Source organism: Rhinoderma darwinii, chromosome 13, assembly GCF_050947455.1.
Source record: "Rhinoderma darwinii isolate aRhiDar2 chromosome 13, aRhiDar2.hap1, whole genome shotgun sequence".
Classification (NCBI taxonomy): Eukaryota; Metazoa; Chordata; class Amphibia; order Anura; family Rhinodermatidae; genus Rhinoderma; species Rhinoderma darwinii.
In genome coordinates, this window is record NC_134699.1 from 6,402,036 (window position 1) to 6,690,393 (window position 288,358).

General features: G+C 44.1%; 10 protein-coding genes and 2 long non-coding RNA genes across 21 annotated transcripts; 6 read left to right on the forward strand and 6 right to left on the reverse strand.

The window, feature by feature from the left end:
* Positions 1 to 1,151: 1,151 nt before the first annotated feature.
* Positions 1,152 to 27,165, forward strand: MYLK2 (myosin light chain kinase 2). The gene is given in 14 exon segments (XM_075846215.1): positions 1,152 to 1,193; positions 1,422 to 1,653; positions 3,749 to 3,844; positions 3,847 to 4,024; positions 5,105 to 5,379; positions 6,046 to 6,151; positions 7,229 to 7,322; positions 7,919 to 8,028; positions 8,715 to 8,856; positions 10,943 to 11,013; positions 11,123 to 11,251; positions 19,935 to 20,087; positions 24,391 to 24,523; positions 25,142 to 27,165. Coding segments are annotated over 14 exon segments (1,842 nt in total). The 3' UTR covers positions 25,223 to 27,165.
* Positions 27,166 to 29,161: 1,996 nt separating this feature from the next.
* Positions 29,162 to 40,859, reverse strand: LOC142665467 (interferon regulatory factor 4-like). Its single transcript, XM_075845172.1, has 9 exons — positions 40,780 to 40,859; positions 32,330 to 32,553; positions 31,955 to 32,141; positions 31,798 to 31,856; positions 31,397 to 31,487; positions 30,909 to 31,013; positions 30,417 to 30,809; positions 29,525 to 29,640; positions 29,162 to 29,441 (listed from the first exon to the last, which is right to left on the reverse strand). Exons 2-9 carry the CDS (start codon positions 32,504 to 32,506, stop codon positions 29,367 to 29,369), a joined length of 1,203 nt encoding a protein of 400 aa, XP_075701287.1. The 5' UTR covers positions 32,507 to 32,553; positions 40,780 to 40,859; the 3' UTR covers positions 29,162 to 29,366.
* A 7,015-nt stretch (positions 40,860 to 47,874) lies between these two features.
* Positions 47,875 to 57,971, forward strand: TTLL9 (tubulin tyrosine ligase like 9). 4 transcript variants are annotated; one of them, XM_075846657.1, is made up of 14 exons: positions 47,875 to 47,966; positions 49,788 to 49,834; positions 50,910 to 51,002; positions 51,608 to 51,719; positions 51,812 to 51,997; positions 53,420 to 53,488; positions 53,574 to 53,664; positions 54,810 to 54,850; positions 55,442 to 55,529; positions 55,693 to 55,751; positions 56,169 to 56,365; positions 56,970 to 57,083; positions 57,673 to 57,797; positions 57,876 to 57,971. In XM_075846657.1, the coding sequence occupies exons 1-14, from the start codon at positions 47,952 to 47,954 to the stop codon at positions 57,950 to 57,952; spliced, it is 1,314 nt and encodes a 437-aa protein (XP_075702772.1). In that variant the 5' UTR covers positions 47,875 to 47,951; the 3' UTR covers positions 57,953 to 57,971. The 4 variants fall into 4 exon arrangements, with proteins under 4 accessions (XP_075702772.1, XP_075702773.1, XP_075702774.1 ...); XM_075846658.1 differs by lacking the exon at positions 51,608 to 51,719 and having other exon boundaries at positions 50,910 to 50,994; XM_075846659.1 differs by lacking the exon at positions 49,788 to 49,834 and having other exon boundaries at positions 47,911 to 47,966.
* Positions 56,829 to 60,834, reverse strand: PDRG1 (p53 and DNA damage regulated 1). The gene is made up of 6 exons (XM_075846661.1): positions 60,633 to 60,834; positions 58,991 to 59,066; positions 58,596 to 58,673; positions 58,433 to 58,513; positions 58,193 to 58,299; positions 56,829 to 57,057 (listed from the first exon to the last, which is right to left on the reverse strand). The coding sequence occupies exons 1-5, from the start codon at positions 60,720 to 60,722 to the stop codon at positions 58,217 to 58,219; spliced, it is 408 nt and encodes a 135-aa protein (XP_075702776.1). The 5' UTR covers positions 60,723 to 60,834; the 3' UTR covers positions 56,829 to 57,057; positions 58,193 to 58,216.
* Positions 60,835 to 68,718: 7,884 nt separating this feature from the next.
* Positions 68,719 to 76,410, forward strand: XKR7 (XK related 7). Its single transcript, XM_075845473.1, has 3 exons — positions 68,719 to 69,361; positions 72,699 to 72,898; positions 74,684 to 76,410. The coding sequence occupies exons 1-3, from the start codon at positions 69,024 to 69,026 to the stop codon at positions 75,634 to 75,636; spliced, it is 1,491 nt and encodes a 496-aa protein (XP_075701588.1). The 5' UTR covers positions 68,719 to 69,023; the 3' UTR covers positions 75,637 to 76,410.
* Positions 76,411 to 84,828: 8,418 nt separating this feature from the next.
* CCM2L (CCM2 like scaffold protein) lies at positions 84,829 to 121,445 on the forward strand. 2 transcript variants are annotated; one of them, XM_075847047.1, is made up of 10 exons: positions 84,829 to 85,071; positions 85,191 to 85,358; positions 85,783 to 85,884; positions 91,932 to 92,115; positions 92,241 to 92,758; positions 93,271 to 93,403; positions 96,075 to 96,138; positions 96,308 to 96,449; positions 103,037 to 103,175; positions 120,580 to 121,445. In XM_075847047.1, exons 1-10 carry the CDS (start codon positions 85,042 to 85,044, stop codon positions 120,834 to 120,836), a joined length of 1,737 nt encoding a protein of 578 aa, XP_075703162.1. In that variant the 5' UTR covers positions 84,829 to 85,041; the 3' UTR covers positions 120,837 to 121,445. The 2 variants fall into 2 exon arrangements, with proteins under 2 accessions (XP_075703162.1, XP_075703163.1); XM_075847048.1 differs by having other exon boundaries at positions 85,801 to 85,884.
* Positions 121,446 to 124,231: 2,786 nt separating this feature from the next.
* On the reverse strand, positions 124,232 to 177,599 carry CSNK2A1 (casein kinase 2 alpha 1). 5 transcript variants are annotated; one of them, XM_075845981.1, is made up of 13 exons: positions 177,510 to 177,599; positions 137,033 to 137,210; positions 134,940 to 135,051; positions 133,979 to 134,080; positions 133,807 to 133,857; positions 133,650 to 133,709; positions 133,451 to 133,534; positions 133,246 to 133,356; positions 132,929 to 133,030; positions 129,756 to 129,856; positions 129,473 to 129,621; positions 129,268 to 129,393; positions 124,232 to 125,710 (listed from the first exon to the last, which is right to left on the reverse strand). In XM_075845981.1, exons 2-13 carry the CDS (start codon positions 137,131 to 137,133, stop codon positions 125,595 to 125,597), a joined length of 1,215 nt encoding a protein of 404 aa, XP_075702096.1. In that variant the 5' UTR covers positions 137,134 to 137,210; positions 177,510 to 177,599; the 3' UTR covers positions 124,232 to 125,594. The 5 variants fall into 5 exon arrangements, with proteins under 5 accessions (XP_075702096.1, XP_075702097.1, XP_075702098.1 ...); XM_075845982.1 differs by having other exon boundaries at positions 177,560 to 177,581; XM_075845983.1 differs by lacking the exon at positions 177,510 to 177,599 and adding an exon at positions 149,716 to 149,824 and having other exon boundaries at positions 133,650 to 133,706.
* A 203-nt stretch (positions 177,600 to 177,802) lies between these two features.
* Positions 177,803 to 193,934, forward strand: LOC142666088 (uncharacterized). Its single transcript, XR_012851637.1, has 4 exons — positions 177,803 to 177,902; positions 180,103 to 180,179; positions 183,824 to 183,939; positions 193,855 to 193,934. It is a non-coding gene; the product is annotated as an uncharacterized LOC142666088 (long non-coding RNA).
* Positions 188,169 to 192,245, reverse strand: TCF15 (transcription factor 15). The gene is made up of 2 exons (XM_075845985.1): positions 191,529 to 192,245; positions 188,169 to 188,530 (listed from the first exon to the last, which is right to left on the reverse strand). Exons 1-2 carry the CDS (start codon positions 192,003 to 192,005, stop codon positions 188,456 to 188,458), a joined length of 552 nt encoding a protein of 183 aa, XP_075702100.1. The 5' UTR covers positions 192,006 to 192,245; the 3' UTR covers positions 188,169 to 188,455.
* Positions 193,935 to 229,498: 35,564 nt separating the features above from the next.
* LOC142666087 (uncharacterized) lies at positions 229,499 to 230,560 on the forward strand. Of its 2 annotated transcripts, none has more exons than XR_012851636.1 (2): positions 229,499 to 229,593; positions 230,231 to 230,560. It is a non-coding gene; the product is annotated as an uncharacterized LOC142666087 (long non-coding RNA). The 2 variants fall into 2 exon arrangements; XR_012851635.1 differs by having other exon boundaries at positions 230,234 to 230,560.
* A 2,260-nt stretch (positions 230,561 to 232,820) lies between these two features.
* SRXN1 (sulfiredoxin 1) lies at positions 232,821 to 235,732 on the reverse strand. The gene is made up of 2 exons (XM_075845500.1): positions 235,354 to 235,732; positions 232,821 to 233,570 (listed from the first exon to the last, which is right to left on the reverse strand). Exons 1-2 carry the CDS (start codon positions 235,579 to 235,581, stop codon positions 233,367 to 233,369), a joined length of 432 nt encoding a protein of 143 aa, XP_075701615.1. The 5' UTR covers positions 235,582 to 235,732; the 3' UTR covers positions 232,821 to 233,366.
* Positions 235,733 to 240,874: 5,142 nt separating this feature from the next.
* SCRT2 (scratch family transcriptional repressor 2) lies at positions 240,875 to 259,289 on the reverse strand. Its single transcript, XM_075845497.1, has 2 exons — positions 259,032 to 259,289; positions 240,875 to 245,330 (listed from the first exon to the last, which is right to left on the reverse strand). The coding sequence occupies exons 1-2, from the start codon at positions 259,198 to 259,200 to the stop codon at positions 244,630 to 244,632; spliced, it is 870 nt and encodes a 289-aa protein (XP_075701612.1). The 5' UTR covers positions 259,201 to 259,289; the 3' UTR covers positions 240,875 to 244,629.
* Positions 259,290 to 288,358: the final 29,069 nt, after the last annotated feature.

Below are 288,358 nucleotides of genomic sequence, written 5' to 3' on the forward strand. Positions count from 1 at the left end.
CGGAGTAATAGAAAAAAACACCTGAAATTACGCCATTGTTCTATGCGTTTTTATGTTGACGCCGGTCACTGTGCAGCGTAAATAACACGTGCCCTTGATTCTTTGGGTCGGTACGATTACGGCGATACCTCATATGTAGAGGTTTTTTGTTTTATGACTTTTGCACAATAAACACTTTTGAACTAAAATGGTTTGTTTTTGCCTCGTCACTTTCCAAGAGCCGTAATTTTTTTCATTCAATGATTTTTTTGGGTTTGTTTTTTGCGGGACGAGACGTAGTTTTTGATTGGTCCTGTTTTGGGGTACGTGTGACTTATTGATTAACTTTTATTGTGACTTTTTTGGGGGGTAATGGAAAAAAATGGCAATTTCACCATTGTTTTTTATTTTTTTGCGTTCACCTTGCGGTTTAAATTACGTATGAATTTAAGTTTAAAAATATAAATGTGTTTTTAGTTTCTGACGAATAACTTTATGTTCCCTTTTTGCATAGCCATATAATGGTTGTCAAAGCAGAGGTTTCGCCATTGTTTTTTGGGTTTACCTATCGCTGTGCAGTATAAAGACCTGTTCCTTTAGCGTGTCAGCACGGCTACAATGATAAATGTATTACTAATTTTGCGCAATAAACCGTAGTCGCAATATTTGAAGACCTGACGTTTTACGTTTCCCATTGAAGTGGATGACTAGTTTTTTTGCGAGTCGATCTGTGTTTTTTTTGCGCAGGTGTATCTAATTATACACCAGTTTAGCATACAGTATCACATGATCGAATTAGATACGCAGGCTCAGCAGACAGTATCACATGAGAGGCTGAGATACAGTGGCTAAGCAAACAATATTTAACTTGAAAGGGTTAGATACAGCGGTCTATCAGACCGTATCACACATGGTAGTGTATGCCGAGCCGTGTGACTAATCCTATCGTGCATAATAGGCTTAGATACAGCGGCACATAAGATAGGCTTAGATACTTGGCTCATTGTTACTGGGAGTCATCCGATAATAGTAATAATACCCAGTATTTATATAGCGCCAGCATATCCGGCAGTGTTTATCAGACCCCGACCGCTCTTCAGTCAGGAGCAGATTAGGATACCGGGTTCTGCCAGTCTAACCCGAATCTGGCCAGGAAACGCCGGTGGTGACTGATGGATGCTAATGACCTAAGACAGCTGCTGAAGTTTGTCCCAGTAATCCCTGGGCAGGGACACGGGCCTGAGGAGGAGGGGGGACAGGACTCGGTGTACCGGCCCAGCTCATTAACCCTTAGAATGCCGCTCACGCATACATTCTGGCAGGAGAGAAATGGTTGATACCAGCAGTATGTGGGTGGACGGCAGAATAACAGCATGGCATGGGACGCCACAGGGTGGATGAGGACAGGGTATTAGGACAACACCAGCTCCGCGTATCGTTAGATTCCGGAGCTGGAAGAATGGGACATATCCGTTGGATCGGATCCAAGTGTGACAGGTGCGTTCTGTGGAAATAACGCAACACTGAGTGTAAAGGACACTCTGCCCACCCACACAGCATTGTATTCCAAGCGCAGAAATGTCGTCTCCAGATCCGATCAACAACACAGAGGACCAGGAAGCCGCATCCTACACCTCTTCCCCGGAAAACCTGCATGGACGTCCCTAAATAGAGGTAACTGCATGGGCGGAACGGATCAATGGATCAGCGGGGAAATCTGTTGTGAAGATGGTTGTTTTTCAGCAATAAGCGAATATATATGTATATAGATATTGGAGATATGTCTCCCATCGATTTCATATCTATCCATGCCATAGATATGGGATAGACACAGAGATAAAGACCGTGGCATATATGTGTAATGATAGGTGTTGTAGTATTTCTAGCAATGCAGCTTTCAAATGTTCAAGATCAGGAGCCGAATATTGTTGGTATTTATTGTCAAATGCTGACACTTACTATTCGAGGGCGGACGTGGGTAAAGCATAGGGTCCCTGTGCAAGAACAGTATATGGCCCCTTGTTTTGTTAGAACTAGTTTGTTGAGAGTGAGGTGTACAGTACAAAGAGTCCTTTTCTAGCAAGTCTTTTACGAGTGTACCAATTTCTTTTGTAGAGAATGTTATGCCATGGCAGTAAGTAACATCTCTTTACATCCCATCCAGTAGACGGAAGAAAGCACTGTTATTTTCTTTTTAAGACCGTGGATCCCTGTAGTCGTTAACCTATTAATGTTGGGGTGTGGGAGGAATCTGGAGGGTCTGAAAATGCCATAAACACACAGGGCGAAGATGCAGAATACCTGCAGATGGTGCCTTGGTTGGATTATAATTTTATAGTTTGTAAATAGTGGGGTACTTGGTGCCATCTCATATTAGGCAACCCCTAGGTCCCTGTTTAGAGCAGCTCTCTACATGTTAATAATGAACTGAAGACTTCTTATTTCAGTTGACCTCTTGTCCTGCTTTGTGGCTTCACTTCTACAAATTACAGAACTGGGAATAGGTGACACCCCATGACGGTGCCCTATTTTTCTGTTGATATATCTTTTCAATAAAAAAAACGTAATGGAAAAAAATATTAAGTACAAAGAATCATTCAAATAATAAAGAACATAAAAAAAATTCAGGTTCTAAGTGCAGATGTCTTTTCACCATCTCATATTAGATGAATCCAAGGTCCCAATTTAAAGCAGCGCTTAACATTTAAATTGTGAAAGGTAAGGATGTCTTATTATTTCAATCTTGCTCTTTGTGGCTCCACTGTTACAAATGACAAATCTGGGATAAAGAGAGACCCCATGGCGGTCCCCTTTTAATCTGTTACATAAGGTTCTATGTGCAGAATAACTTCTACATATGACTGATGTAAATGACCCTGATGAAACGGAGATGTTGTTTTTGCCGTTCTTAAGTAGGAAACCCCTCTGACATTCCGGTCATTTTCTTGGTGTCATATTTGAAGGTTCAGGGAGTCCCATCTCTTGGCTCCATGTGTGACCAATGCAATTCATGCCAAGTCTAAAGAGGAATGTCTGGAGCATTGCCAATGTAAAGGCAAAAATCCTGATGTTCTAAACTTAGGCTAAGAATATGGTTATGTCTGTGTTTTTGGCATTCCATCAAGGAGATGGCGTATTAAGTAAACACTGTGTAGACAAGCTGACTGCAGAGAGACGAGGCATGACTGCAGAGGCATGAGGTACCGGAGTGGCTTGGAGATTGACACAAGGAGCGTAATATTGTGAGTCTCTACATGGTGGAACTGGACAATTATGACTTATAGGAAAGAACGAATGAGTAAACTGTGTCCAGGTGATCACAGAGAGAAACAGCGGTGTGGGAAGCCATACTATTACAACACGCTTATAATTTAGGATTCTTATGCAGGCCCAATTTGGGATTATAATGGATTTGAAGTCAGTATAGTGGAAAATTCATCGCTAGGGCGGTTCTTTGCACATTCACTTTTTTTTTTTTTTTGGTGGGCAGGGGGGGGGGGGGGCAACAATTCCCGACACCATAAAATGAAGCCTTTCCGGTTTCCAGATTTTAGCCTGACAGAATTGCCCTTTAATATGTTCTTATTGAATGCCATCGCTTCTGGATCGCTGAGTCAGTGGCGGGCAAAGTAGAGGAAGGAGGGAGTGACTGTCATTTGACAGCTGTTCCATTGTCTATGATATGAAGGAATGGCTGTTATAGTTTTATAAATGCATGTGAATATTTACAATACACAACCCTACAAATAGCACGTTATTCTTTCACGAGACCGCAGCGTGGATTCAGCGTGTGACAACTCTGGACAATACAATAATCCTGAGGTCTCCACCAGAGCAGCGGAGGATCAGAGAGGGACTCCGGGGTCAAGTCAAAGGGAAGAAGGAGCAAAACGTTTCTGATGGACAACAAAGTTCCCGACCAAAGTCCAGTCACTGCACCTTCAGAGACCTCAACTGGACTTTATATGGATCCCACTTCAAGTACTAAGGAGAATGAAGGGGAGACCAGGGAAGAAAATAATGTACCCCTCAATCAAGAGCGCAGGTAAGATTTGTGGATTACCCCATCCCCTGTTTACAGGGGTGAGACTGAGAAGGGTCAGGGCCCCGGACAATAGTGGTCATGGGTCCAAACTACCCAACCTGTCCTGTGTTTTGTGTAATTGTCCTGCAAATCGGATGTCTAAGGGGTGGGGCTTATGCAAATGCCCCCAATGTGGGAGTTTCTTGGATGTATTGTGGGTAGATAAGGGGGGGGGGGGCTTAAAATGTACCACGAATGTGGATTTAAATATTGGGAGGTATGTGGGCCCCCTCCCTGTTTACTTCTCATATACTGTATCTATATTAAACCTCTTGGGGTCAATGCACACGATGCGTATTACGTGCAGTTTTGCCGCATGTATTTGCGTGCGGCAAAACTGCAGCGTACTACAGTACCAGTATAGACAATGAGATTCCAGGTAACCTCATGTCTACACGGAGGTATTTTTCGGAATGTAAATTGACCCGCTGTGCGTATTTACGTAACCGCGGCGTGTCCATTTATCTCGCGATTCAGCTTGCAAATTCTATTCTCCTTGTTCTACAGAAATACCCGCAGCATGAAAACGCCACGATTTACACAGCAAAATGTAAAAAAAACGCATCAAAAAACGCTCCTTGCGGTTTTGCTGCGTATTTTCGTGTGCATGTTGCCTCGCCCTCCAAATAAAAATAAAAAATACCCCAAAAATATAATCCCCGGAAAGCTGGGTGACAATCAATATGGTTATCATTGCAGCTCTCAGGAGGTTGTCACCCAGTTTTCCCAAATTTTTCTAAGTGGCAAATTCATAATATCGTATGGGGGAATCGTGCAGCACTGTTTGGCCATTCAGGAGTTTTGGAAAGCGGAGTAATGACCTATGTTAAAGCCAAATTGGTTGTCATCCAAATTTAGAGCTACAGATATAATTTCGAAACAAACTATCATGGTGGTCTCCAACTTGTAGCTATCTAGCAGTTGGGAAACTACCACTCTCAGCAAGCTGGGAGTTGTAGTTTCACAACACCTAGAGGGCGACGGGTTTGGGGGGACTGCTGATTTAGATTTTGCACTGACACTTGCCATCTTTCCTGATAGATCAGACATTAGAGGAAGCCGGAATGAAGGATCTCCTGGAAAAGATGCCAAGCATCCAGCAAATGTCCCGAGACTGAAATCCAATCTAAAACTGGCAACGGCGAACAATGCCGGATCAGGCGAAACAGACGGGGCACCTCTGGAACCGGGGGCTGTTGACCTGTCAATGCTGAGCCCAGGGATTAAGTTTGGCGTTCCACTAAGTCCTGCGGCGCTGGAGAGAGAACTGCAGAGCCCGGTGATCATCATCGGACAAGATGTTTTCCAAATAATAGGTGAGGATGGGAATTTAAAGTGGAGACTTAAAGAGATTAGTGTTAAACCATTCTGGGTTATAGACGGGGGTCTCCTGTTTAGCCAGAGTAGAGACATAGACTACAAAGAGTCTCTGGAGGACCCGGTACATCTGTGCATTACATTGATTTCAATGGGCACTGTGTAATGCCTTATTTCCCCTGTGGTGGCACTGCAGGAGAATTGAAGACTTGTTGGTTTCCTCACAGATAGCAGCTGATCGCTGGGGGTCCCAGCAGGGGGAGATCCCATGATCAGCTCATCTTTAGGGAATCCTATCAAAAAGGCGGACTACGCCTTTAATTCAAAAACACCATTTTCTTTTAACTATTGTTACTTTTGTTTAATGTTTTTTATTCCTTACCTCTGTTCCTGGAAAAGCTGGGTGCCAACCTATATAGCCACCATCGCTAGAGTTTTCCCTAATTGATGCAGAGACACAGGAGTGGATTACAGTCCCTATGACAACTCCTATGGGAGCTGTTATGGTGGCTATGTTTATTAGGTATCACCCAGCTAGAAAAATATATAGTTTAAATACAATTTTTAAGAATTTGACAGATAAAAGTATATTATCTGGTATATAAAATGTAAATATTTTTTAAATCTATTTAAAAAAAATTGAATTGAATTTATTTTTTTGACAGATGACTGCCCTCCGCCTCCTGCTCCGTTTCCCCATCGCACGGTGACTCTCCGATCTGGAAATGTCACTGACTTGTATGCCCTGAACATGGATGAGATTCTTGGAGGGTGAGATAGTTTACACAGGTACACAGCACGGGGGAACCAAACTCAAACTCCACCCAAAGTTAAAAAATGTGTCTTTAAAGGCGATGTACATCTTTGAAAATTTTTTTTTTTTTTTTTAACTAAAACACTGTATCAGGGTGTTTGGTGAGACTTTGTAATGACTTTTTATTCAAAATTATTGTTACTTTTTGAGATACAGCTGCTTTGTATCCTGTATACAGAGCAAGTGTATCTAGCGCTGAGATCTGAATCTGTCAGCGGCACTGACGGGTTCAATGGCATCGGGTCCTCTGTGTCTGACACGCAGGATCCACCTGTTATAAACTTAGATGTGATTGGTAACAGCTCGATCCGGCGTGTCAGAGACCAGCAGGACCCGCTTTTACTGAACCCGTCAGTCCCGCTGACCTGGTGGATTCAGGTCTCAGCATTAGATACAGCTGCTCTGTATACAGGATACAAAGCAGCTGGATCTCAAAAAGTCAAAATAATTTTTAATAAAAAGTAATTACAAAGTTGCAGCAAAAACACTGATAGACATTCTTAGTAAAAAAAAAAAAAAAAAAAAGTTTGGAAAAGTTTCCATAGCTTTTAAGGATATTGGGAAATTGCTAATATATCCACAACCTCTGCTCTGACAAGTTCGTCACAAGGAGATCCTTTTCCTTTGAAGAGACGATCCCCTGATTAACTGATCTTATTTATACCTTCATTTTTGTTAGCAAAAATGTCAGGGTAACTTGTTCACATCCGCATGTTAAAGTTGGCTGAGGGTGTAAAAACACTTACATAGTTTTTTTCCACAATTTTTATTTTTTTTGTAAGATTCGGGCCACACAGCAACTATATTGCAATAGAATGGCATGTCGCATACCGGTGCGTCCCATAATGCTTTGCCTCGCATCTTTCCGTTAGATGGCAAAATACAATGTTACCAGAGGGCGAAGTAGTGGACTGCACTGGCTTCTGTTATTTGGTGGAACAAGGCTGGGTGATAAACATTAATGATATTTAAAGAAACATGGACGCTTATGTGCATCAACATCTGGACTGACGTGACCCTTCGTTTTTGCACAGGGGTCGATTTGGAGAAGTCCACGTGTGCACAGAGAAGTCCAGCGGCCTCCAACTTGTGGCCAAAGTGTTGAAAGTTCAGAGTGAGCGAGATCAGGTAATCGAACGCTTCAGCCTTCACTAAACCTGCAGCCTGTCTTCTCTTAATTTGCAACGCAATCTATTGCTCTCTGTTATCAGCCCATGACCGTAGTGTATTTTACTACTTTGTCACATTATCTCCGGTGCTGAGAAAGATTTACATGTGACCGATATCAACCGCTGTTCTTATAACGCAACTGCTCTGATTATTAGGGTTAGTGGCCCTTTAAGTAACATTATATGAAGTTTTGTCCAGATCCGTATTCATTTATCCGTGTCATACTTCCCATAGTCATTGTTATTCTTCCAACCCCATCAAATCATGGACCCCCCGATGGCATTTCATTGGCCTGCAATTTCAAAAAGGGGGCGGGGCCAATGTCCGCTTTACAACATTTAGTAGATCTTGCCCATTGGTCAGCATCATGGCGGCTGAGGGGGAAGCCATCATATCCCTCAGTGTTAGTGAAGGGGCTGCAATGGTCGCTCCTGTTAGGCACGTGCTTTTCGGCCCGTACCAATAGTGGTCTCCGATTCCCGTCCGTCTTTGATTCCTATAGGCTGTCCCTCTCGTTCTCTCTTTTTATATTCCTATTTGGAGTTGCCTTGCAGGAAATGGCGCTGAATGAGGTGAATGTAATGAACCAGTTGCACCACCCCAACCTGATCCAGATGTTTGATGCTGTGGAAACTCCGACTGAGATTTTCCTGTTCTTAGAATAGTAAGTTATTAGACCATATAATGCAATCTGGACATACAATGTTATTAAAGGGCAACTCCTGCCAAAAATGGCCCCTTCTGTGCAGTCACGCTGTCCAGTTTTTAAGACTTCTCCTGCTTTTAGTGTCTGGGATAGGAAGTAGCTGTCTGACAGCATTGTCCGCCATATTAGCTCTTATAGGGCTGTTTTCTGTCACCTGGTCACCCAGAGGATCCTTCCCCTCATCTATTACTGGCTGAGAGAGAGCCCCCACATAATGGTTGAATCTCTGAGTGTAGAGTGTGAAATATGAGCTGGTATCAATGATAAAATATTTATTTGTCCATCTAGGATGTGTCATGCAGGTCAGAGCCATCAGTGAGGCAGGAAGTAGCTAACTTCTCTTCTACCTATTAATTGATGCCTTAAGCTGGGGAAGCAGTGATCTCCATATCATAAAGGCAATATGGTTGACAATGATTTTAGACCCTATGTATACTATTAAAACGAATACGAAATGGTACCATAATGCATTGCAGCCAGACAGAAGCAATCAATTCTACCAGAGCAGATTGAACATAAAGCAAACTTCAGAATCTTCGATCTCATTTCATCATTGTCCTGTTCTCTTTTTTTTTTTCCTTCCATTCCTTCCATTCCTTCTATTTCCCTCTGGTGTCACTCGACATTACACCCATGTGACGCAGCGTGGGGGGAGGGGAACTATTTGAGAGGATTATTGATGACAGCTACCAGCTAATGGAAGTAGACGCCATGGTGTTTGTGCGCCAAATCTGTGAAGGAATCTTTTATATGCACCAGATGTATGTGCTTCACCTGGATCTGAAGGTATGTCCGTTATACTATGCCATACTCCAGTCACAGCCAAAGCTGCATACAGACTCCTGCTACGTGAAACTTGGAAACCATCAGCATTGTGTTGACGGACACACACCCAGTGGAGTATATTGAAGCTTCAGCTGTAACTGGGCCCCCCAACTATCACATGTCTTAAATATTACTAGTCTCATATGGGGCAGAGGAACCTCTGGGCCTCCTCATTCTCTAGGACCTGGATGCGGCTCCAACCCGAGCGCCCCCTATAGTTCCTTCCCCTGCTCAGCTGCTGCAATGTACATTGCTCTGGCTGTATTGCATTCTGGGAGATGTAGTTTTTCTTTACTACATCAGACTACTGTACAATGCTTGATGTAAACACTACATCTCTCGCAACGCATCACATCACTGTACCAGCATTCGCTGAGAGGTGGCCGAATTCACTAATTTTGGCAGGACCGGCCGGCAGTTTTACGTATATGAGGGTCTCACGACTTTCCCCCAACATCTTCCGGCTTGTTACATTACATGTTAATGGTGTCGGGAGGAATAGCTGTTGGCCGATAGTTATGTAAAGTGTATGGACCACTTTAGATCCTGTGAGATGATGCAGACTACTGGATGCAGCTTTGGATGTGACTAGAGTATTAGACATCCATCTCTTGCAATGCAAAACCATTCCCGATTGGATGTCTTATGTACACTTATTAAAGACTGTATTTGATCCGGATAATCCCCCCCTGTACCCCTGACGGCACTTCCCAATCAAATCCTAATAGGCCAAAGTGTCCCAGAAGCTGCAGAATATCGCATTTTTGGAATGACCCTTAGGATCTGAACCTTCAATAACCCTCGAAGTCCTGCAGATCAGATTCCCTCTTCACTGTCACAGTCGTATTGATATATTGCCTCCGGCCTGTTGATGAAGCTTTCCTGAGGGTAATGGACTCTGGGCATATTAATAGGAACCTATGAGAATCCCACGATCCAAAGCCCAGGGATTAGGTGGAGTGCTCCTTCAGTTTAGTTACAGCCGATATGACCTGTGGCCTTTGCGAAAAACTCACAGTAAGTTCTTTCCCTGTAACCAGGGACCATGAGGGGATTTGCAGGGAGGGGAGATCTGTTTTTTGCACATGTAGTCCAAGGACCATTCTTGTTATCGGTGCCCCCACAAATCTACACAGTAGCTCTATGTATCCAGTGACATCTAACACCAGTGTTGGAAGTTTTCTGTCCCCCATGTCCTGGCTCAGGCCCAGAGGATGAACCCGGCTGCCCTTAATGACAGATATGTAATTGGATGAGGACTAAGGAGCGGCCAGTTTGGGTCTACCTGCATAAAATATCAGTGAAACAGTCAATCCAGATCTCCCCCCTTCCTTCAAATTGCAGCTGTAGGTTTTGGAGTGTGAATAGAATGCAAGAAATACAGTTTAGACTGACACAGAGCAGTAAGCAAGAAGGAGTGCAATAAAATTTAGGCATATACCAGTCCTTCTCAATGAATTAAAAGATCATCAAAAAGTTAATTTATTTCAGTAATTCAATTCAAAACGTGTCTCTAATATATTCTATAGATTCATTACACAGAGGGATCTATTTCCAGCATTGGTTTCTTGTATTGTTGATGATTATGGGAACAGTTACTGAAAACCCCAAATTTAGTGTCTCAGAAAATGAGAATATTATATAAGCCCAATTTCAAAAATTATTTTTAATACCGAAATGTCGTCCTACTGAGAAGTCTGCCCCCAATACTTTGTCGAGGCTCAGACTCTGCATGAATTACTGCATCAATGTGGCGTGGCATGGAGGCGATCAGCCTGTGGCACTGCTGAGGGGTTATCAATGCGGCGTGGCATGGAGGTGATCATTCAGGGTCTGTTGGGTTGCAATGGGATAAATGCTTCCTTATTTTATATATGAATAGAATGCTAGGCATACAGTGAAAACTGACACTGAGGTAAAGTAATAAGCGAAAGCGTGCATAACAATATAGATGTATGTACTGTTAAGGGTCTGTGGAAAGATGTTTGAAAAATACACGAACGTTTGCCTCATTATGTTTTTTGTTTTTTTTTCTTCCATTTTTAAGCCAGAAAACATCGTCTGTGTGTCTCCCATCAGCCATATGGTGAAAATCATAGACTTTGGTCTTGCCCGGAGGTGAGTGCTATGCACATGGCTGCTCTCTACAGTATATCAGTATACAGTCTTCTCTGTAATAAATGCCATCTGCTTGATGTTACACTCACCCCGTCTTTATTGCCCATAGATATAAACCACAGAACAAGCTGAAAGTTTCTTTTGGGACCCCTGAATTTCTGTCACCAGAAGTTATCAACTTTGATTACGTCTCTTTCCCGACAGACATGTGGAGTGTTGGTGTTATCACGTACATGATGTAATATTATATGGTGTGACATTGTCTATATACTGTACATGTATGGGGGGGGGGATGATGTGTTATATTTTTGTATATAGGGGGCAGGATTCTAGTAGTTATTTCCTGATCGTCCTTGGCAGCACAACACAAATGGGTCTTAGTCCCCTAGGTACAATTAAGCAGAGACAGGTTAATTAGCAATATTTATTAAATAAAACAATTAAGCCCTTATCCTATAATTATGCACCGGTGACTGGGCCCCAGCATATTTTTTCGTTCTTTCTAGATTCAGTTCGGAGACGGTTCCCTATCCTACCGAAAAAAAGATTCATTCCGGGCTGTATACAGTGAGGGGTCTCTGTCCCTCCGCTTCAAAGGTGTACCAAGATGGCGGCTCCCTTGGTAAACGGTGGCGGGGCACCTTGGTTCTCCTGACACGGTGACGTCACAAAAGTGTATAATCCCCTTCTCCATGTCCCCGTTACCAAGTGTCTAGACAGTTGACAGACTACTTCCCTGCGCTCTTCCGCTGCTCTGGAAGTGATGCTCGGCGTTGAGGAGGCATGGATGGGGGTGGAAGTGATGACATGTTCTGTTGCCGCCCCTGGATGTGATATCACACCATTCTAAAAAGGCCAGACGGTCTTCATCTCAACCTCTGCAGTACCAAGAGGTTTCCTCCTCCGCATGTGGTTCAGATTCAGAGGTGGTCTCTGATGCTCCGGATTCTGATGGCCCTGAGGAATATTATATTTTAAACAAAGATCAGCTCCATGATCTTCTCAAGGCGGTGAACGATACCCTGGAGACTGGGAAAGAGGTTGAACACAAACATAAAAAGGACAGACTTTTTTTATTTTCCTATTTCCCGGCCATCCTGTCCTAGCGCAATGGATGAAACGGGATTGGGATAAACCAGAGAGGAGAGCAGATCTGGGCTTACAGTTCAGAAACTTTTACAAGCTGGATGACTCCTTTGTAAAAGGTTGGGAGAATGTGCCGAAAGTGGATTTACCAGTGGCAAAATTGGCAAAAAAAAGCAGTTTTTCCTTCTGATGAATCGGCAAAGCAGATTCCCTCCTTAAAGGGAATGTGTTGCCAGAAAAACATGTTTGTTTTTTTTTTAGTTAAACAATTAGTGTATGGGTGATTAAACATTGTTCTAATTTTTTTTATTTTTTCCACGAGTCAGGAAATATTATAAATTGGATTTAATTTATAATATTTCCCAGCACTGGTCACTAGATGGAGCAATTCCCAAAATTGCAGCATTGCATGTGGTAAAGCAACCACATTGCTTTATGCTGCAAAATTGGGAAAAAAATCCCTCGCTCTAGTGAGCTTTCAGAATCCCCCCCTCCTTTATCCTGGCTAGTGCCGGGAGAAATGAGGGGTTTGAACGGTGTAACCTCCTACACTGTGTGTCGCCATTTTTTGAGCTAACACACAGTGTAGAAGGTTAACATACAGTAGTAAACACACACACTGAAACACGAACATACATAGAAATCACTTACCTGCTCCAGTCACCGCCGCTCCCTCCGGTCCGCTGCCGCTGGTCCATGTGCACAAGTCCGGAAGCCGCGACCGGAAGTGGTAATCTTACTGTCCGGCCGCGACTTCCAGTCCACAGGAAAATGGCGCCGGACGGCGCGCATTTCAAATCGGACTGTGTGGGAGCGGCGCATGCGCCGTACACACACACACACACACACACACACACACACACACACACACCCCCCCCCTCCCCCCCGTTAATCGACACATACAGAAATGGAAAAAAAAATGGCAGCCCCCATGTAAAACTGATATTAAAAAAAATATTTTGGTGACACTGTTCCTTTAAGAAAGTTTATACATCATCAGTGGGCTTGTGCAAAGCCTCCTTGTCTTCAGTGTCAGTGGCTAGAGGAGTCAGTGTTTGGTTGAGCCATTTATACAGGAGTCTCAAAGAAGGTCCCAAGGACAGAAATTCTCCAATCCCTTCCAGTAATGGAGGCAGCCTCAGAGTTCCTGTGTGATTATCCGCTAGACAGCATGAAGTATGCCGCTAGGGCTCTGTCCCGCTAAAACGCAGCCAAAAGAGCTCATTGGCTTAAATTGTGGTCGGGGGACAACCTCTCCAAAAATAATTTCTGCAGTCTCCCTTTCCAGTCAGAATCACTATTCGGCCCCCAACTTGCAGATCTCTTAGAATCCCTAGGAGAGGGAAAAGGTGCCGAGTTTCCGGGACCTAAAAGGAAGGATGCTCGATTCTACTTTTGGGATCATAGAAGGCGATCCCCAAAGTTTAAAAGAAGATTTCCAGATCGTCAGCGCATTTTTAGAGCAAAGCGGGAAAACCCGCCTTTCGGAAGAAAAACACCAATCGGAAACCCAATTAGTTATGAGGCCAAGTCAATCCTACAGGTAGAGGCAAGAATTCAAAGGTGACATCATCCGACGAGTGAGTAACGACAACCATCAAAAGAGGGTACTCGCTGGAGTAGTCCGTCAACTCTTGTGGGGGTTTCTTCAGAAAGCAGCCTTGGAAGATGTTCCAGTCTTAGAGGGGGCAAGGGCTTTATTCCTGGGTATTCCCAGTGCCCTAATCAGTTGGAGACTGGTTATAGACTTGACCTTCCTCAATCAATATCTGTTGAGGAGAACTTTCGAAATGGAGACCATCCGGTTGGTGATGAACCTTTTGGAGAAGAACGATTTTCTTGCAACGATCGACCTTACGGACGCATACTTACATATCCCTATCCTTTCCGCTCACAGAAAATGTATTCGGCTAGCAGCTCAGACTCAGGGGGGAACGAAACACTTCCAATTCACCTGCCTACCCTTCGGGATCTCGTCAGCACCCCGGTATTCACGAAAATTGTAGTGGTCTTAACTGCGGCTTTGATACTGAAAGGAATATGCGTGGTGCCTTACTTGGACGACTGGCTAATAAATGCGCCATCCAGATCTCTACTCCAAGAACATCTCCACACCACGCTGAAGCTTCATCATCATCACGGGTTCCTAGTGAACTTCAAAAAATCACAGCTGTCACCATCACTGAATCTGAAGTTTTTAAGGTTCATGGTGAATTCTCAATCAATGGGTCAAGTTGTCTCCAGAGAGAATTTCCGCGTTACAGGGTTCAGTAAAACACTTCATTCTCCATCCGAAAGTATCCGTCCAAGGGGCGATGAAAGTCCTAGGTCTAATGACCTCATCCATAGATGCGGTCCCCTGGGCCAAAGCCCACGTGAGGTCGTTGCAGTTCGACATCCTCAAATCCTGGGGCAAAAATTTCAGGAACCTAGATGCTCTCTTCAAAATCTCCAACTTTATTCTTCAAGACCTCAGATGGTGGTTAGTCCCATTCACTCTCTGGTCCAGAGAATCCCTCACTCCCTAAACGCAGAAAGTCCTTACAACGGATGCCTCCTCCTAGAGTTGGGGTGTTCATGTACATCATCTGGGGGTTCAGAACAGGTGGAGCCAGAAGGAAGGGTCGCTATCCTCCAACATTAAGGAGCTCAGGGCAATGAGACTATCACTAATTTTTTTCCAGAGTTCTCGAAAAAAAAAAATCAGATCCTGGTCCGGTCAGACAACCTGGTGACCGCTTTTTGTATAAACAAGCAAGGAGGAACGAGGAGTATTTCAATGTCGGCCGAATGCAGACGACTTATGAATTGGGCAGAACAACATTCCTTAGGAGTCTCCGCAGGTCATATCAAAGGCTCGGTGAACCACATTGCAGATTTCCTCAGCCGCAACACCCTCCATCCGGGGGAATGGGGTCTCAACCCTGAGGTCTTCAGCAGCTTAACTACCACATGGGGAATGCCAGACTTGGGTACGATGGCATCAAAAGAGAGCAACAAGGTCTTCCGCTTCTGTTCCCGGAACCACACGCGCCGTGCTGTAGCAATGGACGGCCTGTCTGTCAGCTGGAAAGAGAAGTTAATTCACGTTTTTCCTTCCCTCCCCTTAATACCCAGAGTGTTGAAAAAAGTTCAGGACGACGAGGCGGAGGCCGTCGTGAGCCTGCCCTTTTGGCCCTACAGGGCCCGCTTCTCTCTAGCATGGTCTCTCTCACAAAAGGCAGATTCCTGGAACTGCCAGTAACATCGAATCTCCTGTCTCAGAAAGGGGTGTACCATCCGAACCCTCAGTCTATATCTCACGGCTTTGAGGCTAACCGGGAGAATCTGACGGCATTGGGTCCCTCTTTGGATTTCATTAATACCCTGCTGTCAGCTAGACGTCCGTCAACTGTCAAGGTATACAACGGAGTTTGGGCCTTATAGAATACTTGGTGCTCCAAGAATTTGGCAAGCCCAGTCTCCCTGAATACAACACTTTAATATCTTCAAGATTGCTTCAATAAATGGTTAAAACTCAATACCCCTAATATGTAGTTCACGGCTATCATTGCCCAACTGAAAAATAGTTTCTCTAATCAACAGCTGGTGAAAACCTTCTTTAAGACTCTCTGAAACCTTAGCCCAGTCCCTCAGGTACCCTCTCCTTCCTGGAATCTTTCGGCAATTTTGTTTGCTCTAACGCAAGCTCAGTTTGAGCCTATGCAAGAGTCGTCCATCAGATTCCTCTCCTTCAAAGTTTTCTTCCTGGTGGCAATCACATCGGCCAGGCGCATAAGCGAGCTTCAGGCCCTCTCCTTCAAAGAACCATATTTGAGAGATACTGGGGATTGTCTTCTACGTACCATGCCTGGGTTCTGTCTAAAGGTCCTTCTTTCAAAAACATCAACCAAGAAATAGTACTACCAGTCCATTTTCCTCAGCCCCAAGGTGAAGATCAGGACGGTTGGCATACGCTGGATGTGAGAGGAGCCGTTCTCACCCATATCCGAAGAATAAAGTCCTTTAGGAAGGCAGAAAATGTATTCCTCCAGCATGCTGGTCCTAACAAAGCTCAGAGGGCGAGTAAGGCCACCATAGCCAGGTGGATTAGATCAACCATTGAGAAATGCTCTTCGTGACCTTCAATCTCCTCTGCAGATCAGGGCACATTCCACACGCTCTACAGCTACCTCATGGGCAGCAGTCGGGGCATATCCCCCTGGATCAGATCTGCAGAGCGGCTACGTGGGCATCCGCATCAACCTTTGTCAAGCACTACCGGCTCGACTCACTGGCATCAGAGGGTTCTCTATTTGGCAAAAGCGTGCTTGAAATGGCGTCTGCTTTCCTGCCCATATAGCTATTGCTTGGCAAGTCCCATATGTGTTGTGCTGCCAAAGACGATGAGGAAAACGAAAATTTACTCACCGACATTTTTATTTCCTGCAGTCCGTAGGCAGCACAAGCTTCCCCCCTGGCAGGACTTCTGACTATTGCTTCGGAAAAATACGCTGGGGCCCGATTACCGGTACATACTTATAGGGGAAGTCCTTAATTGTTTAATGCTTATTGCTAATTAACCTTTCTCTGCTTGATTGTACCTAGAGGACTAAAACTCAAATGTGTTGTGCTGCCTACGGACTCCAGGAAATAAAAATTTTGGTGCGTACATTTTCGTTATTCTTGTATATAGGGGGCAGTATTCTAGTAGTTATATTCTTGTATATAGAAGCAGTATTATAGTAGTTATATTCTTGTATATAGGAGCAGTATTATAGTAGTTATATTCTGGTATATAGGGGCAGTATTATAGTAGTTATATTCTTGTATATAGGAGCAGTATTATAGTAGTTATATTCTTGTATATAGGAGCAGTGTTATAGTAGTTATATTCTTGTATATAGGAACAGTATTATAGTAGTTCTATTCTTGTATATAGGAGCAGTATTATAGTAGTTATATTCTGGTATATAGGGGCAGTATTATAGTAGTTATATTCTTGTATATAGGAGCAGTATTATAGTAGTTATATTCTTGTATGTAGGAGCAGTATTATAGTAGTTATATTCTTGTATATAGGAGCAGTATTATAGTAGTTATATTGTTGTATATAGGGCGCAGTATTATAGTAGTTATATTCTTGTATATAGGGCGCAGTATTATAGTAGTTATATTCTTGTATATAGGGGCAGTATTATAGTAGTTATATTCTTGTATATAGGAGCAGTATTATAGTAGTTACATTCTTGTATATAGGAGGCAGTATTATAGTAGTTATATTCTTGTATATAGGGGCAGTATTATAGTAGTTATATTCTTGTATATAGGAGCAGTATTATAGTAGTTACATTCTTGTATATAGGGGCAGTATTATAGTAGTTATATTCTTGTATATAGGAGGCAGTATTATAGTAGTTATATTCTTGTATATAGGAGGCAGTATTATAGTAGTTATATTCTTGTATATAGGGGCAGTATTATAGTAGTTATATTCTTGTATATAGGGGGCAGTATTATAGTAGTTACATTCTTGTATATAGGGGCAGTATTATAGTAGGTATATTCTTGTATATAGGGGCAGTATTATAGTAGTTATATTCTTGTATATAGGGGGCAGTATTATAGTAGTTATATTGTATATAGGAGCAGTATTATAGTAGTTATATTCTTGTATATACGGGCAGTATTATAGTAGTTATATTCTTGTATATAGGGAGCAGTATTATAGTAGTTACATTCTTGTCCACAGGGGGCAGTATTATAGTAGTTATATTCTTGTATATAGGGGCAGTATTATAGTAGTTATATTCTTGTATATAGGGGCAGTATTATAGTAGGTATATTCTTGTATATAGGGGCAGTATTATAGTAGTTATATTCTTGTATATAGGGGGCAGTATTATAGTAGTTATATTGTATATAGGAGCAGTATTATAGTAGTTATATTCTTGTATATACGGGCAGTATTATAGTAGTTATATTCTTGTATATAGGGAGCAGTATTATAGTAGTTACATTCTTGTCCACAGGGGGCAGTATTATAGTAGTTATATTCTTGTATATAGGGGCAGTATTATAGTAGTTATATTCTTGTATATAGGGGGCAGTATTATAGTAGTTATATTCTTGTATATAGGAGGCAGTATTATAGTAGTTATATTCTTGTATATAGAGTCAGTATTATAGTCGTTATATTCTTGTATATAGGGGGCAGTATTATAGTAGTTATATTCTTGTATATAGGAGCAGTATTATAGTAGTTATATTCTTGTATATAGGGAGCAGTATTATAGTAGTTATATTCTTGTATATAGGGAGCAGTATTATAGTAGTTATATTCTTGTATATAGGGGGCAGTATTATAGTAGTTATATTCTTGTATATAGAGTCAGTATTATAGTCGTTATATTCTTGTATATAGGAGCAGTATTATAGTAGTTATGTTCTTCTATATAGGGAGCAGTATTATAGTAGTTATATTCTTGTATATAGGGGCAGTATTATGGTAGATATATTCTTGTATATAGGAGCAGTATTATAGTAGTTATATTCTTGTATATAGGGGCAGTATTACAGTAGTTATATTCTTGTACATAGGAGCAGTATTATAGTAGTTATATTCTTGTATATAGGGGCAGTATTATAGTAGATATATTCTTGTATATAGGGGCAGTATTATAGTAGTTATATTCTTGTATATAGGAGCAGTATTATAGTAGTTATATTCTTGTATATAGGGGTAGTATTATAGTAGTTATATTCTTGTGTATAGGGGCAGAATTATAGTAGTTATATTCTTGTATATAGGGGGCAGTATTATAGTAGTTATATTCCTGTATATAGGGGCAGTATTATAGTAGTTATATTCTTGTATATAGGGGCAGTATTATAGTAGTTATATTCTTGTATATAGGGGCAGTATTATAGTAGTTATATTCTTGTATATAGGAGCAGTATTATAGTAGTTATATTCTTGTATATAGGGGTAGTATTATAGTAGTTATATTCTTGTGTATAGGGGCAGAATTATAGTAGTTATATTCTTGTATATAGGGGGCAGTATTATAGTAGTTATATTCTTGTATATAGGAACAATATTATAGTAGTTATATTCTTGTATATAGGGGGCAGTATTATAGTAGTTATATTCTTGTATAAAGGAGCAGTATTATAGTAGTTATATTCTTGTATAAAGGAGCAGTATTATAGTAGTTATATTCTTGTATATAGGAGCAGTATTATAGTAGTTATATTCTTGTATATAGGAGCAGTATTATAGTAGTTATATTCTTGTATATAGGGGGCAGTATTATAGTAGTTATACTCTTGTACATTGGGAGCAGTATTATAGTAGTTATATTCTTGTATATAGGGGCAGTATTATAGTAGTTATATTCTTGTATATAGGAGCAGTATTATAGTAGTTATATTCTTGTATATAGGGGCAGTATTATAGTAGTTATATTCTTGTATATAGGGGCAATATTATAGTCGTTATATTCTTGTATATAGGGGCAGTATTATAGTAGTTATATTCTTGTATATAGGGGCAGTATTATAGTAGTTATATTCTTGTATATAGGGGCAGTATTATAGTAGTTATATTCTTGTATATAGGGGGCAGTATTATAGTAGTTATATTCTTGTATATAGGGGGCAGTATTATAGTAGTTATATTCTTGTATATAGGAGTAGTATTATAGTAGTTATACTCTTGTATATAGGAGCAGTATTATAGTAGTTATATTCTTGTATATAGGAGGCAGTATTATAGTAGTTATATTCTTGTATATAGGGGGCAGTATTATAGTAGTTATATTCTTGTATATAGTGATGTTTTTGTACCTCCGCAGGGTAAGTGGATTGTCACCATTTCTGGGTGGTAGTGACACAGAGACGATGAACAATGTGTTGCTGGGAGACGCAGACTTTGATGAAGAACCTTTTGAGCTGGTATCCGAAGAAGCCAAAGACTTTATATCCAATCTATTGGTGAGAGACAAGAGGTCAGAACCCTGATCTTCAGATGACTCCTCTACTAAAAATCTTTTATCGTAGGATGGCTAACGCGCACAGTATCTTGAGGCTTCTGGAGATGGGTGTTGTACCTGGTTTCACCACCTCAACACCCATGAGGTCGCCCATCGCTGTATATGATGACATCATGCTGTATAGGATATGTATATATGTTAATAATTATGTTTTCAGTTGGATAGTGTGACTTCATCATCGTGCATTTAACATGATATGTCGAGACTTTTTATCACCTTACACCCATAGTAATGCTGCAGATACAGTTGGGATGCCATAAGAACAATGGGCATGGTACCAGCTCCAATCAAAAAGGTTTCCCAAATAGTTTTACATAAAAATAGATTGTAGACCTCCTGATGTGTGACCCAGCACTGTCTGGGCATTCAATCTCTTAAATGCTGCAGCCATCCCATAACAACATCTCTGATGAGTGCTGACAGCTACATTATTCAGATACCTGACACTATGTGACCACGCTGGAAGATAAAACGTCTGATATACAAATAGAGTTGGGTAGGACACAGGATCTACTACATGAAGAGTGAAATTACGGTAGGGGGCAGTATTATAGTCCGTGTCGGAATAAGGTTCCTTGGGCCCACTGGAGGAGATTATTTTGAGGACCCAACTCCATCAGTATAGAAAATCTACATGTCCACTTTTAATTGTATCATAATCTTTGTTTTCCATTACACACATAGTACAGATCGTCAATAAGATCTGATTATTTATGGTCATCCTATGAGAAATAGACCCTAGTAGCATGTGATTTCTCCAAAGTCGCCCCCAAATTAGGTTGTCTTCTACTTCATCATTGGGTCTTATTACTGTGTCAGAGCCAACCAGGGGATCCAATGGTGGGCCAGTCTGAACCTGGTTATTGTAGTTATATTATTGTACTGTACATAGGGGGCAGTATTATAGTAGTTATATTCTTGTATATAGGGGGCAGTATTATAGTAGATATATTCTTGTATATAGAGGCAGTATTATAGTAGTTATATTCTTGTATATAGGAGCAGTATTATAGTAGTTATATTCTTGTACATAGGGGCAGTATTCTAGTAGTTATATTCTTGTATATAGGGGCAGTATTATAGTAGTTATATTCTTGTATATAGGGGGCAGTATTATAGTAGTTATATTCTTGTATATAGGGGGCAGTATTATAGTAGTTATATTCCTGTATATAGGAGCAGTATTATAGTAGTTATATTCTTGTATATAGAGGCAGTATTATAGTAGTTATATTCTTGTATATAGGAGCAGTATTATAGTAGTTATATTCTTGTATATAGGGGGCAGTATTATAGTAGTTATATTCTTGTATATAGGGGGCAGTATTATAGTGGTTATATTCTTGTATATAGGGGGCAGTATTATAGTAGTTATATTCTTGTATATAGGGGCAGTATTATAGTAGTTATATTCTTGTATACAAGTGCAGTATTATAATAGTTATATTCTTGTATATAGGGGCAGTATTATAGTAGTTATATTCTTGTATATAGGGGCAGTATTATAGTAGTTATATTGTATATAGGGGCAGTATTATAGTAGTTATATTCTTGTATATAGGGGGCAGTATTATAGTAGATATATTCTTGTATATAGAGGCAGTATTATAGTAGTTATATTCTTGTATATAGGAGCAGTATTATAGTAGTTATATTCTTGTATATAGGGGGCAGTATTATAGTAGTTATATTCTTGTATATAGGGGGCAGTATTATAGTAGTTATATTCCTGTATATAGGAGCAGTATTATAGTAGTTATATTCTTGTATATAGAGGCAGTATTATAGTAGTTATATTCTTGTATATAGAAGCAGTATTATAGTAGTTATATTCTTGTATATAGAGGGCAGTATTATAGTAGTTATATTCTTGTATATAGAAGCAGTATTATAGTAGTTATATTCTTGTATATAGGGACAGTATTATAGTAGTTATATTCTTGTATATAGTGGCAGTATTATAGTAGTTATATTCTTGTATATAGAGGCAGTATTATAGTAGTTATATTCTTGTATATAGAAGCAGTATTATAGTAGTTATATTCTTGTATATAGGGACAGTATTATAGTAGTTATATTCTTGTATATAGTGGCAGTATTATAGTAGTTATATTCTTGTATATAGGAGCAGTATTATAGTAGTTATATTCTTGTATATAGGGGCAGTATTATAGTAGTTATATTCTTGTATATAGGGGCAGTATTATAGTAGTTATATTTTTGTATATAGGGACAGTATTATAGTAGTTATATTCTTGTATATAGGGGGCAGTATTATAGTAGTTATATTCTTGTATATAGGGACAGTATTATAGTAGTTATATTCTTGTATATAGTGGCAGTATTATAGTAGTTATATTCTTGTATATAGGAGCAGTATTATAGTAGTTATATTCTTGTATATGGGGGCAGTATTATAGTAGTTATATTCTTGTATATGGGGGCAGTATTATAGTAGTTATATTCTTGTATATGGGGGCAGTATTATAGTAGTTATATTCTTGTATATAGGGGCAGTATTATAGTAGTTATATTCTTGTATATAGGAGGTAGTATTATAGTAGTTATATTCTTGTATATAGGGGCAGTATTATAGTAGTTATATTCTTGTATATAGGAGCAGTATTATAGTAGTTATATTCTTGTATATAGGGGGCAGTATTATAGTAGTTATATTGTATATAGGGGCAGTATTATAGTAGTTATATTCTTGTATATAAGGGCAGTATTATAGTAGTTATATTCTTGTATATAGGGGCAGTATTATAGTAGTTATATTCTTGTACATAGGAGCAGTATTATAGTAGTTATATTCTTGTATATAGGGGCAGTATTATAGTAGTTATATTCTTGTATATAGGGGCAGTATTATGGTAGATATATTCTTGTATATAGGGGCAGTATTATAGTAGTTATATTCTTGTATATAGGGGCAGTATTATAGTAGTTATATTCTTGTATATAGGAGCAGTATTATAGTAGTTATATTCTTGTATATAGGGGGCAGTATTATAGTAGTTATATTCTTGTATATAGGGACAGTATTATAGTAGTTATATTCTTGTATATAGTGGCAGTATTATAGTAGTTATATTCTTGTATATAGGAGCAGTATTATAGTAGTTATATTCTTGTATATGGGGGCAGTATTATAGTAGTTATATTCTTGTATATGGGGGCAGTATTATAGTAGTTATATTCTTGTATATGGGGGCAGTATTATAGTAGTTATATTCTTGTATATAGGGGCAGTATTATAGTAGTTATATTCTTGTATATAGGAGGTAGTATTATAGTAGTTATATTCTTGTATATAGGGGCAGTATTATAGTAGTTATATTCTTGTATATAGGAGCAGTATTATAGTAGTTATATTCTTGTATATAGGGGGCAGTATTATAGTAGTTATATTGTATATAGGGGCAGTATTATAGTAGTTATATTCTTGTATATAAGGGCAGTATTATAGTAGTTATATTCTTGTATATAGGGGCAGTATTATAGTAGTTATATTCTTGTACATAGGAGCAGTATTATAGTAGTTATATTCTTGTATATAGGGGCAGTATTATAGTAGTTATATTCTTGTATATAGGGGCAGTATTATGGTAGATATATTCTTGTATATAGGGGCAGTATTATAGTAGTTATATTCTTGTACATAGGGGGCAGCATTATAGTAGTTATATTCTTGTATATAGGAGCAGTATTATAGTAGTTATATTCTTGTATATAGGAGCAGTATTATAGTAGTTATATTCTTGTATATAGGAGCAGTATTATAGTAGTTATATTCTTGTATATAGGGGCAGTATTATAGTAGTTATATTCTTGTATATAGGGGGCAGTATTATAGTAGTTATATTCTTGTATATAGGGGGCAGTATTATAGTAGTTATATTCTTGTATATAGGGGCAGTATTATAGTAGTTATATTCTTGTATATAGGGGCAGTATTATAGTAGTTATATTCTTGTATATAGGGGGCAGTATTATAGTAGTTATATTCTTGTATATAGGGGCAGTATTATAGTAGTTATATTCTTGTATATAGGGGGCAGTATTATAGTAGTTATATTCTTGTATATAGGGGCAGTATTATAGTAGATATATTCTTGTATATAGGGGGCAGTATTATAGTAGTTATATTCTTGTATATAGGGGCAGTATTATAGTAGTTATATTCTTGTACATAGGGGGCAGTATGTCCCTTTCTTTATTATTAATTCACTTCAGATTATCTGTATTTTCTTCTCAGTGGTCGCATGAGTGCTGCTCAATGTCTTAAACATCCGTGGCTCAATGATCTTGCCCGTAAGGCAAAACTCTGCAACCGTCTCTTGAAATCACAGATGCAGCTGAGGAAATACATGATGAGGAGACGATGGAAGGTTTGTGTTTACGCTTTGCCCCCGTAGTTTGTCACTTTGGTGAAGACATCTTCTTGGCACAGAACCTCACCAGTATCTTGGGTTGAGCTGCATTGACTTTTATCTTTACTACGCTATAGATGAATATTATATTACTCAGCTTTCAATTGGACAAGTCCTGTTCTCTCCCGGTTTCCTATTCACAATTTTTAATTAAGATCAGTCATCAGCCAATCTGCTCTCCACAAAGTTCCATAAACGGCATAACCCTAATAATCAAAATAACCACCGGCCCCTGTTTCACCCTTTTCCGTGAAGGCATTAGGCACAAAATTCTTTACTGGGAATGTTGGGAGACAACTAATACGTCTACTTTTACAGCTCCCACAAGTCATGTCTTCCAACTTTCCAAGACTTCTGAATGGCAAATTTTCCTAGTTATGGAGTAATTCCTGCTCAATTATCTCTGTATATCTAGGCAGAATTGCCATTTTTAAGATCAATTAAGGGTTCTGGGAAAGCTGGGTGGCAATGTAATAGCAGGCAAAGATACATCTCCCCCAGGGCTTGTCATCTAGCTTTCTCAGACTCCTGAATGGCAAATCTGCTTAGTTATGGAGTTATTTCTGTTCTCAACAGAAGAACGTATTCGCTGTGACGGCAGCAAACAGATTTCTGAAGATCGGCAGCTCCGGATGTCTGACCTCATTGGTCGAATGAGGATCTGATGGAAAACCAAGGAAGTCGAGCCATACTTCTATAGCCATAATGACCGTGCGACTGATCACTCACCTCTTGAACCTCCAGTATCTAGATTTGCTATTCTGAATATTTAAGATGTCGGTATGAAGGAGGGGGAGGGTTAGGCGTTAGTCCCTTAATGAGGGTTATGGTCCTCCTGCCACCTCTTGCAGCTGGAAAATACCTCAGTGGGACCTTATGGATATCCTCTTACTGGCTAGGAGACCTATGGACCTGATCCTACGACGCTGGATAGTATTTTGCTTGAGTTTATGAATGTGAAGCAAACAATTGGCCTTGTTTTGAAGCTCCTTGGCCTAGGTGCAAACGCCACACTATGTACCTGCCAGTGATGTCATACACTGCCATATGCAATGACCTCATGGTGTATAGTGTTTTATATATAGCATTCATTTTTATTGTGAGTTATAGATGTAGCAGAGCTGATCTCGCCATTTGGCTCTTTGGGACTGCACTGTATGAGGATTGTGACATACTCGGCTCTGCTACATCTGTAGATCCTTTTAGTGTGATTGCCTTATTGTACAAATAGCATGGTGTTTAATGGAGCTTCCGCACTGCAAACTTACAGAACTGCTCGCTTATGTTCTAGGGGGGGCCCAGATATAGGGGGCAGGTGTGATTAGCAGCAGTACGCCCATATTGCGTCATCACCATCCCATTACAGGCATATCTGATCTTATTTGTTATCTCTTTGTTGGCAAATTAAATAACGGCCCTCTATGTATGCCATTGTTTGTTAGAGGAGAGTGGGCCCCGTAGCAAAAATTAAAATGGGCCACCCGGACCCTTCTGCATCATCGCAGCTCCCTCCTCCCTAGTTTATCAATGCTGGCATATATGTGGAGGGGGTGACTGTAACAGCTGCAATGGCTTCCCCTATAGCACGTATGCCCCCCTAAAACTATATGGCATGAACCACTCCCTCCCCCCAATCTACACCCCAATATATTTAATGTAAATAATCCCATCCCATGTAGTTGCAAAAGTAAACACACCCAAATGCTTAACCTGCACCCATTGCTGATCTTACTCTGGGGCACTGTGCCCACCGACACTGCCATGTTATCATTCAGACCCCAGCACTTACGGAATGGGGTGTAAGTGCGCTTACTATATGGATTACTGTGTGTAAAATCCGCTATCTGCGCACTCAATGTGGCGTAAATCAGCCAATCAGAACAATTTTTTTTATTTTTTATGACTGCACTAGAATAATCTGATTGGCTGCTGTAGAATGCACTTTGTAGCATTTGGTTTAAAGAAAACTCTAGAAAAACGGATACATTGTGCTGTGCTTAAAGGGGTATTCCCAACTTAAGCATTTATGGCATATCGAGACAGAGAATAAATGGGGAGAGGTGGCCGCACGGATCTCTCCATTCATTACTTTAGGCGTTAAAGAAGCAGGCACGCTCGCTTGCGCCATCCGGATCCAGCGGCCTCCTCACAAAGGCAAAGCGGAGATCGGGTGACACCTGTTCTGGAGATGGGCGCGGGTCTAAAAACTGTAACCCGAATCTACCAGACCGTTATGGCATAGCCCATGGATAAGCCATGAATGTATAAGTTGGTAATACCTCTTTAACTGAGGAGGCGGGCATCGTACATGGTTTCTCTATGGAGTATTATAATTGTGCAATGCATGGTGGTAACGGACCTCAAACGGTTTTGGAACTACAGCTCCCAGCATGCCCTGACAGCCTGCATGCTGGGAGTTGTAGTCCCATAACAATTAAAGATCCGAAGGCTGGCAGACCTCTACTAATGGCAAGGTGCGGGCCCTTTTTTTTTTTTTTTAATTATTCCGTGTGAATATGGAACGTGTGCTGCAAGTGTTAGGGGAACTAATTGATGTATGAAAATTTAGTTGCCAAATTACTGTGAAAGAAGCCGAATGTATGACCTGTAAGTAATAAATGAGATCTGTATCTATGTACACTGGCATCGTGCAGCAGAAAAAGGGAAAAAAATCACATATACCATGGTGGAAGATTGATTGTGTTTTACGATCAATGACCCGAAAACATCATGGATGGGACATCGTGGGGATAAAAAAAAACAAATGCACCATAACCCTGTGGGGCTCAATTATATAATGTGTTGCGGTATCAGTCTAATAGAATCTAAAGTGTTCAAAATGAACTTCCCCTTTAAGAATGTATTTACATAAAAGGTGGTAGGGCAGCAAAACATGAGGGGGATGGGGTGTGGAAGGGAGAGGGTGTCATGGACCTGGTTTATACATGCAAGACCTCAAAGGGGTTAATGTATAGTTATAAAACTTTCTAATATTTGTTTATCAATATCTTACACATCACATCAGTGCTGGCTGTCAGTGAATGGAAAGTCTTTAAATCATGAGGCTGAGAACCTGTCTTGATCAGGCCCGACTCACACAGCTGCAGGGCTCGTTACAAGAAATTTACAAACCCTGCGCCCGAGTCAGGTTTTCAACCTGTGGGTGTAAACCAGAATGTTCCCATTCGCTGACAGCAAGCAGAGATCTTGGAAATGATGCGCTTGAGACACAAAGTATATCAGAAAGTTGTAAAACTTTTTATTATAAAAGGATTACGTTTTTATTGTTTTTTTTTACATAAAACTAGACTGGCCCTTTAAGAGCAATAGCGGGACAGGGTCTTTAGAGGCAAAGCTGACGCGACGTGATGTATGATGTGTCCTTTACGCCACTGATCGCTGTTATGTAAGCTCTATTACTTCAGGTGGGAAGGAGTGGCTGTCAACTGATTGCTGCTCTACTCCCTGATAGAGAAGGAGCTGCTGTCATTTGAGCTGTTTCCTTCTGCTTTGTGAGCGCTTCACATTAGGGGGGTAACGGTCGTGCACCCCAAGGATATAGCTGCTTTCTAGGTATCTATCTCTGCTGCTTGTGTATTTCCCGCCCCAACTAGGAAGGGTTTTCATCAAGGCTGGCTTTAGTGGATAACAAACTGGGCCGGCACCTGGGACCCCGATGATGGGACCACCAGAAGCCACCTGAATTTACCATTGACCCCTTCACTGCCTTAGACCAGCAGGGAAAACAATGGTTTTGAAAATATGCTAAAAAATGGCGAGGGGGGGCGGGGGGCTACTTTCTAGAGAACCAACCCCGTTTTTTTTTTTTTTCGTTTTATTTTATATACGAGGCTCCTGTGTATCAAGTATAAGGCCTTGTTCACACGGTGCGTATTTTGGCACGTTTTACGTGCCGAAATACGTCTCAAAAACCGCTTGATTAAGCTTCCCATTCAAATCAATGACAGCGCGCATTTATTACATACGTTTTTTATTTATGCAAGCGTATTTAAAAACACAACGCGTAAAAAAAAACAAAAACATTCGGTCAATTCTTTGACGCATAAAAGGTGCCGAAAACGCACCAAATATTTCCATAGTCAATGGAAGTCCAAATTATGCGGCAAAAAAATGCACAAAAAGTTCGCAAAATGCACGGAAAATGCGCCAAAAACTCCTGTCATTTAAGAAGCGCTTCATAAGAAACATTGGTGTATTTGACACGTCACGTGTGTTTTTTAGCGCCGTGTGAACTTGCCCTTAGTATCCGGATACGACACAGATTTATATTCATATGCACTAAAAAAAACAAAAAAAAAACAACCCAAAAAAACACAAACAGTCAATATTCCATTAATCCGGCGCTTGATATCTCGATAGTCCAACAAAAATTATCCAAATCTCAACCCTTGAATGCTGAACGGTCTGGATTTCTCCCTGAGCAGAGGTGAATATACAAGTTTTCTTAGTTCCATCTGCCTCTGGGAAAGCTGGGTGACAACCAATATGACTAACATTAGTAGTTATCATCCAGCTTTCCTAGAGTCCTGCACGAGAGCTCTGCAGTGATTCAACCCCCCCACCCCCCCATCCATTATAGCTGCAAAAAAGGCAAATCTGTTATTCAGGACTCTGTAGCAGCCGCATAGTCGGCCATAGCGGTTGTCACCCAGCTTTCCCAGAAACAGATATAATTAACACATTGATAGGAAGGTTCAGTGCAAAGTGCAGATTTCATCCATAAAATCAGGATTTCGGCCCATGTAGCAGAGTCTAGTTGCCGGATCGGGGGTGAAAGGGTCTAGTGGCTCGGGACGTCGTTCCTCAGTTTTGTCTTTGCATTTATGAGCAGTTCTCGGGCAAACACCGGCTCCACCTATGAATATGGAAAATCAGAGGGGTGCACATACAAATGGCATGGCACGTGAACCCCTTGTGTATCCCAAATGGTATACTCACATGAGCTGTTATGAACTTTTTGGGGCTCAGTATTGACCCTGGATATTCCTCTCCGAAGCAGAGCTGGATTTGATACTGGGGTTCAGGCCCTTTGTTCCTGACGTACATCTGAAGCTCTAAGAGATAGAAAAGAAGGGCCCTCAGAGCAAAAATCAAAATGGAGCTCCCTCTAAGAGCTGGTTCCCATCCTGGGAAAGGAGGGTCCAGGATCTATTGTCCCTTATTTCATGAGAGAAAGGTGGACTGCCCCCGGACCCCTGGTCCTCCGCCTTAGCTTGTGACTCTCATTGGGGAGGGTTAGGGGCCAGCTACATCTGTGTCCCCCTCTTCATGGCACCTATAGGAATGGCATAACACACGCACACGCACACGCACACCCACACCCACACACCAGTGAGATGTAGATCATGCAGCCTGAGGGTTAACAGGAATCAAGCAGAATTGTGAATGCAGCTCTGGATGTTATTGGAGTAGAAATGCTTTGTATGAACTGTGCATATCCTATAGTGCACCACAAAGAGGAATGTGATATACACAAACACTAAGCCAGCAGGGAGCATGAGTAAGTTGTTGGATCATGCAGCCTGGTAGTTAACAAGAATCAAGCAGAATTGTGAATGCAGCTCTGAATGATATTAGAGTAGAAGTGCCTTGCATAGACTGCATATCCTATAGTGTACCACAAAGAGGAATGTGATATACACACACACTAAGCCAGCAGGGCGCAGCAGCGAGATGTAGAACATGCAGCCTAAAAGTAAACAGGAATCGAGCAGAATTGTGAATGCAGCTCTGGAGTAGAAAACTCAAAATCAAGGTAAATGATGTATCAAAGTGACACAACGTGTACAATGGAGCTCAAACAACACCTATGTCAGTCTACTTCTCTTACCATGCATGAAGCGTTCCGTGTCCAACACCTGGCAGGTCTTCTCTCTCTCCAGTTTGTTCGGCTGGTCAGTATTCGGAGCTAAGGGGCCACTCCAGTAGACACGCACTTGGCATTGGCGCTTTATGTAAACCCCCTCAGGTGCCACCCAAAGCAACACCCCTTTGTCCAGGTGCAACAATAACCTCTTGACGACCAGCTGCACGTCTAGGGACAGGACGCCAGGCAGCTTGTGAGGCGGTGGCAGCGGGATATCCTCTAAAGAATGTGGCGAGGCCAGGCTGCATTCATGTTCGGATGTTGACAGGGGCATAATGCGGCACCCCTCCGCCGTCTGTGTGGTGACTTCGGTCACCAGCTTGCCTTGGTAGTACAGACGGACGTGCAGCCAGTAATCTGCGGCAATACAACACGAACATAATGAGAGATCAGTTTCAGGACTCCCCAGATCCCGAAAAGGAGCCTACGTAGATGGAAACCACTGATGTGTCTCACCGGATGATGAAGAAGATGGCGGGATGATGACGGCTTCCTCTGAAATATCTACTACTTCACGATCAATGTTTTGGGTTCTTAAGATGATTGGTAACGGAAAACACCCTGGAAAGAAAACAGTCGATAAAATGTAACAGATCATTTCTTGAGTGTCGCCCCCTACTGAGTAATGCACGTTGTGGGAGCCGTCACCAGGACTGGGGGAAGGGAAGTGACAACCGCTTGGAGAGCATTTCTGCCAGACAAAAATGGTTGTCACTTTTCAGTACCATTACAAGGAGTTGTCTCATGAAGACATCCCCTGTCCATATGCCCTAATAGGGCATAGGGGTATTATAGAGGGGGACCCCACTTGGGAACCCACCTCTCTATTAGCCAAAATGGCAGACCTAACTCCTCCCAGTCCCTGCATTTGGAGATATATAGTCCGATGCGGCTTCCTCTGGCCCAGGTTGTGGTTGTCAGACAACCCTTTTTATTTGTCTCACCTCTTTCAATTGGGCTGTTTTGACTTGTGAGCTGCGGATCTTTGGAGCAACCATGTTTGTTGGATAGACCGTTCATCGTCTGTTCCTCCGTCTATAGATGAGACATGAAGAGAGGAGAAAAATGAGGCTAAATGAAGAGGAGCATGAGATTTAGAGCTGAAGACAAAGGGCCAGTGTCCCCATTTCTCCCTCTATTGGTGTTCTATATCCCAAAATAAATGCAATTGTGTTTGCTCTATTGATAAAGATATTTGGTCCTTAGTGCACAATAAGACGCCCTTGAAGGTCACAAGACATCCTTATCTCCATCCAACCCTTACACAATCTACGGACCAGGGCGTGATCAACGTCCATTAGATGGAGATTAACTTAAGTAATGATGGGTAGAAAGCTTCATTTACATTGATCCTTAGTGGTTCTTCTTTCCGCAGGTTCTTGATTGCTTCTTTGGACCCCTCATCTGAAACACATTCATTTCCAAAAAGTTTATATGGCCAATCATAATAATCTCATGGATTCTGAATCAAAAAAAAGGGCCAAGTCAAGAAGGAGACTTACGAGTTTTCTCTTGAGGATCGGACACAATGCAATAGAGTTTGTAGGGTTCACCATAATCGTGGCAGCTCTCCATGACCTCCCGAAAGTCTGGGCTTTTGTTCAGGGCACATCGGAGTCTGGTCTTCCAGACTGTAGGGTCTTCCTTAATGGATCCTTCTCGAAATTTTCCCTTATACACGGCCCAGGCCTGGTGAAGCAAAGAAACCACTTTATACTATAACGCAACGCGGATCGCCTGACGTGATCCGGAAAGTTATAGGATTCACAGATCTTGAAAATGATAATAGACAGTGGTAGTCGAGTAGAGTGCTCCTGAAGGTCGTCAATTCCAGATTTGGTTCATGTCTTGCTTTACGGATTGTTGCAAATAATTACCCTGAATAAGGCGGCATCTTCTTCCTCTTTGTAGTTATGTTTGGCTGCGTGTTTCCATGGAATTCTGAACGTTGTTTTCTCCTTATTTTCCCACTGAAGACCGGGATATTTGCCACTGTCTATCTGAAGTATTAGCCACTCCTTTAATCTTAAAGGCGGGGTTCCTCTTTCACTCATCGTCTGACCCAAAAAATCTGAATCTTAAGGTTCTCCACTGTTAAGACCTGAGGAAAAGGCAAGAAGACTTGAGAAACCATGATTTTTTTTTAATCATAAACCTACATAGATTCCTTAAGTCTCGCATTGTGAAGGTTTGAGGTCAACATGTATGACCAGAATTAGTCTAGTTCCAAGCTCTCTTTCACATACTACTAATCTGGAACCAGTTGGCCCTTTCTATAGAACCAAATAATACCTTCTCCAGAACCTTTCCTACACAGCCTCCCTTATGGTTTTCTAGAACCTCCTTAATGTAGATCCAGAATTGCCCTAAGGCCTTTCTAGAACATCTCAAACTTTTTGAGGGATCTTCCTACATGATGCCCAGAATATTTCCTTCTCTCTAGAACCTCCTAAAATCCTTTCTTACCCTCTATCCCATCTCTTCAAGTCTTATTTCCTTCTAGCAAGATTCTTGATTACTTTTTTCCTCCCCCAAAAATTCTTCTCTCTAACTTCTCTCCAGAACTTCTAGGACATCTGAATTTGGCTACAGAACCATTCCTTTCCTTACGTATCTCCAGAGCTTTGTTTTCTTCTACTCTACACAAACTCCCCTAAGTCTCTCTCCATAATCTCTTTTTATCGGCCCACAAGATCTCTTTTTTTCTGCAGTACCTCCCTATTACTTCTTCTCAACCTCCCTCTTCTTATCAAACCTTCTTTTCTATCTAGACCTCTTCTTACTCCTCTCAAGATCCTCATTTCCTTTCTATAAAAACAGATAATTTTTTTTTCAGGACTTAATTCTCTTTTTTTAAACAAACCCATAATTCTCTTCAGGACCTTCTGTACTTTACCTTTTATCTCTCCAGAACCGTCATCCTGTTACCCTACATTCTTTTATCCCCAACCATCTAACTTTCTTTGCCAACCAACCAACCAACCAACCTCCCTGATTGTCTGGGGCAGTGCATTCCAGAGAACTGGTGCAGCACGAGAGAAGTCTTGGACTGGGAGGTTCGGATTATGAAGGATGTTAATCTTGGATCGTTGACAGTACGTGAAGCACGGGTAGGGTGCTAGACATAGATGAGGGAGGAGATGTAAGGAGGTGCAGCACTGGGGAGAGTTTTGTGGCTGAGAGTAATCATTTTAATGGTATTCTAAAGTTATTTGGGCAACCGGTGCAGCGACTGGCACAGGGTACAGGCGTTGGTGTAGTGGTTGATAAGAAAGATGAGCCCGGCTGCTGCATTCAAGATAGATTGAAAAAGGGAGAGCTTGAGGGAACCTCAACAGCAAGGAGAAATGGAGAAGAAGTAAAGCCAGCATATGATACACTGAACAAGCGATAAGAGTGGGCGATACTGAGTAGGCGTTGGTGGTCTACATGGTCAGTGGTGGTCTACACTGCAGAGAGATCCCGAAGAATCAATAGAGTATTTGCCGTTAGATATATAGTCCTCCAGAGACCATTCAGAAACTGCCCTTACTAAAGTTTTGAGTGTAAACACCAGATTGTTAGGGCCAGTTCACATGTTGCGTAAATACTGCGCATTTTCCGCAACGGAATTAGTTGCGGAATATCTGCAGCAAATACAGTAGCAGCAAAGTGGATGAGGTAAAGCAAATCTCCTCCACTCGCTGCGGAAATACCGCTCAGAAATTGACCTACGGAATTTCATTCCGCAGCACGTCAATTGTCTTTACGTAAACGCTGCTTATTCGTTGTGGGAATTACCCATTGAATCCAATGGGGATGTAAATCATGCATCAAATAGCAATTGTTCCGTTTTTTTGCGGCGGATTCGCAGCGATCCTGTTGCAAAAAAACGGAACTCCGAAAACAAAAATGTAACTTATCTAGGAGTCTGTGTTTCATCCTCCTGGGATGACGCTTCATCCTATATGACCGCCGCTGCAGCCAATCACAGGTTGCAGCGGTCTCCTGGGATGAGACGGGCGCCAAGGGTGCTGCGATGTATTGGGAGGTTCGGCGTATGGAGGGGGACTGCTTTGTCCAGCACACTTTTGAGTGTTTCACTGCAATGTTTGGCAGCCAGATTGGGAGAGGAGACAATGAGGACTGTAGACTGTCTAATGACCCTTTTACACCGGCTGATAAGTGGTTGGTGCAGCGAGCGCCGATCAATGAGACATGGTTGATTGGCGCTCGTTTGCTCCGGTTACACGGAGTTATGGATGTGGACGAGCGCTCGTTACTCCGATCGCTCGCCCCCATACATTATCATGTCGGCAGCGCGTCTCCCTGTTTACACCAAGGTGTCCCGCCGACAACCAGAATATTTAACTTTCTTAAAACGATACGACCAGAAGATGATCCAACGTTTGCTCGTTCATCTGCTGATCACTGCCCTGTTTACACTGCGCAATTATCGCCAACGATCGTTATATGAACACTTGTCTGCCCGATAATCGCCCGGCGTAATAGCCCATAACCCCTTCCCTCCTCAGCCATTTTTTGGATTTTCACTTTTCTTTTTTCCTCCCCACCTTCCAAAAGCTATATATTTTTTTTTTACTTTTCCGTCTATATCGCCATACGAGGGCTTGTTTTTTGCGGGACAAGTTGTAGTTTTCAATGGCACCATTTATGGTATCGCATAATGTACTGGGAAGCTGAAAAAAAATTATTTGTGGGATGAAAAGGGCAAAAAACAGCGATTACGACATTTTTTGGGGGGTTTGTTTAAACGGCGTACATCAGGCGGTAAAAACGACATATTCACCTTATTCTACAGGTTGATACGATTACGGCGATACCAAATTGATTTGTTTTCTTTTATCTTTTACCACTTTAAAAAAAATATATATATTTGCTAAATTAAAAAAATATTTTGTGTTGCCGTATTCGGAGAGCCAGAACTTTTTCATTTTTCCATCAATTTAGCGATGTGAGGTCTTAAACTTAGCGGGGCGAGCTGTAGTTTTCACCGATACCATTTTGGGGTACATGCGACTTTTTGATCACTTTATATTTCATTTGTTTGGAGCGCTAAGGTGACCAAAAAACAGCAATTTGCATGTTTTCGTATATTTTTCTTTTGCGGCATTCACCGAGCGGGTTAAACAACGCTATATAGTGATAATTCAGACTTTTATGGATTCGGCGATTCCACATTTTTTTTTTTTTTAACTGATTTAGGGAAAAAATGTGCAAAGGTTTTTTTTTTTAACTTTTAATACTTTTTGGAACATAAAAAATCTTTATTTAACTGTTTTTTACTTTTTATTAAATTTGTTTATAAGTTTATTAGCGATCGTTGGATCACCCGCATGATATACTGACAGTCTCAGGAGGCAGGGCTTCAAAGGAGTACAAAGATGGCGGACCTGGGGATCTTTATTAGGTCCCCAGGCTGCCATAACAACCGTTAACGGCTGATCGCACCGTGGGGGGGGGGGGGGGCGTGATGGCGTGTTTGAGGGGGTGCCCCCCTGATTCTAACAATTTAAATGCCGCGGTCGCGATTGACCGCGGCATTTAAGGTGTTAAACGCGCGGAATCAAAGTGAACTTTGATTCCGCCCGCTAGAGTGAGACTATCGGCTGCGTAACAGCCGTCACCCGCTGTGTATGGAGCGACCTCAGCCCGTGACCGCGCTCCATACTTCCCCTTAACCCTTATTATCACGTACAGTTACGTCATATTGCGTGAAGGGGTTAAGAGTTGCTGAGTGTTAACGGCATGTCGATTTTTGATTGTATAATGGGCAGGTATTTCCTGAAAAGTTTTGATAGTAAGGGCATGTGCGCACACAAAATCAAAAACGTCTGAAAATACGGAGCTGTTTTTTTTAGCAACTCACGTTTTTTTACGGCCGTTTTTGGAGCTGTTTTTCAGTCACTAAAAAACGGCACCAAAAACAGCCCAAGAAGTGACATGCACTTCTTTTTCGCTGGCGTCTTTTTAAGTGACGTTTTTGGAAAACAAGGCGTAAAAAAAACGCCCCGTCGGAGCAGAACGCCGTGATTCCCGTTGAAATCAATAGGCAGATGTTTGTAGGCGTTCTGCTTCCGATTTTTTTTAACCGTTTTTCGGGACGTTTACGGCCCGAGGAACGGCCGAAAGTAGCCTGTGTGAACATACCCTAAAAGAGAGAAGGTTTTGGTCAGGGAGCGGGAGAGGGGTGTTAATAAAGTCAGAAACTGAGCAGAGCCGGAAGAACAACAGTGAATGGCGTCTTTATGTTAATAAGTTGTGAAAGGTCTAGAGAAGAAACTGAGAGACGATGACGAGATTGTGTTATCAATGGGGATGTTAAATGCACCCATAATGAGAGTTGGTAGAGAATGGGCGGAAAAGGCTATGGGCGTTGATTTGATCAGTATTAGGTCATGTTCACACTTCATATTTTTAGGCATATTTCAGCAAATGAAACGCTTGTATTACGCACCAAAAATACACTTAAAATACGCCTGTTGAATGAAAAAATGGCACGTAAAAATACACTTGAAAAAAAATAAATAAAGTTGCGTGTCACTAGTAAAACGCCTAGTAAATTACAAAAGTGCATTTTCACATAAAAAATAGCCAGCAAAGGTTTCCACAGCCTTTAACCCGTTAGTGACTGCCAATACGCCTTTTAACGGCGGCCACTAACGGGCTTTATTCTGATGCATACGCCTTTTTACGGCGCTGCATCAGGATGAGTAAACAGAGCAGGGAGCGTCGAATCTCCCTGCTCTCAGCTGCTAGAGGCAGCTGAGGGCTGGGAGCGTCCCTGCTCTGCCGGGTGAGATCGATATTAGTATCGATCTCACCTGTTTAACCCTTCAGATGCGGTGCACAATAGCGTGCACCGCATCTGAGTGGTTTTGGAGAGAGGGAGGGAAGCTCCCTCTCTCTCCCAGCGACACCCGGCGATACGATCGCCGAGTGTCTGTGTCTCTAATGGCAGCCGGGGGCCTAATAAAGGCCCCCAGGTCTGCCTTTAATGAATGCCGCAGGCATGACCTAGCAGATGCCTGTCCGTGTTAAACGGACAGGCAGTAATACACTGCAATACAAAAGTATTGGAGTGTATTATAATAGCGATCGGAGAATCGCATATTAAAGTCCCCTAATGGGACTAGTAAAAAAGTTTAATGAAGTTAATAAAAAAATAAATGTGAAAAAAAAAGAAAAACCCAGCTTTTCCCCTTACAAAATGCTTTACTATCAAAAAAATAAAATAAAGTTAAAAAGTTACACATATTTGGTATCGCCGCGTCCGTAACGACCCAAACTATAAATCTATAACATTATTTAACCCGCACGGTAAACGCCGTAAAAAATGTAATAGAAAACTATGGAAAAATTGCTGTTTTCTGTGAATCCTGACTTTAAAAAAATGTGATAAAAAGAGATAAAAAAGTCGCATCTGCTCAAAAATGGTACCAATAAAAACTACAAGTCTTCCCGCAAAAAAAAAGCCCTCATACGACCGCATCGGCGAAAAAATAAAAACGTTACGGCTCTTCAAATATGGAGACACAAAAACAAGCCATTTTGAAAAAAAAACTTTTTTACTGTGTAAAAGTAGTAAAACATACAAAAACTATACAAATTTGGTATCGTTGCAATCGTAACAACCCGCTGAATAAAGTTATTGTGTTATTTATACCACACGGTAAACGGCGTAGATTTAGGACGCAAAAAAGAGTGGCGAAATTTCAGGTTTTTTTCTATTCCCCCCCCCCAAAAAAAAGTTAGTAAAAGTTAATCAATAAATAATATTTCCCCCAAAATGGTGCTATTAAAAAATACAACTTGTCCTGCAAAAAACAAGACCTTATACAGCGATGTCGACGCAAAAATAAAAAGGTTATAGCTCTTGGAATGCGACGATGGAAAAACGTCAAAAATGGCTTGGTCATTAAGGGGTTAAAGTCTATAGTAAAATGCATTATTTCATGCGGTTTAATACGCTCAAAGAAATGTATGTGTGAAGGAGGCCTCAGGTGATTCAAGAAAGTGAATAGTGCATGCGAGCTGCACATGGACGAGGGAAGGACAGAGGGACTGATGTGAATAGAACCCACCAGAGGCATGAACGGGTGAGAGGTTAGAAAGAAAACAACAGCCGACATGAATACAGAAGCAGTGAACGTGGTGAGGATTCTTGGGTGAACCACAGTAGTTGAGCTGTAGACAGGATTGTTTGAATAGTTTCCCTAATCATAGCTGACTCTTACCCTCTACATGCCATACATTACCTGCAGCGACTCTCTAACCATATGAGACGAGGTGACTTCTGGCCTTGTGCCACCTCTAGCACCTCCCTCATGTCTCTCCATAACCTCATTTCGTCTCTACAATGCATCCTCCCTCATGTCTCTTCAGAACTTCAGTTTCTTCTCTACACAACCTCCCTCCTGTATCTCCAGAAGCACATTTTCTTCTCTACTATAAAACTTCCCTTCGATTACTTCAGAACCTAATTTTCTTCATTATACAACCTCCCTCATGTCTCTCCAGAACCTCAGTGTTGTGTCTACACAACCTCCTTCATGTCTCTCCAGAACCTCAGTGTCTTGTCAATACAACCTCCCTCATGTCTCTCCAGAACCTCAGTGTCTTGTCAATACAACCTCCCTCATGTCTCTCCAGAACCTCAGTGTCTTGTCAATACAACCTCCCTCATGTCTCTCCAGAACCTCAGTGTCTTGTCTAAACAACCTCCCTCATGTCTCTCCAGAACCTCAGTGTCTTGTCTACACAATCTCCTTCATGTCTCTCCAGAACCTCAGTGTCTTGTCTACACAATCTCCTTCATGTCTCTCCAGAACCTCAGTGTCTTGTCAATACAACCTCCCTCATGTCTCTCCAGAACCTCAGTGTCTTGTCTAAACAACCTCCCTCATGTCTCTCCAGAACCTCAGTGTCTTGTCAATACAACCTCCCTCATGTCTCTCCAGAACCTCAGTGTCTTGTCTACACAATCTCCTTCATGTCTCTCCAGAACCTCAGTGTCTTGTCTACACAATCTCCTTCATGTCTCTCCAGAACCTCAGTGTCTTGTCTACACATTCTCCATCATGTCTCTCCAGAACCTCAGTGTCTTGTCTACACAACCTCCCTCATGTCTCTCTAAAACCTCAGTGTCTTTTCTACTATAAAACCTCCCTCATGCCCCTCCAGAACCTCAGTGTCTTGTCTACACAACCTTCCTTCATGTCTCTCCAGAACATCAGTGTCTTGTCAATACAACCTCCCCCCTGTCTCTCCAGGACCTCAGTGTCTTGTCTATACCATCTCCTTCATGTCTCTCCAGAACTTCAGTGTCTTGTCTGCACAACCTCCCTCATGTCTCTCTAAAACCTCAGTGTCTTTTCTACTATACAACCTCCCTCATGCCTCTCCAGAACCTCAGTGTCTTGTCTACACAACCTCCCTCATGTCTCTCCAGAACCTCAGTGTCTTGTCAATACAACCTCACTCATGTCTCTCCAGAACCTCAGTGTCTTGTCAATACAACCTCCCTCATGTCTCTCCAGAACCTCAGTGTCTTGTCAATACAACCTCCCTCATGTCTCTCCAGAACCTCAGTGTCTTGTCTACACAACCTCCCTCATGCCTCTCCAGAACCTCAGTGTCTTGTCAATACAACCTCCCTCATGTCTCTCCAGAACCTCAGTGTCTTGTCTACACAATCTCCTTCATATCTCTCCAGAACCTCAGTGTCTTGTCTACACAATCTCCTTCATGTCTCTCCAGAACCTCAGTGTCTTGTCTACACAATCTCCTTCATGTCTCTCCAGAACCTCAGTGTCTTGTCTACACAACCTCCCTCGTCTCTCCAGAACCTCAGTGTCTTGTCTACACAACCTCCTTCATGTCTCTCCAGAACCTGTGTCTTGTCTAAATAATCTCCTTCATGTCTCTCCAGAACCTCAGTGTCTTGTCTACACAACCTCCCTCATGTCTCTCCAGAACCTCAGTGTCTTGTCTACACAGCCTCCCTCATGTCTCTCCAGAACCTCAGTGTCTTGTCTACACAGCCTCCCTCATGTCTCTCCAGAACCTCAGTGTCTTGTCTACACAATCTCCTTCATGTCTCTCCAGAACTTCAGTGTCTTGTCTACACAACCTCCCTCATGTTCTTCTCAACTACACAGCCTCCCTTATATTTCTCCATAACCGTCCTCCTTTTTCCTTAGAACATCCTTTCCTCTCTCCTGAAGCTTATTAGACTCCTTTCTAGGACCAAGGTCCTCCAATATTCATGACCTCTACTAATTATATCACGTACAGCCTTGTTCTTTTCTCTTCCAAAGAATCTTACCTACAGAGTCGGGTCTGGCCTTGTCTATGGAGACAGGTTTTTCGTTCTTCTGTACCTTCTCTCTAGATTTAGACCTCACCAAGTTGAACGAAAAGTGAAACTGATATCTTTACTTTCAGTTTCCAGCTTCACAATGACTAGAACAGGGAGCTTGCCTGCTCCGACCTATAAATAGGAGACTCAGCCCAACTTGTTGCCCATAAGGAACCATAGGTAATAAAATACAATCCAAACGCGCAAAGCATGGTACTTATAACCCTTCATATATGGTCTATTGCTATGGTAGATATATATTTTGATACCAGCCAATGACTATTGCAAAAATTTTAATTGCAAAAAGTTCTCATAGAGGCGGAGCTTAAAGAGGAAACAGGTATAAGAATCTGGAAAAAAAAAAAGTGACTACCCGAGGGGATCGGCAGTTGAGTGTTCAGCCTCTGTGGTCTTGAAAAAATATGTGTTAAGCCCGAAGGAATTTACCACAAACCACGAAGTTCCTAATATTTTTTATTAAAGATTGCTCAATGAAGAAATTATAATAATTATAACGATACAAAACAAGGATTAATATAATATAATAGACTTCAGATATTAAAAAGAAAACTCAGTCTCGTAATAATATTTCACAGGTAAATGAATGCGCCACTCTGAACAGTCTTGTTTCTAGAAGGCTCCGCTGACAATAAGCTGATTATAGGGTGATCCGCTGCAAGGACGCCCAGAGATCAACTGTGGGGGAACCCTGTATCAAGTGTTCAATTCTTCTGCAGCGCCACCACAGGAGAAAGGAAGCATTGCGCAGTTCTCATTCAAAATAATGGGTAGTCTGTAGGGCTGGGCAATTCATCTACAAAAAAAAAAAAACACGAAACCGAAATTCAGTGCAATTAATCGACGGCATCTTGCACATTTTGGCTTTTTCAATATTTCTTCCCGGTTTCAACTGTATCTGCGTCTTCAGGCTACAGATTCAGTTAAGGGGGCATTATACTGTGTGGAGTGCAGCTATACGGGGCATTATACTGTGTGGAGTGTAGCTATACGGGGCATTATACTGTGTGGAGTGCAGCTATACGGGGCATTATACTGTGTGGAGTGCAGCTATACGGGGCATTATACTGTGTGGAGTGCAGCTATACGGGGCATTATACTGTGTGGAGTGCAGCTATAGGGGGCATTATACTGTGGAGTGCAGCTATACGGGGCATTATACTGTGTGGAGTGCAGCTATAGGGGGCATTATACTGTGTGGAGTGCAGCTATAGGGGGCATTATACTGTGTGGAGTGCAGCTATAGGGGGCATTATACTGTGTGGAGTGCAGCTATAGGGGGCATTATACTGTGTGGAGTGCAGCTATAGGGGGCTTTATACTGTGTGGAGTGCAGCTATAGGGGGCATTATACTGTGTGGAGTGCAGCTATATGGGGCTTTATACTGTGTGGAGTGCAGCTATAAGGGGCTTTACACTGTGTGGAGTGCAGCTATAGGGGGCATTATACTGTGTGGAGTGCAACTATAGGGGGCTTTATACTGTGTGGAGTGCTGCTATAGGGGGCTTTATACTGTGTGGAGTGCAGCTATAGGGGGATTTATACTGTGTGGAGTGCAGCTATAGGGGGCTTTATACTGTGTGGAGTGCAGCTATAGGGGGCTTTATACTGTGTGGAGTGCAGCTATAGAGGGCTTTATACTGTGTGGAGTGCAGCTATAGGGGGCTTTATACTGTGTGGAGTGCAACTATAGGGGGCTTTATACTGTGTGGAGTGCTGCTATAGGGGGCTTTATACTGTGTGGAGTGCTGCTATATGGGGCTTTATACTGTGTGGAGTGCAGCTATAGGGGGCTTTATACTGTGTGGAGTGCAGCTATAGGGGGCTTTATACTGTGTGGAGTGCAGCTATAGGGGGCATTATACTGTGGAGTGCAGCTATAGGGGACATTATACTGTGGAGTGCAGCTATATGGGGCTTTATACTGTGTGGAGTGCAGCTATAGGGGGCTTTATACTGTGTGGAGTGCAGCTATAGGGGGCATTATACTGTGTGGAGTGCAGCTATAGGGGGCTTTATACTGTGTGGAGTGCAGCTATAGGGGGCTTTATACTGTGTGGAGTGCAGCTATAGGGGGCATTATACTGTGTGGAGTGCAGCTATAGGGGGCTTTATACTGTGTGGAGTGCAGCTATAGGGGGCATTATACTGTGTGGAGTGCAGCTATAGGGGGCTTTATACTGTGTGGAGTGCAGCTATATGGGGCTTTATACTGTGTGGAGTGCAGCTATAAGGGGCTTTATACTGTGTGGAGTGCAGCTATAGGGGGCATTATACTGTGTGGAGTGCAACTATAGGGGGCTTTATACTGTGTGGAGTGCAGCTATAGGGGGCTTTATACTGTGTGGAGTGCAGCTATAGGGGGCTTTATACTGTGTGGAGTGCAGCTATAGGGGGCATTATACTGTGTGAAGGGCAGTTATAGGGGGTATTATACTGTGTGGAGGACAGCTATAGGGGCATTATACTGTGTGGAGGCAGCTATAGGGGGCATTATACTGTGTGAAGGGCAGTTATAGGGGGTATTATACTGTGTGGAGGACAGCTATAGGGGCATTATACTGTGTGGAGGTAGCTATAGGGGGCATTATACTGTGTGGAGGGCAGCTATAGGGGGTATTATTCAGTGTGGAGGCAGCTATAGGGGGCATTATACTGTGTGGAGGGCAGCTATAGGGGTATTATTCAGTGTGGAGGCAGCTATAGGGGGCATTATACTGTGTGGAGGCAGCTATAGGGGGTATTATTCTGTGTGGAGGGCAGCTATAGGGGGTATTATTCAGTGTGGAGGCAGCTATAGGGGGCATTATACTGTGTGGAGGCAGCTATAGGGGGTATTATTCTGTGTCGAGGGCAGTTATAGGGGCATTGTACTGTGTGGAGGGCAGCTATAGGGGGTATTATTCTGTCTGGAGGGCAGTTCTAGGGGGCATTATACTGTATGGAGGGCAGTTATAGGGGGTATTAGACTTTGTGGAGGGCAGTTATAGGGGCATTATACTGTGTGGAGGGCAGCTATAGGGGGCATTATACTGTGTGGAGGCAGTTATAGGGGCATTATACTGTGTGGAGGGCAGCTATAGGGGGAATTATACTGTGCAGAGGGCAGTTATAGGGGGTATTATTCTGTGCGGAGGGCAGCTATAGGGGGCATTATACTGTGTGGAGGGCAGATACAGGGGCATTATACTGTGTGGAGGGCAGTTACAGGGGCATTATACTGTGTGGAGGGCAGTTACAGGGGCATTATACTGTGTGGAGGGCAGTTATAGGGGCATTATACTGTGTGGAGTGCAGTTATAGGGCCATTATACTGTGTGGAGGGCAGTTATAGGGGCATTATACTGGGTGGAGCGCAGTTATAGGGACATTATACTGTGTAGAGGCAGCTATGGGGGCAGTATATAGTGTGGAGTGCGGCTATATAGGCATTATACTGTGTGGAGGGCAGTTACAGGGGCATTATACTGTGTGGAGGGCAGTTACGGGGGCATTATACTGTGTGGAGCTCTGTTATGGGGGCATTATACTGTGTGGTGGGCAGTTATGGGGGGCAATTTACTGTGTGGTGGGCAGCTATAGGGCATTATACTGTGTGGAGGGCAGTTATGGGGGGGCAATTTACTGTGTGGTGGGCAGCTATAGGGCATTATACTGTGTGGAGGGCAGCTATAGGGGGCATTATACTGTGTGGAGGGCAGTTATAGGGGGCATTATACTGTGTGGAGGGCAGTTATAGGGGGCATTATACTGTGTGGAGGGCAGCTATAGGGGGTATTAGACTGTGTGGAGGGCAGTTATAGGGGCATTATACTGTGTGGAGGGCAGCTATAGGGGCATTATACTGTGTGGAGGGCAGCTATAGGGGGAATTATACTGTGCAGAGGGCAGTTATAGGGGATATTATTCTGTGTGGAGGGCAGCTATAGGGGGCATTATACTGTGTAGAGCGCAGTTATGTGGGCATTATACTGTGTGGGGGCAGTTATGGGGGCATTATACTGTGTAGAGGCAGCTATGGGGGCATTATACTCTGTGGAGGGCAGTTATGGGGGCATTATACTGTGTGGAGGGCAGTTATAGGGGCATTATACTGGGTGGAGCGCAGTTATAGGGACATTATACAGTGTGGAGGGCAGTTATAGGGGCATTATACTGTGTGGAGGGCAGTTATAGGGGCATTATACTGGGTGGAGCGCAGTTATAGGGACATTATACAGTGTGGAGGGCAGTTATAGGGGCATTATACTGTGTGGAGCGCAGTTATAGGGACATTATACAGTGTGGAGGGCAGTTATAGGGGCATTATACTGTGTGGAGCGCAGTTATAGGGGCATTATACAGTGTGGAGGGCAGTTATGGGGGCATTATACTGTGTGGGGGCAGTTATGGTGGCATTATACTGTGTGGGGGCAGTTATGGTGGCATTATACAGTGTGGAGGGCAGTTATGGGGGCATTATACAGTGTGGAGGGCAGTTATGGGGGCATTATACAGTGTGGAGGGCAGTTATGGGGGCATTATACAGTGTGGAGGGCAGTTATGGGGGCATTATACAGTGTGGAGGGCAGTTATGGGGGCATTATACAGTGTGGAGGGCAGTTATGGGGGCATTATACTGTGTGGTGGGCAGTTATGGGGGCATTATACAGTGTGGAGGGCAGTTATGGGGGCATTATACTGTGGAGGGCAGTTATGGGGGCATTATACTGTGTGGTGGGCAGTTATAGGGGCATTATACTGCGTGGGGGCAGCTATGGGGAAATATACTGTCTGTGGGTGGCAGTGTCAGGGGGTATATTATATACAGTAGTATACAGCAGGCTCAGGGGATAAATATGAATTCAATGGCGTAGCACGCAGATAGGGGGCCTGGTATGCAGAAAGGGGTGTGGCCTAAATAATCGTTCATTAATCATAATCGAGGTCACATGTTCAATTAATCGTGATTTTGGTCATAATCGCCCGGCCCTGGTAGTCTGTGGACTGTGTAGATGTGCTGGGTCCTCCTATCTGCTGCGGGCGGAGGACCCCCGTCTATTAACCTCTTAGTGACCAGCCCATTTTAGGCCCTAATGACCAAGCTATTTTATTCGTTTTTCTATAGTCGCATTCAAAGAGCTATAACTTTTTTATTTTTTGTCTACATAGCTGTATGAGGACTTGTTTTTTGCGGAATTAGTTGTACTTTTTAATAGCACCATTTTTGGGTACATATAATTTTTTAATCAACTTTTTTGGGGGGGATTATAAAAAAAACCTGAAATTCCGCCATTGTTCTATGCGTTTTTAAATTGACGCCGTTCACTGTGCGGTGTAAATAACATGTTACCTTTATTCTATGGGTCGGTACGATCACGGCGATACCGCATATGTAGAGGTTTTTTTATGTTTTACGACTTTTGCACAATAAAAACACTTTTGAACTAAAATTATTTGTTTTTGCGTCGTTGCTTTCCAAGAGCCGTCATTTTTTTATTTTTCCATCAATGTAGTGATTTCTTCGACTTGTTTTTTGCGGGACGAGACGTAGTTTTGATTGGTACTGTTTTGGGGTGCATGGGACTTATTGATTCATTTTTATTATGACTTTTTTGGGGGGCAATGGAAAAAAATTACAATTTCGCCATTGTTTTTTGTGTTTTTTTTTTACGGTGTTCACCTTGCTGTGTAAATTACATATTAACTTTATTAATGGAGTCATTACGGTCGCGGTGATACCACATATGTGTACTTTTTTTTTTTTTTTTACACTTTTACTAAATAAAACCACTTTTTATGGAAAAAAATTGTTTTATTTATTTTTTTACTGTACTTTTTATTATTAATCTTTATGTCACATTTATTACTTATTTTATTAGTCCCACTAGGGGACTTTACTGTGCGATGTTCAGATCGCTGCTATAATGCTCTGGTATACTTCGTATACCAGAGCATTATTGCCTGTCAGTGTAAATCTGACAGGCAATCTGTTAGGACGTGCCTCCGGCGTGTCCTAACAGGCATATGTCCAAGGCAGACCCCCGGCTGCCATGACACCCCATTGGAGACCCGCGATTGCATTCGCGGGCCGCCGATGGGTGACAGAGGGAGCGCACTCCCTCTGTAAACAAAGTTAAATGCCGCGGTCGCTATTGACGGCGGCATCTAACGGGTTAAACGGCCGCGATCGAAGTAAACTTCGATCGCGGTCGTTGGAGCCCAGCTGTCATTAGACAGCCGAGCCCCGGCTCCTGCCTGCACGGGAGACCCGTGCAGGACTTAGACTAGGCTGACGTGAAAAGGCGTCAGCCTAGCCTAAGGCCCCTTAGTGACCGACGTGAAAAGGCGTATTGTTAAGGGGTTAAATCAATGGTTTCCTTTTAATGGCGTGCTATTCTTGCTGTCAAAAGTGACGGAACCGTTGACAGAAGCCCCGTGCGCAAATTTTGATGGTTAGAAAGGGGGTGTTGCTAAACTGCTGCGCAATTTTTGTCATCGTTGTCAGCGACCCACCATTCTACTCCTCAAGGACATTTAGGTCAAATACAAGTCATGGTAATAATACGATTTTACGGCGACTCGTAAGTGACCAAATGTTGTTCGGGAGGCCTAGCCTAATACCGTAAATCTCACCTTACTGCCCATAGCAACCAATCACAGCACAGCTTTCATTTTAGAGCAGTTTAAGAAATTAAAGCTGCGCTTTGATTGTTTGCTATGGGCGACAAGGTAAGATTTACTGTTTTGATAAATTAGGCCTAGTACAGAAGATGTCGTGATGAAAACGGCGGCCTCCATTTATAAAGTAGAGGCAGTAGTTGTGTCCATGTCTATATATTAGGGCAGCCTTATAATGATGTATTCGGCTCTTAGGCAGCATATCATTTCTTATACTGTCTAAACTTAGTGATTGTGACATTCCTGGTCTTATACTCGGTGATAATCGCTGGTAAAATCTTATATTACAGACTCTGCCCACCAACACAATGTCAGCGCTCCTGGCGCGGCGTCAGCTTTGTGGGCGGCGTGCGTACTTCCTGTAGAGGACGTAGAGTCACGTGTTCGAATTCCGTTGTCATGGGAACGGCTGAGTCTCTTCGGTACGTCGCGTGTTTCCATAGTGGACGCCGGCAGCGTCATGTCCAGAGGAAAGGTGAGTGACCACAATCAGGATCCGCAGCATAGAAGATGTGTCCGTCCCTCTCACCTGCCTGTGGTATGAGGATAATGGGATGGCACGTGACTATTAATATATACAGTGAAATGTAAGGCAAATATTACTACAGTCCCTAATAATACTGCCAATACGATTGATAACAAATGGTTGCCACAGCCCCCCCACAACAGTGCCAGCTACAGCCCCCCACAACAGTGCCAGCTACAGCCCCCCACAACAGTGCCAGCTACAGCCCCCCATAACAGTGCCAGCCACAGCCCCCCATAACAGTGCCAGCCACAGTGCTCCCATAACAGTGCCAACCCCAGCCCCCCCATAACAGTGCCAGCCACAGCCCCCCCATAACTGTGCCAGCCACAGCCCCCCTAATAACCGTGCCAGCCACAGCCCCCCCCATAACAGTGCCAGCCACAGCCCCCCCATAACAGTACCAGCCACAGGACTCCCATAACAGTGCCAGCCACAGCCCCCCCCCATAACAGTGCCAGCCACAGCCCCCCCATAACAGTACCAGCCACAGGACTCCCATAACAGTGCCAGCCACAGCCCCCCCCATAACAGTGCCAGCCACAGCCCCCCCATAACAGTACCAGCCACAGGACTCCCATAACAGTGCCAGCCACAGCCCCCCCATAACAGTGCCAGCCACAGCCCCCCCATAACAGTGCCAGCCACAGCCCCCCCATAACAGTACCAGCCACAGGACTCCCATAATCTGTGTAAATAAGGCGTTACTATTGTATAAGGGTAGGAGACGACACGCCGGCCGCTGTTTACTGGGAAAAAAACGCCAACATTAACAATTATGTAAATCACGCGTTTTTGCAACTTTCTCACATACTTTGTTTCACTTATTTCACCATTTTCAAGATCTCTGCTTACTGTCAGTGAAGGGAACATTATTGTTTACATATGTTCAAATACTGACGTGTATTTTATAAAGATTTATTCTAAGGCCCTGTTTTTTTTACATGAAAACCGCGCCAAATAACCGCTTCGGAGGCGTTTTCCCCGCGAGAGATAAAAAACGCTCGCAGGATAAAGAAGCGTCATGCTTTTTCTTCGGGCGTTTGCGTCTCTGACCTCCCGTTGACATCAGTGGGAGGCAGAGAAAGTGGTTTTAGCCCGTGGCGCTCAATGAAAAATACGCCAAATAGAGTCCAGGCAGGTCAATTCCTGAAGGAATTTTGAGGCAGATTTTTCCTCCTGCAAAAAAACAGTGTGAACAGGGACTTAGGCAGCTAATCCTTGGCTTTTCTGTTCCAGTCCTGCTCTCACAGCTGATGGGCTTGTTACAATGCATCAGCATTTGGTGTCCAGGACAGGAGAGGGATTTGTGGCTACACTGTATAACCCCAGCAGCTGTGTGATGTACATGATCAGAGCAGGTCTCCGGCCTATGTAAATAAGATTGTTCCCATTCACTGACAGCAAGCTGAGATCTTAAAATTGATGGAAAATTGATACACAAAGTCTATTAGAAAGTTGCAGAACCTTATATTATACAATGAAGAAAGCCTATTAGAGGATATGGGCATCATAGGGGGGGACGACTCCCTCTGTGAGTCAGTACGTAGATCCACTCTTGGGTGGCCCTTGTTCTGGGCACTCGGGACGTCCATGTATTTTTACATTGACTTGCTGTGGCTTCCCCTGGCAATGGTGGCTCCAGTCTAGAAGGCGAGGACTCTGATGAGACAGCCCCTTTAAGCTTCATTTACATGAGAATGGACGAGCCCTTTAAGTTGTCTATAGAGTTGATGGAAGTTTCCATTCTCTGCTTTTCTCTTGTATCAGGTCACTACAATCAAGAATCAGTACGGCTACCAGCGGCAGAAGGAACGGTAAGGCCGCGTTCACACGTAGCGTGAATACTGCAGATTTTCCACAATGGATTTCGTTGCGGAAAATCGGCAGCAGAGCGGATGATATAGAACTAATCGCCTCCACGCTCCGTAAATAATGAGCGGAAAAAATGCTGCGTTTTTTTTAAATCCGCAGCAAGTCAATTGTATTTGCGGAATCGCTGCTTTTCCATTGAATTCGATAGGAGGATAAAACCCGCAACAAATAGCAGACGTTGCGATTTTTGCAGCGGAAAAGCTGCGATTCCGCCCCAAAAATGGCAACTCCGAAAAAGAAAATCTTATACTTACCCAGAATTCTGTGCGTCTTCGTCCAGGCCGGCCTCTGGGGATGACGTTTTATCCCATGTGACCTCTGCAGCCAATCACAAGCTGTGGCTGTCACATGGGACGAAACATCGTCCCAGGAGGCCGGGCTGCGGGACGGCAGAGGGACGCGTCACCATGGCTACGGGTAAGTATGAAACTGTTTTACTTTTAACGTGCCGTTTTCCGCAATTGGGTGCGGTTTTTCGGCCACAATTCCCTGCGGGGTCCAGGGCGGATACGCGGTCGGTACTTTTATACAGCATATCCGCCCTGTGTGAACATAGCCTTAAAGGGAGTTTCCACTAATAGTCTTCTATGGCATAAAAGGGTGTGGGGGGGGGGGAGGGGGTTTGACTCCCGTTTACCAGTGGGTCCTCGTCCCCATTCTCGTTGGAGCGGTGGTCACTTTCCATTGAAATGATTGGATGACATGTAAGCAGCTGAGTGGTAACCAGATGGCAACAAAGCGGGTACATGTGAACCCAACCTTATAGATTTGCACCCTGTGATTTCCTAGGATGAGGGGTTGTCCAGTCTAATACAGGATTGTATTGATTGGATACATTGTAGCAAACCCTCAGCTGTGTGTAAGCAGGACTAGATCAGGATGGGATTTTAACCTCTACATGGAAACACGCATGTGCCCATTTACTGACAGCAAGCAGAGAACTTTCCATTACACGATGATTAAGCTTTAAGACCGGACGAGCCCTTTAAGGTCCATTTATGTTTGTGTTTTATGCAGAGAGCCCCGATCCTGCGTCCGCTACAAGTGCGGCCTCATTAACACCATCTCGGACGTGCTGAGACAGCGGCCCGGCTGGACGGAGGTGAAGGAGTAAGATCGCTGTTGTCTGTCGTTGGTCTCGGATCCCGGTGTCGCGTGTGCGGAAAGCTTCGTATAGACGCCATTATTATTATTATTATAGGGCGTTTTTATCAAAGTGGCACCACCGTCGTCCGCCATATTGGTAGTCACTTTTCTCGTGGCGTCTCAGCATCTCACAACTTTCTCAGCTTCCACTGCCACTAAAAAGTGACAACCAACATGGCGGCGGATCTGATCCGGTCGATTTTGCAAGGCTGGACGCTGCTTGTAGGAGGAGCAATGGAGGGACCCCTCAAGTAGCTCCATGGGGAAGTGAATATTGAGCAGAGCACCGTCCCCAAGGTCAAAGTGACCAGTAAAATGCCATCAGTCTGATAGTCCAGAAATCCCGATAATCCGGCACGTGTTTCTACCACTGGAACGATAGCGGCAGATTTTACGTATCCGCTACTTTTTTCCGAAACGTTGATAATGCGGTATCTGCCGGATTAAAGGAATTTTACCGTATTTTAGATGTGCTCAGATACCTGCGGGTCTACTCCTCTGTAGGGCATGTGATAAGGTCTCTATTATTGCTGCACTACATTCTGCTCAATCTCTAATGGGTTTTTCAGCGATGGAGAGTGGGATTTTTACTGGTGCGACGTCGGCTGGCTGCGCGAGAACTTCGACCACATTTACATGGAGGAACACGTGCGCATCTGCCACTTCCGCAATCACTACGAGGTGACCGCCCATCTCTACATTCAGCGTCTCTGATTCAAGGCCGTGAACGCGGCGGCCGCCATATTCACCTTCTACCATCTCCCTCTTGTCAGCTGACTAGGAAGAACTTCATGGTGAAGAATCTCAAACGTTTCCGGAAGCAGTTGGAACGAGAATCCGGTCGTCTCGAGGCGGCAAAATGCGACTTTTTCCCCAAGACCTTTGAACTTCCGGCAGAATATCACCTGTTTGTAGAGGAATTCCGCAGAAACCCCGGAATCACGTGGATCATGAAGCCTGTAAGTGGGGTAAAGGGGTCTGCACACAGCAGCGTAGTCACTATTAGGTTAAAGGGACACTAAGCTTAAAGGGGTTGTGCAGAATTAGAAAAACATGGCAGCTTTCTAAAAACAGCGCCACACCTGTCCATGGGTTGTGTTTGGTATTGCAGATCAGCTCCATTGAAGTGAATAAGGCTGAGCTGCAATACCACACACAACCACAACAGCACTGCGGCTGAAAAAAGGGGGTGGCCCCTCCCCACAGCTCATTACCTCCCCCGCAACAAGATCGGGGGGTGACGAGGGTTGTCATGGCAGCCTAGGGGGCCTAATAAAGGCCCCCAGGACTGCCTTCACTCTGCCTGTGGTACAGCTTAACCGAAGCCTGTAATAATGACAATATACTAACGATCGCTGGTTCAAGTCCCCTGGAGGGTCTAATGAAATGTGTAAAAAAAAAAGTTAAATAAAGTTTTTAGTAGTGAAAAAAATATATATATTAAAAGTTCAAATAAAAACCATTTTTCCTCTAAAGTAATTTAAAAAATGAAAGTAAACAAAATTGGTATCGCTGCGTCCGTAAAAGTCTGAACTGTTACAATATACCGTTACTTAACGCGCACGGTGAACGCCGTAAAACATTTAAAACGCCAAAATCGCTGTGTTTGTCAACTTAGCGCTAAAAAAAAATGTAATAAAGTGATCAAAAAATAGTACCGATAAAAACTACGGCTCGTCCCGCAAAAAATAAGCCCTCACACCGCTCAATCTACGGAAAAATGAGATCGTTATGGCTCCCAGAATGCGGTGAAACAGAACAATTTTTTTTTAATAAAAAGTTTTTGGGTTTTATTTTTAAATAAAAAAACCTATAGAAATTTGGTATCACCGTAATCGTATTGAGTCGCAGAATAAAGTTAAGTTGTCATTTTTACCGCACGATGAAAGTCGTAAAAACGAAACCCAAAAAAACAATGGAGGAATCGCAGTTTTTTTCCCCAATTTCAGCCCCCAAAGAATTTTTTTTCCGTTTCCCAGTACATTATATGGCACTTTAAATGGGATCAATAGAAACTACAACTCCTCCTGCAAATAATAATCCCGCACACCGCTCTACTGACGGAAAAATAAAAAAGTTCTGGCTCTCGCGGGGAGTGAAAAACAGAAATGAAAAATCAAAAAATAGCTTTGTCCTAAAGGGGTTAAATGGGTAGAGTATGAAGTGTATGATCGGCTACACCAGCTACTTCCAATAGTCCAGACACCCGACTGTTTGACCCGTGGACCTGGAAGCATCAGATCTGCAGGATTGGACAAGGTGCCGGACTATCGGACGAGGTGCCGGACTATCGGACGAGGTGCCGGACTATCGGACGAGGTGCCGGACTATTGGACTGCTGGATTTTTTTTCCGGAATAACCATATTGTTCTCTCTCCCAGGTGGCCAGATCCCAAGGGAAGGGGATTTTCCTTTTCCGGAAGCTGAAGGACATCATTGACTGGAGGAAGGTGACTCTGGTGTCCTGCGGCCGGGGAAGGTGGTGACGTCATCCTAGATGGCGGCAATCTAACAAGTCGTTTCCATGTTTCTCAGGACGTCAGCCGCACAGATGAGGAAAGAGATGAGGTCCCTGTAGAGAATTACGTGGCTCAATGTTATATAGAGAATCCATACCTGATCGGGGGTGAGAGAAGCTTCCGTGGCCTGTGACGTGGACTCCGCACCCCTCCCCCGTATTACGCATGTGTGCCTACGTAGCATCGATTATTGATTGGGGTTCCTGCGCATACGCACTGATCTTGATGTTTATATGGGTACGATCACACGGCGCATATACGCTGCCTAAAAGCACACAGTGCATCTGCCCTGTTCGCCGCAGGAAATTTCCGGCTGAAAAACCGCACCAATTTGTGGTGCAGTTTTTTCGTCCGAAATGTCCGCTGCGGAAAACTGCACGTAAAAAGAAAAAAAAAAAGTGATACGTAGCCATGGCGACACGTCCCTCTTCGGCCTGCAGCCCCGCCTCCTGGGATGACGTTTCATCCCTTGTGACAACTGCAGCCTGTGATTGGCTGCAGCAGTCACAAGGGATGAAACATCATCCCAGGAGGCCGACCTGGACGAAGAAGCACAGAATTCTGGGTAAGTATAAGATTTAAAAAAATTTTTTTTTTTTCTAAGTTGCGATTTTTGCGGCAGAATTGCAGCTTTTCCGCCACAAAAACCGCAATATTTGTTATTTACCTCCGCATCGAATTCAACGAAGAAAACCTGCAACACAAAAGCAGCGATTCCGCAAATACAATTGACACGCTGCGGATTAAAAAAAACGCACCACAGATCTTTTTCCGCTCATCATTTACGCAGCGTGCGGATGAGGTTTGTTCAAATCATAATCCGCTCTACTGCTACCGTATAATGCTGTGGATTCCCCGCAACGAAACCCGTTGCGAAAAATTCTCCGTATTTACGCTGCCTGTGAACTGACCCTACAGTCGTCTCTTTCGACTTTAGCTGGAATATGTATAGCAAAAATCTCCGCAGACATCTGGTGACAATGACATCTCCATTGTCTTGTGATCTGCTGTCCCCTATAGATGACATATGGTTATTTCCATACTGTCCTCTATCTTCCTCCGATCTAGGCCGTAGGATAACAGTGCGATTTCTGCGAGTAATATGGCGGGCGAGAGCTGGGGTACAACATTCAAACAGACAGGTTTGATTTTTCTGGGGAGGGGGGGGGGGGCGGACACATCACCGGTATGAGGGGGGGGGGGTTATGGTAGAAGTTTTTTGTAAGTACATATGTGTATACTTCATTTACAGGGAGAAAATTTGACCTGCGGGTGTACGTTTTAGTCGCATCGGTAAGATACGTTCCTTGGTGTAGTAATTTCACTTACCTACCATATATAGAAATATATTTCCCACAGACACCACTAGGTGGAGCTGACTGAAGATGAACTCGTTATAGAGGCCAAGGGGAGCTGTATATATCCATATGTAGTGAGTGAGCTCCCCCTGGTGGTGGCTGCGGGCAGCAAGAATTCTATCTATTAACACTGTCGGCATGGTTCGGAGCTCTGTATCAGAAAAATGGTTAAAGAAATATATATTATGAAATTAATTAGCACGAGATTATTGATCGATAGAGACAATTGTATATATTCAGATTTTATTAACTGCTACATACCTGGCTGTTCCCGATCTGTCATTTACTACTCACTTGTAATTAGGGGTGTACAAATTTACTAGCCCCATTTCAGCTTCACGATCTACCAGCTCATAGCGCCCCTCTTGTACATGTCTGGTATTGCAGCTGAGCCCCATTTATACCCCACAGACACGATTGGATCTTTTTTTTTTTAAATGTAATCTCCGACAACCCCTTTAATTTGATCCTAAACCTACACCCTATAACACGTTGTCGCTCATGCAGTGTCGCTCTTCTCTTGCAGTACATCCCCCTCCGGGCTTGGCTTTACCGGGATGGTTTCGCCCGATTCTCAAACACCCGCTTCACGCTCAGCAGCATCGACGATCAGTGTATCCTTATACTAACCGAGCCTATACCCAAAATTGTGGGACTTGAAGTTCTGCAGCAGCTGAGTCACCGGGATGAAGTCTAATATCGCACCTCTCAGTCATTGGGCGTCATTGAGCTTAGTCGTCGCTGCTGCTTTTATTTGCCCTTCACCTCCCCCTACAGATATTCACTTGACTAATGTGGCGATCCAGAAAACGGCTCCAGATTACGATCCAGAGAAGGTGAGACACCCCAAATCCTTTCCTCTTAGGGGGGGGGGTCATTGACTACATGTGATGTCGAGTAACTGCACCACCTAACGGCTTGGTTTATAAAGCAATGCACTTTAGTGTTGTGCAACCCGTGGCTCTCTGGCTGTTGTGGAACTACAACTTCCAGCATGCCCTATAAGTTGCAGAGCATTGGTATAGTGTTTGGTGTAAACACTACATCACCCACAATGCACCACCATAGACCATGAACCATGTGCAGACACCGAACCAGCAGGGGGCAGTCATGAGATGTCAAGTTGAGAGTGAACAGGAAACAAGCAGATTCTTGATGGCAGCTTAGGATGTGACTGGAGTAGAAAATCAGTACACGTATGTATCTGCAGAGTTACTCTACATCATATATATATATATATATATTCCTCTTAGGGCTGCAAATGGATGATACAGCAGCTGCGGCAGTACCTGACGGCCAAACACGGCCCCGCAGCGGTGGAGACCCTCTTTCAGAACATGGACAATATCTTCATCAAGAGCCTTCACAGCGTCCAGAAGATCATCATCAACGACAAACATTGCTTCGAGTTGTACGGATACGACATCCTGCTGGACGAGGACCTGAAACCGTGAGCGGCTCCTCCTCTGTAGTCAGTGCGGGGTTAACCTTTCTGGTGTTTTTTGGGGATTTTCACTTTAAATCTTACCTTCCAAAACCCATAGCATTTTTATTCTTCCGTCCATAAGAGGGCTGCGGTTTTTTTGCGGGACGGTTGTAGATTTTCACAGCACCATTTATTGTACCGGAAACCAATACTTTATGGGGTGGAATCGGAAAAAGAAAACCAGCGATTCCTCCCTTTTTTTTTTTTGGGGGCACCTCCGAGGGGGCCGGCCCCGTTTCTAACCACTTAAAAGCAACTGCGGCATCTTGAGCGCGGCATCTAAGGGGTTAAACGAGCATATATCGCTCCTTACACGGAAGTGTCCACTTCGTACTCTCCCCCCCCGACCTGTGCCGTATGTAAACTGCGGACATAGGGAAGGGTTAATTTTTAATTTTTTTCAGGCCGCCGGAAGAAAACGTAAGACTTTATATAAGAAACAAAATACAGATTTACTATTAAATGTTACATTGTATAAACAGCGGTTCTGCGGTTACCATAGAAACCGATCGTTGCTACGCGACTCTGAGAAGTTCCGCTTTCCGCCATCTTCTGATATTCTCCGCAGGTGGCTGCTGGAAGTTAACGCTTCGCCCTCCCTGACCGCCAGCAGTCAAGAAGATTACGACCTGAAATGCCGTCTCTTGGAAGACACCCTGCACGTGGTGGACATGGAAGGAAGGTGAGACACCGGTCTATTACATGGTGAGGAACGGAAACTCTCTGCTTGCTGTCAACGAATGGGAACATACTGTACAGGCTGAAAAAAAAATCAATCCTGATCACAAAGCTGCGGTTTGTTACAATGTATCAGTAAGAGGCGTCAGGAGAGAGATGTGTCCTGCTGCTGCGTTTAGCTCACATAGAATCCGCTACAGCATTGTAACAAACCCTCAGCTTTGCGAAAACGCCAAGGCTGATTTTCAGACTCTGGGTTGTCCAGGATTAGAAAAACATGGCTGCTTCCAGAAACAGTGCCACACCTGTACATGGGTTGTGTCTGGTATTGCAGCTCAACTCCGCCAAGTTGCAATACCACACACAACCTGAGGACAGGTGTGGCGCTGTTTGTGGAAGAAAGACATGTTTTACTAATCCAAGACAACCACTTCAATGGTACCATTCATTGACAGCAAGCATAGACCTTGAAAATGGTGAGAAATCAAAACACAAAATTATTTTAACTGTTTGTAGGACTTGTCACTGTACATCGATGACGATGATGATGAATTTACAAAATACGGAAAAACCCTTTCATCTTTTTTCTGTAGACTAACAGGGAAGGAGAAGCGGATCGGGGGCTTCGACCTCATGTGGAACGACGGCCCCGTATCCCGAGACGATGGACAGCTGGACGGCGTCAGCAATGGAACGTTTATGGCGAATACACACTTAGGTGAGAGACGACTTTATATTACAATGCATCCTGCCCTTCCCCCGACATTTACTGACTTCCCCTCCCCCACCTTTGCAGGCTACGTCAATGACCGGAAGAAGAACCTGAGACAATTAATGAAAACCGTCAGTAAGAAATCATCGACCGCTCAATAAACGCAAGGAAAATCTGAAATCTCGTCCATTGCATTTAGTATTGGGTGGGGGAGGGGGAGGGGGTTCAGCGGTATTGCCCACGGCAACCAGACGCAAAACAATAGCTGGAATCTGGGTCTTTTGGCGCCATTTTATTTTTTTTAAACAATGGGTTAAATTCTGAAAAATTGCGCCATTTTTTGCACAGAAAAATAAAGCGACACGTTTCGCCCCAATTTTTATAAAACTACCGACACTTACAAGACCGGCGCGTCCCCCCGTTACTCATCCGTTCAAAACTTTATCGATCGCCTTGAGTTCGTCCGGATCCAGCGGGTTCAGGTTAAAGCCTTTCAGCTCTGGTTTACCTGTAGGTAGAAAACTGAAGCTCGTAAATAGCGGAAAAGGAGGGGGGGGGGGGGGTTCGTTCCCACTAATAAGCGGAGGTTTACGAGCGATCATAGACGGGGAAGACACGGATCCGGCCCCCCCTGCATTTACCTTGCGCCTCGTACAACTGGTTCACCTTCACTTTCAGCTGCGAGCGCAGACTTTTGATTTCCGCATCCAACTGTTCCTGATCTGAAGGGGGCGAGACCGGCATCAACCTCCGAAACCAATCTGCCGCCATTAACCCTCTCAGGCCCGGACCTGTCACACTCACCTCGCCGAATCATTTTCTCGATTTTATCTTTCGGAAGTTTGATAAACATATTGCCGAAGCAAACGGCCACCGGCGGCCCTGCGAATACAAAGTGAGGTTACCGAGGAAGAGTCAGCCAGGAAAAGTCTTATAATCCGGTACTTGATGGTCCGGAAATCCTGATAATCTGGTGAGTCCGATTCTGGATTAGCAGTAGTTTACCGGATAGTCCAACTCCGCAGGATCTGTGTTCTGGTGTATCAGGTAAAGAACTGCTAATCCAGCGTAGGACTATTCGCAGCCCACAGGACTACCAGGTGCTGGATTAAAGGAAGGTTTTGATAATCTGGCACCTTGACGATCTTAAATGCCGGATTATCGGAATTTCACTGAACTTTGGCGCAGTATTCACCCACCTGGCTGAGAGGGGTCTCTGCTCAGCGCTCGTAACGCCTCCCTATTCTGATTCCTCTTAATGTCGAGGTCCACAATCTGAAATATAAAATACTAGACAGTTGTCACCCCGCACCCACCATCAAGAGCCCCCCAAATAATCACCCGCTCATCAGTGATAAACCGCTACTAGAGCTCATGTATCGGGACTGGGGGGGCACTGATCGGTGGACGGATCTTTGGGGTTGCCACAGTTGGACGGTGACTCTTGGGGCGCAGGTTTGAGCCTCTATAGGACACAACGTGCGACCACGACACACCCGGTTGCCCAGGACCACATTGTTGGGGTAAAGGGGCAAAGTCTTGCCCAGAGCCGCCGTGATGAGTGACCGGTCCAGCAGTGACCATCGATGATCGCTTTAGCGACAATAACTCAGCACTGTATCTCACCAACGTGTTGTGGCTTTAGATTTAGGGGGGCTTGGAGACACCTAGATTGTTCCTGCTGTAATATCACAAATCACGAGATCCAGTGGTGGCCCTTTTGGAGATCTAATGTTGGCGCTATGGGCAGCACTAGGATGTAACATACTCCCCTACAAAACAAGGAAGAACGCCCAACAGAGCATAGAAGTGTCATGACAGCCCATACTAGTGGAGACTTCCGGTATCAGAATTTATACTGCCTTCAATGAGAGCTGTATATAGATCTGCATGTAGTGAGCTCCCTCTAATGGTGACTGCAGGTAGTGAAAAGGTTATCATGTAAATCTATAGGAGCTGTATATTTGTAGTGGGCTCCTCCTAGTGGTGACTGCATGTAGTAGATAATGTAAATCTATGGGAGCTATATATATTTGTATGTAGTGAGCGCCCCCTAGTGGTGGCTGCAGGCAGCAGCATGTTATGCAACGCTATGGGAGCTGTATATATCTGTATGTAGTGATCTCCCTCTAGTGGTGGCTGCAGGCAGTAGAATGTTATCTAACTATGGGAGCTGTATATAGCTGTATGTAGTGCGCTCCCCCTAGCTGTGGCTGCAAGTAGTAGAATGTTAGGTAACTCTATGGGAGCTGTATATATCTGTATGTAGTGATCTCCCTCTAGTGGTGGCTGCAGGCAGTAGAATGTTATCTAACTATGGGAGCTGTATATAGCTGTATGTAGTGCGCTCCCCCTAGCTGTGGCTGCAAGTAGTAGAATGTTAGGTAACTCTATGGGAGCTGTATATATCTGTATGTAGTGATCTCCCTCTAGTGGTGGCTATAGGCAGCAGAATGGTATCCTGTAACTCTATGGGAGCTGTATATATCTGTATGTAGTGATCTCCCTCTAGTGGTGGCAGCAGGATGTTATCATGTAACTCTATGGGAGGCACTGTGCTTGTAGTATTGATATTTAGGGGGCACTCTGCAGGCAGTATTGTTGTTTTTCAGGAGGGGGGGGGGGGCACTGTGCTGTTACTGTTGATGTAAGCACCTTGCTCGGCCTGTATTATGTACGGTCAGGGTTTACAAAGGAAAAAACCCGCTCATATCTTCTACGGTAGCTCCACCGCCCCATCCCATATTAGAGGAAATATCTCCTAACAGTCCCTATCCTTAACCTCAGTCTGCAGGATATTCCACCCACTACAACTTCAGTCCCTGCTGCACCAGCCTTTACCTGCCGCCTGTCCACCAGCACATCCTCGGCTTTCCTCTCCACCTCCTGCAGATAAGCCAGAACGGTCTCGGACGCCTCATATTTCTCCATGTTGTCACCCGGTCGGTGCCGCTGACAGCGCTTACAATATACGTCACGTTGTAATAGCAGGAGCTTTATAGTTGTAGGAACCACGACAAAATGGCGATGGAGACCGTTTCAGTAGTTCATTTGAACCTCTTGTGACGAGTAAAATTGCACCATCTAGCGGTCACAATACGTAATATCCACTTGATATTTGCAGGACACGCGCCCCCTGGTGGTGAAACGCGATAAGAACCGAAAATAAAAGGTGGTCACAAGACACATTCTCCAGTCCAGACCTGCTGTAGTGTGGAGTAGTCACAGCAATGATGGCGGGGTGAGCTGGAGCTTGTAGTTCGACACCAGCTTTGAGCTTGCTGCATAGTTTCACCACATTCAGGGATTTCTCCCTGGTTGCTCTGTGTTGGTATAAACCATAGACGTGCCGTATAACATGCAGTATTAATTGGATTTCTGCTGCATTACCGTACCCAATGATGCCTACAAACCCGGGGGTACCCTATGTGGCACATTAGAAGACACCAGTATTATAAGTGGCATGTTCTCGGTGGGGGGCCCTGGTTCAGGTTCTTTATTGGTGCCCAGGAACTTTAGGCCTTGTTCACACGGCACTAAAAAAAAAGCGACATGTAAACGTGTCAAATATTCTAGTGGTTTTTGTAAAGCGCTTTTGAAACTACAAGCGTTTTTAAGCGTTTTCGTCTTGTGTTTTTTTTTACGTGTTTTCTGCGGGTTTTTTGGCGCATAATTAGGACTCCCATAAAAACTGGCGGAAAAAAATGCGCTGTATGCAGAAACGGCGCACTTTCACATTGATATCAAAGGGAAACTTAAATCAAGTTTTTTTGATGCGTCAAATACACGCCGTGTGAACAGTGGGAGGCCCCGCTGCACAACTGAGCAACAAGACAAGTACATTAGAGTCTCTAGTTTGAGAAATTGACGCCTCACAGGTCCTCAACTGGCAGCTTCATTAAATAGTACTCGCAAAATGCCAGTGTCAACGTCTACAGTGAAGAGGCGACTCCGGGATGCCGGCCTTCAGGGCAGAGTGGCAAAGAAAAAGCCATATCTGAGACTGGCTAATAAAAGGAAAAGATTAATATGGGCAAAAGCACACAGACATTGGACAGAGGAAGATTGGAAAAAAGTGTTATGGACAGACGAATGGAAGTTTGAGGTGTTTGGATCACACAGAAGAACATTTGTGAGACGCAGAACAGCTGAAAAGATGCTGGAAGAGTGCCTGACGCCATCTGTCAAGCATGGGGGAGGTCATGTGATGGTCTGGGGTAAAGTGGGAGATTTGTACAAGGTAAAAGGGATTGTGAATAAGGAAGGCGATCACTCCGCAACGCCATGCCATACCCTGTGGACAGCGCTTGATTGGAGCCAATTTCATCCTACAACAGGACAATGACCCAAAGCACCTCCAAATGATGCAAGAACTATTTAGGGAAGAAGCCGGCAGCTGGTATTCTATCTGTAATGGAGTGGCCAGCGCAGTCACCAGATCTCAACCCCATAGAGCTGTTGTGGGAGCAGCTTGACCGTATGGTACGCAAGAAGTGCCCATCAAGCCAATCCAACTTGGAGGGGCTTCTGGAAGCATGGGGTGAAATTTCTCCCGATTACCTCAGCAAATTAACAGCTCGAATGCCAAAGGTCTGCAATGCTGGAATTGCTGCAAATGGAGCGACCAAAGCAAAGTCTGAAGGAGAAAATTATTATTTCACATAAAAATCATTATTTCTAACCTTGTCAATGTCTTGACTATATTTTCTAGTCATTTGATAAATATAAGTGTGAGTTTTCATGGAAAACACAAAATTGTCTGGATGACCCCAAACTTCTGAACGGTAGTGAATATATAAAGCTGTTTTGGGATTTCTGATGTCCGGTCTCCCCCTGTTCTCCGTCTATTCAAGGCGTTGTTCAGTTTGTATTTATTTGTAGAATATATAGACATCTATTGTCCCCTGTTATCAGCCACAACATTGACATACATATGTGTGAATGATATTAGCAGGTCATCCTATAGCACTGGAGATATGGCACATAAAGAAATGGTCACTCACCCCTGTATCCCGCCGCCCCTCAGCCTGTAATGACTGATAACAGGGAACAATAGATTGTATTTACCTCCACAAGAAAATAGACTTGCAGCATCTCTTTATAATTTACGAGGTATAATGAAACACTTCCGATTTACCCCAGACCCCCTCCCCAGCCTCACCCCCACTGAGCTGGTGACATCACATGAATGTAGGGAAATGAACAGTAATTCAGTAATTTTCCCCACCCGACACCCAATGATTATCATTTATATTGTGAGAGGGGGCAGACGAGTCCTAGGGAGAGAAACAATGGAGCAGTCAACGTGCCCCCCCTGTGTTATTATACAATCAATGTGACCCCCCTGTGTTATTATACAATCAACGTGCCCCCCCTGTGTTATACAATCAATGTGACCCCGTGTGTTATTATACAATCAATGTGACCCCGTGTGTTATTATACAGTCAATGTGACCCCCCCTGTGTTATTATACAATCAACGTGCCCCCCCTGTGTTATTATACAATCAATGTGACCCCCTGTGTTATTATACAATCAATGTGACCCCCTGTGTTATTATACAATCAATGTGACCCCCTGTGTTATTATACAATCAATGTGACCCCCTGTGTTATTATACAATCAATGTGACCCCCTGTGTTATTATACAATCAATGTGACCCCGTGTGTTATTATACAATCAATGTGACCCCCCTGTATTACTGTACAATCAATGTGACCCCCCCTGTATTATTATACAATCAATGTGACCCCCGTTATTATACAATCAATGTGACCCCCCTGTGTTATTATACAATCAATGTGACCCCCCTGTTATTATACAATCAATGTGACCCCCCTGTGTTATTATACAATCAATGTGCCCCCTGTGTTATTATACAATCAATGTGACCCCCCCTGTGTTATTATACAATCAATGTGACCCCCCTGTGTTATTATACAATCAATGTGCCCCCCTGTATTACTGTACTATCAATGTGCCCCTGCATTACTGTACAATCAACGTGACCCCCCTGTATTATTATACAATCAATGTGACCCCCCTGTTATTATACAATCAATGTGACCCCCCTGTATTATTATACAATCAATGTGACCCTCTGTATTACTGTACAATCAACGTGACCCCCCTGTATTACTGTACAATCAATGTGCCCCCCCCTGTATTATTATACAATCAATGTGCCCCCTGTGTTATTATACAATCAATGTGCCCCCTGTGTTATTATACAATCAATGTGACCCCCCTGTATTACTGTACAATCAATGTGCCCCCCTGTATTACTGTACAATCAATGTGACCCCCCTGTATTATTATACAATCAATGTGACCCCCGTTATTATACAATCAATGTGACCCCCCTGTGTTATTATACAATCAATGTGCCCCCCTGCATTACTGTACAATCAATGTGACCCCCCTGTGTTATTATACAATCAATGTGCCCCCCTGTATTACTGTACAATCAATGTGACCCCCTGTATTACTGTACAATCAACGTGACCCCCCTGTATTACTGTACAATCAATGTGCCCCCCTGTATTACTGTACAATCAATGTGACCCCCCCTGTATTATTATACAATCAATGTGACCCCCGTTATTATACAATCAATGTGACCCCCGTTATTATACAATCAATGTGCCCCCTGTGTTATTATACAATCAATGTGACCCCCCTGTTATTATACAATCAATGTGACCCCCCTGTGTTATTATACAATCAATGTGCCCCCCGTTATTATACAATCAATGTGACCCCCCTGTAATATTATAAAATCAACGTGACCCCCCTGTATTACTGTACAATCAATGTGCCCCCCTGTATTACTGTACAATCAATGTGACCCCCCCTGTATTATTATACAATCAATGTGACCCCCGTTATTATACAATCAATGTGACCCCCCTGTGTTATTATACAATCAATGTGACCCCCCTGTTATTATACAATCAATGTGACCCCCCTGTGTTATTATACAATCAATGTGATCCCCTGTTATTATACAATCAATGTGACCCCCCTGTAATATTATAAAATCAATGTGACCCCCCTGTAATTATACAATCAATGTGACCCCTGTATTACTGTACAATTAATGTGCCCCCCTGTATTACTGTACAATTAATGTGCCCCCCTGTATTACTGTACAATTAATGTGCCCCCCTGTATTACTGTACAATCAATGTGCCCCCCTGTATTACTGTACAATCAATGTGACCCCCCTGTTATTATACAATCAATGTGACCCCGTGTGTTATTATACAATCAATGTGCCCCCCTGTATTACTGTACAATCAATGTGACCCCCCTGTTATTATACAATCAATGTGCCCCTCTGTAATACTGTACAATCAATGTGCCCCTCTGTAATACTGTACAATCAGCGTGACCCCCCTGTATTACGGTACAATCAACGTGACCCCCCTGTATTACTGTACAATCAATGTGCCCCCTGTGTTATTATAAAATCAATGTGACCCCCCTGTTATTATACAATCAATGTGCCCCCGTGTTATTATACAATCAATGTGATCCCCCTGTTATTATACAATCAATGTGCCCCCTGTATTACTGTACAATTAATGTGCCCCCTGTGTTATTATACAATTAATGTGACCCCCCTGTTATTATACAATCAATGTGCCCCCGTGTTATTATACAATCAATGTGATCCCCCTGTTATTATACAATCAATGTGCCCCCTGTATTACTGTACAATTAATGTGCCCCCTGTATTATTATACAATCAATGTGACCCCCCTGTTATTATACAATCAATGTGCCCCCGTGTTATTATACAATCAATGTGATCCCCCTGTTATTATACAATCAATGTGCCCCCTGTATTACTGTACAATTAATGTGCCCCCTGTGTTATTATACAATTAATGTGCCCCCTGTATTACTGTACAATTAATGTGCCCCCTGTATTACTGTACAATCAATGTGCCCCCCCTGTGTTATTATACAATTAATGTGCCCCCTGTGTTATTATACAATTAATGTGCCCCCTGTATTACTGTACAATCAATGTGCCTCCCCTGTATTATTATACAATCAATGTGCCTCCCCTGTGTTATTATACAATCAATGTGACCCCCCTGTTATTATACAATCAATGTGCCCCCTGTATTACTGTACAATCAATGTGCCCCCTGCATTACTGTACAATCAATGTGCCCCCTGTATTACTGTACAATCAATGTGACCCCCCTGTATTATTATACAATCAATGTGACCCCCCTGTATTATTATACAATCAATGTGACCCCCTGTGTTATTATACAATCAATGTGACCCCCCTGTATTATTATACAATCAATGTGCCCTCTGTATTACTGTACAATCAATGTGACCCCCCTGTATTATTATACAATCAATGTGACCCCCCTGTATTATTATACAATCAATGTGACCCCCCTGTATTATTATACAATCAATGTGACCCCCCTGTATTATTATACAATCAATGTGACCCCCCTGTATTATTATACAATCAATGTGACCCCCCTGTATTATTATACAATCAATGTGACCCCGTGTTATTATACAATCAATGTGCCCCCCTGTATTACTGTACAATCAATGTGCCCCCTGTATTACTGTACAATCAATGTGACCCCCCTGTATTATTATACAATCAATGTGACCCCCCTGTTATTATACAATCAATGTGACCCCGTGTTATTATACAACCAATGTGCCCCCTGCATTACTGTACAATCAATGTGCCCCCTGTATTACTGTACAATCAATGTGACCCCCCTGTATTATTATACAATCAATGTGACCCCCCTGTTATTATACAATCAATGTGACCCCGTGTTATTATACAACCAATGTGCCCCCTGCATTACTGTACAATCAATGTGCCCCCTGCATTACTGTACAATCAATGTGCCCCCTGCATTACTGTACAATCAATGTGCCCCCTGTATTACTGTACAATCAATGTGCCCCCCCTGTGTTATTATACAATCAATGTGACCCCCTGTGTTATTATACAATCAATGTGACCCCCCCTGTATTATAAAATCAATGTGACCCCGTGTTATTATACAATTAATGTGCCCCCTGTATTACTGTACAATTAATGTGCCCCCTGTATTACTGTACAATCAATGTGCCCCCTGTATTACTGTACAATCAATGTGACCCCCCTGTATTATTATACAATCAATGTGACCCCCCTGTTATTATACAATCAATGTGACCCCGTGTTATTATACAACCAATGTGCCCCCTGCATTACTGTACAATTAATGTGCCCCCCTGTATTACTGTACAATCAATGTGCCCCCTGTATTACTGTACAATCAATGTGCCCCCTGTATTACTGTACAATCAATGTGCCCCCTGTGTTATTATACAATCAATGTGACCCCCTGTGTTATTATACAATCAATGTGACCCCCCCTGTATTATAAAATCAATGTGACCCCGTGTTATTATACAATTAATGTGACCCCCTGTGTTAATATACAATCAATGTGCCCCCCCTGTATTATAAAATCAATGTGACCCCCCTGTTATTATACAATCAATGTGCCCCCCTGTGTTATTATACAATCAATGTGCCCCCTGTATTACTGTAGTCAGTGTGTCCCCCTATATTACAGTAGTCAGTGCCCCTTATATTACTGTACAGTCAGTGTGCCCCCCTATATTACGGTAGTCAGTGCCCCCTATATTACTGCAGTCAGTGTCCCCTCTATATTACTGTAGTCAGTGCCCCCCTATATTACTGTACAGTCAGTGCCCCCCTATATTACTGTACAATCAGTGCCCCTCCCATATGTCAGTGTTTCCACACATATATTACTGTACAGTCAGTGCCCCCTATATTATTGTACAGTCAGTGTGTCCCCCTATATTACTGTGCAGTTAGTGCCCCCCTATATTATTGTACAGTCAGTGCCCCCTATATTTCTGTAGTCAGTGTCCCCCTTATATTACTGTACAGTCAGTGTGTCCCCCTATATTACTGTCCAGTTAGTGCCCCCTATATTACTGTACAGTCAGTGCCCCCCTATATTATTGTACAGTCAGTGTGTCCCCCCTATATTACTGTACATTCAGTGTGTCCCCCCTATATTACTGTACAGTCAGTGCCCCCCTATATTACTGTACAGTCAGTGTGTCCCCCTATATTACTGTACAGTCAGTGCCCCCCTATATTACTGTACAGTCAGTGCCCCCTATATTATTGTAGTCAGTGTGTCCCCCCTATATTACTGTACAGTCAGTGCCCCCTATATTATTGTACAGTCAGTGTGTCCCCCTATATTACTGTACAGTCAGTGCCCCCTATATTATTGTACAGTCAGTGTGTCCCCCCTATATTACTGTACAGTCAGTGCCCCCTATATTATTGTACAGTCAGTGTGTCCCCCCTATATTACTGTACAGTCAGTGCCCCCTATATTATTGTACAGTCAGTGTGTCCCCCCTATATTACTGTACAGTCAGTGCCCCCTATATTATTGTACAGTCAGTGTGTCCCCCCTATATTACTGTACAGTCAGTGCCCCCTATATTATTGTACAGTCAGTGTGTCCCCCCTATATTACTGTACAGTCAGTGCCCCCTATATTATTGTACAGTCAGTGTGTCCCCCCTATATTATTGTACATTCAGTGTGTCCCCCTATATTACTGTACAGTCAGTCCCCCCCCCCATATTACTTTACAGTGAGTTGATGAGAGAGGGTACTGGGGGGCAGTATAAGGAGAATTGGGAGCTCAGGGGTGTCCTATGACTGTTATTGGGTTCAGCACCCTGGACAGCGGCTCCGTCAGTTACATGGAGATGGTTATGACGGGTGGGCACAGGGGCTGCTGGTGGTTGGGGGATCCTGGGAGGGGGATATTGGGGGGCAGAATAGAATCTTTGAGCAACACCCCCAGATTACAAGGACAGCGGGGTTATAACTGGGCAGAGAAGGGATTAGAAGGGGTTAATGGTGGCTCGCGCTGGGGGCGGGGTTAGAGATACATTGTGATACATTGTTGCAATTCTCTCTGATTCCATGTATCGGTCACATGACGGTTATTCCCCCTGATCACGGCCCCGGTGCCGCTCGGTAGGACCGGCTGCGGTAACTATGGCTGTAGTCTCCCGGTTGGTGTCCGGTGATGATGCCCCCTCCTCCGGTACTGGTCTGTGTCGCCCTCCGGTAGAGGTATAGTCAGCCCCGGGTGTGGCCCCGGAAGTCGGCTCCTCCCATCATGGCGGCGGAGTCGGACGGTACCCGGGTGGCTCCCCGGTGCCCCCGCTACTCTCTCCGGGACGGGCTGTGGTTGGTGGCCGCGCTGCTCGTCTTTTTCTCGGACGGAGCGTCGGACCTGTGGCTGGCGGCGGATTACCTGCAGCGGCACCGGTTCAGCTGCTTCTGGCCCACGGTGATGCTGGTGCTGCTGCCCTCCCTCCTCACCCAGAGCCTGAGCTTCAGCTGGGCAGTCACGGACCGGGCATCCTCACCCGGCACCACGCGCCCCTGCTGCCGCCTCTGCGCCTGGTTCCTGCAGGGCTCCATCCACCTGCTGCAGCTCGGACAGGTGTGGAGGTGAGAGGGTTAAACTGGTCACACTGGTTATCACTCCTCTCATTGGTCATCACTGGGGTCATCACAGGTCTCGCTGGGCATCACTGGTAGCATGGGTCACACTGGGTACATCACTTGGCATCACTGGTCATAATGGGTGTCACTGGTCTCGCTGGGCATCACTGGTAGCATGGGTCACACTGGGTACAACACTTGGCATCACTCCTCTCATTGGTCATCACAGGTCTCGCTGGGCATCACTGGTAGCATGGGTCACACTGGGTACAACACTTGGCATCACTGGTCTCATGGGACACTACTGGTAACACTGGGATTTGGCATTTACAGCTGGCATCACTGGTGGCACTGGGTATCACTTGCAGCATTGGATATGCTCCTTGTCTGATTGTAAATGAATGATCACACTGGTATCACTGGCTACAATGGTTGTTCCTGGTGGCACTGGGCGCTCCGGATACCAGCGGTCTCACAAGGAATATCCAGTGTCATTGGGAATCACTGGTCGTAGGTATAAATGGGGACACTGGGCCCTTATTTAGATTGTTACTGGTTACAAGTATTGACGCTGCCTGTTACTGGTTATGTTGGGAATTTATACTGGTCAATGTTACACTGGTAATTCAACCCGGGTATTACTAGTAGTGACCCGGGGTATTACTGGTCAGCCTGGGCATTACTAGTGACCCTCCGGTATTACTGGTCACACTGAGAATTTTTAATAACCCCCGCATATTACTAGTGGTGGTCTCGGATATTACTGGTCACCCTGGGCATTACTACTGACCCTCAGGTATTACTGGTAACGGTTTGTATTTTTGGTATCTCCAATATTATTGGGTTAATGTCTTTACTGGATCCGGTAAAGATGAGAATAATAATTGCCGGTTGCTATGGATGATTGAATATTCATTCTGCTCCTTATGCTGCTACAATACACAACAGGCACTGCTACATCACCATATGGTGTGGGAATGGCACACCCATGTATTATTAGTATCTATCACATGTTATATACTGGTCACCGTGTACTATTAGTATCTGTCACATGTAATATACTGGTCACCGTGTACTATTAGTATCTGTCACATGTAATATACTGGTCACCGTGTACTATTAGTATCTATCACATGTAATATACTGGTCACCGTGTACTATTAGTATCTATCACATGTTATATACTGGTCACCGTGTACTATTAGTATCTATCACATGTAATATACTGGCCACCGTGTACTATTAGTAGCTATCACATGTTATATACTGGTCACCGTGTACTATTAGTATCTATCACATGTTATATACTGGTCACCGTGTACTATTAGTATCTATCACATGTAATATACTGGCCACCGTGTACTATTAGTATCTGTCACATGTAATATACTGGTCACCATGTACTATTAGTATCTGTCACATGTAATATACTGGTCACCGTGTACTATTAGTAGCTATCACATGTTATATACTGGTCACCGTGTACTATTAGTAGCTATCACATGTTATATACTGGTCACCGTGTACTATTAGTAGCTATCACATGTTATATACTGGTCACCGTGTACTATTAGTATCTGTCACATGTAATATACTGGTCACCGTGTACTATTAGTATCTGTCACATGTAATATACTGGTCACCGTGTACTATTAGTATCTATCACATGTAATATACTGGTCACCGTGTACTATTAGTATCTGTCACATGTAATATACTGGTCACCGTGTACTATTAGTAGCTATCACATGTTATATACTGGTCACCGTGTACTATTAGTATCTATCACATGTAATATACTGGTCACCGTGTACTATTAGTATCTATCACATGTAATATACTGGTCACCGTGTACTATTAGTATCTATCACATGTTATATACTGGTCACCGTGTACTATTAGTATCTGTCACATGTAATATACTGGTCACCGTGTACTATTAGTATCTATCACATGTTATATACTGGTCACCGTGTACTATTAGTATCTATCACATGTTATATACTGGTCACCGTGTACTATTAGTATCTATCACATGTAATATACTGGCCACCGTGTACTATTAGTATCTATCACATGTTATATACTGGTCACCGTGTACTATTAGTAGCTATCACATGTTATATACTGGTCACCGTGTACTATTAGTATCTGTCACATGTAATATACTGGTCACCGTGTACTATTAGTATCTGTCACATGTAATATACTGGTCACCGTGTACTATTAGTATCTATCACATGTTATATACTGGTCACCGTGTACTATTAGTATCTATCACATGTAATATACTGGTCACCGTGTACTATTAGTATCTATCACATGTTATATACTGGTCACCGTGTACTATTAGTATCTGTCACATGTAATATACTGGTCACCGTGTACTATTAGTATCTGTCACATGTAATATACTGGTCACCGTGTACTATTAGTATCTATCACATGTTATATACTGGTCACCGTGTACTATTAGTATCTATCACATGTAATATACTGGTCACCGTGTAATATTAGTATCTATCACATGTAATATACTGGTCACCGTGTACTATTAGTATCTATCACATGTTATATACTGGTCACCGTGTACTATTAGTATCTATCACATGTTATATACTGGTCACCGTGTACTATTAGTATCTATCACATGTTATATACTGGTCACCGTGTAATATTAGTATCTATCACATGTAATATACTGGTCACCGTGTACTATTAGTATCTATCACATGTTATATACTGGTCACCGTGTACTATTAGTATCTATCACATGTTATATACTGGTCACCGTGTACTATTAGTATCTATCACATGTTATATACTGGTCACCGTGTACTATTAGTATCTATCACATGTAATATACTGGTCACCGTGTACTATTAGTATCTATCACATGTAATATACTGGTCACCGTGTACTATTAGTATCTGTCACATGTTATATACTGGTCACCGTGTACTATTAGTATCTGTCACATGTTATATACTGGTCACCGTGTACTATTAGTATCTATCACATGTTATATACTGGTCACCGTGTACTATTAGTATCTATCACATGTTATATACTGGTCACCGTGTACTATTAGTATCTATCACATGTTATATACTGGTCACCGTGTACTATTAGTATCTGTCACATGTAATATACTGGTCACCGTGTACTATTAGAATCTATCACATGTTATATACTGGTCACCGTGTACTATTAGTATCTATCACATGTTATATACTGGTCACCGTGTACTATTAGTATCTATCACATGTAATATACTGGTCACCGTGTACTATTAGTAGCTATCACATGTTATATACTGGTCACCCTGCCCTTCTCTTTTCAGGTACCTGCGAGCGCTTTATTTGGGCCTTCAGAGCCGCTGGCATGCGGAGCAGCAGAGCCGCCATTTCTACTGGCGCATGATGTTTGAGAGCGCAGATATCAGCATGCTGCGCCTGCTGGAGACATTTCTGAAGAGCGCCCCCCAGCTGGTGCTGCAGCTGTGCATTATAGTGCAACAAGGCCATGTGGAGCCTTTACAGGGTAAGCAGCTTTCTCTTACCTACTACCTACCCTACTCCATTATACAACCCCCATCTTTATTCCAACCTTCTTACACCATTCTACTCTAGTCACATCCAGAGCTGCATTCTTAATTCCCACTGCTCTTTTGGTGATCAAATGCATTTGAACATATCCATGATCGCTTGTATTTTGCTTCTAAATCAGACGACTGTACAATTCCCACAATGCATCATAGCAGAGACTGCGCTGTGCATACACCGGAGTGTAATACGTAGAGAGATCTATGCATTTGCACACAGTGCACAACGTTTATACTTGCCCTTCTGCTAGGCATGCTGGGACCTGTAGTACCTGCTTGTCTGTCAGTCTGAGTATCTCGATGGGGGGGGGCACGAGCCTCTGAATATGCAGGGTAGACCAATCGGAGAGGTGGTGGCGGTAGACGGGCGCTGCGCTCTTACGTAATTGACCTTTATTGTCTGGGAATAAATAATTTACGGTGATCAGTAGGAGGTGCAGCTTAGAGGTAGCGGGGGGCGGGATAAGACTTCTCTCAGGAAGTCCCGCGTAGCCCGCTGACCCCCTCCTCACCGCATCCTATTTATTCTCCATGGTTCGGGCCTCTGCTGCGATGTTTACTTGTATAAATATAGAATTATGAATTATGCACAGACGATTGATCGCTGATTTAAACTACATGCCCAAAAGTATGTGAACCCTTAAATATCACTTCTGTATGTGCTTGCTGAACATCTCATTCTGCAGATGATCAGAGGTGTTGAGGTCAGGCCTCAGACTTCTAAACCATTTATATATGGTCCTCCCGGGGGTATTGTCTTCACTAAACTGTTACCATAAATCTGAAAGTAACAATTTATTCTCGATATGTCATTGTAGCATGAGCAATAAAAGAGTTCTATAGATAAGTATAACATGGCTACTTTCTTCCAAAAACAGCGCCACACTTGTCCATAGGTTGTGTCGGGTATTGCAGCTCAGCTCCATTGAAGTGAATGGGACAGAACTGCAATACCACACACAACCTATGGACTGGTATGGCGCTGTTTTTTGCACAAAAATCATCCATGTTTTTCTAAATTTGTACAACAAGATCTCCCTTCACTGAAATCAAGGATCCAAATCAAGAAGAGCCCTTGACTATTATTTGTCCTCCATCAGCTTCTACAGTTGGCTCTACACATTGAGGCAGTAGGTGTTCTCCTGGCATCTGCCAGATCCCTCCTCCAGACTGGTAGGGGGTGAAGTGTGATTCATCCCTGCAGAGAATGTGTTTCCACCTTTTCGTAGTTCAGTAGTGGTGGCTTTACACCACTGCAGCCGACACCTGGCATTGAGCGTGTGGATCTCAGGCTTGTTTGAAAATGGCATGAAAAACCGTAATCCACAAAGCTCTGGATGAACATTTCTAGTGCTGATGTTGCTTCTAGAAGTGGTCCGGAACCCTACACTAAGTGCTGCAACCCAAGACGGATAATATAAGGGCTATAGCATTCGGTGGTCACATCCCCGCTGGGCAAAAACTGAGCTCTTTAGTATGTTCCCTTCTACAATAAGGTAGGGAGGGATATAGCTTATGTAGCCAGGCACGTTTTCCTTTTAGGACTCTGGAAAAGTTGGTTGACGACATATTGGCAGTCAAATTGGTTGCCATCCAGTCTTCCCAGATTCCCAGGAGGATTATATTTGTACTGAAGTCCATGGTGGCAAGTGAGATCCTCAATATTTTGGTGACTTCTCTTCTGAATCCTCTTTTTGTTCTCCTTTGTCTCTTTCTTTGCTCAGGTATATCGGCCATGGCTTCTCTCCTATCTCTTGCCTGGATGATTGCTTCTTACCAAAAGGTTCTAAGAGATTCCCGTGATGACAAGATGCCCATGTCATACAAGGGGGCCGTGGTGCAGATACTGTGGCATCTTTTCACCATTGCTGCCCGAGCCTTGGCGTTCTCACTCTTTGCCTCTGTCTTCCACTTGTACTTTGGTATCTTCATCGTCACTCACTGGTGTTTCATGACTTTTTGGATTATCCAAGGAGAGACCGACTTCTGCATGTCTCGCTGGGAGGAGATCATCTACAATATGGTGCTGGGTATCATCTACATTTTCTGCTGGTTCAATGTGCGTGAGGGTCGGACCCGCTGTAGGATGACCACCTATTATATTATATTGCTCTCTGAGAACGCAGTCCTCACAGTTCTGTGGTATTATTATCGCCCAGAATATATGTTCAGCGACTTCTACGCTCTTCTTATTGTTTGCTCTGTCCTCTGTAGCTTCGCTCTTGGTGTTTTCTTTATGCTCATATACTACAGTCTTCTGCATCCCAATGGTCCAATGTTTGGTCCTTCTAGCAGTAGTTGTGTCTTCACGGAAGGTGCTGAGACTTCTGGGGTTCCTGAATTGGAAGGTACAGAAAGCCTTCCTCGTACTCTACCACGGACTACAGAGCAAGAAAGAGACTTGGTGCCCGGTGACAGGGACAGTTGTGTTCCAGTCTTCCAAGTCCGATCTAGTGTTCCCCCAACCCCTGTGACACGTGTTCCCCGGGCTCACGGACCTGTCATACGTATAGATCTTCCACGTAAAAAATATCCAGCCTGGGATGCCCATTTCATAGACCGCCGCTTGCGGAAAACTATTTTGGCCTTGGAATATTCTTCCCCAGCCACACCCCGTGTCCAATACCGAACTATAGGGACGTCTCAAGAAGTTACTGAGTATGAAACCACCGTGTGACCTCCATCTCAAGACGTAGGGTGAAGGAAAGACGGGAGAATAAGACTGTAGAGCCAGGCTGGATGGTTAGAGGCTCTTCAAAGTCTTGAGAGAAGCGGAGAATAGAGACACTGAAATGGGTAGAGTGGCAAGAGAGTTGGCCTGGAGAGAAGACCACTGGTGGCCATGGTTGACGTTCACCAATATTATAGGCCACATCCATGAGATCTTTGATGCTGCATTGAGGGTTTAGGGAGTATGTTTGTTGTAAAATAAACTCTCAAGAGCAGAGATAGGCAACCTAAGGTTTTTCTGCTGTTGTGTCCGTGCCAGAACTTGTCCTTCAACAAAATCAAAGGGCAGTGGGTTGACTGGCAAGACCTTCTGGGGCATTAACGCCAACAGCAGAAGACTTATCCCAGGTTCCCTAATCTGCTCCAAGGTCTGAAGTGTATGGCACATGTTAGTACTGACCTAAATGGACAAGTGGCCGTCCTCCGGAACGGGTGGATTTTGTCAAGGACGGGAAACACGGCATTCGGGGTGGCACTGTGACCGGGTAGAGATGACCTTTGGTGTTTCCTTGAGATAGGGCAAGATCTCTGTAAAAAAGAGACCACCCTGACCGGGTACGATTGGTGCTACTAACGTTTTTGAGTGGGTAACACCGTCTGTGAAGACATGACTGCCTGTATTGTATATAACGGTGGTGGCGTGGATGGTTGTGTACGTATAATGACGTCCGGGCTCTTGCCAATAATCGGAACAAAAGCAAATACATGATATTTATCTCGAGCAGGGCTTCCAAATGTTTCCATAAGGAGAGCCTTACCATATACATCTACAATGCATAGGGCCAGATGTAATGGGGGATACTACATTATCAGTCTGTAAAGCAATGGTCTGCAACTTGTGGCACTACAACTCTCATTATGCAGCTGTCAGGGCATGGTGGGAGTTGTGGTTTCATGTCAGCTGGAGACCCACCATTCATTTAAATCCACTTGTGTTCACGATTCCAGAGACGCCAAGAACACATTCACTGGCACCACGTACCCCACAGAGTCCCTAATGTATTCACACCCTCATAAACTGCACATGGTGTAGAGGTATAGCATTCTGTAGAGTTGCATGGTGGCACATCACACAGCAATCTATGGCATCACAGGGCAGCTGATTTGGAGACCCTAGTCTAAGTAGGACCTGCATCACAGTGTAATTGGAATCGAAGGCAGACATTTTTTGTGTTTGCAGCCATTTTTTTGTCCTTCTCTCCCACCATGGTGGCCACAAAACAGGATCAGGGTCTGTAGCTTTCTTGTATGTCTGAACTAGACCTACTGCTTCTATGCTTCATATTACACATTCTCCCAGTGCCAGGGGCGTAGCTATAGGTTCATCAGGGGTAGCAGTCACACCCAGGTCCAAGACCCCCTAAGCACGTAAGAAGACGCCAATGTTATAAATGGCACATGGTAGGTGGGGGGCTCTGCTACAGGTCTTGAACTGGGGCACAGGAATACTCTGCCTCTGCCCAGTGCCATATATGATTCTGATCCTATGACCCCTTGAGCATATACAGGATTGTGGCCATCCACATAACATTCATGCTCATGCTAAATAAAATCACTAAGTTCGCATATATTGCTATATTTACAGCTTATATTATACTCCAGAGCTGCACTCACTATTCTGCTGGTGGAGTCACTGTGTACATACATTACATTACTTATCCTGTACTGATCCTGAGTTACATCCTGTATTATACTCCAGAGCTGCACTCACTATTCTGCTGGTGGAGTCACTGTGTACATACATTACATTACTTATCCTGTACTGATCCTGAGTTACATCCTGTATTATACTCCAGAGCTGCACTCACTATTCTGCTGGTGGAGTCACTGTGTACATACATTACATTACTTATCCTGTACTGATCCTGAGTTACATCCTGTATTATACTCCAGAGCTGCACTCACTATTCTGCTGCTGGTAATGTATGTACACAGTGACTCCACCAGCAGAATAGTGAGTGCAGCTCTGGAATATAATACAGGATGTAACTCAGGGTCAGTACAGTATTTATAAAGTGATTCGACTTTATATGTAGATTAATTCTATATGTGAACAGTAAAATGGCGTTGAAAGGTGAACATATCATTTAATTTATTCCGGCTTCTAGGCTGCTTAGCCAAGAACAGCTTGACAGCCGCATTCTCCCTCATGTGCATGAATCATAGTTGTTTTCCCTTTTAGAAGAGAAGACAGGTTTGTACAGGGGGAAAGTAAACGTGGAACCAAAATGTTTTGCAGTGGGCGGAGCCAGTGACAACAACTGTCTCTCTGTTATTGTATCATCCTCCTCCATGCTGACTTAAATTCCCATTAGTTGGACGTATCATTGCTATCGTCACCATCGTCCGGATTATCCACTGCTCATCACCAGCCCATGTTAAGTGGCGGCACCGTCAGTGCTCTTGTGATATGTTAGTGACAACCTGGCCGTTTCTGTAGTGATTTTTGATTGGTAGTAGGATCAGTACAGGTGCAATATGTTGTTGATCACGTCATTGTCTGTGTTCGTGTAAAATGTTGCCAGTTTCTGAAATCGTCCCCTGGGCGGCCATTTTGTTGTAGCCCTTTGAGGTATAGGGCTTCATCGTCCATCAGCGCTGATATTAAGTGGTTCAATCTTCAGTGCTGTGTAATGTGCCGTCGTTCTGCTGATGTATGGACCACATGTGATTGCGACAAACACACAGATTAGCCTTTTACGTAGGATATCTTACGATGATCTTATATTGAGATGAATCTGTACATAGGGAGAGATGGACTGTTCATCGTCTATGTAAATCGATTCGGTCTACACAGGATTTTATATCCTTTGGACTTCGGCCACGCTCGGGGTAGAGGAGCAGTGGTAATATTATTAGTTTATCGGAAGTGAATATCTTTTTAAATAATCTATATTCTATTTATATGGAAAGTCTGCAGGTTGGGTGCAACGTTTTGCAGGGAGAGAAATGTACTGTGTGCTTTGGTAGAACAGCAATAAAGAAAAGCAATATCTAGGTGACCGAAGGCAAGGACGTGGTTTTTGGTAATTTTTGGACCGTTCTTGAGAATCATGGTTATAATGAATTAGTTAATATCTTTTCTGTACCAGGAGTGGAAAGCACAAACCATGCCAGCGTTGGATGCCAAAGATGCATTCCATGGGTGATTCCGGACAGTAGATCCTACCAGGTATGGGGTGGCTGTCAGACACCCATAAACATCCACTCACTGTATTAGCCATGTCCTCCTACCCTGTTCTATGAATTAATCTTCACATTTGGACATACATGTTTAATGAGGGATGGGATTATGGGTGACCCCAAAATGATATTCAACATTTGTCTAGTCATTGGTGTCATTCACCTTTGCAACACATCTTTGGACCTTTTGAGCCTTTTTCTATTGTGTATTTGTAGTCCCATCAGCATCTAAGGTGGCTTCCAGGCTTCCATTGATGGAGCCTTAAGTCTCCACTGATGATAGACCAGTCTATGGGTCTTTAGCTTGGTTACCGGTTTTGTCCATGGTTTTTCTAGAACTGAAGACCAATCCCTCATGTCTTCTTCCCCGGGATCGCAGTATAATGCATGGAACATCCACACAACTTAACATGTAATCATCAGTCAGTGGACCGCCATGGCCAATATAGGTGGACATCATCAGTCAGTGGACAGCCATGGCCAATATAGGTGGACATCATCAGTTAGTGGACCGCCATGGCCAATATAACATGTAATCATCAGTCAGTGGACCGCCATGGCCAATATAGGTGGACATCATCAGTCAGTGGACCGCCATGGCCAATATAGGTGGACATCATCAGTCAGTGGACCGCCATGGCCAATATAGGTGGACATCATCAGTCAGTGGACCGCCATGGCCAATATAGGTGGACATCATCAGTCAGTGGACCGCCATGGCCAATATAGGTGGACATCATCAGTCAGTGGACCGCCATGGCCAATATAGGTGGACATCATCAGTCAGTGGACCGCCATCGCCAATATAACATGTAATCATCAGTCAGTGGACCGCCATGACCAATATAGGTGGAAATCATCCTGTGGAGACCTCGTGAGTTGGACTATTAAGTCTCCAAAGTCCTTTCGAAGGAGTTAATGTGGTTGTCTAGAAACATGGCTGCCTTCTTCCAAAATAGGCTGTGCCTGGTATTGCAACTCGGCTCTATTGAAGTGAATGGGGTTAAGTTGCAATACCATACATGACCTGTGGACAGATGTGGTGCTGTTTTTGGATGAAATTAGCCATTTTTTTCTAGTCCTTCACAACATCTTTAAGGTACCTTGAACCTAATGTTCCACATGCCCGTCTAGAAGTTGGCAGAATATAATGTAGCTTGTAGACCCACAATTACTGAGTTCTTGGATGAGATTTTTGTTAGGGGATATGGGATTATACCACCAACGTCAACCTTCCTGAAAGCAATAACCATTGTAAATGCTGCCACTGTAATCCTATTTACAGCCATCGACTGTTAATTTTCCATGCGGCTAGTTACGAGGATCATCATCTTGACCTCTAGATCACTTCTCTGGATCTTTTCATCAATGTGAGGTTGGAAACTCAGGTGGTCAAGATCTGGCCTGTTTGACCCAATAGTTAATTGTCCAGTAAAGACATTTGACCATGACATCCAAACAATGACCTTTAGTGGGTTTATCCATGTTTATACATCGCCACCTAAAAATGCCAGCTGACGGCCCAGCAAATTATGAGGATGGGGCTTATTCCCACCTACTATGAGGAGTCTGCTTCAAAGGTGTCGCATAATTGGGAATCCGATGACATGCTCATTGATGGTCCTTGGCATAAATGGGGCAAACGTTGGTTCAGCTTTGGTAGAACATGGGGCATATGCCCTGATCGGAACCCAAGACCTGTCTTGGAGATGGGTACATGTATTTTCTCATTGCGCAGTCTCCCAAATGCTGGCAGTAGTAGTGAAGTCTGCTAATGTTATGGACGACTTTGCTCGGAAGAAGCACGTGATACATGATTACTTTCCCGTATCGTCACTTGTGACAACTGTATACATGGCGAGTACTGATGTCACTGCTTAAAATTGATGCGTTATGATGTCATCCGTGCTGATTTGGAAGTCTTGTGCATTACAAGGAGGTGTACGACCCTACAGAAATGGTGGCAGGAAATCCAGAGCCTCCCCTTTATTTCTATGATCTTTATAAAAGTAATCTGGCTGCAATGTTGTGCCTTTGTCATGGAATCCCTTGGTGACAATTAATAATCTTATGCTTAAAGGGCAATTCCAGTCAGTATTGGTAATATAATTTCATATTTATTTTCCCATATATTGTTGTCCCCTGCTGAGTAATATGTGAGAGGTGCTAAGAGGAGCGGAGGGAGGGAGGGAAGTGACAACTGTCCTCAGCACATTTTTGACTCCCAAAAGTGGTTGTCACTTTATAGGCCGATTCCGCCATTGTCCTGATAAACTGAACTGAATACCTGTACTATCCTACTGCCCCTATATACAAGAATATAACTACTATAATACTGCCACTATATACAAGAATATAACTACTATAATACTGTTCCTATATACAAGAATATAACTACTATAATACTGTCCCATATATACAAGAATATAACTACTATAATACTGCTCCTATATACAAGAATATAACTACTATAATACTGCTCCTATATACAAGAATGTAACTACTATAATACTGCCCCCTATATACAAGAATATAACTACTATAATACTGCTCCTATATACAACAATATAACTACTATAATACTGGCCCCTATATACAAGAATATAACTGCTATAATACTGCTCCTATATACAAGAATATAACTACTATAATACTGCTCCTATATACAAGAATATAACTAATATAATACTGCCCCTATATACAAGAATATAACTACTATAATACTGCCCCTATATACAAGAATATAACTACTATAATACTGCCCCGTATATACAAAAATATAACTACTATAATACTGCTCCTATATACAAGAATAGAAGTACTATCATACTGCCCCTATATACAAGAATATAACTACTATAATACTGCTCCTATATACAAGAATATAACTACTATAATACTGCCCCTATATACAAGAATATAACTACTATAATACTGCTCCCTATATACAAGAATATAATTACTATAATACTGCCTCCTATATACAAGAATATAACTACTATAATACTGCTCCTATATACAAGAATATATCTACTATAATACTGCCCCTATATACAAGAATATAACTACTATAATACTGCCCCCTATATACAAGAATATAATTACTATAATACTGCCTCCTATATACAAGAATATAACTACTATAATACTGCTCCTATATACAAGAATATAACTACTATAATACTGCCTCTATATACAAGAATATAACTACTATAATACTGCCCCTATATACAAGAATATAACTACTATAATACTGCCCCTATATACAAGAATATAACTACTATAATACTGCCCCTATATACAAGAATATAACTACTATAATACTGCCCCTATATACAAGAATATAACTACTATAATACTGCTTCCTATATACAAGAATATAACTACTATAATACTGCTCCTATATACAAGAATATAACTACTATAATACTGCCCCCTATATACAAGAATATAACTACTATAATACTGCCCCCTATATATAAGAATATAACTACTATAATACTGCCCCTATATACAAGAATATAACTACTATAATACTGCTCCCTATATACAAGAATATAACTACTATAATACTGCCTCTATGTACAAGAATAGAACTACTATAATACTGCCCCCTATATACAAGAATATAACTACTATAATACTGCTCCTATATACAAGAATATAACTACTATAATACTGCTCCTATATTCAAGAATATAACTACTGTAATACTGCCCCCTATGGACAAAAATATTGGTGTAAGGAGTTTTCATATCTGACTGGAATAGCCCTTTAAGAATTAGTTGCCATATACAATTTGCCCCTGGCACTATGGCAGCAGTAGAGATTATTTGGGATCGGTGGTTCTGGGTGTAGTATCTGCTGATTGTATTGTATTGCAGATTAAATAAAATTGTTGCGTATAACTGGAGATTTCGGACGCCTTATCCCGTGAAATTTCTGTAAGGTGTTCAGTTGTAAAATCCTCTGTGTCTAGTCACATGTCACCCAGCAAGATGGCGGCTTATACTCTGTAATGGACATAGTCAGTACTCATCACTACATTTTATGTCTGTTCTCCTGAGTGATCATCTGCATTTTATTACTCTACGGCGCCTCCATTGTATCAGGTAATTGTGCACGTGGCGCCACCTGTACAGACAAACTACATCCATCTCTATGTTGGCTTATGATTGGTTGGTTAGCTTTCCTGGACTCTGATTGGAGGGGAGGTCGTATACTATAAGCTGCTGATTGTATATCTCGTGTTTATTCCAGTGCCTGGGTTTCTATATCTCACAGAATTGTCACAGATCCGTCCATTGCTCCCCCTGCCCCCAACGTGCACAAAATCCCTTTCATTGGGGGCAAAATCAGGATTCTAGGAATCTCTTTTGTAAACACCAATTTTTGTATATTTTTCATTTGGTGCTACATGAAAATAATAAACGTAATTTCAGTAATCTGCCTGCTGTCATTATTCACCAGGGGTCCAACCTAAGGGTGTACACGGTGGTGGGGGCGAAAATGAGGGTCCTAGATCAATGGCACCAAGCCCCGCCCCTTCTGTGATTGTCACCGCCCACAGTAATTGAGGTCACGTGACTCAGGTTGGGGTAAGGGTCAAAATTAAAACGGATTTCTGGTTGCAACGCTCCATTATAATTGAATTGCGGTTCCATTCTAAACCATTTTTAAGATCTCTGCTTGATGTCAGTGAATGAAAACATATTTTGTTTTAAATTGTTTTTTAACATCAAGAGGCAGAAATCCTTTACAGACCTAATAGCTCTTACAACTGACGGTTGGTATAATTGTATCCAGTCTACACAATTCTCTGTAAGCTTTATACATCAGCAACAGATATCACTCCTGTTCTGATCGATTGCTACGATGTATCCGTGCAGGCTTTTTTTTTTTTCAGCACTGCCTATATTACTGAAAGGCCTGTTTCACCTATGGCTGATGTACCTCCAGCACTGTCGCCCCCTGCAGGACACAATGGCTGCAGCTCCTTTGCATTTTCTCCTTATCACTGATGGAGGTTTTCATTGAGATGATCACTGCAGATCATTACATTGGTTGATCACTGCAGATCATTACATTGGTTGATCACTGAAGATCATTGCATTGGTTGATCACTGCAGATGATTGCATTGGTTGATCACTGAAGATCATTACATTGGTTGATCACTGCAGATCATTACATTGGTTGATCACTGCAGATCATTACATTGGTTGATCACTGCAGATCATTACATTGGTTGATCACTGCAGATCATTACATTGGTTGATCACTGCAGATCATTACATTGGTTGATCACTGCAGATCATTGCACTGGTGAAGTTTTCTGTACCTGGCTGTGCGGTCCTGATGCTGTTAAACATGGAGATGCCAAGCAGGAACGGGCTGAGGCATTGGCTGCCTATGAATCTATGGGCGATCCAGGCCCGAGAGGAGCATATGGTCGGTACCACATTGTACTCTGTGCTGTGATGCTGCAAGAAACATCCATAGGAGTGTAGCATTAGGGCTGATTTAAAGACAAACACACCCATAAATGCTTTTATATGGTCTTAAGATTTGGTACCATAATTCTTTGCAGCGAATGCAAGTTTCTCCGAGAAATTACCCCCTCCCCATACTACAAAACCTGGGAGTACCTGCACCGCAGCGGATGTTGTGTGCAGTTGCTGGAAAGAACACCGGTTCTCATTTATATAATTGGACATAATATATGAAGATGCAGCAGAGCTGAATTTGTCTTTTTGGCTCTTCATTTGGTGATTTAGTATTAGACTGCAGGTAAACTTACCACATTATACAACACAATGACAAATTCAGCTCTGCTACATCATGTGAGATATTCAACACCCAGCTATTGTTTACACTGTGATGTGCTGCCACCTATAGGCAGTCCTGTGAATTGCTATTCTTTTCTTTTTTTTTGCCCATTGACCCAACAATCTGCTCTCTTATCACACTGGACAGAGGCAGGAACTGAGCTCTGTCCCTGAATCTGGTGGAGTTTCCTCTGTAGGGAAATAACAATGGAGAGGAAGAGGAGGCAGAGCCAGCTGGACCGGGGAGCTTTGAGACCAGGAGCATGCATGTCGCCTGGTAAGACGGAGATATACAGGAGAAGGGTGGGATAACTGGTGGAGACACCTAGAAGACAGCAGCAACATGGAGCACCAGACCAAGAAGGGAAAGAAGGTACCGAGGGGTAAAATTTCTATGTATCTGTGTGTATCCTGTGGTCAGGCCCATCCTGCCCCTTGTATCATAGGACCCGTCACCCACTTTTGGTCCGATCTCTGTTTCTTTCCTGCCAGGCCCTGGTTTCGCCAATCAAACGATTAGTGTCCCTTAAATCTGCCCGTCGCTCAGCGGTAAGAAACAGCAGCTACCGTCGACCCCTCCACTCCGTGCCTGTGGTGCCCCCCGACTTCTTGCTGGATCCCCAAATTCTTCTGCATGATTATGTGGAGAAGGAAGTAAAGGTAAGAAGATGGCGCGGGGTGGGGATTCTGGCCATAGACAGATAGGAAATGTGGCCGATATATGAAAGGGAGTACCGGGAGGAGCAATGCAAATATTTAAAGGGGTTGTCCACTTCCATGGCGCTGGTCTCTGCGACTAGTTGTTCTTGGGGAGGGGGATCCTGCTGCTGGGAACTCCACTGTAAGTTGTTGAGATTGCTTGGTAAATGCTCCACTGCCCACCTCTTGGTGCCCACGACGCGCCGGGTCCTCCAGAGGTAACGCTGCTCTGCTTAATACAGGTGGTTCTGAATGAGGGATAAAAAATATCCATCTTGTTATTTTTGTATGTTTTTATCCCCCCCCCCCCATTTTATTCCTGTACCCCATATTCAAAAAGTTAAATAAACAAATTTTGAAAGAAAAATAATAATAAAGTTGACAGCTTTTATCTTCCTCGCAGTTCTTGGGTCACCTGACTTGGGTTGTGGCCTCTCTGAATCCATCAAGTCGAGATGAAATTTTGCAGCTTCTGGATACAGCCAGGGTAAGACCCCCCCCTCCCCCATAATAAGGGTTTCCAAATCACATGCTAAAGACAAAACAAAAGTCTCTATAATCATCCCGCAAGAGGGAGCAAAGATTTCATGTTCTCTTTATCCCGAGAGATTCGTTCTCCTGTGCTATGTAGTTCATGTTATATGATGTATGGTTATTACTTTACCAGCCCTACTATATTACTGCCCCCTATATACAAGAATATAACTACTATAATACTGCCCCTATATACAAGAACATAGATACTATAATACTGCCCCCTATATACAAGAATATAACTACTATAATACTGCTCCTATATGCAGGAATATAACTACTATAATACTGCTCCCTATATACAAGAATATAACTACTATAATACTGCCCCTATATACAAGAATATAACTACTATAATACTGCCCCCTATATACAAGAATATAACTACTATAATACTGCTCCTATACACAGGAATATAACTACTATAATACTGCTCCCTATATACAAGAATATAACTACTATAATACTGCCCCCTATATACAAGAATATAACTACTATAATACTGCTCCTATATACAAGTATATAACTACTATAATACTGCCTCTATATACAAGAATATAACTACTATAATACTGCCCCTATATACAAGAACATAACTACTATAATACTGCTCCTATATACAAGAATATAACTACTATAATACTGCTCCTATATACAAGAATATACCTACTATAATACTGCTCCTATATACAAGAATATAACTACTATAATACTGCTCCTATATACAAGAATATAACTACTATAATACTGCCCCTATATACAAGAATATAACTACTATAATACTGCCCCCTATATACAAGAATATAACTACTATAATACTGCCTCCTCTATACAAGAATATAACTACTATAATACTGCCCCCTATATACAAGAATATAACTACTATAATACTGCCTCCTATATACAAGAATATAACTACTATAATACTGCTCCCTATATACAAGAATATAACTACTATAATACTGCTCCCTATATACAAGAATATAACTACTATAATACTGCCCCTATATACAAGAATATAACTACTATAATACTGCTCCTATATACAAGAATATAACTACTATAATACTGCTCCTATATACAAGAATATAACTACTATAATACTGCTCCTATATACAAGAATATAACTACTATAATACTGCCCCCTATATTTAAGAATATAACTACTATAATACTGCCCCCTATATACAAGAATATAACTACTATAATACTGCTCCCTATATACAAGAATATAACTACTATAATACTGCTCCCTGTATACAAGAATATAACTACTATAATACTGCCCCCTATATACAAGAATATAACTACTATAATACTGCTCCCTATATACAAGAATATAACTACTATAATACTGCTCCCTGTATACAAGAATATAACTACTATAATACTGCTCCCTATATACAAGAATATAACTACTATAATACTGCCCCTATATACAAGAATATAACTACTATAATACTGCTCCTATATACAAGAATATAACTACTATAATACTGCTCCTATATACAAGAATATAACTACTATAATACTGCTCCTATATACAAGAATATAACTACTATAATACTGCCCCCTATATTTAAGAATATAACTACTATAATACTGCCCCCTATATACAAGAATATAACTACTATAATACTGCCCCTATATACAAGAATATAACTACTATATTACTGCCCCTATATACAGGAATATAACTACTATAATACTGCCCCTATATACAAGAATATAACTACTATAATACTGCCCCCTATATTTAAGAATATAACTACTATAATACTGCCCCCTATATACAAGAATATAACCACTATAATACTGCACCTATATACAAGAATATAACTACTATAATACTGCTCCTATATACAAGAAAATAACTACTATAATACTGCCCCCTATATACAAGAATATAACTACTATAATACTGCCCCTATATACAAGAATATAACTACTATAATACTGCCCCCTATATACAAGAATATAACTACTATAATACTGCCCCCTATATACAAGAATATACGTACTATAATACTGCTCCTATATACAGTAATATAACTACTATAATACTGCCTCCTATATACAAGAATATAACTACTATAATACTGTTCCTATATACAAGAATATAACTACTATAATACTGCCCCCTATATACAAGAATATAACTACTATAATACTGCCCCCTATATACAAGAATATAACTACTATAATACTGCCCCCTATATACAAGAATATAACTACTATATTACTGCCCCTATATACAAGAATATAACTACTATAATACTGCCCCTATATACAAGAATATAACTACTATAATACTGCTCCTATATACAATATAACTACTATAATACTGCCTCCTATGTACAAGAATATAACTACTATAATACTGCTCCTATATACAATATAACTACTATAATACTGCCCCTATATACAAGAATATAACTACTATAATACTGCCCCTATATACAAGAATATAACTACTATAATACTGCCCCTATATACAAGAATATAACTACTATAATACTGCTCCTATATACAAGAATATAACTACTATAATACTGCACCTATATACAAGAATATAACTACTATAATACTGCTACTATATACAAGAATATAACTACTATAATACTGCTACTATATACAAGAATATAACTACTATAATACTGCTACTATATACAAGAATATCACTACTATAATACTGCTCCTATATACAAGAATATAACTACTATAATACTGCCCCCTATATACAAGAATATAACTACTATAATACTGCCCCCTATATACAAGAATATAACCACTATAATACTGCACCTATATACAAGAATATAACTACTATAATACTGCTCCTATATACAAGAAAATAACTACTATAATACTGCCCCCTATATACAAGAATATAACTACTATAATACTGCCCCTATATACAAGAATATAACTACTATAATACTGCCCCCTATATACAAGAATATAACTACTATAATACTGCCCCCTATATACAAGAATATACGTACTATAATACTGCTCCTATATACAGTAATATAACTACTATAATACTGCCTCCTATATACAAGAATATAACTACTGTAATACTGCCCCTATATACAAGAATATAACTACTATAATACTGTTCCTATATACAAGAATATAACTACTATAATACTGCCCCCTATATACAAGAATATAACTACTATAATACTGCCCCCTATATACAAGAATATAACTACTATAATACTGCTCCTATATACAATATAACTACTATAATACTGCTCCTATATACAATATAACTACTATAATACTGCCCCCTATATACAAGAATATAACTACTATAATACAGCTCCCTACATACAAGAATATAACTACTATAATACTGCCCCCTATATACAAGAATATAAGTACTATAATACTGCTCCTATATACAAGAATATAACTACTATAATACTGCCTCCTATATACAAGAATATAACTACTATAATACTGCCCCTATATACAAGAATATAACTACTATAATACTGCTCCTATATACAATATAACTACTATAATACTGCTCCTATATACAATATAACTACTATAATACTGCCCCTATATACAAGAATATAACTTCTATAATACTGCTCCTATATACAAGAATATAACTACTATAATACTGCCCCCTATATACAAGAATATAAGTACTATAATACTGCTCCTATATACAAGAATATAACTACTATAATACTGCTCCTATATACAATATAACTACTATAATACTGCCCCTATATACAAGAATATAACTTCTATAATACTGCTCCTATATACAAGAATATAACTACTATAATACTGCCCCCTATATACAAGAATATAAGTACTATAATACTGCTCCTATATACAAGAATATAACTACTATAATACTGCCTCCTATATACAAGAATATAACTACTGTAATACTGCCCCTATGTACAAGAATATAACTACTATAATACTGTTCCTATATACAAGAATATAACTACTATAATACTGCCCCCTATATACAAGAATATAACTACTATAATACTGCCCCCTATATACAAAAATATAACTACTATAATACTGCCCCTATATACAAGAATATAACTACTATAATACAGCTCCCTACATACAAGAATATAACTACTATAATACTGCCCCCTATATACAAGAATATAAGTACTATAATACTGCTCCTATATACAAGAATATAACTACTATAATACTGCCTCCTATATACAAGAATATAACTACTATAATACTGCCCCTATATACAAGAATATAACTACTATAATACTGCTCCTATATACAATATAACTACTATAATACTGCTCCTATATACAATATAACTACTATAATACTGCCCCTATATACAAGAATATAACTTCTATAATACTGCTCCTATATACAAGAATATAACTACTATAATACTGCCTCCTATATACAAGAATATAACTACTGTAATACTGCCCCTATGTACAAGAATATAACTACTATAATACTGTTCCTATATACAAGAATATAACTACTATAATACTGCCCCCTATATACAAGAATATAACTACTATAATACTGCCCCCTATATACAAAAATATAACGACTATAATACTGCCCCTATATACAAGAATATAACTACTATAATACTGCCCCTATATACAGGAATATAACTACTATAATACTGCTCCTATATACAGGAATATAACTACTATAATACTGCCCCCTATATACAAGAATATAACTACTATAATACTGCTCCTATATACAAGAATATAACTACTATAATACTGCCCCTATATACAAGAATATAACTACTATAATACTGCCTCCTATATACAAGAATATAACTACTATAATACTGCCCTCTATATACAGGAATATACCTACTATAATACTGCCCCTATATACAGGAATATAACTACTATAATACTGCCTCCTATATACAAGAATATAACTACTATAATACTGCCCCCTATATACAGGAATATAACTACTATAATACTGCCGCTATATACAAGAATATAACTACTATAATACTGCTCCTATATACAAGAATATAACTACTATAATACTGCTCCTATATACAGGAATATAACTACTATAATACTGCCCCCTATATACAAGAATACAACTACTTTAATACTGCTCCTATATACAAGAATATAACTACTATAATACTGCCCCTATATACAAGAATATAACTACTATAATACTGCCCCTATATACAGGAATATAACTACTATAATACTGCTCCTATATACAAGAATATAACTACTATAATACTGCTCCTATATACAAGAATATAACTACTATAATACTGCTCCTATATACAAGAATATAACTACTATAATACTGCCCCCTATATACAAGAATATAACTACTATAATACTGCCCCCTATATACAAGAATACAACTACTTTAATACTGCTCCTATATACAAGAATATAACTACTATAATACTGCCCCTATATACAAGAATATAACTACTATAATACTGCCCCTATATACAGGAATATAACTACTATAATACTGCCCCTATATACAAGAATATAACTACTATAATACTGCCCCTATATACAGGAATATAACTACTATAATACTGCCCCCTATATACAAGAATATAACTACTATAATACTGCCCCCTATATACAAGAATATAACTACTATAATACTGCCCCCTATATACAAGAATATAACTACTATAATACTGCTCCTATATACAAGAATATAACTACTATAATACTGCCCCTATATACAAGAATATAACTACTATAATACTGCCCCTATATACAAGAATATAACTACTATAATACTGCCCCTATATACAAGAATATAACTACTATAATACTGCCCCTATATACAGGAATATAACTACTATAATACTGCTACTATATACAAGAACATGGATGTAACCCGGGAGGAGGATGTTCTACTGTTGAGCGCAGCATTGAGTTGTATTTGTTACTGTGGAACATTCATTGTTATAATTTGGTGATATTTATATTTGATATATTTGTTTTTCGGCAGCAGCTGAAGGAGCTTCCCCTGCACTGCACACGTGAACAGGACAGTATTCTTAGTTTGTCGGCTCGGAGTTTGTTACTGACCTGGAGAGACAATGAGGAGCTCATTTTACGGATCCCCACACATGAGATTGCTGCGGCTTCCTATGTTAGGGATGACGCTCTTCATCTGCTGGTCCTGAAGACAGGTGTGAGAATCAGATTGTCTCTCCTGCACTGAGTGTCCTGGGAATTTACAGTCAATGTTACATTTGTTAGTAGAAGTTGTATTCTCTGTCTATGATCGCTCTCAAACTTGTGATCTTTCCTTTAGGTCTTGGATTGGACCCTGTTCCAGCCTCCGGTAGCTTGGAAAGAAAACCTCCAGTTGGAAAGGCCGACAGGACCCAAGGAGGAGACCGCGCCGGCTCCAAACCCATAGGGGGTGCTATGGAGAGACGCCATACTATCTGTAGCTTGGACTGGAAGATGGCACACAAATCTTCAGATGGACGACCCAAGGGTGGGGGTAGTTTGGAGAGGAGTGGAGCAAAACAAGAGGCTGGAAGCTGGGAAAAGAGGCGCGGAGGCCAGACGTGCAGCAATTGGGAGAGGAGAATGACGTTCAGTGGCAGCTGGGAGAGGCGACAGCCCTGTGGGGGCAGCTGGGAGAGGCGACAGCCCTGTGGGGGCAGCTGGGAGAGGCGACAGCCCTGTGGGGGCAGCTGGGAGAGGCGACAGCCCTGTGGGGGCAGCTGGGAGAGACGACAAGGAGGGCAGAATCCCTTAGATCCCAAGGAGCCAAGTCCAGATGCCTACTGCAACTTGATAATCCTGGCAGTAGAGAATAGAGTGAGTCAATGATTTTACAGTGTAAATCTCTAAATCATGTGACTTGACTTGTGTAGATCCTGCATTCACATCATGTACTATACTCCAGTTGCAACCAAAGCTGCATTCAAAATCTGCCTTTTGCTGCCAGATACAGCTCACCAGACACCCTGGTAATCCATGATATTCTGCAGCAGACAATTATCTGTACAGACAATGAGCCTGCAGGAAACGTCATTGAGGTCATTTAGCTTTAGGACTAACATAAAACCGTAACATTTTATATGCAGCTTTCGGTATAACTGGAGAAGACATGATGTATAAAGAGGTCAATATGAGATAGTAAAGTATTCCTAACTATCATTTATAATATAAGTACAATGTATATTATGGTATATGGGATCCCTACCCATTATAACATACAAATTACACGGTAAGAAGTACAAATTCTACACCTAGTGGTCATACCTGGTACAACAGAAGGGTCTCTACATCTTCTTGCAGGATGGTTCTGATCTTGTCAATTTTTACAGGACGCTGCAGAGGAATCGTGCGCTCTCATCTGCCAAGTTTTCCAGATGATCTATGGAGATCAGAGCATTGAATGTGTGGACCGGGCTGGGTATCATTATACGTCCCCTCCGGAGAGGCCGTGGCTGGCACGTTGTAAGATGTGGGCCTGGGGCAGGGACCCAGGTCCCCCAATGTTCATTGTTTTGTTGGAAGAGCTGTCCGTTTGTGGGATGTGCACGTAATCGGATGGGTCTAGTGATGGAGTCATTGGCGCCCTTGTGGGCTGGATGCCTCCCTGATAGCAGAGGTTCCTAGTAAAAAGTCGATGGCGGTCCTGGGCAAAACTCTGAGCGCAGAAAATAAATATAGTTCCAAAAATTAGCCTAATTGCAGTGCCCGATTGTGCCTAAAAAATACCATATCTAAATAAAAGTGCTTAAATAATGCCACCATAGTGTGCCACAGTGCCCAAATAAAAGCACCAAAACATGCCCTATGGAATATTGCGCTTAAACAATAACACCCCAGTGTCCTAATAGCAGTGACTAAACGTCATAAGTGCCATGTCGTGCCCTGATAATACTGTTCACAGAACCTAAATAAAACCACCCTAGTGAACCCAAATAATAGTGCCATATAGTGCCCAAATCAGCAGCCATGCCATACTCATCAGGGTGAAGTCCTGGGCAGGGTCCCTGTTGCATGCGTTGTCAGGAATGTGGAGGGATCCTGTCCCGTTGACCCTGGCACCCCTGAGTTGTGGTGCCACGTGTAGTGTCTAGTGCAGACATGGGCAAACTACGGCCCGCGGGCCACATACGGCCCGTTAGGCTTTTTAATCCGGCCCGCCGAACTTGTCCAAGATATATCCGTCCTCAGCAGCTGCTAGTTCGCGCAGGAGGCCGGATATATCCGTCCTGTGATGGCGCGGGTACTGCCAGTGTACCCACGCGATCAGCGGCAGGAGCACGGCTGTTATACACAGCCTGGCTCCTGCTGCAACTGCCGGAATCGAAGCACGCGCCGATTCCGGCAGTTTAACCCATTAAATGCCGCTGTCAACAGTGACAGCGGCATCTAATGTGTTTGACAGAGGGGGGAACTCCCTCTGTCTCCCGATCGGCGCCCCCGCAAACAAATCGCGGGTCGCCGTCGGGTTTCCATGACAGCCGGGGGTCTAACAAAGACCCCCAGGTCTGTCTTCAGCATCTGCCTGTTAGGCGATGCCAGAGGCATGACCTAACAGGTTGCCTGTCAGTTTTACACTGACAGGCAATAATGCTTTGGTATACGAAGTATACCAAAGCATTATATATGCGATCGGCACATCGCATAGTGAAGTCCCCTGGTGGGACTAAAAAAAAAAAAGTAAAACCGTTAAATAAAGTTTGTGAAAAAAAAAATAAAAAAAATTACAGTCAAAGTCAAATAAAACTACTTTTTTGCCCCAAAAAGTGGTTTTATTTAATAAAACGGTCAAAACAAATCACACATACACATATATGGTATCCCCGCGATCGTAACAACTTGACCAATAAAATGAACACATTAATTAAACCGCCGGATGAACGGCGTCCAAAGAAAACGCAAAAAAACAACGGCAAAATTCTCTCTTTTCTCCCATTCCCCCCATAAAAAATAAAATAAAAGTTCATCTATAAGTCCTATGTACCCCAAAATAGTACTAATGAAAACTACACATTGTCCCGCAAAAATCAATCCCACGTACGGTCACATCGACGGAAAAATAAAAAAATTACGCCTCTTGGAATGCGGCGATGCAAAAACAAGTAATTTTTTTCTAAAAGGCTTTTTATTGCGCAAACGTAGAAAAAACATATAAAACCTTTACATATTTGGTATCCCCGTAATCGTGCCGACCCATAGAATAAAGGTAACATGTTATTTATGCTGCATAGTAAACGGCGTAAATTTATAACGTGAAAATTAATGCTGGAATAGCTGCTTATTTTCAATTCTCTCCTAAAATAAAGTTAATAAAAGTTAATCAATATGTTATAAGCATCTAAAAATGGTACAATTACAAAATACAACTCGTCCCGCAAAAAACAAGCCCTTATACGGCTATGTCGACGTAATAAAAAAAGAGTTACGACTCTTGGAATGCGACCGTGGAAAAACAAAAAATAATCCTTGGTCATTAACGTGCAAAATGGCCCGGTCATTAAGGGGTTAATGTGGCGCGTATTTCTCTTTATTTCACTTTAATTTTCACTTCGTTTCACGTCACCGTTAAGCCCTTCGGTTTTCAAAGAGTACAATATCAGCCGTCACTTTGCCACGAAGCATGCAAACTATGCTAGCAAGCAGTCAACACAAGAACGGGCGGCTACTGCTCAGAGGTTGGCAGCTAATTTACAGAGTCAACAGAACTTTTTTCTTGATAAATCACAGTGCGTATGTTATTTTAATCTATTTACATTTCCTCCTCCCAGTATCTGCGAAATAGTATGTAAATGCCATATCTTGCATATTCCTTGAGACAAATTTATTAACTGATAAGGGCTATTTTTCACATTTGAAAGACAGTTAATAAATTGGGTTGTAGTGTTCTTACTGTGCTATGAGGTTTGCACACACTACATTTAATGCTTTAGTATATCCGGCCCAAACACTCCCTCCAAATGCTCCTGGCCCGGCCCCTCTGTCAAATTTTAGAACCCATTGTGGCCCGCGAGTCAAAAAGTTTGCCCACCCCTGGTCTAGTGGGTGAGGTAAAGGCTTATTATTAATGATCGTTTCAGAGCATTTTGCCCCATTTATAATCCGACCTTTATTTCTTTCTATTCTCGTCTCGTTTCAGGCGACAGCTCGCATACAGAGGGGACATTTTCATACGACGCCGACTTCAGCTGCTGCAGCTCCTTGTAAGTCGATGAAACTGGGGTCAGGAAAAATGGAAATATTTTCTTAAAGGGGAAGGAACCCAAAATGTAAATCTGCGTCCGTATATTGCCGGGATGTTTACTGATACCCAAATATACCAGAATCGGACCCTGTCTCTGTGCGTAATCTTCAACTCTTCTCCGTTATCAGCAATGGCTCCCATGATACATTCGAGGTACATTACAGCGGAGAATCGTCCCCCTCGTTTGCCGTGTCTGAGCAGAGTCTGGCATCCGGAGACAGCGACCAGAATGGCGTAGACCCAGAACAGCTGCAGGACTACATGATAACTGTGAGTACCCAAACTTTTTGTTCGTGTGTTGATGCAATGTGGCTAAACAGTTGCTGGGGGGACTATAACTCTCAGCATGCCATGACCACCAGTATGCCGTGACTTGTAGTTACACTGCAGATGTGAACCCACAGTTCACCTGACTCTATTATTTGTCAGTCAGGACAAAAAAAATCACAATGGGTCATATGTTGTTCTCCAATCACATTCAAAGCTGCATTCAAAATCCTGTTGGCTGACGTCTGTTCTGCTTTAACATTATACAGACACAGAAAGACCCTACATTTGTGATTTACCATAACATGGGAATAGAGGTAATGTGTTTTGTTTTGGTTTTTATCCCCCCTCAACAATAGACTGCTATACTGTGCCTGGTATTGTCAGGTCCGCATTTCACACCGAATAACCACCTCTGTAAATTGAAAGCTGAAGGCATGCCTGGAGAGAAGTACACCACACAAATGTCTGAGGTACAGCTTCAATGTCAGCCAGGAGGGACTGAACTTTATTCAGAACAAAGAAACACACACAGAGAAGACACATGCCCCTCCCTATAGATGTGTGACTTGCTTGAATTCCATTGGCTCTTCTGCTGTAACTTTTGCTATACATTCTTCTGCACACTCCTCTTTGCATTCCAGGGGGCGGTGTCTTCCATAGGTGTGTCCGACATGAACAAAGAACTTGTTATATATATCAGTATATTACACAAAGAACTGAAATGTATATACATATATGTGAGGATAATATTTTTCAGACAATATACATAGTAATGATCCCTGACAGTCCCCCCTAAAAATATTATTACTCTATCCCTGAGTCTTGCCTAGCAACCTACCACTGACCACTCGAACCAGGCGGGTAGGGGTTTTGGATTTCTTCACCAGCTTGAGACGAGCTACTCCTGATGAGTAACCCCCCTTTGTACCTGGACTTCCAAGGTGTCGGAGTGGTCCTAACTTTCCCTATTCTCCTCTGGATACAGGATGGTTGTCTTGATATAATCTACAAACCGCTGCTGGTTGTAATATATATATATATTAATCCGGTCTACATTTTTATTAACAGTAATAATTGTCGCACTGTCACTTACTGTCCTAATGGGACTTTACCCCTGCAGATATGACAGGTCATGGGCAGCACAGTGACCTTCACCTCACACCTTCACATAAAACTCCTCAGATTGTAATTTGCAGCACCGTGGCATATTTACACACATTATAATTATAAACCTCAGACATTATAAACAATAGGGCCTCAGCTAATAACATAATGCCATCACCAATCTCATGCTATCACCCTCAGGTCTCGGGTCCCATCAGTTCATTGCCAGTCCTGTACACCATCGTCTTCTTCTTCTCCTGTCTTCTGCTCTTCACTGACTGTCACCCTCAGGGTAACCCACACAATTGTGGAGTCAGACTACGTTGGTGTCCAGTGGGGGAGTTATTATTACCCCCTCCTGGTCACTTACTTATCAAAACACTTGATCCTGCTGACGGATTCACTCAGGTCTTTGGTCTTTACTTTGCTGATGTCATCAGGACTTGGTTTGGTCCTTCTCATCTGTCCGACACCGTCTCCTTTAGTTTACGTCATCAGGCTGTACATAGCACCGCATGTTGTGAGCCTGGGGTGAGATCCCACGTAGGCGGATTAGTGGAGTTGTATTGTGACTATCAAACCCTCCGCATCTGTACTCTTCCTCTGGCAAGTTACTCGTCTGGGCGGCCGCTTAGAATTGTGACACTGCCGTCAGTTCATGATAAACGCGTTGTACTGGCTCAGGCTGTGCCTGCCGCATCTCAGTGATGGAGTTTATCGTGTTAAAAGTCTTTTAGTTCATATTTACTGGCACTTGCTGGGGGACCCCCAACCCTTGTCAATTGTTAAAATAAATACTAATCTGGTGATAACATCATCCGCATACACTATAAACGTTGTTCTAAGTACATACAATAATGTCAGGCCCTTAAACGACATCAAACACCTTTATATAAGGAAAAACTTCTCTGTTACAATGGACAGGGCACCTAGAAGATGTGTAACTTACTGGGTACATTTCATTTGCACTTGGTGATACCCTTTCAGCAGGATTTGTACCTTGATCTCAGCTGATTGCCTGGAACATCTCCACCTCACAGAAAGATACACAGATTCCACATGTTTATCTGACAAGCGTCTTAAACCTATTTTTCTTACTCTAACCTGGTTCGTTCTACCTGGGAAGGCCTCTCAAGGTCGGTTCTCTTCGTGGGAGGCGGGTATGATAAGGGTGGCACCGGTCTGCCAGGACTGTTCTGTAGGCAAATCAAACAGCTCTAACAGAATTTAGCAGCGACAGCTGTAAAACCTGGGACATACCAATTAGATCTTACCAAATCGATCCTTGCAGTCTTGGGGCATATGTGAGGTCATACACCATCAAAACAAGTGCCATCAAGAGTGAATTGGGTGCCACCGTTCACCTTCCTTTATCCGTCCACATTCTGTTAGAATCTGGTTCTCCCGCCTTCCGCTCCCAGTTGGACTCGTCCTATGGAGAACAAGCTTTTTCATTGTATAGACATTAATTGATCTTAATCAGATAATTCAATTGAAGAAAAACATTAACAAATAGCATCTTTACATCAAACGTTCACACTGGTCAGTAACTAAAACTTACAAATTGATTCTTCTTCTTTATATACATATCTATACATACACATATACACTGCACAGAATTCTCTGCTCTAAAATTTCCCTTTCACAACAAAAATAAAAATAAACAAATAAAAATGTTTTCTAATGGGAATATTCCACTTCTGTACCTTTTATCTGACGCATGACTCTAATAGTCCAATGCTAAGGCTGGTCCAGAACTTTACATAAAACTTAACCTCAATATTTAATATTCCCACAACACTTCTTAAATACAATTATTAAACAAACTAACTTTGGGATAACATCTGGAGAACTGCTGATATCTTATTGTACAAACATCAGGTCAATACCTGGGATACCATTGTTCCCCTGTCACTTACACACAACGTCTGTAGTGGGGAAAATACAGGCCGGGCTTCAGGCCCCCCTGAGAATAGGTCTACACATACGAGCACCGCGTCATACACTTCTACCTCGGGTAGTTGTATGTTCTGCAGTCGCTGGGACTGTTAATCTGGCCGGGCTGCACTTTTCACAGGTACCTTTGCTGTTTTACCTATGTCATGCCGTGCGCACATCATGCCGGCTGCTACAAACCTAGTGGTGGCATTATTGTATCCAGGGACAAGCCAATTTACTGACACCTGGCTGCACATATCCTTGTTGTCAGGTCTGTCTTCTCTCGCTCTCTCAATTGGCTTACCCGATGATCCAATAAAGTTCCTACTACCAATGGGCCCATAATTGTGGGCGATGCCAAAAGCGTACCTAGAGTCAGTGTAAATGTCGGCCGTCTTACCTTCTGCCAGGTTACAAGCCTCAGCGAGCACCTCCAGCTCCGCTCCTTGAGATGAACAAGAAGGTGAGAGTGGTTTCTGGATGATTTACCTGGTGCTTCGTATCCCGGCTTGTACATACTGTATAATAAAATATCTCTTTATTACAAATTTACATTAAAAACCCATGTCACATATAGATAGAACATCTCAAAGGGGTGGCGTCTTCATTCTCTAAAATAAAACCAAATGTTATACACTTCTCCACACTCATCTGATAATCCAGAATACCTTGAGAATCTCACTTTTATCAGGTTCTGCAAATACTTGATTAATAAAAAAAAAACAAATAAAAAGAAAACATTCCTAAAAACTTTACATCAAATTAACAATGTCCAGACAATTTTTGTTTTGCCTTCCCCCTCATCTTAATCCATAAAGACTCGTGTGAGTGACGTCACCTCTGCCTCCTGTGTAAATTTGCTGGAGGGGGATGGTCTCTTACACAACCATCTACACAAACCTCAAAATGTAGGTTACTCTCATACACATTTAATCTGGATTACTCATTGGGGTCTCTTACACATTTTAGATCTCCTGAAACCAAATTAATTAACTCAAAACAAACCAAAATTGTACCTGATCAGTTCCTTCACCCTTCCCCCCTTTGTGGACTCTGCGAAAGTAATGTAGCAGAGTTCAAAACTACATCTCAACATAACAAAGTCTGGCACTCTATCTGTGCGGCACTAGTTTAACCCCCTGTAATGTGCAACAGCCTGAAACAAAAATGACTTTTTCCTGACGAAAATACATTTGATCTTTACAATGACATAACTCATGTGTGAAATCAAAAGCAAAACAATTGTAGTTTGTTATTCAATAAAACAGAAAATATTATATCTGATAACATTAATTACTGCAAACCAATAAACTGTATATATATATATAGGGAACGGTGGGGGCACATACATTTTCAAAACCCCGTGTCTCACAGTATCTGTAGTTTAATACATCTGAATTAACATCAAAACACATGAAATCTGATCATATCAGAACACATAAATATCGTAACTTTTATCAACAACAGCGCATGCGCAAAAGAGAAGAAATTTATTTCGGTTTGTACACATTACATATATATATATATATCTCAGCAGTGCATATTGAAATCCCTTTGTCTCATCAGCCCTGCGGACTGCACCCAGTCAGCCCCCCCTCCTCCTCCTCCTCCTCCTCCTCCTCCCAAACACAGCACACTTTAGAGGGGAGGGAGGGGGGGGGGTCACAAACTCACAGCTTCTCACAATCTTAACACTTTCAATGCCGGCAAAACAACATACGTATCTGCAATCATTCATCACACCATTGTATAGGAATTATCTACGTTAATGTTTAACCATACAATCTGTCGGCCACCATCTCTATATTATGATGACGTGTTGCTTCATCTGTGAACTAGACTGGAACTTCTGTAAATAGAAAAAAAACACTACAAATGACAAAATTAACAAGGTGATTATTTCATACTGATTTGGTTGGGCCGGGCGTGGCCACATCAGGGGCGGGGGGGGGCAGCCTCTCCCATTGGAAACACAGTGCGCAGCTGTGAAGGGGGGGTGGTTTCCCACCCACAATGAGGACACACTCAACATGAGGTACGGACGCCATTACCGGGCGTTGGCTGGTCCTGTTTTCTAATACATATAACATACAATACCTTTCTTATTCCTAACTTCCATTCACTTCACCAAATCATGAATAGGATCGGGTGATCCTGATGATTTGAATATGGACCGTAAACCATCCATTCTAACAGTCTATATTATACACGTAATTTATATAACAATTTTCGATCTGCAACTCTTGGTCTGGCAGGAAATAATATAATTTCACAGTCTCCAACGCTAAGTCTCGCCGAAATAGTATAAACTCTAGTCTGCAATGTATTTATCATTACATCTCGCTAGAATTATAAAAAATCTTTAATTAGACTCTCAAAAATATTCAATTAGACTCTCTGGCCTCGCTGGAAATATTAAAAATTCCACAGTCTGCAGCTCTCTGGTCGTGTTATATAACTTTATTTATTTAGACTCTCTGGCCTCGCTGGAAATATTAAAAATTCCACAGTCTGCAGCTCTCTGGTCGTGTTATATAACTTTATCCAGTCCCTAATTACCCAGAGGATGGTTAGTCGGGCGCGACTAGGGTCTCACAGGTTTCCAACCTCACAGCGGAAAATATCACCTCTGTCGCCTGAGATAATCCAGGAAATCAACAAAAGGGTTCTACAGATCGCTACAAGACTGCCCACTAACACAGATAAGACGAAGATTTATAAAATCAATTCGCTTACCGTGTTATTGCGGAGGTGATCAAATTCCTTCAGTGGGCAACTTTGAGTCCTCTGTTTCACCCTGTGATTGTCGACTGTCCGGATTTTGATTTTTCCTCGAGTGAGGTCCCGGCTTCGGCACCAAATGTCAGGTCCGCATTTCACACCGAATAACCACCTCTGTAAATTGAAAGCTGAAGGCATGCCTGGAGAGAAGTACACCACACAAATGTCTGAGGTACAGCTTCAATGTCAGCCAGGAGGGACTGAACTTTATTCAGAACAAAGAAACACACACAGAGAAGACACATGCCCCTCCCTATAGATGTGTGACTTGCTTGAATTCCATTGGCTCTTCTGCTGTAACTTTTGCTATACATTCTTCTGCACACTCCTCTTTGCATTCCAGGGGGCGGTGTCTTCCATAGGTGTGTCCGACATGAACAAAGAACTTGTTATATATATCAGTATATTACACAAAGAACTGAAATGTATATACATATATGTGAGGATAATATTTTTCAGACAATATACATAGTAATGATCCCTGACAGTATAAAAGCTACATCTCTCACAGTGCAACGCAGCAGAGATTGCTCTGTATAGACTCTGATTCAGCCGGGTCAGTGACAGGGAGATGTGAGGTCATGCAATCTGCGAGCTAACGAAACAAACAGAATTGTAAATGCAGCTTTGGATGTGATTGGAGTATAAGATATAATGTAACTCAAGATTAATAATAGAAAAGAATAGAATGAAACTTCTGAGACTTCTACAGATCAGAGTGTGATCAGATAATTATATGTAATAAAGTAGTTGTCTTTGTCTAGTTGAGAAACAAACTGGCCACTATGGAGATTTATCGCTTCGCCTGCCTTTTACGTGAATATCGTCTTGGGATGGACGTGAAGGAATACTGCCGAGAGCTGCTGCAACTGTACGGAGAGAATAGGAAATTCCTTCTACTGGGTAAGAACAGTGGGACATATTCATATAGTATCTTATGTCTCCCCATTATGTACCATGTTCTATACATAAAATTGGGGGGCGGTCACATACTTTTCAATTTCATGGATTTCGACCCATTAGAATGGCCAGAATACTTTAAAGTGAATGTCCCCCTAAAAATTGTCTAAAGGCAGTTAATGTGATAAAATAAGGGATATTACTGGTGTATTCCCTGCGGGTTATCGTGTTAGTATTGTCTCTTTAAATATTTTATCATATTCCCTGTCTTTAGCAAATTTTTTGGGGACTTGGAAAATGACTTTGAATTCCCAGCCTAGGGGGCGCTCACTGCACCGTACTCACTATGATTTAATTATTGAGTTCACTACACAGACAGTATGCAGAAAGCTCCCCCTAGTGGTGGCGGCAGATAGTCCGAATTGTATCATTATTGCTGCGTCTATACAGGTGTATTGGAGCTCTGTATTAGAAAATGGAGCTTCAAACTGCTATAAAGATATATAGGTGTGTGTGTGTATATAAATGTGTGTGTGTGTGTGTGTGTGTATATATATATATAAATAATGCATGCATGTATAGAAATGTTTAAATGCCTGTGTGTGTAATAAATACACACACACATAGATTTATACACAAACACACACACACACACACACACACACACACACACACACACACACACGTTTAAAGGGAATGTGTTGCCAGAAAAACATGTTTTTTTAAAAAAAATTAAACATTTAGTGTGTGGGTGATTAAACATTGTTCAAATTTTTTTTATTTTTTTCACGAGTCAGGAAATAGTCAGGAAATATTATAAATTAATTCTAATTTATAATACTACCCATTTTTGGTCACTAGATGGAGCTATTCCCAAAATTGCAGCAGTGCAACATAGGGTTAAAAGCCCTCGCTCTAGTGAGCTCTCAGCATCCCCCCCTCCTTTATCCTGGCTAGTGCCGGGATAAACGAGGGGTTTGAACGGTGTAACCTCCTACACTGTGTGTCGCCATTTTTTGAGCTAACACACAGTGTAGTAGGTTTACATACAGTAGTAAACACACACAAACACGAACATACATTGAAATCTCTTACCTGCTCCTGCCGCCGCGGCTCCCTCCGGCCCGTCCGCTCCGTTTGCTGCCGCTGGTCCAAGTGCACAAATCCGGAAGCCGCGACCGGAAGTAGTAATATTACTGTCCGGCCGCGACTTCCGGTCCACAGGAAAATGGCGCCGGACGGCGCCAATTTCGAATTGGACTGTGTGGGAGCGGCGCATGCGCAGTTCCCACACAGATGCCGTACACTGAAGTCAATGGGACGGGAGCCGTTCGCAGTCCCTATGGGACTGTGGCTGCCGTATTCCATGTCTGTATGTGTCGTTAATCGACACAGACAGAAATGGAACAAAAAATGGCATCCCCCATAGGGAAGAAAAAGTGTAAAAATAAGAAAAAGTAAAACACAAACACACAAATGAATATAAACGTTTTTAATAAAGCACTAACATCTTTAACATATAAAAAAATAATTTGTGATGACACTGTTCCTTTAAGCATTTATATAGTACTAGATACAACTGTCTTTCAAGACTAAATCAATGCTAGTTCAGGTTTTGTATCATTGTGGTGCAGTTCTTCGGGCAGAATTTCTGCTGCGGGGAGCAGCGCTAGAAAAAAGATTCCATGCGTTGGGTCAGTTCACACGTAGCGTAAATAGTGAGCGGAAAAAAACGCTCAAGAATTGACCTGCGGTGCAGAATTTTATTCCGCAATGTGTCAATTGTATTTGCGTAAATGCTGCCTATTTGTTGCGGGTTTTGCCCATCGAATGCAATGGGGAGGTAAAACCCGCAACAAATAGCTGTGGTTGCGTTTTTTTGCGGCGGGTTCACAGCGATTCTGCTGCAAAAAACGCAACTCAGAAGAAAAAAAATTTATATTATACTTACCCATGAGTCTGTGTTTCTTTCTCCAGGCCGGCCTCCTGGGATGACGTTTCATCCCATGTGACCGCTGCAGCCAATCACAGGCTGCAAACGTCATCCCAGGAGGTCAGCCTGGACAGAGAAGCAGAGAGATCTCGGTAAGTATAACTTTTTTTTTTTTCTGAGTTGAAATTTTTCCGCCACTAAAATCACATTTGTCGCGGGTTTTACCTCCCCATTGAATTCACCGGGGAAAATCCACAACAGAAAAGCTTAAATTTACTTACTGAAATATCTCCTTTCCCTGAGTCCACCGGCAGCACATGATGGGTTAATGACCTACTTCTTCCCAGCTCGTACAGAAGAATAGAAGACGTAATTAGTTTTAATTACAACCTCATTAATCCCTAGGCCAATGGTATAAAGAACAACTTGAACCGACATACGATGTGTAGCAATTCAGCAATAAACAAAAATTGTGGTGGGGAAGCCGTGCGTTGCCTTTGGACTCGGGGAAAGGAAAAATTTTGGTAAGTAAATTGAAGCTTTCCCGATCGTCCTTCTGGTAGCACACGAGGTAAACGAAGTTTCCTATTGAATGACAGCAAGCAGAGATCTTGAAAAACATGTGGAATTGACAAAGTATATTGGAAAATACCATTATACATTATAGGTGTCATGTGACATTAAAGTTATGGGGGCACTAGGTCCAGACTGTGGGATCTTTTACTATATTCATCTTCCTCATCACTATTAATTGGCCGTAACCTCTCGCTCGGGGTGTAAGGAAGAGATTTCCTGACCTGTTCCGGGTGGTAACGGTCGTACCGCACTAATATATTTGTGGCGGCAGGTTTAACCCTTTGTTTGTATCGTTCCCTCTACTACTGATACACGGACATCGAGGAATTCTATTTCCTGATCCCCAAACTTACTCATGAATCTCATATTCACACGGTTACAATTGAAATAACGATAAATTGTGAGAATTGGTCCAATGTCCCGGGGCAGGTGATAAATACATCGTCTATATAACGGAGCTAAAGCTGCAGAATGAAGTCTTATTCCGCGATACTAAAGATATCGCAATTCTTCAATGAATGTAGTTCACGTTACGTATAAAAAGGGCGGCGCAAGAAATGACGCCAAGGACGTGATAAAGCGCGGGATCGCACGATACGGCCGCCGGCCGCCCTTTTCCACGTCCTATAGACCAAGATGATTGTAATAAAGGAATAATTTCTTGTAATGTTGAACCATGAAAGGCGTTGGGCCCATTCACATTACATTTAATATTTAATGTATAGGATGAGAGAAGCTCCCAACGTATGTTATACGCAGGCGGTGACGGACCTTTTACCAGTGACATCCATCACCCATAGGACACTTTAAGATGCATTACACCCTGCTCATCATGTATAGATTAAACGGATACCATTGTAGCCTGTGGATGACGGATGCCGCTGTTCGATATTCGTCCCCTATAGACTATTATGGGAGTAGGGCAGAGTGATATATAGTCGTGTAGGAAGAGATTTCGTATAACTTGTAATTTATTCATTCCTATTCCTCCTCACTCTGGGCTTAGGAGTCCAGTGGGCGGTCCTATGCCGTGATTGGCAGCTATTTCTATACTTGGCTGTCAATCATAGATGAGACCGCCCCCTGGACTCTTAAACACAATCTTTTAGCACAAAACATTCTCTCCATCTGCGCGGCTTTTCCTCTATATAATGTGCTGCCTGCAGATCGCACACTCATAGTGCCAGGTTCTCATTAACTATGGATGACACCGCTCCATCCCACCACACGGACATAGAGAAGGACATCCATGTATGAGGGCTGAAATCTCATAAAACCACTGGAGAAGTAATGGAGGAAACATCTTGGAGGTGCCGGGTGCCGCCAACTATGGGGTCACTGCCCTCCAGAACCTGGACACCAGTGTAAACACCGGGGCTGTCATCTATGGGGGGCCTCAGACCTCTCTCCTCATCAGGTTATTGGGTGGGACGCACAAGCCGGCATTGACCACTGACATTCCTTGACCCTTCCTTCATGTGTCTGACGATCTATATTAATAATCAGAGCAACCAATGATAATGCCATTAATACATGGCGGCTAATGATGTCGTCTGGAGGAGACCCCACCACATTGTGCACCGCCCGTCTCTCTAATTAGGTCTAGAAGTAACGACGGCTGCCTTGTCCTTGGTGTCCTGCCGCCCAGTGGACTCCAGGCCCAGACTCCTCTATCCCGGGTCAGCGAGCAGATGAGTGTGCAATGGCCAGAAGCACCAACTGGATGGAAAGTATTGCTGGTTGCTGATCTTAAAAGCTGTGAACACCTTTAAATTAGTTTTTGTTTTTGTTTTTTATAAAAATGTCGATCAGTGTTTGGTGCAACTTTAGAATGATTTTTTATTAAAAATAATTTTTACTTTTTGAGATACAGCTGCTTTGTATCCTATATACAGAGCAACTGTATCTAGTGCTGAGACCTGAATCCGTCAGGTTAGCGGGACTGACGGCTTCAGTGACAGCAGGTCCTGCGTGTCTCTGAGTTGAGAACTTAGGTGTGATGTATAACAGTCAGAGACACGCAGGACCCGCTGACCTGACGGATACAGGTCTCTGAGCAAGATACAGCTGCTGTGTATCCTGTATATACAGCAACTGTATCTCGAAAAGTAAAAATAATTTTTAATAAAAAATCATTCTAAAGTTGCACCAAACACTGATCGCAATATTTATATAAAAATAAAATGCCCCTCAAAATTTTCCATAGCCTTAACAGGGGGCTCACTTGCTAGAAACCACAAGATGACCCTGTGCAGTCATCATGGCCTAGAGCAGCGGTCCCCGTCCTTTTATACCTTGTGAGCCACATTACCTGTACATACATTACGTTACTTATCCTGTACTGACCCTGAGTTACATCCTGTATTATACTCCAGAGCTGCACTCACTATTCTGCTGGTGGAGTCACTGTGTACATACATACATTACATTACTTATCCTGTACTGATCCTGAGTTACATCCTGTATTATACTCCAGAGCTGCACTCGCTATTCTGCTGGTTGAGTCACTGTGTACATACATTACTTATCCTGTAATGATCCTGAGTTACATCCTGTATTATACTCCAGAGCTGCACTCACTATTCTGCTGGTGGAGTCACTGTGTACATACATTACATTACTTATCCTGTACTGATCCTGAGTTACATCCTGTATTATACTCCAGAGCTGCACTCGCTATTCTGCTGGTTGAGTCACTGTGTACATACATTACTTATCCTGTAATGATCCTGAGTTACATCCTGTATTATACTCCAGAGCTGCACTCACTATTCTGCTGGTGGAGTCATCTGTGTACATACATTACATTACTTATCCTGTACTGTTCCTGAGTTACATCCTGTGTTATACTCCAGAGCTGCACTCACTATTCTGCTGGTGGAGTCACTGTGTACATACAATACATTACTTATCCTGAGTTACATCCTGTATTATACTCCAGAGCTGCAGTCACTATTCTGCTGGAGGAGTCACTGTGTACATACATTACATTACTTATCCTGTACTGATCCTGAGTTACATCCTGTATTATACTCCAGAGCTGCACTCACTATTCTGCTGGTGGAGTCACTGTGTACATACATTACATATCCTGTACTGATCCTGAGTAATATCCTGTATTATACTCCAGAGCTGCACTCACTATTCTGCTGGTGGAGTCACTGTGTATATACATTACTTATACTGTACTGATCCTGAGTTACATCCTGTATTATACTCCAGAGCTGGACTCACTATTCTGCTGGTGGAGTCACTGTGTACATACATTACTTATCCTGTACTGATCCTGAGTTACATCCTGTATTATACTCCAGAGCGGCACTCACTATTCTGCTGGTGGAGTCACTGTGTACATACATTACTTATCCTGTACTGATCCTGAGTTACATCCTGTATTATACTCCAGAGCTGCAGTCACTATTCTGCTGGAGGAGTCACTGTGTACATACATTACATTACTTATCCTGTACTGATCCTGAGTTACATCCTGTATTATACTCCAGAGCTGCACTCACTATTCTGCTGGTGGAGACACTATGTACATACATTACTTATCCTGTACTGATCCTGATGTACAAACCTACTGAGCAACCAAGTTTTGTGGCATAATATGGATGCTACAATGCTGCGGTATTACAGGCATCTGAAACTGGCCCTACATTACAAGCCTCACCTCTTTTTACCAGAGGGAAACCTGGCCATTATTTTTGGTTAAAAAGATGTAGCGACCCTCATTGGGGTCAATTCATAAAGGTCTCCATAGATGGAAAGATTTCACCCTGATTATGCACCGACTCGGATGGAATAGTGAATGGAGCCCTCGAAAACCTAAAGCAAAACATGGCGGCCACCAAGATTGACAGCAACAGATTTTCTTTTCATGTTTAGGTTTGGAATAGAATGGACTATGATACTGGTTGTGTTTTTGAATTTGAATGGCTCAGGGGTTTGGGTGTCCGGTGGTTGTTGCTGTGGTGCAGGGGCTCCCGGTTCACATCCACTGTGCTCTTATATATATTGAGGAACTTCTATGGAGTCTTTCTCAATGTTTTAGTGACCAGAGTCAAGTAGAAGATCAAGAAGTAGACCACCACTTCTTCTACTAGCTCAGATTTAGGTGAAGAGTTTGCTCAGGGAGTAGCTTGAAGACAAAGACGATTGTAAGCCTCAGGGTGGCGCTGCGGAGGGGCGGACTGTGAGCCTCAGGATGGCGCTGCGGAGGGGAGGACTGTGAGCCTCAGGGTGGCGCTGCGGAGGGGCGGACTGTGAGCCTCAGGGTGGCGCTTCGGAGGGGAGGACTGTGAGCCTCAGGGAGGCGCTACGGAGGGGAGGACTGTGAGCCTCAGGGTGGCGCGGCGGAGGGGACGACTGTGAGCCTCAGGGTGGCGCTGCGGAGGGGAGGACTGGCGAGTGTTTGAGTTTTTGGTTCTTATCCCATTTCTGCCTCTTGATAGATTATATTCATCTGGAATCTGCAACTGATGCTGGAAGATGTTGTGGCGCTTATTGTTGGCCCAGTGGGTTGTAATTTGGCTTCGTGTAGCTCCAGGTTCTAGTCCTGCTGCTCTTGTTGGGACATTATATTCCTTTATGAGAACATTGGAAAACATTGTATTTATCTGGCGAGTGTCCTCAGTCATGGTCTGGTCCAGGGTATAGGGAAAAACACACGACTATGGTGTGAGAACCTGGAGTTCTAGCCCCATGAGGGAACTTTATTATTTATCACATTGAGTAACACAGGAGAAGGTGGCAGAGGTGACCATGGTGGCCAAGGTGGAGACAGCAAAGATGAACATGGTGGCCAATTCGGGACTGGCAAAGGTGACCATGTTGGCCGACGCAATGGTGGCGAGGGCTCAGGGTTGGTCCTGAGGTCCGACCAATGGTTGGAATATTTGGTCTCGATTTTCTTTAAGCTGCATTAATCTTGCTTACAGTATTGACTATTAACCCTTGGTGAGAAATCGGACTCGGGTGATGCCCATGGTTGAACTTGATGTTGGCTCCTTGATATAGTTGGTCCATGTTGCTCTTTGCTTGGGGTGACCCGCGCTACACAAATAATCTGAAGCTCCAGTGTTGGGAACGGGGCGGGCGGCTGATCTAGAAGATGTTCTATGAAGTAGGAGAAGTCTTCTCTGCAGGAACATCTGAAGTCCTGGGCTGAGGTGGAGACGACTGATCTTAGGATCTTCTTTTTTCGTCTCTCAATGTCCCTTCCCCTGATGAACCCGTCTTAGGACTTTTAGATTCCTCTTTGTGTAACATTTCCTTTATTTTAGACTGATAATTAGAGAAATCACCTATGACTTTCAGATCTGGCCGTGGGTCAGTGGTCAGTGCAGCGGCTTGTATGGAAAGAAGAAGTCATAGGTTCTGGCCCTGTCTGCTGCTATTTCATTTGTTCCGTTACATTCCGATCAGAGTCTACATTTTTTTGGCCACAAGGGTCAAAACTGCTCAAAACCGTTCCTCCTCCTCGATAATGACATTAGGAAACGTTCTCTTATATGTATAGAGGTGGGGCTGGCTCAGAGGGTAGAGCGCCAGGAGAACCAGTAGTGGCACTGGAGACCAGGGCTCAAATCCTGTAGTGTAGCCATCTGGAGTGGGAGCCTCTGATTATAGAAAAGTGAAGCCAACCGCAAGCCTAAAGCAAGTGGCCCTACAGATTTTCTTTTCATGTCTAGGTTTGGAATAGAATGGACTATGATACTGGCTGCATTTTTTTTAAATTAGAATGGCTGAGGGGTTTGGGTGTCCGGTGGTTGTTGCTGTGGTGCAGGAGCTCCTGGTTCACATCCCCTGTGCTCTTATATACATTGAGGAACTTCTATGGAGTCTTTCTCAATATTTTAGTGACCAGAGTCAAGTAGACCACCACTTCTTGTACCAGCTCAGATTTAGGTAAAGAGTTTGCTCAGGGAGTAGATTAAAAACTAAAATAGATTGTGACGACTATAAGCCTCAGGGTGGCGCTGCGGAGGGGAGGACTGTAAGCCTCAGGGTGGCGCTGCGGAGGGGAGGACTGTAAGCCTTAGGGTGGCGCTGTGGAGGGGAGGACTGGCATGTGTTGGAGTTTTTGGTTCTTATCCCATTTCTTCCTCTTGATAGATTATATTCTTCTGGTATTTGTGATGATGATGATGATGATGCTAGAAGATGTTGTGGCGCTTAGTGTTGGCCCAGTGGGTTGTACTTTGGCTTTGTGTAGCTCCAGGTTCTAGTTCTGCTGCTCTTGTTGGGACATTATATTCCTTTATGAGAACATTGTATTCATCTGGGGAGTGTCCTCAGTCATGATCTGGTCCAGGGTATAGGGAAAACCACAAGACTGTGGTGTGAGAACCTGGAGTTCTGGACCCATGTGGGGACTTTATTATTTATCACATTGAGTAACACGGAGGAGGTGGCAGAGGTGACCAAGGTGGAGATGGTAAGGATGAACATGGTGGCCAACACGGGACTGGCAAAGGTGACCATGTTGGCCGATGCAGAAGTGGCAATGTTGGCGAGGGCTCAGAGGGTTGGTCATGAGGTGCGGCCAATGGTTGGAATATTTGGTCTCGATTGTTCATGAGGGGACTTTATTATTTATCATATTGAGTAACACGGAGGAGGTGGCAGATGGTAAGGATGAACATGGTGGCCAATGTGGGAATGACAAAGGTGACCGAGTTGGCCGACGCGGAGGTGGTGAGGGCTCAGAGGGTCGGTCATGAGGCGCGACCAATGGTTGGAATATTTGGTCTCGATTTTTCTTAAACTGCATTAATCTTGCTTACAGTATTGACTATTAACCCTTGGTGAGAAATCGGACGACTCGGGTGATGCCCATGGTTGAACTTGATGTTGGCTCCTTGATATAGTTGGTCCATGTTGCTCTTTGCTTGGGGTGACCCGCGCTACACAAATAATCTGAAGCTCCAGTGTTAGGAATGGGGCGGGCGGCTGATCTAGAAGATGTTCTATGAAGTATGAGAAGTCTTCTCTGCAGGAACATCTGAAGTCCTGGCCTGAGGTGGAGACGACTGATCTTAGGATCTTCTTTTTTTGTCTCCCAATGTCCCTTCCCCTGATGACCCGTCTTAGGACTTTTAGATTCTTCTTTGTGTAACTTTTCCTTTAGTTTAGACTTATAATTACAAAAACCACCTATAACTTTCAGATCTGGCCGTGGGTCAGTGGTCAGTGCAGCGGCTTGAATAGTAAGAAGAAGTCATAGGTTCTAGCCCTATCTGCTGCTATTTCATTTGTTTCGTTACATTCTGAGCGGATTCTACATTTTTTTGGCCACGAGGGTCGAATTCGCTCAAAACCGTTCTTGCTCTTCCTCGATAATGACATTAAGAAAGGCACTCTTATATGTATAGAGGTGGAGGCGGCTCAGAGGGCAGAGCGCCAGGAGAACCAGTAGCGATGCTGGAGACCAGGGCTCGAATCCTGGGGCCGACTCCTTGGAATAGCAGCTCAGTAGTCTGGGACACTAAATACCGCACACCTGTAGTGCATCCGTCTGGAGTGGAAGTGGTGGGTTATAGAAAAATGGAGCATTTTTTTTTTTCATCCAAGCAGTAGATTTTGTCTGGGATTGCAGGTGATTGCCGGAGGTTTGAACCTGGGTCTTCAGCGTGAGAAGCAGAGAAGCTCCCTGTGAGCTATCACACCATTTGTTAATAGAACATACATATTGGTAATGATGACATTAAGATTTAGTCGAATAATAAAAAAAAAAAAAGTCACCGTGTTTTTCTAACCCTATACAGCCCTTTTTAACATTCCTCTTATGTCATGGCGCCGGCTTCTTCCCGTGACTGGTACCGTCCAATATTTAGGCTTCATGCATAACTATTATTTGGGCACCGTACAGACGTAATTGCAATGCATTATGGCGCACTGCTAGGGTATGTTCACACTGCCTATTTTCATCCGTTTGCCAGGCCCAAAAAAAAGCTGCGCCAAATTGTGGTGCAGTTTTTCATCCGGAATGTCCGCTGCAGAAAACGGCACGGTAAAAAAAAAAAAGTCTAATTCTTACCTGTAGCCATGGCAACACATCCCTCTGCCGCCCTGCATCCTGGAATGACGTTTATGAAACGTCACCCCAGGGGGCCGCCTGGATGTAGAAGCACAGAATTCTGGGTAAGTATAAGATAATTTTTTTTTTCCCCTGATTTGCGTTTTTTTTTGCAGCGAACTCACAGCTTTTCCACTGCAAAAATCACAAATCCGCCCCCGGGTTTTACCTCCCCATTGAATTTAATAGGGGAAACCTGCAACAAAAGAGCAAAGAATATGCAGCATAAACGGACGCGCGGCAGATGAACACATTTATGAACGATTTCTGCGCAGGTTTTTTCTGCAACGTGTGGATGAAACTTGCTCAGCTCTCATTCACTCTGCAACTGTAAATGTCTATATCTCTCATGGAAAATTCCCCGACCATAACGCTGCCGCCACCGGCTCGTGTTCTTCCAGCAATGGTCGCCGGGTGTTTGTTCTCTGATGTTTCTCGCCTGAAGCGCTAAAACGTGACTCATCGGAGAAGACGACCCTGTGCCAATCATTGGGGGTCCAATTCTGATACTGCCGCGCAAACTGAAGCCTTTTTCCCGCTGCAGCTTTGCTACATAGGAGCAGTGACCGTCAGTCTGCTCCGGAGCCTCATACGCGGTCGGGTTCGCTGGACTGTTGTATTAGACACACGTCTGGTCACCCCCTGGATGATTTTCATAGTGAGCTGCTCCATCTAGCGTGTTGTCCGGCCCTCGCGCACTTTCGTAGCCGCCGTTGACCTCTCCCATCAATGGCGCGTGGTGCTCCGCAGTTTCCACGTCGGTTATTCCCAATGGCGCCATTTCTCCACTCACGATACACGGTCACCACAGCAGCACGAGAACAGTTCACAAACTGCGCTGTTTGACTATAGACCTAGATATAGGTAGAATGTATGTCTATAGATGTGTATGTTTATAAGATGTATAGGTAGGTAGATAGAGATGCATGAACGTAATGTATAAAAGTACTAGTTGTATGGATAGACGCATTCATCCAATGATGTATATATAGACGGATGTTTAGCGGTATGTATAGCTATATTGACATATGTATAGATGATTATATATGTGTATGTAAATGTAGGAGTATGCATATAAATGCAAAAGATGTGTATGTATAGTTTTATATAGAGGTGTATATATGGTATGTATAGACAAATGTATGTATAGAGGTCCGTATGTATAACTGTATGTAATCGATAAAAAAAAAATATATATATCCATGATTAGATGTATGGGTGGGTGTGGTATAGCTGTATGACTGCCTAGATGTAATGTATAAATATATAGTTGTATGTAAATATATTTATATAAATGTATGTATTTATGTAGCTGTATGTATATAATCCATATATACATGTATAGCTGTATATAAGTGTGTAAATGTATAGCTGTGTATAAGCATATGTATATCAAAATGCATAGAAGTGTATGTATAGATGTCTATATGAATTACATATAAGTGTATGGAGGATGGTTGTATGCATATAGGGTGGGGGGGTGGGTGTGTGTGTGTGTGTGTATATAAATGCGTGCGTGCATGTATGTATGTGTATATATATATATATATATATATGCATTATATATAGATCTACGTCTAGAGGTGTGTATGTAAACATGTGTGGATAAATGGATGTACAGTACATAAGTGTGTATGTAAATGTATGAGCATATGTATATAAGTGAATTCATAGATGTGTATGTATATAAATGCATAGCAGTGTATGTAGAGTTGTATGTCAAGATGTGTGTATATATATATATATATATATATATATATATATATGAAAAAAAGGGGGAAAATTGATAGAGGGGAAAGTCGTAGGATCGTGTTGAATTGAAAGATAATAAATACTTCATTAATAAATGGTTAAAAATGGCAATGTTAGATATTGAATGTATATATGCTGCAAGATTTATATTTATATATACATATATAGTATGTATGGACGAATATATATATACCCGTGTTTCCCCGAAAGTAAGACAGTGTCTTACTTTCTTTTTATCCCCAAAAGCCCCACTATGTCTTACTTTCGGGGTATGTCTTATATTGGGAAAAAATTGTCGAATTATTATTTTATTTTTTTTCACAAACTTTATTTAACTGTTTTACTTTTTTTTTTTTTAGTCCCACCAGGGGACTTCACTGTGCGATGTGCCGATCGCATATATAATGCTTTGGTATACTTAGTATACCGAAGCATTATTGCCTGTCAGTGTAAAACTGACAGGCAACCTATTAGGTCATGCCTCTGGCATCGCCTAACAGGCAGATGCTGAAGGCAGACCTGGGGGTCTTTGTTAGACCCCCGGCTGTCATGGAAACCCGACGGCGACCCGCGATTTGTTTGCGGGGGCGCCGATCGGGTGACAGAGGGAGCTCCCTCCCTCTGTCAAACACATTAAATGCCGCTGTCACTATTGACAGCGGCATTTAATGGGTTAAACTGCCGGAATCGGCGCGCGCTTCGATTCCGGCAGTTGCAGCAGGAGCCAGGCTGTGTATAACAGCCGTGCGCCTGCCGCTGATCGCGTGGGTACAGTCTCAGTACCCGCGCCATCACAGGACGGATATATCCATCCTCCTGCGCGAACTAGCAGCTGCTGAGGACGGATATATCCGGCGCGGTGACGTATGGAGAGGGGGGCGGCGCGGAAGTGGGCAGGAGGCGGCAATACCCCCGTGTTTCCCCGAAAGTAAGACATATGTCTTACTTTCGGGGTACGGCTTATATTAGCCGACCCCCCTGAAACCCCCGATACGTCTTACAATCGGGGGTGTCTTACTATCGGGGAAACACGGTATATGTATAGCTGTATGCATGTCTAGATGTATGTAATATATACATGTAAATATGTATAGCTGTATGTATTAATGTTTACATATAGCTATATAAATCTTTGTATAGATTATATATAAATGGATGTATAGATGTGTGTATATTTATATATGTATAGATGTGTGTATATTTATATGTATAGTTGTATGTATAGATGTGTGTATATTTATATATGTATAGTTGTATGTATAAATTTGTGTGCATAGATGTATGTATATATGTATAAATGGATGTATGTAAATGTATGAGTATGTATAGGAGTATATAAATGTATATAGGTGCATATCTATAGTGTGTGTATGTATAGTCGTTTATATGGTAGTATGTATAGTTGCATGTATGTTTATATATAGGAGGTCTGTAGATGTTTGGATGTTTATATGGATTATATATAAATGGATGTATAGAAGTACGTATGTATAGATGTATTGAAGCATGTTTGGATGCATATATGGATGTATTAACGTATTATAGCTATATACGTGTGTACATATAGCTGTATGTATAGATGTTTATATGGATTATATATAAATGTATGTATAGTTGTATGTATCTATATATATATATATATATATATATATATATATAGAAGTATATGTAGAAGTATGTGTATATGGAGGTATACATGTGTATGTTGTAGATGTGTATATGTATGTTTATGTGTATATAGAATGTATGCATGTATAGTATGAATGTCTAGATGTATAATGTATAGATGCAAGTATTTACACGAATGTATGTATAGCTGTGTGATAAGAATGTATAGATGTTTATATATAAATAGATGCGTATTTTATATATGTAGTTGTATGTACAGCTTTATGTATGCATAGATGTACGTGTGTGTCTAGATGTATGCATAGATGTACGTGTGTGTCTAGATGTATGCATAGATGTACGTGTGTGTCTAGATGTATGCATAGATGTACGTGTGTGTCTAGATGTATGCATAGATGTACGTGTGTGTCTAGATGTATGCATAGTTGTACGTGTGCGTCTAGATGTATGCATAGATGTACGTGTGCGTCTAGATGTATGCATAGATGTACGTGTGCGTCTAGATGTATGCATAGATGTACGTGTGCGTCTAGATGTATGCATAGATGTACGTGTGCGTCTAGATGTATGCATAGATGTACGTGTGCGTCTAGATGTATGCATAGATGTACGTGTGCGTCTAGATGTATGCATAGATGTACGTGTGCGTCTAGATGTATGCATAGATGTACGTGTGCGTCTAGATGTATGCATAGTTGTACGTGTGCGTCTAGATGTATGCATAGTTGTACGTGTGCGTCTAGATGTATGCATAGATGTACGTGTGCGTCTAGATGTATGCATAGATGTACGTGTGCGTCTAGATGTATGCATAGATGTACGTGTGCGTCTAGATGTATGCATAGATGTACGTGTGTCTAGATGTATGCATAGATGTACGTGTGTCTAGATGTATGCATAGATGTACGTGTGTGTCTAGATGTATGCATAGATGTACGTGTGTGTCTAGATGTATGCATAGATGTACGTGTGTCTAGATGTATGCATAGATGTACGTGTGTCTAGATGTATGCATAGATGTACGTGTGCGTCTAGATGTATGCATAGATGTACGTGTGCGTCTAGATGTATGCATAGATGTACGTGTGCGTCTAGATGTATGCATAGATGTACGTGTGCGTCTAGATGTATGCATAGATGTACGTGTGCGTCTAGATGTATGCATAGATGTACGTGTGCGTCTAGATGTATGCATAGATGTACGTGTGCGTCTAGATGTATGCATAGATGTACGTGTGTCTAGATGTATGCATAGATGTACGTGTGTCTAGATGTATGCATAGATGTACGTGTGCGTCTAGATGTATGCATAGATGTACGTGTGCGTCTAGATGTATGCATAGATGTACGTGTGCGTCTAGATGTATGCATAGATGTACGTGTGCGTCTAGATGTATGCATAGATGTACGTGTGTGTCTAGATGTATGCATAGATGTACGTGTGTCTAGATGTATGCATAGATGTACGTGTGTGTCTAGATGTATGCATAGATGTACGTGTGTGTCTAGATGTATGCATAGATGTACGTGTGTGTCTAGATGTATGCATAGTTGTACGTGTGTGTCTAGATGTATGCATAGATGTACGTGTGTGTCTAGATGTATGCATAGATGTACGTGTGTGTCTAGATGTATGCATAGATGTACGTATGTGTCTAGATGTATGCATAGTTGTACGTGTGTGTCTAGATGTATGCATAGATGTACGTGTGTGTCTAGATGTATGCATAGATGTACGTGTGTGTCTAGATGTATGCATAGATGTACGTGTGTGTCTAGATGTATGCATAGATGTACGTGTGTGTCTAGATGTATGCATAGATGTACGTGTGTGTCTAGATGTACGTGTGTGTCTAGATGTATGCATAGATGTACGTGTGTGTCTAGATGTACGTGTGTGTCTAGATGTATGCATAGATGTACGTGTGTGTCTAGATGTATGCATAGATGTACGTGTGTGTCTAGATGTATGCATAGATGTACGTGTGTGTCTAGATGTATGCATAGATGTACGTGTGTGTCTAGATGTATGCATAGATGTACGTGTGTCTAGATGTATGCATAGATGTACGTGTGTGTCTAGATGTATGCATAGTTGTACGTGTGTCTAGATGTATGCATAGATGTACGTGTGTGTCTAGATGTATGCATAGATGTACGTGTGTCTAGATGTATGCATAGATGTACGTGTGTGTCTAGATGTATGCATAGATGTACGTGTGTCTAGATGTATGCATAGTTGTACGTGTGTCTAGATGTATGCATAGTTGTACGTGTGTGTCTAGATGTATGCATAGATGTACGTGTGTGTCTAGATGTATGCATAGATGTACGTGTGTGTCTAGATGTATGCATAGATGTACGTGTGTGTCTAGATGTATGCATAGATGTACGTGTGTGTCTAGATGTATGCATAGATGTACGTGTGTGTCTAGATGTACGTGTGTGTCTAGATGTATGCATAGATGTACGTGTGTGTCTAGATGTACGTGTGTGTCTAGATGTATGCATAGATGTACGTGTGTGTCTAGATGTATGCATAGATGTACGTGTGTGTCTAGATGTATGCATAGTTGTACGTGTGTCTAGATGTATGCATAGATGTACGTGTGTGTCTAGATGTATGCATAGATGTACGTGTGTCTAGATGTATGCATAGATGTACGTGTGTGTCTAGATGTATGCATAGATGTACGTGTGTCTAGATGTATGCATAGTTGTACGTGTGTCTAGATGTATGCATAGATGTACGTGTGTGTCTAGATGTATGCATAGATGTACGTGTGTGTCTAGATGTATGCATAGATGTACGTGTGTGTCTAGATGTATGCATAGATGTACGTGTGTGTCTAGATGTATGCATAGTTGTACGTGTGTCTAGATGTATGCATAGATGTACGTGTGTGTCTAGATGTATGCATAGATGTATGTATAGATGTTCGGTATATAAATGGATGTATATATGGATTATATATAAATGTACTTACTGATGTATATAAATGTGTTTATGTAAATGTATAGATGTATGTGTATATAGATGTTTATATGGGTTATATATAAATGGATGTATAGATGTGCGTGTGTGTGTATATAGCGGTGTGTGTATGTATAATGTTTATATGGATTATATATAAATGTATAGAAGTATCAATGTAAAGTTGGCTGTATGTATGTTATACGTTTCTAGGCTTATTCATATATCATACCCCGTCTATAGTCTTACTGAATCCCTTCTCTGCCTGCAGCCGAGGACCCGTTCGTTATATGATAGACTGGTTACTAGGGACGCTTTGCCTGACAACCCATTGTAAATAAAACTGGTTGCTAGGCAGCGTGTGCCAAACTACCAAACTGTCACTCATAAGTCAGCTGGATTGGCACTGAGCTCCAGCAGACGCACGCCCACCCTTCAGAGAATTTGTTGTTTTTCTTGGTAGGTTTGAGGCCATTTATCCCGGACATGGACATCGGCTACTACGAGACTTTTCTGGAGAGCATCGGAATTCGTGACGGAGGAATTTTGACGGACAGTTTTGGCAGGATCAAGCGCAGCATGAGTAATACGTCTGCCTCCGCGGTGCGCAATTACGACAGCTGCTCGCCAGGGTTCAACCGCATGATCACAGACATCACCCACAATATCGAGGCTTTGGCAAGAAACGACAATGATTCTGAAGATGACGACTTCCTGTGAGGACTCGCCCACTGTCCCAATTTTCACAGAACAGTCCTGCAATCCGGACCGCAAAAGGGGGCGGAGTTCATGCCAATGTGTATTTAAAAAGGGGTGGGGCTTAGAATGTCCGATGATTGAGTATTCAAGAGTTTTCCAGTTTAACATAAACATGGCCGCTTTCAGCAAAAACCAGCGCCATATCTGTCCACAGGTTGTTCGTGGTATTACAGCTCAGCCCCATCCACTTCATTCGAGCTAAGCTGCAATACCAGATACCACCTGTGGACAGATGTGGTGCTGTTCTGAAAGAATTTTTTATTTTTTTTATCCTGCACAACCCCTTTAAATGTTGGCAAGTATGATCCATGGTAGCTACACACATTACAGCTCTCACACCGGTTGTCATCCAGCTATCCCTACATGAGAAATTTGTGATACAACCATCAAATCTGCCTCATGTAGTGAGACGGGAACATGGTTATAGGTCTAAGTAACAAGACAGGTCATTCAGGAGGGTGGGAAAGCTGGGTAGCGGCACCCACGAGGCTGAACAGATTTAGAGAAACGGCTGACTGGGTCTATTTTGTACATTTCTGTACCCTAATAAAAAAAAATTCTCTTATTAAAGGCGTCTGATGCTGCAGAGATGGGTTTTCTATATATAGGTTCAAGGCCCACAGATCTATATATATTAAAAAAAAAAAGTAAGAACTACCCCAGGAATTCACGCAATGTAAATATTTTAAGGTGTAATAACCAGTACAGTGGCCATTGTTTGCCTTCTCTTCCTAGAATCAAACCCTGCAAAAGTAGCATTGGGCCCTGGAAGGATTTTGCAGTACCAGCCTGGGAATCCGAGCAATACAGGGATTATCCCATGCATAGGTTTACACCATCATGTACTTCAGCGGTGCACACAAGGCTACATTCAGATGAGCGTTGCGAACCTCGGACGTGAAAAACGGCACTTTTTCACGTCCGAGGCGCACCCGTGCGGGGCGAGTGGTCACGAAACCCCCATAGACTAGAGTCCATGGAGGGATGTGTGACACTCAGGGAAATAGGGCATGTTTTATTTTTTCAAGGACCCTTCACGCGCTCCGTTGAAACGGTCGTGCGAACAGCCCCATTGAAATACATGCGTTGTTTTAACGGCCGTCACACGGACTAGATACATGTTCGTCTGAATGAGCCCTTACGTGTGTATACCGGAGGGTTTTATTAATACTTGTTCGGGATTGGTAGCACTGTAATATACGGGGACATTGAAGTGTCATCACTTCATACAGAACAACATGGTAATTACAGGGTTAAAAACAAAAGAAATAAAGATTTTAAAGGGGTTGTCGGTGTTAATTATTACACGGTAAAGGACACCACATACCCTATCCCAGAGGAGACCCCACACTAACAACATTTTAGGACGGGGAGTAGATCCATAAAACATAATTCCACAACAATATCTGCCGCATGCACCCCGATATACCTGGTGAGAGGGGGGCATGACCTTCAGATCAGGCTCTATATGGGGGGCATGACTTTCAGATCAGGCTCTGTGGGGGGGGGGGTTACAGCCATTATACGGCAAATTAGCATTTTGGGGACTCCTTGCAATTCTCACCCACGAATATTAGATCCTCACTATGGAGCAGAACAAAGTGCATGTGAACCATAGTGATGAATATGTGTGTACTCCAGAGCTGCACTCACTATTCTGCTGGTTGTAATTGGCAACTATTGATCTTGTTGTTCAGACACACCCATAAGAGTTTAACCGAGATCCTATAATGTGGGGGGGGGGGGTTGTGGTTTAACATTTAGGACGGGGGCTACGGTTTTTGTGTGCAATAGCCACAGGCTCACCAAATAAAATCCTTTTCGATATTGAATCTATAACTACATAAGCGGCTACGAGTCACCATGTCAGAGTTTAGACTTTGGAAGATACGCACAGGATTTAAAGCCTTGAGATCCAAATGGTTAATTGTACAGAGGAAAATGCTCAACCAGAAACTCCCTAATGTGAAACATCGCGTTAGCGGGAGCCGCGCGTTACGACACATCCAGGTCTAAGGATTGATTCACACGCAGCAGATTGGATGCAGAAATTTCAGCGAATGAAAGTCTGGCCCATTCGTTTGTAGGGGGTTGTTTCTGCAGCATATGGATTTCTGCAGGTCCCAGTCAGATGTATGGAACAGTCCGAAATTTCTGCAACAAATCTGCCTGGTGTGAATACACCCTAAGGCCAAGTTCACACAGTTTTTTGGTGCAGTTTTTCACAAACCACGCAAAAAAAAAAAACTTCCCAAATGGGGGCGGAGGAGTTTTTTTTTCTTCCGACATGCTCTTTCTTCCCACATCTCCGTCTCGGACTTCCCATTGACCTCAAGTTTTCGCTGCGTTTCCTGCCCGCGGTGCTCAATGGCCGCGGTCGAAAAACACGGCAAAGTGCAGGCAGATCAAAAATTTTGAGGCAGATTTTGACCTGCCGGCAGAACATTTGCCACGTCTTTGTCTTGCGGCCATTGAGCGCCGCGGGCAAAAAGCGCTATGAAGAATGCGATCTCTGCCTCCCATTGATGTCAATGGGAGGTCAGAAACGGAAAAGAGTTTGTTTTTTTACAGCTCGCGGGAAGAACACACCTCCACCTGCGGGCATTTTTTGGAACGGTTTCCGCACTAAAATACTATGTGTGAACTGGCCCTAAGGGCTTCCTTGTTATGTCAGGTCATTTTACATATGTGGCAGGTCACAGCCGGCAGCCACGAGAGCTGCAATACCCCATACAACCAGTGGACGCGTGTGGCATTGTTTTTGAAAGAGAGCAGCCGTATCTTTCTAATCCTGTACAACCCTTTAAACACGAGTTTTAGGACACAGCGGAGAAGACTGCGGCTGAACAGTGACTTGGATCAGAGCAGAGAAACACAAAATGTAAGAAATTTCCTCAAGAATTGTTGCAAGATGCAATTTCCACCCCATAGACGGAGACTCGGTGTATGGCCCTCGTCGTCACACCAGGAGAGGGGTAAATACTACAGAATGTTTCCCTCCCCTGTGCTGGGATCCGTTCCCATTATTGGTAAACTGCATATGGCAGAATAGCCGCCCCCTCACCCCCGCCTGAACCCTACAGTATCCATAGCGGTCGCTGCCAGCCCCAGCCGTATACAGTCATCACCTATAGAATAACAGCCTTAAGCAGCGGGCAAATATTACAAACATTTCTTTATATATAACTGCAAGAATCACGGAGGGCACGTCCAGCGCCACATCCCAATCTGTGCTCATACGGGCAAACAAGTGAACGTACAAGATGGAAAACAAATCAAACCCGTGAAACATGACGGAAAATTCTACCCCCCCCTCCCCCAAAACCAAGAAATTGTCTTACACAGCGGACAGAATCTAACCTTGATAAATAAAACCATGTTTATTTACACCAAATAGTTCCAACATTAGATCTGTCACGTGAAGGAAAAAGCATTGTCTGTGTCACTGGGACATCTCCTGCTGGACACGGGGGACGGGTGCAAAGGAGGGGGAGGGGAAAACAAAAAAAAAGTCAGAAGACTTCGACTTGAGAAAAGAGGGTGTCCCGAGAGACAGGTCCCCAGATGAACGGTATGAGGTACGTTTTTAGGGGAGGGAGCGTCGCTCAATCTTCTGGAGGGCTAATAAGTGGCTGTCACCACGGTCCCTGCGAGGTCAAGCTCCTACTTTAGGGACTGCACCGTCCGCAGGACCGCTCCCCCTTCGGTGTTGAGGACACAGACATCCGGGGGCGATGGGAGAAATAATTTAATGGTGCCCGCAAATAACAGTGTCTCTCCAGGGAACATTCCCGTTTCTGCGGAACAGCTTTTTCTTTGGAAAGAACGCAGGACGAGACGTAAAACGGGGGTGGGGGGGCGGGGTCTCTCCTTTCCAAGCATGCACGGTACGAACCAATCAGATCAGAGTATAGGTTATTGTGTGCGTCACCCGATGGCTTTATAATCCACCTGAAACTGGCCCGTCGCCTGCCTCTAGTTTTTGCAGCTGTGTTTAGGAAAGGGAATGGTATCTGGAAAGACTCCGAGGTCAAAATTAGATTTACCCGTCTAACAGGGACAAAGCAACGTGGGATAAAGTAAGACTAGGAGTCGAGGCGTCGCTATTGCCATTAATATATATATATATATATTTTTTTAACAGAAGGACCATGCGGAGCCAGCGTGGTGGTCTCATTCACCCACCCATATAACTGGCATCTGTCATTAATGGAGCTGCACCACAGCAAAGCCCGGGGAGAGGATAGGTACAGATTCAAGGGGTCCCTCACCCCTCCCCCTCTGCAGGTTCGGGACACAGAAAGGGTCATGGTGAAGGGGGCTTGAACAAAATATATATATTTTAAAAAAAAACAAACAAAAAAAAAAAAAACTATCCAGGAAACAGCTGAGGAAATAACAGGGCGGGCCAAGTCCAGGAGCCACGTCCCAGAGACATGAGGGCGACCTGTGGACCAGGAGCCAGAACAAAAAAAGTAAAAAAAAAAAAATTATTCAGCCTATAATATTTTTTTTTTTTCATATATATAATGACGGAACTACTATAAATCCACAAGCAACTGCTCAGACACGGCGCGTCCGGGGGGCTCTCTCGCTCTTTTGGGCAGCCCCCACCCTCCACATTTGGTGGGTGTTGAAGTCAGGACAAGGGGCTGAGGATCAGGGTCTCTTTCCCAGATCTGCGGCCCTCTCCTGACCAGGCGCCAGGACAAGGATTCCCTACTGAGGGGCTCCGGCAGTGGCTGCTACGGGCGTCCCAAGGGTGTTGGTTGCAGAGATGACGGGTGATCCGGCTAGAGAACCCAAAGCTGAGGGAGTTGGCACCGTGGAAATCCCTAAAAGGAAAAGCACTGGATCAATAAAGACATAATGGATCGATAGTAATAGAAAAGCCCAAATTTACAAAACCCCAAGTCTAGTCAAGAATCATAAAATAGTTTCCCCTCTAATACATGGAGACCAGACACCACAACATCCAGACACAAAGCCCACCCTGACCCACATCCTTCTTACAGCTGAGGGTTTGTTACAATTGTATCCAAACTAGATCATCCACTGTGAGCTGAACACACCGGCAACACAAATCTTGGCTCTGATCAGGTTACATATTCCCTGCGCTGATACAATGTATCTGTCCGGAGCCCAGACTGTTCAGCTCACAGAGGATTGTCCAGACCAAATCCATTGCTATCCACCTCTCAGATGCTAGGAGTATGAGGTCCGCACTATAACTAGGGGGAATTTACTGAAGATTTTACAGATCATTGAATGGAGTCCACAGGGAGCTGTAGAAATCTGTATGCAGAGAGCTCCCCCTAGTGGTTGTTGCAGGAAGCCAGAAGCGTATCATTTAGCTGTATGACTGAGCGAAGGGGGGCCGGGTACATGGAGCACTAGTAAGAAAATAAAATGGAGCACTAAACTCTACGAAGATATATTTCCGACATCCATAAAGACTTCTGGACCTAAAAACTGTTTTAACTTTCTAAGTTGGAGGTGCGCGTCAAAATAAACAGACCAAATATTGCCACTTATGCCAGTTTATGGGTATTTGACCATGTAATTTTAAATTGTAGCGAATTTTAATTTGGCTAAAATAAAAAATGTGCCACATACAGCTAAAAAAAAGCCGGGCGCTGCACAGATATGAATCACTCACATATGTATCATTGAAACCTCTAAATCTCTCTATCTACGTGTGTCCAGTCACTATAAGGCCGGGTTCTCACGTAGCGTAAACACTGCGGAACTTTCGCAACGGAATTGTGTGCGGAAGTTCCGCAGCATTTACAGTAGAAGCAAAGGGATGAGATTGAGAAAACCTCATTCCCACGTTGCGGAAAAAAAACCGCAGTGTAACCGTTAATTGACCCGCAGTGCGGAATTTAATTCCACATCATGTCAATTTATGCTGCGTTTTTGTTGATTTTCCCCGTTGAATTTAATGGGGATACAAAATCTGCAACAGAAAGGCCAGTCTTGCGACTTTCGCGACGTATTGCGGTTCTCGGACGGAATGTACTGCGGGTTCCAGGTTGGATACACTGATTTTTACGAAGTATACGTCCCGTGGGAACCCGACCTAAGACACGCCTAAACACGGCAAAGTCCAGTTTGTGCATGTAATGTCAATGTTAGCCTGTCCGCTCAGATGGCCAGCAGCGCAGCAGTCTATATCTACTGGCGGGAGTCATAGTGGTCGAGTCGATCACTTATTCACGGTGGCATCCCGGAAGTCTCTATTGTAAAGCTAGTCATTGAAGATACCCCTTAAAGCGTCTCTGTCCCCACATTATAAGTGCCCTATCTTGTACATGATGTGATCGGCACTGTAATGTAGGTGACAGCAGTGTTTTTTTTATTTAGAAAAACAATCATTTTTGACGGAGTTATGACCTATTTTAGCTTTATGCTAATGAGTTTCTTAATGGACAACTGGGCGTGTTTTATTATATGACCAAGAAGGGCGTTGTACAGAGAAGTGTATGACGCTGACCAATCAGTGACCAATCAGCGTCATACACCTCTCTCCATTCATTTACACAGCAAATAGCGATATAGTTATATCACTATGTGCAGCCTCATACACACACTATAACGTTACTGCAGTGTCCTGACAGTGAATATACATTACATCCAGCCATGTGTATTCACAATCCTGACACTTCTCTGCGATTTACAGGATAGCAGGCGTAGTCTCGCGAGATTACGCTGTAAACTGTCATTCACAGCGAGATTGTATTAGCGAAGTGGTCAGGATTGTGAATACACATGACGTCCTGTCTGGAGGTGATGTATATTCACTGTCAGGACACTGCAGTAATGTTATAGTGTGTGTATGAGGCTGCACATAGTGATATAACTATATCGCTATCTGCAGTGTAAATGAATGGAGAGAAGTGTATGACGCTGATTGGTCACTGATTGGTCAGCGTCATACACTTCTCTGTACAACCCCCTTCTTGGTCATATAGTAACACGCGCCCAGTTGTCCATTGAGAAACTCATTAGCATAACGTTATATAGGTCATAATTCTGTCAAAAATGATCGTTTTTCTAAATATAAAACACTGCTGTAATCTACATTACAGCGCCGATCACATCATGTACAAGAGAGGCCACTTATAATGTGGGGACAGCCTCTTTAAGGATTTATGATCAGTTCATGGTATTAATGTTCACAAATACGAAGTCTGATCTTTTAAAAAGAATAAAAATAAAATATTAATTTTATATTGACATTCAATTATTGCAATAAGTGAATTAAAATAGAATGGAGGGTAAAAAGAAAATAGTGTGTACTTAAAAGACCAATTAATACTGGAAATAAAGGACCAAAAACCTTAAGACCTATTAGTAGTTTTTTCTTTATAGTAATATCCAGACATGGCAGGCTGCACGTTATTTACCTCTTGGGGTTAGGCCAGTTTAGACAGCCCCTTTTATATGGCAGTTCCCTGAGGGGTTCCCCTGCCATCTCATGGGAGCTGTAGTGTTAGGCCGTGTTCGGTCCTTGAGATATGGATCGTATGTCTGGCGTATTTTCCCCGACCAACAACAGTTCAGGGAGCTGAACACCTAGAATCATAGTCATGTAGGACGCTAGATGTCCCTGCCTCCCCGCAGAGATACTGTCCCGTATTGTAATCATTGTTTTAGAACGGGACCGTATTCCCGCGGAGAGGCAGCGACTCACAGAGTCATACATAACTATGATGGTAGAAGCCAGGCTCCCTGAACTATGGTCGGTCCAGGAAATATGGCCGACATATGGTCCAGATCTCATTAAACCAACGTGTGAAGCAGGCCTGAGGCCTATTTATATGGGCGAACAAGCGTTGGCAAAAAATACGCCTGAAAAAAGGTCTTCACACTCAGAAACACGCCTGAAAAAAACGGTGTGAGGAGATACCGTTATAGGCACGCATTTGCCTGTGTAAACCCAGCTTAAGGCTCCGTTCATACATCGGCTTCTTAACGGGCATTTAATATCGAGATTAGAGGATGACCCTCAGATTTCTGCTGCAGATGTGCAGCAACTTTGCACGAGAATCAAAAGTTGCCCCCCCCCCCCCTCAACATAACATGTTTCAATTAGGGTATTCGGGGAAAAAAAAGGAATGTGTAAATAGGACAGGCCTTTTTAATATAGCCTGTTGATACACAAAACTGCTGTGGACCCCATTAGGATTTTATGAAGAAACTCGTCTTGTAGGTTTGTGGCCATTTAAAACCAGTATACAACGCACCATGGATGGGAGTGTGGCATTTGATTTACGTCAGATACACCCAGGAAATAAATCATGATTTGGTACTGCAGTTTAGATTTAACACATGCCTGAACAAAACGCCACCACCAGAGGGAGTCCTAGAGCATTTTTCAATGACTGACCTGACTTATCACGGTTACTGGACTTGGGCTGGGACTGACCTGACATCATACTGGCGCTACTGACTGGGGTGCTGCCGCTGGGCATGTTTGAGGTGCCCATCCGAGACTGGTCCTTCACAATAGGGTCTGCAGAACAAAAGACGCATGAGAAGACGGACGAGAAAGAGAGGAGACGCAGAAAGTGAGAGGACATTTGAGCACTCACAGAAGTAAGGATGGTCCATGGCTTCACGAGCGGTCAGTCGTGTCTGGTGGTCATATCGCAGCAGCTTGTCCAGGAAATCCAAAGCCTCAGGACTGACTAAGTGCTGATTCTCACTGTGCACAAAGCGCTCCCATCGCTTGCGGGAATGTCTGGTTTAGCACACAAGAGATACGAAGTATAAAGGAGGCCGTACAGATAGTAAATCTTTATAACACTAGTGATATCATAATAAGGAGTAGCGGGAGCATTCATCGTGATCGGGTCTAGCACAAAGATTACTCACCTGCCCAGGATATCATTGAAGCGTGGATCCAGTTCAATATTGTATTTGTCAATGTAGTCGTACAGATCTTCTGTTCCCAGTACTTTGGCTATCCTCACCAACTGAGGGGGGAAAAGACATTTTACACATCACGCTCAAGAAACCTCGCAGCACCACCTGAAAATTACTGCAATGCAGCAAGGTTGGGACCCCTTAAAGGGAAGGCGTCATGAATCCTTTTTTTTTAGCATATTGCTTTTAATATATTAACATAAATTTTATTTGTGTTCTCATGTTCTACTTTTTACTGTGTTCTTACTTTTACTTCTCTATGGGGGCTGCCATTTTTTTTTCATCTCGGTGTGTGTCGATTAACGACACATACAGAGATGGAATACGGCACATACAACCCCATAGAGAATGCGAACAGGAGCCGTTCCATTCACTGCAACGTACACAGTCTGTGTGGGAAATCCAGCGCCATTTTCATGTGGACCGGAAGCCACTTCGGGCCATATGTTCCAGGGAGCGGAGGCAGGAGAAGGTGTATTCGGTTCGTGTGTATTCGGTTCGTGTTAGATTGTCTGCTGAGCCCTGTATCTAATCCTCCTACACTGTGCAGTCGCTCAGAAAATGGCAGCACACGGTGTAGGAGATTTGAAGATTCAACCCCCTCCTTCTCCTGGCACTAACCAGAATAAGGGAGGGGGGGGGGGGATTGTTTGAGGACACTAAAGAGAGTGTGTCCACCCCAAATTTTCAACATAAATCAATGAGGTTGCTTTACCACAGTGACCATGCTGCAATTTTGGGAACTGCTCCCTCTAGTGGCCAGCACATGGAAATGCTATAAAGTATAATCTAATTTATATTTCTGACTTGTGAAAAAATTAAAACAACGTGTAATCACTTAAATAATAATTGTTTAACTAAAAAAAATAATAATAATTCTAGCGACACATTCCCTTTAAAGGCTTTGTTCACCATTGAAAAATGTATCAGTATGTTTGGTGCAACTTTAATTATTATTTTATTTTTTTTTAAACTCGTTTTATTGAAGAATTGTAGTACAAATGCAATCGTGACATGTACATAATACATAGGATAAAACAGATTGTGTGAGACATAACATACAAATATTTCAAACAAAAATACATACATGTATTCAGACATAGCATAGATTCGGCAGTAACAAATACTATATTATGAAACAATTAGAATCTCGTCCCATCAGCGTCAATCAACTTTACTTATTAAAACGTATTTTCACTTTGAGATACAGCTGCTTTGTATCCCGTATAGAGAGCAGCTGCATCTAGCACTGTGACCTGAATCTATTAGATCGAGCTCTTACCGATCCCATCAAAGCTCATAACTTAGATCTGATCGATAAAAGGTGGATCCTGCATGTCAGACACTCAGGACCCGCTGTCACTGAACCCGTCCGAGATGGCACATCGGAGGGGGCAGCCCCCTATTTCTAACACTTTAGAGGCTGCAGCATCTAAGGGGTTAAGCCGGCAAAATCAAAGATCTTTGATTTTGTCCGTTGCAGGGAGGGGTCGGCTGTATTACACAGCCGTCACCCGTCACCCGCTAAGTATGGAGTGATCTCAGTCCGTTCCATTCTTCCCCTTAACAGCTGCAATGTACATGTAAGTGGCATGTCGTTAACTCCTTAACGCCGAAGGACGGATATATCCGTCCTCAGCAGCTGCTAGTTCGCGCAGGAGGACGGATATATCCGTCCTGTGATGGCGCGGGTACTGCCAGTGTACCCACGCGATCAGCGGCAGGAGCACGGCTGTTATACACAGCATGGCTCCTGCTGCAACTGCCGGAATCGAAGCGCGCTCCGATTCCGGCAGTTTAACCCATTAAATGCCGCTGTCAATAGTGACAGCGGCATCTAATGTGTTTGACAGAGGGAGGGAGCTCCCTCTGTCACCCGATCGGCGCCCCCGCAAACAAATCGCAGGTCGCCGTCGGGTTTCCATGGCAGCGGGGGTCTAACAAAGACCCCCAGGTCTGTTTTCAGCAACTGCCGGTTAGGCGATGCCGGAGGCATGACCTATTAGATTGCCTGTCAGTTTTACACTGACAGTATACCAAAGCATTATTGCCTAAGTATACCAAAGCATTATATATGCGATCGGCACATCGCATAGTGAAGTCCCCTGGTGGGACTTAAAAAAAAAAATGTCAATCAGTTAAATAAAGTTTGTGGAAAAAAAAAAAAAATTAGTCAAAATCAAATAAAACTTTTTTTGCCCAAAAAGTGGTTTTATTCAGTAAAAGTGTCAAAACAAATCACACATACACATATATGGTATCCCCGCGATCGTAACAACTTGACCAATAAAATGAACACATTAATTAAACCACCGGATGAACGGCGTCCAAAAAAAACGCAAAAAACGCAAAAATTCTCTCTTTTCTCCCATTCCCCCCATAAAAAATAAAGTAAAAATTAATCTATAAGTCCTATGTACCCCAAAATAGTACTAATGAAAACTACACATTGGCCCGCAAAAATCAAGCCCACGTACGGCCACATCGACGGAAAAATAAAAAAATGACGGCTCTTGGAACGCGGCGATGCAAAAACAAGTAATTTTTTTCTAAAAGGCTTTTTATTGTGCAAACGTAGAAAAAAAACATAAAACCTTTACATATTTGGTATCCCTGTAATCGTGCCGACCCATAGAATAAACTAAACATGTTATTTACGCTGCATAGTAAACGGCGTAAATTTATAACGTGAAAATTAATGCTGGAATAGCTGCTTATTTTCAATTCTCTCCTAAAATAAAGTTAATAAAAGTTAATCGATATATTATAAGCATCTAAAAATGGTACGATTACAAAATACAACTCGTCCCGCAAAAAACAAGCCCTTATACGGCGATGTCGATGGAATAAAAAAAAAGTTACGACTCTTGGAATGCGACCGTGAAAAAACTAAAAATAATCCTTGGCCATTAACGCGCAAAATGGCCCGGACATTAAGGGGTTAAAGAGCAATATTTTGCCTGTATACAAAACACTTCTTTGTACCAAAAATCATCTACTTTTCACGACAGGAGATACTGGTCTTCCAACATACCTGGAGTTTCCTATAGTTGGAACCCAGCAGTATTTTACTCACATATGGAACTCCAACTCTAAAGACAAGACTTGCTGCGGTATCTCACCTGATCATAGTTATCATGGCCGTGGAAAAAGGGCTCCTTCCTGAAGATCATGCTGGCTAGCATACAGCCCAAGCTCCACATGTCTAGACTGTAGTCATACATCTGCAAAACACAATGGCAAGAAGGGATTGAATTTGCTGATCGGACTGCTGCCGTTCTATCTTTAAGGCAACACAAAGCCCTCAGTGTTCCTTTATTTGGTTGCTTGTGTCAGTTCTTTGCTTTTCCTTGTTGCAAAAAAAAGAAACAAAAAAAAACGCAAACGTGGAAGAAAACCCAAATCGGACAATCGCTCAATTTTTTTTTTCCAGTTATACCTGATAATCAACAAGCAGCTCAGGCCCCTTGAAGTATCTGGAGGCGACTCTCACATTGTATTCCTGCCCCGGATGATAGAATTCTGCAAGGCCCCAATCTATTAGTCGGAGCTGGGAAGAAAAAAAAAGAAATCAAATTATGCTGCTAAAAACAAAAGCGGACGCAAGGTCAGATGGATGTCAATGCAGCGCTCTCCACATTTACCTTTCTGTGCTCATGGTCAATCATAACATTATGCGGCTTGACGTCTCTGTGCATTATACCCATACTGTGGCAATAGTCCAGGGCCTGCAGGGAGAATAAGGCATCTATGAACCAGGTTTGGACTAAGCGCACGCACCCAACACTAATATACGGGAGCAACGACAGGAAGGGGAGAAAGTGAGAACGAGTCACACCGTACCTTTAATATTTCATACATGTAGAACCTAATGTCATAATCTGTTAAAGTCTGATATAACTGCTGTGGAGAGACAGAAAAATAGAAAATGATTAGTAAATGAGGAAAAACAAAAAAGGCATTGCTGGCAGCAAAAAAAAAAACATTTCTTGATTCTCACCTTAAAATCTGTATTATTGACATGTTCAAATACCAGTGCCGGCGTCCTGGACTGTAAGAGGTCAAATAAAAATAAAATATGAGATTATAGATTAACAGGCCCAGCATGAAATAATAACTTATTTAATATTGCATTGAATTCCTGCGCTGCGGGGGAGGGGACGGCGGCTCACCACAGGATCTTTCACGATGTCAGCCAGGGTGATGATGTTGGGTCCGCCTCGCAAGTTCTCCAGAATCTTGATTTCACGCTTAATTTTCTTCTTCTTCACAGGCTGGAAATAAAAAGGGTGAAGAGAGGAGGATGTGAGGAGAAAAACAACAAACTCTTCATTACTAGAACAGTTATGGCTCAGTGTAAACAAGCAGCTCGGCATATGTCCAAGTTCATAGCCCGGGGAAGGAAAGCATTTCCTTATCCCCAAAAACCATGCATCACACAAGTAGTTCCCCAACCCGTGACTCTCCAGCGGTTTCAAAACTACAACCCCAAAAATGTACTGAGCTTGTCGGGTATGCTGGGAGGCGTAGTTTTGATTTAGCAGGAGAGAAAGAGATCGGGGACCACTTTGGTAATGCATATTTTCTGACGATGTCCCCGATAGATGTCCATTGAAAGAGGGATCGGGCATGTTGGATTTTAAAGGGGTTGTCCACTACCGGACAGCTGATGAGCAGGTCAGTCATCAGCGTATGATCGGCGCGTGTCCTACACCCGGATCCCACACCAGATAGCTAATGAGCAGGTTAGTCATCAGCGTATGATCGGCGCGTGTCCTACACCCGGATCCCACACCAGATAGCTAATGAGCAGGTCAGTCATCAGCGTATGATCGGCGCGTGTCCTACACCCGGATCCCACACCAGATAGCTAATGAGCAGGTCAGTCATCAGCGTATGATCGGTAGGACCCCCACAGAACACACACTAATGACCTATCCGGTGGATAGGTCAACAGTTGTCCAGTAGTGGAAAGCCCCTTTAACATGGCCGCTGCTACTGCTAGAATGGCGGTGTAAATTCCTGACATGGCAAAATCTTAATGTGAGGGAATGGCAGGGAAGCTCCTGTAATTCTGGGCAATTTCCTTATACCCGTTGTCGGTCAACATGCCTGCAAACAGGACCAACCCACCTTCAGAATTTTCACCACGACTTTTTCATTATTGGTGATGTTAATGGCTTCAAAGACTTCACTGTACTTGCCCCGACCAAGTTTCCTCACTAGCTGGTAGTCATCCTGATTCCTGCAGCAGGTAAAAGATTTCACGTAAATCGTCATTAGAAACTTGCAGACATAAATCACGCATATATTACAGATTCAGACCGGGGCGTCATCCAGGCAGATTAATGTTTTGCCTGCATTTACTCGGGAGGGTCACCGCGTTATCAGACGCAGGACTCTGAACTCTGCTCAATATCAGGAAAGATTTTGCCATCTGTGCTTATAAATGAAATCCAAGACAATATCGCGAGCGCAGAAAATAAAAAAATCCAGTCAGGGGAATACTCCGGTGAAGCACCTTACATGTGAAGTCGATGGATTTAGGACGACATATCTGTAAAGCAAAAAGGTACAAGCGCCCCCCCCCCCCCCTGTAGAAAGAAGAGCATCTCCCGGGACAACCTACTGCGTTACCCATAGAATAAATATTATAAAGTACTTTTAACCATCAGTCATTATTTCCTGCGTTATATCTGGATTGTTGATAATTCAGCATCTGCCGCTTCTCACGGATACGGAATTAAAGGACTGAACCATAGTTTGAAATGTAACCAGTAAATTACCGTAGGGTGTCGTCGTCTCCCCCCCCCCCCCATTGTAATCGAGCCCATTTTGGCGGAATGTTTTCGTTCTTGCACTCAGACATAGCGGTATGAGGCTTGTATTTTGCATGATGTGTTACATAGAACTTATGGCTAAACTTTTTAAAGGGTGGAAAAAAAAAACAAAACGCAATTCTGCCGTTTTCTTTGAGTTTCACATTGACACCTTTTACTGTGCAGCATAAACTTGTTGCCTGTATTCTAAGAGTCGGTAGTCACAGCGGTATCAAATATGTCGTTTTTGGGGGGTTTTTTTACATTCTGAAATTTTGCACAATAGCAAATTTAAGGAAAAAAATTTAAGTTCCTAGCCAAACGGGTTTGTTTTTCGCAGGAGTTTTTTCTTTAACAAAACCATTTTCATCTACATATAAATTGATTAATTTGGTTATTTCAGTGTTTGTTTGTTTCATCACTTACAGTGCAGTTTAAATAACGTGTAACTTTATTATATGGGTCGTTACAATTATTTTTTTTGTTTACATTTATAGAAAATAAATAAATTATATATATATATAAAAACCGACAAGTAATCTACCGTGCAGTGTCCTTTTTAGAGGTCGACCCCCCTCCATCTAACCACCTAGATGATGCGGCCGCTATTGACTGCGGCATCTAGAGGGTTTAACAAAGAAGCAGTACGCTACGCGATGGTCTTCCCTGTGACCGTTGCTTTATATTAATGGTGGGTCAATGGGATCGGCAGTGCCGGCAGATAGTTACAGCAGCCGTTTACATACGGCATCTCAGTTAACTGCCTCCCACTGCGACGTATATAGTCATTCAGCAGTAGGCGAATGGTTAAGGAAGGGTTAACCAACTTTCCTTTGATTCAAATCTTTCGACAGGTCACATTGTTTATCTAAACTCAACTCCAGGCATGGAGTCTAAGGCTTCGTTCACATCTGCGTCGGGACTCCGGTCATGGATTCCGTCTGAGCTTTCCGTCAGGGGAACCCATGAACGAAATCCTAACGGAAACCATAGGTTTCCGTTTGCGTCACCATTGATTTCCATGGTGACGGATCGGGTGCAAATGGTGTCCGTTTGTCCCCGTTCTGTAAGGGTTCCGTCGTTTTGACGGAGTGAATAGCGCAGTCAACTAAAGCATTGATTCTGTCAAAACGACGGAACCCGGGGACAAACGGAAACCATTTTCACCGGATCCATCACCATTGAAATCAATGGTAATGCAAATGGGTTCCCGACAGAAAGCTCAGACGGAACCAATGGACGGAGTCCCGACGCGGATGTGAACGAAGCCTAATTCTGCGAAAACTTATTTCGTCTAAATAATCACACGGCGGACATTAAGACCAACCATATGGAAAGAATTCAGTTTATAGATCAAATGTTCTGCAGTTTGGCCCATCATTAGACAAACATAAAACGAATACTAACCCCCATTCTACAACATGAGACTCGTAATCCCAATACTCCCGGGGTCTGTGTGTGTTCACATCCGTGTAGACACGGGCCCGGCTTGGCACAGGTCCCGACATGGCGGTCTGTTTGGCGGCCAGTGATGGACAGTGACTTCACAGGCCCAATGTAAGTAGATGATGACGGAGGAGTCTCACTGTAAATAAAAGAATAATCGTTAGAGGTAAAACATCACCGCAAATATCCCACCAAGAAACTAGACCCCCCCCCACTACCTTCACTATGACCGGTGTTAGAGGGTCTATAGGGAACTGGAGCTCAAGTACAGACACATTGGTCCGTTGTAAATCAATATGGTCAGATCCTTCCAATTAGTGATGACCCCCCCCCCCTTCAATGACATCGCCCGCAGAAACTATAAACCTCTTGTGCAGCGAGGTGCCCCGCCGCCCATCAGCGCTCCTTGCTGCGCTGTCCGCAGATTCAACGGTAACTAGTCACAGCCGAAAGGCCTGCAGTGCAAAACAGATCAATGCCACGCACGGACTACACCGACACGACTGCACAGATACAAGTCCGGCACACTAGACAGACCACCCCCAGAAACCCCCCGCTGCAGTATAAAGGGTGAGAAATATGGTAATAATGCCAATCAAATGAACAATAATTCATATTGAGCGTCCTGTAGTTAAGCGATTGATGTAACCACTCGGCTGAGACTTGCTGGCCAACTAAAGTGTCCCCTGTAAGGTCTTGTTCACACAGTGCAGATTTTGTCTGCATTTTTTTTTAAGCCAAAAACAGATTTAGATCCAGCAGAGCAGACCTAGGAGGCATTCTTTATATATTCCTTCTGTTTAGGTCCCGTTTTTCGATTTGGCTTGTAAAAATACTGGCAAAACCTGCAGCAAATTAGCGAACAAGGCCTAACAATATTGTTTGCACATCGGAGCAGATCACGACCATAATTATATGACAATTTCCCATAGCGGCAAACGTGTCAGGCTCCATCCCCTTAAAGGGAAGCTAAACTTCCACAAAACCGTTCATATGGCAAAGAGACATAAGAAGTTTTGATGGGTAGGATTCTGGGGGCTGAGACCCCAATCGTCCCGGGAATGAAGGTGCAGAAGCGATCGGAGTGCTTCTGTACCTACATTTTTTGCGATGCTGGGGGTCTCCGCACACAGACCCCCACCGATCAAAAAATTGTGATCTCTCTATAACATATCAAAAGTTTTGCAAAAGTCTAGTCACTCTTTAAGGCCTAGTGCACACCACCGTGCAGTATTTACTGACTGTCAATGCTGTACTGACGGGCTGCGGAGCGTTATCCACATTTGCGGACCGTACTTACTGTATAGGAACAAGGTCCGTAAATGCAAAACATGGGACAAGTCCTATTTTTTGCAGCTCATTTCTACGGCCCGGACACATCCATAGTGATACGGGAAGGTGTCCGTGGCTTATAAAATACGGACATTCAATTACGGATCCTTAATTGCGGATGAAAACTACGTTTGTGTGCATGAGGCCTAAGCTCTATTCTCGGTAGGAAAAATGTTATCAGATTGAAGTCATGAACCAAGAGACATAACTAAACGAGCACATTCTACAAAACTTAAAGCGTAACTAAACGTTTTGACTGGTGGGGGTCCGAGCACTGAGACCCCCACCGATTGCTAAAACCGAAGCGGCCGAAGCGCTCGCGTGAGCAGCTTAGTTTCTGTTCAGCTATTTACGGAAAAAAAAAAAGTACAGGCTCATAGACTTTCTAGTGAATCCCTAAACCGCTGTATGACATCCGTAAAAAGCCGAACAGAAACTAAGCGGCTGACACGAGCACATCTGCCGCTTCGTTTTAGCGATTGGTGGGGGTCTCTGTCCTCGGACCCCCACCAATCAAAACTTCAGAAGTTCGTTGAACGTTTATTTACACTTTAAAGGTGCTCATCACTGGTCTCCTATGGGAGAGGTCATGAATGTAATACGTAAATACCGGGGTTCTCCTTTAACACGTCGCCACTAAACTCTGCACGATCAAGAAGAACTTCGGAGAAAATGTCATGACTCAAATGCAGTTCTCAATGGAGCCCATTATAATATACAGACGGGTGCCGCAAAATATTTAATTCAAAGGCACGCCCGTAACTTCCTGTGAGCACGCCCGCAGCATCTTCTAACCCTCACTGCCAATCGATACTAAAAAATACAATGTGTTATGTGATACACGGGATCTGTACTCTCATCTATAGAGATACTGCAATGTACGGTGAAGGGAAACTCCACGTGGGACCACTCGATACTATTAGATACTGTATACGGATTCTGAACAGACAAGATGGCCCGTAACAAAGGATCATTGTAGCCAGGGCAGCATGGTGCTTAAGCATCGGCTGTTCGGCCACTGTCAGGGAGCATTGTCACTATGACCCAACACATAACATTAAGGTTATCCGGTTTACAAATTGTGTGCAGGTGCAATAAGATTAGTCTCTAATGTGCCGTCTGTAGCTGAAGCGCCTCTAAGCCGAGCTCACCGGCAGTCACATGACCAGTCTCCTGGTGTTTATCTCCCTGTAGAGTATGGAGAGGACATCACACAGTCATAGGTCTCTTATCTCCACAGTTCCCCACCGTCTCTGGAGGGATCGTGTTTCACACGCTGGGCAGCAGATAATGCAGAGTGTAATAGCAGAACAGCAGACCCGTGTCTCAGCAGCAGACAATGAGAAGTTACAGAACCTAAGGCCCTCGTTGGCGATAATTGCGCTGTGTAAACAGGGGAACGGTCAGCAGATGAACGAGCAAACGATGGATCATCCACTGGTCGTATCGTTTTAAATAAGCAAAATATTCTGGCTGACGGCAGCGCACATCTTGGTGTGTAATCAGGGAGACGCGCTGCCGACATGGCTATAATGTATGAGGACGAGCGATCAGAGTAACGAGCGATCAGAGTAACGAGCGATCAGAGTAACGAGCGATCAGAGTAACGAGCGATCAGAGTAACGAGTGATCAGAGTAACGAGCGCTCGTCTCCATCCATAGCTCCGTGTGACAGGAGCAAACGAGCGCCAATCAACCATGTATCGTTGATCGGCGCTCGCTGCACGGCCCTTTAGGGTCCTTTTACACGGGCCAATTATGGCGGTAAAAATAAGCCCCGAACAACGAGACAGCTCCTTTCACGAGCAGCTATGATCAGCAATGTATGATCGTTACCACGATCGCTCGTCCCCACACATTTCCATCATGTCGGCAGCACATTGTTGTTTACACCGCGAGATGTGCTGCCGACAACGATATTTTGTGCAGCATAAACTATCCGATCAACCGATAATCAAGCGCTCGCTATGATTAGGAAGGAGCGCTCTGATGAACATTCACTTGCCCGATCATTGACCCGTGTAAAAGGGCCTTTACACCTTGTAACAGAGGCAATAACAGAGAGGGTAGGATCATGGGAGCTGTAGTCCCTAACATGTGGGAGTTACAGAAGCAGCGTAGCGTTTTCTGATCATCTGGTCGGAAGTTTCTAAGAGTCCCGGATCGGCAGCGGCAAGCCAGAAAGGTAGAACGGGATTTAGCGGGCCCCATTCTAGAGATAGGTGTGGCTCCCAGAGGTGGGACCCGCATCTATCTGACACTTATGGCATACAATGTGGATATGCCATAAATGGCCCTGATGGGCAAAATCCTTTAAAAACCTTTATTTTACGGCATTCCCTGCCCTAGTAAACTATCAGGTACTGGCACCTGAAATGCCCTTCAGCTCCAGAGCAGCGGCCCCATTTGCCACCACTCCGGTCCAGGAAGGCTATTTAGGGAAAGTGACCGCTTAGGCCAGCGATTAAAGGCAACTGCAACGACACGTGACCTACGCAGAAGCTTGTAGGACGGGAGCGGTGGGGAAGAGGGCCACAGGGGTTGGGGGGCATTTCAGGGGTGAGTATCAGTTCCCTGAACTAGTAAAGATTTTAAAGAGTCCCGGGTAACCTCTTTAATGTCATTGTATAATGAAACGGTCTGCAATGTTCTATATCTATACACACACTGTTTTCCCCCAAGGCCTCACCATTCAAGATGCCTGCTTGCTGTTAGTGAACGGAAACATTTTGGTTTCTATCGAGAGGCTGAAAACTTTTCCAGATTATGACCAACTGACACAGTTGCCTGGCTCACAGTAGATCAGAGCTCTCCCCTTCGGGTGTATTTACTTGGTTTTTTTTCCTGTGTGGTTTCGTCACGTTTTTATCTTCCTCAATTTTCTAAACTGCGGCTAAAACCCGTTACTAGTTCTGCAGCAGTGTTAGTTCCACATGATTAGGATAGGTTTTCTGCCTCTGGATGGACACAATATTGTTCCCATTCACTGACAGCAAGCACAAGCATTGAAAATAGTAACTTGAAAAACAAATGAGCCCACATTTATTAATGTATTTGCGTCTTTTATGGCGTATTTTACTCCCAAATAATGGCTAATCTGCTGTGACATTTATTAACCATTTATGCAGGAATCTAGAGCCATTTGCACCACGCACGACAGTTCGCAAAGAAAAAGTAGTCGCTGCTTGGTCAGAACTTAAAAAGTCGCATTTACTTCACCAAGACCCTGGAATAAAATAAGTGGAGGAATGTTAAACAGTGTTAAAGACTATGTACATATTTAGGCTTAGTTCACACAGAGTTTATTGGCGCGGTTTTTGACGCGGAAACGGCACAAAAAAAAAAATGGCTGAAATCGCCTACCAATGATTTCAATGGGAGGCGTAGGCTTTTCATGGGAGCGGAAAAAAACGCTCGCAGGAAAAAGCGTCATGCTCTTTTTTTTCAGGCGTTTATCTCTGACCTCACATTGACATCAATGGGAGGCAGAGAAAGCGGTTTTCGCTGCATTTTTTGCCCGCGGCTGAGAAACGCAGATCGAAGGAGGAAAATGCAATCATAAAATTGTCGCAACATATGCCAATAAAATAGAGATTTAAAGGAGTTATCAGGGACTTTTAAAAATCTGCAGAAGGGCAGGGGATATCAGATAAAGCAAATACCTGAAGTGCCCCCCCCCCCCCCGCGCTGTTCAATGGTGGGGTGCCACTGCAGCCAATCTGTAGCCTCAGCGGTGAGGCTGCCATGAACATCACACGTGGCCACCGATTGGCTGCAGCAGCACGTAACTGCCGCAGGATCTTTCAGGACAAGAGCAGAGAACGGGACCTCGGTGCTGGATCGGTGCTGGGAGCACTTCAGGTGGTATCGGCTAGTTTATTACTTTATACAATCCCCCGCCCTGCTGTAGATGTTTTATAAAAGTCCCGGTTACCCCTTTAACTCAGACATTGGCTAAAATAACGCCACTTTTTTAAATGTGGGCCGTTATACCAGAAAGTTGCAGAACTTTTAATTACATAACGATTACGCTTCAGTTAAATAAACCTGGGGGGGGGGGGGAATAAAAAAATCCAGACGGCAGATATTCTTTAGTCTGGATTTAAAGTAGAGCAGTCACAGGATCGCTATTCTCCTCGTTCACGTCTTAGCACATACGACACTAAAAATAGCGCATGTTCTACTTTGTGTTTAGTGCATCAAACAAGCCGAATTTATCACACAAAAAACAATCCAAAGAAACTATCCACAGTGGAGGCAACACAGGGGAACAGATCAGACGCAGCAGCCCATCTACCACCAGGGTCCATGACCCAGCAACAAGATCAGCTCATGGTGCCAAGACAATAAATCACACACATGGCTGCCTCATAGGCCTGCAATGATGGTCAGCGCTTTCAGGCAAGCTGCAAACATCCTTTTCCACCTTTCGGGGACAGGAGCGTGTCCCTTTCCTCCCAGTAGCCCAAGAGCCAGTACATGGCTTTCAAGCAAGCCGCCCAGGCATATCCAGTAGCGGCATTCTGCAGCGTGCCATTGTGTGCCCAGCGATGAGCTCCAGATTTATTATTTAAAAAATATATACTGGGTGTGGTGGCATTAAACTATGTAAACCTTTAACATCAAATTTATTTTATTTATAAGGGGGGATTCACACGAGCGTGTATTGGGTCCGTGCAGGCCGCGTGGTTTTCACGCGCCACGCACAGACCAATACAAGTCTATGGGGCAGTACAGACAGTCCGTGCTTTTTGCGCAGCGTTTGTCAGCTGCGCAAAAAGCGCGACATGCTCAATATCTCCGCGTATTTTGCGCATCACACACACATTGAAGTCAATGGGTGCGTGAAAACCACGCAGGTCGCACGGAAGCACTTCCGTGCGAACCGACTGAAACGGCGCACCAGCTGTCAAAAGGATGAATGTAAACAGAAAAGCACCACGTGCTTTTCTGTTTCCAAACATCCAAACGGAGTGTCTTTGAGATGAGCGAACCCGGACAACCGAACCGAACTTCACCGGGTTCGGCCGAAATTTCCGGTACGCGACGTCAGGAGATAGTCACTGTCCAGGGTGCTGAAAGAGTTCAACTGTTTCAGCACCCTGGACAGTGACTTCCGATCCCAATATACATGAACCTGTAAAAAAAAACAACGAAGTTCTGACTTACCAATAACTCCCGGCTTCCTCCTCCAGTCTGACAATTCAGTCCAAGTGACAGCTCCAGCCAATCACAGGCTGCAGCAGTCACATGGACTGCCGCGTCATCCAGGGAGGTGGGGCCCGATGTCAAGAGAGGCGCGTCACCAAGGACGCGTCACCAAGGCAACGGCCGGGAGGGAAGTTCTCGGTAAGTACGAACTTTTTCTTTTTTTTTTAACAGGTTGCTGTATATTGTGTTCGCCATTCACTGTCGAGGGTGCTGAAAGAGTTACTGCCGATCAGTTAGCTCTTTCAGCACCTTGGACAGTGACGGGCGTCGACTAGCCTCATCTCTATGATGGCGGCTGCGCGAAAATCACACAGCCGCGAATCATACACGGATGACACACGCAGCTGTCAAGTGGTTTTTGCGCGCGCAAAAACGCAACGTTCGTCTGAATCTGCCCTTAGACTCTATAGTTTGGTGGAACTTTAAAGGGTAACTAAACGTTTGACAAACTTCATAGTGACATGTCAAGTTTTGATTGGTGGGGGTCCGAGCACTGAGACTCCCACCGATCGCTAAAACGAAGCAACAGAAGTGCTCGTGTGAGCGCTCAGCCGCTTTGCGTCTGTTCAGACTTATCTAGAAATCAATGTATCGGAGTATGAGCTCAATACAAAGTCTGTGAGCCCATACACCGTTACATCGGCTTTCCGGAAAAAGCCGGACACGAAGCGGCTGAGCGCTCACACGAGAACTTATGTCGCTTCTTTCAGCGATTGGTGGGGGTCTTGGTGCTCGGACCCCCCACCAATCAAATCTTCTGACATGTCACTAGGAAGTTTGTCAAACGTTTAGTTACCCTTTAATAGGTTTTTAATAAAGAAATAAAAAAAAGTTACTCTTTGAGATACAACTTCTATGTATGCCGTCTTAGCCAAATCAGTCAGGTCCACGAACTTAAAATGTGATTGATAAAAGATGGATCCTGCGCGTCCCCGACCAGCGTTCACCGAAGCCATCAGCCTTGAAGAGCGGACCGATTCACCTTAGACGGCACACGTAGAAGTTGTATCTCAAAAAGTAACTTATTTTTATTAAAATAAAACATTCCTAATAAAAACCTATTTAAAAGTTTGTGTTCGTAATCACATAATAGTTTAAGGGGGAGTTCACACTGAGTTTTTTGATGCGGAAGCCGCGCTGCAAAACGCATCAAAAAAAAGCCGAAAATGCCTCCCATTGATTTCGGAGGCGTTTTTTTCCCCGCGAGCGGAAAAACCGGCTCGCGGGAAAAAAAAGAGGCATGCCCTATCTTCGGGCGTTTACGCCTCTGACCTCCCATTGATATCAATGGGAGGCAGAGATATGCCCGCGGCGCTCAATGGCCGCAAAAATCGGCATGCAGGCAGCGGAAAATCTGCTTCAAAATTCCAAATGGAATTTTGAGGCAGATTATCCTCCTGCAAAAAACTCTGTGTGAACCAGGCCTAAAGGTTATGTACACCTCTGAAATAGATTTTTTTTAAAAAGCAAGCAGTTTTGTGCAACTTTCTAATTATTTTTTATCAAAAATTATTGTAACTTTATCATACAGCTTCTTTGTATCCGTTATACAGAGCCGCTTATATCTAGCGCTGAATCCTGTATCCATCAGGTCAGCGGGACTGACGGGTTCAGTGTCAGCGTGTGCTGTGTCAGCCACGCAGGATCCACCTGTTATTGATCACATGTAAGTTATGAACTCAGATGTGATTGGTAACCGCTCGATCCCCACTGACACTGAACCAGTTGACCTGACGGATACAATATTCAGCACTAGATACAGTTGCTCTGTATACAGGATACAAAGCAGCTGTATCAAAAGTGTAAAATAATTTTTGATAAAAAGTATTTAGAATGTTGCACAAGACACTGATATATATTTTTTTTTAACAAAACATTGTATTTCAAAAAGGTGTAGATAGCCTTTAATAATCAAAGAGAAATTTGACTTTAAAGCGGTGGTTCAAAAGAGGACAACTACCACCATCAGGATAATATCATAATAGGATTAGCACAGAAATATTACAGAACATAACCTGCGGGAATTAGGAGTCTGACCAGTTAGTAAGAAGCAGTTTGCGGGTTAGGAAGGCAGCAGAAATGTGTCCGTGTGTTGTCATTTTAACTTCATTGTACTTTTTTGGCAAAGCCTTCTTCTCGGGATGTGCCAAGGACAGAAATTTGATTAAAAGGGGTTTTCTAAGGACAACTCCTGCCCAAAACCCTATCAGGGCATTCGGACGTCATTGCGACCTATACCCTCCATGTGCCAGGATGGACAGTATTTGTACCGCCGCCATGTAATGCTGCATTTCCCCAGCAGTCGCCTGGACGCGGCACCACAGCTGATCGCCGGAGGGATGAAAGAAGCTGGCGGCATTTTAAAAGGGGATGGTCTTCAAGTTATATTTAAGGCGTCAGTGAAGATGAGAAAAAGGGATAATAAAACAAAAACGCATCCTTCTGCTTAATGAAACAAATTCACCTTATACATGGAGCGATAAAACTATTGCAGAGTTTACAAGTCGTAGTTTTACACACCAATGTATAGTCACATTTATTTAACCCGGTGGGTGTCAGATTACCAGATATTCTGGACTATTGGGCAGTTCGAAATAAAACTTCACTTGACAGAATCCAATTGCGCCCGACAGAAGCGATTGAGTGTAATGGGTTCTGTCAGTGTCCGTCGTTTTGCTGAACATGCTGCGCTATGGCTGGCAAAAAAACGACGGAATCTGCAACGGCGGCTTCTAAATGTGAACCCTGACTGCTAAAGAGAAGCGGCCTGAACAGCTAAGCCACGGTCAATAGTGCTGAATGGGCCCTAAGCTCTTTAATGTGGCCTCTGAGATCTCGGGGGGCTACCTGTGTGCTTACACACGCACCTCCATGCAGCAGTCTATACAGATGAGGGGGTGCGGAGAGAGAGATCCCTGTACACAACATGTGGCAGTAAAATAAGATTTACATTAGCCTAATAAGATCAGTGCTACAATTAGCCACTTATCGCACGGGCTTCACAGCACAGACTAATTATAGCTACATTGGTACCGCAAGACATCGATGGGAGTCCTAGGACGGGGACCCACATGGACATCAGAATAAAACTCCCAGCAGCGCCCCCTGGTGATTAGCTGAGCTGTGGGGCAAGTGCTCAGAGTGGACCCCCCCCATTAATAGTACATAATACACCAGAGCCATGTTAGAAAGAGGAACACACGTTCCCCCCTGCCTACAAGGAACAGGCCGCTTGGCTGAATTTTGCAATGGGTCCTTCGAGTAATATACTTGGTGCCTGTGACATTTTTTTAACCTTTTGCAATTTGCCATTTTAGAGATTCGAAGAAAAAAAACTAAAACCCTGCATATGTAAACCTTGTAGGCGCTCTCCCCTGCATCACTATCGCCAAATGAAAACGCGCCCCAAGGGCTCAAGCAGCCGACTTGTGTTCTGTTTTATTTGTGGATAGCACACGAAACCATTCATTTCTATGGGACCTATCCTCCGCCATATTGGCAGTCTCTCACCCATTCTAGTGCATGGATCAGAGGAAAAAACGGACAGCACACGGATCAGTGTTTTGCGGTCCGCAGAACAGAAACGCTCGCGTGCATGAGCCCTGAGGGTATGTTCACACGACCTCTTTTCAGACGTAATGGAGGCGTTTTACGCCTCGAATTACGCCTGAAAAGACGGCTCCAAAACGTCGGCAAACATCTGCCCATTGCTTACAATGGGTCTTACGATGTTCTGTGCCGACGACCTGTCATTTTACGCGTCGCTGTCAAAAGATGGCGCGTAAAATGACGGCTCGTCAAAAGAAGTGCAGGACACTTCCTGGAACGTTTTTGGAGCCGTTTTCTCATAGACTATTGAAAACAGCTCCAAAAACGGATGTAAAAAACGCAGGGAAAAAAGCGAGCTGCTCAAAAAACGCCTGAAAATCAGGAGCCGTTTTCCCTTGAATATAGCTCCGTATTTTCAGAAGTTTTTTTGCTTAGTGTGTGAACATAGCCTAAGGGGAATTAATTATTCTACATGCGTTCTTAAGAGGAAACTGCAAAGAAATATTTTTTTCTCCTGGGAATCCTACAGACTCCCTATAGAATGGATTAATTTTTGCATAACTGGTACCGCAATCCACAGGCGACTACTCCGACCTCCATAATCCTTTGGAGACTAGTCTAGCACTTCTATATTAATGCGGTTTTATTCGAAAAATTATTTTTTACACGAAGCTCTCCCAGTGTTTTCTCGTTGCCTCTGTTCCTATTCCGTCCTAAGGACATTATAGAGATGAGTGGCAAAGAGCCTATAGTGGCCTCACCGCGACCCTTTAGAATGAATGGACGCCATGTAACGTGACAGCGGCTCACCCGGCAATAACAGGATCACGGCACCAGCTCACATTATAGGAGATGCCGTCCAGTTTGGACAATCCCTTAGGCCCCATGTACACGACCGTATTTTTCATCCGTAATAACGGAACGGCGTTACAGACCCATTCATTTCCATGGGCTACGGACGCCTTTCCGTACTGTTACAGATGAGTGTTTGTGCCGTAGAAATGACAGAACATGTCCATTTTAGTCCGTAATCACGGCACGGATTCCCCATAGAGGTCTATGGGCGCTTCCGTAATTACGGACAGCTACGGTTGTGCACCCATAGCCGTCCGTAATTACGGCAGTGTAGCTAGGCGACGCCAGGTTTGCAGATCTTGCCCATCGTTTGTGGTTTTCATCTTTTTGCAGGTCCGTATACGCGGACACCATTCCGTATTTGCGGATAGGTGGCGGATGACGACGGATCCGTATTTCCATAAGGAATTTGCGGACGGATGAAAATACGGTCGTGTGCATAACGTGCATTATGCAGCCAAAACAAAGAATAACTTGCACTTCTACCAAAAATTGGTGCGCCAACTGCAAGAAAACTTTTTTGGCCAATGGAAACCAGCTAGAACGACCCCGTCATCCATCGTAAAATCCTTCACATTGATGCAAAATTTGCGTAAAAGCATCAGACGTTACAAATTATATTGAAACGATCGAATGTACGAAGCTTCACGGGGTCCACTGGGCTTTCAACTAAATATTCACTTACCATTATATTCTGTCGCTTATATTTACTAGAACCCATTGACTTCGCGTCCAGAGTCACGTCACATGACTGTGCCGTCCAATGGCGTCTGCAGGACGTCAGTATGGACTAAACATCGCTGCGGTCTACACCCGGAGAACCCCCTTTAATATTTGATCTTACGGCAATGAAGTCACGGAGCAAATGGGTTAAAAATCGCAGACGGGTGACAATTTTGCTACGGTGGCAGAACCGCGCTGTGCTACCAGGCTGGTGCGCACGTCTAAATCTACCGCGCTGCCCCGTTACGGTATCACCACGCTGGACTTCTATAACCTGAGTTATAATCTCATTAACTATTCATTTCCACGGGATCGGACGGTCGGAGACGAACCTGCAGACGCTTTATATTTACATTTTCCGCGTCGTTTCCCCCGGGGACGTCTACAATTGCACAACAAACATTTCTTCACGGTAAAGCACGTACGGAGTCACGTGATAATAAACCGACTGCCGCCGAAGTGTCGTAACACGAATACTGGGGGGCGCCAGACACAAAACAAAAATATACAATATTATAAATGAACACGGCAGAAAACAGAACTTATCCTGATAATAGAGAATGTAGAATCACAGAGGAGAATAAATGTGACACATTGTAACGTATCACCAGCTGCAATATTACCCATAGAGCATACACAATATATCACTGCAGAAACCCCATACATTTCCCTCCTATACCATCCTAGAAGGCCTCACCACACCCGGCGTCACCCCCAAATCCATCCCTCTCCCCCACCAATAATTACCCCTCCTCGAATAATACTACGAGGCCTCAGAAAAGCCCCGGCCCCGTCACTAGTCAGGCCCGGGCCACCTCACGTTACCCTGGAAAGTATACCCCGCCCCCTCTTCACACCCGGAGATGGCGGGCATCCAGGTTAGGCCAGGCTCCGCCCCTCGGCGGGCTCCTCTCTAGTTATTCACACTACGCCCAGTCCCTTCCTATAGACCGGGCCGGGCTCTAGCCTCGCACCTGCTGTTCCCGCTCCCCGCGGCCGCCGCTCCCGCCGGGATCACACAGACAATATGGCGGAGACACACGGCCGCCAGCCGCAGGGACCACAGCGAGGCTGACCGGAAACGGAAGTACACTCAGATGGCGACACAGAGGGCGGGTAATTCCGGCTGCCATCTTGTGAGTGGAAATTCAACCATGGTCCGCTGACTGGAAAAAGGGACTAGAACGGACTAAGGAAACGGGTAGGATCCGAGAGAGAGTGAACGGGTAAAGGGCGAGTAAAAGAGTCAGCACCGTCCCGTTTGTTGAGTCTAGCTCACCTGACTAAGCAAATAAAATAAATTAAAAATCTTGCCAGTCGCAAGATGGCGCCGGAGGAGGTTTGTAGTCGGATTTACACATGCGTAATGGGTCTGAGCGGCAGTCAGGGCATTGTGGGATTTGTAGTTCGGCCAGAAAATTGTTTTTTTTTTCTGTCTAATCTGACGAAATGATCGAATAAAATGGTCAAAATAAATGGAAATGAATGAAGGGGGTGCCCGGAATTGTCCCCATTAGAAAGATAAGGGGGTGTGGAGTTAGGACTGGACCTGGGGAGACTCATGGATAAAGCGGTCAAGGCCAGGTTCACTCAATAGGGCTCCCATAATAAAACTGAGGCGACCCATGAGCAAGAGATCACGTCCTGGTCACACGTGGCACCTAATCCTATGTAAATACTCAGGCGCACGTATGGTAGATGCACTGACACCTGGGAATTTTATAAGACTGACATACGGGGTTATTTACTAAGAATGGCGCGGCTGAGAGACGGTATGCCATCCGAATCTATAGCACCATAACCCCCAACATGTGCACGCCCACACAGATCACTTAATATTAGTCACACATGACGTGACCAGAAAGCCACACCCCCTGATAACGATAAAACCGCCAAATGTGATGGTAAAAGACTCGCAAAGCGGCGATTGTAAAAAACGTTTCCACATATTTCACCTTCCCGCCGCCTCTGGAGGAGTAATAATGAAGACTCACACCAGACAATGCTGGAAATCTACAAGAGCGCGGAGATGGGGGGGTTGTCGCCCGTCGGACACGTCTCCCCACCGCCGACCAAACAGATTTACTTTAGCGCGTCGGAAAGAGTAAACATTTCCTCTATGAAACTCCTGCCGTAAAACATATCTCTGCGCTTCTTCCCTAGGCCCCGCGCACACGACCGTAGATTTTATCCGTAATTACCGTCCCATTCATTTCTATGGCTGGCGGACACCTGCCCGTATATTTACAGAAAGGTGTCCGGGCCGTAGAAAGCTTCCGTACAAAATAGGACATGTACTACTTTTTTATTTTAAGGAATGTGCTCCGATACTTTATAATGCGGGCACAACGCGGATGGCCATGCCCGAAATCGCGGACCAGGATTACGGCTACGGTCGTGTGCATGGTGCCTAAAGGATACTCGGCCGATGAAGCAAGTGAGACATGGTTGATCGGCGCTCTCTTGCTCCTGTCACACGGAGCTATGGATAGGGATGAGAGGTCGTTACTCTGATCGCTCGTCCCCATACATTATCATGTCGGCAGCGCGTCTCCTGTTTACACGCCAAGATGTGCCGCCGACAACTAGAATATTTCACGACCAGCGGATAATTGAGCGTTTGCCTGTCTTATCTTATGAAAATCAAAGTAAAAACCACAGGCAGAAACTGCATTGCGAATCGCGGCAATTCGAGGTAAAACCGCACACATTTTTGCCGAAATGTTTTGATGCATTCACCTGCAAAAACCACATGGACATCACAATCATTTGAAAACCCCACCGACTGTCTATCTTCTTCAGTGTAGGCCACTCAACCACATTGTCAGTTCATGTCTCATCAGAGGTTATTGCTGCTGCCCTATCCATCCCCCATGCTTTACAGTGAAACTCTGCTCCATTAGGGCAAAGCTATGATCATTGACTCTAGCCTAACAACATTGTCTATTGGAGTTTAAGGTAGTCTGAAATCCACTTCCTGTCTCATCAGGGGCCTGTTATTTGCTCTGTCTCTCCCTCATGCTTTACACTGCAGCTCTGTTTATTAGGACACACTTATGATCAGTGGCTCCAGTATGCAGGCCACTTTACCCCCCAGATTCATCGATCCTGCAGCCCGGCGTGTCAGTACACACTGCTGCAGACGGAGTTTGTTATTTCTAGGAGGAGTCATGCATTGGATCACGCGTTCCCTCCAGGCCGCGGGTCCTGCTGGATCATGGGTTTAGTTCTAGTTAGATTAGGAATTAGGTGCTTTTATTTTATCAGTCTGCAAATCATAACCACTTGTAAAATAAATCGCCTGCGGACATTTGTACCCTTTAGGCCGGGTTCACCCGGCTCGGGTACGCCGCGTAAAAACTACGCAGTGTATCCGACCTGCAACCCGCGGTACATTCCATCCCCCAAAAATCGGCGATTTTTTTTAACGTAAATTCCGCAGCGAAAAGCAGCGCTGTGGATAAGAAAAAAGCCGTTCATACTTACCCGCTCCCTCCTCTGACGTCCGCGCCGGCCTCCCTGAATAACGTTGCAGCCTGTGATTGGCTGCATTGCTCACATGGCATGAAACGTCATCCCTGGAGGCCGGACTGCAGGAAGGCAGGAGGGCGTTCTGGGTAAGTATTTTTTTTTCTTTACGGATTTTAGATTTTTTTTTTCAGCGTAATCGCTACGATTCCGCCGCAAAAGTCGCAACACTCGGCTTTCTGTTCTGAAAATCAACGAATACGCAGCATAAAATGACATAAAGCAGAATTAAATTCCGCACCGCAGGTCAATTTATGAACGTTTACGCTACGTGGGAATCCGGCCTTATGTTGACCTGGTGGCGCGGCGTAGATTTCCCTGCTCCGATCTATTTAGTAGTTTGCATTACTTGTACAATCAATCATAAACCTTATCAAGCTGTTTCCGAGTGCTTTTCCGCTGCGTTTTTGGCCTTACGGTACTTGCATTAGATTCAATGGCCGTAGGCGGAAAAACGCTGAAAAAAAAGCGCAGGCACTCAAAACTCTTGGAGGAATACAGAGTTTTTTTTCTGCAAAAACTACGTGTGAACTGCATCTAAAAACGCCAGTGTTATTAAAATAAAAATTCTTGAAGGAATTCTGAGGCAGATTTTTTTTTTCTGCCTGCAAAAAAACTCAGTGTGAACAGGACCAAAAAGTCTGAAGCTCCAGCATTTGTTTCCAGCACAGAACTGCAATATAAGCAGAAGACTGAACAGAGAGAATCAATGAGGAACTTACTCTGATTCAAAATCAGCATCAAATTTTGAGTTACCATTTTATTTTTGTAGTACATACTGTTCTATGACCATCCGATAGTCCAGAATATCCCATAATCCGGCAGCTATCCGCTCTGATTGATGCCAGAAGAAAGGAATTTAATCATAGTAGGAAATTGTATGAAAGGCCATCCCATAATATGTTATTCGTGGACAGTGGGTTTGCAGACCCTTCACTGGCTTAACGATTATGGGATGGCATCTTATAGTTCTCTGTGGGGTCTGCAAATCCACAGATAAATCATATTCTCAGGACAATCCTGCGGCTGAAAGAACAGATTCCAATAATATATTAGGGAATTGCTATTTATGTTGTTTCCTCATCTATAGAGTGTTGAGGAAATCATGGCTCAAAATATATTAGACTGACATTTTAGACGAGCGTTCAGACACTCACTCCGGGAATTTATCCAGATCCTAATCATAGATTATATCGGAGAGAAGTAAGAGACACAGAGTTTGCTAGTATGCTCAAAAATACTCCTCTGAGGTTTATTGCCAAAAACAATTACCTTAATACCTTTCAAAAGGTGTAAAGGATCTGCCAGACACAACTTCTGTTTCGACGCCCATAGGTAATCAGTCTGCACCTGCTTCTATGTCTGTGAGACTGACTCCATCTTCCACCACCCAGGATGGCAGGCTTAGGAGTGGGAGAGCCTATCACAGCCTGGCCAGACTGAGCTAGCTCCCGCCCTCTGTCTATTTATACCTGCCTTTCCTGTTCCTCCTTTGCTTGTGATTCTTCTCTGCTGGTTTCCTGGCCCTTCTGCAGCTTCTTGAACTACTGATCTTCTGCTTGTGATTGACCTTGGCTTTACTGACCACTCTTCTGCTCTGCGTTTTTGTACCTCGCTCATCTCCTGGTTTGACTCGGCTCGTTCACTTCGCTTGTTGCTCACGGTGTCCCCGTGGGCAGCTTCCCCATTTCCCTGGCTTCTTTGTACCCTTGTCTGTTTGTCTGTCGTGCACCTATTGAGTGTAGGGACCGTCGCCCAGTTGTACCCCGTCGCCTAGGGCGGGTCGTTGCAAGTAAGCAGGGACTGAGTGGCGGGTAGATTAGGGTTCACCTGTCTGTCTCCCTACCCCATCATTACAAAAGGTTTGTAACCTTGATTTCAGCCAATCATTTACCATGTGACAATAACTCTGATTCAGCCAATAGCAAACAATGAGAATATTTCATATTGAGCCAATCACAGACATAACATTTCAAGTCTAATATTATAATAATTATTTGATGCTTGCGTCAGACTTCCACCTGCTATATTTGGTGTGGGATTTATTTGTGAATAATTAAATAGCAGCCAGACTGCTAACTTTATCAAAGTTACAGAAAGAACATTCAGAGATTATATATTTCTGAAATATGGGGGGGGGGGGGGGGGTCATTGCAGGTGGAATAGAAATTACATCTCCGTATGATCCGGCATCCTGCTCGATAATTCATAATCCAATTTAAAACAGAGAATATAAGCAAATGGACCATCCATCACAATATCCTAGTGATCACACGGGCACAGCCATGCTGCAACTGAGATTCCGGCTTAACCCTTTAGTCGCTGTATCATCAAACAATGTGGACGCCCTATTATCAGTAATTGGTGACTGCTGGGGTTGATGACATTACTGAGTATGGCTCTATTCACTTCTGCATTGGAGGCTCCGTTGCAGATTACACCCTTTTTTCCAGACAAAATAGCGCAGCATGCAGCACCGAAATACGTATAAGAATCGCTTTAAAAAAATCCCATTGATTTTAATGGTATTGAAAACCCCGTTGCAGAAAAAATAAGGTAATGGGAATGGGTGAATTGCAGTACCAAGAAGGGGAGTGGGGATTCCACTTCAGAAGTGCCTGACGTCACTGTGTCCTTATAATATATATATATGCTACAAGTTATATCTGCTAGATTCTGGAGATGGGATGTTGATCCAGGGATTTATGATTGACATATTTCTTCTCTAATGAGGCGATTGGTCTCACCCTCATGGCGGTTTTTGCCTTCCTCTGGATAAACATTATAGATTGGACTCGATGGGCTTGTGTCTTTTTTCAACTATGTGGCTGTGTTCACACAGGGTGGATAAAAGTACGCAGCGTATCCGCCCTGTGCGCCGCAGGGAATTTTGCCTGAAGAACCGCACCAAATTGTCCTACAGCCCGACCGCCTGGGATAATGTTTTATCCCATGTGACTGCTGCAGCCTGTGATTGGCTGCTGCGGTCACATGGGATGAAACATAATCCCAGGAAGCCGGGCTGGACGAAGAAGCAGAGAATTCTGGGTAAGAATCCGATTTGCGTCTTTTTGTAGCAGAATCAAAACTTTTCCGCCGCAAAAAAAACGCAACATCTGCTATATTTCCTCCCCATTGAATTCAACGGAGAAAATTTGTAACACAAAAGCAGCGATTACGCAAATACAATTGACATGCTACGGATAAAAAAATGCACCTCGGGTCAATTTCTAAGTGTTTTTTTCCGCTCATTATTTCCGCAGCGTGTAAAGGAGATTTGTTCAAATCTCATCCACTTTGCTGCTACTGTAATTGCTGCCGATTTTCCGCAATGAAATCCGTTGCGGAAAATCCGCAGTATTTACGCCACTTGTGAACCTGTAACTATACAAGGGAAGCTGAGCAATCACACAACACTTTTTGTTTTTAGTTATTATTGAACACCTGCGTCATTGGTCGGGTCATGATGGGCGGTGCAGTGTTATGTGTAGATAGATAGATAGAGAGAAGAAACGTCTGAAAATACGGAGCTGTGTTCAGGCGAAAACAGCTCCTAATTTTCAGACGTTTTTTTCGCGTTTTTCATGGACGTTATTGGAGCGGTTTTTTCAATGGAATCAATGAAAAACGCCTCCAAAAAGGTCCCAAGAACTGTCCTGCACTTCTTTTGACGAGCAGTCAGTTTACGCTCCGTATTTTGACAGCGACGCGTAAAATAAAGGCTCGTGAGAACAGAACATCGTAAATGCCATTGCAGGCAACGGGCAGATGTTTGTAGGTGTAATGGAGCCGTTTTTTCAGGCGTAATTCGAGGCGTAAAACGGCCGAATTACGCCTGAAAACACGGCGTGTGAACATACCCACCAGTGCTTTCATACAGGTCATGGGACTTCTTATATTCTTAATCATTTATAGTAAGGGGTTCCTTTCATTATTCCTTGAAACACTAATTTTTGAAGAGGAAGCTGAGACTCATGTCAAACACTGATTTCATAACATGAAAGTGTAACTAAACTTTTCAAAAACTTTTGACATGTCAGAAGTTTTGATGAGTGACGGTCTGAGCACTGAGACCCCCCACCGATCACTAAAACAAAGCAGCAAAATCGCTCGAGTGATCGCTGCGCCGCCTCGTTTCTGATCAGCTTTCTCATAGACTTTCTATTGAGCCCGTACAAAGCTCAGAGGAAAACCGATCAGAAACCAAGAGGCTGAGCGCTCACCCGAGCTCTTCTGCTGCTTTGTTTTATCGATCGGTGGGATCTCAGTGCTCGGACCCCCACCAATCAACACGTCTGACACGTCACTATGAAATATCAAACATTTTTTTAAAATTTTACGCTGTAATCGCCATCATCATCTTCAAAATGGAGATCTGCGTATTACAGTGCAGAGTATCCCTCCTGTAGAGGGCCACATACAGTGTTTGCCACATCCCCCCCCCCCCCCCAAGAAAAATATAAGTGTGTTTTACAACGCCAACCACAGGTCTCACTTTATAACAGTGCCAGACACAATTGTCCTCCATAAGGGTCAGTTCACACGTTGCGTAAACGCTGCTTATTTGATGCGGGTTTTCTCCATAGAATTAAATGGGGAGGTAAATTCCGCAACAATTAGCAGTTGTTGCGTTTTTTTGCGGCAGGTTCGCAGCGATTCCAGCACAAAAAAGGCAAAGCATAAAATGAAAAAAATGTCATACTTAAAGGAACAGTGTCATCACAAATAATTTGTTTATATGTTAAAGATGTTAGTGCTGTAATATAAACGTTTATTTTCATTTGTGTGTTTGTGTTTTACTGTTTCTTATTTTTACACTTTTTCTTCCCTATGGGGGCTGCCATTTTTTGTTCCATTTCTGTGTGTGTCGATTAACGACACACACAGACATGGAATACGGCAGCCACAGTCCCATAGGGACTGCGAACGGCTCCCGTCCCATTGACTGCCGTGTACGGCGTCTGTGTGGGAACTGCGCATGCGCCGCTCCCACACAGTCCTATTCGAAATTGGCGCCGTCCGGCGCCATTTTCCTGTGGACCGGAAGTCGCGGCTGGACAGTAATATCACTACTTCCGGTCGCGGCTTCCGGACAAGTGCACATGGAACAGCGGCAGCAAAGGGAGCGGACGGGCCGCGGCGGCAGGAGCAGGTAAGCGATTTCAATGTATGTTAGTGTTTGTGTGTGTTTACTACTGCATGTAAACCTACTACACTGTGGGTTACCTCAAAAAATGGCGACACACAGTGTAGGAGGTTAAACCTTTCAAACCCCTCGTTTATCCCGGCACTAGCCAGGATAAAGGAGGGGGGATTGCTGAGAGCTCACTAGAGCGATAGCTTTTAACCCAATGTTGCAATGCTGCAATTTTGGGAACTAGCTCCAAACAGCTCCATCTAGTGACCAAAAATGGGTAGTATTATAAATTTGAAAAAATTTATAATATTTCCTGACTCGCGAAAAAAATAAATAAAATTTGAACAATGTTTAATCACCCACACACTAAATGTTTAAATTTAAAAAAAAAACATGTTTTTGGGGCGACACCATGCCTTTAACCAAAAGTCTATTTCTTCCCCCAGCAAGGCCTTCTGGGATGACGCTTCTTCCCATGTGACCGCCGCTGCAGCCAATCACAGGCTGCAGCGGTCTCCTGGGATAGGCCGGCCTGCTAGCAGTTTTCCGCAGCGGACATTCCGAGTTGAAAAACTGCACCACAGGTTTGGTGCGCTTTTTCGCCCGGAATTCCCTGCAGCGCACAGGACGGATACACTGCGTGCTATTACGCAGCATATCCACCCCGTGTGAACCCAGCTTTAGGGAATGGTTCGTTTTTGTCACAGTGGAAAGTTGTCTTTTTGCGGAATTGCTATAGAAATCGTGTGGACAAGCCCTCACCCTCCGCATGTCCTTTGCCTCTGAGTCATTGAGCAGAGTGATCGTGTTACAGGGGTGTTCCCAGAATGGACAATTATCACCTCCACCAATCACTAGAACTGAGGGGGGTCGTAAGCTCCTCATTGCACCCCCACAGTGAGGAGCTTGAATGGAGTAGCAGTCGAGCATGCCGAGTGCTTTATTCAGTTACATCCGTCAGTCCCATAGACTTTGAATGGAGCAGCACCGCACATGCTCGTCCACCGCTCCATTCAAAGTTCTGTACTGTGAGGAGAAACGGGGGATTCGGGACTCCCTTTCTAGTGATCGATGGGGGTCCCAGCGATCAGACACTTATCCTGTGATTAGGTCATAACTGTCCACTCTGGGTGCACCTGTCGCCAAGATCATACAGCCTTTACCGCACATGAATGGCGCCACAGTCCTAATGAGCTGTATTTTAGGCACTGCTGCGATTTCGAGAAAACATTGCTTTGGCAGTGGGTCGCAGCAGGGAGAAATCTCTGCCTTCCCGCGCCTGGGCCTCTCCCTATACCACCGCTGGGACCCCCATATATTCCAATAGACCCGTTTTAGTCCATTTCACAAAGCAGGTAGGGTATGCATGATCTCCTCCTTTTGAAATGGATGAGAATAACCGAGACTGCTGAGTGTTTTCGGGATCTAAAACCATTCTATTCTTGGTACCAATGGCAATCCCAGTGCTCAGATCTCCATGCATCTGCGTTTTATGACCTATCCTATAGAGTTTATAAGACATTGTGGTGAGTAAACATTTGAAGGAGAATACAAGCAAGGAAACCAACCCATACAAATAAAAAACCTAATCACAACAGGGCAGTTCTGACAGCTAGACTGTGCACTTGTCTAATACCAGTAACATTATGATCCGCAGTACACTGTAATCACCACATGAGGGCAGTGTTGTACTCCAGGAGAAGGCACAGGACTCGTCTTCCATTCAGCTACAAATGGTGACATTGGGATTGTGGCAAGGTCAGTGTTATTGTGTCATGTATATAATGGAGCTTTGATAAATTATAAGCGACGCTCCTTTATATGTTTCACATACAGGGTGCGACTATTTAGCAGAGATGAAGTGTCGCCAATGTTTGTATAATGTGCTGTATAGGGCCTAGGGTAGGGTTGACTGACAATTTTCAGATATAAAGTGCATTTATCAATTATGTATAATGGTGGAAACTATTCTGTTACCAGGAACAAGATATATATATATATATATATATATATATATATATATATATATATGATATTCCAATCAATACACCATCTCGGGCAGGTGGGGATATATCGGTCAATAATTCTGATTGGAGAACGGTCCATGTTCTTATAGTCATACATACCGCTGAGCAAACTGCAAGGGCATGCAATGGACAGCCCTGTATGGGGAACGTCCTTCTTCCTATTGTCATGGATACTCGGTGCTGCCTCCCCGGACCGGCAGTGAACAGTTTGCACTTAGGTAAACGCAGTACGGGAAATCTATAAAAACAAGTGCAGAATGCAGCAATCTGGTCAATGGCCAGGGCCACCATCAGGGCGCTACAAGTGGCACTGTTGTCAGGGACCTAGGCAAATAAGTCAAAAAAAGGGCCCACACTCTCCTGCCATATGGCACCCGCTGCCCACCAGTCACTGTATTTTAAAGGAATAAATTCAGTCATGTTATAATTTCCATCCAGAAATTAGGGCCCACATATTAATAAAATCCTCTCCCCTACTGCAGGTGACCACCAAAAGGGGCACAATATATAGGATGTGTTAAGTGCCCTGCCCTATTGACTGTATAGGATGCAGCCCTGTTGCTATCTATGAGCAACTTCCCCCTCCCCCACTCCGTATCTGGTTCACATGGGTGTCCTCCGGGTGCTCAGTATCCCTTCCATTCTTCATCTATACTTCGATTAAATGGAGGAGTATTTCAGAAAGAAAAATTAGATTGCAAGCCTGATGGGGACAGGGACCAATAGGAGTGCATTGACTGTACAAAATATGTCGCCATTATATTAATAGTATATATAATAATTGTGGACGACCTTTGTTGTGCAGCTTACCATGCAGGTGGGGTGGCGCAGTATATTCTGCCATTCAGGAACTACTCCCCTAGAGGTCAAAGCTGGGATATCACCTACAGACCAGCTCTGTGCAGCCTCGAGGTAATGGTGACTCTTTTACAATAGTCAGGAAGAAATCCAGAATAATCAGATTAAATACTTCACATAGTTTGAATTGTTATATATGTTCATCATTTATTTTGTAGCTCGATCTACAGCTGCAGAGTAACATCCTATTCAATTCTTTTCTGCCTCATAGACTTTCTATTGAGTCAGTACACCGACACATTTATTTCCGGAAAAGACACGAAGTGGCTGAGCGCTCACACGAGAACTTCTGCTGCTTCGTTCTAGCGATTGGTGGGGGTTTCAGTGCTCAGACCCCCACCAATCCAAACTTCTGACATGATCAGTACAGGATAAGTAATGTAATGTATGTACACAGTGACTCCACCAGCAGAATAGTGAGTGCAGCTCTGGAGTATAATACAGGATGTAACTCAGGATCAGTACAGGATAAGTAATGTATATACACAGTGACTCTACCAGCAGAATAGCGAGTGCAGCTCTGGAGTATAATAAATGCTGTACACAGTGACTCCACCAGCAGAATAGCGAGTGCAGCTCTGGAGTATAATAAAGGCTGTAACTCAGGATCAGTACAGGATAAGTAATGTAATGTATGTATACAGTGACTCCACCAGCAGAATAGTGAGTGCAGCTCTGGAGTATAATAAAGGCTGTAACTCAGGATCAGTACAGGATAAGTAATGTAATGTATGTACACCATGACTCCACCAGCAGAATAGTGAGTGCAGCTCTGGAGTATAATACAGGATGTAGCTCAGGATCAGTACAGGATAAGTAATGTAATGTATGTATACAGTGACTCCACCAGCAGAATAGTGAGTGCAGCTCTGGAGTATAATAAAGGCTGTAACTCAGGATCAGTACAGGATAAGTAATGTAATGTATGTACACAGTGACTCCACCAGCAGAATAGTGAGTGCAGCTCTGGAGTATAACACAGGATGTAACTCAGGATCAGTACAGGATAAGTAATGTAATGTATGTACACAGTGACTCCACCAGCAGAATAGTGAGCGCAGCTCTGGAGTATAATACAGGATGTAACTCAGGATCAGTACAGGATAAGTAATATAATGTATGTATACAGTGACTCCACCAGCAGAATAGTGAGTGCAGCTCTGGAGTATAATACAGGATGTTACTCAGGATCAGTACAGGATAAGTAATGTAATGTGTGTACACAGTGACTCCACCAGCAGAATAGTGAGTGCAGCTCTGGAGTATAATACAGGATGTAACTCAGGATCAGTACAGGATAAGTAATGTAATGTATGTACACAGTGACTCCACCAGCAGAATAGTGAGCGCAGCTCTGGAGTATAATACAGGATGTAACTCAGGATCAGTACAGGATAAGTAATATAATGTATGTATACAGTGACTCCACCAGCAGAATAGTGAGTGCAGCTCTGGAGTATAATACAGGATGTAACTCAGGATCAGTACAGGATAAGTAATGTATGTACACAGTGACTCCACCAGCAGAATAGTGAGTGCAGCTCTGGGGTATAATACAGGATGTAACTCAGGATCAGTACAGGATAAGTAATGTAATGTATGTACACAGTGACTCCACCAGCAGAATAGTGAGTGCAGCTCTGGAGTATAATACAGGATATAACTCCGGATCAGTACAGGATAAGTAATGTAATGTATGTACACAGTGATTCCACCAGCAGAATAGTGAGTGCAGCTCTGGAGTATAATACAGGATGTAACTCCGGATCAGTACAGGAGTAATGTAATGTATGTACACAGTGACTCCACCAGCAGAATAGTGAGTGCAGCTCTGGAGTATAACACAGGATATAACTCAGGATCAGTACAGGATAAGTAATGTAATGTATGTACACAGTGACTCCACCAGCAGAATAGTGAGTGCAGCTCTGGAGTATAATACAGGATATAACTCAGGATCAGTGCAGGATAAGTAATGTAATGTATGTACACAGTGACTCCACCAGCAGAATAGTGAGTGCAGCTCTGGAGTATAATAAAGGCTGTAACTCAGGATCAGTACAGGATAAGTAAATAAGCTGTGTAATGGTGCTCAGAGGTGGTCACACCCTTTAAGCATTCTCTTTTTTCCAAATTGATCAGAAACCGTTTCATATAATAGATGCACAGATATTCCGTACATATGGACATAAATCCTATCAACCCAAACTACTTTGCGGCCAGGACCAGTCTCTGTAAGCATCAGGGTGTAAGTGGGGTGTGTATGATATGAGAGTGGATAGAATTGCCATGTAATCAGATGCTGTGTGATTAATCTCACATACACAGGTCACTGATCCCACTTTGGCTTTCCTACTATTGTGTCATACTGAGCTCTGGCTTTAGGAAAGCTGCAGGTTCTTGCGAGGTGGACGGGACACTTGGGACACCCGTCCTCTTCCCCTCTATTGTCATGATTTTGGCCATATCCGAAGCTGCTATATATAGTCTCTGACATGATGGGCCGGGTATGTCCCCTCCAGCTATAAAAAACAGATAATTATGGGGTCACACCGAGTGTACAGGGCACCCACCAACAGTTCCTCCACGTGCCCACACCATTCATAAATCCTCCCTTCACGCAGAGGCCTTGTCCTCCTCTCTCTGCATCTTCATGTTGTCTTAAAGGGCAAGTACACCCCTATATTTATACATAGAAGCCATAAGTCTGTGCTAGATTCATTCTATTTCCCTTTACTGCAGTGTGGAGGACAGAAAGTGACAACTACGTGGTGCTATTTTGTGGTGTTCAGAGCTGTTGTCATGGTGTTTGCCTTCGGGGCCATTATGTTTCAAGGTGGAGTTGCTCTTTTAATGCAGTTGGAGCTGGGGGGGGGGGGTATAGCTCAGCATAACAATGCTGGTTTACGTGGCCTTCAGAACGGTCCTGAGTTACATGTTTTCTTCTCTAGTCACATCTAAAGCTAAATATCTGCTGGCTTCAGCTCAGTTAGGGTGCGCTCACACGTGGCATACTTGCATTGTATTTCTGCAACGTAAGAAAACGCTACGGAAAACTACTTTCTGCAACGCAGACAAATCTCCCGAGTTCTTGCATTGCAGAATATTCTTCCTATAAAGCATACATTGTAAAGAGTGTGGGTTTATGCTGCGGGAATATAATGTAAGTACGCCACATTTGAGCGCACCGTTACGGTAGGAACACGCAGCGTATCCGTCCTGGATGCCACAGGGAACTCCACCCGATAAACCGCATCAATATGTGGTGCAGTTTTTCAGGCGGCATATCCGCTGCGGAAATCCTACAGGAATTAAAAAAAAAAAAAAAGTTTATACTTCCTTGGCCATAGTCATGGCAACGCGTCCCTCTCTTCTGAGCGTAGTCCGGATTCCTGGGATAACGCTGTAGTCCATGTGACCACTGCAGCCTTTGATTGGCTGCAGAAGTCACATGGGATGAAACATCATCCTAGGAGGCCGGGCTATGCTCAAAATAGAGGATCGCGTCACTATGACTACAGCCTGGGGTAAGTATAAGCTTTTTTTAATTAATTTGAAATAAAAAAAATAGCTTTTTTTTTCTTCACTCACTTGCGATTTTTGCCGCAAAAGTCACAACACATTCCGCAGCATAAATTGACGTGCTGCCGATTAAAATAACGCACCGCAGGTCAATTTATGAAGGTTTTTTTCTGCAGTTTTTCCGCTGTCTGTGGATGAGATTTGTTAAAATCTCATTAACTCTGCTGCTGCTGTATTAGGCTGAATTCACACGAGCGTGTTCGGTCCGTAAAGGACGGAACGTATTTCGGCCGCAAGTCCCGGACCGAACACACTGCAGGGAGCCGGGCTCCTAGCATCATAGTTATGTACGATGCTAGGAGTCCCTGCCTCGCTCGGGGACAACTGCGTTCGGTCCGGGACTTGCGACCGAAATACGTTCTGTCCTTTGCGGACCGAACATGCTCGTGTGAATCCAGCCTATAAATTCCCCACAATAAATTAAGTTGCAGAAAATACACATGTTCCTACCCTTAAACAATTAGGGTATGCGCACACGATAACGACCATTACGGCTGAAATTACGGAGCTGTTTTCGGGAGAAAACAGCTCCGTAATTTCAGACGTAATTGCTCGTACTCGTGTTTTCCGAGGCGTCAATTACGGCCGTAATTTGGAGCTGTTCTTCATTGGAATCAATGAAAAACGGCTCAAATTACGTCTCAAGAAGTGTCCTGCACTTCTTTTGACGAGCCGTCTTTTTTACGCGTCGTCGTTTGACAGCGACGCGTAAATGACAGGTCGTCGGCACAGTGCGTCGGCAAACCCATTCAAATGAATGGGCAGATGTTTGCCGACTTATTTTCTGACGTAAATCGAGGCTTAAAACGCCTCGTTTACGTCTGAAAATAGGTCGAGTGTACACAGCCTTAGAGCTGACCTGGTTAGGTCCCCTGCCTGACAGTGGAGTCAATTGTAACGAGCTGTGAGAAGAAGTATTCGGTCTATGGGTTTTGAAACTCTGCATGTAAACAGGATTGTTCCTATTCACTGACAACAAGCAGATCTTGAAAAACATAAAAAATTTGAAGCGCAAATTACGCAATGATTATGCTTTATTTACATAAAACCAGAAGCCTCCTTTACATTTAGATGGAGAACACATATTACCGACAGCCGGTACGAATATTCAAACATATCTGATAAATGGTGGGTATTTTTGGGGTTCATATTATTACTTGTGCGTCTTTGGTGGGTGTTTAAGGTTTGTATTTGCTTCTCGCAGCACCCGATGATCATGTGTAGGGATAAGAGTATGGATTACAGTAAATGGCATGTGTCCAGCAGATAGCCTGATGTTACTCATCCTTCTCAGGACAGCTCTGACTTTGCTGACCTTCTTGTTCAGGGTTTGCCTGGTTCTCCTGGGACCGTCCTGCACATCTCTGGAAGATGTGACTCACCCTGAGTGCCGAGTACGTTCCAGCCTCCTACTCCTTGCAACTCGGCCTGAGAGAGCGCGCAGCTTCCCCTGCGAGCCCAGCATTACGCAGACTCCCGGTCTGTGATTGTCTCATTGTTTGTTGAGGGAAGCTGCAGACTGGAATTAACCTGGAGTTCACCCTCTGCTAATAGCCTCACACCCTGTTTCTATCGAGCATTTCAGGGGGGGTATGATGAGTGTGGGCGGGGAGAGAATGCGCAAAACAGAAAAACATAAGATAGGGGGGGCATTTCTTAAGGATACAGATTGATACGGAACGATCCTGACCCAATTTTACTGCGCGGAACGGCAAATGAACTTGTAATGATTGAAATTTCTTGCGCCGGCATAAACTAGCCTTCATTTTTATCAGTAATTTACGCTTGTCCATGAAAGGGTACACGATTTGCCTTAGGGTCCAATATTGGCCGTGAAAACTATCGCGATCAACGGGACAGTTTGTTGATCGGTGCGTGTTTCTTCCTTTCGCAACGAGCAATGATTGGTTATGTACGGGGACGAGTCTGTAAATATGACAATATATAGTAATACATTAGTGTTGCAGTGTATTGTATCTAACGATCACTGGTTCAAGTCCCCAAGGGGAACTAATAAAATGTGTCAAAAAAAAAGTTGAATAAAGTTTTTAGTAGTGTAAAAAAAAATATATATATTAAAAGTTTAAAAAAAAATAACTTTTCCCATTTTTCCTCTAAAGTAACGTTATATAATAAAAAAAATAAAATGGCTATTGCTGAGTTTATAAAATCTGAACTATTACAATATACCATTATTTAACCCGAACGGTGAACGCCGTAAAAACTAAAATGAAAACTTCAGAATAGTTGTGTTTTTTTATTGGTCACTTCATATTCCACAAAGAATTATCAAAAAGTGATCAAAAAGCTTCATGTATTCCAAAATGGTAGCAATAGAAACTACAGCTCACCCCGCAAAAGATAAGCCCTCATACCGCTCAATGGCCGGAAAAATAAAAAAGTTCTGGCTCTCAGAATGTGGCGACAAACACACAAATTTTAGTTTTAACAATTTGTTTCTTCCTTGTTTTAGTAAAACATAAAAAGAAAAAAACATACACTATGGGGATGTACACTATCGTTCAAAAGTTTAGGGTCACTTAGAAATTTCCTTATTTTTGCAAGAAAAGCACAGGTTTTTTTTCAATGAAGATAACATTAAATTAATCAGAAATACACTCTATACATTGTTAATGTGCTAAATGACTATTCTAGCTGCAAACGTCTGGTTTTTAATGCAATATCTACATAGGTATATAGAGGCCCATTTCCAGCAACCATCACTCCAGTGTTCTAATGGTACATTGTGTTTGCTAACTGTGTTAGAAGGCTAATGGATGATTAGAAAACACTTGAAAACCCTTGTGCAATTATGTTAGCACCGCTGTAAACAGTTTTGCTGTTTAGAGGAGCTATAAAACTGACCTTCCTTTGAGCTAGTTGAGAATCTGGAGCATTACATTTGTGTGTTCGATTAAACTCTCAAAATGGCTAGAAAAAGAGAGTTTTCATGTGAAACTCGACAGTCTATTCTTGTTCTTAGAAATTAAGGCTATTCCATGCGAGAAATTGCCAAGAAACTGAAGATTTCCTACAACAGTGTGTACTACTCCCTTCAGAGGACAGCACAAACAGGCTCTAACCAGAGTAGAAAGAGAAGTGGGAGGCCCCGCTGCACAACTGAGCAACAAGACAAGTACATTAGAGTCTCTAGTTTGAGAAATAGACGCCTCACAGGTCCTCAACTGGCAGCTTCATTAAATAGTACCCGCAAAACGCCAGTGTCAACGTCTACAGTGAAGAGGTGACTCCGGGATGCCGGCCTTCAGGGCAGAGTGGCAAAGAAAAAGCCATATCTGAGACTGGCTAATAAAATGAAAAGATTAATATGGGAAAAAGCTCAGACATTGGACAGAGGAAGATTGGAAAAAAGTGTTATGGACAGACGAATGGAAGTTTGAGGTGTTTGGATCACACAGAAGAACATTTGTGAGACGCAGAACAACTGAAAAGATGCTGGAAGAGTGCCTGACGCCATCTGTCAAGCATGGTGGAGGTCATGTGATGGTCTGGGGTTGATTTGGTGCTGGTAAAGTGGGAGATTTGTACAAGGTAAAGGGGATTGTGAATAAGGAAGGCTATCACTCCATTTTGCAACGCCATGCCATACCCTGTGGACAGCGCTTGATTGGAGCCAATTTCATCCTACAACAGGACAATGACCCAAAGCACCTCCAAATGATGCAAGAACTATTTAGGGAAGAAGCCGGCAGCTGGTATTCTATCTGTAATGGAGTGGCCAGCGCAGTCACCAGATCTCAACCCCATAGAGCTGTTGTGGGAGGAGCTTGACCGTATGGTACGCAAGAAGTGCCCATCAAGCCAATCCAACTTGTGGGAGGGGCTTCTGGAAGCATGGGGTGACATTTCTCCCGATTACCTCAGCAAATTAACAGCTAGAATGCCAAAGGTCTGCAATGCTGGAATTGCTGCAAATGGAGCATTCCAAGACCAAAGCAAAGTCTGAAGGAGAAAATTATTATTTCAAATAAAAATCATTATTTCTAACCTTGTCAATGTCTTGACTATATTTTCTAGTCATTTGATAAATATAAGTGTGAGTTTTCATGGAAAACACAAAATTGTCTGGGTGACCCCAAACTTTTGAACGGTAGTGTACATTTGGTATCGCCGTAAGCAAGACATTTACCATACAATGAAAGCCGTAAAAACGAAAAACTCTCAAAAGGATACAGCGCACGTTACAGCTGCTCTATATACAGGATACAAAGCAGCTGTATCTCAAAAAATAAAAATAATTTTTAATAAAATGTAATTAGAAAGTTGCACCAAACACACGAATAGATATTTTTATTAAAAAAAAAAAAGTATACAAAAGATGTACATTGCCTTTAAAGCTCCCATAGGCATTATCACCCCCAGCCTAACTGGTGCCCTGAATGGCAGAGCTGTGAAAAAGGAGCAGGTTTGCTTGTCACCATCAAACTGGGAAGATTTGCTTTTCAGGAGTCATGGAAAGGTGAAAACGGTAATGTCCGTCATATTGTTTTTCAGTTAGATTTTGCATCAGTTAGGCTATGTGCACAAAGCCGTTTTTTCGGGATGTTTATGGCCCGAAAAACGTCTGAAACCACTGCGTGTGAACACACCCTTACAACTAAAAGCCTCATAGAAGAGGACGAAATTAGATTTACAGTGCAATTAACTGGTTGAGTGAAGGCTCACGTACACAAGAAGGGCTAATCTAGAATTTCTTCCATTTAATTGCCATATAAATGTATGCTAGAATAATGCTATCTTTTTTTTCTATGGTAATAAATATCAGGAGCCTTGCCCGTCTCCGTCAGTCAGTTATTTATTGAACTCCTTAAGAGACAGTCAACAAGTGGAGATGTCAAATATTGTGGGTACCAATATTTACAAGCAGCTGTAATATCTGGGAAAAATTGGAGCTATAATAAGATTTAAAAAAAACCAACAACGATCCCTTGCTTGCAGGGAGCGGGAGCTGCAGCTGTGAGAGTCCCAGGTGAGCGAAATCCTGGAGATCAGCCAGAACGGCCCCTTAGAGAGGGTCTCGCTGGGGTCAGTGATCTGTGTGTTTCCTTCCTGAGATCGTCAAACACCTTCCTGTCCCAGGCATGAAGAGAAAATAAAATCCAAGGGCTGGTCCGAGGGGGGCACCAACCAAGGAGAGCAAACAAGAGCTGGCACAAACCAAGGAGCCACAGTGCCCAGATATGGCTGCTGTCCAGTAGGCAGAGGACTCGTATCTGGTCTAGAAGAACCTCACCTTCTCCGAGGAGTCCTGCTCCAGGAAGGAGTGTTTTCTACTGTAGTTGTATAGAGGTGTGTCGGTCATTGTGTTGCCAAATAACATTCCGCTTCAGTCCAAGCAATGTGACCGTTGCGTGGGATAATAACGTTTCGCACTGATGCCTGTTCACTGCTCGGATCAATAGATGGGGGATGTCAAGGACAAAATAAAAAATGGCGCATAGTCATATGTGCCTTACTGCCACCCATGAGAACATGCAAATATGGCACCAGATGGTAGGTAAATATGGCACACGTGCTCGCCATTTTCGACTCTAGCTCTAACCCCGTCAGTGCCATTTTATAAATGAGCCCCATTCATCAACTTTAGATATAGGGGAATCATTCTGGATTTATACGGCGGTTTCTATAACCCTTGATAAATTAAAGAGTTACTGCACTTTCATCAGACTTTTGATATGTCAGGTGCTGAGACCCCCACTGTTGCTGAAATGAAGACGCAGAATCTCTCAGCTGAGCACGTTGCACTTTCGGCTGTATCCGCGCTCCGTCAGGCTGAAGACGGCTTAAATAGAAAGTCTGTAAGTGTCTTCTTCAGGCTGGCGAGGAGCGCTGATGACAGCAGAAGGTGCAAAGCGCTCAGCTAAGTGCTTCTGCGTCTTCATTTCAGCAACGGCGGGGGTCTCCGGACCCCGACCAATCCAAACATTTGATATGTCTCTATGACACATAAAAAGTTTGACATGAATTTTCCCCGGTTAGACTAATGGTCATACAGAAATCATTTCCTTGAATGGGAAATCAATTATCAGTTGCTATAAATGCTTGTAACTTATCATCTAACCACTGTGCTGCGGAATTTTTCCACATGGAAATCGACCTGTGGTGTGGATCTTCTGCTGCAGATTTCCCTCCTTTTAATGAGGGGGGTGAAATCCGCAACAAATCCCACAGAAAAATCCACGTGTAACGTGCAGATTTCTCCGCCCTGTGTGCAGGTGCCCTAATAATTCCCTGACAGCATGGTGGCTCAGTGGTTGGCACAGTTGTCTTGCAGCATTAGGCTCCTGAATTCTATTCTGTATGGGCTTTTTTATGGTTTCCCCGTGTTGGTGTGGGTTTCCTGTGGGTTATCCAGTTTCCTCCCACACTCCAAAAACATCCTAATCTGTTAATTGGCTTCCTATGAAATTGGCCCCAGTGTGGACATGTCCTGTTCAGAGCTGTTGAATATAATAAGAAAATAAATAAATCCAAACAGACTTAATTATTAATACAGCCTGAACGATTGTTACATCTACGGTCATTGAAAAACTGACACCTAATTTTAAGTATCGAGGACGTGACCAAGATTTTTTGCAAAACTGCAAAAATGGCAGATGTAATGTGATAAAATGTATCAATGGGGGGTAAATGTGCAATTTTGCAGATTATTTTAGGGCAAAACCAAGTGTACATGTTCTTTTAAAGGGGTATTCCCAAAATCATTAATTATCACCTTTCCACAGGATAGGTGATCATTTTCTGATCACTGGGGGCCCTACCGCTTGGACCCCAATAGTGAGAACATGGGTCCCCAAACCCCAGATCCTTCTCACTGCACTCCTCGCATGCGCCCGCTGCGCCACTCACTATGTACTCGGCTGTTTCCGTCGGTCCCATAAACTTTGAATGTTAAAAACCGCAGCCCCAATCAATGTCCTCCTCACTGGGGACGAGCAGTGAGAAGGAAGTGTTCAGGTCCCCAGTTCTCGATCAGTAGGGGTCCCAGCGGTGGGGCCCCCAGCTATCAGAAAATTATCGCCTATGGATAGGTGACAATTTGTGATTTTGTTGAAAATCCTTTTAAAGGGGTCGTCCCATTTAGAAAATCCCATTGTCAGGATCCCCATCTCTTGGCCAGAGTGGTTCCAAAGAGCATCTCTCTCTGGAGGACCTGTCCTGTCCTGCATTACACAGACAACACATTATTTCAAATGAGAACTGTGTAATACTTCATTTCCCCTGTGGGGGCGCTGCAGGGAGATTGACTTACTGACAGGTTTCCCCACAGATTACAGTTGATTGCTGGGGTCGCAGCAGAGGGACACACGGATTTGCTTATTGTCAAGGGACCCTTGTAACAAGTAGGGATTGTCATAAGCGGATAGAGCAAGAGAGAAAAAGTTGAAATTTTTTTTTTGCCACTTTGACATGCAAGTACAACTTGGCATATTGTGGTAGCTGCCCCATCTTGGCAAAGTCAACACGTGCTGCACTGTTTTACATATTAAATACTGCTCGGCGGGATGCCGGTATTAGTAAATGACTAGTCTTATTTATTTGTCACTCTTCCTTTGCAACAAAGCTAACAATCTAGTGATAAATAATGAAAGAAAACCTGTTGCATTGTGGGTGGCTTAGTGTCCAGCAGAGACAAGCGGTGCACTTCTGTACTGCGCTCCTTATTCACCTCCATGAATGAGGGAGAGAGAGAGAAATGGCCAATCCCTGCTTTATGGGGCTCAGCTAAGGTCAAAGGATCACAAAGGGTTTTTGTCAAATGTTTTGAAAATCTCACGGCTGTTTATTGGGGGTCTGTAAAGCATTAGATACGGTGAGAACTCACCACCCCCTTTTATCCCCCACCCAGACTGGGACACAAGTGCAGCTGTGCAAAGCCACGGGCAGCATAAATCATCCTGAACAGGGAGGAGGGAAAAAAGACCAAAACTAATAAGAATAATAATAATAATGTAGCAAAATCAGGGAAATGGTTGAAGGAAATGTGAGAAGGGAAATAGAGGCTTCTGAGCAGACGGGGAACATTATGCTACAGTGTCTGTATACTTTGCTGATCGTGGCTCCTTGTGAGTGGAGCAAGCGAGCTGTCTCGTTGATCGCGCTCGTTTTTATGGTCCATATTGGCCGCTGGGACGTTAAATCCGCTGCAAAATCCATATGTGTTACCTGCAGATTGTGCCACAGCCTTCACCCTATGCATTGCAAAGGGGGAAATCAGCAGCAGGCTTGACATTTACAAATTCGCAGTATCCCCTCAATTCCGCTATATGTGTAGGGGGTTGTTAAAACCCCAACCACATGTTTTATACAGAAAATTGATGTATGCTGTAAATCTGCAGCAATTCTGTAGCATATGTATTCAGCCTGTAGAGGTTTTCAGTCTGTGAATGCAAACCACAATGTTTCAATTCACTGCAAGAAAAGATCTTAAAAATAGTGAGGATTTGAGACAAATGGAAGATTACAAAGTTGCAGAACCTTCCATTATTACAATGATTTAAAGGGGCTGTCCACTACCGGACAAATGAGGACCTATCCACTGGATAGGCCATCGGTATACGATCGGTGGGTGTCCGACACCCGGACCCCGCACCAGTCAGCTACTATGGCTGCCCCTGGGCACCGGACGTCCATGCCGGAACAACAGCCGAGGTGCAGTACAGTAGTATTCAAGTGAATAGGAGCAGAGCTGCTGCACGGCCGCTATGCAATGTACGGAGCCTTCTGCTTCTGGCACCGACCCCTGCATACTGTACAATGACATCCGATCCCCGCTGACAGCCGAAAAAGCTGATCGGTGCGGGGTCCGAGTGTCGGACCCCAACCGATCGTATACTGATGACTTATCCGGTTGTCCGTTAGTGGACAACTCCTTTAAAGCGTCTCTGTCACCACATTATAAGTGGCCTCTCTTGTACATGATGTGATCGGCGCTGTAATGTAGATTACAGCAGTGTTTTTTATTTTGAAAAACAATCATTTTTGACGGAGTTATGACCTATATTAGCTTTATGCTAATGAGTTTCTCAATGGACAACTGGGCGTGTTTTACTATATGACCAAGTGGGCATTGTACAGAGGAGTGTATGACGCTGACCAATCAGCGTCATGCACTTCTCTCCATTCATTTACACAGCAAATAGCGATATAGCTATATCGTTATGTGCAGCCACATACACACACTATAACATTACTGCAGTGTCCTGACAGTGAATATACATCACCTCCAGACAGGACGTGATGTGTATTCACAATCCTGACACTTCTGTAGCGTCTCTGTGATTTACAGCACAGCGAGATCTCGCTGTGAATGACAGTTTACAGCGTAATCTCGCGAGACTACGCCTGCTGTGCTGCAAATCACAGAGACGCTACAGAAGTGTCAGGATTGTGAATACACATCACGTCCTGTCTGGAGGTAATGTATATTCAATGTCAGGACACTGCAGTAACGTTATAGTGTGTGTATGTGGCTGCACATAGTGATATAACTATATCGCTATTTGCTGTGTAAATGAATGGAGAGAAGTGTATGACCCTGATTGGTCACTGATTGGTCAGCGTCATACACTCCTCTGTACAACGCCCACTTGGTCATATAGTAAAACACGCCCAGTTGTCCATTGAGAAAATCATTAGCATAAAGCGAATATAGGTCATAACTCCGTCATAAATGATTGTTTTTCTAAATAAAAAAACACTGCTGTAATCTACATTACAGCGCCGATCACATCATGTACAATATAGGCCACTTATAATGTGGGGACAGAGACGCTTTAAAGGGGTTTTCCGGTTATTTCAAATTTGGCATCCCGCCGATCAGCTGTTTGAAGGGGCTGCAGTATCCACTTTATTATTTGCCAGGCACAGCTCCGTACTTTTAGTAGTGGCTAGGCTGTAATACCAGGCACCGGGGCTACTACTACAAGTGCAGAGCTGTGCTGTACGGAGCAGTGTAAATAATGAAGGGGCCCATTTTCTTCCCACTCCAAAAAACACACATAGGGTCTGATCCCACAGTGGTTCTGCCGTGCGGCAAAAACTACACTGCGAAAACGCGTGTTTTTACAGTTCGCGCGGAAACCATGGCAAACTGCCGTATAAATGCATGCGGTTCTGCAGTGCGGTTTTCGGCCATGGAGCATAAAACGCCACGGTGAATGCTCCCCAAGAGCCCATTCACTCAAACGTGAATCTCGTCCGTGTGCAGTGCGTTAAAACAACGTGCAGCACACGGCCCCATTGATTTCAACGGAGCCGTTCACACATGTGGGAGTTTTCACACAGCGAGAGTCCGCTGCATGTCCTATATTGGTGCGTTTTCACGCACTTAGCCGCCCATTGAAGTCAATGGGTGTGTGAAAACCACGGACAGCACACGGATGCACATCCGTGCGCTGTCCGTGTTTCACGCATCAATTACATTTAAAAAAAAGAAGTGAAAAACGCATGCCACTCGCAAAGCGCACTGATGCAAAAAGCAACACACACGGACAGATTTACGTGCGTAAAATCTGTCACGCTTGTGTGAACGTAATCTAAGGCGAATTGGCCTCCATTGAAATTGGCCCAATGTGTATGTGTTTGAGATAGGGAATTTAGATTTTTGAGCTGAGGCAGGGACTGATGTGAGAGATGATAATCTATGTACAGTGCTGTGGAATATGTTAGCGCTATACAAGCTTACCTGTATGCAATTGACAGTATCTCATGGATTGCTATACCAGTATTTACAATGCAGCCTGTTATGTGCGCAGAGACCGCTCTCATCAGGTGAGACATCAGTGATGCAAATGGGAAGAGGACCAGGTAAATGGGAAAGAAGAGGTCGAAGAGTGCGCTCACATGTGGCGCACTTGCATTGTATTTCCACGGCGCAAAAATACACTGCAGAAATGTAAAGTATGTCTATGGGTAAAATATTCTGCACTAAGACAGATTTCTCTGGTTCTTGCGTTGCGCCAATATATTTCCCATAGGAATACATTGTAAGGCTGGGTTCACACGACCATGTTACGCCCGTAATGTACGGAACGTATTTCGGCCGGAAGACCCGGACCGAACTCAGTGCAGGGAGCCGGGTTCCTAGCATCATAGTGATGTACGACGCTAGGAGTCCCTGCCTCTCTGCAGGACAACTGTCCCGTACTGTAAGCCTGTTTTCAGTACGGGACAGTAGTTCCACGCAGAGGCAGGGACTCCTAGCGCCGTACATCACTATGATGCTAGGAGCCCGGCTCCCTGCACTGAGTTCGGTCCGGGTCTTCCGGCCGAAATACGTTCCGTACATTACGGACGTAACATGGTCGTGTGAACCCAGCCTAAGGCTGCGGAAACACAATGTAAGTACGCCACGTGTGAGCGCACCCTAGCAAGTCACTGGAGGAGACTCTGGATTTAAATGTGGGGGGGAATTGGATGGTGGGAGGGGTAGTAGCGGGGAGCGCGACTTGCTGGAAACTTACGCCTCAGGGGCACTTTACAGTTAACAAGTCTGTTTCCTAATGATGTTCCATCTGGGAGCCGGGGCTGCTGCTGAAGTATTGGCTTCACTCACTACATCTTTGTCGTGCTCCCGGGGAGTAGAGTCCGACCACCAATCATCTACCGGTTTGTCTAATACTGCAGTTACCTGTTATATAAGTTACTATATCCTACTGCTAGGGCTGGGCAATTCATGATAAGAAAAAAAACGAAACTGAAATTCAGCATAATTAATGGTCATCTTGCGCATTTCGGTTTTTTTCCAATAATTTTCCCGGTTTAAACTGTATCTACATCTTCAGGACGCAGATACAGCTGAATCCAATGGTAGAGCAAGGGGGGGGGCAGTGTCAGGGGGTATATTATACACAGTAGGGGATAAATATTAATTCAATGGCGTAGCATGCAAATAAGGGGCGTGGCATGCAAAAAGGGGTGTGACCTAAATAACCATTCATTCATCATAATTGAGGTCACATTTTCAATTAATCGTGATTTTGATTTAGGTCATAATCGCCCGGCCCTACCTATTGTTCCATTTGGGGGGGGGGGGGGGGTGCAGTCACACACGCCAGATTTTGTTGCAGAAATCTGTGACTAAAAATCTGTTCCATTCACCCACGGATCAGGTCTGAGTTTTTTTGGCGCTGATATTGAATCGGAAACCGCGTCAGAATCAGCACCAAAAAACAGCCGAAATTGCCCCCCATTGACTTTTTTTTACAGGCGGCTTTTGGTCTCTCGTGGATAAAAAAGCAGCATGTTCATCCTTGCCGCGGTTTTCGCCTCTGACCTCCTATTGAAATCAATGGGAGACAGAAAAATCCCGCAGCGCTCGTTTCTGAGCGTTTTATTTTCCTTGATCCTCGATCCTGTGAGCGAAAAACACAGAACAAAATTTTTTAAAAAACAAACAATACTGGCGGTTCAAAATCTGCCTCAAAATTCCTGAATAGATTTGGAGGCAGATTTTTTTCTGCCTACAGGAAACTCAAGTGTGAACTTGCAGAAATCCAGCAGCAACAAAATCTGCCGCATGTAGCCGCAACCTAAGGCCGGGTTCCCACGGATCGGATACAACGCGTGAAAACTGTGCAGCGTATCCGACCTGGAACCCGCCGCACCTTCCGGCAGAAAAATCGCACCACAGAATTCCCGCTGTGGAAAGCAGCGCTTGAAAAAAAACAAAAAACGTTGATACTTACGATGACGTTGCAGACCATGTGACTCTGCAGTCTGTGATTGGGACACGGGATGAAACGTCTTCCCAGGAGGCCGGACTGCAGGAAGGAGGAGGGCATTCTGGGTACGTTCCCCCCCCCCCCTGGAATTAAGATTTTTGCGGCGTAATCACTGCGATTACGCTGCAAAAGTCGTAACACTTGCCGTTCTTTTGCGGGTTTTGCATCCACATTGAATTCAAAGGGGGAAAACCCGCAACAGAAAAAATATATACCCCCCGCTCCCCCTCCTCCGACGTATACGTTTTTTTAAAATATCAGTCTATGGCAGAAATACGCAAACCGCATAGGCACACGTAAACCCTGGACGCGGTATTTCGCTTCACAGCTTTCACTTACCTGACCCGTCGCCGATGGATACCACCGGTCGCCGACGGACGCCATTGACTTACATAAGGTCCATCCGGTACCGCCAAGATGTCCATAGTTTTGACGGGAAATATAGAGCCGCATATAGCGATATTTTTCCTGTCAAATCCTGCCACAGAGCCTGTCGGCAGTGTGAATGCGGTCTGTCGGGCGCCGGTGGGATCTGTCCGACGATGGATCCGACGCACAGCGGTGGTTTCTGTTAAACGCAGATGCAAACAAAGTCTAACAAATGGCAGAATAGAATAACGAGATGATAGGAGATAAATCAAGATTTTTGAATTTTTTTTGAATACATTTATACACACACGCTAACATTTCTTTAATCCGGCATCTGATAATTCAGAAATCCTTAATATATACAAGATCAGAAGACTGAGTAGAGAACCTGTCCGCCATGACAGTCTAATAATCCGGCCATAATAGGCATGCATGTATAGTTGTAACACATCCGGCAGCTAATGCTCATAGTACCAAACACATTTTATGACATATCGATTAGTAAATTGGTTAATACCGACCCTACAATGTTCTCTGATTCGCGTCACCGATCATTATCGGCCGCACTCACCGCACGACGGAACTTCAATCACCTCAGACAGGACAGAGGGGGCGGGCCTAAACTCCGACTACTGATTGGTCAGATTTCCCCGAAGCGTTTCCCATTGAAGGATGAGCGCCAGAGAACGTGAAAGGAAAGACGACTGTGCTGTTTCTGATTGGTCAATTTAACAACTCAGTATTTCATTGGTTGCGAATTGCGCGGGCGCTTGAACCGTGCCTGAGGTGACTCAGCGGGGCTCGAATGGCCTCAGATTACCTCAGAAATGGTAAAATGTTGAAATGCAGCTTGATGTGGGCTGATGCAGCTGTAATACCCCAACATTAATGGTAGAGGGGTCAGCCTGGTTCAAGTGAGTCAGTGGCCAACATTTACTAAGCAGTTTACGCCAAGTTTTGGCGTAAACTGCGCCAGAAAATGTCACAAATGGTAACATGCGACAAATATGTTTCCAAGATTTAAGAGGAAATTTATAAAGACTGCCGATAGATACGCCAGTCTTAATATAAGGAGCGCTGGAGTAAAATGCGCCTGATTTATTAAGAGGCGCACGCGCACCTCAATAAATTCGGTGCATCTCTCGCTCGAAAGGGAAATTTAAGCCAGCTGTGGGCAGCCGTAGATTTCCGCTAGAATTACGCCAGCTCCTGGTGTAAATTATAGTAAATGTGTCGGGCCACGGCCCTTCCGCTAACCGCTTTTTAAAGTATCGAGGACGACATAAAAGCATCAAACGTTTTTTGCATAATCTTCGACTTTTGATGCATTTACTACTTTTGTTCCTCGGAGTAGAAAAGTTGATAAATTCCCCCCTAAAGTTTCTCGTCATTTGGAAAGAAAGAAGAAAAGCGGACGTTGTCTCCAAATAGACGTATATTTTAAGTCCATTGTATTCAAAAGGAATAACCGATACAGCACAGATCTTGGCGTAAATCTGTGTTTGCTGTAAGCATTCGCCTTGCCGCTAACCATTCCGAACATTTACCTTACTAAGGCCGGATTCACACGAGCGTGTGCGTTTTGCGCGTGCAAAAGGCACTTGACAGCTCCGTGTGGCAGCATCATATGGTGCGCGGCTGCGTGCTCGCGCAGCCGCCATCATTATGACACTCTGGATGTTTGTAGCACGTGGTGCTTTTCTGTTTTCATTCATACTTTTTACTGCTGTTGCGCGAATCACGCGCGTCCCACGGAAGTGCTTCCGTGTGGTGCGCGCGATTTTCATGCCCCCAATGACTTCAATGGGTGCGTGATGCGCGAAATACGCGCAAAGAACGGACAAACCCACAGTAAAAAAAAGTCTGCAGCTTGTGGACCCAGCCTGAGTAATTAATTTGTGCCTGTTCATTGCGCGATCATATGAACGATCGTTTGCCCGATCATTGACCCGTGTAAAAGGATTTTTAGTCACCATCCACTTCTATTGGAATGTTGCGCCAAAGTTGGATTAGATTGGAACTTTTGCATGTCTTTGTGACAACGTTTTTTTGATGTAATCCTGGACATATACACGTACGCAATATTTTTAAGCTTTCCTCGCACCCGATGGTGGAAGTTCGTCTTCGCTGATTGATAGAACGAAGCGGTGCTAGGAAATCGCCGTGCCCCTTTAGCTCCATTTGAATTGTTTTAACAACCACATGGCGGCCCATAAAGGCGTATTCCTTAACTTCACATTTATGGCGTATCTGTGGGATATCCCAGAACGGGGGGTCACCGGTCCCCCTATCCCGCTTCTTTGCTCGGCCATAGAAATAAATGGAGAGAGTCCCTTCTGTCTTGATGCGGTGGTGGCCGCCTCAATAGACGGAGCGGCGGTCATTTTAGAGATAAGTGCGAGTCCCAGATCTGGGACCGGCATCTATCAGACATTCATGGCATATCCTGTGGATATGCCATAAAAGTCCCAGTTTAATAGTCAATTGCTGACCCCTTCAAAAAGGGCACAGGAACTTTTTAGCGCCTGGCACATCATTCTTGCGATTGGCAGGGGTCCCAATGCTCGGAATCCCACCAGTTGGACATTGATCGTATATCGAAGCATTAGGCTGGGTTCACATGACCATGTTACGTCCGTAATGGACGGAACATATTTCAGCCGCAAGTCCCGGACCGGACACAGTGCAGGGAGCCGGGCTCCTAGCATTATCGTTATGTACGACGCTAGGAGTCCCTGCCTCTCCGTGGAACTACTGTCCTGTACTGAAAACATGATTACAGTACAGGACAGTTGTCCTGCAGCGAGGCAGGGACTCCTAGCGTTGTACATAACTATGATGCTAGGAGCCCGGCTCCCTGCACTGCGTTCGGTCCGGGACTTGCGGCTGAAATACGTTCCGTCCATTACGGACGTAACATGCTCGTGTGAACCCAGCCTTATGCCTTCAGTGTCTCAAGTGGAGAAAACTGTTCACATCTGTGTCTTGGTTTCTGTGTATAATAGAAACCACAGCGCAGTACCGGATCCTATGACAAACACTACCGGCGTCCCGGCGGATCTAATCCAGAAATGATATTTAATTTTATTAATTGATGGTTTATTTTCTTACCAGGAGAGGCAAAAAAGTCACAACTGCTGTTCATCGCAGGAAAGTCGTGGCCAGGAGTGTTACATACAGAAGGTTTCCAGGTTGGAAAAGTAAATTTTTTTTTTCTATACTTGACATTGTAAAAACAAACAGAATAATAAGCAAAAACAGATAATTAAGGCCCTGGTCACATCAGCGTTGGCTTTCCGTTCCGGGGTTCCGTCTGAGGTTTCCGTCGGGTGAACCCCGCAACGGAAAGTGAAACTGAAACCACAGCTTCCGAAGCTGTGGTTTCAGTTTCACTTTCCGTTGCGGGGTTCACCCGACGGAAATCTCAGACGGAACCCCGGAACGGAAAGCCAAGGCTGATGTGAACGGGCCCTAAGGCCTCATGCACACGACCGCATTGGTTTTGCCGTCTGCAAAACCACGGGTCCGTTGCGGTCCATCGGACTGCAGAAAACCCTCGCTGTATATCTGTCATCAGGACTCACCAATCCACAACACTTCACCAGAATTAGTGAATCCGCAAATCCGGACCGTAAAAATGACTTGTCCTGAGTATTTGCGGTCAAGATTTCCGGCAGATGTTTGTAGGCGTAATGGAGCCGTGTTTTCAGGCGTAATTCGAGGCATAAAACGCCCGAATTACGTCTGGAAACAGTGCGTGTGAACATACCCTTACTGCTAATACGTGAGTCTAGGATACAATATGATTGGAGCTGTATTCACACATAAAGTTTTTATGGCCAGGTTCACACCAGATTTTGTTGCGGAAAATCGGCAGCATAATACAGTAGCAGCAGAGTGGATGAGATTTGACCAATTCCCATCCACACGCTGCGTAAATGATAAGAGAAAAAAAAAACGCTCAGAAATTGACCTGCGGCGCGTTATTTTAAATCTGCAGCTTGTCAATTGTATTTGCGTAATCACTACTCTTTTGTTGCAGGTTTTCCTCTTTGAATTCAATGGGGAGGTAAAACCCGCAACAAATAGCAGATGTTGTGTTTTTTGCGGCGAAAATCTGCAAAATCGGCCCAAAAAAAAATGCTAATCTTATACTTACCCAGAAGTCTGTGCTTCTGCGTCCAGATTGGCCTCCTGGGATGACGTTTCATCCCATGTGACTGCTGCAGCCAATCACAGGCTGCAGAGATCACATGGTATGAAACTTCACCCCAGGGCTGCAGAGCGTCAGGATGTCGGAGGGACACGTCGCCATGGTAAGTATATCCTTTTATTTTATTTTTTTCATTGCAGGATTTCTGCGGCCGACATTCCGGGGGAAAAACTGCACCACAATTTGGTGTGGTTTTTCATCCGGGATTCCCTGCGGGCAACAGGGCGCATACGCTGTGTACCTTTACGCAGTGTATCCGCCCTGTGTGAACATAGCCTAAGGCCTCATGCACACGACCGTAAAAACACCCGTTATTACGGGTCGTAATTACGACCCGTAATAACGGGCTCATAGACTTCTATTGGCCACGGGTACCTTCCCGTTTTCTTACGGGAAGGTGCCCGTGCCGTTGAAAAAGATAGAACATGTCCTATTTCAGGCCGTAATAACGGCACGGACAGTCCATAGAAGTCTATGGAGCTCCCGTAATGACGGGTGGCTACGTGTGTGCACCCGTCATTACGGGAGCGTTGCTAGGCGACCTGGTAAATAGTCACTGTCCAGAGTGCTGAAAGAGTTAACTGATCGGCAGTAACTCTTTCAGCACCCTGGACAGTGAATTCCGATCACAATATACAGCAACCTGTAAAAAAAAAAAGACGTTCATACTTACTGAGAACTTCCTGCTTCCTCCAGTCCGGTCTCCCGGCCGTTGCCTTGGTGACGCGTCCCTCTCGACATCCGGCCCGACTTCCCTGGATGACGTTTCAGCCCATGTGACCGCTGCAGCCAATCACAGGCTGCAGCGGTCACATGGACTGCCGTGTCACCCAGGGAGGTCGTACTGGATGTGAAGAGAGGGACGCGTCACCAAGACAACGGCCGGTAAGTATGAATTTCTTTAACTTTTATTACAGAAAGGGCTGCCCCTTCTCTCTATCCTGCACTGATAGAGAGAAGGGGCTGCCGATTAGTGCAGTGTAATTTTGCAGCCAAAAATGGGCCCGTAAATACTGGTGCAAAACGGGTCAAATACGTGTGACACCGGACCCGTATTTACGCCAGTATTTACGGGTGGGAAAAAATACGGTCGTGTGCATGAGGCCTTACAGTGTTTTTTTATTTCTTTTTTTTAGTGCGACCAGCTGATATACTAAAATCTATATTAAAATATAAAATGTACCACATACAACTGCGTTTTGGTTTGTGCCGTTTTTGAGGCAATTATGTGGTCAGTGCCGTTTTTTCTCAAACGCAGCATGCTCTGGGTATGGCGTTTTTCAGTCTTAAAAACGTCAGAAAAAATGCATGTACAAAATTGCCTGAAAAATTCTGTGTAAAGAAGGCCTAAAGGGGTTGTCCATCTTGGAGAACCATTCTTCATTGAGCAGGTTTCCCAGAAACGAGCTGATTGACAGCCCCCTTCTATATGTCCTATTACAAACACTGACAGCCCCTTTGTAGGGGGGACGCAGCGCTCATCCCCTTCAAAACAGATGATCGGCGGGGGTGCCGGGAGTCGGACCCTGACCGATCATTTATTGATGGCCTATCCTGAGGATATTTTTTGGGACCGGACAACCCCTTTAATTCCAATATCCTAGCCCTCCATGACTCATTCACGAGTTTAGAAAGCTGAGATATGAGGTGCTGTTCGGTTGGGTCTTCACTTTGTGGAGCTGCTGCGTTACTTGTCCTTGTGCTGTCTGTGACACGGTGGGAACATTGTGGTCACTAGTGATTTTTTTTAAATGTGCATCTCAGCATGGTTAAAAATAAATGTAAAGCAGCTCTCTGCCAACTAACATCTCCCTATGTCTCAGCTTCCTGGACCCTCGTGGTATGAATGGTGGGATGTTGATACGAGAAGTTACTGCAGTCACACCTGCATTGTTCGGTTGTGTGTGAATGGGTGGAGTTAGGCTTTAAAGGGTAACTAAACTTTAAAAAGTTTTTTGACATGTCAGAAGTTTTGATTGGTGGGGGTCCGAGCACTGAGACCCCCTCCGATTACTAAAACAAAGTAGCAGAAACACTTACGTGAGCGCTGTGCCGCTTCGTTCCAGATCGGCTTTACTCGGAAAACCGAGCGAGCAGTGTATGGGCTCGTAGACTTTCTGTAGAGCCCGAAGACCGCTCCGAGGATAGCCGATCAGAAACAAAGTGGCGCAGCGCTCACCTGAGAATTTCTGCTGCTTCGTTTTAGCGATCGGTGGGGGTCTCAGTGCTCGGACCCCCACCGATCAAAACTTCTGACATGTCCCTATGACGTGTCAAAAGTTTTAAAAAAGTTTAGTAACACTTTAACTTTAGAGGTACCCAATTCTCATATTGCACATGAAGGGTGGGGGTGTTATATTATTGTTTATTTTCTGTAGGGCTCAAGGTGAGGGGATCTCTAGATAATCATAAGTATAATATAACCTTGATTTAATTTTATTTTGAGTCCCCCCCCCCCCACCCAAAAACTATATTTCACATTATATGTAAAAAAAAAACGTATAGAGGTTCAAGTTGCTAAATTGCCTTCCAACGAATGAGAAGTTACTGAAATTCTAGAAAGACATAAAAATCTTCTTGTTTTTGTTTAATAATAATCAAATATTTTTTTTTTTAATGCAGGGTAAGTTGTCATATTGGAGACGCGGCAGCCGTACGCCCGGCTTCTTGGCTGTGAAGGAGATCTGTTTGATTGGAATAGAAAATAGCTACGAGATAACATAACAGATCAGACACAGGTAAGTGCTAAAATACCACAATCTGACGACCATAAACGACAATCACAATAATCGCAATCGCTCTCAACTTTGTCAAAAACGCATACGGTTTTACATGTTGATACTGTCATGTTTCATGGTAAAACTGACTGCACCCTGGTCGCACATCAACTGTTAGGGTCTGTTCACACAATGAACAAAATACGTCTGAAAATACGGAGCTGTGTTGAAGGGAAAACAGACGTTTTTTTGAGCAACTCGCGTTTTTCGCCCCTAAGGATATGTTCACACGACCTCTTTTCAGACCTAATGGAGGCGTTTTACGCCTCGAATTACGCCTGAAAAGACGGCTCCAAAACGTCGGCAAATATCTGCCCACTGTTTACAATGGGTCTTACGATGTTCTGTGCCGATGACCTGTCATTTTACTCGTCGTTGTCAAATTATGGCGCGTAAAATGACGGCTCGTCAAAAGAAGTGCAGGACACTTCTTGGGACGTTTTTGGAGCCATTTTCTCATAGACTCCAATGTAAACAGCTCCAAAAACAGCCGTAAAAAACGCGAGTTGCTCAAAAAACGTCTGAAAATCAGGAGCAGTTTTCCCTTCAACACAGCTCCGTATTTTCAGACGTATTTTGTTAATCGTGTGAACATACCCTTATGTGTGGCCTTTACTCTTAAGCATTAGGCTATGTTCACATGGTAAACCAAAAACGGCCGTAAAATATCGAAAACAGACCCAGAATTTCAGCCGTTTTTTAATCAACTTGCGTTTTTTCCAGCTGTTTTTATATTGATTCAATGAAAAACGGCTCCAAAAAAGAAGTGACATGCACATGTTTTTAAAAACGGCCGCATAAAAAATGCCCCGTGGGAACGGAACGCCGTTTTTCCCGTTGAAATCAATGGGCAGATGTTTCGAGGCGTTCAGTCCCCATACTTTCAGCTGTTTTTTCTGAGAGTTTACGTCCCGAAAAACGGCTGAAAATAGGCCGTGTGAACATCGCTTTATTCAGATGAACGCGTGTCAAATCGGACAATTTGCACCCGTGCAGTCTATTGAGGGATCCATGAAAACGGACAAAAATAGGACGTGTCCTATTTTTTCACGGGCTGTTCACGCGGTCCGTTAAATCAACGGCCGTGTGAACTGCCCCATAGAAATACATGCAACCGCAAACAAAAACGGCCGTCACACGGATGATTTACACGTTTGTCTGAATAAGGCTTTATAGGGTTTAATCAGACGATTTGCATTAATGGGACCGAACAGGTTCCAGATTGTCACTTTTAATATTAATGAATTATTAGGGTATGTGCACACACACTAATTACGTCCGTAAGTGACGGACGTATTTCGGCTGCAAGTCCCGGACCGAACACACTGCAGGGAGCCGGGCTCCTAGCATCATACTTATGTACGACGCTAGGAGTCCCTGCCTCGTTGCAGGACAACTGTCCCGTACTGTAATCATGTTTTCAGTACGGGACAGTTGTCCTGCAGCGAGGCAGGGACTCCTAGCGTCGTACATAAGTATGATGCTAGGAGCCCGGCTCCCTGCACTGTGTTCGGTCCGGTACTTGCAGCCGAAATACGTCCGTCAATTACGGACGTAATTAGTGTGTGTGCACATACCCTGAGACCGCTATAGAAAATAGTTAAAACATTTATTTTAAGTGTATATTCACACGGTGCGATCATACTGCCTTTTTTTTTTCATGAATTTAATAAAGTTGCAATAAAAAAAGTGATTGGACTGCATCATGTGAATAGGCCCTAAGGATGGAAGACTTCTAGGAAGCCCCCTAAAAAATGCACTTATTTTTTGTTCTCATAGGAGTCTTTAAATCGGTTTGATCAGTCTTCCGCGTCAGGTCGTTTATTACACTTTATCTTTATCCTGGTTTTGCGCTAAAAACAAATGCGGACTTTTGGAATTTCTAGATTATTCATCGAGTAATCGCATCTTGTACGCAGCGCAAAATATTATGTAAACAGGGAGATGTGCGGCTTACGTGATGGAAATGTATGGGGACGAACGATCGTACTAACGATCGCTCGTCCCCATACATAACTGATCGTGGCTCGGAGCAAACGAGCGCCGATCAAGAAACGTTCTCATTGATCGACGCTCGTTTTCACGGCCCATATTGGCCCGTGTTAAAGGACCCTTAGAGTAGGGGCTCTCCAGCAGGGGAGAAATGTATGGATTCCTCCATAGTAAGGCTGAGTTCACACGGGGCGGATACGCTGCGTAAAAGCACACAGCGTATCCACCCTGTGCGCCGCAGGGAATTCTGGGCAAAAAACGTACCAATCTGTGGTGCAGTTTTTCGCCCAGTGTGTCACCTGCGAAAAACTGCATGACTTCACTGGACTGACCCGCTGCAGCTTGTGATTGGATGAAGCGTCATCCCAGGAGGCCAGCCTCTGGCGTCATCCAACCAGGCCTCCTGGGATGATGTTGCATCCCATGTGACCGCCGCTACAGCCTGTGATTGGCTGCAGCAGTCACATGGGATGAAACGTCATCCCAGGAGGTTGGCCTGGAGGAAGAAACAGAGACTACTAGGTAAGTATAAGATTTTTTTTATTTGCGTTTTATGTGTCAGAATCACTGCGAAACCGCCGCAAAAAACACAACTGCTATTTGTTGTGGGTTTTACCTCCCATTGAATTCAATGGGGAAAACCCGCAACAAATAAGCAGCGTTTGCGCAAATACAATTTTAAAATTCCACACCGCAGGTTCATTTCTGAGCGTTTTTTCCAGTCAGTATTTACGCAGAATGTGGATGAGATTTGTTTTATCTCATCCACTTTGCTGCTACTGTATTCTGCTGCGGATTTTCTGCAACAAATTCCCTTACGGAAAATACGCAGTATTTACGCAACGTGTGAAGGGTGTTAGAAATCACGGGCTTATAGAATAAAACTAGATAGAAGGTTATGATGTGCTGGGAGTAGAAGGAACCAAAAATACCTCCATAAAACACTTGGAAGGAAGCAATTACCTAATGATTCCTCTTAGGCTGGATTCACACGAGCATGTTCGGTCCGTAAAGGACGGAACGTATTTCGGCCGCAAGTCCCGGACCGAACTCAGTGCAGGGAGCCGGGCTCCTAGCATCATAGTTATGTACGACGCTAGGAGTCCCTGCCTCTGCGTGGAACTGCTGTCCCGTACTGAAAACATGATTACAGTACGGGACAGTTGTCCGACAGCGAAGCAGGGGCTCCTAGCGTCGTACATAACTATGATACTAGGAGCCCGGCTCCCTGCACTGTGTTCGGTCCGGGACTTGGGGCCGAAATACGTTCCGTCCTTTACAGACGTAACATGCTCGTGTGAATCCAGCCTAATCCACCACACAATAACCGCATTGGGTATCCTTTCTGGCTAGTCCCCAAGCTTCACTCTGTAGACCGATGGCTTCCATATTTTGCACTGATGAGGACTAACAAGAAATAGATTGTTGCAAGTTGGGATACACGGCTCTTAGCAACAGGCGTGAAAGGAAATAAATTGCATGACCAGTTACCCCAAAAAAAAAATGAGAACCCTTTTTGTTTTAGACTTGTGATGGACGTGATGACATGCAAATACCTTCTACGGGAACGCTGGACTAAAAGTGAAATAAAAGAGATAATAAAAGTGAAAGCAAAAAATATTACCAGCCACCTCTGGACAGTTTTCCTTCATTATAGACTTCCATACATTATACTTTCATTATAGACTTCCATACATTATACTTTCATTATAGACTTCCATACATTATACTTTCATTATAGACTTCCATACATTATACTTTCATTATAGACTTCCATACATTATACTTTCATTATAGACTTCCATACATTATACTTTCATTTGCGGACATCATTTAACGTACTTTATGTCATTCACATAAAAGACTAAAACACGTTTCAAAATAATGTTATTTTAATTAAAATCTATAAATTTGCTGAACATATGTACAGATATTCACTTGACACAGTCCTGATCTCAAGGTCGACCACCCAAAGATTATTGTCCAAACCACCGTGACGGTGGATCCCCTCCCCCCATCATAAGCCATCATCACCGTGGATCCCCTCCCCCATCATAAGCCATCATCACCGTGGATCCCCTCCCCCATCATAAGCCATCATCACCGTGGATCCCCTCCCCCATCATAAGCCATCATCACTGTGGATCCCCTCCCCCATCATAAGCCATCATCACCGTGGATCCCCTCCCCCATCATAAGCCATCATCACCGTGGATCCCCTCCCCCATCATAAGCCATCATCACCGTGGATCCCCTCCCCCATCATAAGCCGACTGTACGCAGCGTTGACATGTGCCCATCTCTATGATTTGATTTCCTGCGTACACCGCCATCCAGAGATATGACCGGCCCCGACCGATATTCTGGAAGCTTTTCCTTGGCGTCTGTTGGACCTCTCAACCATTTTCTGTTTTGCGTAGAAAATTAAAATGATTGGGCCCCATAATCTTTCAGTTCCACTTTGTGGTCGGTGGGAAGACGCAGATCATCTTTGGGGCATACGTAACGTGTTCAGTCCTCGCACTTTTAGGCAGTTTCCGGGGTGTTCTCTTCTTGGGGCCTGTGAAGACAGTTCGGTTCGTTGTTAGTGCACATTGTCTATGGCAGAGGTTTACAGTGTTTTCTTACATTTTCCTGCCCCTCTGTTAGTTGGCAAATAACTGGGAAAAGGAGCTGCCTCTGAATGTGGCGTCAGGAATGACATCAGTCCTATATTATTGTCATCAGGTCAGCCCTAAATAATGCTAAACGATGCTCATACCCCTATATATATATATCTCAGCAAATCATTGTATGTAATCCGCATTGAGCTGATGCCTGGTCACTCTCCAGTTATCAAATATTAAACATTGTCCTGTCAATTGCTGAAAATTTAATTTTAAGGTCGGGAAATTCCCCCAATATATATATATACATGCTGACAGACTATCATTAGCCTAATTCATGCTATAGGAGTGTTTTTTTGGCGTACGTTAGGCCAGTATACCTTTGCCTCAGTTGTATTGTATGGCATAGTGGACTATGCTTTTCAATACAACCAGTGGCGTAACTACCGCTGTAGCAGCCATAGCGGCTGCTACAGGGCCCGCGGCATGAAGTTGCCCGTGACACCCGCAGTCATGGCACCCCTTGCCCGGTGGCACCGCTAAGGCTGCTACAACGGTAGCGACACCACATTCAATAGTATCTGCGTTCTTAGATACGCAGATACTATTGAAAGCTATGGCAGAGCAGGGCGGTAATCTCCCTGCTCTGCCACTTACTAGGCTACAGGCCGTTCGACCTACAGCCTATCAGGTGCAGGAACAGGATCCCTGCGCAGGCTGGCGTGATGATGTCACTTGATCACGCCAGCTTACGCAAGGAGCCCATCGGCAATGATTCTCTCTATCTACAGGAAGGTGGGCTGTATGGCGCTATCTACAGGAGGGGGGGCTCTTTGGCGCTATCTACAGGAGGGGGCTGTATGGCGCTAAATACAGGGGGGGCTGTATGGCACAATCTACAGGGGGGGCTGTATGGCACAATCTACAGGGGGGGCTGTATGGCACAATCTACAGGGGGGGGCTGTATGGCACAATTTACAGGGGGGGGGCTGTATGGCACAATCTACAGGGGGGGCTGTATGGCACAATCTACAGGGGGGGGCTGTATGGCACAATCTACAGGGGGGGCTGTATGGCACAATCTACAGGGGGGGGCTGTATGGCACGCTATCTACAAGGGGAGGTGGGCCGCGCTATCTACAAGTGGGGTGTGACACTGTATACAGGGGGGCTGTATGGCACTATCTACAGGGGGCGCTATCTACAGGGGGCGCTATCTGCAGGGGGCGCTATCTGCAGGGGGCGCTATCTGCAGGGGAGGGCTGTGGGTGGCACACATTGGATTGGGGGCCCAGCCTTTCCTAATTACGCTCCTGATTATAACTGTATACGTATTATATAATGCTGCAGCGCGATGTCTTTAACTCATTTGGACCTGCGTCCGGTGTTGTCGTTTTTGTGTCCCCCTAGCATTTTCTTGCGTTGGAAAGTTAGTGTAACGTCTGGAGGGTATAAGAATTTCAGTACTTTAGATGTCAATTTCATTTGGGATAAACAACTAATGTCCAATAATGTTATTTTTTTAATAAAGTAATAAATAAATCTAAATATACATCCGAATCACATTGATATGTTTGTAAAGAAATAAATGCAATTGTTCCAGATGGTCTTCACAGTCACCCCGACGTGTGCAGGTTCATTTGCATATTAACGCTACAAAAACATGGGCGTTCAGGCGTTGACTCTGGAACCTTCGTGTCAATTGTATACAAATGTGTGAATATAAAAAGCTGCAAAAATCAGCCAGTAAGTGAAATAACCCCGAACCCCCATCATTGTGATCTTCTAATTCCCATTATTACACATATATAAAGCATATGACGAGCTGTAGACGAGCGCCGGGGTCAGAGGGGTCTCATTAGATTATATGGCTGTGGTCCTAATGCAACAAATTTCTTTCGCCTCCAGCCAAAAATAGTCCTTGAATGTTTTTTCTTCCTTCTGTTACTCTAGGCTGCTGGACTTGATGGAATCGCAATCAAGTAAAGCTCCTTCCAGACCCGAAATCCAAAATTTTCAATGCCTTTTTATACCCGGCTTTATATCATTCATAAGTCGTTATTCAGACGACCGTATTTTACGCCCGCGGGCCGTCCGTTGAAATAACCGACAGCACACGGCCCCACGCAAATCGATGGAGCTATTCACACATGTGTCCGTGGCGTTAAACTCACTGCATGTCTGTTTTTGCGGACCACGACGCCCATTGAAGCTGTAAAAAAACACGGACGTCATCCGTGGGCTGTTTGTTTTTCACGCATTTTTTGCTAAAAAAAACGTGAAAAACAAAACAGGAAGTGTGGAAACGCAGAGGTGAAAAACTGATGCCACATGGAACGGATATGCATGAAATAGACTCTGTTTGTTTTTGCGACGCGAAACGGACACGCTCGTCTGAATAAAGCCTTCCATTGAGAAGCAGCTAGAACTTTCCCGTGATTTATAATTCAACATTCAAGAACAAAAAAATGATAAGATAAATTTGTCTCGCGTGTGCAATCCCTATTGTCACGGGACTCTATAGATACGCGATATCACAACAACCACACACGACGGAGGAGTTTATAGAAAACTTTATAACCCGTCCGATAAATTTCAATTTCCCTCGTTCGCATGGGGTCATTTTTGGCTTCATATTAATATTTTGGTTCTGTGAAACGATGAATTTTTTGGGTTTTTTGGATCATTAGTAGTGAAAATCCGGCCATAGACGGAAAGATTTGTCCTCAATCCAACCAGTGTAGCGTCCGGACACTGGGCTATGCACTAAATGATGGGAATGTTTTTGGTTTTTTACGTGTAATTATCATCCCGATACAAATCCGTGCTTGTATTGTATTAGACAGAACAATAATTTTTAGGCTCATGTTTATTTTATCAGTATTTCGAGGGATTCTGACACTTTCCATTTCCTTGATGACATTAGTTTTTGGAATAAAAGGCTTTACTTACCCCCTTTCTTTGGTTGCTGAGGCAGAAGGTGCAGATGCTGCGCGGCAGTTTCCCCTCGGCTTCATCCCTGGTCCTGTAGACGGTACTGAAGCACGGCTGTCCGTCCTCGCAGCCTTCCCCTAGTAGCAGGACATTGGCCAAGTGGGAGATATAACTGGAGGCTAATCGCAGAGTCTCGATTTTGGAGAGTTTTCGATCTACCGGCTCAGTGGGGATCAGCGTGCGCAGGGCGGTAAAGGCGGTGTTAACACTTTGTGTCCGGTCTCTTTCCCGAGCGTTGGCCGCTTGCCTCTGCTTCACCACCACCACCTGTCCGGGCTTCCTGGGAACCTTTCTCCGCTTTGCCGAAGTTTCGTAGCAGCCGTAGGATTGATCTGAAGCGTCGCTCTCGCTCCTGTTCTCCTCGTCCTCAGACATCATACAAACATCCGGATAAATCACGTGGGCGGGCATGGATCGCAGCATGGTAAAAGCCATGCTTTGTCTACCACCAACGCCTGGCACTGGTTACCGGGTGCTCTGTAATACGGCTGCAAATCTTCAATAGTCGCCCACGTTCCAAGCCGAGTCCTTAATTCCCTTTTCTGGTAATTGCACTTTGTCTGTATTATGGCTCATAAGGAGGCCTGATGGTTCTCCGAGCTCTTGCCTGTGAATTTAATTCTCCTAATGTCTTCACAGCTGTTCATGTAGTTCCCTCCCCGCAGCAAGAAAGGAGGAGTTGCATTAAGCTCTGGTGGCTCCTTAGGAATCTCTATATATAATACATGGGAGGGACTACCGGCAGCCGCTCTCCACTAGCAAATGGCCCCGCCGGGTGCAGGGAGCTTCTGTTTATATAGCTCTTCAAGTCGCATGTCATGGATTTTTTTTTTTCTGTAAATGGGAAGTAGAATTTGCACTTTTTTTTTTTTGGCATGTGGAGCGACGTGTCCGTCCAGTTAACCTTTTGCTTCCTAGCAGGCAAACAGTTAAACGACATGCAATTTATTGACGTTGCGTTCATGGGCATCAGGCCATTTTCCTTGTGTCTCCTCTCTGCATCTACCGAACTGTTCATACCGGTGTATACTAAGGCCCTGTTCACACAGAGTTTTTTGCCGTGAAAACCGCTCCGCAAAAACCGCCCGAAAATGATTTCAATGGGAGTTTCCAAGGGAATCCGATCAGAAACTAAGCGGCCCAGCGCTCACCCAAGTGCTTCTTCCGCGCCATTTTAGCAATCGGTGGGGGTCTTAAATTTTCTTAAGATTTACACGAGTGTGTGCGTTTTGCGGGCGCAAAAAACGCGGCTTTTTGCGCCCGCAAAAGGCACTTGACAGCTCCGTGTGTCATGATCATATGGTGCGCGGCTGCGTGCTTTTCGCGCAGCCGCCATCATTATGACACTCCGTTTGTATGTTTGTAGCACGTGGTGGTTTTCTGTTTACATTCATAGTTTGACAGCTGTTGCGTGAATCACGCGCGTCCCACGGAGGTGCCTCCGTGCGGCATGCGTGATTTTCACGCACTCATTGACTTCAATGGGTGCGTGATGCGCGAAAAACGCAGAAATATAGAACATGTCGTGAGTTTTGCGCAGCGGACTCACGCTGCGCAAAACTCACGGACTGTCTGCACGGCCCCCTAGACCAACATAGGTCCGTGCGACGCGCGTGAAAAGCACGGACGTAATACACGTTCGTGTAAATCCGCCCTAATGCATAGAACAAGAGGAAAGCGGGTGATTGTGTGTCCTGCAGGTGCTGCCCGCTCTGGAGAGGGTTCAATAAGTTTCATAAGTACTGGACATATTTTAGGAACATTTAGGAAACCTTTTTATTCCTGGAGAATTGCATTGGAGACCGGTATAGGCACAGATTAGTGCAGCGCGGAGGCTTTTACTATGCACTGTCCTTCCATTTCCATTTGAATACATTAAGTTATATTCCTTCATTATTTGGTGGATTGTACTTTCTAACATGAGAATTAATTTTGTTCAACGGCTGGTTGTCCATGAGAAGGTGTATACACCGGGGTGGTCTGTTGAGACCCCCACCAATCACTAAAACAAAGTGCACTAGTGCTTACTATGTTCTTCTGATTGGGACTGCTCCACGTTTCAATTCTCATGAGTGAAGGTAACTGGGTTTTACAGTCCCATTGGTTTAAACGGGAGCACTTTTATCTTCACTTGAAGATACAAAGATCGCAGAGTGATGTGAATATGTCAAGATGTCAAAAACGAAGTTACAGCAGCCATTATTAACAGTCATGGAGTTAGTCACAGAGTCATCCGGACTGCATCAAAGTGCATAGCCCCTACAATCATGTTTCCTTTCTTTAGTGCGCTCGGCTCTGGATTTACACTGAATTCAATGCAGTGCCTTAACTAGTGCAGTCTAGGAGCGAATAGCAAGAGGAGCGTTGTCCATCTGGCGGTAAACACTAGGGTAAGAGCCATATTATTCCATCATATCCTAAATAGTCTTTTTCTATTTTAATATTCAGTGTGGCTCAACACCACTTGTGGTATTGAAAAGTAGCTGGCTACCTACAGTCATTTTTATAGATTGTGGTGTATAGAGCGCAGCATTTACAGGAGCTGCCATCATCTACATGTCGTGTAGTCTGCTGACGCGTTGTCAGCAAAATCATACATAGCGATTTAGTTAAAGGGGTTCTCTGCTTTGGACAATGGCATGGGGACCCCCTGCTGGAACCCTCAGCAATCAACTTTTCTCTGTGAAGAAACTTAGCAGTAACTGTTTCATTTCCCTGCAGCGCCAACACAGGTGAAATCAAGCATTACACATTGTCCATTCATATCAATGTGTTTGTGTAAGGCTAGGACAGGTCCTCCTAATTGCTAGATGCTCTTTGTAGCCAGAGGAGGATCCTGAATGGAGGACCCCCCACTATTATCTCAGATTTCTCTAAAGGGGTGTATGAAAATGGGTTTTCTAAACCGGATAACCCCTTTACATAACTATATTTTAGGCAAATGCTGTTAATGGAATTCTCTAATATTTTCTGTAAGGCCTCATGCAAACCACCGTAGCCATGCGCACGGACCATGATTACGGCCCGGACAGCCCAAGGAGTGTCATCCGCGGGCCGTCCGCAATCACGGACCGTGCGCACACAAGATGTACATTGACTTCAAGGACCCAATTGCGGTCCGTATAATGACATGTCCTTTTTTTTTTTTGCGGGACGGACTCTGGGCATTGGTACAGATGAAGCGACAGGATACATTGGGCAGGTTTTACTCGTGCAAATATCTCCGTACACATCACCCTATAGGACCAATGGCTCACTATCGTCCTACGTATCATGGCGGGCAGCTTTATTCATCACTTTCACTAGACAACCTGTAACGACCTTCACTGAAGGTCACATACAAACATAAAATAAACCTACTTGGAAGGAGTTCAGGGTCTGCCCGTTGCAGAAGTATTCACGCGGCTTATGTTTATCTTATCTCCCACTTCCGGAAGAAATGAAATATGACTGAGAGACTTCCTCTATCATCTGCTCCCGTTTAGTAGAACTATTTTCTTAGCTCCCCTTTCTCCGCTGTGATCCAGACGTTTCCCTGCTTCCTGGCATCAGTCAGACGAGGGAAGCTGCTGAAATGAAGTCGTCCTTTATGCTCAGATCTGGGAGTGAAATCTTGTAGGGTCGCTACCTCGTTACAGTACAGATGTCTGGTACGGGGAATTATACTCCCAGCCCATGTGGCGCGTCTATGTCTGCAGCGAGATCAGGAACTCATTAAATATTCCCATCTGCTTTCCTCCAATATTTGTCAACTACCTGTCTCCATTCCGCTTCACGATTCAGCAATACCATGACTTTTTTTCATTGTGCGTGAGATATTATCCGGCTCGGATTATAATGTGTTTAAATAACCCCGTCTCAGCTGCTGATCTGCGCCCCCTGAAGGTTTTCCATCACTGTTTATATTCGCACGTCTTGTTTTCGTTGGGGCACCGAGACTCCCGTAGACCCTCACGAGTCACGGCAGAATTTTACAAATCATTTTGCTGCAATCTTCTCAAGAAATGTAAAATTTGTTTCTATCCCTTCCCCCCGGTAATAAATCACAATTGTCTCCCGTTAAATTGTAGCGCTGGAAAGTCGTGCAAATCTCGGCAAGAAGAGGGTTAAGATTTGCCTTCCATATAGAACGGAAATAAGTCTTTTGGGGGAGACCACAAGGGGGCAATTTACCTTTTCCATTTGTCTGCCATAACTCTGTAAATAATCCCCAAACGCTGCGTATGTGGACACGTCCCCTGAAATGGGAGCCTCAAGACCAAATATGGAGAGGGAAGGGATAATGGATACCTTGCGGGGAAGTGAGGGGTCACCTTCAACTTTGTAACTCACAAGACAAAAGATATAGAATGACTTTCACTGTTTGTCTCCTGTCATTTCTGCAGTGGAAACTTTGTATCTATAGTTCTTGGAATTCGATGACTTTAAAATCGGAAAATAAACTCTAAGGAATGGGAAATGGGACTTGAACCCCCATCTGAACGGATGAATTCAGTCTGCTGTTTATATTTTTATTGTTTCGATTATTTTTATCTAATATTAATTAGCAAAATTTCTCTAATTTGGCATCTGAAAAAGTATACTAACATAATCAATGAAACGATTTCATAGGATGAGAAGCGAAAGGCTGATTAGAGATAATGGGACGCCTCTTGATTAAAAAAAACAAACGGATAGACAATTTTTTTTTGTTCGCAATTTCATTTTAGGACGTCTTCATGGATGTTCTGTACCGCTAGGCCTCATGCACACGACCGTGTATTTACGTCTGTATACTATCCGCCGTTGCAGTACTGCAATGGTGGATAGTATAGAACACATTCTATTCATTGGCCAATGCACACGACCGTGGTTTCCACAGCCACGGTCCGTGCATTGCCCGGAGCCCGGACCACAAAAAAAAATTGGACATGTTATTATACGGTCTGCAATTGCCACATCTTGTGTGTGCAAGGTCTGTGATTGCGGACGGACCGCGGATGACGCTCCGCTGCCCGTCCGTGCCGTAATCACGTACCATGCGCACCTCTATGGTCGTGTGCATGAGACCTTACAAGTAAACAGTGTGCTCGACCGCCGCTCTATTGAAACCCCTCCTAGCCACGGTCATATGGCTCCAAGTTCTAGCGATCAGGGGGGGTCCAAGCTGTCCACCAGCGATCTAACATTTATCGCCATTCCAGTCTATATGTGATAAATGCTTTTCACTGTAATTCCCCTTTGAAGATGATAATATTTTCTTAAGTTATAGATTTACTTAGACATTTTCTGGATACAAAGTGGCCCACGCTGTATGATAAATCTGGTACTTCGTGCTAGACAATTTTTTTCTTGCTTATAAGGGTACGTTCACACGGCAGCGTCCAATACGCCTGAAATTACGGAGCTGTTTTCAGGCGAAAACAGCTCCTGAATTTCGGCCGTAATTGCTCGTACTCGCGTTTTTTGCGCCGTCAATTACGGACGTAATTGGAGCTGTTTTTCAATGGAGTCAATGAAAAACGGCTCCAATTACGTCTCAAAAAGTGACAGGCACTTCTTTGACGCGGCGTCTTTTTAAAAAAAGCCTGTGTGCACAGAACATCGTAACCCCATTGATTTCAATGGGCAGATGTCTGCAGGCGGTTTGGAACCGTATTTTCGGACGTAATTCGAGGCGTAAAACGCCCGAATTACGTCCTTAAATAGGGCGTGTGAACATACCCTAACACCACCTTGGTAGGCTTAGTTTACGACTACATTTTGGCACACTTCGGCACATTTTGAGCCATGTCTCCTTTTTGTTAAGCGATGGACACGTTTGAAAAGTGTCTAGTGAGGCGCAAACATCTGTTCTTTTTGGCGCAAATAAATAATACATTTGTCTAAATTGATTATTGATAAGCACAAAAAAAGGCGCAATTTAAGCAGGAATTCGGGCGCAACAACACAATACAATTTCAGTTCTGCAATACTAAGAATAAGATGTTTAAGATTTACTGTTATAGTTTTGTTCTTGCTGCCAGTATAACAATTATTCTTTATTGTTTATAGACTATGTTCACCTTTACAAACGGTTTATATATATATATATTGCTCCAACAAATCTAAAATGGAGATTTATAGATCTCCATGGTTACAGACTACAAACAAGCCCTGTGTAGTCTGATCCTGCAGTAATGTGTTAAGTCCTTCCACCTGTCCCCTATTTCTTGCTTATCTTTGAATGTATGTATGTAACTAAGTAGACTGTAAGGGTATGTTCACACACACACTATTTACGGACGTAATTCGGGCGTTTTTGCCCCGAATTACGTCCGAAATAGCGGCTCCAAAGTGTCGCCAAACATCTGCCCATTCATTAGAATGGGTCTTACGATGTTCTGTGCAGACGGTCATTTTTTTTATGCGCCGCTGTCAAAAGGCGGGGGGTAAAAAAGACGCCCGCGTCAAAGAAGTGCCTGTCACTTCTTCAGACGTAAATGGAGCCGTTTTCCATGGACTCCATGGAAAACCAGCTCAATTTAACGTCTGTAATGGACGCAGCAAAAAGCGCCTCAACATGCCGTTACGGCTGAAATTACGGAGCTGTTTTCTCCTGAAAACAGCCTCGTAATTTCAGCCGTAACGGACGCTGGCGTGTGAACATACCCTTACCACAGAGACCCATTAGTCAGCTTAGGAGCTGTATACACAAAACGGTAGAAGATTTTTGCATGAGATTATCTAGCGAAGTGGATTATTTTATTTTTGATGCATTAGAACAATGAAAGAAAAATGATACAAAGGTGGTCATAGACTTCTATGGGGAGTCCGTGCTGCAATTGCGGACAAGAATAAGACATGTTCCTATAATTTGCAGATAATTTCTGCGGCCCGGACACATAATCCGTAAATATACGGAAAGGTGTCCGTGGCCTATACAAATGAATGGGTCCGCAGATTATCCATAATTACGCATAAAAACTACGGTCGTGTGCATGGGGCCTTATTGTGGGTAGTTTTTCAGTAGACGGTGGACAATACTTTTTCTCCTTAGGGCCACTTCACACGGCCGTATTATAACTACATATGACTCCGTTATAAAGCTGCAACACCCAAACCCTCACGCGGATCTCCTGAACCAAACTTAGATTTCGTAGAAACGTGCAGGGTCTGGGTGTTAAGACCGTAATAAGTAAAATCGACACCTTTTTCCCGGCATGTACGCGAAACGCGTGAACAAATAGAACCCTAGAAATCTCATTGTAACCACCTGTCACACAACTATACATGAAAAATACATAATTTGTGTGATCCAGGATGAAAAATAAATGTTTAGATGTGTTTTATGACACAGCCAACAGCGCAGCTTCCTTTCATCCTCGAGCCGCGCACCATGACAGTTTTACGGCGCTGGTCACACCCAAGATTCTCCACTGAATTGGAGGCTGTTTTGTTTCAGTGGCACAAACTGTTCCCCACCCACGGAGAGAGCTGTTTGTACAAGCTGCAGGTGTGAATTCTTTAGAGCAGTCCACTTGTTATTTGTCCAAACAACTTAACCTCCAGGCCTAGGGAAACACGGAAGGATCTGGCCTCTACACTCACGCAGTTGGAGACACGGTTGAAGACCTTCTAGTTGATGCGGCAATGTGCCAGATTCCTGTGTCATAAATCATTGTGTCGTTTCATATTATTTTATCTGGAGCAAAATAATGGTAAAGGCTGGGGACTCCCAATCTGGGGGGGGGGGGGGTATCAGCTAATGCAAGAATATGGCGCTAGAGGATGTCCCTTTAAAGTACACATCCGGCCCGTCCCCTCATTTTAAGTGGCCCGCGAGGTCCGCTGCATGTAAAAACCGGAATCTGGTTGTTCCGTGCAGCGCCGCAACAGAAGGTATTCGAAGTCCGCAAAAACAGGTGTTTTTTTTTTCTGCTGTCCGTAGTGTCCAGCAGAAAAAAGCACCGTCCGGGATTTAGTTCTCACGGTACATTGCACTGCGCATGCGCCAAAAAGTACATGCGCAGTGCAAAGAGAATAGTAGGCGGCTACGGGAATATTTTCAATCTGAATATATGCAGGCTGCGGCCAAGTGAGTAAGGGCGGAATATTTTCAATCTGAATATATGCAGGCTGCGGCCAAGTGAGCACGGACCTATGTTAGTCAATGGGGACGTTCAGACAGTCCGTGATTTTCACGCAGCGTGTGTCCGCTGCGTAAAACTCACGACATGTCCTATACTTGGCCGTTTTTCGCGCATCACGCACCCATTGAAGTCAATGGGTACGTGAAAATCGTGCGCGGCACACAGAAGCACTTCGCGCAACAGTAAATAAAGATATATATCACGTCCGTCTGAATAAGCCCTAAGGCTGATGTGGCCCTCGGTGAAAATTAGTTTGACACCCGTGCTTTAAAGGGTTATTCCCATTATAGACATTTATATCATATCCAACGATCTCCAGAATGGGGGTCCCCGAACATAGTTCGGCATCACCTGTGATTGGCTGCAGTGGTCACATGGGATGCAAAGTCATCCCAGGAGGCCGGACTGGATGAAGAAACACAGACTTCTGGGTAAGTATGTAATTTTTATTTTTCCGTAGTTGCGATTTTTTTCCTCATAATCGCTGCAAATAGGCCGCAAAAGTCGCAACTCTCGGCTTTCTGTTGTGGGTTTTGCATCCCCATTGAATTCAATAGGGAAAACCGCGACGGAAAATCAACTAAAACGCATCATAAGTTGACCTGCGGCGGATTTTAATTCTGCACCGTAGGTCAATTTATTAACGTTTACGCTGCGGTTTTTTTCTGCAGCGCGGGCAGGAGATTTTCTAAATCTCATCCACTTTGCTGCGACTGTAAATGCTGCGGAATTTCCGTACAGAATTCCATTGACTGCGACATGTGAACAGACCCTTATATGATCAGAACTTATTATAAAGACAGCCAGGGATCCAGGAATGAGGTAGATAGATATGAGATAGATAGATAGATAGATAGATAGATAGATAGATAGATAGATAGATAGATAGATAGATAGATAGATAGATAGATAGATAGATAGATAGATAGATAGATAGATAGATATGAGATAGATAGATAGATAGATAGATAGATAGATAGATAGATATGAGATAGATAGATAGATAGATAGATAGATAGATAGATAGATAGATAGATAGATAGATAGATAGATAGATAGATAGATATGAGAGATATGAGAGATAGATAGATAGATAGATAGATAGATAGATAGATAGATATGAGAGATATGAGAGATAGATAGATAGATAGATAGATAGATAGATAGATAGATAGATAGATAGATAGATAGATAGATAGATAGATAGATATGAGATAGATAGATAGATAGATATGAGATAGATAGATATGAGATAGATATGAGATAGATAGATAGATAGATAGATATGAGGTAGATAGATATGAGATAGATAGATAGATAGATAGATAGATAGATAGATAGATAGATAGATAGATAGATAGATGATAGATAGATAGATATGAGATAGATAGATATGAGATAGATAGATAGATATGAGATAGATAGATAGATAGATAGATAGATAGATAGATAGATAGATAGATAGATAGATATGAGGTAGATAGATAGATAGATAGATAGATAGATATGAGATAGATAGATAGATAGATAGATAGATAGATAGATAGATAGATAGATAGATAGATAGATAGATATGAGATAGATAGATAGATAGATAGATAGATAGATAGATAGATAGATAGATAGATATGAGATAGATAGATAGATGATAGATAGATAGATAGATAGATATGAGGTAGATAGATAGATAGATAGATATGAGGTAGATAGATAGATAGATAGATAGATATGAGATAGATAGATTAGATATAAATATATGCCCTGTACATGAATACTTAGGCTATGTTCACACGCAGTGACCAAAAACGTCTAAAAATACGGAGGTTATCAGGCGAAAACAGCTTCTGATTTTTAGAAGTTTTTGTAGCAACTCGCGTATTTCGCAGCGGATTTTACGGCCGTTATTGGAGCTGTTTTTCAATGGAAAAGTGTCCTGCACTTCTTTTTCGCGGGCGTCTTTTTTCGCGCCGTATTTTGACAGCGACGTGTAATATTAAGGCTCGTGGGAACAGAACACCGTAAAACCCATTGAAACCAATAGGCAGATGTTTGTAGGCGTATTAGGGGCGTTTCTTCAGGCGTAATTCGAGGCGTAAAACGCCCGAATTATGTCTGAAAACCCTGCGTGTGAACATACCCTTAGGAGTGTGCAATAGTGATAATAATAATATATATACAGCTAGCTCTATAATTCCCATAGTATATTATTAACCCCGTTTCTGCCTCCCTCTTCCCATGTGCCTGCTCTTAGAGATCGTAGTCTTTGGTAGGCAGATCTTTCCCCAATATAAAGCTGACCCCACATTTACCTTCCTTCAGTTCGGGGGATTGCGGTCACTTTGTGGCAGGGATTTCCCGTGACTCACATCATTGTAGTTATGATTCTTCTGCAAGTATTGACAGCTGGAAGTGATTCAGACTTGTTCCCTGGTGTCAGATTGTGACCATGTTTTCTGCTCTTTCCGCCTGGGAGAAAAAATTGCTCTGATGGAGTTGCCCAAATAGACGTCACGTCAGATGGGGCTACACAACATCTTGACAGCATCTCAGAGAGAATTGGCGCATTGTCACGACCTCTTTTACGCCTGGAATTACGCCTGAAAAGACGGCTCCAATACGTCGGCAAACATCTGCCCATTGCTTGCAATGGGTCTTACGATGTTCTGTGCAGACGAGCTGTCATTTTACGGATCGCTGTCAAAATACGGCGCGTAAAATGACGGCTCGTCAAAAGAAGTGCAGGACACTTCTTGGAACGTTTTTGGATCCGTTTTCTCATAGACTCTATTGAAAACAGCTCCAAAAACGCAGCGAAAACGCAGCGAAAAACGCGAGTTGCTCAAAAAACGTCTTAGGCTCCATGCACACGGGTGTGAAAAATCACCGTAATTGCGGACCCGCCCAGTTCTATTGGCCGTGCCGTAGAACCGTGCCGGGAAATATGGAGCATGTCCTACTTTTCATTTTTTACGGGCCGTGCTTCCATACTTTGTATAGGAGCACGGCACGAAAATGCGGCTGTCGGTGGCCGGCCGTGCCCACAATCGCGGGCCGTGATTATGGGCACAGCCGTGTGCATGCCGCAATTCAACTGCAAATCTGCGGGTGAATTGCGGCCCCATTCATTTCAATGGGCCCATGCACAGGACCGTGGTTTCCACAGTCCGTGCATTGCCCAGGAGACTGGACCGCAAAAAGAACGGACAGGTCTTATTACTGTGTTATATCAAGTCCAGAGTCAGCGCAGCGTCTAGCAGGACATTTCCCGGCACTTCATCCTTCCCTCTGCTGACCGCTTTATGGAGACGCTGATTTCATTTTCCAACAGGACTCGGCTCCTGCCAAAACTACCAACACCTGGTGTAATAACCACAGTATCACTGCACCTGATTATCCAGCAAACTCACCTGACCTAAACCCCATAGAGAATCTATAGGGTATTGTCAAGAGGAAGATGAGAGACCAGACCCAACAATGCAGACGAGCTGAAGGCCGATATCAAAGCAACCTGGGCATCCATAACATCTCAGCAGTGCCACAGGCTGATCACCTCCATGCCACGCCGCATTGATACCAACTCAGCAGTGCCACAGACTGATCACCTCCATGCCACGCCGCATTGATACCAACTCAGCAGTGCCACAGTCTGATCATCTCCATGCCACGCCGCATTGATACCAGCTCAGCAGTGCCACAGGCTGATCACCTCCATGCCACGCCGCATTGATACCAGCTCAGCAGTGCCACAGGGTGATCGCCTCCATGCCACGCCGCATTGATAACACCTCAGCAGTGCCACAGGCTGATCACCTCCATGCCACGCCGCATTGATACCAGCTCAGCAGTGCCACAGGGTGATCGCCTCCATGCCACGCCGCATTGATAACACCTCAGCAGTGCCACAGTCTGATCATCCCCATGCCACGCCGCATTGATACCAACTCAGCAGTGCCACAGGGCGATCGCCTCCATGCCACGCCGCATTGATACCACCTCAGCAGTGCCACAGCAGTGACTCCAATGAAAAGCAGCGGCAATTACGTCCGTAATGGATGCGGTGTTCAAGCGCCTGCACATGCCGTTACGGCTGAAATGACGGGGCTGTTTTCTCCTGAAAACAGCCCCGTAATTTCGGCCGTGACGGACGTGCACGTGTGAACATACCCTTATAGAACATAAAAGTAGGAGATGGAGAGTCTGGTGCTTGTGCCCTGGTCCTCACATACAGCTTCAGTTTTACTGTGTCCCATCTGGTGGAGACACCTGTGACAACATGCCAGGCCTGGGACTTGTCCTTTGTCCCCGGCTAACACAACAGCACGTTGACACTCGCTGCTTTTGAGGTGATATCTAAGGGCTCGTCCACACGTAACGGAATTGCTGCATATTTTTCATCCGGAATTGCAGACGGAAAATACGCAGCAGAATACAGTAGCAGCAAAGCGGGTGTGAATGAGCAAATCTCATCCACACGCTGCGTAAAATTTGCGACGAGGATTTTACCTGCGGTGCGTATTTTTCGTACTGCAGCACGTCAATTCTTGCCGCGGAAAGTGACTGAATTGCTGCGTTTTTCAGAGGAGATGTCACCGTTTTACAGACTTGAGAAAAACGCAGCAAAATCCGCACCATTCTCTGCAGTAAGAAAACGCGGCAAATGGTGCGGTTTTTCCGCAGAGGAATGTCTGCTAGTCTTAGCAAAAATGCTGCAGAAATTTTCTGCAGCAATTCCGTTACGTGTGGACAAACCCTAAACGTTGCAGAGGTTTTGATTGGAAATGGAAATCCCACAAAGGGGTCTGCCACCCATGCAGTGAAAAAACTGATCACATAAGCGTAAATATAAATGCACGGTGAAAAAAGGACAGACCAGTGGGGGAAACTGAGTGGAAGAGGAAATTATACATTGGTGGAATAAACTTGTGTGGCGGGACGGAGCAGAAAGTCTTTAGGCTGGGATCACACACACAGTTTTGATGTCGTTTACGGCCCCGTTTTCTTAGCCAAAGCCAAAAGTGGATCCAAAAGAAAGCAACAGTATAAGGCCATGTTCACACAGGGCGGATACGCTGCGTAAAGGCACACAGCGTATCTGCCCTGGGCGCCGCAGGGAATTCTGCAGGACAGGACAGGTCCTCCGGAGCGAGAGATGCTCTATGTAACCTCTCTGGCTAAGAAATGAGGATCCTGAACAAGGGACCCCCCCCCCTCAATGATGTCACAATCCCCTAATAGGGTGTATAAAAGTGAGTTTTCTAAACTGGACAACCCCTTTAAAGGGTAACTAAACGTTCAACAAACTTCTGACATGTCAGAAGTTTTGATTGGTGGGGGTCCGAGCACTGAGACCCCCGCCAATCGCTAAAACTAAGCAGGAGAAGCGCTCGTGTGAGGACTCACAGGATCAATAGAAAGTGTATGAGCCCGTACTCCGATACATCGGCTTTCCGGAAAAAGCCGAACAGAAACGAAGCAGCCGAGCGCTCACACTTCGTTTTAGCGATCGGTGGGGGTCTCAGTGCTCGGACCCCCCCCCCCAATCTAAACTTCTGACACGTCACTATGAAATGTCAGAAGTTTGTTGAATGTTTAGTTACCCCTTAGGCACGTATGCAATATTCAAATTTTTTTCTTTAATATATTTCAAACTCCACCTTAATTTTTAATCAAACCATGCACACCATTAGTGACAGCGCTATACGGACAGCCACATGTGTCACACGGCTGTCGCCCCCTCCCACAACTGAATCTCCTGGGGCCTGTTCATACTGAGCTTCCTGGTTCATGGTTATAATGCCAGCACTTACAGAACTCTAGGTTGAGAGATACATCAACGCCAGGGGTGGGGGATTGATTTTGCATGTGAATGTTAATTGGGTGGCAGCTCCTACCGTCACTGTATTGGCCACCATTATTTTTACCCAGCATCAACTTGTCCAAAATGATCAGGCCACAACTGAAAAGAAGAGGACGACTGGCCATAAAGGAATAAAAACAGCTGCAGACGTCAGCATTTAATGGCAGCCTGTTATTTATGAGCCTGCCGATTATCAGAGACATTACTTTCATGTGTTTAGGGATTGCACACTTATTAGGGGGTCCATCAATTCATCCCCTATGGCCGCGGATACTTGTGTGTCTGTCTACGGTCCTGCTTCAAGTCGCGGGCGTTCCAATCTCTTATTACTGTAGAAAAATATTCCCCAGATGCAGAGATTATAAAATGCCTACGTTATAATCCCTCATAATCCACATAAGCAGCAAGGTAGAGGATCCGCACTGATAGACAGACATCACGTCTGTAGCTCTTCCACCTCTGCTGGTCTCCCTAGGGCCTCTCTCATGAGAAGCCCCCCCGCTGATAAGCGCCTCTCCCCAGCCATGATCCCCCCCGACAGCAGGAAGACAGATGGACAGGCCGTGTGTATTCAGGTGCAGATATTAAACAGCACATGGTCGCCATCTGAACCAGTCACATCTTGGGTATTTTTAGAGGTGAGGAGAACATGCTCAGTAAATGGGGCTACATGTCTAACACCCTTCTGTTAAAAATGAAGAAGATCGTAAGACTTTGTACTGCAGTTTGTTTACAGGCCCGGCCTAGATCATTGAGTCTTGATGGTGCGCGCGTCATTGCCTCATTATGTGTTTATTGGAGGTTAAAAGCGTCTTTACACAAATCATTTCGGATCCGCATGCCGCCTACTGGGCGCTATAAACCTAATGTGTGGGGGGAGGTCTCAGGTGCAGTGAGGTGCCAGCAACATAAGGGGCACCAAGAAAATATCTGATATATTGTACTGACCCCAAGTCACAGCTTGAATAATTCAGACGTTGTGGCTTAGGTGCGCTAAGAGCCGCATAATAAAAACGCAGGCGAAAACCGCGTGAATTTTTATTGCTATTTTTTAGATTTTTTTTTATCTGGTTACAGTAAACTGAAACGAAAAATGCATCAAGTCGTGGTAAAGACGCGTGCAATGTGTAAATGCATTTTTTCTAACCGCAACTCAACTGCAATGTCAGAATACACCCTTATAGTCCAAAATTTCTGCTGGTTGCTATTGGAAACAGTCAACAAGCTTGTCAATAAACACACTCCCTAATAGCTTAGCTGAGTTCTTGTAATGTAGGGAGTGGGCCTTTAGTTTATCCCAACAGGAGATGACACTACAGTGTAAAAATATGTAACTACTACCCTGCAAGCTTTTAGGCAAACATTGAGCAAGAAGGGAATGCTGGGAAATAAGCCAGCAGAATAGTGAGTGCAGCTCTGGAGTATAATACAGGATGTAACTCCGGATCAATACAGGATAAGTAATGTAATGTATGTACACATTGACCACACCAGCAGAATAGTGAGTGCAGCTCTGGAGTATAATACAGGATGTAACTCAGGATCAGTGCAGGATAAGTAATATAATGTATGTACACAGTGACTCCACCAGCAGAATAGTGAGTGCAGCTCTGGAGTATAATACAGGATGTAACTCAGGATCAGTACAGGATAAGTAATGTAATGTATGTATACAGTGACTCCACCAGCAGAATAGTGAGTGCAGCTCTGGAGTATAATGCAGGATGTAATTTAGGATCAGTACAGGATAAGTAATGTATGTACATACACATTGACTCCACCAGCAGAATAGTGAGTGCAGCTCTGGAGTATAATGCAGGATGTAACTCAGGATCAGTACAGGATAAGTAATGTATGTACACAGTGACTCCACCAGCAGAATAGTGAGTGCAGCTCTGGAGTATAATACAGGATATAACTCAGGATCAGTACAGGATAAGTAATGTAATGTATGTACACAGTGACTCCACCAGCAGAATAGTGAGTGCAGCTCTGGAGTATAATACAGGATGTAACTCAGGATCAGTACTGGATAAGTAATGTAATGTAAGTACACAGTGACTCCACCAGCAGAATAGTGAGTGCAGCTCTGAAGTGCAGGATATCCGTGTATAATAAGTAATGTAATGTATTTACAAAGTGTCTCAACTTTTTTCGTAGATAAATTCTATATGTAAACTAAAAATTGCTGTTGAAAGGTGAATAAATGCTTTAACCTCACTGTCTTGAGTGCAGTGATCTCTGGGGGGGGGGGGGGGGTTAATGGAGGTATTGGAGCCACAAGACAGCTTAACAGATTCCAGAGCATGACATCACTATAGGGTCTCCTTTCACGTTCTTGTAGGGCGAGTTATACCATTCACTAAATATTGCTCATTTATATCATAGTTGTTTTTTTTTACATGGACTTTCTCCAGATAGGGCGGTATTTGCAGCTTTTACTGAGGTACATTTATCAATTCATAGGAACATCACTACAAATGGAAAGCGAGCTGTAGATTTTGGGAGCCATTTCTATTAAATTTATCAAGATGACGAATACTACTGCTCTACCTTACTCCACGTCATGCATTTAGGCCAAACTAATATGCCTAAAAATTGGCGCTACTTCAAAATACTGTTGGACCAACCATTCCAAGTTGTCACGCTACTTTTATACATCTTTTTATAGATTTGACCGCATCGTGTGAATAGACCCTTATTGGACGTCCGTGTTGTAGAACAAGATCAGAAATATTTTGCACGTCACTTTACGCCACTTTTCTGGCACATTTGTTTTAATAAATGGGCCTCAATGTTTCCCAGCTGAAGACTATGCTCCATACCCCATCCGATTTTTTTTTTTTATGGCACATTGTGATGACAGTAAGCAGGGGACCCCTTCACTGATACCCCTATTCTCTAATAGATCATATCTATAAGGCTCGTTCTCTTCATGAGTTGTAAAGTAATAATATCGCTTTCCAAAAAGGAAAAATAAACCGCATTTTATCCGTTTTTGCCCCATTTCCCAGTATGGTAAATCCAGTCTAGCCATAAGCGACGCATTCGTTTGTTTCCGAGGAAGTTTTGTTGAAACCTTACATCTGGGAGACATCTGAACATACATCACTAGCAGGGGATTTATTTTCAGGTGTTTGCGGGGAGACGTAACATTCACCAGCTCTGAGTCAGCGAGTGATTGCCAGTGATGTAATAGCCATAACTCTCTGGATTTTTCTATGTCCTAGTCGGGGGAGAGGGGAGGGGGGATCCGGCTTTGATTCCTGGGTAATATGTTTGTCGTATACCACGTGCCTGCCATCCACAGGATGATCTCAGTCCGATCTGTTATCAGTGTCAGGCATTTCTGGATGACATCCAACCCATTCCATCAGGAAATTGATTCTTTATGCATTAAAACATCCAAAGGTTTCCTTCGAGCTTGCTGCATCTTAATTGAAGGGAAACACATTTCTTATATTCCTGTTGTCTTAGGCTCAGGGTCACCGGGGAAGTACTGTGAAATTGGGCAACTTATTTTCTGGCCTTCGCCTGTCCACTTCAAATGAATTTTTGCTCTGAGAAGTTAAAAAAACTTCAATCTGAACCTGTCACCTGTTGCCAATGAGGCCGAGTTACCCGGTGACATGTAGAACGGAGCATGGGAATTTTATGTGACCAAGGCATGACTGTGGAACAAGATCAGAGGTCCCGTCTATGACCTCTGACCGGGCCGCTGCTTCTGTGCTTGTCACAATAACTATTACTACCACCCTCCCTGTAAACTGTCATCAGTCACTTTCTTTGATGTCACTCTGCCTTTAAAAACACACGGAAGGAGCCAAAAATCACATTTTTTCCATTGTTGCTATTCTCACACATACAACCTAGATATTGCACACTCCCGTCCCATGAACACCTACGTCTTATTATTATTTGTCGTGTTTGAGGATAACATTTGGGGTGTCAGAGTGCATTGTCACCATTTGACCCCCCCTGTGGTGTTTCCCAGGTTTGAGGTAATGGGGAAAGTTTTGGAACAGTTGTCGTTTATATAAACAGTAGAAGCCCCCTTTAGGGCTCATTCAGACGAGCATGATTCTCATCCGTGTGCTGTGCGTTGCAACAACGCACAGCACACGGACCCAGTGATTTCAATGGGGCCATTCAGACATATGTGAGTTTACATGCAGCGAGTGTCCGTTGCGTAAAACTCACTGCATGTCCTATATTAGTGCGTTTTCACGCATCTGGTCGCCCATTGAAGTCTATGGGTGCGTGGAAACCACGGACAGCACACGGACACACATCCGTGAGCTGTCCGTGTTTCACGCGTTAATTACATAGACATGCAAAAAAAAACTTTTGATATGTCGTAAAGACATATCAAAAGGGAGGGTCTGGGTGCTGAGACCGCCACTGTCACGGAAACGATAGTGAAGAAGTGCTTAGCCGAGCGCCTGTACCTCTTCGGCTGTGATCGGCGTTCCGTGTTAGGCCCCATGCACACGATCATAGTTTTCATCCGTAATTACGGAATTCGTAATTATGGTTGAAATTGCGGACCCATTCATTTCTATAGAACATGTCCTATTGTTGTCCGTAATTATGGCACAGACTTGCCCATAGAAGTCTATGGACGCTTCCCCAATTGGGACGGCTACGGATGTGTATCCGTAGCCATCGGATCCGTATTTGCAGACAATAAAAGCCCTTACGGTCGTGTGCATGAGGCCTTAGGGTGTGTTCACACGGCAGCGTCCGTAAGGGCTTAAATTACGGGGCTGTTTTCAGGAGAAAACAGCTCCGTAATTTCAGCCGTAATGGCATGTTGAGGCGCTTTTTCGCTGTGTCCATTACGGACGTAATTGGAGCTGCTTTTCCATCGAGTCAATGGAAAACGGCTCCAATTACGTCTGAAGAAGTGACATGCACTTCTTTGACCGTCTGCAGAGAACATCGTAAGGGCGGGTTCACACATGGCGGAATTGCACTTAAATTCCGCTGCGGACACTCCGCAGCGTTAATCCGCAGCGGAGCCGTTTCTCCATTGACTTTCACTTTAATTTAGCAGTGTTCGTTTACACGATGCGTACAATTCCGCTGCGGAGCATAGGCTGCGGAGCGGAATTTGGTGTCCGCAGCATGCTCTGTCTGTTGCGGAGCAGTGGCGGACTGGTTGCGGACTCATGGCGGAATTTCTCCATTGACTTCAATGGAGAGTCAAAATTCCGCAATGAAGTCCGCAGCTGTCATGCACATGTCATGTGTGCTGCGGATGCGTCTTGCTTTTTTTACTTGACATTTCTTCATTCTGGCTGGACCTATGTATTTCTAGGTCTACAGCCAGACTGAGGAAGTCAATGGGGCTCCCGTAATGACGGGAGCGTTGCTAGGAGACGTCAGTAAATAGTCACTGTCCAGGGTGCTGAAAGAGTTAAGCGATCGGCAGTAACTGTTTCTGCACCCGGGACAGTGACTACCGATCCCAATATACATGTATCTGTAAAAAAAAATGAAGTTCGTACTTACCGAGAACTCCCTGTTTCTGTCTCCAGTCCGGCCTCCCAGGATGACGTTTCAGTGTAAGTGACGGCTGCAGCCAATCACAGGCCAAGCACAGGCTGCAGCGGTCACATGGACTGGCGCGTCATCCAGGGAGGTCGGGCTGGATGCCGAAGGAGGGACGCGTCATAAAGACAACGGGCGGTAAGTATGAATTTCTTTTACTTTCACTAGGGAAAGTGCTGTCCCTTCTCTCTATCCTGCACTGATAGGGAGAAGGGAAGCACTTTTCCCGCAGTCCGCAGCAGCTAGTCCGCATCAATTTTCTGCACATTTTGTGCAGATCCGCAGCCGTAATCCGCAACCCGGATTAGGTGCGGCATTGATGCGGACAGTTGCGGAGGAATTCCGCCATGTGTGGTCATGCCCTAAGACCCATTCTAATGAATGCGCAGATGTTTGCCAACGCTAACGAGCCGCATTTTCGGACGTAATTCGGGGGTTAAAACGCCCGAATTACATCCGTAAATAGGCCGTGTGAACATACCCTTAGGCTGAATACGGCTCACATAATACGTCTATCAGCACGTCTTCAGGCTGACGATTAGCGCCGATCCCATCTGATGATCAGAGCGCTTCTGCACCTTCATTCAGCGACGGTGGGCGTCTCAGCACCCGGACCCCCACCAATCCAAACTTTTCAAATGTCTATATGACATATCAAACGTTTTCTGAAAGTACAATTACACTTTAGTCATTGCAGGATGAAAAGTTCTGTAACTTTCTGTTACAAATTCTCGCCGTATTTTAAGATCTCTTTTTGCTTTCATTGAATGGGAATATTCTTGATTAAATTCATAGGATGTAAATCCATACAGACCTAATACTTCTCACAGCTGAGGGTTTGCTACATTTGCATCCAGTCTAAACAATCCTTTGTGAGCTAAACAGTCTGGACTCCTGGTGGATACATTTTACCTGCACTGATACAATGTTGCAAACTATCAGGACAGGAGAGAGATTTGTGCTACTGACCGATTTAGTCTAGAATATTGTCTAGAATGGATACAATTGTAGCAAACTCTGTGAGAAATATAATTGCTACTTTCCTATAAAGTTTGCGTATCAATTCCTCACAGTTCCCAAGATCTGTGCTGTCTTTGAATAGAAAACGTCTTGCTTACAACCTATCTGGATAATGTGCTGCTCACGCAGCTGAGGGTCTGCTTCATTATATCAGTATATGTATGAGCTATCAGTGTGAAGCCCAGGCTGTTTAGGTCACATAGGATTGCTTGCATTGATACAGAATAGGAAACTCAGTTATGAGAATTATACGGTCTTCAGTCCCTAGGGATTCCCAAACAGGGTTCCCTGGAATCATGGGGCGCCTCAGAATTTTCTAAGGGGTTCCCCAGAAAATAGCAGCAAAGCCTGTCACTTTACAGCATGGATGGCAAACTGTTTTCTGTATGCCCTGAGATTCTTGGGATGGCGGCAGGCAACAAAACTCAGCCAGAAAACAAAGTTAAAAATGGCTAACCAGCCCCTAGACCAAGGTTTGTTGAGGAAGGAATATGAATTGGGGTTCCCTAGGAGTGGAAACATTTCTCAGGGGTTCCCTCATGGTAATAAGGTTGGGAATCACTGCTCTAAGTGTAAACAAGACTGTTTGCATTCACTGACAGCAAGTAGAGACCTTGAAAATGAATTAAGTATATTAGAAAGTTGCCAAACTATTTGTTATTCAGGGATTGAACAGTCGCCTCTCCTGACATGTCTATTTGACTAAATACTTGAATTCCTCATGAAATAATGATTCTGGAACATATTTTCGTTCCTCTGTTATTCCTCCTAGAAATTTTGGAATACATTGACAACTGGGTGTTACCATTTCCCTTGTCAAATGGGAGTGTCACACTCTGTCAGCACTGATTGGACAGTGTCAGCCTGTGTAGGGACACCCCCCTCCTCCCAACTGGTAACATCCAGTTTTTAATTCATTCATACATTTCTAGGAGGAATAACAGAGGAAGGACACCATGTAGAGTCTCAGAAAAGATGCTCCAGAATAGTTTTTTTAATGGGGAATACAAGTATTTACTAAAACAGACATGTCAGGAGAGGTGACAGGTCCTCTTTAAAGGACACAGATGTGTTACTGCGTCTTTCTTCTGTTGTCTGTCTTGCTCCCTTATAGAGAACATCTACATGTATATAGTATGTAGTGTTGCACTGGGTTATTGCTTTTGCTGCAGACTTTTAGCTTACAGTACTGCAGTGCTAGCTGTAGTGATTGGGTGAGCTTATTCCGACCTATCTGCAATGCAGCCAGATACAGTGTGCAACCTTGCATGAAGAATTGTGGAAGATCAGAAGGATTAAGCTCTGTAGTCATTTCAGCATTTTTTTGTTTTGTAATTACCATGATAAAGTGGAAATTTATTAGAACCAGTGTCAGAGATTTTTACAGTTTACATAAACAATCACTGTACATGAAAAAAAAAAAATCACTCTGTAATTACATTACTTATCCTCTATTGTACTCCAGAACTGCACTCACTATTCTGCTGGTGGAGTCACTGTGTGCATACATTACATTACTTATCCTGTACTGATCCTGAGTTACATCCTGTATTATACTCCAGAGCTGCACTCACTATTCTGCTGGTGGAGTCACTGTGTGCATACATTACATTACTTATCCTGTACTGATCCTGAGTTACATCCTGTATTATACTCCAGAACTGCACTCACTATTCTGCTGGTGGAGTCACTGTGTGCATACATTACATTACTTATCCTGTACTGATCCTGAGTTACATCCTGTATTATACTCCAGAGCTGCACTCACTATTCTGCTGGTGGAGTCACTGTGTACATACATTACTTATCCTGTACTAATCCTGAGTTACATCCTGTATTATACTCCAGAGCTGCACTCACTGTTCTGCTGGTGGAGTCACTGTGTACATACATTACATTACTTATCCTGTACTGATCCTGAGTTACGTCCTGTATTGTACTCCAGAACTGCACTCACTATTCTGCTGGTGGAGTCACTGTGTACATACATTACATTACTTATCCTGTACTGATCCTGAGTTACATCCTGTATTATACTGCAGAGCTGCACTCACTATTCTGCTGGTGAAGTCACTGTGTACATACATTACATTACTTATCCTGTACTGATCCTGAGTTACATCCTGTATTATACTGCAGAGCTGCACTCACTATTCTGCTGGTGGAGTCACTGTGTACATACATTATATTACTTATCCTGTACTGATCCTGAGTTACATGCTGTATTATACACCAGAGCTGCACTCACTATTCTGCTGGTGGAGTCACTGTGTACATACATTACATTACTTATCCTGTACTGATCCTGAGTTACGTCCTGTATTGTACTCCAGAACTGCACTCACTATTCTGCTGGTGGAGTCACTGTGTACATACATTACATTACTTATCCTGTACTGATCCTGAGTTACATCCTGTATTATACTGCAGAGCTGCACTCACTATTCTGCTGGTGAAGTCACTGTGTACATACATTACATTACTTATCCTGTACTGACCCTGAGTTACATCCTGTATTATACTCCAGAGCTGCACTCACTATTCTGCTGGTGGAGTCACTGTGTACATACATTACATTACTTATCCTGTACTGATCCTGAGTTACATCCTGTATAAGGGTATGTGCACACACACTAATTACGTCCGTAATTGACGGACGTATTTCGGCCGCAAGTACCGGACCGAACACAGTGCAAGGAGCTGGGCTCCTAGCATCATACTTATGTACGATGCTAGGAGTCCCTACCTCGCTGCAGGACAACTGTCTCGTACTGAAAACATGATTACAGTACGGGACAGTTGTCCTACAGCGAGGCAGGGACTCCTAGCATCGTACATAAGTATGATGCTAGGAGCCCGGCTCCCTGCACTCTGTTCGGTCCGGGACTTGCGGCCGAAATACGTCCGTCAATTACGGACGTAATTAGTGTGTGTGCACATACCCTTATACTGCAGAGCTGCACTCACTATTCTGCTGGTGGAGTCACTGTGTACATAGATTATATTACTTATCCTGTACTGATCCTGAGTTACATGCTGTATTATACACCAGAGCTGCACTCACTATTCTGCTGGTGGAGTCACTGTGTACATACATTACATTACTTATCCTGTACTGATCCTGAGTTACATCCTGTATTATACTCCAGAGCTGCACTCACTATTCTGCTGGTGGAGTCACTGTGTACATACATTACTTATCCTGTACTGATCCTGAGTTATATCCTGTATTATACTCCAGAACTGCACTCACTATTCAGCTGGTGGAGTCACTGTATACATACATTACTTATCCTGTACTGATCCTGAGTTACATCCTGTATTATGCTCCAGGGCTGCACTCACTATTCTGCTGGTGGAGTCACTGTGTACATAGATTACATTACTTATCCTGTACTGATCCTGAGTTACATCCTGTATTATACTCCAGAGCTGCACTCACTATTCTGCTGGTGGAGTCACTGTGTGCATACATTACATTACTTATCCTGTACTGATCCTGAGTTACGTCCTGTATTGTACTCCAGAACTGCACTCACTATTCTGCTGGTGGAGTCACTGTGTACATACATTACATTACTTATCCTGTACTGATCCTGAGTTATATCCTGTATTATACTCCAGAACTGCACTCACTATTCTGCTGGTGGAGTCACTGTATACATACATTACATTACTTATCCTGTACTGATCCTGAGTTATATCCTGTATTATACTCCAGAACTGCACTCACTATTCTGCTGATGTGGAGTCACTGTGTACATACATTACATTACTTATCCTGTACTGATCCTGAGTTACATCCTGTATTATACTCCAGAGCTGTACTCGCTATTCTGCTGGTGGAGTCACTGTGTACATACATTACATTACTTATCCTGTACTGATCCTGAGTTATATCCTGTATTATACTCCAGAGCTGCACTCACTATTCTGCTGGTGGAGTCACTGTGTACATACATTACATTACTTATCCTGTACTGATCCTGAGTTACATCCTGTATTATACTGCAGAGCTGCACTCACTATTCTGCTGGTGAAGTCACTGTGTACATACATTACATTACTTATCCTGTACTGATCCTGAGTTACATCCTGTATTATACTGCAGAGCTGCACTCACTATTCTGCTGGTGGAGTCACTGTGTACATACATTATATTACTTATCCTGTACTGATCCTGAGTTACATGCTGTATTATACACCAGAGCTGCACTCACTATTCTGCTGGTGGAGTCACTGTGTACATACATTACATTACTTATCCTGTACTGATCCTGAGTTACATCCTGTATTATACTCCAGAGCTGCACTCACTATTCTGCTGGTGGAGTCACTGTGTACATACATTACTTATCCTGTACTGATCCTGAGTTATATCCTGTATTATACTCCAGAACTGCACTCACTATTCTGCTGGTGGAGTCACTGTATACATACATTACTTATCCTGTACTGATCCTGAGTTACATCCTGTATTATGCTCCAGGGCTGCACTCACTATTCTGCTGGTGGAGTCACTGTATACATACATTACATTACTTATCCTGTACTGATCCTGAGTTATATCCTGTATTATACTGCAGAGCTGCACTCACTATTCTGCTGGTGGAGTCACTGTGTACATACATTACATTACTTATCCTGTACTGATCCTGAGTTACATCCTGTATTATACTGCAGAGCTGCACTCACTATTCTGCTGGTGAAGTCACTGTGTACATACATTACATTAGATTATCCTGTACTGATCCTGAGTTACATCCTGTATTATACTGCAGAGCTGCACTCACTATTCTGCTGGTGGAGTCACTGTGTACATACATTATATTACTTATCCTGTACTGATCCTGAGTTACATGCTGTATTATACACCAGAGCTGCACTCACTATTCTGCTGGTGGAGTCACTGTGTACATACATTACATTACTTATCTTGTACTGATCCTGAGTTACATCCTGTATTATACTCCAGAGCTGCACTCACTATTCTGCTGGTGGAGTCACTGTGTACATACATTATTTATCCTGTACTGATCCTGAGTTACATCCTGTATTATACTCCAGAGCTGCACTCAATATTCTGCTGGTTTTTATTGGAAACAGCAAACAGGTTTGTCAGGAAAAAAACATGTAACAGTTTAGCCGAGCTCCTATAATGGCAGTTCAGTTTTCCTACATCAGATGACTGTGCTTGGTGTAAATTCGGCACTTTCCAGACTGCAAATCCTCAGAGCAATCTCTGTGCAGACCCGGAACTGGGGGATCTCTGCTGTGAAGCCTACAGAATTGTAAACGCAGCTCTGAAGTATAATACAGGCTGTAAGTCAGGATCAGTGCAGGACAAGAAATGTATTTAGAAAGTGACTTTACTTTTATGCAAAATTTCCATCATCTTCTTTTGGGTGGAAATAGTTGCCACTTTGCTTGCACTAGACTTTGTCGTAATACTTTGGCCTAAAAATCATCAACAGATTGAGCAATAAAACGGAAAAGCTTTGAATAGAAGAAAAGTGGATATGAATAGTGTTCACAGACGTATCCAAACATGCAGCTCCACTGACACACAGTGCTCCACCAGGTTGGCAGTGAATGTAAAGAATATACAAGTGTTTTTAAATGTGATCCTTTTATTGGCTGATCCGGATTAATTAAACCACAAGCTTCTCAAGAGCTCTCTGCGTGTCTGCGGAAAGGGACTAAGTGGCTATAAGAGGTGTCCCTTTAATCCCACTCCATCACTTTCATTTCCTGCTACGATAGGGACCTCAAGTTGTCCACTTTAAAGGCTTTGTGAGTCTATCCTGCCACTTGCTTTAGATGAATATGCTGCTTGCTGCGTTCCTACAGGCACATAATATGTATTTGTAGAAATTTCCGTGCAGTGTGTTAAAACATTCATACAAGGGTTTGTGTAGCATCATAAAAAGTATCCCATTCTTCTCACACAAAGAAGAGGCCATGAGATCGGACCACAGTATGAAGTGTTGCCATCTTTAACACGTTTCAAGACATTCGGTTGTCCCCTGGTACAGACAACACGTCAGCTGAGAGGGGCTCCCTGTGTTGGCCAATTCCTACTTGTTAGAATGGTCTTTTGACAATAAGCAGATCACAAAGTGTCCCTCTGCTGGGACCCCAGCGATCAGCTGTGATCTGAGGGAAAACCTGGCAGTAAGTGTTCAATTTCCCTGCAGCGCCACCACAGGGGACATTTAGCATTACACAATGTTCATTCATATCAGTGTGTTGTCTGTGTAATACAGGACAGGTCCTCCAGAGGCGCTCTATGTAACCGCTCTCCACTCTGGCCTAGAGATGAGGATCCTGAACAGAGGAGCCCCCAACCATGATTTATTTATAGGGTATATGAAAATGTTTTTAGATGGATGCTGAATGAAACAGTCTTCCGAATAGTCAAGCGGACCAACAATGAGTCCTCAAATATTTAGCAGAGCTAATAGGGGTCACTTGTTTTGCTGTTTTGAAAGAATTAGGGGGACAGATCTTGTTTCTTTTGAACCCCCCTCGTTGGCGCTTTGACATATACACTTGTTGTATCTTAAGCTTGCCACATATGCCCAGACATATCTGCTCATATAGGGATCGGGCCACTAATCAGGCCATATAGGGATCGGGCCAATAATCAGGCCATATAGGGATCGGGCCAATAATCAGGCCATATAGGACCAGTAACAATTAGAATTGTTTGTCATTGTTGAGAGTTGACTTACAATATGTTTTAAATCTCCCTGAGATATACACGCTATTCTCATTGAAGTTCTGCTGCACCACTGGCACAGCAATGTATTGTGGGGGTCAATGTCTCACTGACGGCTGGTGTTGGTGAGATACATGGCCTTAGGTCATGTTCACATCTCGTTTTTCTTTACGTTCAGTTTATAAGTCGGGAAATGCATCATCTATACATCTATCTATATATATATACACACGCCGAATGTGTTATTTTGAACACATTTTTATTAGGTGGAAATGAGTCTAAGTTGTTGGACTGTAGTGAATAGAATTATCCCAGATTACATGCAGAGGCTGAAGATTTGTCAGGATGATGTCAAACTGACACAGGTGCTTGGTTTGTTACAAGAGAGCTCTGACACTGTAACAAACCTAGCACCTATATTGGGCTTGCTTAGGGTTCCATTTCCATTCACTGACAGCAAGTAGAGATCTTGAAAATGGTGAGGAATTGAAACACAAAGTGTGGTGTAATGTTGCAGAACTTTTCCTTATACAATAAGAGCGGAAGACTCTTTTAAAGAGGAATATAACTCCGCGTGGGTCCGTCCTCAGAGGTCCTGTAGTACTTCCTTACATGCGGCCGGGTCTGATACTGCAGCTCTGCCCCATTCACGTGAATAGGAGGTCGGATCTCCACTGATCACATTGATGGTCTATCCTAAGCATAGGACATGAATGTATAGTCCCAGAAAACCCACGTAGATCCTATTCATCTTCTGTATATCTTTTATAAAGCTCTACATGTCATTACAGTATATGGATCTATAAAGTATACACAAAGTTTCGGGTAAGTTTGCTGGAAGTTGATGAGACTTAGACTATTCCATTTTTGTTGCGGTCTTTATGGTAAAGGGAATCCTCCTGAGATTGGGATTTGTCATGATGACCTAAGAATATAGATTTTCCACTATAATATAAGTATGATACCATGAAAATGGAATGGTCGAACTTCTGAGGGCAACGTCCAAGAATCCCACCCCTCCCCTGTATTCCCAGCCGTCTGTGTGCACTTATAAACAAGGGTGTAAACCAAGACGCAGCCACTTTTATAAGAAGGGGATGTTTTTATTAATAACGGAGGTGTCCAATACTTCGTTTTATGCTCCGACTGCTGTGGAGACGGCTTCCTCCTATTATCCTTCTACTGGAATCTGTTCTGCGTGGACGGCGGCTCATAAATTCTCTCTTTTGACTTTCTGGCTGACTGTTGAATGGTGACTAGATCGTATCTACATTATATTCTGAAATTTTATGTGAAAATCAAATGGAAACGTTAGGGCAGGTAGTCCGCTGATTGATTGTGTCCTCTAACCAGTTCACTTCCAGATATTGGAAAGACATTGCAGCGCCTTCCTTATCTCTGAGCGCTGACCTAGTGATGGAGCCAGAAACCATCACCCATAGAAGTCCATGGGGCCACGCTGTACGTCTATGTGAACTATATAGAGCAGTATACAGAGATTTTCCCTGTCGGATGCACGGTCCATCGCATGCCGTATTACGGAGGTATATCTCCATAATAGGTCTTGTATAGAAGAACTATATGTGGCGGCACATTAGTTGTATGAAGCTACAGGGACCCCATGCGTCTCCGTACTGGTTCGGTGTACTGCCATGTATATGATGTAGTAGCTTCCCTCACATCCCAGCTGCAGACACACGCGGTTTTATGACATCCTCAGCCTCATGTAGGAAGAGCAATGCAGACAAAAAGTGGCGTTGTCCATAGGAACCAGATCAACTGCTTACATTTTTAGACCTCATTTAAAAAAAAATATGATTGGTTGCTATTGGAAATATTGCCAGTTCTGAGCAGTTTTTCATACATGTTTCCGCTGCTCTATAGGTGGCGTACAAGAGTCTGTCAACAGCACACTTCATTCTGCTGACAGATTCCCATGGCAACAGTAGGGAATTTGAATTCCCTGCTGCTCTGTGAGATTACTTCTGAATGTAATGGGAGCTATTAAGATACTAAGAATATATTGGAGAATTGGTATACATGCAGTTCCCCAGACCTATAGATGGCTCCACCTGCGGGAGGTATTTAGAGGGTTTTAGGCTGAACTTAAAGGACCATTGACTTTTTCAACCTCAGTATGAACTACAATAGTTAATGGGCATCTGACGGCCCGCACCTCTTTAATGAGTGAGTATTTTGCTGCAACTTTTCAGCTTCGGACACCTACGTATCTGCATTTATTAGTGTGATCTGTCACTCTGCCTGTTCTGTTGAGCTAAGAGAATATTTAGCCATAGACTTTAATGGAACCAGTCCACCCGTCACCAAATTAAACAAAGTACAACCTTTCACGCCGCTTCCAGTCGATGCATTATGAGCAGAGCGGCTCTCGCACATGGGGGTGTAAGCAATGATTTCAAAACCAGTCATTTTGTTAGTCAAATTGCCAGAGGTGACTTTTAGGTCTCAGACGTTGAGCTGGCACCGCGGGCAAGAAACGCCATGAAAAACGCTTTTTATGCCTCTCATTGATTTTAATGGGCGGTCAGAGGTGGAAGCGCGGCAAGAAAGGATAAGCCGCCTTCTCTTCCCGCGAGCGGCTAAAAGACGCTCAGCAAAAAAAATGCCCCCGTCTCCCAGTGAAATCAATGGGAGGCGGTTTTGGACATTTTTTGCAGCTGATTCCAACGCGATTTCCACGTCGAAATCAGCATAAAAAAAACTCTGTGTGGCCTGGGCTTAAGTCTCCGGGCATGGTCAGATCGTTTTTCCATGCAACTTTTTTTTTCCCATAAAGAAGCGTTGAAGTTGTGTGCAAATTGTGGTGATTTTACCGTAAACTGCAGGTGACCTCGCGGAGCCCACGCCGGTCAACGCCAAAAGGAAGGTAGTGGTTTTATGATAAAATAAACATTACTCACTGTCTCGTTGGTTTGAAAAGAAAGAAACCGAGAAATGGTTTGGGTGGAATTCCTGTAACATTCACAGTCATATAAATATATATATACATTATATAACCGGTCGGGATATTGAGCAAGATCTTATTACAGCAAAATGCCTGCAGTCTGACATATAATTCTTCAGGAAAACCATTCCAATACGACATTTTAGGTAATGACTCAATAAATGTATTTTCTTTTTGGGCCTCCGTTAACCAGATGGGACTGTCAAGTGTTTAATATTCCTAAACATATAAACTAGTCCTCAATGAATCAGAAGATCATCAAAAAGTTAACTTATTTCAGTAATTCAATTCAAAAAGTGTCTCTGATATATTCTATAGATTCATCACACACAGAGGGATCTTTTTCCAGCATTGTTTTCTTGTAATGTTGATGATTATGGGAACAGTCACTGAAAACCCAAAATTTAGTGTCTCAGAAAATTTGAATATTATATAAACCCAATTTCAAAAATGATTTTTAATACGGAAATGTCGTCCTACTGAAGTCTGTCCAGTAGCTGCCCTCAATACTTGGCCGCGGCTCCGACTCTGCATGAATTACTGCATCAATGCGGCGTGGCATGGAGGCGATCAGCCTGTGGCTCTGCTGAGGTGTTACCAATGTGGCGTGGCATGGAGGCGATCAGCCTGTGGCACTGCTGAGGTGTTATCAATGCGGCGTGGCATGGGGACGATCAGCCTGTGGCACTGCTGAGGTGTTACCAATGCGGTGTGGCATGGAGGCGATCAGCCTGTGGCTCTGCTGAGGTGTTACCAATGTGGCGTGGCATGGAGGCGATCAGCCTGTGGCACTGCTGAGGTGTTATCAATGCGGCGTGGCATGGGGACGATCAGCCTGTGGCACTGCTGAGGGGTTATCAATGCGGTGTGGCATGGAGGTGATCAGCCTGTGGCACTGCTGAGTTGTCATCAATGCGGCGTGGCATGGAGGCGATCAGCCTGTGGCACTGCTGAGGTGTCATCAATGCGGCGTGGCATGGAGGTGATCAGCCTGTGGCACTGCTGAGGTGTTATCAATGCGGCGTGGCATGGTGGCTATCAGTCTGTGGCACTGCTGAGGTGTTATCAATGCGGCGTGGCATGGTGGCGATCAGTCTGTGGCACTGTTGAGGTGTTATCCATGCCGCGTGGCATGGAGGCGATCAACCTGTGGCACTGCTGATGTGTTATCAATGCGGCGTGGCATGGTGGCGATCAGTCTGTGGCACTGCTGAGGTGTTATCAATGTGGCGTGGCATGGCGGCGATCAGCCTGTGGCACTGCTGATGTGTTATCAATGCGGCGTGGCATGGTGGCGATCAGTCTGTGGCACTGCTGAGGTGTTATCAATGCGGCATGGCATGGAAGCGATCAGCCTGTGGCACTGCTGAGGTGTTATGAATGCGGCGTGGCATGGAGGCGATTATGTGACGGATGCCGCAGTATGGTATCCCTCACTGGAATCTGGTTAACATATACTTCGTGGACTTTTCAATAGGTTTTCATGACTTATCCTTTAAATGGATGTAGTTATAACTTATAGTCTAAGGCTGAGTTCACATGGGATGGATATGCTGCGTAGAAGCACGCAGCGTATCTGTCCTGTGCGCTGCAGGGAGTTACGGGCGAAAAACCGCACCAAACTGTGGTTCAGTTTTTCGCCCGGAATGTCCGCTGCGGAAAACTGCAGCACTTAGCCAGCCAGCTAGCAAGCCGAACTCCTGGGATGATGTTTCATCCCATGTGACCGATGCTACAGTCTGTGATTGGCTGCAGCGGTCACGTGGGATGAAACGTCATCCCAGGAGGCCACGCTGGAGGGAGGAACGCAGACCTCTGGGTAAGTATCCGGCATTCTTTTTTCTGAGTTGCGTTTTTTGCTATTTGCTGCGAGATTGAGCTCCCATTGAATTCAATGGGGAATTCCCGCAACAGATAAGCAGCGTTTAGGCAAATACAATTGACATGTTGCGGAATAATTTTCCGCACCGCAGGTCAATTTTTGAGCGTTTTTTCCGCTCAGTATTTACGCAGCGTGTGGATGACATTTGTTCAATCTCATTCACTTTACTGCTACTTTATTCCGCTGCGTTTTTTCCATCCACAGTTCAGGATGGAAAAAACGCATCAATTCCGCAACGTGTGGACAAGCCCTATGGGTGACGGATTAATTAAAGCGATGCCTAACAGTAGCATACGTCACCCACAGGCTATAACGGTATCCCTTTCACATATACGTCATAAAAAGGGTCATGAGCGTTTATGACGTATTCGTTAAACGGATACCATTAAAGTACATGGTAACGGGTGTCACTTTTAGTCACCCGTTCATCGCATCCTCCACCAATTTCTTTCCCAGACGTACACATCAAACGTAGATACTAAATGCGTTATGAGAAGACAAATGGCTGTCAGGTAATCCACACTATCTGATCATCTTGAACGTGCCGGCATTTACTATTAGAGGTATATATAGGTATATGGCGTGTTTCATCAGAGACCGTAGTACCGAGGTATTCAAGCATTGCTCTTGGGGAGAATATCTCCATAATCCAGTGCCATAGGGAGGCGCCATACACCTCTGCCATGTGCATGAGCCCTAAGCGGCACCTCTACAGGCCACGCGATATACTTTCACTTGACTTTGCCGTTGGTGTGTTGATACTTTCCTAATAAATTCAGGAGATTTTCCTTGTTATTCCACAAGCGCAGGCTCATATTAAGCGTCTGCAGATTTACAGCTCGCCCGTGCAGGGCCTGGCAGGGAAATAATGGTAATTATCGCTCTCCTTGGGAACAGCGGGCTTGTCCGTCCTGGTATGCATTACATGCTTGTGTGCAAGTCTATCCTAGTTCCGGATTTTGAGACGAGCCATGTGATATTACAGCACCGATGATTCCCCTCTACAAAGTGTCTTTGTTCCAGTCTGGAACGAATGGATTGGAGGCGGCAGGCTCATTTGTCATATGGCTCTGCAGAGGAGAGAGGTGCATCCAGGAGAGGGGGGTGCGCGCTCTACAGCCTTCCCCGTTATATAATAATCTATATGCCGCACATGCATTCGAAATGTGCCATATGCTTCAATGATAACAAACACGGATCATAGGAAGAAATTCCAAATTTAAGTTTTAAAAAAAAAAAATGTTTATGAGGTCACGCATGTTGGGGTCTATTCACACTGCGTACGTTTGAGCTACACATCAGGCCGCATACCTCCAACGTCAGCCATGCGGTTTACCTGCAATTGCGATCCAAGTCCTATTGTATTTAAAGGGGTTGTCCAGGTTGGGGGTTGTTTTTTTTTTTACTGATGACCTATCCACAGGATAGGTCATCGGTATATGATCAGTGGGGGTCCGACACACGGATCACGCACCAATCAGCTACTCCGGAGAAGAGCTGCAGTGACCCGCTATATAGTGGTCTGAGCCTTCTGCTTCCAGCACCAACCCCTGCATAGCTTCAGAGGCAGCCGGAACAGCTGATCGGTGTGGGGTCCGGCCGTCAGACCACAACTTATGAACTATACTGTGGATAGGTCATCAGTATCAAAAACAGCCCGCAAACTGGACAACCACTTTAAGGGTATGTTCACACGGCCTATTTACGGACGTAATTCGGGCGTTTTTGCCCCGAATTACGTCTCAAAATAGCACCTCAATAGCGCTGACAAACATCTGCCCATTGAAAGCAATGGGCAGACGTTTGTCTGTTCACACGAGGCGTATATTTACGCGCCGCTGTCAAAAGACGGCGCGTAAATAGACGCCCGCGTCAAAGAAGTGACCTGTCACTTCTTTGGCCGTAATTGGAGCCGTTATTCATTGACTCCAATGTATAGCAGTGCTAATTACGGCCGTAATTGACGCGGCGTTCAAGCGCCTGCACATGCCGTTACGGCTGAAATTACGGGGATGTTTTCAGGCTGAAACATCCCCGTAATTTCAGCCGTAACGGACGCCCTCGTGTGAACATACCCTAAGACCGCAAATGCGTGAAAACATTGATAATAATTGCATGTAAATACAAACGTTTTTTAATGGTGGCACGGTTATCGCTGCATGTGAATATACTTTACAGGCAGCTGATTGGCTGCATGTGTCTCAGCTGCTGATTGCTGGTTCAGATGGTGCTGAGATTTCCTGCTGTGAGTGAGACAGACAGAGCTGCTTCATTCACTGTTTGGACACAGAGCTGTTTACAGACTTTTAGGCCTTTTTCACACAGCGTTTAGTTGAAATACATGTAAAAAAAAATGACAGCAATTTGAAGCGTTTTTATTTTGTTAAAACCCCCGCCGCAAATCCGCCGCAAATTCCACATGTCTACCTATTATATTGATACTTGTTATATCGGTTTCTTCTAAAGCCCCAGGATAATATTATTCTTTGCCATCCGACTGTTTATAGAGATTTGCCCAAAGGAAGGGATAAACTTTCTTGAAGTTGCTCCCTTGAAACCTCTTTTCCCGCTTCCAGTTGCGGCCGGTGACTGTCTAAGAAGAGGAAACTTTGTAACACGCGACAATTCTTTCGAGAAATTTATGGTCCTGGAGGGAGATCCATTAAAGGCCAATGTATCTGTGAACAGTCCCAGCGCAGGAGAACACTTCCTCTTCACTAATTCTCCACTTTGAAGCCGAGTGTCCGGCCTTGCCGTCTAATAATACCGCTCTTGTTAAAACCCACAGCTCATTGCCACCTCTCATGGTTTCTGTCACTTTGCTCCCCGCTCCCTGACCGCTCAGCTTCGTGTGACTTTCTCCCTGCTGTGCTGGCCAAGTGGTAAGAAGCTCGGGCGCTGCAGAACAGGGCACGGAAAGGACACACATTTCCCAGGAAACCACCGCGGGCCTTTTTTTAGGACCGCACGTTGACATTGCTGATTTTCCCAGAAAGTTTGCTCACACGTTGCCGACTGGTTCTATTTATTATCTGCAGGTTCCACCGGCGGAGAGAATATACCGATCCTCCTGGGAAGATATTTAATTTAGAATACAGCTCTTGGGGCTGTCAGACGTTTGATATATTATCGTGTGGTTTGCGGCGATCGCAGCTCAAGGGGAAATCTTCTTGTCATCTGTTTATTGGGAATGGGTCTGTCCCGTGTCGCTCTGCAGTAAAATTGTGTATTCTGCGGCAGAACTGTGTCCGCTCATTGCACTAAACCTCATTCTGTAACCACAGGGTCCTTAAACCCGCAGCATCGCTTCTCTTCACATGCTGTGCAATTACAATCTATTGCTCCCTGTTATCAGCCATTTCAGTCAAGGCTGACTGCAGTGTTTTAAAATCGGATTATTTTAAGGAAGGGCAGAAAACTCCCTGCACCCCTCATCACTACTTCATGTCACTTATCTCCTGGTAACCCTTAACCCCCTACTATTACGTTGCGTAATACGTGCAGATTTGCCGCGCGTATTTTCATGCGGCAAATCCGCAGCGTAATACAGTACCAGCAAAGTTCAAGAAATCGCATCAGATTTTTTTTCTGCACTTTTCCGCTTGCCAATTGTATCTGACTAGTTTTACAGAAAAACGCACCAATTTTCCGCAGCATAAATCCGCACCTATTTCTGCATCAATATATAAAAACCGCAGCTAAAAACGCATCAAAAGGTTTTAGCTACGGAACTACATGCGTATGCCTGCGGTTTTGATGCAGATTTTCCACATTAAATTACGCAACGTGTGCATTTAGTCTAAAGCTGTTATCCGGAAAGTAATTTTTTTTTTTATTAGGGGCTGGAAATGAAAGAAATAAATTAAAAAAGCAATACTTACCTATCCGTGCACCCGCGATCCAGCGATGTCACTCCGGAGGCAGTACCGGTGCTTCTTTACATGCACATAGGGTGTAACCGCTGCAGCCAATCAGAGGGCTCAGCAGGGCTCACTGGTGATGAACCGTATTTCTGGCATAATGCCAGGAATACAACAAATGGCAGCTGAGTCCTCTGATTGGCTACTGTGGTCACATGCTATGTGAGCACAGGGAGTGCCGACAGAGTGACAGTGCCGCATCGTCAGGGCCAAGGATAGGTAAGCACTGCTTTTCTGGTTTATCTATTTAATTTCCCAAAAATTTACATCCCTGACAACCCCTTCAAAATACTCCACCTAATAAATAATATACAGTTAAAATAAAATCTGACCCCATTTTTTGTATTCTTAGTGTGGGAACTTATAGGGGACGTGAACAAAAATCCTCCTTATGCCTCCTAGGTCCACGGAGGTTCAGTGTGGGCCCGTAGCAGGCTATAGGCTCCGTATTATAGATCCGTACAAGTGGTAAAGTTCCGCATAAAATACCAGATCAACCTCTAGTAACATTGTCTTACATTGTAATAACCGTAATGTATCCCGAAAGCGATAGACGAAGAATGGTGGAGTCGACCGCTACGGGGTATTTTTCGGTTTTGATGACCTCAATACCACACGAGGGTCATTTTGATTTTGCAGCAGTATCTCCGGACGCTCGGAGCTGCAGGCTACACACATTTATTGCATGACCTCAGCGTTATTATAGAACTCGACCAATAACCATCACCAGGCGGACAATCTTCCCATCACATAATCACTCAGAACATTTATGTAGGTCCCGCATTTCTCCCCCTGTTACTTCTCTTGTTTCTACCCCATAGACCCTCTTCCAGCCGAACGTATTTTACATTTGTATTCCATCTGTTTTTTGCAGACCGTAATACGGAGCGCATGTTAATCATTGAGGATTTTCACATGGGCCCATAAAATACACCCAGGATTTTTAAAAGGCAGCATGCAATACTTTCATTTGTATTGCCCATTGAAGTCTATGGAGAGGGATTGAAATACGGATTCAGCCGTTTTTCAATGGGGCTGTTTTATGTCATTCAATAATTTCCCTAGAAGACAGCCCATCAGTAATCCGGATCTGTAAGGCCGAATTCAGACGAGCGTAAATCTCGTCCGTGTGACGGCCGTTTTCTTTTTAATGTGGCCGTCACACGGATGCATGTGTTTCAATGGAGCTGTTCACATGGCCGTTGTCTTAATTAACGGACCGTGTGAAGGGCATGTGAAAAAATAGGACACGTCCTATTTTCGTTTGTTTTCACGGAAAACGGAAGTCTATGAGGGATCCGTAAAAACGGGTCACGTACGGGTGAAATTCGGACTTGAAGAACGTATGAGCGTTTTTTTATCCCCGCTTTCCGCAGCGGAAATTCAGTCCGGAAAAACACATCACAATGTGGTGCGGTTTTCAGACAGAATGTGCTGCGGGTCCCAGGTCGGATAAGCTGCGTTGTTTTTATGCAGCATGTCCGTCCCGTGGGAACCCAGCCTTAGGCCTCATGCACACGACCGTATTTTTTCACACCCGTAAATACTGGCGTAAATACGGGTCCGGTGTCACACGTATTCCACCCGTTTTGCACCAGTATTTACGAACCCGTGCTCGTAAATATGGGTCCGGTGTCACACGTATTCCACCCGTATTTACGAGCACGTTTTTGGCAGCAAAATAGCACTGCACTAATCGGCAGCCCCTTCTCTCTATCAGTGCAGGATAGAGAGAAGGGACAGCCTTTTCTGTAATAAAAGTTAAAGAAATTCATACTTACCGGCCGTTGTCTTGGTGACGCGTCCCTCTCTTCACATCCAGCCCGACATCCCTGGATGACGCGGCAGTCCATGTGACCGCTGCAGCCTGTGATTGACCTGTGATTGGCTGCAGCGGTCACATGGCCTGAAACGTCATCCAGGACGTCGGCCCGGATGTCGAGAGGGACGCGTCACCAAGGCAACGGGCGGGAGACCGGACTGGAGAGTTGTCGGTAAGTATGAACGTCTTTTATTTTTATTTTTTACAGGATAGGGGATACATGTCTTGTTTATGGCAGAGCGGGGAGATACCTCCCCGCTCTGCCATAGTTTTCATTGTAGTCCCGGCGGTAGTTACGCCACTGGGCTGTGGCCTGCAGACCGGGTAGTCCCCTGACCTCGCCTCACCTCGCAACGCTCCCGTAATCACGGGTGAACACACGCAGCCACCCATGATTACGGGAGCCCCATAGACTTCTATGGGATGCCCGTGCCGTTATTACGGCATGAAATAGGGCATGTTCTATCTTTTTTAACGGCACGGGTACCTTCCCGTGAGCAAACGGGAAGGTACCCGTGGCTAACAGAAGCCTATGAGCCCGTTATTGCGGGTCGTAATAACGACCCGCAATAACGGGTGTTTTTACGGTCGTGTGCATGAGGCCTTAGGGTCCATTCAGATGTTGCGGTTAAAACCGCATTGAAAATCCATTCTCGAAAGCTGCATGCGTTTTTACCATGATTTGGCACTTTTTGGATACGGCTGCAGTAAAAAACACAATTGCATTGAAAAACGTACCAAATTGCGGTAAAAATGCAACATCTGAATGGACCCTTACATATATAATCTATGGATACATTTTGTTCCAGCAGATAATTGTTACCAGGTGGAGCGGCTCCTATTATATAGAGTGAAGGAGGTGGATAGGACGGTCATGAGAGAAGACTGCCACCTGCTGGTAGAAGCATGTTCTGCATGAGAGAAGGAGAATGGGAAATGCTGGGATTTAATGTATCCCAGACCTCGCTGCAAATAAAGGACTAGCGCTCCGTATACAAGAAGGCAGACATTACCATCCCCTGCCTAGAAGATTTATCATAGTCCCGGCATGTACACCTGTCATCTGTCTGGTTAATTACGTCTCTGCGGAATACCAAATGAAGCCGGTCTATATTCCTCAGAGCAGGCCCGTAATGTAATCATCTACAGCACAAATCATTTCCTTTCCTGGTGCAGACGTTCATCAGCTGCCTGGATCTATATTATTTTTATATACCATGTGTTTCCCAGAGTATATGGAGGTGCACAGAATAACGCACTTATAAAAACAGGGGCGCCGTAACTTAACCATGGCCAGAAGTGCCGACGAGGACGGTCTAAACACGATTCTCTAGTCATTTTCCAGTTCGGTTATCATGGGGTTAATTACATTGTGTTATAATGTGTGACCTGTCATACAGTCCATTACACCCGCGATATTCTGTGTATGGGAGATGTGTGTAATATGTGCAAAATCCGGGGATGACGGGATGAGGAAAGTATGTGTATATATATATATATATTACGGTATACATTTATATATATTCCTATAATCCATCATTTTCCAGCACTTCCAATGCCGGATTAGCAGGAAATGTCTCGTTAGTTCAGCACTTCCTGTATGCGTCAGTAAAAGCAGTATAGGGTGGGCATTGGTGGCTTTAGCGGGGCCCTGTCATCAAGGCGCACACAGGGCTGCATAAAAGTACACAGCGTATCCATACTGGAATTCCGGATGGAAAAGCGCACAAAATTGTGGTGCATATTTTAGGGCGGAATCTCCACTGTAAATTTAAAGAAAAATAATAATTAATTACCCCCCCCCCCCCCCCCGGCGCTGTCATAGCGACGCACGCCTTTGTACTCCAGGCCGGCCTCCTCGGATGACGTTGCAGGCCATGTGACTGCTGCAGCCTGTGATTGGCTGTAGCGGCCACAAGGAATTAAATGTCATCCCAGGAGGCCGGCCTGCATGGAGAACAGAGGTGCAAAGACAACGCCCGGGGGAAAGTATGAACTTTTTTAAAAAAACAAAAACATTTTTTAACAAAAAAGGTTTTTTTTATTTTTTATTTGTGGCGGAATGGCAGAAATTGCAACATTTGGTCTTTGTTGCGGATTTTACCTCCCCATTGAATTCAATAGGTTAAAACCCGCAACAAGAGGAGCGATTCCGTAGCATACATTGTCATGCTGCGAATTTAAAAAAACGGAACCACAGGTCAATTGTTGAACGGTATCTCAGCTAATTTTTTGCTGAAGATCTGCAATGTTTACTCCGTATTTGCACGTACCCTTAATGTTTGTCCCGTTTTGGGGTTCATACATTTGGGTCTGGAAGCCTCATAACCTATCAGTATATTTTCGGAGTATACTAGACCAGTGTTTCTCAATGTTTCTTAGCCAAGTACCACAATCTCCTAAACAAATTACATAAAAGTTCCACCAACGCTACGATTATACACTGTGCTGCACAAGGAAAGCCTTAAAGGGGTTTTCCACTTTCTGACAACTGATGACCTATCGACCAGACAAGTCATCGGTACATGATCTGTGGGGGTCCGACACTCGAACCCCGCACAGATCATCTGGTCCGGTGCCTCCGTGCACCAGACGTACATGCCGGAAGCAGTTAGCACGGAATAGCGGCCGAGCTGCAGGACTGTATTCAAGTGAATTGGAGCGGACCTGCAGTTCTGCAGCACGGCCACTATGCCATGTACGGAGCCAACTGCTTCCGGCTCCGTACATCGCATACTGTGCAGGCCACCGGAGCGGCTTATCTGTGCGGGGTCCGGGTGTCAGACCCTCACTGATGATATACTGTTGACCTATCCGGTGGATAGGTCATCAGAAGGTGGACAACCCCTTTAAGAGAGTGCAATGTGCCCCCTATGTACTAGAGTATGTGAAAAACTAAATACAAACCTTGGGGCAGATTTACTGATACTGTGTAAAACTTCGAAAAACGTAAAGTCAGACCAAACAGAGGATGCGCCAAGTGGCGCACGCTGTATGATAAATTTGGTGACACTCTCCTCTTCCTTATACCTCCTTTGATTGGTTTAGTACACGAGTTTTTATGCACCAGAATCTGGCGCCGCTTCGGCACACGGCAGCTCTTTTTAAGCCACAACCCTTTTCCTACAAAAGTGTCTAATGAGGTGGAAGCGTTTTTGGCACAAACCACAAATTTGTCTGAATTGAATTGGGACCCCTCAAAAAAGACGCAAGTTTGGCCAGAATTGTGGCGCAACAACAATAGTAAATCTGCCCCATTGTCCTGGTGGGGTTTTATACGTTCGGACCCTACGTTACCACACAGAAGTTCACCGACTACTACAAGTGAAATGTATAGCCAGCCACAGCCTCGCAAAAACAGCACAGAAACCAATTATAAGAAAAAACACAACAAAAACATAAAGTAAAATCTGTATAACCTTAAATATCACCACAGTACATTCTGTCTGTTATATTATAATATTATACATTTATTACAATTAACAAGTTGTCACTTAAATACATTTCTGAGGTATCAGCTTCTTACGTCTTCAATAAAAGTAATCCAAAAATATCATCTCAATGAAATCTACAAAATAATATTTCTTAGGCCGTTCCATCAACTTAAAAAATAATTTGTGAGTCTGTATTTGGCCTTTTTTATGCAATCTGATCCTTATATAATGCAGCTGAGAATAGTCAGAGGCTTGTAGGACTGGAGATCTGATAGGACATATACACGGGGCCCTTCTAAAATGCTGGAGAGAGCGCCCCCTACAGGCTGGAGAATGTATGACCTTTGGGCATGAGCGAATTCTGCTTGTGATGGTGACTTATTACTGTTACCCCCCCCCTTCACTATGGGGTTCAGCGAACCCTAACACTGGCGTATCCCCAAACAGAGCTCCACATGTCCCTACACATGTCCCTACACATGTCCCTTACTGCAATTTGTCCATAGACATCTTATAGCAGATCCGGCGTGCTGGAGCCAAGGTAGGTGCGTAGGTCACTGACGGAGGACTGGACGAGTTTGGCTGGTATAGTCTCTTTGTGAAGCCGCTGATGAGCTGCGTAGCGGTGACATCCCCCAAAGGAATAATAATAATCCCCCCCATTCCGACCTTTGATCCAGAGAACATCTATCGGGGGCACCAGGTCTGCGTCCTCCTATTGTAAAACAAACAAACCGCAATATCAATTAAAAGTTCCACTTTTTAGGTTAATCATTAGACATCGTAACTTACAACGTTATATATCCGCGGCGGTGTATTCAAAAGTCAAGTGATATTTCGCTTTTGGACCATTCCCACGTCCCCATCGCTGACATCATTACTATGCTCTCTCAGGCTCTGCTGATGTCACGCTTCTGAACTACGTTCCACGTATGCGCTAGTAAGGGTATGTTCACACGCAGTGTTTTCAGACGTATTTCGGGGCGTAAACGCCTAGAAATACGCCTTGAAAAACGCTAGTGAAACGCCGACAAACAGCTTACAATTGTAATCAATGGGAAAAACGGCGTTTAGTTCAGATGGGGCTTTTTTTAATGCCGCGGTTTTAAAAAGCGGCGCGTAAAAAAACACCTAGTAAGAAGGAGCATGACACTTCTTCAGCCGTTTTTTTTAGCTGTTTTTCATTGGGTCAATTGAAAAACAGCTCCAAAAACAATCTAAAAAAAAAAAGCCTAAAAAAAAACGTTTTCTGCGTAAAAAAAACGCTGAAAATCAGAGCCTCTTTTCCGTTGAAAACAGCTCCGTAATTTTCAGACCTCATTGCGGATAATTCGCAGCGTATTACAGTAGCAGCAGTGCAGGTGAGATTTCAACAAATCTCGTCCCCACACTGCGGAAAAAAGCAGCCGAAAAAACGCTCATACATTGAACTGCGGTGCGTTTTTTTTTTCAGCCGCAGCGGAATCACTGCTCGTGTTGCGGGTTTTCCCCATTGAATTCAATGGGGTGCTTAAACCCGCAACAAAATAGTGTGCGTTGCGACATTTCCGGCGGAATCGCAGCGTTTCCATCGCAAAAATCACAAGTGAGAATAAAAAAAAAGTTATACTTACCCAGAGTTCCCTGCTTCTTCTTCTTCAGTCCAGCCTCCTGGGGTGACGTTTCATCCCATGTGACCGCTGCATCCAATCACAGACTGCAGCGGTCACATGGCTTGCAACGTCACCCCAGGAGACCGGACCACGCACAGAAGAGAGGGAGGGGGTAAGTATTAACTTTTTTTTTTCAGCGCTGCTATCCGTATCGGAAATTCCGCCTGATTAAACGCACCACATTGGTGCGGTTTTTGGGACGGCATTCCCTGCGGTGTTCAGGGCGGATACGCCGTGCAGCTGGTCCGCCCTGAACACGCCGTGTGTTTTCCTACCCGAGTTGCCTCGAAAAGGTCAACTGCATTAAGTCCTATAGGCCTCACGTCCACTTCAGTTATTTTCTTCAGGGTGCTATCCGTTTTTTTAACGGATATCACACTAACACATTCATTTCTATGGGGCCACGCACATTTCCAGTTGTTTTAACGGAACCCTGTGACCGTTCCGACAAAAATAGGACAGGTCCTACTCCCGTCTGTTTTTGACGGACCAGTTTCGGCCATTCCATTCATTTGGTCCGTCGAAACAACGGACTTCACGCGGAAGCCATTCGCGTGCGGTCCTTGCTTCACTGATCCGTCATTAGCGGACGGACAACGGAAGTGTGCATGCGGCCTAATGCACACGACCGTTGCGTGCAGCCCCGGTCCCGTCCGTGATCCGTGGAAAGATAGGACATGTTATATCTTTTCACGGATCGGAGTCAGGTCCATTTTCATAGACCCACTAAAGTGAATCGTGAAAATCGTGTGCCACTCGGTCGCGTGCAAGAGCGCTAATCGTTACAATAAGGTGAATAGTATATAACCAATATTTTTAGGCGATATCCGGGTGCGGTTCTGGTACCTGGATGGTTTCCATCAGACTCTCCACCTTACTCTCCTCGAGGACAGACGGGATGGGTCGGATCAGCACCCTCATGGGGATGTTATGGACGTCAGATATGTTACTGGAGTGAATGCTCCGGTTCTCCTGGACGGTGTCATCCGCCATCATCCGGCGAGCCTGGCCCATATCCTTCACTAGGTTTCCACTTCTCCAACTCAGAATGGTTCCCCGCGTCCCTCCATACATGTATTCAAGCTTCTGATCCTTCCGGCTTTTAACTGGAAGCAACCACTTGTCATCGTCATAAACCGAGGAAGGTCAATAATATCGGTCATCTCTAAATTCCGTGTGGAAACGTTTACATATATATTGGTGTTAGTAAGAACCTCACTGATGGGGAAAAAAATAAAAAAATAAATGTTTTGTTTTTTTTTTGGTGTTTTTCTGTCCTTGGCCTCCCCCTCTGTCACAGTGGTACAGTCCAGCAGCTGAATCAGCATGAATCAGCATAGCAGTGTCATGAATGCAGATCACTATTCCTGGGCTGTAGTGAGCGGAGCGTCGCGTTATTACACAACCAAGGAGATTTGTGCTGCATTAGCATGGAAATTGCAGCATAAGCTTTACCAAGCGCGGTGATTATTATTTGATGTATTTCATTCTCCGCCTCGCTAACGTCAAATTGGACACGTTATCTCGTCTGCTTTTGGTGTAGGGCTTTTCCGACCGTTAAAAATGTGTTTGTAAAATTTTGGAAAAAACGGAAAATACGGAGCTCCTGATTTTCAGACTTTTTAAGCAAACTCGCGTTTTTCACGGCCGTTTTTGGAGCTGTTTTTCTATAGAGTCAATGAAAAACGTCCCAAGAAGTGACATGCACTTTTTTTTCGCGGGAGACTTTTTACGTGCCGTTGTTGGAAACCGAGGCGTAAAAAAAGCGCCCCGTCGGAACAGAACGCTGTATTTTCGATGGGCAGATGTTTGGAGGCGTTCTGCTTCAGTTTTTTCAGGCATTTTTCGAGATGTAAATGCCCCGAAATACGCGCCTAAAACATACCCTGAGAAGTGACATGCACTTCTTTTTCCGCAACGTTTTTTTGCAAACGGCCGCGTAAAAAAACGCCCCGTCAGAACAGAACTCTGTTTTTCCCATTGAAATCAATGGGCAGATGTTTGGAGGTGTTCTGCATCCAACTTTTCGGACGTTTTCGGGCCCAAAAACGTCTGAAAATAAGCCGCGTGAATATACCCTTAGGGTAAGTGCACACGTAGTGTTTTCAGGCTTATTTCGGGGTGTTTATACCTCAAAAAACGCCTGAAAAAACGGAAGCAGAACACCTACAAACATCTGCCTATTGATTTCAATGGAAAAAACGGCGCTCTATTCCGACGGGGCGTTTTTTTATGTAAAAAAAACGGCCGAAAAAAAAAGTGCAAGTCATTTCTTGGGACGTTTTTGGAGCCATTTTTCATTGTCTATAGAAAAACATCTCCAAAAATGGCCGTAAAAAAACGCGAGTGGCTTAAAAAACGTCTGAAATCAGGAGCCCTTGAACACAGCTGCGTATTTTCAGACGTTTTTTGTTAAGGGTGTGAACAGAGCCTTACCGTTCGAATATAGCGCTGACCAAGCTTCGCTGGTCATTGTGTCCCCATTTGACATCATCAGCCATTGCAGTGATGTCACAGTCGTGTGGGGAAAGATGACATAACAACGATCTGCGGTGACAACGGGTAGAAGGTGGCGGATCATGGTGCCCGGTGGTGCGGGAGCAGCGAATTTAAATGGAGAAAGGTGCTGGGATGCGTTCTGCTTTGGTTTAAAGGGAACCCCCAAGAGGTAGACAATAGCGCACATTGATAAAAGTTGTCCGATGTGTGTAAGATCCTTGAAAATGGGGACTGTTGAGCAAGTGCTATATATTGGCGTACGCCCACCAATTATGATGACGTTAGTTTCGGGTCATTAGACCCAAGTTACGGGATTTGCAGCCGTAACACGGGCGTAGAAATGCGTTCGTATTATGTTTGTGTGAATCGGCCCTAATCCACTTAATCTAAACTGATGTGGTCATTGCCGCAGTGCAAGACTTGAGTCTACTCGGTCAACCCACCTTCATCTATACAGAACGAGAGCTTGTCTTCATTGCACCCACAGGTCCTATCATCATGAGAATCAAGCCAGAAACCAAGCAAGTGATCTGCTGCAAAATCAGCTTCATGAGGGGTTCTTCTCTGGAGGACCTTATGGGCAATGTTGCAGTAGGGCCCCTCCAGGGCAGTACCCGACACAGCGCCATTCATGTCTGTGTGGCTGCGCCTGGTACTGCAGCTCATCCCCATCAAAAAGAAGGGAATAAGCTGCTCTACCAAACACAGCCACATGGACAAGAGCGGCGCTGTGTTGGGTACTTTAGTGAAGCGCGGTGGATTCCTCTTTCTTCTGATCTTAGGTGGACCAGGGGTCGGACTCTCTGCGATCACACATTGATGTCCTTTCTTTCTCCAGGAGGTAAATAGAGAAATAAATAGATCCGTATTTTGATCCGCAAATACGGATCCGTAATTGTGGATCAAAATTACGGTCGTGTGCTTGGGGCCTTACATGGAGGCCTTTCAATTCCAGCTTTACAGATATGTCAACACATGGACGACTTGAGTCCGATAGAACGGGAGCCATTCTTACAGAGCGACCCTCCATGCTGCTCACAGACCCCCCACTATGACGTCAATATGCCCTAATAGAGAATATGGAGAGGTCGTCTTCATCAAACCCATATCCTGGACTTTCCCACTCTCCAACCTCTAGGGGTATGCTCGCACGGAGTGTTTTCGGGTTGTAAACGTCCAGAAAAACGGCTGAAAAATCGGAAGCGGAACGCCTCCAAACATCTGGCCATTGATCTCAATGGGAAAACGGCGTTCTGTTCCGATGGGACGCTATTTTCGCAGCTGTTTTTCAAAATGGTCACGTAAAAAAACGGCCGCGAAGAAGAAGTGCATGTCCCTTCTTCAGCCGTTTTTGGAGCCGTTTTTCATAGACACTATAGAAAAACAGCTCCAAAAAAGGCCGTAAAAAACGCCCCGTATTTTCAGACGTTTTTTATTTTGTGTGTGCACATACCCTAAGCCTGTTCACACGCAAAATAAAAAATGGCTGAAAATGACGTTTTCAGGGAAAAACTAACTTTTTTTGAGGCGTTTTTCGGCGCCCATTTTGGAGCTGTTTTTCCATTGACACAATGAAAAACTGCTCCAAAAACGTCTCAAGAAGTGACATTCTCCTTTATCTTACAGAGCGTCTTTTTACGTGCCGTTTTTTTAAAACATAGGTACAAAAAAACGCTCTGAACTAAACGCCCTTTTTCCCAATTGAATTCAATGGGCAGATGTTTGTAGGCGTTTAGCTACCGGTTTTCAAGGTCTATTTCGAGGCGTTTACGCCTGAAAACTCTGCGTGTGAACATTCCCTAAGGGTCTTCTTACACAGGCAGACATGCGTAGCGTAAACGAGCGCCGATCAATGAGACAGCTCGTTCATCGGCGCTCGTTTGCTCCTGTCACAAGGATCTATGGATGGGGACGAGCGCTCGTTACTACGATCTCTCGTCCCCGTACATTTCCATCATGCCGGCAGCGCGTCTCCCTGTTTACACACCAAGATGTGCTGCCGGCAACCAGAATATTTTCGGCTGCATAATTGATACGATCAGCGGGTGAACGAGCGTTTGCCCGATAATTGGCCTGAGTAAAAGGGCCTTAAGATAAAGCAATATGGAGGCCTATGGTGCAGGACACTTCTTGGCACGTAATTGGAGCCGTTTATCATTGACTCCAATGAAGAACAGCTCCAATTACGTCTGTAAAAGACGCCTCGCAAAACGCCAGTACATGCAATTACGTCTGAAATTCAGGAGCTGTTTTCAGGAGAAAACAGCTCCTGAATTTCGGACGTAATTGCTTGTACTCGCGATTTGCGGGGCGTCTTTTTGGTGTCAATGAAAAACGGCTCCAATTACGTCCCAAGTGTCCTGCACTTCTTTTGACGAGGCTGTAATTTTACGCGCCGTCTTTTGACAGCGACGCGTAAAATGACAGGTCGTCGGCACAGAACATCGTAAGACCCATTGAAAGTAATGGGCAGATGTTTGCCGACGTATTGGAGCCGTTTTTTTCAGACGTAATTCGAGGCGTAAAACGGCTCCATTATGTCTGAAAATAGGTCGTGTGAACCATCCTTACGCAGCGGACACACGCTGCGTGAAATTCGCTGACAATCTGAATGGCCCCATTCACTCACATAGGTCCGTGCGAAGCGCGTGAAAATCACGGACGTATAACACGTTCATGTGAATAAGCCCTAACGTAGAGGAATCCCAGGTTTATTTTCTTTGTATGGTTTTATTCTCAGGTTCGTTGCCTTATCGCTCTTTGTCCTGATTCTGTAAAACCCTCGCACATCTCATCTACCCCCCCCCCCTCCCCTCCTTCCCGTTGAGTAGGTCTCGGAGTTGGCGTGCATGGATCTGCCCGGGGGCTTATTAAAGATCCGGCTGTGAACGGGCATGCGGTATTGCTGCAGCATCATTTTGCAAGAGATGCAAAGTCATCATTTTATTTCTAAATTCAGCTGGTGTTCGTAGCGTCTTCAGGGGCCCGAGGAAACAGACCGGAACATTGCGTCCGCATCAAAATAAACGCAGCTTACAATTTGCGATCATCTCTCTTGACAGGTGAAATCTGTCAGATCTTTTCTCGGAGTGCAGAATAAAAAGGGCCTTTAATCTCCATGATGGAGGAGCGGGGGGGAGGAGGGGGGGGGGTGAATTTTTTATCACTTTTTTTTTTTATTCTGCGGACTGCGCATGTTACGAAATTAATCTTGCGCGGCCTCTTTGTCCTTAAGGGCCATTTAATAATCTTCTATTGTGCTTTCTGCTCTGCATTTCTCCGCAGAAGGAAACATACAATTTGGTAGGCGCCTTGTAATGTAATTCAGTCCCATCACACAAAGGACTGCAGGTGGCATATTCTGTCCTCGGCGCGACCAATCAGAGCTCACGAGTCACCGCAGCTGCCTCCTCCTGCGTGGATTTTACTGCTACAAATAGATGCTGCTTCTGCTGCGCACAAAGGATTTTATTCCCAATCGCATTTTTGCCGATAGGCCTTAGATATTTTACCCCTGCGACCCCTGAAGCGTGATACTCCGAGCCGGGGGGGAGGGGGGTGTATGACAGGGGGAGTCGCAGCAGCTGAGTCGCGTGGAGGCCAATTAGGCAAAGTGTCAGCTTATTATTACGGAGCGACTTACCCGGAGCACAGGCTCACCCTACTGCAGACAGGCCCGCCATATGCGGAGGTCTTTGTCATGTAAATTTAGGCCTTAAAGGAGTCTGTGTCTAACTTCATATTCTCAACCCCCAATTTACTAATCAGGAAGGACAGGTGGCAGAAAGTGGGTGTTACCATCCGGGTCCCCGAGTGATGATGTCATCGGAGAACAAGTAAAAGAACCGAACTCACCGCCATACAGATCTATTGAATCATAAACTCTTTAATTTCCCTGAATTGCATGAGAATTAATACAGTAAAAGGTGACAGGTAGAACTGGCTTTGACAGCTCCAGTTACTAAAAAAAAAAAAAGAGACCTTTTTGAGAACCAAAAACTCTGACATGCATTTAAAATTATTGCTGTTTCTTTCTATGTACAGTATAAATATGAAAGAAGAGGCAGGTGTCCTACATCTATAGGTAAAAACGCGGCATACGGGATCGGGTACAAGGCAGCTGAGAGTGTGACGGCGGTGGCCGCGCCATGATGTGAAGTAGCTTCGAATTTTTGCATATCTACCCTAATAACATATTATGAGACGGTAACCCATTCCGGTGCCAGCACGCAGGGTCTTGTGGAATGTGCGGGCCGTGAGAAAGATGGGGGAGCGCTTGTGCTAACGGGTTACGATTCGGTAGCCTCAGAACTAATACAGCTGAAGCCAGCCACAGATCCGGCCCGGGAGGAGTGCATGCAAAGCGAAATGCAATGATGGGAATGGCGCGGAAAAATCGTTTTCTTGATGTTGTGAATACGGTTCGGGTGTATTGCTGCAATTGTATCATTAAGCGCTCAAATCGTAGCGTACATCAACAGAGGAAAAATTGGAAGCGAGTTCCATATAGAACCGATTGATTTAGTACCATAGACATAACAATGATCATTAATGGTCGTGGTCATGATTGTCATTACATCTACAGTCAGAATAAAAGTGGCGGAGAAAGTGTTTTCTGACTACATAGTCATCTCTGCAGCCTGTGCAAGGTGGGAGTGGCTCAGATTGGCCCCGCCTTCCTTGCCTATGGGCATTATGGACCCGCCTAGGGCACTCCACAGGCTCAACAACATGGAAGTAGAGATCCAGCCTGAGGTTATTTTGCCCTTCCCTTTTACAAGTGATGGGGAGTGGGTAGCAAACAAGCTCTATGCCTCCTATCCTGGGCTGGTGGGAGGGAGAACTCTAGCATAAACGAGAGGGGCCCATTTTTTGTTATGGGGCCCCTCCGTACATCTTTGCTGTCATCTATCAGGATTATACCCTGAGATACAAGGCTTTTCAATAGATGTCAGACTTTTATTGCAAGCTCAGAGCCCTTGTTTCCCTGTTTTCAGATTTCTCCTGGTAATAGAGTTTATTTTATGTTCTGTTCGATGCAGAAATGTTGATCGCAGGGATCTGCTGATCAAACCCCCTCGTCTGTCATTATATCATTTGCTATTCCGATCAAGAAGGCTGCTGTCCCTCAAGTATTTCAAGTGGTCGTTCTGGTTCTGGGCTCTAGATGACGAGCTGTGGTATAGAATTATAGGTTATTAAATCCTAAAATTCGCTTAACTCCGGGCAGCGAGAAATAATACCCTTTTTTTTTTTTTTGCCTTCTTCTAAACTGCCCTTCCCCCAGTGCTGGATACAGTTGGCATTGTACCCTAGAGGGAAAAGTGCTGGCCAGTACTAAACAATTTGTGACACTGGTCAAGAAGGAATAATGGGCTCTGGAGTTGGAGTGGTCACCTGCTTCCTGCTGCCACTGTTGCTAGGCAACAACCCAAAGTTATCCAGGCATTGCTTAGCCAATACAGAGTTTTAAAAAAAGTAACAAATACTCGAAAGGGAATCTGAAGGATTCTCTAATAATTATAAAAGTATTTTTAAAAAAAAAAAAAGATTCCCTCGAAATATCAGAATTATGGAGGTAACATCCTGCTCAGCCCCCCTATGGTGTAGATGTTCATTATCTGCAATTATTGGTCTTCTCATGGCTGTGTACCTGACCTAATATCTGTTCCTGTAGTAATTATTGGTGGCTGGATATCCCGAGCCCTGTGGACACTATACATGTAAGGCCATGATTTTCTTTTTCGACTATTTAATACATTCTCTCTTGCAATGCAATAACACTGACGATGCAAATAAGGCTTCTAGTATCTAATAACTCAAGGCTTGTTATAGTCTGGCATGCAGGAAAGTGGAAGAGACCCAAAGCGTTATCCCGGCGAGCATTGCCTAAAAATTGCCCTCACACCCTGTGTACAGTCTGATACTTCGCAGGTCCCCTAAAAAGCAAGACTAGCAAAATCGACTATTATCGGTCGGATTTTTGCGTCGCAATGTGTGATGTAATTTCATTCTGGATTATTATTACCCTCACCATGGGCCCGTGTCCCCCTACAAGTGCTGTCAATGCATAAAATTGCTGCAAGGCTCGTCCTATCGCTTATTCGCAGTCCTATTAATGATCTGTCTCGATTTTGAGGTGACTTTTCCCATATTAAATCACGATCTCTTGATGACCAAGCCAGGCTTCCCTAGCAAACCTCAAGCATGCCGTAAAGCGAGCCTGGACTGTTGCGATTGAAATGCAATACAGTAGTCACAAAGTACAAGCTCCGACAAAAGTGCCGGAGCCACGTGTGGCGTGATCTATAAATTTAGGTTTCCTTTGAGTCGTCATGAGGTAAAAAGTCAATGAGAAATTGCATAGGCTTTTCCGGAATGGTCCAGGATCTGGACGCGTGATCGTAAATGTGGGCCTGAAGAATACGTTCTATCCGTATGTAGCAGAGCTCGGGAGGAAGACAGTCCAATGCGCCGAAACGTTGGCCTGTAAACATTGACCGTTCCGTCTCTTCCTATTAAACCACATTCTATCCATTCATTTGCAACAACAGAATCAAAGTCATTACTTCAAAAAGTAAATTGGCAAAATAAATAGTATAAATAACACCTGGTATAAATTACATGACTTAAATAAGCGGTTCATCGCTTCTAACGTTCGCCTTCACATGAAGGCGGAGGTCGCGTCGTGACGCAGAGCGTAATAAGATATAATAGTCACAATGCTCGAGTGAAATGACCCCCTTCTTAATGCGGGGCGGGTAATAAATATGTGTATCGGTCATCCAAATATAGTGCATATTCTCATTGCTTTAGAAAACACTAGAGGTAACACTGTTTCGCAGGAAACGGCGACACGTTAAACGGAGTCGGGTGCCATTTTCTTCATTTCCTTTGCTATATAAATGTTGGCACGACTTCGCCTGGTTTGTACTGTACATATGTGCTTCCGAATATTAAATCAAGACACTGGAGGGAATCGTACTGCCGTTATGTACAGCCGGTCAGGTTTGGCGCCATTGGGAAGAACTTATGTGGGACATTCATGCGTTTGCGGCTTAGCTTGCAAGAAACCTTTTGTGCAGTCGGGTCTAGGATCCTTTATGCTTTGTACATGGAAATTGGAAGGAGCGCGGCACAAAGTTCCTTGGAAAAAACCTAATACTGATCCGTCGGCGGCAATGCCAGACAATGGCACCACGCGTGTCCCTAAAAAAATATATGACGCAAGAAATGGCACCTGAGCCTGAGCGTTGAAGAGCCTCTCCATACAACCGAGTCCCCTTCAGTTCACATTTCATGTGGCTTATATAAGAAAGCTTGGCTTTGCACATAAGAATTCTTTAAGAGCTTGATTGGAGAGGAAGAAGAACTAAAAAAGTGAAATTTATATTGCACGGCTTAAAATAAATAAAGGGGATGTGTGATGCTGCGGGCAGGAAAATATGGTGCTCTCCTAGACGGTGGTGAAGTGCAACCTAATGTAACACTCTTAGATGCCAAGTACCCTGATTTTATTTTTTCGTTCAGTATCTGGTGCCTTGTGCCATGGAGAAGGGCGGGGTGGCACCGTGGTTTGTGCCTTGTTTAGTGGTGTACAGTCTCATCGTACGCCCCCTGGCTTTAGCTTTGGTCGGTGCACTCATCCTCTGAGCCCTTGAAGCAAGCCGACTCGTAATGCTTATTGAGATACGACTTTAGGGCGAAGGTTTTTTCGCACCTCTTGCACTTGTAGTGTTTAAAGGCCGAGTGCGTCTGCATGTGCGCCCGAAGGTTAGATCTGTCGGCAAAAGCTTTACCGCAGTGGGCACAACCAAAGGGCTTCTCGCCAGTATGGGAACGCATGTGGCCTTGTAGTAACCAGGGCCTGCTGAAGGCCTTCCCACATACATCGCACTTGTGTTTCAGGTTGTGTGTCAGGAGGTGCATGGCCAAGGCAGGCATAGATACGTACGTCTTGCCACAGGTGGGGCATTTCCTTGCCATCTTACTGTCCAGGCTCCTGTGAGTTTGCTTGTGCCGACTGAGGTTGGAGGAGGTGGCGTAGGTTTTACCGCATTCGCTACACGTGTGGCGCTGGCTCCCGCGGCTCTCGCTGCTTCGTCTTGATCGGCCATCGGTGATGAAGAATGCATCTATTGAGTAGCTGTCTGTGACTGCCGCTTCCCCGCTGAAATACCCGGCTGAGAGACTGGACTGTGGGCTGTCGGGCTCGCTGTAGTCATCGTGAGTTGGTGTGTAGTCAGTTTCAGATGATGAAAATTTGCTTCCGCTTTTCTTCTTTACTTCGTAATCTGATGATGTAATGCAATGCTCGCCATAACCTGGGAGATGGACAAAATAAAAAGATTGCTTTATCTCAACTCAGTCCTCAGAAACATCATTATCTCTCCTCATTGCTTAATCTTTACATTGGGTCGCATGCAGGAGCGTTCTCGCTGACACTTGTGGAATGGTACAAAGACGTATTCACATCCCACATAATAACACTCTGGTAGTCGGGATCCCAGGACAATAAAACACTGACACTGGGGGTACAGGGTAATGACACACTGACACTTGGGGTACAGGATAATGACACACTGACACTTGGGGGACAGGATAATGATACACTGACACTTGGGGGACAGAATAATGACACTGACACTTGGGGTACAGGATAATGATACACTGACACTTGGGGTACAGGATAATGACACTGACACCTGGGGGATAGGATAATGACACTGACACTTGGGGTACAGGATAATGATACACTGACACTTGGGGTACAGGATAATGATACACTGACACTTGGGGGACAGGATAATGACACTGAGACTTGGGGTACAGGATAATGAGACACTGACACTTGGGGTACAGGATAATGATACACTGACACTTGGGGTACAGGATAATGACACTGACACTTGGGGTACAGGATAATGACACTTGGGGTACAGGATAATGAGACACTGACACTTGGGGTACAGGATAATGACACACTGACACTTGGGGTACAGGATAATGACACTGACACTTGGGGGACAGGATAATGATACACTGACACTTGGGGGACAGAATAATGACACTGACACTTGGGGTACAGGATAATGATACACTGACACTTGGGGTACAGGATAATGACACTGACACCTGGGGGATAGGATAATGACACTGACACTTGGGGTACAGGATAATGATACACTGACACTTGGGGTACAGGATAATGATACACTGACACTTGGGGGACAGGATAATGACACTGAGACTTGGGGTACAGGATAATGAGACACTGACACTTGGGGTACAGGATAATGATACACTGACACTTGGGGTACAGGATAATGACACTGACACTTGGGGTACAGGATAATGACACTGACCCTTGGGGTACAGGATAATGACACTGACACATGGGGTACAGGACACTGACACTTGGTGTACAGGATAACGATACACTGACACTTGGGGTACAGGATAATGACACACTGACACTTGGGGGACAGGATAATGATGCACTGACACTTGGGGTACAGGATAATGATACAGTGACACTTGGGGGACAGGATAATGATACACTGACACTTGGGGTACAGGATAATGATACACTGACACTTGGGGGACAGAATAATGACACTGACACTTGGGGTACAGGATAATGATACACTGACACTTGGGGTACAGGATAATGACACTGACACTTGGGGTACAGGATAATGACACTGACACTTGGGGTACAGGATAATGACACTGACCCTTGGGGTACAGGATAATGACACTGACACATGGGGTACAGGACACTGACACTTGGTGTACAGGATAACGATACACTGACACTTGGGGTACAGGATAATGACACACTGACACTTGGGGGACAGGATAATGATGCACTGACACTTGGGGTACAGGATAATGATACACTGACACTTGGGGGACAGGATAATGACACTGAGACTTGGGGTACAGGATAATGAGACACTGACACTTGGGGTACAGGATAATGATACACTGACACTTGGGGTACAGGATAATGACACTGACACTTGGGGTACAGGATAATGACACTGACACTTGGGGTACAGGATAATGACACTGACACATGGGGTACAGGACACTGACACTTGGTGTACAGGATAATGATACACTGACACTTGGGGTACAGGATAATGACACACTGACACTTGGGGGACAGGATAATGATGCACTGACACTTGGGGTACAGGATAATGATACAGTGACACTTGGGGGACAGGATAATGATACACTGACACTTGGGGTACAGGATAATGATACACTGACACTTGGGGGACAGAATAATGACACTGACACTTGGGGTACAGGATAATGATACACTGACACTTGGGGTACAGGATAATGACACTGACACCTGGGGGATAGGATAATGACACTGACACTTGGGGTACAGGATAATGATACACTGACACTTGGGGTACAGGATAATGATACACTGACACTTGGGGTACAGGATAATGACACACTGACACTTGGGGGAGAGGATAATGATACACTGACACGGGGTAAAGGATAATGACACATTGACACTTGGGGTACAGGATAATGACACTGACACTTGGGGTATAGGATAATGACACTGACACTTGGGGAACAGGATAATGACACTGACACTTGGGGTACAGGATAATTATACACTGACACTTGTGGTACAGGACAATGACACTGACACTTGGGGTACAGGATAATGACAAATGGACAGTTGGGGTACAGGATAATGACACTGACACTTGGGGTACAGGATAATGACACTTGGGGTACAGGATAATGAGACACTGACACTTGGGGTACAGGATAATGACACACTGACACGGGGTACAAGATAATGATACACTGACACTTGGGGTGCAGGATAATGATACACTGACACTTGTGGTACAGGATAATGACACTGACACTTGGGGTGCAGGATAATGATACGGGGACAGGATAATGACACTGACACTTGGGGTACAGTATAATGATACACTGACACTTGGGGTACAGGATAATGATACACTGACACTTGGGGTACAGGATAATGATACACTGACACTTGTGGTACAGGATAATGACACTGACACTTGGGGTACAGTATAATGATACACTGACACTTGGGGTACAGTATAATGATACACTGACACTTTGGGTACAGGATAATGATACACTGACACTTGGGATGCAGCATAATGATACACTGACACTTGTGGTACAGGATAACGACACACTTACACTTGGGGAACAGGATAATGATACACTGACACTTGGGGTACAGGATAATGACACTGACACTTGGGGTACAGGATAATGATACACTGACACTTGGGGTACAGGATAATGACACTGATACTTGGGGGGACAGAATAATGATACACTGACACTTGGGGTACAGGATAATGACACTGACACTTGGGGTACATGATAATGACACTTGGGGTACAGGATAATGAGACACTGACAATTGGGGTACAGGATAATGATACACTGACACTTGGGGTGCAGGATAATACACTGACACTTGGGATACAGGATAATGACACTGACACTTGGGGTACATGATAATGACACTTGGGGTACAGGATAATGATACACTGACACTTGTGGTACAGGATAATGACACTGACACTTGGGGTACAGGATAATGACACTGACACTTGGGGTACAGTATAATGATACACTGACACTTGGGGTACAGTATAATGATACACTGACACTTTGGGTACAGGATAATGACACACTGACACTTGGGGTGCAGGATGGATAATGATACACTAACACTTGGGATGCAGGATAATAATACACTGACACTTGTGGTACAGGATAACGACACACTGACACTTGGGGGACAGGATAATGACACACTGACACTTGGGGTACAGGATAACGACACACTGACACTTGGGGAACAGGATAATGACACTGACACTTGGGGTACAGGATAACGACACACTGACACTTAGGGTACAGGATAATGACACTGACACTTGGGGTACAGGATAATGATACACTGACACTTGGGGAACAGGATAATGACACTGACACTTGGGGTACAGGATAACGACACACTGACACTTAGGGTACAGGATAATGACACTGACACTTGGGGTACAGGATAATGATACACTGACACTTGGGGTACAGGATAATGACACTGATACTTGGGGGGACAGAATAATGATACACTGACACTTGGGGTACAGGATAATGACACTGACACTTGGGGGAGAGAATAATGATACACTGACACTTGGGGTACAGGATAATGACACTGACACTTGGGGTACATGATGACACTTGGGGTACAGGATAAAGAGACACTGACACTTGGGGTACAGGATAATGAGACACTGACACTTGGGGTGCAGGATGGATAATGATACACTGACACTTGGGGTGCAGGATAATGATACACTGACACTTGGGGTGCAGGATAACACACTGACACTTGGGGTACAGGATAATGATACACTGACACTTGGGGTACAGGATAATGACACTGACACTTGGGGTACTGACGGTTGAGTATGCTACTTATACAATGTATCCCATTAATACAGAAGATGTTTCATTATGTCTGATTTGCTCTGTCCCATGTTTTATGGTGTGACGTTATCTCTGGGGTTCAGGACAGGTCATCATACAGTATGTGAATTATTCATAGCACAGAGCGGCAGTCGATTTGTAAGCAGAATAGTAGGTGCCGTGCACTGAGCGCACCCCGCAGTGGTTTCCATAAAATTCCCCATTTCATTTTACACTGACATCATCATGTTTACTGTTACATAATGAGGCCTCGTATTACCTCTATTACTTTACTGAACTGTCAGGAGAATTGGGACAAGAGGAAGGATTTGGTTTCATACCATTATGGGGCTCTGCAGGCTCCTCATTTATCTGCAGCGAACAACGAGGAAAACGCCGATTTTGATTAAAATCAATAGGATCAAACTGTACATATGTTCTGTATCAATTTAAGCAATTTCATACAGCGCAGATCTCCTATCTGCCCTTATTATACATTTGCCTTTATATCTTGGTTTATATTGACCCAGTTTTATTTTTATTTACTACGGTGAACTTAATTTAATGATCGAATAACATGAACACAGAAATATCAAGCATTTTGCTTAGTGAATGTTCATCCCTAATCATCATGTCTTGTTGTATCTAAAAAGATCCCGAATTCGGTGCTGATTAATTTTATAATATGTCTTTATAACGTACAGAGCTCAATTTTTCTGATACAGATATTCATATCCCCTGCATAAACAGTTACATGATAAAATTCTGTCTGTAGCCACCACCAGAGGGAGCTGAGTAGCTTACTGCATACAGTTTATACATTGAACTCAATAATAACACAGTAGGCAGTGAGCTCCTCCTAGTGGCGGCTGCAGGCAAACAGAATTTTATCATGTAACTATGTCTATGCAGGGGATTTGGAACTCTGTTTTAGAGAAATTGAGCTCTGACCCCTATAAAGAGATATTAAGAAATGAATAATGTTAGAAGCCACTTTCTCACGTTACCGTTTCCTAATTACTGGATAATCATGTCAGCAACTTGAGTATGATGGAAGAGTACTCAAGATATTGTTTGAGCTGTATGATTGGACGTCCGCAAATTGTCCAATATTTGAAACTTTATTAACATATTTAGCGTGTGTGTGTTTTCTGTGTGTGTAGGAAATTGATATGTGTGGGACTGATGTGAATGGATATATTCTGTATACTGCATTACAGTGTATATTAGGGCTGTATATATTAAGGGGAACATGTGGCATTGGGATCTCAAGTGTCAGATCTTATAGTATTATATTGACGTTCTCTAACATGTAACGCTCTTTAGATCTCAGGACAGTGACTAAAAGAAGGCGCATCAGTCCATTGTTTCCTAGTGATGTCATAACCCCTAATGATGTCATCTAGCCTGAAGCATTAGATTGCAATCCTCCACTAACACTATAACTATAGGATTTTGACTGGGTCAACCTCCTTTTTTTATAATAGTGATAAAATACATGTGCATTTTTTTTGTGGAGGGGGGGGGGGGGTTCTCTCTCATAGAATTCTTTATATTTATAGAATGTAACATGTTCTTTTAAACCTAGATGAGCGAGGACAGTACACCCCATGCCCAATTACTTTAATACTTTATCTTTGTTTTATATTCAAGTGAATTTAGCTTTATACCTCCTCTATATAAGATTAATAGGTATGAGATTAGAGAAAGATAGATAGATAGATAGATAGATAGATAGATAGATAGATAGATAGATAGATTTGAGAGATATGAGATAGATAGATAGATAGATAGATAGATAGATAGATAGATAGATAGATAGATAGATAGATAGATAGATAGATAGATAGATAGATATGAGAATATGAGATAGGTAGAGAGATAGATAGATAGATAGATAGATAGATAGATAGATAGATAGATAGATAGATGTGAGAGATATGAGATAGATAGATAGATAGATAGATAGATAGATAGATATGAGAATATGAGATAGGTAGATGGATAGAGAGATAGAGAGATAGATAGATAGATAGATAGATAGATAGATAGATAGATAGATAGATTTGAGAGATATGAGATAGATAGATAGATAGATAGATAGATAGATAGATGTGAGAGATATGAGATAGATAGATAGATAGATAGATAGATAGATAGATATGAGAATATGAGATAGGTAGATGGATAGAGATAGATAGATAGATAGATAGATAGATAGATAGATAGATAGATAGATAGATAGATAGATAGATAGATAGATAGATAGATTTGAGAGATATGAGATAGATAGATAGATAGATAGATAGATAGATAGATAGATAGATGTGAGAGATATGAGATAGATAGATAGATAGATAGATAGATATTAGATAGATATTAGATAGATAGATAGATAGATAGATAGATAGATAGATGTGAGAGATATGAGATAGATAGATAGATAGATAGATAGATAGATAGATGGATAGATAGATAGATAGATAGATAGATAGATAGATATGAGAATATGAGATAGGTAGATGGATAGAGAGATAGATAGAGAGATAGATAGATAGATAGATAGATAGATAGATAGATGTGAGAGATATGAGATAGATAGATAGATAGATAGATAGATAGATAGATAGATAGATAGATAGATAGATAGATAGATAGATATGAGAATATGAGATAGGTAGATGGATAGAGAGATAGATAGATAGATAGATAGATAGATAGATAGATAGATAGATAGATAGATAGATAGATAGATAGATAGATAGATATGAGATAGATATGAGATAGATAGATAGATAGATATGAGATAGATATGAGATAGATATGAGATAGATAGATAGATATGAGATAGATAGATAGATAGATAGATAGATAGATATGAGAGATAGATAGATAGATATGAGAGATAGATAGATAGATAGATAGATAGATAGATAGATAGATAGATAGATAGATAGATAGATATGAGATAGATAGATAGATAGATAGATAGATAGATAGATATGAGATAGATAGATAGATATGAGAGAGATAGATAGATAGATAGATAGATATGAGATAGATAGATATGAGATAGATAGATAGATAGATAGATAGATAGATAGATAGATATAGAATGAGAATGATATAGTTATATATAACGCATGTTCCTCTACTGGTTTGCTTTCTACGTTTATATATGTCACCTGATATATACTGTATATACACTAGAATACTGCAGCAGGACTGTATGTATACGGATATTCCTATAAGTGGCAGTTCCTTCGTTTGCCGCTAGTACAATAATGTTCTTTCTCAGCCACAAGTACATGACACCTGTTCCCTCTGTCATCCCAGCTGTGACATTATTTACTGGACTCTTCTGTCGATAACTGTGATCTATTGATCTGCAAGATGAGCTCTTCAGAAGACCAGCACGGAAGGATGATCTCTGCTGAGACACACATCACCCCACTGCGGGCGCTGCATCTCTAGTCTCATACACTGGTGGCATCCTCCTAAGTGCCCTCCATTCACTTCCTATTCTTGCTTTTGATGGCTGTCAGGGTGGCGATGCAGCAACAACCTACGCTTCTCCCTCTGCAATGGAATAGATCAGCGCTGGGCACTGTGACCCTTTAACTTCTCGGATCTCTTAAACCATTAGCGTGCAGTCAATATTCCATTTAATGCAAGCATTAGCTGGGGTCAGGAATCGCAAATAGACTGTCCACTTATGTGAGTTCTAGCGCCTGTACACACTCCGATTCTGTGCAGTCTGCCCGGTACTGGTGCGTGTCTCAATAATGCATCATTTGTGGCGTCTTTCTGTAAACCAGATGCCTGCAGTGCACAAACCCAGCATTGGTATTTGTCTTTGACGCTATGCCTGTAAGCAAATGCATGGCCAGTGATGTTTCTGTACGTATACATGTGCCACCCTGCCCCTCCTCTGCAGATTTACTGCATGTGCCTGCTATCAAGGTGACACCGCACAGCACGTGGAAAAACAATCTTTACTTCTCGGCCTGCAGTGCCGCGGGGATGTAACTCTTCCCCGGATCTGCTGTTCCAGCCATAATAGATGAAGATTGCAGATAAGTGGAGCAGTCCCCCCCCCCAAAAAAAAATACATGCACATGCACATGCACATGCATTAAAAGTAAAGGGAAATGCAGCAGCTCATTGTCTGAGGCCTCGGATCGGTCCACATTGCCGCTCTATCACCCTGTTTGTTTTCTCCAGCTTTACCACCCAACAGATGCTCGTAACAAGGGAAGATGTAATTAGTTTTGTCATTACAGGATTTATTGACTTTAGGGCTAAGATGTGGAAATCTGCCGGCGTCTGTAGTTATCTGGTTCTGCTGTATGTTCACATGGGAAGGGGCCACATCACCATTTCTGCTTAGGCCGCATGCACACGACCGTCATTTTGATCCATAATTACAGATGAAATTGCGGACCTATTCATTTCTATAGGCCACGGACACCTTTCCGTATATTTACGGATGTGCATCCGGGCCGTAGAAATGATCCGCAATCTATAGAACATGTCCCATTCCTTTCCGCAATTGCGGCACAGACTCGCCCATAGAAGTCTATGGTCGCTTCCGCAATTGTGGACGGCTACGGATGTGAATCCGTAGCCGTCGGATCCGTATTTGCGGACAGAAAAAGCCATTACAGTCTTCTGCATGAGGCCTTAGGGAAAGTGTTCTAGTTATCTAATGGCTACGGGGCTGTTGGCTGTGATGGAAACGTGATGGCTAACATCTCTATACGGCGGACATGCAATAGGTGCAACCAGTTGCACAGGGGCCCAGAAGGTAAGGGGCCCACTGTCACCTTCAAAGCAGATCCCTACTGTCTATTAGAGTGTCTGTAAGAGACTGAGATAATGAAATCATGGCTCCCAGTGACTGGTGGACTCTTAAAGAGACATAAGGGGGATCTATGGTGAGCTATGCAGAAGCAATGGGCCCATAGACTGTTCTTGCACGGGGCCCTCTGCTACCTATGTCCACCCCTACCTTTCCATACCCTGTGATCCTATACCTTGAGCATAATGTTCTCAACCAAATCAAACCTAACTTCCTTCCAAACACAAATGACCGTAAAGAAGCTTTATCTTCTTCTGGATACATTTTGAGAAGATCTAGATCATTGCAAAACAAAGTTATGGAACGGAAAAGAAGGGGCCCAGAGCAACCAGATGGACGTAGGCGATCACATAAACCATGAACGTGACATTGAGAAGACCCGAACAAGACAAGACCTTCTGGAGACTCTTCATAGGGTCACCAGTCAAAACCAACTTGACTGCACATAATAATAATAATAATAATAATAATAATAATAATAATAATAGTAATAATAATAGTAATAATAATAATAATAATAATAGTAATAATAATAATAATAATAATAATAGTAATAATAATAGTAATAATAATAATAATAATAATAATAGTAATAATAATAATAGTAATAATAATAGTAATAATAATAGTAATAATAATAGTAATAATAATAATAATAATAATAATAGTAATAATAATAATAATAATAATAGTAATAATAATAATAATAATAATAATAATAGTAATAATAATAATAATCATAATAATAATCATAATAGTAATAATAATAATAATAGTAATAATAATAATAATAGTAATAATAATAATAATAATAGTAATAATAATAATAATAGTAGTAATAATAATAATAATAATAATAGTAATAATAATAGTAGTAATAATAATAATAATAATAATAGTAATAATAATAATAATAATAATAATAATAATAATAGTAATAATAATAATAATAATAATAATAATAGTAATAATAATAATAATCATAATAATAATCATAATAGTAATAATAATAATAATAGTAATAATAATAATAATAGTAATAATAATAATAATAATAGTAATAATAATAATAATAGTAGTAATAATAATAATAATAATAATAGTAATAATAATAGTAGTAATAATAATAATAATAATAATAGTAATAATAATAATAATAATAATAATAATAATAATAGTAGTAATAATAATAATAATAGTAGTAATAATAATAATAGTAATAATAATAATAATAATAATAATAATAATAATAATAGTTTAAGCAGCTCGTGTGCTCAGTGATCGCAGATAATCTTCCTCATCCATCCATCAGACACAAGTTCTACCTTCTTTTGGCTACAACCCCATCAAGGTGTAGAAGATTTTCCCAGAGCGTTCCCACAATCACGTCTGCCTGTCTGTCCATCTCGCTTCACGGATTGTTATTCTTCGTCATCTTCCTGCCTCCCTATTTGCAGATCGCGCAGTCACATGCTTCAGGTAGAAAACCGCTTTCCTCAGCAATATTTCACACCTCTCCAAGCACACGGCAAGGTTATTTTCAAGAGCGTGACTTTGAGACAGACACTTCCTTCCAGCTGCCTCTCCCTTGTGACTTCCATTATTACCCTCTGAGGTGCCCAGTCACACCTGTTTGATCCTACATGGCATCTTGTCAGGTGTCCGTCTGCTGAATGTTGTGACACGGGTAGAAACATTGTTGTTATTCTTGGGATTCAGTGATACAATGTAACAATATCCTCTTGTCACTGTCACCTTGCATCACTGGGGTCATGGCTTTGTATCTATCAGAGCAACATCTGCCTAGACTTTGCATGCTTTATCCCTGTCATTGCATAGGTTTTAACCAAGTTCTCCCTTTCATTGCTACATGCTGCAAACACACAGTATTTAGCTTGGGTCTGGCATGGTTTTAATGGAAAATTAGACTTGCCAACGCTCAAGTTCATGGTCATTTCTAAAAAATGAGTCAGAATGATCATATGGTTTGGTTTTTCATCTCTTCAGAGCTCCCAGATCAGTCAGCACAATCCATTATTATCAGAAGTGACGCAGAAACAGGGAAAACGGAGAAAAGTTGACAAAAAATGATGAGCGTCAGTATAACGTCTGATGACTACGTATTAATTGTGGCTAATTCCACAGGTTTCTGCGCTGACTCTGTCTTATATGCATTATTTCAAAATCGTTGTGGGAGCTTTTTGCCCCAGAATCCCATTATAGGAAGATTTTTGCCCCAGAATCCCATTATGGGAAGATTTTTGACCCGGAATCCCATTATAGGAAGATTTTTGACCCAGAATCCCATTATAGGAAGATTTTTGCCCCGGAGTCCCATTATAGGAAGATTTTTGCCCCGGAATCCCATTATAGGAAGATTTTTGCCCCGGAATCTCATTATAGGAAGATTTTTGCCCCTGAATCCCATCATAGGAAGATTTTTGCCCCTGAGGGTATGTTCACACGGCCTAATTACGGACGTAATTCGGGCGTTTTTGCCCCGAATTACGCCCGAAAATAGCGCCTCAATAGCGCTGACAAACATCTGCCCATTGAAAGCAATGGGCAGACGTTTGTCTGTTCACACGAGGCGTAGATTTACGCGCCGCTGTCAAATGACGGCGCGTAAATTGACGCCCGCGTAGAAGAAGTGACCTGTCACTTCTTTGGCCGTAATTGGAGCCGCTATTCATTGACTCCAATGAATAGCAGCGCTAATTACGGCCGTAATTGACGCGGCGTTCAAGCGCCTGCACATGCCGGTACGGCTGAAATTACGGGGATGTTTTCAGGCTGAAACATCCCCGTAATTTCAGCCGTTACGGACCCCCGCCGTGTGAACATACCCTGAATCCCATTATAGGAAGATTTTTGCCCTGGAATCCCATTTTAGGAAGATTTTTGCCCCGGAATCCCATTATAGCAAGATTTTTTCCCCGGAATCCCATTATAGCAAGATTTTTGCCCCGGAATCCCATTATAGGAAGATTTTTGCCCCGGAGTCCCATTATAGGAAGATTTTTGCCCCAGAATCCCATTATAGGAAGATTTTTGCCCATTACCTTAATCCCAATGTTTTCTGTATCCTATTAAAAGTTTCCATGCCTTAATAATGATTCATATAGAGCAGGATATTGGTCTTGGTAGCATTGATCCGGGCCCCTACACAACTAATAGGCGATTAGCTATTATCCTTAAGGGATGCTGGGACTTGTAGTACCCCTGTAGATGAGGACTTACAGGGGGTACTTCTTTCTGGTGCAAGGGAAGCTATAAAATATGTATGGTGGAGCGGTCTAGTAGCTTCCTCTGGAGAAGGTGTCTTGTCCTGTATATAGTCTACAAGGAATAGTATTATAGATTGCAGTCTTGGACAAGATGTGCTTCGCTTGCAGATGTCCTGCCCTGGGACCACATGTTGCATCTCGGTATCAGAAGTACAGCACAAGGTTATACTGAAAAGTCTTTCTATTGTGCTCATTATAACCCTCTCCCAGGAACACGCCAACCTTACCTGATCCCCCTCCCCCAACACTGTATACATTCAATAAATCCATCACCACTAACGGGTCAATTTGACTCAAAAACTGTCTTGTCATTTTTTTTTTTACCCCTTAAATCCCAAACAGATTTCATTCTCCCAGGATGGAGTCGCTTAAAGGGCTTTAGAGAGAGTCTTTTGGCTGCCTCCTGAACAATGAGGTCCCCGGAGAAAGCTTAGATCCCCTCCCCCATCCTTTCTGTCCTCCCCTCTGTAAGGCTCCGGCATTCACTCCTCTAAAAGACATCAAGGGCTTGATAGTACAGGAATTAATACCATGTTCCCACAGAAGAGCACTCACTACAAATACCGGCAAGGAAACTATTGTTAGGCAGCCCTTATTCCACAGGTGATAGCAGCAGAACGTGGCTCCATACCCGGCCCGCATTGCTCTACACATCTATTAGGGCAGTGATTGAAATCTAAGATCGTTGGGTTGGGTGGACATTGGCCGCCTGGTGAACTTTCTCCCAGTTCCTGGATATGAAGCATTTAACGTTGGACTTTTTGTTCTTCTCCACATTATTAATGCATTTTTAAAATCCTGAAGTCGATCTGGCATAACTAGGCTAGACCCCTACATGAAGGGTTAGGAGATAGAGCATCCAAGGCCTGATAGCTACATGTGTCCCGAGTCAACAGGATCTATCATCAAGACCAGCGACATGGCAGCCAACCCCACCATACACCATGCAATTATCTGCCGAGAAACGAGACTACTCCAATTCATTCCAGATAGTCATTACTTTACATTCATGGGTGACCACCATTCATACCGTGCTTCACAAGTATTACCAAAATTCTTCAGGTTGGAAAAATCTGAACATTGCCGGAAAAATCGGTACGTTTTCTGCTTCAATCGCAAGAGGCCGCAGCAATACATGCACCGATTTCAAAACGTACGCAACCTTCAACCTGACTAAACTTTATCGTACGGCACGACGGTGACGCCATATAGTCGTAGAAAGTGGGAAGCGATAAAATCGTCATGTCTAGGACAATTCTACAATGCATCGGGTGATGTAATGCTATGGAAATATATTGTGTATATGTCGTGTTAATCCTCGGCTGCATCCTCTCCCATCCATGTGCGGGGTCCCGACTTACCGGTTTCAGCAACAGGGACTCCCAAGCTTCCCACAGTGCTGGTGAGCGACGGACCCAGGACACAAGGCTCATCAAAGTGGTGGTGGTGGTGGTGATAATTCGATGCAGAAATCCCGCTGGATGAAAAGTCATCTAGTTTTATTTTCTTGACGAGGAAGGAGCGCGGCATGGTGAGCTGGACAAGGGTCTCCTTTTGTTGAGCGCTAGTCTATAAAGAGACGGGGACGGTGGCTCACATTCAGCACTGGACAGCTCCGACTTTCTGCAGTGTGCAGAGAGAGAGAGAGAGAGTGAGAGAGAAAGGAGATGAAGGGAGCAGGAAAGGAGGGAGGGGGGAAATCTGGCAGCAATAGCTGAGCTCAGCACTCATGCTGTCTTTATATGGGACGCAGGCCTGAGATCAGGTGGTGCTTTGCAATGGAGCTGTTTAGCTCTCTAATCCATCAAATGTCCCCCAGGACAATCATCACATTACCAATGAACCGGCTGTGCCGACATAGAGAAAGAGACAACCTCCTGCCTACTTACTTCTTATAGACAATGCGGTGGAAACAAGTAATATAGAGCAGCGTGGCCGGAGAATAGGGAGGCGATATTTTATCCCGCCAGCGTACATGCCTGCACCCTGCAACTTACTCACCGTGCCACGTCCTGCCTATAGAGAGCAAACTTTTAACTCAACCTTACACTGTAATAAAGCCATGGCCCCAGGCGGCAAGTGGATGGCGGGATCTCATTTATTTTTGGGTATTTTTTTTTTTTTTTGCGGAATTTTTTGGCAAAGGATTTTACAATTTTTTCATAGAGGTCCATAAGCGCAAACACGTGAGGAGGTGACCGGGGGCTTTACAGAAAAATATCAGGAAGACTGGCATTGTGCAGATGAACTCTTGATTCCTTTGTCTTGATGCAACCAGTGTTTTAACAGCCTGTGAATCATACAGGGAAAGTCCATATGGTGGTGGGGGGAGGGGGGAGGGAGCATCTTAATATCCCACATCCACCAAGGTGGGCAATAAACAGTGACCCTTGCAGTTCTGCAACAAAAGAAAAGAGCTGCTCCATCTCTATATTATACAAAGAGGGGAAGAGTATAACTGGCAGCCTGAGTCTGGTGCTGTCTATCATACCGTAGACAGCACCGAACCTCCCACACATAGCCATGTGTCAATATATATATATATATATATATATATATATATATATATACACACATGTATCTATGTCTATATATATATATATATGGTAAAATGTAAATTGCTGTGATGGCAGCCTGCCCTGCATACATATAAATATACACACTTTTGGAAACCGAGCCGATTCTACACTAAATGTGCATTATCGGTGTAGGATCTTATACTTTAGGTTATTAAAATGTACATTAGGGCATATATACTACTAGTGGTGCACTGCCGAGCGATGCACAAGTATTAGTCTTCTATGCCGCATGCACCGTATTATCAAAATGGCGCACGCCGGATGAGGAATACTGAGCGGATTCTAAGTTGTGGCGGCTTCCCTGGTCTATGAGAGGATCTTACCTGTTGAGCGGAGAGAAAAAAAGGCAGTTCTTGTCTATAAATTCGCACCGCATGCCACTATTTTACGACTTGGCTCACACATTATCCCGGAGAATCCGCAAGTGGTTTGGTCCTTAGTAAATATGACGTTCAACCTCAATGCAATTTTTTGTCAATGGAATTGCGCCAAATGCATTAATAACTATTCCCCAAAGTGTCCATTTAGTCCTTAGTGTGGAATTGCCTGACAAATCCTTGTCATCTGAAATGAAGAGCATACTGTTCCTTTCTAGTTTATGCTTATATGACTTGATCACATGATAGCGAGAATACTTCCTTTTCCGATTATCGGTCTATGAGAGTAATGCTGACCATACACAATACATAAATGTCAGCCGAAGTCCAGGATTTTGGCATGATAAGATCTAATGCGTATGAGGCCTCCCAACTGCCCCCATCGACAGATATTGGGGCATGTTGGATTTGAATGTGGCCAATTCTTTGTTCCCGTGGTAGGTAATCCACTGGCAGAGGGGTTTGTCAGCGGCTTATTCTCTTATCCCCATTGAAATAAACATGCATGCTCCACTGAGCATGCATGTTTATGGTAGCATTGAGTGTAATAGCTGTCGGCCCTATGGATATTCAGCCGACAGTTATTGCATGTGTATGGACAGCTTAAAGGGGTTGTCCAGGCACGGACAACTGATGACCTATCCACAGGATAGGTCATCATTATATGATCGGTGCGGGTCTGACTCCGGCGGTTAGATGTTATGCCGAGTATGCAGGGGTCGGTGCTGGCAGCAGATGACTCTGTACACTGCATAGCGGCCGTGGTGCGGAACAGCAACTGCAGCTCGGCCGCTATTCCGTGACTGGAGCCATCTGCTTCCGGCATGGTCATCTGGTGCCCGGAGCAGCTGATCGGTGCGGAATCTGGGTGTCGGACCCCCACGATCATATACTGATGACCTATCCTGTGTATAGGTCATCAGTTGTCCGTTCATGGACAACCCCTTTAAGGAAGGGTCCCGCTGCTGTAGTACCAAAAATGGTCCATGGGCAAGAGTGGCTCTGTCAAACCCAGACATCCCGTTTAAGGCATATGCATGATTAGATGCACTTCATGTCAATGGACACACACTAAATTCAATGGGCGCGGGTAGTCCTCCAGAGCAGCTAGACAAAGGGTCCTGATTATGGGACCCCATTTATTATCTCAACATGGCAGCAGACAAGCCCTTTAATCACTGTTTATGGAATATATTTTTGCATGCATCCACTAAAGATGCAAGAACGACTCCACATGGATCATTACTTTTTATTAGTCATAGTACATAATCCTACTGGTTCATTGTTTCTGAATGTAATTCTATATAAAGGACTATGGAAGGCCGCGGAGGTTTAGCAAACTGTGCAACAGATGAAAAGAATTGATTTTTAGAACGGAAAGGCGGCATGGCTCTTATGTCTTCGTTTTATATATATCATGTGTGTTGCTGGGACTACATCCAGTTTGTACCTATTTGTCTCACGCCAGGAGTCAGAGATTTGCCGGGTTCACCTCACTTGCTCTTGTTCCGCTCATTGTGCTGCGATTGTTTGGGAAGCTCCGGCTTCTCATTGGCCGACAAGTCATGTTAATTACCTGCTGCGTGAATAATCCGATTCTAACGTGGGTCCGAATGGCCAACTGAACGTGTGATTTTAGAGTGTGGGAGGTAACCAGAAAATACAAAGGAAATCCACATAAACTCAAGGAGAACATACGTACCTGGCCTCAAAATATACATACCGTGTGACATCGCCAGGTATCGAAAACAGGGTCATTATACTGTGGTGCTAATGAATACAGGGATAGCTGGCACACTGTGACGGTTCTCACCAGAGAAGTGGATCCATTAAGCCACAATCAGTTTGGCGCCTGGAGTGCGACATCTAAGGCCCTGTTCACACAGAGGTTTTTTTTTCAGGCAGAAAAATCTGAAGGAATTTTGAGGCAGATTTTGTCCTGCCTGCGCTTTCTTGCCGCGGTTTTTGCAGCGTTTTTTTGGTCGCGGCCATTGAGCGTCAAAAAACGCAGCAGAAAACTCTCTCTGCCTCCCGTTGAACCATGGCAGGAAAGAGCATGTCGCTTCTTTTTCCCGCTCCAGGAAAAAAACGCCTCTTCCTCTTGAAATCATTGTAAGGGTATGTTCACACGCACTGTTTTCAAACGTAATTCGGGCGTTTTACGCCTCGAATTACGCCTGAAAAAACGGCTCCAATACGCCTACAAACATTGTGTAATCAGTGTAATGCCGGTGGCGGGTGCCACTCCTTCTGGCGGTCACCGCCGCCGTGTCGCTTGGCATTGTTGCAGGCGTCCTGGTCTTGGGAATGTTCTGTGCTCGTCGGCATGCTGCCTCCCCCGGCAGGCACGGACACCATAGTGGGTGTGCGCTCCCTTGCCGTTTCTTAAAGGACCAGCGCGCGCATGCACAATCATCTCCAGCCAATCCCTGATGCCCAGTATAAATATAAAGCACTTTCACTGGTCACCTGATGCCTGAGCAACTTAGGTTCTACTGTAGTTTGTTCCTGCAAAGGTTCTGGTCTATATCCTGCTACCACTGACAATCCGTATCTTGCTACCTGTTACCAGTCCTTATCTGGTTACCTACTACCAGTTTGTGTCCCGGTACAAACCTTTGACCTGAGGTCTGGATCTGCCTGTTACAGTATCACCGGCCCATGCCTGACCCCACAGTGTATTTCACTATTGTCTCCTGCTCCATTGTGCCAGGTGGCTACTCACACCGGGACCACCTCAGAAGGTAGTGACCTGGTAGTCTCCCCGCAGCGAAGTCCAGAGCCCCGTATGGGGGTTAAAGGATGAAGACCAGAAAGGCTACTTAGACAACACCCTTTGAGGTGGCCCAAAGTCAAACCGATTGAGTAGCACAGTGGGTCCACAACCCGCTGGTTCTTACATCCAGAGCAGTCACTGATTGGCGGCAGGTGCACTGAGAGAGTAGCTGAAGAAACGGAACCAACGGACGTCACCAGTAGAGCGGTCAGGATGCGACAATTCAGAGGACGAGCCAGGGGTCAAAACCAGTAGTAGAACAACAGGTACCAGGCCACAAACTCAAAGGAGCAAGACTAGAGTGGAAACCAATACCACGGTCAGGATCAAGAGTCAAACACAGGAATGTACCTTAATTCACCTGCGAGGGCTGTAGCCGGATGACATTGTCAGTGGGCGCCGGTCTCCATGATGGCGCATCTGGTGGCAGGGAGAGGTGTCCACAGTCCATAGGGCCACATTGACCTGACGTATGCCAAAAGACGGTCCATTGGCATACGTCTGGGTGTTATGCATCGACCTACCTTTTCTTTAATTGTACGAATAGCGTAGTTGACCGCTTTTCAATACAGAGGCATCCCGCTAAAAAAGTATATTTCATGGTATAAGTATTTTTTTTATATAATGGAGTTAATTGGCAAGGTCTGCCATACATTGATATACATCGGAGGGTTTACGTCAGGAGTATTTCCCAAGGTTTATCTCTGACATACGCGGCAGTGTGAATAGAGCCATAGGTGTCTACGTAGGTGCCGATACTTAAACAGATGGGGGAGGGGTACTTAGAATAACCCTCAATATTTATTTTGATGGTTAGCTAACATTAAAGGATCTACACGACCCCATTAACATTCATCTGGATATTACGGTCATATTGATGGGTACAGATATCCATTATGAAATATTTTCATTTTATTTTTGGGGTTTTATTTCATCACCTAATGTTCCGTTTACATGAACCGTTCGCACCGTACCGGAGCAATCAATGTTTAAGTATAACGCGGGGTTCTTTATAAGGGGCGACACACATCCTGGTAATTACTGACACATCATCTAGGTGACTTGTTATCAGAAACCCTCTTCATTCTACCCAAGAGCGCTGCCATATACAATTTTCATTTGAAGCAATCAAAAGATCCTTAAGCTTCAATATATGTCATTATGCTGCACCCAGAGGCTTAACGTGAAGCTCCTGGGCACCGATGCCCAGGGCTCCCCCTCCAACAGTCTCATGCCATTGCGTGCAATGACTTCACATTGTGCACTATCTATATACAGTAGAAAAAAAGAATGATTAATTTACATAGGGAGATATTTAAATTGCTTATCTGTGCAATTGTCATGAAATATTATCACACCTCTGCACCGTGCTTATGTGGCGGGGGGCTAGGCAGCGGGGTCCAGGTGCAACTACAACCTCTGCCTCATAAATATAGGGGTTAACCAACCAGATAAAAAAAAATTGCAACCCAAGTTATCTAAGGGTCAGTTCACATAGTTTTTGTCGCTGATTTTGACGCAGAAACCGTGACGGAATCAGCGCCAAAAAATCAGCCGAAATCTCCCCCCATTGATTTCAATGGAAGGCAGAGGCGTTTTTTTTTTCCCCGGGAAGCTTTTGGTCGCTCGCGGAAAGAAAAAAAAGCGCCAATTCCTATCTTGCCGTGGTTTCCACCTCTGACCTCCCATTGAAATCAATGGAAGGCAGGAAAAACCTGCGAGTTTTTTTGCTGTGTTTATTGCCTGCGTTCCTTGCATTAGCTTCAATAGCCACGGACAAAAATACGTGCAGGCAGTTGAAAATCTGCCTCAAAATTCCGGAAGGTAATCTGAGTTCGATTTTTTTCTGCCTGCAAAAAAACTCTGTATGAACAGGGCCTAAAAGTTGACCTTCAAGTCAGTCGCAACAAATCTGCGGCGTGTGAGTTTACCCATATAGCATATTAAAGATAAAATCCGGATACCCCTATATCTAAAATAAATAATAGTGCCAAGTGATAGAGATATCAGGGAGAGACGACCTTACCAATGTGGGGCAAAAGGGAGGAAGACTCCTATAGTAATACCACTAGCAGCCCTCAAAGTACCTCATAGTGGTTTCATATAGTGCAGCAGGTTGGTTAATGTGTCCTCAGTTAACAAAAAGTGGGTCCAAAGACGCACCACTACACTGGACACCCCAAAAATCAATTGTCAGAATGAAGCCACTCGGCAGGATCGCCCCTGGTCCGGCTGCTCTAACCCCATACTTGACAACTTTTCAGAAGGGATATAAAAAAAAATGGGTAGTGCCAAGCAGATTGCACAAAATGTTTTACCTTATACCCCACCTATTAATATAGGACATGGCCCCACCTACGGCACTTGAATCACAGATAATGCATATGAATCAACTTCATCACTCCCAAAATGAACACAGACCCCCGACCCCTAAATAAATACAGACTCCAGACCAGACCGCCTAGAGGAATATAGGCCCCTAAAATAATTCAGACCAGATCCTCACCTCTCCCCGTTCCTGCAGCCCTCTTCGCTCCCAGGCGCCTGTGCCGACTGCATCCTGATGCCTGTCGAGAATGCAGATTTGCCTGTTTTTCTAAGAGTATCCTGGACATTTCGGGATAGTTGGCAAGTATGTCTAACCCCCGGCAATCAGCTGGTAGAAGCTGCATGCAGCCACTCATATCCCCTGTAGCGCCCACTGCAGGAGAAATGTGGTATTGCATGGCACCTATTTAAATGAATGGATAACCACGTAACTCTAAGACTGATAGAGTGGAAGCTGTTCTTTGACAAACACCCCCTATGTGCCCTAATAGAGGAGTGGGCTGTTGTGTGGAAGGCATTGTAGATTCAGCTGCGTGCCATATTCACAAAGACTGAATAATGTCTCACAAACATGAAGAATATTTACGCACAGGTCAGGCATGGAGTGTTATATCTCTTATGAAAGTGGCTGAGACATTTAGGCCTAATCATAATATGGATCCCTGTTATACGGATCGGTAATACGGTACCTATAGGAATGTATTGGCCATACTGTACCTCCGTATGCCTCCGTTTTCATATGAAGGATTTTTCTCACAGGCTCAGATTCTAATGGAAAAAAAAAAGAATTGTTCCATTGCATGCCGTATTACGGAAATATATAGTGCCATATAGCACATTGCCTGCAGCTCATAGGCGCATAGGGACCCTGAGCGTCGCCGTACAGGCCTCGTGCACATGAGGATTTATCGTGAGATTTATCCCTGACATAGTCTAAATCGGTGAATCAGTTTGAGTTGGTCAATACCTTTCTAAAAATGTACAAATCCGCCCCCGTTTGCTTTGGAATTTCAAAGTCCTCTACCATGAAGAACGTGGTGACCTACAACATCCGTGTGACGCTGCCCCAAGAGGGCTCTGAGCAACAGGCTCTGTGTAGATGCAGCCGTGGTGTCTTTTTGTGGATTTTTTTTTTTCAGCTGACAGGATGTTTTCTTCATAAATTATCTGCACAAGTTGGTGTATTGCAGGGTCCAGGTCGTCATTATTTTCCATCACCTGACTGCGAAGCTGAAATGTCTCATCGTGGTTGTACATGTCAATGACGGCCTGCAGTTCTCGGTGATTTCAGCCGCTCTGGATGTAGGTCATGGATAGAAATGATGAACTGATTCCCTATCATTGATGCAAACATTCAGAGCTCCGTCCCCTCTCTGCACTTTCAGGCAGATGTATCTCGCTGCTTTGTCTGGATTTTTTTCCCATTGACTTCCATAGGGTAAAAAAAACAAAAACATGGCAATTAAAAACTGTGTTTTTTATATATGCAGTAAAGACATTTTTTTTGTACTGTTTCTTTAAGACAAAAACATATTTTGTCTTTGCCGCGGTTTACCATGTGGTGCACCGATGGGGTCCTGCAAAAAGATTGCAACGCCATCTCTGATTTTTAACGATTTTCCGACTTACAGCATTGACGACATATCCTGGGGAATGCCATGTATGATCAGTGGGGGCTTTTCTGCTAGACCCCCAACTATCACAAGAACAAAGGGGCTGTAGAGCTCAGGGTTGAGCTGCAAAACCAGACACGGCACCTGGACAAGCTGTTGTGAAACTATAACTCCAAGCATGACCTGACGGTCTGTGGCATGCTGAGAGTTGCAGTATTGCAACAGATTGAGAGACACAGGTTAGAGATCAGTATGACTGACAACATGCTGGGAGTTGTAGTGTTGCCACAGATGGAGACACACAAGTTGGGGACCAATATGGCTGATGGCATGCTGGGAGTAGTAGTTTTGCAACAGATGGAGAGACACAGGTTGGAGACCAGTATGACTGACGACATGCTGGGAGTTGTAGTTTTGCAACAGATGGAGAGACACAGGTTGGAGGCCATGGTCTTGGAGAGATACCATCAGTGCTACAAGTTGGAAAACCATTAGCATTGGCATTGGCATGTGACACAATGCTGGAGTGTGGAAGAAGTTAGTAAAATGCTGTGCTTGCTCTGTTAAGGGGACTCTGGCACTTACAAGGGTACAGTTATAAAGGCACTGTGGATGGCACTTAGGGGAACTCTTTGGCTGGAACTAATGGGGCACTGTGGCTGGCATGAGTGGGTGCAGTGGCTGAAATATTTGGGTCTTGCTGGCACTCATGGGGCTTCGGAGTAGTGGTTGTCCCTTATAGGAGCGTTGCTTGCTCAGTTATGGGGGCACTTGGCGTACATATATGTCATAGGGGTTAGTACCTATTTTATATTTTCACAATATTGGTGGGTGTGTGTTACCTAGCACCAAAACCTGTCGCTACGACATGATAGCCCCTTACTCTGTAAAACAGCCAATACCTTCCCTTCCACGACACACTGAAGGATTACCGGCGGGGCCGTCTCCCCCTGTCAGTATGTGCGTGTGCCTGGGAATATTTCTTTTCTTGCAGGCATTAGCAAGATAGGATATTACTCACGCCCTAGTTGTGAAGGATTTGCCAGCCCATCGTCCTGTGCATGCTTTCTCTCCCCCTGTCTGTCTCCCAACAAGCTGGCACGTTGTAATAAGTGAGGTAATTAAGTGCTTGGGTCTCAGAATTAAAAAAAAAAAAACGGATGGGAAAAAATGTGAGAAAACTGGAGACCCTTTTAGAGCCATGTGTGAGATAATGCATGATAATAACCTGCAATCATCCACACTAAGCTGCACTAATAATGTTGACCGAGTATTTTTTTTACCCACCAATAACAAAAAAAGTCCCCATAGAAGAGGACAGGGTTGGCCCCCATTGCACAGAGGCGGCTTGATCTTTATGTGTCTCTGGGCAGCTGTATGGAAATACATTTGCTCTTGTTCTCTTTCATCAGGTGTTACCAGGACGGGAGACCCTTCATATTCAACAGGCAGAGAGAAAAAAGAGAAACCTTAATGTTATCAGCCCCTGAATGATGAGGATGAGGGGTCTCTACTTTTCAAAGCCAATTAAGGAGAAATGACACCTGGGTTTCCTTTACCTGTGATCTTTGTATAAATCAGTGTAACTTCATGAGCGCATGTCCACCTTTGTAAATACTCTACATGACATTATGTTACGAGGAGCGATCCTACGTTAGGCTGGGTTTATTCCGTTATAGGAGCAGAACAATGGAAAAAAAAACGGAAGTGCTAGATCTTCTTCATGATGGACTCCAATAGCACCCGATGGAACTCATTGACTTAAATGCGTTCCATAACGTCTCCGTCATGGTGGCTATCGTTTTTCCTGGACAAAATGTTGCTGCATGCTACACTGTTTTCTTACATTTATCACACCTTACAGCCTGTATTATACTCCAGAGCTGCACTCACTATTCTGCTGATGATATCAGTATGTACATACATGACATTACTTATCCTGTACTGATCCTAAGTTATATCCTGTATTATACTCCAGAGCTGCACTCACTATTCTGCTGGTGGAGTCACTGTGTACATACATTACTTATCCTGTACTGATCCTGAGTTACAGCCTGTATTATACTCCAGAGCTGCACTCACTATTCTGCTGGTGGAGTCACTGTGTACATACATTACATTACATATCCTGTACTGATCCTGAGTTACATCCTGTATTATACTCCAGAGCTGCACTCACTATTCTGCTGGTGGAGTCACTGTGTACATACATTACATTACTTATCCTGTACTGATCCGGAGTTATATCCTGTATTATACTCCAGAGCTGCACTCACTATTCTGCTGGTGGAGTCACTGTGTACATACATTACATTACTTATCCTGTACTGATCCTGAGTTACATCCTGTATCTCTTTATTTTATATAAATTTACAAAACATAAACTGAAAAACAAATACATAACTAATTCCATATAACCAAAAAGTCACAACCCAATTCTTATAAACAAATTTTCTTATATACATCTCTGTATATGAGAAGAGAAAACTATACCAGACCCGGCCACATACACCCCACTCTTATATACTTACATCTACACTTCATCCGAAACTAAACAATAACTAGAATATATACAAACATCATATAAACGTAATCCAAAGTACTAACAGAAAATCCCCCGACCCGCGTCAACCAAGGGCCTAAAGAAACAACATAATAATGATGATAATAATCAAACGACATAATAATAACAAATAAAATAATAATAATAATAATAATAATAACAAAAACAATCCAAAATATAATAATACTAATCCCAATTTTTTTTTTTTTTTTTTTTTTTTTTATATTTTTTTTTTTTTTTTTAATCACACTATACACATCCTGACTTTCCTTAACCTTACCCTTCTTACCTAAACTCCACCACCCTAGCCAGCATCTCGCCTCATGTCCTCTCACGTCCGCATAGTCCAGATGCTGGCCCCCACCACCACACCCAACACCCCAGCCCAGCCCCCCGCCCCATGTCCTCCCATGTCCGCATAGTCCGGGGCTGGGTCAGGCAAACCCCCCCCCCCCCCCCCCGACCCCTCCCAACCTATCTATTAACCCCCTTAAGTCTATCCCTATTCTAACAACATTTTTACAATATAATACAATACACATCACCAACTTGTCCAAATACCAAACCATATACAAAATACACCGTACCCGAAAGCACCAAGTTCGGTCGCTTGTAAACCTTTTTCCTGCCATTTCAATCCTAAACAAAACAAAAATCTTCCTGTGCTTACCTAGCCCATCACCAGATAGAGAGAAGGGAAAGCCCCCCCCCCAGCACCCCCCCAGAGGCCAAGGTACCACGTCCACCGCTGCACCCTCCCTATCGCTTGCCCTATCTCCTTACCCTATTACTAGCCCTTTCTTGACCCTATTGAAAGCTGACCCTATGCTGACCCTCACCTTTCCCTTATTCCGAGCCCTATCGCTATATTTTTTTTGGTGCCTCAGCGGAACGCAGACCCCCACCTCCAGTTGAGCACCGGTGACGACCCCCCCCTCCCTCATGAAGGCAGACACATTAAGGCACCCAAAAGGAAAAGCCCCTCCAAAGACGAGAGGCTTTGGATGCTCCCAATCTGCCAACCTCCAAAGAATGCACCTTCACCAGGTCACCCATGATATTGCTAACAACCTCATCCACTAGGAGGATTTTCTTCTGGGTAGAAACTAGACATCGTGCATTCCACATAAAGTGCCTGACCACTATACTGACTAGAAACAAGGTGCAATGGTCCCTACCACCGAGGTCTCCGAACACTCCATAGGCCCACCCAGCATAGGAGAGGCTGGTTAGGCCTGGCCAACCAATGGAGGCTCCCACCCTTTTGTATACCTCTGTATTGAAAGGGCAATGAAGCAGGAAATGCTCCATGCTTTCCAGCACTCCGCCGCACTCCTCCCGGGGGCAATCCCGATCATCAGAGCTTCTGCACTTTAGATTGCCCCTCACATACAGTCTCCCATGGAAGCAACGCCAAGCCAGATCCCAAAACTTCTGGGGAATCCTCGCTGAATTTAAAAGTTTTAATCCCACCCCGAGGTCACTACTTGGGCAGTCTTTGAGCGCCAGGGGCTTCTGGAAGTGGGTCATCAGGACCCTCCTGTCAAGAAATTTTCTCGACATGGTCCTGATCTCCCACACCTCCAGACCCCACCGGCGAACAATCTTCAGCGCCAGGGTGGCATAAGCCGGGAGATGTCCGTGAGGTGTACGCAGGTCTTTCACTTGCCCTCCTCTCTCCCATTCCTGGAAGAAAGGCCGAAACCACCCCCTGCAGGAGGATATCCACCAAGGAGCCCTCTCTTGCCAGAGGTTTGCCAGGTTGATCTTAACAAAGGTGTTCACTAGGAACACCACCGGGTTAACCATACCTAACCCGCCTAGTGTCCTTGGTAGGTAAGTAACCTCCCTCTTGATTAGGTTGAGCCTGTTTCCCCATAACAGCTGGAAGAACAGGCTATAGACCCGAGTCCAGAGAGGTTCTGGCAAGATGCACACACTGCCCAGGTAAAGCAACATGGGCACCAGGTAGGCCTTGGCCAAGTGAACCCTTTCCCTCAGGGTTAAGGACCAACCCTTCCATTGGTCGACCTTCTGGGCAACTAGATTCAGCCTATCCTCCCAGTTCTTCTTGGGGTAATCACCCGGGCCAAATTCGACTCCTAAGATCTTAGCAGACCCCTGAGGCTCTGGAAGGGTGTCCGGGAGATCAAAACCAGGATCTCCTCCTCCCAGCCAGAGACTTTTGCACTTATCCCGGTTGATCTTGGACCCAGATGCCAATGAGTAACGCTCCACTTCCGACATCACCCACTCTGCCTCCCCTCTCGAGGAGACAAAAATGGAGACGTCGTCTGCGTACGCAACCACCCTCTGAGTGGCCTCCGGCCCCTCCAGGCCGGCCCCGACTCCCGCCAATGGCCCACGATCGATCCTTTTAAGAAAAGGATCAATTGCGAACGCATATAGCAAAGGGCTCAAGGGACAACCCTGGCGGACACCAGACCCAACCTCAAAGGGGGTTCCAACCCAACCGTTCACCAGCGCAAAAGTCTCAGCCCCAGTGTATAAGGTCTGTAGCCAATTGACAAACCCCCCCGGTAGGCCGTACCTCAGAAGGACCGACCAGAGGTACTCGTGGTCCACCCGGTCAAAAGCCTTGGCCTGGTCCAAGGACAGGATGTACCCCTCCCACCGACCAGAATTTCCCTGCTCCACTGCCTCTCTGACACTGAGGACAGCACTAAATGTGCTGCGGCCTGGAACAGAGCAATGCTGGACCGGCGAAAGGAGCCGGGATGCAAACTTCACCAGCCGATTAAACAGCACCTTTGCAAGAACCTTTCTGTCCGTATTGAGCAGCGCTATGGGACGCCAATTCTCAATACGGGTCGAGTCTTTACCCTTCGATAAAACGATCAAGGCCGACCTCCTCATTGACATTGGCAAAGTACCCGAGGAAAGGCACTCATTAAACACCTCAGTCAAGAGGGGAACTAGGGTTCCTTTAAAAGTCTTATAAAACTCGGATGTTAAGCCATCCGGCCCTGGCGATTTTTTGAGGGCAAGCCCATCAATCGCCAATCCAACTTCCTCTTCCTTGATCGAGTCTATCAAAACACCGAGAGAGGGGTCTACCCCTGGCTCAGGGATGGTTTCAGCCAGGAAAGCCGACATCTCGTCTCGGTTTGGATCTTGCTTCCCCAAGAGGTGCGAGTAGAAGGATCTGACGACCTCCAAGATCCCTGATTTGGATCTCTTCAGAGATCCTGTACTATGAATCAGTCCTGTCACAACCTTACGACTCACTGACATCTTACAGTTCCTGTAGGGGTCGGGCGAGCGGTACTTCCCGAAATCCCTCTCAAGAACTAAAGATGTGTGCCTATCATACTGACACCTCCTGAGCAAAGCTTTCACCACGGAGATCTCCTCCCCACTACCCCCGGTTGAGACCAGATGTTCGAGTTTCCCCCTCAGTTCCTGATATAGGCGGTACCTACTCATGGACCTGAGGCTTGAGAGCCTGCGGAAAAATCCTGCCACCCGGACTTTAAACAACTCCCACCACTCAGACTTAGTACCACTGAGATCCAACAAAGGTACCTGGCTCTGAAGAAAATCCTCAAAGGCCTGTCTTATCTCCGCTTCTTCCAAGAGAGTAGAATTCAGCCTCCATATACCTCTTCCCATCTGGAGGGACTCTGCAATGTTCAAAGAGAAAATAATCATACAGTGATCGGAGAACTCCACCTCAACAACGGACACTGGTGAAGAGATGGCTTCCTCCTTCAAGAAAAACCTGTCTATCCTAGACCTACAACTACCTCTACGATAGGTGAAACCCGAGTGGCCTGGGGTATGCCTGATGTGGATATCCACCAGGCGAGCATCGCTAACTATATTTTTTAATGCTACACTATCATAGGTCAATTTTTTATCTCCGGAACCTCCTCTATCTCGGGGCCTCACGACAGTATTGAAGTCCCCTCCAAAGATAACTTGTCGACCTGAAAAAAGGAAAGGCTTAATCCTCATGAAGAGACTTTTACGGTCCCATTTGCTCTGGGGTCCGTATATATTGATTAGTCTTAATTCCTGTCCCCTCATGAGGACATCTAAGATCAAGCACCTCCCCATTTCTAACTCAATCATCCGTCGGCATGTTACCGGTGCGGTGAAAAGGACCGCCACTCCGCTATAGGGCTCAGCCGCAAGAGACCAGTGGGAGGGCCCGCGTCGCCACTCCCTCCTAGATTTAACGACGTCTGCCAAAAGTGACAGCCTGGTCTCCTGCAAAAACAAAATGTCGGCTTCAACTCGGCCAAGAAAATCAAAGGCTGCAAATCTCGCCCTATCTGACTTAATGCTGGCAATGTTAATTGATGCCAGCGTCAACGGAGTGGGTGCCGCCATCATGGATGTTTGAGTTAGACGGCTTTCTTCTTCCCACCCCCTCCTCTATCTGATGAGGACCCCCCTTCTTTGCCTCGCTTCTTGCAAACTGAGGAGTCCATACTCACCACCCTATTCCCATCTTCATCCCCAAGTTCCGGGTCAACCTCCCCCTCTGGGGGCAACGGCCCCTGCAGCAGGGGAGGCTCAACGACTCTAGGGTGCCCTACCATGCCCTCCCTCTTAGTATGAGAGGCTGGAATGTCCACGAGAGCATGGTATCGATCAGTAGAGCGCACCAGGGGGGTACAGGATTTACCTTCCTGGGGGAGGACTGAGAGTCCTCAGCCCTCTGCTCCCTTTGGATCCTCCTCATCTCCCCGTTCAATTCGGCCTCCCCAGGGGCATCAGCTTCAGGGGGGGCATCCAGATCCGAATCAGAGGTCGTCCCAGTTTCCTGGAGCGCCCTCCAAATCCTCTCCTTCCTTCGCTTCTCCGCCCTTCTCTGGCGAGAAGGGGGACCCTTCTTTGCATTCTTCCCTTGCCCCTGTGCCCCATCGTCCCTGCCCGCACCCTCACCCACGGAGGCCTCCCTCCTTTCATCCTCCGCAGGTTTGGAACAGGCATTGACAACAGAGCGAGGACACCGACTGAACGGGTGACCTAAGTCACCACACAGGTTGCAGCGAATACGGTCACACGATGCGGCTAGATGACCAATCCCCCCACAATGAGCACACTTCTGCACCTTGCAGCCTGCACTCAAATGTGAGGGGTCGCCACACCGGTGACACAACTTCGGCTGCCCCTGGTAGAAGACAAGGATCCGATCTCTTCCCAGGAAAGCAGACGATGGTATGTGGGACACCGTCTGTCCCAGACGCTTTAGTTTAACCATGAACGTCCAGGCCCCTGACCAGATGCCAAACTCATCCATGTTCTTCCGTGGCATCTCTACTACCTCTCCGTACCTTCCCAACCAGGTCATGATATCAATACAAGAGAGTGACTCGTTACGGGTAAGAACGGTCACTCTCTTGGGACCACTTTGGCGAGAAATTGCTTGTGCAGCAAAGTCTCGCCAGCCAGGCTCGTCCTTCATCAGCTCGTAGTTCCCCCAGAAGACCTCAAGGCCCCCTAGGTGAACAAAGCTGATGTCAAACTCGACCGAGCCATGAGGATGTATCAAGGCAAAGATGTCACTCGCCTTGAAGCCCATCCCCAGCAGCGGCTCCACCACCCTCTTTCTGGGAGGGCACGCATCATTGCCACGCCACTGGAGACGGACCACATTCCTCCTGGCTACAGCCTGCCCGGCTGTTGGGAGCGACCACTGATCTCCTCGTTGCTCTCGGAAGGCATTTAGACCATATCTGTCTATCCAGAAAGACAGGTCCTTCTGCACTCCCCCTATGGTTAGGGTTTGCTTTCCCTCTCTTAAAGCGTCCAAGAGACGTTGTTGCAAGTTACCGTCCCCGGACCTTGAGGATGAAGATGGGTGGGCCCGCTGTCCCCCCGCTGCCACAAAAGCATAAGACCTGCCGGATGTCACAGCAAGAGGAGCGCCAGGCCCATTGCCCCTGGTTGATACCCCATCCCCACCACCCACCACCTCACCACCTACAGACACAGCACTCAACACCCCATTACCAGCAGACACTCCAGCATCTTTATTTACAGACACCTGCATACCCCCAGCAGTTCCCACATCCACAGCCGCAACTTTTTTATTTAACCCACCAGGTCCCCCTGCAGTCATCCTTCTGGCCAGGCCTGGTCCTATGTTATGTATTTTTTCTGTGCATTTTGTGTGGGTAGACACTGCTTCAGTCTCCGCATCATCAGGCACCTTTGCAGGGACGCCACCAGATGTTATAAGCGGTGTCCCCGCTGTGCCCTCCGCCTCATTAACCTCCATCTTTTCTATGTGCGGAACATTTTTGGGAAAGGGGCCACCGCCGCCCCCGACGCCAGCAGCCCCCTTCTCGCCTACACCACTTTTCAGTGATGCGGACGAAGGAGCCACTGACGTCACTGGAGCCGCCTCCGGCGCCGGACCACTCCCCCCTCCCACAGAGGAGTGGCCAACAGAGCCGGAGCCCCCTCTGTGACCGCCTTTGTCCGGAACGTCTGACGGCTTGACACCGACAGACTTCCGGCTTTCAGACACCACATCCGGTTTCTGGTTTACCCGTTCTCCAGACCGCTGACTCGCATCAGAGACCAGTTTCCCGGGCTCGCCATTAACCGGACACGGGGACACACCCCCTGGCGTCACCAGGCCACCAGTACCGCCCCCTTTGCAGGGGTTGGCGTCCGGCGCCATTTTGACCACCACGTGTTCTAATGCCGGACCCGTAACACTCTCCCCGCATTCCCGCTCCAGCCCCACTGCAGAGGCTTGAGCTGGGGGTCTTGCGGGACCTGCGCCCTGATCCTGACTTGCATCAGGCTCAGAGCACAGGAAGGATCTTGCTGTATACACCATTTTAAATGAACCTTCAGCAGATTTTTTTTCCTTTGTCTTTTTTTTCTTCTTAAATTTTTTTTCCTTTTGCTTTTCCTCCTCTGCGGGTAACTCTGCACCGAAACAAAATCCCTGGAAGGATACCGGCGACTCCACGTTACGGATCTGTGTAAGTAATCCTGGAGGCCGCTCACTGTCAGTATCAAAACTCTCCTGATTTCTCCCAGCTGTGTGTCCACCCTCCTCCTCCTCACTGCTCCTGGGTGCCTCAGAATCTGAGCCTTCTCTGGACTTTGCATTCTCATGCTCCATTTTCTCCCCCTCAATTTCCTTTGCTGTGTCTGGGGCTCTGCTGTCTTCCTCCACACATTCTATTTTTATAGGTTCTGCCATCTCGGCAAACCTCTCTTCATTTTTTAATTTTTCACCAAACACCCCTCCGCCTGCCAAAATCTCCTCACGTCTCTCTTCCACTTCTTTTATTTCCTCCAACAAGGATTTCACATTTAAAAGGTATCGGGACCTCTTACCTCCTGAGGCTTTTGCAGCTCTTCCTCTGGCGACCGCCAAGTCCGCACGGAGCCGTTGCAGCGACTTCCTGAGGTCCCGATACTCCTCCAACCGCATAGCCAGACGGGAGCTGAAGTTCTCCACCGTCTCTCCGGTCCTCAGCTGTCCCCATTCCTCCACACGACCGTCATCCAAATGTCCGGACGGCGCTGGTCCTTCTCCAGATGACAACACCTCGATCACCCTGCCGGACCGCGTCTCCATACCCTTATCCAGGGTTCCAGCCTCAGGGGGAGCCAGGACAGCCTTGCCCCGAGATGATCTCCTCACCCCCGCGACTGTTTGCATATTCCCAGCCAGCTGGGATGACCCTCTACCCCCCGCTGGCATGCTCCGGGAGGTAGAGGTCTGAGGCTCCATCCTAGGATGGAACCCCCCTCAGGGTACTTTCCAAGCCCAGGCAGATGGTATGAGGCCTGGGCAGAAAGGATAAGGAAAGTCCCTGGATCCAAGGCCTGCACGGAAGTCTCAGCAGCTCTCTCCACACGTCCTACTCCACCCACTCCAGAGCTGCACTGACTATTCTGCTGGTGGAGTCACTGTGTACATACATGACATTACTTATCCTGTACTGATCCTAAGTTATATCTTGTATTATACTCCAGAGCTGCACTTACTATTCTGCTGGTGGAGTCACTGTGTACATACATGACATTACTTATCCTGTACTGATCCGGCGTTACATCCTGTATTATACTCCAGAGCTGCACTCACTATTCTGCTGGTGGAGTCACTGTGTACATACATTACATTACTTATCCTGTACTGATCCTGAGTTATATCCTGTATCTCTTTATTTTATATAAATTTACAAAACATAAACTGAAAAACAAATACATAACTAATTCCATATAACCAAAAAGTCACAACCCAATTCTTATAAACAAATTTTCTTATATACATCTCTGTATATGAGAAGAGAAAACTATACCAGACCCGGCCACATACACCCCACTCTTATATACTTATATCTACACTTCATCCGAAACTAAACAATAACTAGAATATATACAAACATCATATAAACGTAATCCAAAGTACCAACAGAAAATCCCCCGACCCGCGTCAACCAAGGGCCTAAAGAAACAACATAATAATGATAAAACAACAACATAATAATAATAAAATAATAATAATAATAATAACCCCAAAAATCCAAAATATAATAATACTAATCCCAATTTTTTTTTTTTTTTTTTTTCTTTTATCCTTTTTTTTTTTTTTTTTATATATATATATATATATTTTTTTTTTTATTTTTTTTTTAATCACACTATACACATCCTGACTTTCCCTAACCTTACCCTTCTTACCTAAACTCCACCACCCCAGCCAGCATCTCGCCTCATGTCCTCTCACGTCCGCATAGTCCAGATGCTGGCCCCCACCACCACACCCAACACCCCAGCCCAGCCCCCCCGCCCCATGTCCTCCCATGTCCGCATAGTCCGGGGCTGGGTCAGGCAAACCGCCCCCCCCCGACCCCCTCCCAACCTATCTATTAACCCCCTTAAGTCTATCCCTATTCTAACAACATTTCTACATTATAATACAATACACGTCACCAACCTGTCCAAATACCAAACCATATACAAAATACACCGTACCCGAAAGCACCAAGTTCGGTCGCTTGTAAACCTTTTTCCTGCCATTTCAATCCTAAACAAAACAAAAATCTTCCAGTGCTTACCTAGCCCATCACCAGATAGAGAGAAGGGAAAGCCCCCCCCAGCTCCCCCCCAGAGGCCAAGGTACCACGTCCACCGCTGCACCCTCCCTATCGCTTGCCCTATCTCCTTACCCTATTACTAACCCTTTCTTGACCCTATTGAAAGCTGACCCTATGCTGACCCTCACCTTTCCCTTATTCCGAGTCCTATCGCTATATTTTTTATTGGTGCCTCAGCGGAACGCAGACCCCCACCTCCAGTTGAGCACCGGTGACGACTCCCCCTCCCTCATGAAGGCAGACACATTAAGGCACCCAAAAGGAAAAGCCCCTCCAAAGACGAGGGGCTTTGGATGCTCCCAATCTGCCAACCTCCAAAGAATGCACCTTCACCAGGTCACCCATGATATTGCTAACAACCTCATCCACTAGGAGGATTTTCTTCTGGGTAGAAACTAGACATCGTGCATTCCACATAAAGTGCCTGACCACTATACTGACTAGAAACAAGGTGCAATGGTCCCTACCACCGAGGTCTCCGAACACTCCATAGGCCCACCCAGCATAGGAGAGGCTGGTTAGGCCTGGCCAACCAATGGAGGCTCCCACCCTTTTGTATACCTCTGTATTGAAAGGGCAATGAAGCAGGAAATGCTCCATGCTTTCCAGCACTCCGCCACACTCCTCCCGGGGGCAATCCCGATCATCAGAGCTTCTGCACTTTAGATTGTCCCTCACATACAGTCTCCCATGGAAGCAACGCCAAGCCAGATCCCAAAACTTCTGGGGAATCCTCGCTGAATTTAAAAGTTTTAATCCCACCCCGAGGTCACTACTTGGGCAGTCTTTGAGCGCCAGGGGCTTCTGGAAGTGGGTCATCAGGACCCTCCTGTCAAGAAATTTTCTCAACATGGTCCTGATCTCCCACACCTCCAGACCCCACCGGCGAACAATCTTCAGCGCCAGGGTGGCATAAGCCGGGAGATGTCCGTGAGGTGTACGCAGGTCTTTCACTTGCCCTCCTCTCTCCCATTCCTGGAAGAAAGGCCGAAACCACCCCCTGCAGGAGGATATCCACCAAGGAGCCCTCTCTTGCCAGAGGTTTGCCAGGTTGATCTTAACAAAGGTGTTCACTAGGAACACCACCGGGTTAACCATACCTAACCCGCCTAGTGTCCTTGGTAGGTAAGTAACCTCCCTCTTGATTAGGTTGAGCCTGTTCCCCCATAACAGCTGGAAGAACAGGCTATAGACCCGAGTCCAGAGAGGTTCTGGCAAGATGCACACACTGCCCAGGTAAAGCAACATGGGCACCAGGTAGGCCTTGGCCAAGTGAACCCTTTCCCTCAGGGTTAAGGACCAACCCTTCCATTGGTCGACCTTCTGGGCAACTAGATTCAGCCTATCCTCCCAGTTCTTCTTGGGGTAATCACCCGGGCCAAATTCGACTCCTAAGATCTTAGCAGACCCCTGAGGCTCTGGAAGGGTGTCCGGGAGATCAAAACCAGGATCTCCTCCTCCCAGCCAGAGACTTTTGCACTTATCCCGGTTGATCTTGGACCCAGATGCCAATGAGTAACGCTCCACTTCCGACATCACCCACTCTGCCTCCCCTCTCGAGGAGACAAAAATGGAGACGTCGTCTGCGTACGCAACCACCCTCTGAGTGGCCTCCGGCCCCTCCAGGCCGGCCCCGACTCCCGCCAATGGCCCACGATCGATCCTTTTAAGAAAAGGATCAATTGCGAACGCATATAGCAAAGGGCTCAAGGGACAACCCTGGCGGACACCAGACCCAACCTCAAAGGGGGTTCCAACCCAACCGTTCACCAGCGCAAAAGTCTCAGCCCCAGTGTATAAGGTCTGTAGCCAATTGACAAACCCCCCTGGTAGGCCGTACCTCAGAAGGACCGACCAGAGGTACTCGTGGTCCACCCGGTCAAAAGCCTTGGCCTGGTCCAAGGACAGGATGTACCCCTCCCACCGACCAGAATTTCCCTGCTCCACTGCCTCTCTGACACTGAGGACAGCACTAAATGTGCTGCGGCCTGGAACAGAGCAATGCTGGACCGGCGAAAGGAGCCGGGATGCAAACTTCACCAGCCGATTAAACAGCACCTTTGCGAGAACCTTTCTGTCCGTATTGAGCAGCGCTATGGGACGCCAATTCTCAATACGGGTCGAGTCTTTACCCTTCGATAAAACGATCAAGGCCGACCTCCTCATTGACATTGGCAAAGTACCCGAGGAAAGGCACTCATTAAACACCTCAGTCAAGAGGGGAACTAGGGTTCCTTTAAAAGTCTTATAAAACTCGGATGTTAAGCCATCCGGCCCTGGCGATTTTTTGAGGGCAAGCCCATCAATCGCCAATCCCACTTCCTCTTCCTTGATCGAATCTATCAAAACACCGAGAGAGGGGTCTACCCCTGGCTCAGGGATGGTTTCAGCCAGGAAAGCCGACATCTCGTCTCGGTTTGGATCTTGCTTCCCCAAGAGGTGCGAGTAGAAGGATCTGACGACCTCCAAGATCCCTGATTTGGATCTCTTCAGAGATCCTGTACTATCAATCAGTCCTGTCACAACCTTACGACTCACTGACATCTTACAGTTCCTGTAGGGGTCGGGCGAGCGGTACCTCCCGAAATCCCTCTCAAGAACTAAAGATGTGTGCCTATCATACTGACACCTCCTGAGCAAAGCTTTCACCACGGAGATCTCCTCCCCACTACCCCCGGTTGAGACCAGATGTTCGAGTTTCCTCCTCAGTTCCTGATATAGGCGGTACCTACTCATGGACCTGAGGCTCGAGAGCCTGCGGAAAAATCCTGCCACCCGGACTTTAAACAACTCCCACCACTCAGACTTAGTACCACTGAGATCCAACAAAGGTACCTGGCTCTGAAGAAAATCCTCAAAGGCCTGTCTTATCTCCGCTTCTTCCAAGAGAGTAGAATTCAGCCTCCATATACCTCTTCCCATCTGGAGGGACTCTGCAATGTTCAAAGAGAAAATAATCATACAGTGATCGGAGAACTCCACCTCAACAACGGACACTGGTGAAGAGATGGCTTCCTCATTCAAAAAAAACCTGTCTTATCCTAGACCTACAACTACCTCTACGATAGGTGAAACCCGAGTGGCCTGGGGTATGCCTGATGTGGATATCCACCAGGCGAGCATCGCTAACTATATTTTTTAATGCTACACTATCGTAGGTCAATTTTTTATCTCCGGAACCTCCTCTATCTCGGGGTCTCATGACAGTATTGAAGTCCCCTCCAAAGATAACTTGTCGACCTGAAAAAAGGAAAGGCTTAATCCTCATGAAGAGACTTTTACGGTCCCATTTGCTCTGGGGTCCGTATATATTGATTAGTCTTAATTCCTGTCCCCTCATGAGGACATCTAAGATCAAGCACCTCCCCATTTCTAACTCAATCATCCGTCGGCATGTTACCGGTGCGGTGAAAAGGACCGCCACTCCGCTATAGGGCTCAGCCGCAAGAGACCAGTAGGAGGGCCCGCGTCGCCACTCCCTCCTAGATTTAACGACGTCTGCCAAAAGTGACAGCCTGGTCTCCTGCAAAAACAAAATGTCGGCTTCAACTCGGCCAAGAAAATCAAAGGCTGCAAATCTCGCCCTATCTGACTTAATGCTGGCAACGTTAATTGATGCCAGCGTCAACGGAGTGGGTGCCGCCATCATGGATGTTTGAGTTAGACGGCTTTCTTCTTCCCACCCCCCCCTCTATCTGATGAGGACCCCCCTTCTTTGCCTCGCTTCTTGCAAACTGAGGAGTCCATATTCACCACCCTATTCCCATCTTCATCCCCAAGTACCGGGTCAACCTCCCCCTCTGGGGGCAACGGCCCCTGCAGCAGGGGAGGCTCAACGACTCTAGGGTGCCCTACCATGCCCTCCCTCTTAGTATGAGAGGCTGGAATGTCCACGAGAGCATGGTATCGATCAGTAGAGCGCTCCAGGGGGGTACAGGATTTACCTTCCTGGGCCAGGGCGGGGCCAGATGTATTTGGCCCTTGGGTTTTGCCCGGTGTCCCTTTTGCTGTAGGCTGAGTCCTCTCTTCCTCTCCCACACTTTCATAGTGGGAGGACTGAGAGTCCTCAGCCCTCTGCTCCCTTTGGATCCTCCTCATCTCCCCATTCAATTCGGCCTCCCCAGGGGCATCAGATTCAGGGGGGGCATCCAGATCCGAATCAGAGGTTGTCCCAGTTTCCTGGAGCGCCCTCCAAATCCTCTCCTTCCTTCGCTTCTCCGCCCTTCTCTGGCGAGAAGGGGGACCCTTCTTTGCATTCTTCCCTTGCCCCTGTGCCCCATCGTCCCTGCCCGCACCCTCACCCACGGAGGCCTCCCTCCTTTCATCCTCCGCAGGTTTGGAACAAGCATTGACAACAGAGCGAGGACACCGACTGAACGGGTGACCTAAGTCACCACACAGGTTGCACCGAATACGGTCACACGATGCGGCTAGATGACCAATCCCCCCACAATGAGCACACTTCTGCACCTTGCAGCCTGCACTCAAATGTGAGGGGTCGCCACACCGGTGACACAACTTCGGCTGCCCCTGGTAGAAGACAAGGATCCGATCTCTTCCCAGGAAAGCAGATGATGGTATGTGGGACACCGTCTGTCCCAGACGCTTTAGTTTAACCATGAACGTCCAGGCCCCTGACCAGATGCCAAACTCATCCATGTTCTTCCGTGGCATCTCTACTACCTCTCCGTACCTTCCCAACCAGGTCATGATATCAATACAAGAGAGTGACTCATTACGGGTAAGAACGGTCACTCTCTTGGGACCACTTTGGCGAGAAATTGCTTGCGCAGCAAAGTCTCGCCAGCCAGGCTCGTCCTTCATCAGCTCGTAGTTCCCCCAGAAGACCTCAAGGCCCCCTAGGTGAACAAAGCTGATGTCAAACTCGACCGAGCCATGAGGATGTATCAAGGCAAAGATGTCACTCGCCTTGAAGCCCATCCCCAGCAGCAGCTCCACCACCCTCTTTCTGGGAGGGCACGCATCATTGCCACGCCACCGGAGACGGACCACATTCCTCCTGGCTACAGCCTGCCCGGCTGTTGGGAGCGACCACTGATCTCCTCGTTGCTCTCGGAAGGCATTTAGACCATATCTGTCTATCCAGAAAGACAGGTCCTTCTGCACTCCCCCTATGGTTAGGGTTTGCTTTCCCTCTCTTAAAGCGTCCAAGAGACGTTGTTGCAAGTTACCGTCCCCGGACCTTGAGGATGAAGATGGGTGGGCCCGCTGTCCCCCCGCTGCCACACCAGCATAAGACCTGCCGGATGTCACAGCAAGAGGAGCGCCAGGCCCATTGCCCCTGGTTGATACCCCATCCCCACCACCCACAGACACAGTACTCAACACCCCATTACCAGCAGACACTCCAGCAACTTTATTTGCAGACACCTGCATACCCCCAGCAGTTTCCACATCCACAGCCGCAACTTTTTCATTTAACCCACCAGGTCCCCCTGCAGTCATCCTTCTGGCCAGGCCTGGTTCTATGTTCTGTATTTTTGCTGTACATTTTGTGTTGGTAGACACTGCTTCAGTCTCCGCATCATCAGGCACCTTTGCAGGGACGCCACCAGATGTTATAAGCGGTGTCCCCACTGTGCCCTCCGCCTCATTAACCTCCATCTTTTCTATGTGCGGAACATTTTTGGGAAAGGGGCCACCGCCGCCCCCGACGCCAGCAGCCCCCTTCTCGCCTACACCACTTTTCAGTGATGCGGACGAAGGAGCCACTGATGTCACTGGAGCCGCCTCCGGCGCCGGACCACTCCCCCCTCCCACAGAGGAGTGGCCAACAGAGCCGGAGCCCCCTCTGTGACCGCCCTTGTCCGGAACGTCTGACGGCTTTACTGCGACACCGACAGACTTCCGGCTTTCAGACACCACATCCGGTTTCTGGTTTACCCGTTCTCCAGACCGCTGACTCGCATCAGAGACCAGTTTCCCGGGCTCGCCATTAACCGGACACGGGGACACACCCCCTGGCGTCACCAGGCCACCAGTACCGCCCCCTTTGCAGGGGTTGGCGTCCGGCGCCATTTTGACCACCACGTGTTCTAATGCCGGACCCGTAACACTCTCCCCGCATTCCCGCTCCAGCCCCACTGCAGAGGCTGGAGCTGGGGGTCTTGCGGGACCTGCGCTCTGATCCTGACTTGCATCTGGCTCAGAGCACAGGAAGGATCTTGCTGTATACACCATTTTAAATGAACCTTCAGCAGATTTTTTTTCCTTTGTCTTTTTTTTCTTCTTAAATTTTTTTTTCTTTTGCTTTTCCTCCTCTGCGGGTAACTCTGCACCGAAACAAAATCCCTGGAAGGATACCGGCGACTCCACATTACGGATCTGTGTAAGTAATCCTGGAGGCCGCTCACTGTCAGTATCAAAACTCTCCTGATTTCTCCCAGCTGTGAGTCCACCCTCCTCCTCCTCACTGCTCCTGGGTGCCTCAGAATCTGAGCCTTCTCTGGACTTTACATTTCCATGCTCCATTTTCTCCCCCACATTTTCCTTTGCTGTATCTTCCTCCACACTTTCTATTTTTATAGGTTCTGCCATCTCGGCAAACCTCTCTTCATTTTTTAATTTTTCACCAAACACCCCTCCGCCTGCCAAAATCTCCTCACGTCTCTCTTCCACTTCTTTTATTTCCTCCAACAAGGATTTCACATTTAAAAGGTATCGGGACCTCTTACCTCCTGAGGCTTTTGCAGCTCTTCCTCTGGCGACCGCCAAGTCCGCACGGAGCCGTTGCAGCGACTTCCTGAGGTCCCGATACTCCTCCAACCGCATAGCCAGACGGGAGCTGAAGTTCTCCACCGTCTCTCCGGTCCTCAGCTGTCCCCATTCCTCCACACGACCGTCATCCAAATGTCCGGACGGCGCTGGTCCTTCTCCAGATGACAACACCTCGATCACCCTGCCGGACCGCGTCTCCATACCCTTATCCAGGGTTCCAGCGTCAGGGGGAGCCAGGACAGCCTTGCCCCGAGATGATCTCCTCACCCCCGCGACTGTTTGCATATTCCCAGCCAGCTGGGATGACCCTCTACCCCCCGCTGGCATGCTCCGGGAGGTAGAGGTCTGAGGCTCCATCCTAGGATGGAACCCCCCTCAGGGTACTTTCCAAGCCCAGGCAGATGGTATGAGGCCTGGGCAGATAGAATAAGGAAAGTCCCTGGATCCAAGGCCTGCACGGTAGTCTCAGCAGCTCTCTCCACACCTCCTACTCCACCCACTCCAGAGCTGCACTGACTATTCTGCTGGTGGAGTCACTGTGTACATACATGACATTACTTATCCTGTACTGATCCGGCGTTACATCCTGTATTATACTCCAGAGCTGCACTCACTATTCTGCTGGTGGAGTCACTGTGTACATACATTACATTACTTATCCTGTACTGATCCTGAGTTATATCCTGTATTATACTCCAGAGCTGCACTCACTATTCTGCTGGTGGAGTCACTGTGTACATACATGACATTACTTATCCTGTACTGATCCTGAGTTACATCCTGTATTATACTCCAGAGCTGCACTCACTATTCTGCTGGTGGAGTCACTGTATACATACATTACATTACTTATCCTGTACTGATCCGGCGTTACATCCTGTATTATACTCCAGAGCTGCACTCACTATTCTGCTGGTGGAGTCACTGTGTACATACATTACATTACTTATCCTGTACTGATCCTGAGTTATATCCTGTATTATACTCCAGAGCTGCACTCACTATTCTGCTGGTGGAGTCACTGTGTACATACATGACATTACTTATCCTGTACTGATCCTGAGTTACATCCTGTATTATACTCCAGAGCTGCACTCACTATTCTGCTGGTGGAGTCACTGTGTACATACATGACATTACTTATCCTGTACTGATCCTAAGTTATATCTTGTATTATACTCCAGAGCTGCACTTACTATTCTGCTGGTGGAGTCACTGTGTACATACATGACATTACTTATCCTGTACTGATCCTGAGTTACATCCTGTATTATACTCCAGAGCTGCACTCACTATTCTGCTGGTGGAGTCACTGTGTATGTACATTACATTACTTATCATGTACTGATCAAGAGTTACATCCTGTATTTATTCTCCAGAGCTGCACTCACTATTCTGCTGATTGTCCTAGAAATAGTCAGCAAGCAGCTTAGTTGAGCTCTTATATTAAAGGGGGACAGTTCGTTTTTCCTACATCAAATGACTGTATAGTGTCTGTATATACCCACCGCCGCAGCCGACGTCCCTCTTAGCAAGCTGCCGTTGCCAGCCCTCCATAGAAAAGTACATAGGGACTGCAACTTATTAAAGGGCCAGCGCATACATGGCTGATACCTCTCATTATTTAAAACTGTTTTGAACATTCATTCCTTGTCTGAGCAACAAGGTTCTTGTGTTGTATTGCGCAGGATACTTGGCTTCATTTTAGGCAGCAAATCAGTTTGGTTACCATGAGCAGCAATGTTCTGCTGTGTACATAACACATGACCTGTATAGACTAGGACCAGAAGTTGCTCTTTGCCTTTAGAAAAAGAACGCAGCATCATTAGAGAGATGCTCCCCTCCTGCAGGTGTCTCCTAAACATCTGTTACACATTATTGACCCAGTTCTACAAACTAGGATGTATGTAATATGTTTAAAGGCAAGTCCCTCAGGGTCTGTACCTGCCAAAGTGTGCAGATTTTTGTTTAATTAGCAATACAATGCTAAAGCTTCTCCCGGTGTATATTGCATGTATTCTTAGCACTCTCGGCAGACTCCAGCAACACCGATTAGAATTTTTGGGGATTTTATTATTATTATTATTATTATTATTATTATTGTCATCATTATTATATCGTTTTATTAGACCCTGAGGTAGGTATCTTCTGTTGTGTATTGATACGGATATCTATGGGGATCCGAGATGCATTCACAGTCTTTTTTGATCTGAATGTCATATTGTCAAATGTCCTAATTGATGGGCCTCACGAAATCTTAAAGGATATGTTTATTATTTCTCTTGAACTGATCCTGAGTTACATCCTGTATTAGGCCTCATTTACACGAGCGTATTATACGCGCGTGCGACGCGCGTGCTTTTCACGCGTGTCGTACGCACCTATAATAGTCTATGGGGCTGTTTAGACGATGCGTGAATTTTGCGCTGCGTGAGTGCGTTGCGTAAAACTCACGACATGTTCTATATTCTTGCGTTTTTCACACAACACGCACCCATTGACTTCAATGGGTGCGTGAAAACAACGCATGCCACACGGACGGTCCTGCGTTGCTTGCGCGAAAATCACGCAAGAGCTGTCAAAAGGATGAATGTAAACAGAAAAGCACCACGT

Bases quoted from the DNA above. Each gene is read 5' to 3' on its own strand.
- TTLL9 (XM_075846657.1), top strand. The intron at 53,489-53,573 runs GTGACTCTGGTG...CATGTTTCTCAG, and splicing joins ACATCATTGACTGGAGGAAG to GACGTCAGCCGCACAGATGA. The intron at 57,798-57,875 runs GTGAGAGACGAC...CCACCTTTGCAG, and splicing joins TATGGCGAATACACACTTAG to GCTACGTCAATGACCGGAAG.
- SRXN1 (XM_075845500.1), bottom strand. From the start codon at position 235,581: ATGTATGGAGGGACGCGGGGAACCATTCTGAGTTGGAGAAGTGGAAAC. The intron at 233,571-235,353 runs GTACCAGAACCG...GTTTTACAATAG, and splicing joins GTCTGATGGAAACCATCCAG to GAGGACGCAGACCTGGTGCC.
- XKR7 (XM_075845473.1), top strand. From the start codon at position 69,024: ATGGCGGCGGAGTCGGACGGTACCCGGGTGGCTCCCCGGTGCCCCCGC. The intron at 69,362-72,698 runs GTGAGAGGGTTA...TTCTCTTTTCAG, and splicing joins CAGCTCGGACAGGTGTGGAG to GTACCTGCGAGCGCTTTATT. The intron at 72,899-74,683 runs GTAAGCAGCTTT...TTCTTTGCTCAG, and splicing joins CCATGTGGAGCCTTTACAGG to GTATATCGGCCATGGCTTCT.
- CSNK2A1 (XM_075845981.1), bottom strand. From the start codon at position 137,133: ATGTCGGGACCTGTGCCAAGCCGGGCCCGTGTCTACACGGATGTGAAC. The intron at 135,052-137,032 runs GTTAGTATTCGT...TACCTGCTGCAG, and splicing joins TCTCATGTTGTAGAATGGGG to GAATCAGGATGACTACCAGC. The intron at 129,394-129,472 runs GTGAGTGCTCAA...TTTGTTCTGCAG, and splicing joins CATGGACCATCCTTACTTCT to ACCCTATTGTGAAGGACCAG.
- TCF15 (XM_075845985.1), bottom strand. From the start codon at position 192,005: ATGGCTTTTACCATGCTGCGATCCATGCCCGCCCACGTGATTTATCCG. The intron at 188,531-191,528 runs GTAAGTAAAGCC...CTGTCTTCACAG, and splicing joins TCAGCAACCAAAGAAAGGGG to GCCCCAAGAAGAGAACACCC.
- SCRT2 (XM_075845497.1), bottom strand. From the start codon at position 259,200: ATGCCGCGCTCCTTCCTCGTCAAGAAAATAAAACTAGATGACTTTTCA. The intron at 245,331-259,031 runs GTAAGTCGGGAC...TCCATCTCCCAG, and splicing joins AGTCCCTGTTGCTGAAACCG to GTTATGGCGAGCATTGCATT.
- CCM2L (XM_075847047.1), top strand. From the start codon at position 85,042: ATGGAGCACCAGACCAAGAAGGGAAAGAAG. The intron at 85,359-85,782 runs GTAAGAAGATGG...TAAAGTTGACAG, and splicing joins ATGTGGAGAAGGAAGTAAAG to CTTTTATCTTCCTCGCAGTT. The intron at 92,116-92,240 runs GTGTGAGAATCA...TCTTTCCTTTAG, and splicing joins TCTGCTGGTCCTGAAGACAG to GTCTTGGATTGGACCCTGTT.
- LOC142665467 (XM_075845172.1), bottom strand. From the start codon at position 32,506: ATGAGTGAAAGAGGAACCCCGCCTTTAAGATTAAAGGAGTGGCTAATA. The intron at 30,810-30,908 runs GTGAGACACATC...GTATTGCCGCAG, and splicing joins GCCATCTTCTTCATCATCCG to ATTACTGGCTGCACGTCCGT. The intron at 29,442-29,524 runs GTGAGTATACCA...CCATATTCATAG, and splicing joins AAAAGTTCATAACAGCTCAT to GTGGAGCCGGTGTTTGCCCG.
- PDRG1 (XM_075846661.1), bottom strand. From the start codon at position 60,722: ATGGAGAAATATGAGGCGTCCGAGACCGTTCTGGCTTATCTGCAGGAG. The intron at 58,674-58,990 runs GTGGGTGAATAC...TTGTATTCGCAG, and splicing joins CAGAGACCCCTCTCAGCCAG to GGCCGCCGGTGGCCGTTTGC. The intron at 58,300-58,432 runs GTAAATGCAGGG...TTCTACCTACAG, and splicing joins CCAGTTGTACGAGGCGCAAG to GTAAACCAGAGCTGAAAGGC.